The sequence below is a fragment of the Elephas maximus genome, chromosome 1 (assembly GCF_024166365.1).
Source record: "Elephas maximus indicus isolate mEleMax1 chromosome 1, mEleMax1 primary haplotype, whole genome shotgun sequence".
Taxonomy (NCBI): domain Eukaryota; kingdom Metazoa; phylum Chordata; class Mammalia; order Proboscidea; family Elephantidae; genus Elephas; species Elephas maximus.
Genome location: NC_064819.1, coordinates 27,900,171 through 28,181,527, shown reverse-complemented (window position 1 = coordinate 28,181,527; position 281,357 = coordinate 27,900,171). Strand labels below are relative to the sequence as shown.

Sequence of the window (281,357 nt, the reverse complement as noted above, 5' to 3'; positions counted from 1 at the left end):
ATATGAAGAAGAATGTGGCATCAGGATTGGAGGAAGACTCACTAACAACTTTTCATATACAGATGACACAAACTTGCTTACAGAAAGTGAAGAGTACTTGAAGCGCTTACTGATGAAGATTAAAGACTACAGCCTTCAGTATGGATGGCACCTTAACATAAAGCAAACAAAAATCCTCACAACTGGTCCAGTAAGCAGCAACATAATAAATGGAAAAAAGATTGAAGTTGTCAAGGATTTCATTTTACTTGGTTCCACAATCATCGCCATGGGAGCAACGATCAAGATATCAAATGACCTGTCGCATTGGGCAAATCTGCTCCAAAAGACCTCTTTAAAGTGTTGAAGAGCAAAGATGAACTTGGAGGACTAAGGTGCACCTGACCCAAGCCATGATATTTTCAATCGCCTCGTATGCATGTGAAAGCTGGACAATGAATAAGAAAGACTGATGAATTGATGTCTTTGATTTATGGTGTCAGCTAACAATATTGAATACACTGTGGACTGCCAGAAGAATAAACAAATAACTCTTGGAAGAAGTACAGCCCAAATACTCCTCAGAAGCAAAGATAGCGAAACTTCATCTCATGCACTTTGAATATGTTATCAGGAAGGGCTAGTCCCTAAAGAACATCATGGTTGGTAAAGTAGAGGGTCAGCGAAAAAGAGGAAGGCACTCAATGAGGTGGATTGACACAGTGGCTGCAACAATGGACTGAAGCATGACAATGACCGTGAATATGGCCCAGGACCGGGCAGTGTTTCATTCTGTTGTACATAGGGTCACTATGAATCACAACTAACTTGACTACACCTAACAACAACAACAACACAAGCCTTAGAAGAGTTTCCTCTAAGGCCTGTTGGTGAAGAGTGTTTAGGTGTTGATTACAGCTGATGGAAGCTGGTTCTCCGATTATGATGAAATTTATGTTTCACTTTTCAGTCTTTCTGATTAAATTTTCACATCAATTATAATTTCTTAAAATGAGCCAAAACCAAACCAAACCCACTGCCGTCAAGTCGATTCCAACTCATAGTGACCCTATAGGACAGAGTAGAACTGCCCCATAGGGTTTCCAAGGCTGTAAATTTTTTTTTAATTTCTTTTTTTTTATTATTATACTTTAAATGAAGGTTTATAGAACAAACTAGCTTCTCAAAAACAATTAGTATACATATTGTTTTGTGACATTGGTTCAAGGCTGTGAATCTTTATAGAAGCAGGCTGCTACATCTTTTTCCCCCAGAGTGGCTGGTGGTTTCGAACGCTGACCTTTTAGTTAGAAGCCGAACACTTTAACCACTGTGCAACCAGCGCTCCTCTTAAAAGGGGGAGGAAGTGCTCATGGCACAGTCAGTTGGCCAGATTAAGTAGAAGCATTGCACACTTCCCTTTGTCAACTTATTATTGAGCCTAGCTTCCTCCTCAAACCTGGGGTAAATATTTTTTCTTATCCCTGCTTTCCCTCAAAGTCAGCACTTTCCAAACGATTTCCTGTTTTTGAGAAAAATCCTCCTGATATCAAACATGAAATCAGGCCAGATTTCATTTCTAGACATATGCAAGAATTTTTGTAGCAACGTTGTTTCATATGAGAAAAACTTGGAAACAGCCCAAATGTCTGTCAAAAGAAGACCCTGTAGGACAGAGTAGAACTGCCTCATAGGGTTTTCAAAACTGTAATCTTTACTGGACTGCTACATCTTTCTCCTGCAGAGTGGCTGGTGTGTTTAAACCATCTTTCTGTTAGCAGCCAAGTGCTTAACCACTGTACCACCAGGTCTTCTTAGTCAATGCCCATGGAAGCAGCAGTCAAGAAATCAAACGACAACAAAAAATCAAAAAAAAAAAGAAGAAAGAAATCAAATGCCGTATTCATTGGGCAAATCTGCTGCAAAAGATCTCTTTAAAGCGTTAAAAAGCAAAAAAGTCACTTTGAGAACTGAGGTTCCCCTGACTCAAGCCATGGTATTTTCAATTGCCTCATATGCATGCAAAATCTGGACAATGAATAAGGAAGACCAAAGAAGAATTGATGCATTTGAATTATGGTGTTCGTGAAAAATATTGAATATACCATGAACTGCCAGAAGAATGAACTAATCTGTCTTGGAAGAGGTACAGCCAAAATGTTCCTTAGAAGTGAGGATGGCGAGACGTCATCTCATGTACTTTGGACATGTCAACAGGAAGGACCTGTCAAGGACATCATGCTTGGTAAAGTAAAGGGTTATTGAAAAAGAGGAAGGCCTTCAACGAGATGGATTGACACAGTGGCTTCAGCAATGGGCTCAAGGATAGCAACAATTATGAGGATGGCACAGGACTGGGCAGTATTTCATTCTGTTGTACATAGGGTCGCTATGAGTCGGAAGCAACTTGACAGCACCTGACAACAGCAACAGCATAGTCAAACAGTCCAACCAAAACCAAACCCATTGCCATGGAGTTGATTCTGACTCATAGCCACCCTGTAGGACAGAACAGAACTGCCTCATAGGACTTCCAAGGCTGTAATCTTCATGGAAGCAGACTGCAACATCTTTCTCCCGCTGATTGACTGGTGGGTTTGAACCTTCGACCTTTCTGTTAGCAGCTGAGTTGTTAACCACTGTACCACCAGGTCTCCTTAGTCAAACAATGTTGTCATTGTTAGGTGCCGTCGAGTCGGTTCCGACTCATAGCGACCCTATGCACAGCGGAACGAAACACTGCCTGGTCCTGTGCCATCCTCACAATTGTTGTTTTGCTGGAGCTCATTGTTGCAGCCACCGTGTCAATCCACCTCGTTGAGGGTCTTCCTCTTTTCCGCTGACCCTGTACTCTGCCAAGCATGATGTCCTTGTCCAGGGACTCATCCTTCCTGACAGCATGTCCAAAGTATGTAAGACGCAGTCTTGCCATCCTTGCCCTCTAAGGAGCATTCTGGCCGCACTTCTTCCAAGACAGATTTGTTCGTTCTTTTGACAGTCCATGGTATATTCAATATTCTTCATCAACACCACAATTCGAAGGCGTCAACTCTTCTTCAGTCTTCCTTATTCATTGTCCAGCTTTCACATGCATATGATGCGATTGAAAATACCATGGCTTGGGTCAGGCGCACCTTAGTGTTCAGGGTGACATCTTTGCTCTCCAACACTTTTAAGAGGTCCTTTGCAGCAGATTTGCCCAATGGAATGTGTCTTTTGATTTCTTGACTGCTGCTTCCGTGGCTGTTGATTGTGGATCCAAGTAAAATGAAATCCTTGACAACTTCAATCTTTTCTCCGTTTATCATGATGTTGCTCATTGGTCCAGTTGTGAGGATTTTTGTTTTCTTTATGTTGAGGTGTAATCCGTTCTGAAGGCTGTGGTCTTTGATCTTCATTAGTAAGTGATTCAAGTCCTCTTCACTTTCACCAAGCAAGGTTGTATCATCTGCATAATGCAGGTTGTTAATGAGTCTTCCTCCAATCCTGATGCCCTATTCTTCTTCATATAGTCCTGCTTCTCGTATTATTTGTTCAGCATACAGATTAAATAGGTATGGTGAAAGAATACAACCCTGACACACACCTTTCCTGACTTTAAACCAATCAGTATCCCCTGGTTCTGTCCGAACAACTGCCTCTTGATCCATGTAAAGGTTCCTCATGAGCACAATTAAGTGTTCTGGAATTCCCATTTTTCGCAGTGTTATCCATAGTTTGTTATGATCCACACAGTCGAATGCCTTTGCATAGTCAATAAAGCACAGGGAAACATCCTTCTGGTATTCTCTGCTTTCAACCAGGATCCATCTGACATCAGCAATGATATCCCTGGTTCCACGTCCTCTTCTGAAACCAGTGTGAATTTCTGGCAGTTCCCTGTCGATATACTGCTACAGCCCTTTTTGAATGATTTTCAGCAAAATTTTGCTTGCGTGTGATATTAACGATATTGTTCTATAATTTCCACATTCGGTTGGATCACCTTTCTTGGGAATAGGCATAAATATGGATCTCTTCCAGTCAGTTGGCCAGGAAGCTGTCTTCCATATTTCTTGGCATAGAAGAGTGAGCACCTCCAGCACTGCATCTGTTTCTTGAAACATCTCAATTGATATTCCATCAATTCCTGGAGCCTTGTTTTTCGCCAATGCCTTCAGAGCAGCTTGGGCTTCTTCCTTCAGTACCATCCGTTCCTGATCATATAGCTACCTCTTCGAAATCATTGAATATCGACTAATTCTTTTTGGTATAATGACTCTGTGTATTCCTTCCATCTTCTTTTGATGCTTCCTGCATCATTTAATATTTTCCCCATGGAATCCTTCACTATTGCAACTCGAGGCTTGAATTTTTTCTTCAGTTCTTTCAGCTTGAGAAACGCCGAGTGTGTTCTTCCCTTTTGGTTTTCCATTTCCAGCTCTTTGCACAAGTCATTATAATACTTTACTTTGTCTTCTCGAGAGGCCCTTTGAAATCTTCTGTTCAGTTCTTTTACTTCATCAATTCTTTCTTTTGCTTTAGCTACTCGACACTCAAGAACAAGTTTCAGAGTCTCCTCTGACATCCATCTTGGTCTTTCTTTCTTTCCTGTCTTTTCAGTGACCTCTTGCTTTCTTCATGGATGATGTCCTTGATGTCATTCCACAACTTGTCTGGTCTGTGGTCACTAGTGTTCAATGCGTCAACTCTATTCTGGAGATGGTCTCTAAATTCAGGTGGGATATACTCAAGGTCATATTTTGGCTCTCGTGGACTTGCTCTGATTTTCTTCAGTTTCAGCTTGAACTTGCATATGAGCAATTGATGGCCTGTTCCACAGTCGGCCCCTGGCCTTGTTCTGACTGATAAAATTGAGCTTTTCTATCGTCGCTTTCCACATATGTAGTCAATTTGATTTCTGTGCATTCCATCTGGCGAGGTCCATGTGTATAGTTGCTGTTTATGTTGGTGAAAGAAGGTATTTGCAATGAAGAAGCCGTTGGTTGTGCAAAATTCTATCATTCGATCCTCAGCATTGTTTCTATCACCAAGGCCATATTTTCCAACTACTGATCCTTCTTCTTTGTTTCCAACTTTTGCATTCCAATCGCCAGTAATTACCAATGCATCTTGATTGCATGTTCGATCAATTTCAGACTGTAGCAGCTGATAAAAATCTTCTATTTCTTCATCTTTGGCTCTAGGGATTGGTGCATAAATTTGAATAATAGTCATATTAACTGGTCTTCCTTGTATGTGTGTGGATATTATCCTATCCCTGACAGCGTTGTACTTCAGGATAGATTTTGAAACGTTCTTTTTGGTGATGAATGCAACACCATCCCTCTTCAAGTTGTCATTCCCAGCATAGTAGACTATATGATTGTCCAATTCAAAATGGCCAATACCAGTCCATTTCAGCTCACTAATGCCTAGGATATCAATGTCTGTGCGTTCCATTTCATTTTTCATGATTTCCAATTTCCCTAGATTCATACTTTGTTCATTCCAGGTTCCGATTATTAATGGATGTTTGCAGCTGTTTCTTCTCATTTTCAGTCATGCCACATCAGCGAATGAAGGTCCTGGAAGCTTTACTCCATCCACATTATTAAGGTTGACTCTACTTTGAGGAGGCAGCTCTTCCCCAGTCATCTTTTGAGTGCCTTCCAACCTGGGGGGATCATCTTCCAGCACTATATCAGACAATGTTCCGCTGCTATTCATAATGCTTTTTAGAAGTAGACTGCCAGGTCCTTCTTCCTAGTCTGTCTTAGTCTGGAAGGTCAGCTGAAACCTGTCCTCCATGGGTGACCCTGGAATAGAATAGTATAAAACAGGGATAGTGGATGGCCTAAAGCCACAAGCATCAGCCTGATAAATCTCACAATCACATTATGAAAAAGCAATATAGGAAGAAAGGCAGGAAGAAAAATAAAGATTCAGAAGAAAACATGCAGGACATTTGATTAAATATGGTGGAAGAAACATATATATTTACCTCTGCTCTTTCTCCAAACTCCATTAAAACAACCACGAAGACTTTTTTTTTTTAATTTTTAGGTTTTTCTTGTACTGTAGACAAAGGTTTACAGAACAAACTAGTTTCTCGTTAAACACCTAGTACACATATTGTTTTATGACATTGGTTAACAACACCACGACATGTCAACACTCTTTTCAACCTTGGGTTCCCTATTACCAGCTTTCCTGCCCCCTCCTGCCTTCTAGTCCTTGTCCCTGGGCTAGTGTGCCACTTTAGTCTCGTTTTGTTTTATGGGGCTGTCTAATCTTTTTTTTTTATTCTTTGAATGAAGGGTGAACCTCAGAAGTGACTTCATTACTGAGTTAAAAGGGTGCCCAGGAGCCATACTCTTAGGGTTTCTACAGTCCGTGAGGCCAGTAAGGCTGTTCTTTTTTTAAAATAATTTTTTATTGTGCTTTAAGTGAAAGTTTACAAATCAAGTCAGTCTCTCATACAAAAACCCGTATACACCTTGCTATACAGTCCCAATTACTCTCCCCCTAATAAGACAGTCTGCTCTCTCCCTCCACTCTCTCTTTTCGTGTCCTTTTCGCCAGCTTCTAACCCACTCCACCCCCTCGTCTCCCCTCCAGGCAGGAGATGCCAACATAGTCTCAAGTGTCCACCTGATCCAAGAAGCTCTCTCCTCACCAGCATCCCTCTCCAACCCATTGTCCCGTCCAATCCATGTCTGAAAAGTTGGCTTTGGGAATGGTTCCTGTCCTGGGGCAACAGAAGGTCTGTCTGGGGGCCATGACCATGGGAGTCCTTCCAGTCTCAGTCAGACCATTAAGTCTGGTCTTATGAGAATTTGGGTTCTGCATCCCACTGCTCTCCTGCTCCCTCAGGGGTTCTTGTTGTGTTCCCTGTCAGGGCAGTCATCGGTTGTAGCTGGGCACCATCTAGTTCTTCTGGCCTCAGGATGATGTAGTTGCTGTTTCATGTGGCCCTTTCTGTCTCTTGGGCTCGTAATCACCTTGTGTCCTTGGTGTTCTTCATTCTCCTTTGATCCAGGTGGGTTGAGACCAATTGATGCATCTTAGATGGCTGCTTGCTAGCATTTAGGACCCCAGACGCCACTTTTCAAAGTGGGATGCAGAATGTTTTGTTAATAGATTTTATTATGCCAATTGACTTAGATGTCCCCTGAAACCATGATCCCCAGACCCGTGCCCCTGCTACGCTGGCCTTTGAAGCATTCAGTTTATTCAGGAAACTTTTTTGCTTTTGGTTTAGTCCAGTTGTGCTGACCTCCCCTGTACTGTGTGCTGTCTTTCCCTTCACCTAAAGTAGTTCTTATCTACTATCTAATTAGTGAAGACCCCTCTTCCACCCTCCCTCCCTCCCCGCTCTTGTAACCACAAAAGAATGTTTTCTTCTCAGTTTAAACTACTTCTCAAGTTCTTATGATAGTGGTCTTATACAATCTTTGTCCTTTTGCAACTGACTAATTTCACTCAGCAGAATGCCTTCCAGGTTCCTCCATGTTATGAAATGTTTCACAGATTCCTCACTGTTCTTTATTGATGCGTAGTATTCCATTGAGTGAATATACTACAATTTATTTATCCATTCATCCATTGATGGGCACCTTGGTTGCTTATATGTTTTTGCTATTGTAAACAGTGCTGCAATAAACATGGGTGTGCATATATCTGTTCGTGTAAAGGCTCTTATTTCTCTAGGATATATTCCAAGGAGTGGGATTGCTAGATCGTATGGTATTTCTATTTCTAACTTTTTAAGGAAGCGCCAAATTGATTTCCAAAGTGGTTGTACCATTTGATATTCCCACCAGCAGTGTAGAAGTGTTCCAATCTCTCCACTGCCTCTCCAACATTTATTATTTTGTGTTTTTTATGGATTAATGTCAGCCTTGTTGGAGTGAGATGAAATCTCATTGTAGTTTTGGTCTGCATTTTTCTAATGGCTAATGATCGTGAACATTTCCTCATATATCTGTTAGCTACCTGCATGTCTTCTTTAGTGAAGTGTCTAGTCATATCTTTTGCCCATTTTTTAATTGGGTTTTTTGTCTTTTCGCAGTTGAGTTTTTGCAGTATCATGTAGGTTTTAGAGATTAGGCGCTGATCAAAAATGTCATAGCTAAAAACTTTTTCCCAGTCTGTAGGTAGTCTTTTACTCTTTTGGTGAAGTCTTTGGATGAGCATAAGTGTTTGATTTTTAGGAGCTCCCAGTTATCTAGTTTTTCTTCTATGTTCTTTATAATGTTTTGTATACTGTTTATGCCATGTATTAGGGCTCCTAACTTTGTCCCTATATTTTCTTCCATGATCTTTATCGTTTTAGATTTTATATTTAGGTCTTTGATCCATTTTGAGTTAGTTTTTGTGCATGGAGTGAGGTATGGGTCTTGTTCCATTTTTTTGCAGATGGATATCCAGTTATGCCAGCACCATTTGTTAAAAAGACTGTCTTTTCCCCATTTAACTGTTTTGGGGCCTTTGTCAAATATCAACTGATCATATGTGGATGGATGTATGTCTGGATTCTCAATTCTGTTCCATTGGTCCATGTATCTTTTGTTGTACCAGTACCAGGCTGTGGCGGTATGATAGGTTCTAAAATCAGGTAAAGTAAGGCCTCCCACTTTGTTCTTCTTTTTCAGTAATGCCTTATTTATCCAGGGCCTCTTTCCCTTCCATATGAAATTGGTGATTTGTTTCTCTATCTCATTAAAGAATGTCCTTGGGATTTGGGTCAGAATTGCATTAAATGTATAGATCGCTTTTGGTAGAATGGACATTTTTATAATGTTAAGTCTTCCTATCCACGAGAAAGGTATGTTCTTCCACTTATGTAAGTCTCTTTTGGTTTCTTGCAGAAGTGTACTGTAGTTTTCTTTGTATAAATCTTTTACATCTCTGGTAAGATTTATTCCTAAGTATTTTCTCTTCTTGGGGGCTACTGTAAATAGCATTGATTTGGTGATTTCCTCTTCGATGTTCTTTTTGTTGGTGTAGAGGAATCCAACTGATTTTTGTATGTTTATCTTGTATCGTGATACTCTGCTGAACTCTTCTATTAGTTTCAGTAGTTTTCTGGAGGATTCCTTAGGGTTTTCTGTGTATAAGATCATGCCATCTGCAAATGGAGATACTTTTACTTCTTCCTTGCCAATCTGGATGCCCTTTATTTCTTTATCTAGCCTAATTGCTCTGGCTAGGACTTCCAGCACAATGTTGAATAAGAGTGGTGACAAAGGGCATCCTTCTCTGGTTCCCGATCTCAGTGGGAATGTTAACAGGCTCTCTCCATTTAGGGTGATGTTGGCTGTTGGCTTTGCTTTGTATAAAAAAAAAATTGCTTTGTATAGATGCCCTTTATTATGTTGAGAAATTTTCCTTCTATTCTTCTGAGAGTTTTTATCATGAATGAGTGAACTTTGTCAAATGTCTTTTCTGCATCAATTGATAAAATCATGTGATTCTTGTCTTTTGTTTTATTCATGTGGTGGATTACATTAATTGTTTTTCTAATGTTGAACCATCCCTGCATACCTGGTATGAATCCCACTTGGTCATGGTGAATTATTTTTGGATATGTTTTTGAATTCTATTGGCTAGAATTTTGTAGAGGATTTTTGCATCTACATTCATGAGGGGTATAGGTCTATAATTTTCTGTTCTTGTGGTGTCTTCACCTGGTTTTGGTATCAGGGATATGGTGGCTTCATAGAATGAGTTTGGTAGTATTCCATCCTTTTCTATGCTCTGAAATACCTTTAGCAGTAGTGGTGTTAACTCTTCTCTGAAAGTTTGGTAGAACTCTGCAGTGAAGCCATCTGGACCTGGGCTTTTTTTTTGTTGGGAGTTTTTTGATTACCTTTTCAATCTCTTCTTTGGTTATGGGTCTATTTAGTTGTTGTGCCTCTGTTTGTGTTAGTTTAGGTAGGTAGTGTGTTTCTAGGAATTTATCCATTTCTTCTAGGTTTTCAAATTTGAGTATAGTTTTTCATAGTAATCTGATATGATTCTTTTAATTTCAGTTGGGTCTGTTGTAATATCACCCATCTCATTTCTTATTCGGGTTATTTGCTTCCTCTCCAGTTTTTCTTTTGTCAGTTTGGCCAATGGTTTATCAATTTTGTTGAGTTTTTCAAAAAAAACAGCTTTTGGTCTTGTTAACTCTTTCAGTTGTTTTTCTGTTTTCTATTTCATTTAGTTCTGTTCTAATTTTTATTATTTGATTTCTTCTGGTGCCTGTGGGTTTCTTTTTTGCTCTCTTTGTATTTGTTCAAGTTGTAGGGATAGTTCTTTGATTTTGGCCCTTTCTTCTTTGTGGATGTGTGCATTTATTGATATAAATTGGCCTCTGAGCACCGCTTTTGCTGTGTCCCAAAGGTTCTGATAGGAATTGTTTTCATTCTGATTGGATTCTCTGAATTTCTTTATTCCATCCTTTATGTCTTCTATAATCCAGTCCTTTTTTGAGCAGGGTATTGCTCAGTTTCCAAGTGTTTGATTTCTTTTCCCTGCTTTTCCTGTTATTGATTTCCACTTTTATGGCCTCATGGTCAGAGAAGATGCTTTGTAATATTTCAATGTTTTGGATTCTGCTAAGGCTTGCTTTATGACCTAATATTTGGTCTATTCTAGAGAATGTTCCATGCGCACTAGAAAAGAAACTATAGTTGGTTGCTGTTGGGTGGACTGTTCTGTATATGTCTACAAGGTCAAGTTGGTTGATTGTGGCATTTAGATCTTCCGTGTCTTTATTGAGCTTCTTTCTGGATGTCCTGTCCTTCACCGAAAGTGGTGTGTTGAAGTCTCCTACTATTATTGTGGAGCTCTCTCACTTTTCAATGCTGATAGAGTTTGTTTTATGTATCTTGCAGCCCTGTGATTGGGTGCATAAATATTTAATATGGTTATATCTTCTTGGTGTACTGTCCCTTTAATCATTATATAGTGTCCTTCCTTATCCTTTCTGATGGATTTAACTTTTAAGTCTATTTTGTCAGAGATTAATATTGCCACTTTTGCTCTTTTTTTGATTGTTGTTTGCTTGATACATTTTTTTTCCATCCTTTGAGTTTGAGTTTGTGTTTCTAAGTCTAAGGTGTGTCTCTTGTAGGCAGCATATAGACGGATCTTGTTTTTTAATTCCCTCTGCCACTCTCTGTCTCTTTATTGGTGTATTTAGTCCATTTACATTCAGGGTAATTATGGATAGGTATGAATTTAGTGCTATCATTTTGATGCCTTTTTTTTGTGTGTGTTGACAGCTGCTTTTTCCCACTTGATTTTATGTGCTGAGTAGATTTTCTTTATATATTGTCCTTTCTTCATATTTGTTGTTGTTGATTTTGTTTTTGCTGAGTCTGTATTTTTCCCTTGTATTTTATTTTGATGAGTAGGATAGTTTGTCTCCTTTGTGGTTACCTTATTATTTACCCCTATTTTTCTAAATTTAAAACTAACATATTTCTTTGTCTCGCGGTATCTTCCTCTCCATATGGAAGGTGTATGATTACATTTCTTAGTCCCTCTTTATTATTTTAATGTTGTCTTCTTTTATATAATAACCCTGTTTGGGGCTTTTTTGTTTTTTAATCTTGCTTTTTTTTTTTTTTTTTTTTATTTCCCTGTCTGGGTTGACTTCTGGTTGCTTTGCCAGTGTTCTAGTCTTGGGTCGATACCTTATATTATTGATTTTGTAAGCAAAGAACTCCCTTTATTATTTTTGTAGTTTTGGTTTGGCTTTTACAAATTCCCTCAACTTGTGTTTGTCTGGAAATGTCTTAATTTCACCTTCATATTTAAGAGACAGTTTTGATGGATATTTGATTCTTGGCAGGCAATTTTTTTCCTTCAATTTTTTAAATATGTCATCCCATTGCCTTCTTGACTGCATGGTTTCTGCCGAGTAGTCCGAGCTTATTCTTATTGGCTCTCCCTTGTAGGTAACTTTTCTTTTATCCCTCGCTGCTCTTAAAATTGTCTCTTTATCTTTGGTTTTGGCGAGCTTGATTATAATATGTCTTGGTGACTTTCTTTTAAGACCTACCTTATGTGGAGTTCAATGAGCATCTTGGATAGATATCTTCTCATCTTTCACAATATCAGGGAAGTTTTCTGTCAACAAATCCTCAACAATTTTCTCTGTATTTTCTGTTACCCCTCCCTGTTCTGGTACTCCAATCACTCGTACATTATTTCTCTTGATAGAGTCCCACATGATTCTTAAGGTTTCTTCAGTTTTTTTAATTCTTTTATCTGATTTTTCTTCAAAGATATTAGTGCCAAGTGATTTATCTTTGAGTTCAGAAATTCTAGCTCTTACTTGCTCAATTCTGCTCCTCTGAGTTTCTATCAAGTTTTCTAATTGTGAAATTTTATTGTTAATCTTCTGAATTTCTGATTGCTGTCTGTCTATGGATTTTTCCAGCTTATTAAACTTTTCATTATGTTCCTGAATAATCTTTCTGATTTCTTCAGTTGCTTTATCTGTGTGTTCCTTGGCTTGTTCTGTGTATTACCTCGTTTCCTTCCTGATGTCTTGAAGGGTTCTGTATATTAAACTTCTGTATTCTGTAACTGGTAATTCCAGGAATGTACTTTCATTTAAAAGATCCCTGGATTTTTTGTTTTGAGCGCCTGTTGAGGTGATCATGGCCTTTTTCTTTATGTGACTTGATATTGACTGTTGTCTCCGAACCATCTATAAGTTATTGTGTTAGTTTATGCTTGCTTACTGTGTCATAGCTGCTTGCTTTGTTTTCTTTTGATATACCCCTATGGGTTGCTTGAGTGAGCTAGCTTGATTATTTTAGCCTTTGGAGCTTTGGTGTCCTGTCCCCAGCTGGCTGGAGCTGTTATCAGGTATATCAGTCCAGAAGTCCATTCAGTTTTCCTGTATGAATTCAGCTCAGGTTTCCAGGTAGCTGATATCAAGTGTGTGGTACAGGCTCTGTCCTACAGTCTTAGAGGGGCAGGGGTGATTGGAGTATATACCCGTATCTGATTGCAGCAGGGGGTCACGCTCTGAACAAGGCAGGGGGCTGAGAACCAACCCCCAAGTGTCTCTGAGGAAAACGTGTCTCTGTTCTTTAGAGTGTGCTGGTGGGTGGGCTCTGCAGAGGGACCATGGGCACCCAAAGTTTTTGTTGTAAGGGCTGGGAGGTACCAGTTATCCCTGGACCCCTGTCGCAGGTGGCTGGGCGACCCAAGTGGAGCCACCAGTCCTTAGGTCCCTGTTGTGGGTAGATGAGGACCTTGTTCAATAGGCAAAGCAATGTCGAACGTCAAACACCCACCTGTCCACCGCACCACTGAAATGGTTGGAGTTTGCCGACAAGGGCCTATTATCCTGAAATAGGCCCACACAGGTCCATGCAGAAGGGAAAGGTGCTCAAGGTCCACGGACGGTTTATGCCTGGGCAGGAGTGGCTTCTGTCTTGAGCTCCCCCAGTTAATGGAGCTAGCAAATTATTTTTGCCCCCAGTTGCAAATTTTCTCCTTCCCTGAGGGCGGGAGAACGGCTCCAGCTGCTCACCAGGGTCTATCTCAGGCCTAGGGATTCAGCTGCTGAAGCTGGCTTGGGGGTGGGGGGGGGCATGGTAAAATATATGGAAGTACTTAGCTTTTGGCAAGAGTGCCCTTCTGCTCAGGATCCGGAGGTGTGAGTGGGCTGTGTGGCTGGCTGCTTCTCCCTGAGGAAACTGCAGCCGAACGCTAGGACCAGCCCACCGCCGCCACTGCTCTGGGAATGGTGCCTGAGGGCTCCCTACAATTCAGGTCCAGGAACTCCTCTCTGCTTCTGAACAGTCTCTTCCTTCCCCTGCACCTCAGTTCGTTGTCTAAACTTGCCTTTGATGCTCAGGGCTCCCAGCTTGTCACAAATATACTCATTTCACTTGTTTTTTCGGGTCTTTGTTGTAAAGAGGGCTTGATAGAAGCGTCTGTCTATTCTGCCATCTTGGCTCCGCCCCCTGGTCTTTTTTTGTGAGTTAGAATTTTTGTTCTACAGTTTTCTCCAGCTCTGTCTGGGGCCCTCTATTGTGATCCTTGTCAGAGCAGTCAGTAGAGGTAGCCAGGCACCATCCAGTTGTGCTGGACTCAGTCTGGTGGAGGCTGTGGTAGATGTGGTCCATTAGTGCTTTGAAGTGATCTTTCCATTTTGTCTTTAGTTTTCTTCATTTTCCCTTGCTCCCGAAGGGTTGAGACCAGTGGAGTATCTTGGATGGCTCCTCACAGGATTTTAAGACCCCAGACACTACTCACCAAAATAGAATGTAAAATATTTTCTTTATAAACTGTTATGCCAGTTGAGCTAGATGTTCCCCGAGACCATGGTCCCCACAGCCCTCAGCCCTACAAAGAATTTTTTTTTAAAGGCATAAATGTTTAAAGTGAGCAATGACCTCCCACTTCTCATCCTCTTCAAGATCATTTGCAATGTGGTATAGATAATGTGCCTCTTTACACTCCTACATGTTAGGGGTAGTTGTTGGATTTATCAGCCATAGGTTTCACAAATAAACATTAACACGCAAAGAGAGGTAATATAAATCCATAAGGAAGAAAGGGAACATTTTCCTATCTTTTCTAGGATGTTTGTAGAGTGCACAGCCTTTAGAAGATAGAAATAGTGTCTCTCTTGTGAGTGTATTTTATTACTGTCCAGTATAATAAAGATTACATCTCCCTCTGCGGCAAAGGACAGGTTTGTGGCTCAATGATGGGCCTGCAGGTTTGTTTGCATCCTATTATAAAAGATTCAGGTCATCTAAGCTCAAGTGTGAAGCAAACCCACTGTGTGTGTCATATCCATATGGGCCCCTCCGTGTCACCCCTGTGGGATTTGAGTTGCAAGAGGTAGTGATGTAAACATGATGCTGTGCTGAGAGTTATAAAGTCCTTTGTCTCTGATCTGGGAGTCTCATGTCTTCTGCTAACATCCTTGAAACTGCGGCAGGATAACTTGCTAGCTTGCAAGTAGGGTAAAATCTCAGACCTTTTACAGTTCTCAACACTCGCCACTTCTAGTGTTAGCAGTTTAGTCCAAAACCATCACCACTTTCCTCAGGCAATAGCTTCCTAACTGGTCTCCCTACTCCTACCCTCGCCCCCCATAGTTAATTTTCCATATAACAGCCAACATGATCCTCATAAATTATAGATCAGATCATGTCATTAGTCTGCTCGTAACCCTCCAATAGCTCTCTCACTTGCTCGAAGTAAAAATGAACGCCTTTCCCTCGGCCTAAGTGGCCATATGTGATCTAGTTCCCTGCTACTTCTCTGACCACATCTACCATTAATCTTTCCCTGTTTACCTCACCATAGTCACTGTGGCCTCCTTCTCTTCCTTGAATAGGCCAAAGTGGCTTCCACTTTCAAGCTTTTGTCCTTGCTGATCCCTCTGTCTGCTATGCTTTTGCTCCAAATATGTGCAAAACTAACTTACTCCCTCCCTCCCTCCCTTTTTTCCTTTCTTCCCTTCTCTGGTCAAATGTCAAGTTCTCAGGGAAGTATTCTCTTTCTATCACCCTTTATCTGCTTTATCCTGCACTTATCACCATGTGCCATATTGATCACTGTTTATAATCTATGTCCCTCACTAGAATATAAACTCTACGAAAGCAAAAGCTTTGTGTATCTCCAGGGTTTAGAACAATGCCTGGTATGTAGAAAGTATTCAATAACTATTTATTAAATGAAGGGCCAGAGAAATGTATAGAGAATAACATAACAATCATCTATGTACTCGATACTCAGCTTTGTCAAATCTTGATATGTTGTTACATTTGTTCCCGATTTTAATAAATAGCACATTACAGATTCAGTTGATGTACCCTGTATACTCATCTTTTTTCCCCAGAGGTAATCATTATTCTCAAATTGGAGATTACCCTTGCAATTCGTGTGTTTTGTTTGTTTCAATGTCAGTATGAGTCCATAATATATGTATTGTTTTACATGTTTTAAGGCTTTATAGAAATGGCATCATACCATACGTATCTTTGTGTATCTTGCTGTTTTTTCAACATAGTGTCTTTTGAAATGTTTCCATATTGATACATGCAACCATATGCTGTTCCGTTAGATGTGGATATGGCAGCATATTCTGCTGTTGAAAAACATTTGGGTTGCTTCCAAACGTCACTGTTTCAACAATATTGCAATAAACGTTCTAGTATATCACTCCTTATGTTCACACACGAGAGTTCTTGATGGTGAATACCTAAGTGTGGAATAGCTTGGTTGTAGGGTATAGGGTGCTTGCCTCTTAAGCTTTAGTAGATATTGTCAAATGGACTTCAGAAATAGTTGTACCAATTTATATTCTCACCTGAAGGGCTAAGAGTTCCTGTTGCTCCACCTGTTAGCCATCACTTGGAATGAGTAGATTTATAATTTTTGTTAAGCTTTTATACATGAAGTGACCTCAAGACTGTCTATTTTGCTTTTTCCTGATCACTAATGGGGTTGGACATCTTTTCATGTGTGGTGTGAATTGCCTGTTTACATCGGCTCCTTTTCTCTAATAGGGTTTATGGATTTTTCTTATTAATTTCATTTCTTTATATATTTAGATACTACTTCTTGGTTGATTAAGTGCTTTGCAATGATCTTCAATCTGTGGCTTGCCTTTTACTTTTTTTAGTGTCTTGTTTTACAGAAGTTTCTACTTTTTTTTTTGGTGTGATCAACAGGCATTTATTACTTAGAGAATAAACAGGACAGGGATGAGTCGAACAGCACATGTCATCATCAGCCTAGCTTCCCCGAAGTTAGGCTCCCATCCACGGGGATCCATCACATCCAAGCACGCTCCAGTTCACATCATGGCAGGAGAACACCTAAGTTTCTCTCTTTTGAGATTAAATATTAACATGGCAGCCATATCTACGTGCAAAATAGCATGTACAGAAAACAGGAAGGGGCAACAAGAGGGAGTAATAAAAAGTTAAAAAAAAAAAAAAAACTCTTTGCCATTGAGTAGATTCCAACTCACAGTGACCATATAGAACAGAGTAGAACCGCCCCATAGGGTTTCCAAGGAGCAGCTGGTGGATTCCAACTGCTGAGCTTTTGGTTAGCAGCTGATCTCTTAACTACTGCGCCAAGGGGGTAATAAAAGTGGAAAGCCCCCTGCATACAATGAATGTCATTTATTGCCCCTGTTCAGAGTGGGCTAAATTTATTGGCATCAGAGAACAGCCTTCCTCCTTTACCCCACTAAGATACCTTATCAGAGTTCTGGGTTTTCTTTCAAGGGTAGACACCTCCCCCTAAAGCAATACTTTGCTTTAAGTCGGTTGGTAGCTATTAAGTCCATTAGCAGCTAGAGAGATGGTAAGGGGGCAATTAGAATCTAACACCCCTGATCATCCAGCAGGTAGCCTCCTCTACATTCTTCTCAGCTCTCTTTGGTGATGGTGGTGGTGATCAGAAGTTTTTACATTTTAATCTGATCAAGTTATTAAACTTTTTCTTTATGGCTTATGACTTTTGTATGTTATTTATAAAATCTGTGCCTATCCTCACCTCATCTTTACAGTCTACTTTGTTTGTTACTATGATAGTTATTTCTGCAGTATTTGAATTAGTGCTTACCTGGTTTTTTTTTTTTTAATTCTTTCCTTTTCAACTTCTATGAGTTCTTCATGATTTAGATGTGTTTCTTATAAAAAGATTACGCCTGAATTTTTTTTTTTAAGTCCAATATGATCATCTCTGTTTTTTAACTGGCAAGTTTAGTTAATGTATATATTTTACAATTACTGATATATTTGGCCTTATTTCTAGCATCTTATTTTATACATTCAGTTTCACTGATTTTTTTTTTGTTTCTGTTCTTGTTTTCTTCTTTCCTTCTTTCAGTTGGATTGATCAAGTTTTTCTTCCCCTTAGTTTTTTGTTATTCCCTTCACTGACTTGAGGGTATATGTATATTTCTATTTTCTTAATTTTTAATCTTAAATTCTAACACATACAAGTGATTTAACAAAGGCTAAACTTTGTGAGTATCTCATGGTCCCCTGTGCCCTTGATGACGGATCCACGGGTGCATCCTTAGGTCAAGCATACCAAATCATACACTTTGAGCATGTGTAAACTGTGGTATGTCAATTACACCTCAATAAAGCGATTTAAGATTGTCAAGTTATAAAAGTGAAAATAACCGTATGTAATTATACGGTTCCCCCAGTCCTACCTTTTTGCCTCTTTGCACCTGAGGGGTAATCAATATCTTGAGCTCCGTGTTTACCATCCCTTTGCTTTTGTTTATTTTATATATAAATATACACACACACATATGTGTGTGTATATATATGTATGTGTGAGTATATATATTTGGTTTTACATATATATATATATACACCAAATTCATTGTCATTGAGTCAGTTCTGACTCATAGTGAACCAAAAGGACAGAATAGAACTTCCTCATAGGGTTTCCAAGGCTGTAATCTTTAAGGAAACAGACTGCCACGTCTTTCTCCTGTGGAGCGGTTGGTGGGTTTGAATTGCCAACCTTTCTGTTAGCAGCCCAGCACTTTACCACAGCACCACCAGGGCTCCCTATATATAGGAGGTTCCAATTCACTAGCTGTACCTTGGAAACCATATGGGGCAGTTCTACTCTGTCCTGCAGGGCCACTATGAGTTGGAATCTACTCAACAGCACCTAACAAAAACACAACATAAATACATACACACACATATACACTTCACAGGGTATTGTGATGTTTATGATCTTTTGAAACTTGCTTTTTTCATTTAACATAATATCACTAAGATTCATCTATACTGCTGCATGTTACTTGAGTGGAGTGAATTCAAACCCTTCATTCACAGGAGTCATTGGTTTGTGGTTACAAATTATCAGGGGAGATTCTTTTTCCCCTTACCAGTGCCCTGGCTAAGACAGATGGGGGTTCCTTTGGCGGGTACGTGCTTTCTAGTCTACTATAGAGCATAAAGGTTTAATATTCTTAACACCCACCTCATAAGAGCAGTAGAAGGCCTTGTCTCCTTGTCTCCTTTCATTGTGGTGCCTAAAAGCCAAGTCTTGGGTTACTGAGATTATTACTCAAGATTATTGCTCTAGTTATCTTTCTCTTTGTTTTTTGCCCCTGGAGAGTTCCTTTACTTTTCTGTTAGTTCAGCTATGCATTTAAAAGAATGTTTATTCTATCCAACTCTTCTAGAGGTTTTTTTAGTAGGAAGTACTGCAGATTATTTAGTCTGTCCCTTCTAAAAATGGAGGTCTCAGTGGTATCCCTGCGTTTCTAAGCCGCCAATGCACACAGCCCTGCAGTACAGGCATTTCTGGAGGCTTGTTCTCCATCGCTGCACCCAGGGATGGACTCTCTGCCAAGTCAAGGTGTTTCTGTCCTTGCTGGGTTGCTCTGTTTCTGGCCCCCTGCTCCTTTTTCAGCTATAGAAAGGGGATCTTCCCCATTCAAATCAGTTCCAAATTCTCCCATGGTAAGGGTAGTGGCTCTGGGACCCATTTTGTGTCCACTTCTCACTGGTGATAGCTCCCAGACCTGTCTGATTGGAGGACTTGGTCAACTGTTGTTCATAATGATTGAACCCAAACTTTATAATTAAGTCTGTGCTCCTGGGTCAATCAGGAGTCGCTATTGGGTGCAGAGGATCCCTGAGTGGTGAAAATGGTTAAGCGTTTGGCTACTAACCAAAAGCTTGGCATGTTCTAAGCCACCCATATGCAGCTGTGAGGAAAGGCACCTGTGATCTTCTGAAAGGTCACAGCCATGAAAAGTCTATGGAGCACGGTTCTACTCTGCAACACACATGGGACCCCCATGAGTTGAAACCAACTCGACGGCAACTGGTTTTTTTTTTTTTTTTTTAACTGTGTGCAGGCTAAGACACCATGAGTCTGAGGAAATGAGAGAGCAGAAAAGTGTCTACCTGGGAAGCTACAGGAAAGATAAAGATAGCAGAATTAACATGTGGGATTGTCGTTTATTCTATGAGGTGGGAAGAGCAAAACAAAAGAAAAACCCAAATCCCTTCCATCGATCGAGTTGATTGCAACTCAGAGCGACCCTATAGCACAGAGTAGAATTGCCCCCATAAAGGTTCCCAAGGATGTAATCTTTACGGAAGCAGACTGCCATACCTTTTTCCCGAAGAGTGGCTGGTGGGTTCAAACTGCTGACCTTTTGATTAGCAACCGAGCACTCAAAAATTGCGCCACCAGGGACTCTTTTTTTTCTGTGAGGTGGGCATTGTTATTTATCAAATCATTGTACAGATTTTTTAAAAAGGAGGCTCAAAAAATGACTTTCTTAAAATTATCCAGTTAGAAAATGGCTGAATTGCACCCTGAAAAAGGTCTCATAGACCCAGATCCTCTCTTTGCACAGTTCCTCAGTGACTCTGGTAAAGTGGAATCTTATACAAAACACCTCTGTGGCAGTTTTGAAAGATGGCCATAAATTCTGTGACACTTCTTCCATCAAGAGGTGGGGTCTATATCCCCGCCCACTGAATATGGGCAGGTTTGCGACTATTTTGACCCAAGTGGTGAGGTGGAAGTGACTCCATATGACTTCAAAAGCTAGGTCATAAAAGACCAAACAGCTTCTCCCTTGTGCTCCTGAACACTCATTTTGGTCTTCTAAGTCTCCATGTAGGAAGTCTGAGTGTCCTAGGGTGGCCATGCTAGAGAGGCCAGATGGGGACACTGCGGTAGACTGTCCCAGCGGAGCCCAGCCTCCTAGCCTTCCTTGTCAAGGGGACAGACAGATGAGTGAAAAAACCATCCTGGAAGTGGATTCTCTAGCCCACCCTCCCGCTGCATCCCTCCACCACTTGAGTCACCACCAGACATTTGAGCCCTCTCAACTAAGGCCCCAGTCATACTGGACAGAGCAGAGCTGTCTCAGCTGTGTCCTTTTTGGACTCCTGACCCCCAGAATCTGTGACCTTAATAAAATGTTTTATACCACTAAGTTTTGGGGTGGTTTGTTATATAGCATTTGGTAACTGGAACAACCATCAAGTTTGTTAGGGTATGTAACAACCTGCCAACAAATGGCAACCAAGTTTCCAGGGCAGAACTGCATACAAATCCCATGGAAACCGGATCCAATGGGGGAGGCAGTAAGTGAAAGTAAATAGACTCAGAGTGATCGAGGAAACTAAGCCCTGGCAGAAACTGCCTTTGGTTCCACGCGTGTGAGAACTGCCCCTTAGGAGATTTGTTGAAGTGATTGACATTTGAGAAGGGGGATGTATATGAAACCTTGAGAATCAGAATTCTAGGGAATCAAAGTTCTTGAGAATAAGAAGCATGTACTCTTTGCTAATTTTTCATTTTGTCCCAAATCCTTCTTCCTGAAGCCTTCATTTCTAAAAGCACTCTTTGTTTTTGTTTTATTTTGGTGAAAATAGTCTCTGTGTTTTTAACTTGAAGTATGGTAGCATCAGCATGAATAACCATTGCCATCCTGTCTTTTCTTCCCCTCAGGACTGTGCCAGTGCTTCTGATCTTCCCGTTACACTTTCATCTCTTCTGGTCAGGCAATGACATTGCTGAGTCCCTCTTTGGAACTGCCAATAATGCTATTACAGATGTATATGAATGTGAATTTCAGCCCAATCATGGGCAAGAAGGAGTGGAGAGGGACTGACAGTTCAAACGTGGACAGGGTAACCTGGGGACAGAGAACTGAAGAATGGAGCCCAAGGAACCTGAAACCTTGCAGATGTAACTGCAGACAGGATTCAGGGTAAGATTTCCTCTTTGTAAACAGGTTGAGGCCCCCCTCCCCTGGCCAACTCTGCCCTCTTCAACAAGTGCTTCCTCAGGGATACCTCCTATTGTGCTTGTTGTCATAATTGCCCATAGAGGTCCTTGGGATGTTTCTCTCACTATGGTCCTGAGCTGTTACTGAGGCAATAAATTGTTGCTGAACTTTTCACCAATTTATATCTCTTATTGCTAATTAGATCATAAGGAGGTTGTCCTCAAGCAATATGGTCATCCATCTGCTCATCCTAGTCTCTTCGTTCGCCACAGTGGTTAGTGCTGTAGGGACTTCAGAGATCTTCTTGCTCAACCTTCTCAACTGTGGTTGAGACTGAGGAAGGGGGAGTGACTTATAAAAGGATGACAGGAGTAGATCTTGGTACCTAGCAAAATGTCAATTCCTAAGACATTGACTAGACTTGGCGTTGTTAGTGAGCAGATTAAACATTCAGTGCTATTTTCTGCAATGTCAAGAATCTACAGTGCAGCCCAGTAGCCTCACTGCATGTACCTTAGTCATGTATGTGGAGTAGCAGATAAAAGGGGCTCTTTTCCAACATCCACCACACCTAGAGGGAAGCCCCCAGTTTTGGGGGGGCTCTTGATGAAATGTATCAGTGTCTGAGAAAGAGCCCAGGGAGAACTTTTCAGATCCTAACTCCATCACAAAAACTCAGAGAGGGAAGAAAACGGTGCCAATGAGGCACAAATCTTAGCAGTGGGTCCATTTTTTACCCTCAGAGAGGGAGGTGCTGTCTAGTCTGCATGAGTCAAAGCTGAAAGATGTGGGAATGGGGAGAACCTGAGAAATAAATTTCTTAAATTGAAAATTTGCCAGGATGGAGGCAAATAGGTCTAAGAAGCAATGATTAGAAGCTGTTCCTTTCTCAGGAAGACCTGGTCAGCCTGGGGTCAGTTCTACAGCCAACTGATCAAGCTAAAAGTATTATTAAACCAAAAACATAATAGCTTCAGTGTCTGTAGATACACAAGGTTGTCAATTGTAGCAATGTTTGCATAACAGCCCAAATGCCGGTAATGGAGAATTAGTCAACGAACTCTAATACCTCTAACACGATGGAATACTATGTAGACAGTGATCAGGATATTGTAATCCTATATTCATTGGCACGAACAATTTCTTTATATGTTTCTAAGTGAAAAATATTATATCATCTACATGAACTATACAGATAAAATACAGATAGCATATATATATAGCTTATACATATATAATTATCATTAAAAAAATTTGTCTGAGTGTGTATGAGTATTTAAGGAGAACTCTACAAAGATTTCCAGCAATATATTAGCAATGGTGGAAACCCTGGTGGCATAGTGGTTAAGTGCTACGGCTGCTAACCAAGAGGCCGGCAGTTCGAATCTGCCAGGTGCTCCTTGGAAACTCTATGGGGCAGTTCTACTCTGTCCTATAGGGTCCCTATGAGTCAGAATCGACTCAACAGCAGTGGGTATCAGCAGTGGTTACTTCTAGGGGTAAAGGTTTTGTTTCTTTAATTTTTTTCGTATTTTTCTATATTGCTTAAATTTTCTACTTAAGACTTTCTACTACAACCAGACCAATACAGGTGTTCTGAAGTCATTTTCTCTCTCTTTGTAAGAGCAAGTTGCTTGGAGAGAGGAAAGTCCAGAGTACTTGAGATGCATCGGAACTGTGGGTGTCTGAGAGGAGGCTCAGCTTATAAAGCAGAAGTAAGTATGATTATCCCCGTTTACAGATGTATAAAAGGAAGCTGAGGCTTTCCAATCCCGCTCTTTGCCTCTCTCCATTACATATCCTACCAGGCTTCTTGATGTTTCAAGTATACAATGTGTTTTAAAATTTTATACCTTTTTAAAAACGTGTCTATAAGGGCATCTTATCTTGCAGACGTCAATGAGTACTTCACTTTGAAACCTTCCTTGGCTTCTTCAGGTAGATACGGAATTGCAAATATTTGTTTCCATGCCTCCTAACTGATGTAAACCAAAAACCAAAACCAAACCTGTTGCCATTGAGTCGATTTCAACTCATAGTGACCTTATAGAACAGAGTAGAACTGCCCCATAGGGTTTCCAAGGAGCGCCTGGTGGATTCAAACTGCTGACCTTTTGGTTAGCAGCCATAGCTCTTAACCACTTTACTGCCAGGGTTTCTCTAAATGATCTGGGGTTAGGAGAATGTTTCAGTGACAACCATGGTGATGGTGATCATCCCTTGGGCTCTTAACTGAGACAGAGCCATAAAAAGCACGCTGTGGTACTAAGAATGTTAAATGCTGTGGGTGGTAGGAAGACTGAAGAATAAGAAATACCTGGACCAGATTAGAGGCTATGCTGCCCAGACCTGCATGCAGCATAGGAGAAGGAAATTGTTCAAAATTTTAATCTTCAAGTCAAATAACAAATTAAAACATGTGAGAAGTCACTTAACCTTGTCCATATTAAGGGCAAAACCCAAAACCAAACCCACTGCCGTCAAGTCGATTTCGACTCATAGCAACCCTATAGGACAGAGTAGAACCGCCCCGTAGAGTTTAAGGAGCGCCTGGCAAATTCGAACTGCGGGCAGTTTGGTTAACAGCCGTAGCAGTTAACCACTATGTCACCAGGGTTTCCGTAATAAGGGCAAGATACTATTTTTCACCCATCATATTAGCAACAATGAAAAAGTTTTATGCAACAATATATTAGTGAAGTTATGGAAAAACAGAAGCTTTTGCTGGTGGGAGGATAAATTGGTATAAACTTTTTGGAATGCAATTTGGCAATATCCGTCAAAATTTTAAATACTTTTATTTCTGGTCAAACAGTTTTACTTCTAGGAATTTATCCTACTTATATACATATACAGAGCCCTGATGGTACAGTGGATAAGCGTTTGGCAGCTAACCAAAAGGTCGGCAGTTCAAATCCACCAGCTGCTCCTTGGAAACCCTATATGGCAGTTCTACTTTGTCCTAGAGGGTCGCTCTGAGTCGGAAGATCAGCTCCATCGCAAAGGGTTTGGTTTAGGTACTAAAAATAGGCTTAAAAGGCATCCTTTCCAGTATCTCTAACCTAGGAAACCGTTTGTTTTGTGCAACCCCTGGTAACAGCCTGCTGAGACTTGTCCCACATAAAACAGTCTATCTTGGAACAGGTACTCTTTTGTCAGCCCGATGGAACAGTGGTAGAAATTCCTATCCTGGATTTCTTGTAATATCCAGGGTAACCCCTTTAAAGTCAGACCCTGACACTCCTTGGTTCAAAACCCTGCAAAGGCTCCCTGTTTTGCTCAGAAGGGGCCAACGACACCTAGTACGACCTGCCCCCTCAGTGTGCAACATGTCCTCTCTGCTCCCCTTCCCCTTGCTCATTCTCCTAGCCTCCCTGGCTTCCTGCTGCTCCTGGACAGACTGCAACAGGTAGGCTCCTGGCCAGGGCTGTGCTGTAGCTCCGGGACTGTAGTGGTGTGCTGTCAAGTGGATTCCGACTCATAGCTAACCTATAGGACAGAGTAGCCATAGGGTTTCCTAGGCTGTAATCTCTATGGGAGCAGGTAACCAAGTGTTTTCTCCCATAGGCCACTGGTGGGTTCCAAGCACCAACCTTTCTGTTAGCAGCTGAGCACTTAACCATTGTGCCACCAGGGCCCCTTAGCCATGGGTCTGTTCTCTCCCAAATGTCTCAGATCTTCATCTTCTTTAAGATTTTGCACAATCTCATTTCCTCAGTGACACCTAACTACCCTGGCCATTGTGTTTACATTTGCAATCTGCCTCTCCTCCCACCTTCCCACCTGTTTTCACTTCATTCACTAAATTCTGATCCCCTTTTATGTTCTACGTACTTAAAAAAAATTTTTTTTTTTTTCGTAGCACTCATCACCTTTTAATATACCGTATGCTTTTACTGCCTGTCTCCTCCACTAGAACGTTATCTCCATGAGGGCAGGAGTCTTTGCCGGTCTTATCCACAGAAGACTCCCAAGAAGCTAGGATCATGCAGCACATAGTACTATCTATCCAGCACCAAGTGCCACAGAATTGATTCTGACTCATGATGACTCCGTGTGTGTCAAAGCAGAGCTGTGCTCCATGGGGTTTTCAATGGCTGAGTTTTTGAGGCACCTCTGGGTGGACTCAAACTTCCAACCTTTGGATCAGTTAGCCATTTGCACCCCCCAGGGACTCTGCCCCATAGCAGACACTCAGCAAATATCTTTGGAATGAATGACTGAACAAATGAACAACTGTAACCACATGTCTTACTTATTGCCGTTCTCTCCTCTGAGTGAATTACAAGCCTCCATTCGTTAAGATGAACAACTAGAGTAACCACACCTCAAGTGCCCATCTCTGCTAGGCGCTTTACCTGTTATCTTATTAATCCTCATGACACTTTGTAATTTAGGTATTAAGAATATGCTCTTTTTTATTAATTAATTTATTTATTGTGCTTTAAGTGAAAGTTTACAAATCAAGTCAGTCTTTCATACAAAAAGTTATACACACCTTGCCACGTACTTCTAGCTGCTCTTCCCCTAATAAGACAGAACACTCCTCCTCGTCACCCTGTGTTTCCTGTGTCCATTCAGTCAGCTCCTGTCCCCCTCTGCCTTCTCATCTCCCCTCCAGACAGGAGCTGCCCACATAGTCTCATGTGTCTACTTGAGCCGAGAAACTCACTCCTCATCAGTATCATGATCTATATTATAGTTCAGTCCAATCCCTGTCTGGAGAGTTGGCTTCGGGAATGGTTCCAGTCTTGGGTTAACAAAGGGTCCAGGGACCATGACCTCTAGGGTCCCTCTAGTCTCAGCCAGACCATTAAGCCTGGTCTTTTTATGAGAATTTGAGATCATCTGCATCCCACTGCTCTCCTGCTCCTTCAGGGGTTCTCTGTTGTGTTCCCTGTTATGGCAGTCATCGGTGGTAGCCAGGCACCATCTAGTTCTTCAGGTCTCAGGCTGATGTAGTCTTTGGTTTTTGTGGCCCTTTCTGTCTCTTGGGCTCATCTTTATCATATGTCTTTGGTATCCTTCATTCTTCTTTGTTCCAGGTGGGTTGAGACCAATTGATAAGAATATGCTCATTTTACAAAGAAAGGCTTATCAATGTTAAGTAAATAGCTTAGCGTTATCAACAATTAAGCAAGAGCCCCAGAGTTTTGACACAAGACTTTTTGTAATAAATTGAGGTGTAGGCTAGAAGTGCCTCTTTCCTTCTACTCATCATCTCGCTCAATCTCTAACTACCTGCTTATTCACTTACTTAAAAACAAAATCTGCTTTCCCTTTTTTATGGGGATATATTGAGTGGAGAAAGTCTCTGGGTGTTGCAAATGGTTAAAGCACTCAGCTGCTAACCAAAAAGTTGGAGGTTTGGGTCCACCCAGTAGCACCTTGGAAGAAAAGCCTGGCAATCTACTTCCAAAAAATCAGCCACTGAAAGCCCCATAGAGCACAGTTCTACTGTGACACACATGGGATCACCATGAATCAGAATCTACTCTCTGGCACCTGGTGGTGTGGTGTACTGATTGGGGGAGGGATTTTAACCAAGGGCTGTGATTATCTCAGCTAAATTTTGTAGCAGAATCAGATTTGTGCAGAAGTTCCAGCCCACAGACATTTATGGAGCTCCTACTTGGCCCCTCACAATGTGCTCCACAAGAGCAGGATTTTTTGCCTGTCCGGTTCACATCTGGATTCTAAGGGTGATCCTCAGGGAGACTTGCAGGTAGCCATAAAAATGACTCCTCAAGCCCCACCTCTAATTTACTTCAAGTGAAAATGCTGAATTTCCTGGGCAAGGGCAGGCCTGGTCAGTGTGAGCTGAAAACCTGTGTGAACAAGGAGCTGGCCAAGGCTCATCCACCAGCCCCCATTTTCTCCGTGGTCAGCATTCTTGATTTTCGATGATTTGAAGCAGGGGTGGGAGTGAGACACAATCTAGGACAGCAGAAAAATCCCCAGAATATCTCTCACCAGGGAAGGTGTTAAGCATTTTCTTTAGAAGTAGATTCGCCTCCTTAATTATGGATGCTTGGGGCTATAATTACAGATAAACTGCATTTCCGGAAGTCTACAGTTCTTCCTGCTTCCTTCCCCAAATCCCTGCGGACAACCGTCCTGGGCTGGTGGATGGTGCAGAACTGGGCTAGGCATGCTGGAGGGAGCTGACCATTATCAGGAAGCCCCAAGGGGAGTACAGGACGGGTGGGTGTGGTAGCCATGGAGATGCATCGTCCAGGGATAACTTGCTGGCCAGCTTTGGGACTGTCGTCAGCAGACAGCCTCCAGTGGTCACTTCTTTCAGACTGCCTCAGCTGCAGTGGCCTCACCTGTGGTCATGCCTTCCCTGGGGCAACCAGCACTCACTGACTGAGCAACGTGGGGGTATGAAGCCCTGGACTTCTCTGCCCGATCTGAGACACTGACAGACAGCACCCCAGAGTTCAACTTGTTTGTTGGTCCCACCCTGCTTCCTCCCCCTTCTTTTCATAGGTGTTGATCCGTAATGAACATATTGTACTCCAAAACTCCCTTTTAGGGTCTGCTTCTGGAAAACCCAACCTGTGACAATGGGCCAAAGAATGGAGAGTAGGCCCAACTGTAGATACACACAGAAGGTGGTCTTGCCAGCCAAGTTTAGACCCCGCTCAGCTCTGCCGCCCTAATTTGAGGGAGGGGCATTCTAACTGGTGGACAAAGCACAGCAATGGTGGACAGAAGTTCCAACAGTGCCCTGGGCTCAAGAAAAAAAGAAAAAAAAGCAGTTACCTTAGAGTAGATTCCAACTCATGGTGACCCCATGTGTGTCAGAGTGTAGAACTGTGTTCCATAGGGTTCTCAGTGGCTGATTTTCCAGATACCCAGGTCTTTCTCTCAAGGTGTCTCTGGGTGGACTTGAACCTCCAACCTTTTGATTAGCAGCCAAGCATTTAACCATTTGCACCACCCAGGAACTCCCAGAAGGCAAAAATACACCTTTACTAAAGACTCTGCTCTCTGCACAATCGCCTCCCGGTGCAAGGCCCTTACCTTCTGTCCCTTGAACCATTCTGTTGTCTCCTAATCCCCCTTGCCTCCCACCAGAGTGGTCTTTCTGAAACCCGTATCTGATCATGTCCCTCCCCTACATAAAACCCTTCAAAGAGTCCTCATAAACCTCAGGATCAGGCCAGACGACTTATCTAGAACTATTAGTCCCTGGAGATTTAGCCTTGGGTTGCCTCTCCAGTCTCATCTCTTGCAGCTCTGAGCCCACCCAGCCCCTCTCATCATTTCCCACCATTGCTACCTAGCAGACTGAGGGGGACTTCTCCTGTTGCTCCAGGCACAGGGGCTGCAACTGAAAACAATAGGTACTAATACTCCTCTTCTGAAGAAGGCTGCCAACTGAGGTGCAGCCGCCTGTCCTGGGGCTTACTGAGAGGTGGCAGAACTGGCCCTGCTGCCCCCAGCAACCCTCCAGCCTGGGGGAGGAGGGAAGGTGGTAGAGAGAGAAGGTGCATTGTCAAAGGCCAACAGCAGAAAACCTGGTCCATGGTGGGAGGGTCCAGTGGATGTGTCTTGCTGGCCCCTCACCCTAGAGGACTATACATTGGCCACGTCATCAGCAGAGGGGCAGACTGCTGGGGGTTTGAGCAGTGGTGGGGTGCACGCCGCTGAGCCAGAGCAGAGTCTCCCATCTCAGACCCTAGGGAGCTCTTGCAGGAGCCTTGGCCGACTCAGTATTTGGACGCCTACCACGCAGAGGACAAGTGGATCAGTCAGTGCTAGCCAGAGAGGCAGCAGCAAACATGGAGAGGACCACAGACAATGTTGGCTTCAGGTGAGTGACATTTGCCTCCTCCCCACTCCTCACTGGAAGTGCTGGTCTCATCAGAATCCCTGCTCAAGCCCACATAGATGAGTTGGATGTTTTCAACTACCTAGTAATAAACTAGAAAGGGGGGTTGAAAGAGTGTAAAAATAGTAATTGAAAAAGAAAATAATTCTGTGTTTGTGCCTTGCTAAATCATGCTTATGCCACCTTCCTTAAACCCCATCTGTACCACCTGCTCCTCATATCTATTCCAGAAAAGGGCGGAGATTTCATGCAGGAGCCATCTGGGCTTGGTCTCTCCAACCTAGGAACTCTAATCGATTCTGGAGGCCATCGTTTTCTTCTTCCCTTCATCTCAGCAGTTACAGCAATTGGCTGAGGACTTTTCATTTGCCCGGCAGTGTTTTAAATTCTTGATGTGTATTGACTCATTCTGTGGTTCATAATCAACTCTTTAAGGTATGTACTATTGCTCTCCGTATTTTCAGATGAGGAAATCTAGGCACAGAAAACTTAACATAGCTTGCCCAAGTCACTTATGTAGCAAGACTTGAACCAGATAGTGTGGTTCTAAAGCCGTTGAGGGTTTATCTTCTACACCCCAGCGGCGCCTGGGCACTAGCAATCCTGTTCTCTTCTCGGGAAGTCTTGCTCTGTTGTTTATACCCTACTTTCCTGAATTTTCGATTTCTACTTCTCTTCTGGCCTCCCCCTACCCATCATGTAAATATGACTCTTTTCACTACTTTCCTGTCTCTAGCTTGTTACTTGAAGAGCAGACTATATCTGCTAACTCCATAACTTCTCCCCTTACTCTCAATGAAACTGCTCCCAGCTGGCCAGTAATGATCGGTTTATATCTTTACAGTATTTGCTGCTATTGACCCCTCTCTTCTTCTTGAAAATTCTGCCTCTCTTGGTTTCTGTGACAACACTCCCTGACGGGGTTTCTTTTCCCTCTGGATACTCTTTTTCAGACACAGTGATTGAGATCCTCTTGCTGTGCCTATAATCCTGGGATCCATCCTCTTGGTTATTCTCCCTGGGTAATTTTATCCTCTCCTGGGGCTTCAATTACTGCAGCTTTGCAAACTCTGTCTTCAGAAAGCTATACTCCTGTAGATGCTAGCTCCACCACAGCGTCCCTTAGGTAACTCAAACTCAACATTTCCAAGACTGAACACACTGTTCCTCCCTTCAAACCACTTCTTGAAATAGTCTCCACAGTTCTTCGAACTGGACCCAGACTGTTCTCTCTCTCCACCCACACCAACCAATTGCCAAATTCTATTGTTCTTCCCTTTCAAATGAGTGATTCTCAAACTTTTGGGTCTCTGGACCCTTTTACACTCTTAAAAATCATAGAAAATCCCAAAGAGCTTCTATGTGCATGAGTTGTCTTGACAGATATCTACTGCATTAGAAACTAGAACTGAGCAATTTTGAAATATTTATTTAAAATAACAATAAATCCATCACATATTAGCATAAATAAAATATTTCTATGAAAAATAAGTATTTTCCCCTAAAATAATGAGAAGAGTTACATAGTTTTACATTTTTGTAAATCTCTTTAATGTATGGCTTAATAGAAGACAGTTGGATTATCAAACCTGTTCCTTCATTCAATCTGCTGCAATGTGTTGTTTTGGTTGAAGTGTATAGAGAAAATCCAGCTTTTTTTAGGCTGGATTCTCTAGAGAAGCAAAATCAGTAAAGCATGTAAATATGTATACAGAGAGATTTATATTAATGAAATGGCTCACAGGGTTATAGAGGCTTGAACATGGTCACGCTGGAGGCTTCTCCTGATTCACGTAGCCATAGGGACTGGCAAACCCCAGATCAACAAGTCAGACAGCAGGATTCTGACTCACAGGCTGTGAAGACCAACGGATCCCCAGATCGGCAGGTAAGACGGTAGGTCAGCTGTTGGCTCAAGTCCCAAGAACCGGAGGTCAAATGAACAGGAGCCAGTCGCAGTTTCCAGAGCAAGCAAAAACCTGAGAGCCTTGCCAGGAAGTCTACCTATATTGGATGTAAGCCACACTCCCAAGGAAACTCCATTTCTACTGATTGGCTAATCACAGCAGATTCCAAATGGACAGACTGAAATGGGGAATTGGGGTGTGGAAGGGGAGAGTGTTGACACGTGGCAGCGATTGCAACCAATATCACAAAACAATTTGTGTATAAATTGTTGAATGAGAAAGTAAAGTTTCACCTAAAGCACACATATACCCACAATTGGATATAAAAAAAGTATTAATCTATTTTACACTTTGAATATCAAGTCTCATCATGGAGGTGATCACATCGTTATACAACTGCCAAAGTACATCGTAACTGCCGAACTACAGAGCATCATGGCCAGGCCAGGTTGACACACTACCTTAATGATCACACAGCCTCACACAGATAAGTAGTTGGGGAAAAGAGAAGTATTTTAGTAGACTATTTGGATAATTGTACAGACTTTTCTTTGATGCTACGCCAAAACTCAACAAGTCGTAGTTTCTTAAAGGTTAGCTGCAGTGTTGATTCTAAAGCCACATCAGTGAATTTTTGATACTCTGTTACATTAAAATTTACTGATTTAAGGGGAACACCTGCCCAAAAGCGATGACAAGAAGGCAGGAAAGGACAGGAAAAATGGACAGATGGAAACAAGGAGTTGGGTTGTGGAAGGGAAGAGTGTTGACACATTGCAGGGATTGCAACCAATGTCACAATATAATTAATTTGCTCTGTAAAGCTTCACCTATAACACACACACACACAATTGGATATAAAAACAATTTATTGATCCACTTTACACTTTGAATAGAATTTTTACTCATGCGTGATTTTGTAACATCGCATGTTGGGCTTTTGGAAAATATTGGCTCACTGAGATATGCAGATCTTTCAAATGTTAACATATTTCATTTACAATATCAAATAATCACATTTGTTGTTTGTTATTACCACCAACCTCATCAGAAACATCTTTAAGAAGTGAAAGCTGTCCAGTTCACGGTGTTGGATATAAGTTTTCCAAAATCCAAATTTCATCTTTGGCAACAAATGCTCTCTGTTGTTTTCCCTGAAAATAGTTCGTTCACGTCATTCTTTTTCAAGAAAATGTCTCCCAAACACTGAAGTCTGAGTAAACTTAGTTTATCCTCCATTTTTAGATAAAAATAGTCCATGTAAAAAAAAGGAGCTAGTTCAGCTCACAACCCAGTTGCACAAGTAATTTTCCTGAGATGACCATTGTACTTCACTATGCGATAGGTATGCGACAGAAGCGCTTTATGTGTACTTTCCATTGCGTCACACAGAATATTAAAAAAGGTTTATACTCCAAGGTCAAGATTAAATGAAATTAATCATTTTTACTGCTTCGTCAAGGACATTTTTAAGAAAAACCAACGTTTTTTTTTTCCTTTTCTGTGAGTGCATGGCAATGATGAATGCAAAGACTAGTAAAGTTCAGTTTGGTTTGTCCCAAGGAGCCAACAGTTTCATCTATCATTGCTTTTGCATTATTAGTGAAAACTGCAAAAGGAAAATACTGCCTTAGTGTTACTGTGAAAATAATTTTGACTTGGTGGATCCACGAATAGGGCTTCAAGTCTCCTTACTTGTTTTGAAGACCACACTTTGAGACTCATAGTCCCAAGCAACCCTCCACCAGCTGTGTCTCTGCTTTGGGGTGCATCAGGTTTTAGGAGGTCAGTTGCAATAGCTGTAACCAGTTCTCTGTCTCTAGAGACTTCCCTTCCAATCAGTCCTCCACACTATAGCCAGAGTCAGCCTAAACAAAAGCAAATATCATCGTGAGCTTCCTCTGCTTAAAATCCTTCAGTGGGTTCCATTGACTTTAAGATTAAAGTCCAAGCTCCTTAGCATAGCTTGACATATGATGTAATCTCTAATCCAGGAAACTCTTATTCCCAATGCTTCTCAAGCTACATCCTCCACATGCCATTCAAACCCAACCACACCAGTTCTTTTAACCCCATAGTATTTCCTGCCTGGGATGCCCTGCAACCCTTACCTCTTACCAGGCTAAACCCAAAGACCAAACCCATTGCCATTGAGTGGATTCCAACTCCTAGCGACCCTGTAGGACACAGTAGAACTGCCCCATAGGGTTTCCAAGGGGCAGCTGGTGGATTTGAACTGCCGACCTTTTGGTTAGCAGCCAAACTCTTAACCACTATGCCACCAGGTCTTTCTTATCATTTGAAAATCAGCTTATGTTATTTCCTCCAGGAAGCCTTCTTTGCTTACCTTTTTAGAATAGTGTGTTTTCCTCATCTGTGTTTCCATGCTATGGTATAGTTAGTTCTCCCATATCCAAAACAAACCCCACTGCCATCGAGTTTATTCCAACTCATAGTGACCCCATAGGGTTTCCAAGGCTGTGAATCTCTACGGAAGCAGGCTGCCACATCTGTCTCCCGGGAGGCTGCTGGTAGTTTCGAACCACCAATCTTTCAGTTAGCAGTTGTTCGCTTTAACCACTGCGCCACCTGGGCCCCCCAATTTGCTGTAGTAGTAAATAATAATAATTACCGTTATCAAAACAGCAAATATTTATTTGATACTATTTGCTGGACAGTGTCAAGCACTTTAAATGCATCATAATTTCTAACTCATTTATCTATGACGCACATTAAGACTTCGAGCTCCTCATCTTCAGGGTGCCAGAGGTGAGGCACCCCAAAGTTTGGGAGATATGAGTCTACTCCCAGCCCCAAGCTATGTGAATTTAAACAATTTCCTCATTTTTTTCCCTCAAAAAACTGTTTTTACCAAAGTGATATATGTTATACAGAAAAGTACAAAGAAGAAAGCAGTCAGGGACCCCCAAATCCCACCACTCAGAAATAAAATTGTTATCATTTGTGACTGTGATGATAGATGCATCCAAGTAGTTCCATAGGTTGGAATGATAAATGGATAAACAAACAAACAAACAAAATTATAACCATAAGGTTATATTCTATGTTCTGTGGTTTAAAAAAAAAAATCAAGAAAATAAAAATAAGTGAAATTAAAGGGATTGCTGAAATTCAGATAAGTGTTTTTTCATCACAAGGGATATGAGCAGTTGCCTGAAGCTTGTCTGAAGCAGGAGCCCCAGCAGACTGAACACAGAGGTGCTTTGGTTGGCTGTTTGCTGTGTATTTAAAGAAATAGAAGCTGAATGTATTGGTGGGGTCTGGGGCATGTGCACTTTAATTTGCCACATTTCTGCCCACCTCTTTATTGTCTCACTTTTTGCCCCAGCATTTCAACTTGAGTTTTTTCTTCTGATTCAACTCTCTATCAAGTAGAGCTTATGTTTCTATGAAGCGCTCATTCATGCTACGCTTCTTGAGTTTTTGCATATTTGAGGAAGTCTGCCTGTTACACGTATACTTGAACGACAATTTGATTTAATATTTTGGGAGTCAGTTTTTCTTTCCCTCCGCACTTTGCAGACGTGACTCCATTATCCTCTGGCTTTAAATATTTAGGCAAGAAATCTGAGGACAACATGATTATTTCATCATTATAGGTGATTGGAGTCCCTAGGTGGTACATATGCTAATATGCTGGCTGCTAAATGGAAGATTGGTGGTCTGAGTCCACCCAAAGGTGTCTCAGAAGAAAGGCCTGGTGATCTATGTCCAAAAAAACTGGCCGTTGAAAACCCTGTGGGGCACGGTTCTCCTATCACGCACTTGGAGTCTCCGTAAGTTGGAGTCAACAGGAACTGGTACTTGCTGGATGACTGGACTTTTCTTCCTGGGTGTCTAAAGATGGCCTTCAAATTTAACTAACAAGCACATGTCTAAATATCTTTATTTCTACCAATATCATTGGAAAATAGTACATCATTTTGATTGAAAGATTGATTTTTTTAAAAATAATTTTGGAGCCATTTTCCTCTAGTACACTTCTAACTGGTTTCTTTACTTCGTTTTCCTAAGCCTTTACTTCTGGGATGCCCATAATCCTCAGGTTAGATTGTCTTTGTCATCTATCCTGTAATCACTTTAAATTCCTGGTCTTTCACCTCAGTATTAATTATGGTTATCTCAAGCCTTTCCTCCACGAAAAGAATTTGATGTTCAGCTTTATCTATTCTGGTACCTGTTTTTTTGTTTTTTCTTCTAAGTTACTTGTTAGAGCTGAAGTAGGATTTTGTGACACAATTTGTAGCAAATTAGCACTTGAATTTCCCTTTTTATCTCATGCTGTTATTTTGTTCTTTTGTCTTTGTGTCCTTGTTTTGTCACGATTATATTCTTATCGGAATATGTATCTCTGAACAGCAAAGAATTCATAAAGAGTATTCTGTTTCTTGATTCAGGTTATATTTTCTTGGAGACTGAGTTATTTTTTCTCTGCTATCGAATGTTTTCATAGCTTCTGTTCTTTTTCTTTTTTTCATCTAGCCCATGATTAGCATGGATTATTTGGTTTGATATATAATACGGGTGACTTTTTGAAACCCTCCCTACCTTGTCTAAAACCCAGTTGTCTTCCCAACAGCTGAGGGCTAGGAGTTGCTTGCTATTTACTTTTCTCTAGTTTGAGGGCATGAGGGAGGCACGGGCTTGGCTAAGCCCTTGCTGGAGAACCTAGACATGATGCTCTTCTGATAGCCCTTTAAAATGTCCAGTATGCCACCCAGCTGGGGGTGCAGATCATTGCTGTGGGCTTGCCCCAACTCAGCACAGTGACTTTCAAGCTTGGAAAGTTTCAAGTCTTGGCTGCCCTTCTTCAGGTCCTGCAATGTAAGTGGGAGCTTCTGTCCCCAGGCATTTTCCCTTGATTTTTTTTTTTTTCCCCGAAGCTGCCTTTTTACCTTCTTAGTTGAATTCCTTTCCAATTGGAACAGGGGGATGAGGATATCCCTGAGAATTATCAGAATTTTGCTATTTCATCTGTTTTCCTTCATCCTGCTACCCGGGAAGGCGAGCGTGGGGTTATGAGCCACGTGCCCTCCCTTGACAACTCCTTTGCAACCTTTATGGCATGAGGGTGAACCTCTTTCCTTATTACTGATGGAGGATTTTAAAAAATATCTTTAGTTTGCCTTCAGTTTGGAAGGATATCTTCAGTGGATATAGAATTCTGGGTTGACAGTTTTTTTGTGTGTGCTTGTTTTTACTTTTTGTTTTGTTTTTTCTCCCAGCACTTAAAAGATGTTGTGCCACTATCTTTTGGTCTCCATGTTTTCTTTTCTTCTTATTCTTTTTTATTTTATTGCTCTTTAGGTCAAGGTTTACAGAGTAAATTAGTTTCTCATTAAACAATTAATACACATATTGTTTTGTGACATTGGTTGCCAATCCTGTGATGTGTCAATGCTCTCCTTTCTCGACCTCAGGTTCTCTCTTAGGTCCAGCTTTCCAGTCCCATCCTGCCTTCTCATCCTTGCCCCTGGGCTGGTGTGTCCGTTTGGTTTCATATTTATGGTTGAGCTACGTGTATTATTGTTGGTTTAATAGGTCTGTCTAATATTTGGCTGAAGAGTGAACCTCAGGAGCGACTTCAGTACTGCGTTAAAAGCGTGTCCAGGGCCATACTGTCAGGGTTTCTCCAGTCTCTGTCAGATCAGTAAGTCTGGTCTTTTTTGTGTGTGTGTGAGTTTGAACTTAGTTCAACAATTTTCTCCAGCTGTGTCTGGGAACTTCTGTTGTGATCCCTGTCACAGTAGTCAGTGGTTGTAACCAGGCATCATCTAGTTATGCTGGACTCAGTCTGGTGGAGGCTGTGGTAGTTGTGGTCCATGGTCTCCATAGTTTCTAATAAGAACTCAGAAATGCTTCAAATAACTCTTCCACTTGTGTAATATGTCATTTTTCTCCTGTTGCTTTCAAGATTTTCTCCTTAGTTTCCAGCAGTTTGACTATGATGTGTCTACATGTGTCTTTATTCACATTTATTCTTCTTCGAGTTCTCTAAACTTCTTGAATACATGTACATATAAATTTATGTCTTTCACCAAATTGGGGGAAATTTAACCTATTATTTCTTCAAATAACACTCCCAAAGTATGTGAGATGAAGCCTTACCATGCTCACTTCTAAGAAGTGATCTGGCTGTACTTCTTCCAAGGCACATATGTTCATTCTTCTGACAGTTCATGATATATTCAGCATTCTTTGCCAACATCATAATTCAAATGCATCAGTTCTTCTTTGGTCTTCCTTACTCATTGTCCAGTGCTTGCATGCATATTATGCAATTGAAAACACCATGGCTTGAGTCAGGTGCACCTTAGTTCTCAAAGTGGCATCTTTGCTTTTGAACATTTTAAAGAGGTCTTTTGAAGCAGATTTGCCCAGTGCAATACCTCGTTTGATTTCTTGGCTGCTGCTTCCATAGGCATTGATTGTAGATCTGAGTAAAATGAAATCCTTGACAACTTCAATATTTTCTCCGTTTATCATGATGTTGCTTATTGGTCCAGTTGGGAGGATTTTTGTGTTCTTTATGATGAGGCGTAATCCAAACTGAAGGCTGTGGTCTTCGATCTTTATCAGTAAGTGCTTCAAGTCTTCTTAGCTTTCAGCAAGGGTTTGTGTCATCTACACATCGCAGGTTGTTAATGAGTCTTCCTCCAATCCTGATGCCATGTTCTTCTTCATATAGTCCAGCTGCTCAGATTATTTGCTCAGCATACAGTTTTAATAAGTATGGTGAAAAGATACAACCCTAATGCATAGCATCAGTGGAAAAGTGGAAGACTCTCAACGAGAAGGATTGACATAGTAGGTGCAACAATGGGTTCAAACATAGCAATGATTGTGAGGGTGACACAGGATAGGGCAGTGTTTTGTTCTGTTGTACACAGGGTTGCTGAGTCAGAACTGACTTCATGACACCTAACAACATTTCTTCAAACATTTTTTCTCTTTCTTTCACTCTGGAATTCAAATTACATGTATGTTAGATATTTTTATATTGTCTTACAGGTACCTGAGACTAGGTTCATTTTTCAAAAGCTTTTTTCTTTCTGTTCTTCTGATTGGACAGTTTCTATTGATCTATCTTCAAGTTCACTGATCTTTCATTTTTTGGTCAGGTTCATCTAGTGAATTTCAATTTTTTTTGCTGTTGTTATTTTTCTTGCTGATTTTGTTAGATGGTGGTTGAAAGAGATCTTGTTGTCTAGAGCCACTTTGCCATCTTTTTGCAGAAATTCTCTTGTGCAAATGTCTTATTCTTCCTGAGTCTCAGTTTTATATGCCCTAGCCTCACTTATCCACATGGTTAGGTTCCAAAGACCACATGTAAAATTGGTGTTCTGCTAAAATGGAGGATGACCACATCAGATCACAAAACAAAAGATGATTACATCATTACCCAACTGCTAAATTACATCATTATATAACTGCCAAACCACTGAGAATCATGGCTCAGTCAAGTTGACACATAACCTTAACCATCGAAGCCAGCATTACTCTCACCTCGCACCTCGACATTCATTACTGTGAGATGTGCATCATCAATGTGCAAAATACTGGGATAGTATATTTTTTACTATTGTTGTAAATGTGAAATATCAGATAATGAGATAAGTCGATAAGTGAGGAGAAGGCGTAATGTATAAAATGGGGGGAATAATCTCTTCCTTGTGGAGTTGTAAGCATTAAATGAGATAGTGCAGGTAAGGCATTTTAGGCCACTGCTTGGCAGTTAATGAAATTATTACCATTAACTTCAGCATTAGTATTTCCTACCTAGCAAAGTTCATGGTGTGTAGTAAGAGATAAATAATGCTTGTTGAATAAATGAATCAGAAACCTGAAAATGGAGAAGGAAGAGAATGGACACAAGAAACGGTGGACCTACAGGAAACTGAGGAGGTACTTCAAACCTGGCATTTCCTCTTTGGCCCTGGGCATGTAGCAAATACACACACCTGTGGCCAGGTAGCTCTTCCTTCTGACCAGGCTTCTATTACACAAGGTGTTCTCTCTAATTCATGTAGTGATTCATTATGCAAGCTGCAGCATGAGGCTAGTTCCTCAGAGCTAGGGGAAGAGCCTCCGCTCCCAACTTTTTACACTTTCCTGTAGGGAATGTTTTGTAAGGAACTCCTTAGATTCTGAAGCATTGGAAGAAATGCCTGAAAAACCATACATTTATGTGGAGCAGTGACAGATAACGTAAAGGCTTAGGAATGGGAGAAGCACACTCATTCTCCAGCCATGACAAACCTATAACACCTAGGCTTCAGGTGGAATTACTCCTTACACTGGAGGGCCAGAGTGCCAACCCTCAGCAGGCAGTTACATGCTCCAAAACTATCATGGCATTTATGCAGGACAAAGGGGCAGGGGTGCTTAGACAGCAGGGATGGCCGGGGTTCCATTCATAGCACCTGGCAGGGCCACTCTGAAAGGACAGCAGTGTGAACAAGATCCTTGAGCCTCAAATCTTCTTCACTTGAAAAAAAATACAAGACCTTAAAAAACATTATTAAAATATTTCATGCTCATTGTAGATGATTTGAACAATTGAGACTATTTAAAGAAGAAATAAAATCATCCATATTCCTTCCTTCTAACATTCTGATGTATTTCCTTTCAGTCTTTTTGCATGCAAATGGAGATTTTACTTAATTGAGATCATAGCATCTATAATTTTTTTGAACTTAACAATATAATCTGAGCATATTTGTCATTAAGTATTGTTTGAAAATACTGTCTTAATGAATTAAAAGTAATTCATTTTATGTATTCATCAAAAAGTACTTAATCATCTCAGTGATTATTTAGGCTATTTCCAATATTTTGCTGAAAAATTAACACTTTAATAAATATCTCTGAACGTAAGTCTTTGTCTAAGAGACCTTCTGAAAGTGTTGCTAAATTCATGGTCTGTGGTATATTCGGGGAAACCCTGGTGGCATAGTGGTTAAGTGCTACGGCTGCTAACCAAAAGGTTGGCAGTCCGAATCCGCCAGGCACTTCTTGGAAACTCTACGGGGCAGTTCTACTTTGTCCTATAGGGTCGCTATGAGTCGGAATCGACTCGATGGCAGTGGGTTGGTATATATGGTTCAGCACCCACTTTTTATGCCTCTGGAGTTCCTTGGCAAGGTGGTATTCCTGTTTTGGTGCATTTACCCTCAAGGTGGCACAGTGGTTAAGAGCTCGGCTGCTAACTAAAATGTCGGCAGTTCGAATCCACCAGTCACTCGTTGGAAACCCTATGGGACAGTTCTACTCTGTGCTATAAAAATAGGGTCACTATAAGTCAGAATTGACTGTGAGCAATGGGTGTTTTGGGGTATGGAGCCTCAAGGTGGGCACCTTTTGAAATGTGTGAAACTCAAGACACTTCAGTTGGAGTCTCATTATTGTGTAAATTGCGCACTGTATTAGGTGATGCATCCTGGATGTGTGAATTTTCTAAACTTTTTACAATTTTGCCTTTATTTCTATGAGATAAGCCTCTTCACTATATTTACCCTGTTACTGTGTTCTTGTGAGAATGTACTTATCTTGAGAATAAGTTATTCTTAGTTTTTATTCATTCATAGCCACCATATTTCCCCAGATGCCATTCATTGCTTCCAGGTGTTACTGGATCCCTGCTCAGCCTGTGGTATATACAGTCGGTCACCCACTTTTTATGCCTTGACTCATATTCCAACATTTTCTGCCTCCAGGGTTAGCTGGTCCATATGCAATAGATACCACATGATATGTATCAAAATCCATCAAAAAAAATTTAGAGGAGAAAATAATTGGACCTTGAAAGGGTTTAAAACAAAAATCATATTAAGCCAATAAAAGAAGTTGATTGAGGTTTATTTAATATGCAGTTTGAAAATTGGGGTAACATTTTGACTAAACTAGAGAGTCAAAAATGTTCTGAAGATGAGAAGAACTTCCAAAATTCTTATACCAAATCTTATCAGCATCGCCATGGAAAAAGGGCCAGAACAGAACTGATAAACAATTTGTGGTCAGAAAGAATTCCATACAGCGTTGTCTTGAAGAACAATGAAAGTAATTACTGATTTATCCTAAAACATAGCTCAAAGTCTGACCTTTGAAGTCTCTTTTTCCAAGACTGACTGAATTCTTTAAAAGAGCACAGTGCACAAGGCAAGAAAGTCTAGTTGTTATGGATTCAATTATGTTAGTTGTTACGGATTGAATTATGGTCCCCAAATATATATGTTGTAAATCCTAACCTCTATGCCTGTGGTTATAATCCCATTTGGAAATAGGTTGTCTTTGTTGTGTTAATGAGGCAGGATTAGTTTACGGTGTATCTTGAGTCAATCTTTTTTGAGACATTAAAGAGATTAAACAAGTGAGTGAGGAGATGTGAGGTAAGACTGATGCCAAACCACATGAAGATCTCCAAGGAACCAGGAAGCAGAAGCTGAAGAGACAAGGACCAGAGCCAACAGAGAATTTGGACCTGAATTTGGACTTCTAGCCTCCTAAACTGTGAGAAAATAAATTTCTGTTTGTTAAAGCTATCCACTTGTTGTATTTTTATCTAGACCATCGTTTGACTGGAAGGTGACTTTTTAGCTTCAAGGCTCAAGGTTCAAAAGAACACCTAAAGGCAAATGGCCTGGCTGAATCACCCCAACTCCATGGGTCCAAAAATCTGGATTCTAGCAGAATTAAAATGGTTTCTCAGTGTAAAAAAAAATTTTTTTCCTTCTTCTTTTATTCTGCTCAGATCCTACACTTCCTTAAACACCCGATTCAAGTCTGATCTCCACTCAGAAACCTTTTCTGGTCACTTCAGCCTGCAAGAATCCCTTCCATCTCTGACTCTAATTGCATTCATTCATTCATTTATCAAATATCATCCAATAGTGTGGTGCAGTGAGTTACTTAATATGGCCCTTCTAGCCATAGTCTTTGTGACTCTCACACAATGATTGGGTGGGACCATGCAAATAAGGTGTATGAAACCCTAATGTGGGGTGGTAGTGTTGTGTGTCAGCTTGCCTAGGCCATGATTCCTAGTGTTGTGTGGCTGTCCTCCATTCTGTGATCTAATGTAATTATCCTCCATTTTATGTGCTGTAAATCCTAACCTCTATAAGAGCTATGGCTGCTAACCAAAAGGTCGGCAGTTTGAATCCACCAGGCACTCCTTGGAAACCCTACAGGGCAGTTCTATTCTGTCCTATAGGGTCGCTCTGAGTCGGAATTGACTCGATGGCAATGGGTTCATATGTTAATGAGATAGGATTAGTGTAGGGTATCTTGTATCTTGAGTCACAGCCTTGCAGGAAAGCATGACTCAAGTCCCATCCTTACTCAGGTCACACCCTTCCCTGGAGTGTGGCCTGCACCCAATGTATATATGTGGATATATACATCTCTCTGCATCTGGATCCTGTATATGGCTCATCATTGTCTGACCTTTAGTTCTTGGTACTTGAGCCAGCAGCCTGCTGTCTGACCTGCTGACTCTGGAATTCACCAGCTTCCACAGCCCCGTGAGCCAGCAGTTGTTATCTGGCTTGCTGATTTGAGTTTTTCAGCCCCTGTGGCCATGTGAGTCAGGAGAAGCTTACGCCTAACTCACGGATTTGGGACTTGCCACTTCCACAACCTCATGAGCCATGTCCTTGATACAGTCCATGAATTCTGTGAGACGTTGCAACATATTTTGGAACCCAAAGATGGGAAGAATAGTACTGAGAGGAGGAGGAGTAGTTGATGTTAGAGATGATGGAGTGGTACAGAAATTTGGGAAAATTGGACATTTGGGACATCTTTAACCTCTACCTCAGAGGAACCAGGTTTGTGCTGACCCTTATGAAAGAAATTGTTCATTTAATAGAGTACTAGTGAGGGTTCTGTAGACAAACAAAACCAATAAAGTGTCTATCTATCTATCTAGAGGTTTATTTTAAGGAATTAGCTCATAGGATTATGGGGCCTGGCAAGTCCAAAATCTATAGGACAGATGACAGGCTAGAAACCCCAGCAATCTTGAGTCTGGAATCAATAGGCCAGGCTGTGGGCTGGAAACCTTGGCAGGATGCCTGTGCTACAGTCTTGAGGCAGAAACTTCTTCTTCTGGAAACCTCAGGTTTTTGCTCTTAAGGTCTTCAATTGATTGGATGAGGCTCACCCACCTTGTGAAGGGCAATCTGTTTGCTTAAGGTCAACTGATTTAAATGTTAAATCGCATGTAAATACCTTCATAGCAACATCTAGACTAGTGTTTGACCAAGCAACTGGGCATCGTAGCTTTGCCAAATTGGCAAAAAATCAGAGATGGCATGTCAAATATGTAGCTGCACATGGTTAAAAACTTACTCTAATAATTATGGCTAATGTCTATTGAGTATTTGCTCTGTGCTCATTCTTTCTAAAGCATCTTACATGGATTATCTCATTCCATGTTTACAATACTATCTATGCCTTGTTCTTGTTGTCATGTGCTGTTGAGTCGATACCCATCACAGCAACCCTGTAGAACAGAGTAGAACTGCCTCATAGGGTTCCTAGGCTATAATCTTAATGGGAGGAGATCACCAGGTCTTTTCTCTTGTGGAGCCGATGGTGGGTTCAAACTGCTGACCTTTGGGTAGCAACTGAGTGCGTAACCATTGCACCACCAGGGCTCGTTACCCATGGGAAAATTTAGACACAGAGAAGTTAGATAACTTGCCCAACATTAGTCAGCTATTCCTTGAGTGAGCTATGATTCAATCCCAGCCACTGTGATTCCAGAGTCCATTAATTGTACACACTGCCTCAGCTGAACTGTTCTAGGAACTGGAGAAAGAATAGTGAACAAAGCACTGGGCTGCTAACTGAAAGGTTGGCAGTTTGAATTCACTCAGCCGCTCTGTGGAAGAAAGACCTGGAAGTCTGCTTCTACAAAGATTACAGCCATGAAAACCCTATAGGGCAGTTCCACTCTGTCACATGGGGTCGTCGTGAGTCAAAATCAACTTGACAGCACCCAACAACAATAACACATGGAGTTTACTTGGCACTTGGGCTGCCCAACTTAGCTCTGAATCATAGAGAGTCTTGAGCTGTTCCCTCATTGCTGTCTGTCGGTGACAATTGCTTCTCCATCCTGTGGGCTCCTCCAGGCCTGGGGTCCTGTCTCCTCCTGCCTTTCACTCCCAAGAAGCACACACGTGCACACAAGGGTTCTTAGCCATATCTTTAAACTGAAGAGTGTGTGAAAGCAGAAAGTGTTTGTTCCTGGCTCTGTGACTGTGAAATGCAGGGGAGGTTTTTCACTCTGGTGTCCATTTCCTCAGCAGGAAAGTGGGATGAACTTTGATATTCTATGAATACAGTAAGATTTCCCTATAGACCTTAGGCTTTTCTCACATAGAGATGAGCAACCACTAAGACAAGATCCTCCTGTGACCCCGAGCTCCCGGAGTGGCCCAGGGCCCATAATTTCAGGGTTAAAAATGAGAAAGCTATCTCCAGGCTACTTCTTTTTCAGTGAGGCAGATGTGAGCATGTCTCTTCTAGAGACTAAAAAGCCATGCTAATTTTTGCACCGACATGCACATATTTCATAGATTAGGTAACCACAATTACAATGTTTAATTTTTAATGGGCTTAAAAGAAGAAAGAAGAAAAGAAGCTTATTAAGGAGGAGGAGGTTTCTTATGCAAGGCCATAATCATTTGAATTTTTTTCTGAATTGGCCCTAGGGTTAAAAAAGTTGTTCACCTCCTTTTGACTGAGTTCACATCTAATAATTATATTAACTACTGTCTTTTGAGTACATATTTGATGACCTGATGCCAGGCACCGTGCATAACATCATTGCTGATCCTTACTGTAATCCTTCAAGAAATATAGTACCCCATTTGTCTTAGTCATCTAGTGCTGCTATAACAGGAATACCACAAGTGGATGGCTTTAACAAATAGAAGTTTATTCTCTCACAGTCCAGTAGGCTAGAAGTCCGAATTCAGGGTGTCAGCTCCAGGGGAAGGCTTTCTCCCTCTGTTGGCTCTGGAGGAAGGTCCTTGTCATCAGTCCTCCCTTGGTCTGGGAGCATCTCAGCACAGGGACCTCAGGCCAAAGGACGGGCTCTGCTCCCATGCTACTTTCTTGGTGGTATGAGGTCTCCATGTCTCTCTGCTTGCTTCTCTCTTTTATATTTCAAAAGAGATTGGCTTAAGACACTACCTAATCTTGCAGACCTCATCAATATAACTGCCGCTAATCCATTTTGTTACATCATACTGATAGGATTTACAACGTATAAGAAAATCATATAAAATGGTGGACAATCACATAAAGTGGTGGGCAATCACACAGTACTGAGAATCATGGCCCAGCTAAATTGACAGATATTTTCCATGACACCATTTCACAAGCTCAGAGAAGTTAAGAGCCTTTCTCGAAACCATCTGACCAGTAAAAAGTTAAAACCCAAACCAAACCCATTGCCATTGAATTGATTCTGACTCATAGCAACCCTACAGGACAGAGTAGAACTAACCCATAGAGTTTCCAAGGAGTACTTGATGGATTCAAACTACTGACCTTTTGATTACCAGCTGTTGCTCTTAACCACTATACCACCAGCATTTCCTAGTAAAAAGCTAGGAAGGGATCAAGCTGCATTCTACTTGACCCCAAAGCCTGCTGTAGGTGGTTCTGCTACTCAGGGTTAGTTTCTTAGTTTTCTAATGCTGCCGTAACACAAATACCACAAGTGGGTGGCTTTAAAGAAGAGGGATTTATTTTCTCACAGTTTTGTAAGCTAAAAGTCCAAATCAGGGCCTTAGTTGTGTTGATCCACCCTACAACACATAACCTCAACTGATTGGTTACATCACATTAGTTTGCATTACAGAAGATGATTGTATCACATCAGATTAGATTATACCTACAGGTCGCTATGGGTTTGAATCGATTCAAAGGCAATGAGTTTGATTTTTTTTTTTTTGGTCCTCATTTTATAAAGTAGTTAGCTGAGAGCCAGAAAGAGGAAGTGCTTTGACTGAGATGTCCAAGCTAGGACTTGAGAGTTGAGAATAAAACCAGGCCTACTGACTCCTAGACTGGTACACTGTGTGTTGTGTGGTCTCTCTCATAAAACACTGGCTCTCTTTGGAGAGTGCTGTGTAAAATACATGTGTGTAAAGCACAATAAACAAAGGCATACTCCTCCTGGTTGAATATCTAAGTCACCAGAATTTAGCACTGATCATCCATCAGTTTACAGTAATTAGTCAAATGCCTTGGTTAAGAATCCAGCTTTACCGTTTACTACTTGTGTGACCCTGGTTAAGTTACTTACCTCTTAGTTTCTTCATCTATAAAATATGAATAATAAAAATAATAGTATCTACCCTCTCAACTTACTGTCAAATTATTAAATGACTTTTTTATCTTCTTTTTCAAAAATCTGGAATGCTACATGGATTTGTGCGTCATCCTTGTGCAGGGACCATGCTAATCTTCTCTGTATGGTCCCAATTTTAGTATATGTGCTGCCGAAGCGAGCACTCACACATGTTTGAAATGTGCTTAGTATGGTGCTTGGGACGTGCTCAATAAGTGTCAGCTATTATATTTGAGCATTTGCTACGTGCCAGACTCTACACTAAGTACTTTATGGACCCTATCCCTACTGTTTGCAGCAATTCTGCAAAGTAGACATTCTTAATTAAATCTTACCAATGAAGAGCTGAGGCTTGGGTTGCTCAAGGTCACAGAGTTATGAGTGGCAGAGCCTGGATTCAGTCCCGAGAGCCCAGGTTCTTTCCGCATAGCCGCGTAGCTTCTACAAATTGGACAAGATCTGTCCTCATGGATTCTGCATGTTCTTTTCATGCTCATTTCCCTTGAGACAGCTTCTCTTCTCTTCTTTAGATGCCCAGGGTCCTCCTCCTGCCTTGATTGGCCACATTCTCAGCTCTGGGCCTAGCCCTCTCTCTGACTTCCCTCTGCAGAGCAGTACTCTCTGCCAGCTATCACAGTGGAAATGATCAGCAGGCCGGGGCTACGTCAGTCACAGGACCGGGGCTGCTGCACTACAGAGCGAGTGGGGGACTGTGTGGATACCAGCCCAACTTGCAAATGGAGGGAGGAAGGGGTCCCACCATCAGCTTGCACTTGCCAGACAGCAGTGGGGTTTTCTACATAGCTCTAGGCAGGTCTCAGGGGCATACTGATGAACTGGAGTGAACCAAGGGAATTCCAAAGAGATGAGGAACATCTGAAGCCATACAGAAGGAGAATTGAAGGAGGGATCTACAGCTGTTTGGCCTAAGAGAGAGGACTTTAAGGGCATAGGAGAGCTAAGCTCAGATGTGAGGTGCTATGATGGGGAAGAAGTGTAAGACTTTTCTGTGGCAACGGAGGGCAGAAATGGGATCCAGAAAGGGAGATTTCCGCTCTCTCAATACTCTTTAAAAGCAAATGAAAAAAAAAAAAAAGTTAGATCTAGCCAATTGCTTTGTGATGGAATGAAATCCCACAGTAAAAGTAAAGTCAAAGCTTGTTGTTATTAGTTGCTGTTGAGCCAACTCCAACTTGTGGCGACCCCATGTATGCAGAGCAGAACTGCCCCACAGGATTCTCAAGGCTGTGACCTTTCAGAAGCAGATAGTCAGGGCTGCCTTCTGAGGTGCCTCTGGGTAGATATGAACCACCAACCTTTCAGTTAGTAGTCAAGAGCTCAACTGCGCCACCCAGGGACCCGGAAGTCAAAGCTACATGATCAGTATTCCGGGGTGTTGCACTGAGGTTCCATGGATTTGGAGGTGGAGGGAAAGGGGGTAGATTAAATGATACCGAAGGTCTCATCCAACTCTGAGATTCTATGATGTCATAATTAATCTATTAATTCTTATTTCACACAGCCAACATGTGCAGAACTGGCTGGAAATGGAATAGAATTCACAAAGAGCGCGAAGAATGCCAACCTCTAGGACTGACATAAAGGAGAATATGCCGCCCCCTTCACCATGGCTGTTGCCAACTTTGGCAGCAGTAGGGATGATGAACGTTGAACTGGGAGCAGCGTTGGAGGGCTCCTGCAACCACCCAAGCAAGAGTGATGAAGTGCCGCACCAAGGCAGTGGCAGTGAGGCTGGCGGGATGGGATGGGTCCAGGGCTGTATCTGGGCTAGATGTGATGGGCCTTAGAGGCTAACTGGGCAGGAGAAAGGAAAATAGGACTGGATAGAGGGAAGAATCAGTAGAGACTCCAAGCGGGGCACTCTCAGTCTCAGTAGAGATGGGATATCAAGAGTCATCTTTGGGCAAGAAAGCACCTGGGGTATGAGTAAGATTGGCGAATTGATTACAAGTGACTGAAAGAAGAGAGACTCGTTGCAGTGAGTCACATGTGAGAGAACAGAAGTTGAGGGAAGTTTGATGGGAGTCAGAGAGACTAGACATTATGGAGGAAGCATCGACTGAGCTGGTATCTCCTGTTGCCATTGTTGTTTGAAATCAGGCACTTTGCAATCTCTGTCCACATAGGATAAGTAGAAATAAGTGACAGTAAGAATATCCTCCTGGAGGTAATGATTATGAGATTTTGTAAATCTGGCTAAGCTCCTTGAGGGTAGGGCCCATCCCATGTGTGTTGATATCCCTGACCTAGGCTCGACCCTCTCTTAACCCACACACACACAAAAAAAACCTGTTGCTGTCGAGTCAATTCTGACTCATAGCCACCCTATAGGACAGAGTAGAACTGCCCCATAGAGTTTCCAAACAAACCCCGTTGTCATCGAGGTGATTCTGATTCATGGTGACCCCATGTGTGTCAGAGTTGAACTGTGCCCTATTGGGTTTTCCGTGGCTGTACTCTTATGGAGGAAACCCTGGTGGTATAGTGGTTAAGAGCCATGACTGTTAGCCAAAAGGTCAGCAGTTCGAATCCACTAGGTGCTCCTTGGAAACCGTATGGGGCAGTTTTACCCTGTCCTTTAGGGTCGACTATGAGTTGGAATCCATTCAACAGCAATGGGTATGGTTTGTTTTTTTTTAGTCTTACGGAAGTAGATCACCAGGCCTTTCTTTCATGGTGCCTCTGGGTGTATTCAACTGCCAACCTTTCAATGTGTGGTTGAGTGCAAACTCTTGGCACCACCCAAGGGTACCGGGTTGAATAGTGTTTTCCCAAAATTCATGTCTACCCAAAGGCTGTGAATATGATCTTATTTGGAAACAGGGTCTTTGCAGATGTAATTAATGGGGTCATAATTTTTTTTAATGGGATTAGGGTGGGCCCTAATCCAATATGACTGGTGTCTCTATAAGAAGAGGGGAGTTTGGGCAGAAACACAGACACACAGGGAAGAAGGTGATCATGTGAAGGCAGAGACAGATGTTGGAGGTGATACCTCTACAAGCCAAGAAGCGCCAAGGATTGCCAGCAACCACCAGAAACCAGGAGGGAGGCAGGGAACAGATTCTCTGTCAGAGCCCTTGGAAGGAATCAGACCTGCTGGCATCTTGATTTTTTACTTCTAGCCTCCAGAACTATGAGAGAATACATTTCTGTCATTTTAAGCCACCCAGGTTGTGGTATTTTGTTTTGGCACAAATACTGATGGATAAATGTATTGATGAACACTTACAGGAAATGCTTGTGATAAATGGAGGAGAAAAGCAAGATTTCATTAGTATACACATTGTGATACCAACTATGTATAGAAAACAATGTACCGGGAATAATTAGAAGCAAATAAACCAAAAGAGTAACACTGTTTGCTTGCGGTTAATGACAGGCTGGTGATTTTTTTTCCCCCTTGCTTCTTTATACTTGTCTGGCTTTTCTAAATTTCCTAAAGTAAACATTACATCTAAAAGCAGCAAAAAACATAAATTATTAAAAGTGGATTTTTAAGAGCATGAGGCCTTATAGCCATGGGTTTGGAGCAAGTCACTAACAGACTTTAAATACTGATTTTTTTAAAAGTTTCAAAACATTTGTTAATCCCAAAGACATTTCATTAACCTGCACACCCACATATCCTCTTGCACAAAGCCTTCCCCGTTTGCTACTTCAGGTTATTTTAACGGTCTGTCTCTGGTCATAAATTCACAGGAGGCAGCTTCCACTTTGGTTCTGATAGACATCCCCTGAGAGAAGCCAATTTCCTGGGTCTTTTTTGAGGGAATTTATTACAAACATCCCTGCTTCCTCGGAGTCTCTGAGTGCTTGTATTTTCTGCCTTTGCTGAGGCAGCTGGTCTCCAGGGCACAGCTTATCAGTCCTGCCCCAGGGTAGCGGGGTGGCAGTTCTGGCAGCCACACCCTGTAATGTGTCACTGACAATTTGATGGCTTTGTCCAGCCTTTTACAGCTCTGGAGCCAGATGTAGTATGGAGGAAAGAGGCCATGGTTTCAGCCGTTGGGTTTCAGCTGGAGACTTCAGGTAACTTACTTTACCTGTGAGCCTCGTATATAAATGTGATGAGAGTCATACCTGCCTCACAGGTTACTACTGTGAGTCTGAAGAGGGCTCACGAGGAACAACGTACATGTAAACCCTTTGTTAATATAAAGATTCATAGTCATGTGAGTTCTCTCCCTCTCTCTCTTTTTGTAGCTTTACCGTTTCTTACAAGTTTTGGGGCCACAGAGAAAGGCTAATTTTTTTTTTTTTTCTATGAAAGAAAAGTTAAGGGAGACAAGCAGAATGAAGGAGCTAGGAGGGAGGAGGTACTTGGAGGAGCATCGCAGTGGGTGGGGAGTGAGCGATATTGAGGAGAACCAAACCAAACCCATTGCCGTTGAGTCAATTCTGACCCACAGTGACCCTATAGGAGAGTAGAGCTGCCCTATAGAGTTTCCAAGGAGCTGCTGGTGGGTTTGAACTGCTAACGTTTTGGTTAGCAGCCATAGCGCTTAACCACTGTGCCACCAAGGCTCCGTGTTGAGGAGGGAGGTGTAGAAATGAGGTGGGAAGCCAGCTGTTAGGGTTGCCTTAAAGAGGAGGGCTTTGGAGAAAGAGATGTTGTCAGCAGATATTTTGGAAGTCTCGAGTTATGATTTTTGACGTAACAATCATTTTGTCTCCTTAAGAAACCTTCAATAAAGATCTCTCTTACCATCTAATGTTTTGGAGTCAGATGTATAGTCATCCCCTCTGCCCCTCCCAGCTTCCTGCTAATAATGACCTGAAGGCTCCTACAGGAAGAGAAGCTCAAGGTGACTCAGGTACACTAGGGCTCTAAGGGTAATATCCTCTCCCAAGTGAGGATTAAATGAGAACATTGACATAAACTGCCTTTCGCACAGTAGATGTTCAGAACATTATTATTATTTTTTTTAAGTAAGAGATGTTTTGCTGAGACATGAGTGATTTGAGGATGGAGATTTGGCTTCTCTTCCCATCTCCCCACCAGCCTAGGATAGGGCTGGACACTGGTTGACTGGGTGAAGTGCAGTCCAACCACTCATGTGCCCACATGGTTATGTCCACGTCTCTGACCTATCGTGGTCACACCAGGCCCATGCTTTATTCTGAGGTCCTGGAGCCACCAGGCCATTGCTTGCTGTATTAGGGGCTGTGAGTTGAGCCATTTCCTCTGTCCTGTGGCTATGGTCTTTCTAAGAGGCCTGTCTGTAGTTTCTTACCTGCCCCTACTCCATGCTCCATTGCCCTTCAGTGCAGGTCGGCTTCACAGCAGTCAGCAGGAGCAGTCCCTGTGCACTGAAATGAGAGATGCTGTTTTTCTATTTCTCAATTTGGGTTCTATGGATTTGGTTGTGTGCATGCGTCTTCATCCTTAAGGGTGGCAGCACCGGCAGCACTGAGGGCCAAGGTAGGAGTGTAGACAGGCCGCTGAGAAGTTGTCTTAGGCCCCTGAGCCTATCCTTATATTAGGTAATATGTGCTGAAAGCATGCAGAGAACTGTGCATCTATTGAAGGGTCTTGAGCATCTATATGGAGTGGAGAAGAAGAGTTTGGGAGGAAATTTTCAACTGGCTGCAGGCTCTTTTTTTCCCATAAGACTTTGGAATAACGCCACCTCCAATTAAAGAGTGCTGTGAAAATATCAGAAACCCTGCTGGAATAGTGGTTAAGTGCTACGGCTGATAACCAAAAGGTCGGCAGTTCAAATCCACCAGGCGCTCCTTGGAAACTCTATGGGGGCAGTTCTACTCTGTCTTATAGGGTCGCTATGAGTCGGAATCAACTCGATGGCAATGGGTTTGGTTTTTTGGGTGAAAATATCATTCACGAGGGAATTGCTGTAAATAAACATTATAAAGTAGGACAGTATGAGGCAGTGTGGTAGTTGGTAGAATTCTCACCTTCCACGTGGGAGACTCAGTTCAATTCCTGGCCACTGCATCTAATGCCACCACCCATCTGTCAGTGAAGGCTTTCATGTTGCTATGATGCTGAATAGGTTTCAACTGAGCTTCCAGACTGCGATGGACTAGGAAGAAAAGCCTGGCAGTCTACTCCCAAAAATCAGCTAGTAAAGTAGGGCACTGTTTGTATTAGTAAACTGCCTAATGATGACTGAGAAAGTTGTTGTTAGGTGCCATCAAGTCGGTTCTGACTCATAGCAACCCTGTGTACAACAGAACAAGGAAGGCATTACCTAAAATATTTTGCGTGGACTGAGGATGGGGTGGGAGAATAGGGGGATTGAGACAGTAGTCAGAGAGAAAGTAAACATCTGTACTTCTAAGGAAAACTGCCTGTCAAGGCAGAGCTCCATAGACAATGGGCGAGGAGGCCTCATAAATAGGCTGGGGAGGACAGGATCGCCCCCATGTAATGGTCTAGCCTCCTGTCTCTCACTTATAGCTCAGAAGGCCACAACTGATGAGAGAACAACCTGGAGGGAGCCTCCCCCAAATGGAGTATCTCCTCATGGCTCCCACCTTGGAATTCTTCCAGGGGCACCCCTAATTGCCTGTTCTTCTATCTCTGAGCCCAGGAAACGATCACATCACCTGTGGTCATCTCAGTCCTGCAAGCCAAGAATCCTGAGTGAGATCATCCCCTTGCTGTCTCTACTGTTTGGTTGTAGTTCTGGTAAACAGAGCTGCAGGGAGGACTGGACAAGCTTTTAAAAAGAGCCCCTCCAGAGACAAGGAAGAACTAGATGGTGCCTGGCTACCACCAAAGACTGCTCTGACAGAGAACAAAACAGAGAATCCCTGATGGAGCAGGAGAAAAGTGGGATGCAGACCTCAGGCTCTAGTAAAAAGATCAGACTTAATGGTCTGACTGAGACTGAAGGGACCCCAGAGGTCATGGCCCCCAGACTCTCTGTTAGCCCAAAACTAAAACCATTCCCAAAGCCAACTCATCAGACTAAGATTAGACTGGACTAAAAAAAAACCATTCCCAAAGCCAACTCATCAGACTAAGATTAGACTGGACTACAAGATATAAAATGATACTGGGGAGGAGTGTGCTTCTTAGCTCAAGTAGACACAGGAGACTCTGTGGGCAGCTCCTGTCAGCAGGCGAGATGAAAAGGCAGAAGTGGACATGAGCTGGCTGAATGGACACAGGGAATACAGGATGGAAAGATGGAGTGTGCTGTCACATTGTAGGGAGAGCAACTAGGGTCACATAACAATGTGTGTATAACTTTTTGTATGAGACGCTGACTTGAATTGTAAACTTTCACTTCAAGCACAATAAATTAAAAAAGAAGAGCCCCTCCTCTGCTTTTTGTTCTTGGTCACTAAGTGGTATTGAGGCAAAAGCAATGCCTACGATGGAAGTGATTAAGACTCTCAGTGGACGTGGAGGAGGGTTCAAATCCTGGATCTTTCAGTCCATAGGTGTGTAGCCTGAGAACAAGTCATTTTACCTCTTTGATCTTAACTTTCATATCTGTAAAATGGGGCTAAGAGCACCACCTGTTTCTTACGAGGAGGAGAGACAATATAAGCAAAGTGCTTTTGCTCTAAAAATGGTAGCTGTCACTTGGATGTACTCTTTTATTCCCTCTGTCATTGCCTCAGTTCAGGTTCTCATTAATCTCCACCAGCGTCAGCTTCCAAGATGGCCTCCCTGCTTCCAGACTCTGCCCCACATCCATTTTTCAGTGTGCTGCCAGAGGAATCCGAATGAAACATAAAGATGCATGTCATGCCCTTGCACAAAATGTTTCAATAGCTTCCAGTTTTCTCAAAGTCAAGGCTGAAATCTTCAGTGTAGCATTTAAGACCTGGTCCAACCCATCTTTCCAGCCTCAATTTCCTGCTTTCCACCCTCCTTCAAACATATGCACCCAAATCCTATAATCAAGCCACAGTCTGTCCAGAACGTGATCTGCCTTAGAATCTTTGTGTCTCTCATCTGGCATTGCACTTCCACACTCTGCTGCTGTAACCCAGCAAACTCTAAGTCCCAACTCAAAACCCACCTCCTCAGTGAAGCCTTCACTGACACTCAAGTTGGAACCGTCTGTGTTTCCTTTAAAGTTTTGTGGTCCTGTTTTGAACCTCTGGTCATTTACATACATGCTCCTCTCTCCAATAAACTGTCAGCTTTCTTATCTATCAATGTTGCCTCAGCAACATCTGAGATCACACTTTGTACATATTAGTTACTCAATGAACATCAGGGCTCCAGGCTGGGCCTTATGTCACACCTAAACAAAAACAATAACAACAAAAACCCAGTGAACCAGCAAGTCCATTCCTACTCATAGCAACCCTATGGTTGTCAGAGTAGAACATTGTTCCACAGGCTTTTCAATGGCTTATTTTTCAGAAGTAGATCTCTAGGACTTTCTTCCAAAGTACCTCTGCATGGTCTTGAACCTCCAACCTTTTGGTTAGCAGCCAAGTGAATTAACTACGTACACCACCCAGGGACTCCCAGGGACTCCTCACACCTAAACAGAGCATGTTTATTTCCTTTGGCTCCTTGGAGTCTATCCTAAAGATTGCTAAGGGCTGGTGTTATCCTCCCTTTTTCAGGAGAGATGGTATTCTGTAAGTTAGACAGATCATGACATTTGGATTTGGCCTTGGCATGACCTGAATTCAAATTCTTGAAACCTTTGTGACCTTCAGAAAGTCTTCCCCCTCCCCCCCAACCACTGGGAACCTCAGTTCTTGAATAAAAAGAGCTCAAAAGAAGGTGATTAAGGACCTTAGACAATTTTCCTCTTTTATGAACCTCATTGGGTTGTACTGAGGATCAGAGGAAAGAGTGCTTAGTTATTATATTACCCTGTCTTCTCCCATCTTCCCAGAAACAGTTTGCAGAGTATTTCAGTCATTCACTCATACACTTGGCCATTTTGAGCATCTTCTATACACCGGACGCTAAGCTACGTGCTTCACACAGGTCATTCCACAAAATTCTGTAAACGACTCTATCGTTAATATCTCCATCTTACAGAAGAGGAGAAGGAGGCTCACAGAAAATGTGGAACTCCCCCAAAAGACCAAGAACACACAGCTAGTTGATCACTGTTGTTGTTAGATACTGTTGAGTCAGTTCCAACCCATAGCCACCCTGCATACAACAGAATGAGACACTGCCTGGCACTGTACCATCCTCACAATCTTTACTATGTTTGAGCCTATTGTTGCGGCCACTGTATCAATCCATCTCATTGAGGGCCTTCCTCTTTTTCACTGACCATCTACAAGCGTGATATCCTTCTCCAATGGCTGGTCCCTCCTGATAACATGTCCAAAGTACGTGAGACATAGTCTAGCCATCCTCGTTTCTAAGGAGGATTCTGGCTGTACTTCTTCCAAAACAGATGTGTTCGTTCTTCTGACAGTCCATAGTATATTCAATATTCTTCATCAGCACCATAATTGAAAGGCATCAATTCTTCTTCAGTATTTCTAATTCATTGTCCAGCTTTTGCATGCATATGACATGATTGAAAATACCATAGCTTGGGTTGGGCACACCTTAGTCCTCAAAGTGACTTCTTTGCTTTTTAACACTTTAAAGAGGTCTTTTGCACCATATTTACCCAATGCAATACATCATTTGATTTCCTGATTGTTTCCTCCATGAACGTTGATTGTGGATCCAAGTAGAATAAAATCCTTGACAACGTCAGTCTTTTCTCCTTTTATCATGATGTTGCTTATTGGTCCAGTTGTGAGGATTTTTGTTTTCTTTATGTTGAGATGTAATCCATACTGCAGGTTGTAGTCTTTGATCTTCATCAGTAAGTGCTCCAAGCCCTCTTCACTTTTAACAAGTAAGGCTGTGTCATCTGCATATCACAAGTTGTTAATGAGTCTACCTCCAATCCTTTTGCCCCATTCTCTCCATATAGTTCAGCTTCTTGGATTATTTGCTCAGCATACAGACTGAATAACTATGGTGAAAGGATACAACCCTGACACACACCTTTTCTGATTTTAAACCACTCAGTATTCCCTTGTTCTGTTCAAAGGACTGCCTCTTGGTCTATGTACAGGTTCCCCGTGAGCACCGTTAAGTGTTCTGTAATTTCCATTCTTTGCGATGTTATCCATAATTTCTTATGATCTACACAGTTGAATGCCTTTGCATAGTCAATTACACACAGGTAAACATCTTTCTGGTGTTCTCTGCTTTCAGCCAAGATTCATCTGACATCAGCAATGATAGCTCGCATTCCATGTCCTCTTCTGAATCCAGCTAGAATTTCTGGTAGTTCCCTGTCCATGCACTGCTACAACTATTTCTGAATTATCTTAAGCAAAATTTTACTTGCATGTGATATTAATGGTATTGTTCAATAATTTCTGCATTCTGTTGGATCACCTTTCTTTGGAATGGGCACAAATATGGACCTCCTCCAGTTGGTTGGCCAGGAAGTTGTCTTCCAAATTTCTTGGCATAGACGAGTGAGCACCTCCAGCGCTGCATCTTTTTGTTGAAACATCTCAGTTGGTATTCTGTCAATTTCCTAGCCTTGTTTTTTGCCAGTGCCTTCAGTAAAAAAAAAAAAAAAAAAAAAATTTTTTTTAGTTGGAAACCCTGGTGATGTAGTGGTTAAGTGCGATGGCTGCTAACCAAGAGGTCGGCAGTTCAAATCTGCCAGACGTTCCTTGGAAACTCTATGGGGCAGTTCTACTCTGTCCTATAGGGTTGCTATGAGGTGGAATCAACTGGACGGCAGTGGGTGGTCAGTGCAGTTTCGATTTCTTCCTTCAGTAACATTGGTTCTTAATTATATGCTACCTCCTGAAATGGTTAAATGTTGACCAATTCTTTTTGGTATAGTGACTCTGTATTCCTTTCATCTTTTTTTGATGCTTCCTGCGTCATTTAATATTTTGCCCATAGAATCCTTCAGTATTACAACTTGAGGCTTAATTTTTTTCTTCAGTTCTTTCAGCTCGAGAAATGCTGAGCCTGGTCTTCTCTTCTGGTTTTCTAACTCCAGGTCTTTGCACATTTCATTATACTTTGTCTTCTTGAGCCACCCTTTGAAATGTTTTGCTCAGTTCTTTTACTTCATAGTTTCTTCCATTCACTTTAGCTACTCTACCTTCAAGAGCAAGTTTAAGAGTCTCTTCTGATATCCATTTTGGTCTTTTCTTTCTTTCCTGTCTTTTCTAATGACCTTTTGTTTTCTCCACGTATGATGTCCTTGATGTCATCCCATAACTTGTCTGGTCTTTGGTCACTAGTGCTCAATGTGTCAGATGTATTCTTGAGATGGTCTCTAAATTCAGGTGGGATATACTCAAGGTTGTACTTTGGCTCTTGTGGACTTGTTCTAATTTTCTTTAACTTCAGCTTGCATATGAGCTATTGATGGTGTAATGCCTAGGATGGAGCCCTGGTGGTGCAGTGGTTAAGAGCTCGGCTGCTAACCAAAAGGTTGGCAGTTTGAATCCACCAGCCTCTCCTTGGAAACTCTATGGGGCAGTTCTACTCTGCCCTATAAGGTCGCTGTGAGTCGGAATTGACTCTATGGCAACGAGTTTGTGTTTTAATGCCTAGGGTATTGATCTTCAAGCATTCCGCTTCATTTTTTACAGCTTCCAATTTCCTTGATTCATACTTTGTGCATTCCACTTTCCAATTACTAATAGATGCTTGCAGGTGTTTCTTCTTTTTTTGAATCATGCCACATGACATCATATTGTGGTGGCTTTTGTGTTGCTGTGATGATGGAAGCCTCGTCACCAGTATCTCACATACCAGCAGGGTCACCCATGGTGGACATGTTTCAGCAGAGCTTCCAGACTAAGACTAGGAAGAAGTACTTGGCAATCTATTTCCAAAAAAAAAAAATTGGCCAGTAAAAATCTCAATAGATAGCAGCGCAACGTTGTCTGATATAGTGCTGGAAGATGAACCCCTCAGGTTGAAAGGCATTCAAAATACAACTGGGAAAATGCTGCCTCCTCAAGGTAGAGCTGACCTTCAAGTTAGTCATAGTGATTTGAGTTCACTCAGCCTGGCAACTTCCACAACTGAAACTCTTCCTGTTGAGCAATAATGCCTCTGTCCCAGGCAGGGGAGGGACCAGCTGTGACAGCATTAGGGGGCCATGATCAAGGAAGGAAGGGAGCAATGTTTGAAAGATGTTGGAGATGGGATGAGGATACAGATTCTCCTTTTCTGAGTTGATAGTGAAAAAAAAAAAAGTGGGGAGTGGCCTATTACTGACTTGGAGAGAAAACTCCAGGCTTAGGCTCCAGGCTTTGGAAGTGGGTACTGTACTGGGTGGCACAAGCTGTGATCTACTGCTAACCTAAAGGTTGGCAGTTTGAACTCATCCAGCAGTGCCAAAGAAATGTCTGGTGATCTGCTTCCATAACGATTCCCATTGCCAGGGAGTAGATTCATAGTGACCTTGTAAAGACAAAGTAGAACTGCCCTGTTGGGTTTCCAAGGCTGTAAATCCTTATGCAAGCAGACTCCCACATCCTTCTCCTGCAGAGTGGCTGGTAGGTTCCAACCACCAACCTTTCCATTTGCACCCGAGTGCTTTAACCGCTGCACCACTCATAAAGATTGCAGCCAAGGAGACCCTATGGAGCACACTTCTACTCTGTAATACATAGGATTCTACTCTGAAACACATAGGGTCGCCTCGAGCTGGGTTTGATTTTGGTTTTGATGTTTTTGAGGACCTGGACTATCCCTTCCCTCCACCACACACCCCCAGCCCAGAGCTTGGCACTTCGTGTGCATGCAGTAGTTGTCTGGGAGGTGATTATTAGTTCTGGTGGCTATAATCCCTCTCCGGGCTACGGACGAAGGTCGCTTTCAGCCCTCTAGTGAAGTGGTATTCTGTTTTGGGGAGGTGGCCCCCGTGATGGTCAGTATGCAGTTCCTCAGAGGCACAAGGAAGGTCATGAGTGCCCAGGGGTAATCTCCAAGTTTGTGCCCCTTCCCCCTGCCGGCATCGACGACGGGGGTGAGGGTGATTCATCACCTGGCCTCGTCTGGCACCCCCCCTTAGACTTGCAAATACCCCCCTCTAAACCCCTTGGCTACGCCTGAGCAGCTCCTGCTTGCTCAACAAGCTGTTTCCTCCCGCACCAGCCCCAGCTCCGCCCCCGTGACAGGCAGGAACCTCGCTGTTTTCACCAGCCTCTACCTGCGGCTTCGTCTGCAGACAGCTGGGCGGAGAGCAGTCTCCGCGTGCAGGCGTTCGCGACACCCCTTCCCTTCTGTATTCACCCTTTGAGACTACCAAGTACGTGCCACGCTCGATGTTAGGAGGCTCTTGCCAAACCCTGCGAAATACATTTTCTTCCGTATTCTGTATTAGAAGAATTCGAGGCTTCGGAGGTAAGTGACTTGTTCACGGTCACCCAGTCAGTCATTAGTTGAGTCAGGATTTCTAGTTCCCACTGGTTAAGATGAAAAGCCCGAGGGACAGTCGATTCAGTTCTCCCGGACCTGAGGGGTCGGATGGAGGCGGAATTTGGGGTTCTGGCCCCACGGCGTTGCCCCTCCCCCTCATTCCTCGGTCCGCCCTCCTTGCTGGGAGGCAGAGTCCGGGCATCACCCCGTGTTCCCAGCGGAATCTGGGCACTGCTTCCTCCGGGGTCCGCTCCCTAGCGACCTCCAGAGGGCGAGGCTGGTTTGGGGCTCAGTGTAGCAGGGGAGCCACCCTTCCCGGCCCTATTTGCATGGCAGAGACGGCTCGCTTCCTCCCCGCCCTTCCGCGGCTCTCTTCTTCCCTCCTTGCGGCTTCCCCACCCCGCATCCCCTGGTCCCCTCTCCTCCCCAGCGGACCCCTTCTCCGGACTCCCGCTTGGGGCTCCCAACTCCCGGGCTCTCCTGAGCCCCCCGAGCGCGGAGTCCGGCGGCACCTGGGGGAGGGGTGTCCTGGGCTGGCCCGGCAAGGGAAGACGCCTGGGGCACTGCCCGGCGCTAACAAAGGGAGCCCGCTGCCGGCCGGCGTGGGCGCGGAGCGGGGTGCAGCAGTGGAGCCGCGGGAGGAGCCGCAGCCTTGGCGGCCAAGACCGCTGCGCGTGAGTAAGGGGTGCGGTGGGCAGTGGCCCGACCCGGGCCCCTGGGAGGACGCATGCAAGGGGGGCAGGAACCCAGAGGAGCGGCGGGGCCCGCGGCGCGTCTAGGACGCCTCAGCCACTCTCGCCGCGGTGGCCGGGGCGCCTTTTGACTGCGGGTATCTGTGTAGTTGTCAGGACCGAGGGGCCGCTCCGGCTTATTCCGGGCTCCGCGAACCTGAGGACCCACAACAAACCCACGTGCGCGCGGCTCTTGGGGGCCCTCCTTTCACCGTAGCACCGGCAGGACTGGGGCGGGGGGCAGCCCTTGCAGAGCCTTTGCAGACCGGGAAACTGAGGCCCGCGGCGTGGAGGGGGGCAGACACCATAACAAATGCACGTGTTCCCTGCCCTGGAATCCGGGCGCACTGCAGGCCTTTAGGAGCCACCCTGCAGTGTCGTGCCATTGTCTAAGCCGCGGGACCGGGAGAGGCGCCACTTGCTGGAGGAGAGAAAAAAAAACCCGAGATCAAACCCAGTGCCGTCGGGTCGATTCCGACTCATAGCGACCCTGTAGGACAGAGTAGAACTGCCCCCCACAGAGTTTCCAAGGAGCGCCTGGCCATTTGAACTGCCGACCCTGCGGTTAGGAGCCGTAGCACTTAACCACTACGCCACCAGGGTGAGAGAGCTAGCCATTTAAAAGGTACCACTTGGGCGTCAGGCCAAACTGCCAGATTCAAAACGGAAAAAAAAAAAGCAGCTACAAAAAGGCTCCCCAGGCCGAGATTATCTCCCCTGCCATGGCGCAATCCTTGGGGCGAAGCTGGATGCACTCTCCTCCACCTCACGTCTTGCAAAAGAGAAAAGACCTATTCCTGCGCCCCATTGTCCCCGCAGCCCCGGCAACTGGCTCTGTTGGGGGATGACGAGCGCCGGCCCAGCGTGTAGGAAGAACAGTCCAGTTTAAAGATCGCCTGTTTCGCCTGTGCCTTGCCTTACACGTCTTCGTACCTGGTCCACTCTTTCTGCTTGTTAGGTGTTTTCACAAGCAAGACCAGCCGAGGCCTCTTGTTCTAGGCGGCACCGGCAACGGTACCGTTTTCAGCTTTACCTGAGTTTATCTGAATGACATTATGAGGTCCAGAAAGAGGGGCCTCTTGGTTTTGCTTTTTCCCTGTTTAAATATGCTCAGCTCAGCATTCCGGAGCTTAGTTCATCAGACCTGGTGAGGCAGCTTTGAGAAGGCTTGGGGGATGAACTGGCTTCCTAGGTGATGCTGTTGGTGCAGCATCAAGCCCCTTAGGTTGTGTGAGTGCCCGGTGTGCGCAGGAATGGAGGCACCTCAGGTGCGTGTGAGCCTGCTGAGCAGTGGGGCTGCTGCTTCACCTTGGCTGCAGTGGCTGGAGATGAACTTGTCCCAGAGAACTGGAGAGCCTCCATCCCTACCCAACTGCCACTGAAAGGGTCCAGAGAGCATGTAGCGCACCTTTGTATTTTACAAGTGGGAAACAGCAGAGTTCAGCCGCTTGCCCAGGTTTAAACCTGGTGAGATCAGCAGCATAGAGGGCTTGAGTGTGGGTCTCCCAGCTCCCACAGTGCCCTGTCCTGCCCTGTGACTAAAGGCAAATCCTGGATTCTGTGGTTGGCCTAAAAGGCAGTGGCCTTAGGCAGACCAGAATTAAACAAAGAAAGTAATTCAGATTGAAAGCTGCCCCCTCCTCTTCTCCCTTTTGAGAGTTCTTTATTCAGTTGAGAACAGATAGATTTAGTAATTCCTTACTTTCTGTCCTTTCATAAGCTTAGTTATTCTTCTCTGCAGACTGGCCCCTTCCCCTCGAATTGGAATAGGGCCAGCTATTTTTTTTTTATGGAGACTTAGCTATTCTGCCTCATCTGAGAGTCAGGAGGCCTTTGTTGGGGAATAAGCATGGCCTGTTGACCTCCGTCCAGCTGGGAAGAAAGTGTCTCTTAGCGGGCTACTTCTGACCACTCAAGGCAGAATAAAGCATTGTTTTCATTGAATTTATTTTTTTATGAGAGTCCTGCGGAAGTAGCTGCTTAGTTTTGCACTTGTCGGAAGAGAAGTTGGAAAAGCAAAAAACACTGCGAGACCAGGTTTCTGCAAAGCTAACTGCCCTCTTGCCCTGGTCCCTGTTACCTCCTAGCTACACTTCTTTCTTTCTGCAGGCTTTCCAGAGCATTTTATTCTCCTAGTAATTCCTCTTGGAAGTTGAGTATAGCTGTCTCATCTGGATGCTAACCCTGTAAGAAACTTCACAGATCTCCTGGTCAGATCCGGTTATTTTTCCGGATGGGAAAATGGGCCCAGAGAGGAGGAATGACTTGCCCAAGGACACACAGCAAGTTGTCTGCTTTAGTGCCTTGTTTTTGCTTAAAAGGAAAACTGTTACATCAAACAAGTTGTCGTTGGTACCCCAGAGTAAAGTTAAAGTTATGATGGTTGTTACAACAACACCTTTTAAGTCATAGAATGAATTCCTTGAGGATTTAAACAGGCTTTGATTATTAAAGGAGGCCTAAAAAAAAAAAAAAAAAAAAAATTTTTTTTTTTTTTAGTGGTGTAGAGGTTAAGAGCTCAGCTGCTTACCAAAATGTCCGCAGTTTGAATCCACTAGCTGCTCTTTGGAAACCCTATGGGGGCAGTTCTACTCTGTCCTCTGGGGTCACTGTGAGCCGGAATCCACTCGAAGACAATGGGTGTGTTTGTGTGTGTGATTATTAAACACCTTGGATCCTGATGGTAGAAATGTTGATGTGTTACCTACAGTATCACTCGTGATCTTTGGTGTTTACTAAATGGCTCACTTCACCCTTGCCCAGGGCTAGCCCCACCAGACCCAGTGCTGTCAGCCCAGAGGTGCCTAAATACTCTCTCTTGTGTTTCCCCTGTTAGGGAGCTGCTATGAGTGTTATAAACCTGCCAAACTAAAACCAAGCCCATTGCCATCCAGTCGATTCCGACTCACAGTGACCCTACTACCCTACGGACAAGAGAACGAAACACTGCCCAGTCCTGTGCCATCCTCATGATTGTTGTTATGCTTGAGCCCATTGTTGCAGCCACTGTGTAAATCCATCTTATTGAGGGTCTTCTTCTTTTTTGTGGACCCTCTACCTTACCAAGCATGATGTCCTTCTCCAGGGACTGATCCCTCTTGATAACATGCCTGTGATGGTTAAGGTTGTGTGTCAACTTGACTGGGCCATGATTCTCAGTGGTTTTGCAGTTGTATGATGTTGTGATCACTTCCATGTTGAGATCTGATATAATGTGATCACCTCCATGATGGGACCTGCTGTGAGTAGCCATTCAGTTGAAAGGGAGTTTCCTTGAGCGTGTGGCTTGCATCAAATACAAATGGACATTCTGGCAAGGTCTGTGGGCTTTTGCTCTCTCTGGATCCCGTAGCTGGCTCCCTGTTTGTCTGATCTCCAGTTCTCTGGACTTGAGCTAGCAGCCTACCTGTGGTCTTGCCTGCCAGTCTTGGGATTTATTGATCTTTGCTGCCTGTGAGCAAGAGCCCTTCTCTCTGACCTGCTGATCTTGGGTGTACCAGTCCCTGTGGCTACATGAATCAGGAGAAGCCCCTATTCTGATCCACAGACTTGGGACATTCCAGCCTCTACAACCGTGTGAGCCATTTCCTTGATATAAATATCTCTCTCTGTGTATTTATATGCTTTACTGGTTTTGCTTCTCTATGGAACCTAGCCTAAGACAATGTCCAAAGTATGTGAGATGAAGTCTCACCATCCTGGCTGTACTTCTTCTAAGACAGATTTGTTCATTCTTTCAGTAGTCCATTATGTATTCAGTATTCTTTACCAACACCATAATTCAAAGGCATCAATTCTTCAGTCTTAATCTCTGAATTTCTCCCTTTCCCTGCATGTAGTCCCAGTGAAGGATCACATGGTGGACATTTTAAAATCTTCCTCTCATTCTCCTTATTCATTGTCCAGCTTTCACATGCATATGAGGCAATTGAAAACACCATGACTTGGGTCAGGTGCACCTTAGTCCTTAGAGTGACAGCTTTGCTTTTTAACACTTTAAAAATGTCTTTTGCACCACATTTGCCCAATGGAAATGGACATCTTTTGATTTCTTGACTGCTGTTTCCATGGGTGTTGATTTTAGATCCAAGGAAAACGATATCCTTGATGACTTCGATTTTTTCAGTGTTTATCATGATAGTTACTCTTTAGTGTTTACTAAATGGATAACTTCACCCTTGCCCAGGGCTAGCCCAGAGGTCCCTAGATACCCTCTCTTGTGTTTCTCCAGTTAGAGAGCTGCTTTGAATGTTATAAACTTACAGGCAGTGAGAAGTCAGAAGAGAGAGTCTCCATTTAGTTGCTCAGGCTACTTCCCTCTTGGCCTCCAGCTTCCTTCTTTGTACAAAGAGAGTCCCACCTGCCTGGTGGTCTGTGCATAGGCTGTTCTGAGGCAGTCTGGTGGAGTGGGAGATACCCTGGCCTTAGAGTCAGAGGAGGGGCCTGGAATCTTCCCACCTCTCTGCTGCGTTACCTCGTCTCCCTCCACATTGTATAAAAAGCAAGGGAAAGAACATGGATGTATTTCCTGGAGTTGTTGTGGCATTAAGTCATAAGACACATGTTTATGTCTGCCTGGGCCTCTTGTCATGCTTGGGTGCTCTACCCTTTTAAGTGGTGGAGAATAATGGGGGGAGGTGGCTGTCTGCTGTGGAGAGAATAACCCAGTAGTGTAAGCCCTATATCCTTGGGTGGTGCAGACAGTTTGTGCTCAATTACTCAACTAAAGGTTGGCAGTTCGAACTCACCCAGTTGTACCATGGAAGAAAGGCCTGGTGATCTCCTTCTGTAAAGATGAGAGCCGGGAAAACACTGTGGAGCAGTTCTACTCTGTAACACACAGGGCCACCAGGAGTCAGAATCAACTGGATGGCAGTGGGTTTGGTTTTTCTTTTTTAATGCCCCTGTGCTCACATTAGGAGACCTTGCTTAGTCACAAAGAGGCATGAATGCCAGCCAAAAAACCAAACCCACTGCCATCAGGACAGAGTAGAACTGCCCCACAGACTTTCCAAGGGGCGTCTGGCAGATTCGAACTGCCGACCCTTTGGTTAGCAGCCGTAGCACTTAACCACTACACCACCAGGGTTACCATGAATGCCAGAGGAACTGTATATGAGACATTCGGGTGGTTGTGAAGCATGTGTGTTTCTAAGGCAACGAGACCTCATGAAAAACAAAGAACAAAACCAGAACTTTCACATTCAAGGGAGTGCTATCTAAAGTCATTCCATTGGTTCTTCTCTTATTTACTGACCCAGAGGTTGGGTGGGGCCGGAGTCCTGTACTGGGCCTGGGGTTTCAAAAACAAGAAGGGCCATCCTTTGCCCTGAGCAGTTTACGGTTTTGTTGCAGGCCCCAGTCCAGCTCCACTGCCCTTGCTGAGAATGCATTTGGGTCTCCTCTAGAAAGCGCCCTCAGAAGCCAGAGAAAATCGATCTAATTGATCTCAACACTGACCTCTTGGGTTCCCCTTTTCTTCACCAAGAAAGCCAAGAATAGGCAGTACGAGAAAATGAAAGAAGGGAGATTTCAAAGAGAATGTAGCTATCTACAGATGCAAGGATGTGCTCGCATTAAAAAATCCCAGAAATAACTTATTAATGAAATTCACAGTAGATGTCTGGAACATAAGAGTCCTGGGAATTTGGACAGGAATTAGTTGCTCAGACCTGGTATCAGTGACATGTTCAACAAGAACTGAATTGGGAAAAATGCATTATTTCTTACTTGTCTATGTTTATACTTATTCCTATAGATATACTTTTTGTAGGCGTGTTATAACAGTAAGGAGCCCTGGTGGCAACATGGTTAATCACTTGGCTGCTAACAGAAAGGTTGACAGTTTGAACCCACCAGCTGCTCCGCAGGAGAAAGATGTGGCAGTCTGCTTCCCTAAAGATTACAGCCTTGGAAACCCTGTGGGGCAGTTCAGCACACAATAACAACAAACAACATTGTGAAAATAGCATATCAAACAATGTGTTTTACCATATTAAAATACTGGGGTGGTTTTCTGACTCATTACCATAAGATTCAGGTTAAACTTGAGGATCAACTTCCATAAGATAGCATCCTAAAGTTGGAATTAACTGGGTCATACGTTAAAGGGTATGATCATTTTAAAGACCCTTCGTAGATTTAATCCCAATTCCACATAAAGTTTTAAAGTAGCTCAGTATTACCTGTTTGGGAACAGTAGAAATTAAGAGCACAGGCAGTTCAGGATTTGAACTCTTGCTTACCTGATAGCTGGCCATTGTGTGGCTTTCAGCACTGAGGGAAGCAGGAAATTAATTAAAATGGAACTCCGTAACAAGTGACAAGTGGAAAGAATGATCATTTGCATGATGCATTAAAAAAAAATTTTTGTAATGGAAAATTTCAAACATCCACAAGTGAAAGACAGATATAATGAACCTCCATATACTGTCACCCAGCTTGGACAATCATCAAAACTCACAGCCACTCCTCCACCTCAGATTACTCAGAAGCACGGCCCAGATGTCTTCCCATATCAATGTGCACTTATTCTTTTATCATGGTTGCATCACTTTCTATATGTGGATGTATTTATTTAGCCAGTCCTCTGCTGATGGATATTTATCTATTTCCATAAAAATATATTTCTAAGTGTATTTAGACTTTGGTTATATGGAAGGATAACAGTAAATGTGAGTGGGTTAAACAAAGCCAGTCCATAAAGCCCTGGAAGTGGTGGCAAAAAAGTGTGTTCAAGGACACTGAGGACCACGCCCTGGGAGGCTGGACTAAAGGGCTTTCAGAAAGCTAGTAAGAGGGTGGCTATTTGGATGGAAGGGCATTTTAGAGAGAGCTTCCCTGGTTTGGTACCCCAGACCATAAATGCAAGAAACTGACATTCTCTTCTTCTTTCCAAGGTCCTTGGGACTTCCAAGTTTGTTTCCATCCTTAGGTTAGGATTGTGAGCTGAGGTGGGGATGGGAGGGGAAGCTGGCACTAAAGTGGGAGACCAAAAACTTGTGGCCATCCAGGTGATTCCGACTCATAGTGACCCTATAGGACAGAGTAAAACTGCCCCATAGGGTTTCCAAGGAACTGCTGGTGGATTTGAATTGCTGACTTTTTGGTTAGCAGCCGAGCTCTTAACCACTGCACCACCAGGGCTCCTAGCAGAGGGAGGGAAAAGAAATGAAGAAGGAAACAAGAGATGTCTGATGGCAGGATCTGGAGGAAGTAATGCAACAGTTCTACCCTGTTTGGTTGTTTAGATTCATCTGGAGCCTAGTGTTTCCTGAGGTCCAATACTTTCAAAAAAGACCGTGATAAAATGAAACACATCAGGAAATGGGCTACCTGGATGATAGAGTTTTAGTACACCATATTGGAGGCCATGATAAGAGGTTTAGGACACCATACTGGAGGAGAAGAATAAGTATGAAAGCTGGGGATTTCTGGCCTGCAGGAGCTAAAATATAAGGGGCACCTGAAGTCTGGCATATGGAAGAAGGATTAGGGTCATTCTGAGTGGCTCTGCAGAAGGGAAGCAATATGGAATGGGGAAATAGTTGCAGAAGGCAGATGAGGAAGAATGTACTTCATGGAACTGCGCAACCATGGAATAAGTTATGTTATGAGGCAGCAAACTCCTTGTCATGGAGGTATTCAAACAAAAATTGGAATTAAACTTGTTTGCTATCAAAGGATTGGTGCACTGCGAAGGAATTGACATAAATACCGCCTCAGACTCCTGCCAACATGGAGCCTGTGACTATGGACCAAGAAGCCAAGGATGCAAAATGCAACAAGTTATAGACAATGTAACTAGAGCAATTCTCACCTGCTCTGAAATGTGGAATAAGCCTTCAAAGGAGGCTTAAACATTGTTTCCCCTGGATCTTGGCAACGCTCTCCCTGTTCTGTTTTTGGCTTCAGCTCTGCTTGACCTTATATTCATAAATTTTTTCCACAGGAGTAAATATATCACACATACTTTAGATGACCAGAAAACTGGCAACTGGAAAAGAACTCAGTGTCCTGGGAGGATGATTGTAACTTCTTTTTTTTTTTTTTTTAATTAACAGCCCTGCCCTTGTAAACCTGCATCCATCTCCTGGTTGGTGGAGTATTTCCTAGCACAGTGCTGAGACATCATTCAGCTTTATTTTGGGAACGCTCTACGCTTTGCAATCTTTCTCAGGTCCTCTGAGTTGGAATTGAGAGCACCGCCATGTTTAATGCTGTCATTTTCTTCCCTGAGGACTAGGAGGAACCTCTTGGACTTAAGTCCCAGCTGAGTCTTGGTGAGGGAAAAGTGGCAAACTTTACCATCTCCTGGGCTTTTGCTGCATGCCTGGCACTGATTAGGCACTCTATCTGTTCTCTCATTGTATCCTCACAGCAACACTTGGTGTCTAGGCATCATTAACTCCATTTCATAGATGAGAAAACCGAGCTTCAGAGAGGACGAGATAGCTCACTGAAAGTTTCACCACTGATAAGTGGTGAAGCTGGGATTGGGTGTAGATCTGTTGGCCTCTTTCCCCATGTGATGCTACAGCTTTTTCTACTGCTAATAATTCCCACTTCTTTGGGTCTGAGAAAGGCTTAGTCCTTGTGTTTCACTGGGGCTTAGCTGAATAATCTTTCCTTACAGAGGCAGGTGGAAGCTTTGTACTATTCTCCTAAGAGCATATGAAAAATCTCAGGGGACACTCATACGTGAATAGCATGGCTTTCGGGTCCAGTGTACTCATTCCCCTTTTTTTGGTAAGAGTTTGTATCAAGCCGGGATTGCTCTCTTTTCTCGCCCTTTAAAGCTGTGGCACCCACCTGTTCTCATTGTCTGGTTATGACTGGGAATAAGCATACCAGTGGTGAACATGGCCACAGATTGGGCACCACTTGCTTGGCTACCTTAAATACCTTTAAGCTTGTGGATGAAACTCAATATTGGCATTGTTAAGGGTTTATCTTGCAGTGTTTCTAGGCCCTTAAAGAATTTCCTCCCTTGCAGAGCTTATTCAACATTAATTTGTTCATCAAATATTTATCGAGTACCTGTTATGTGCCAGGCATTGTGCTAGGCGTTGGGAATACATAGATAAATAATACACAGTGCAGATCTGCACACACGCTTTCTCTGTAGCTGGCAGGAACTTAGGGGGTTTGTGGCAGACAGGCTTCTCATATCACCTCTTCCTCTTTTCTCAACACTGCTTTGTTCTTACATTTAGCAAACATTGAGCACTGGCTGCAAGCTGCACACAATGCTTATTTTTAGAGCATTGACGTATGTAAGTCCCACAGTTCCTTTCCTCAAAGAGCTTAGTTGGAGGTAGGTGCGCACCTATTAATTACAATTTCTTGTTGCTAGTTGCCGTCGAGTCGATTTCGAGTCATGGCGACCCAATGTATGCAGAGTAGAACCGGGCTCCATAGGGTTTTCAGAAGCAGATTGCCAAGCCTCTCTTCCGAAGCACCTCTGGATTAGAACCACCAAAGTTTAGGCTAGTAGTCAAGCACTTAACAATTTGTGCCACCCAAAAGCCAAAACCAAACTTACCGCCATCGAGTCGATTCCAACTCATAGCGATCTTACAGAACATAGTAGAGCTGCCCTATAGGGTTTCTGAGGAGCATCTGGTGGATTCAAACTGTCGACCTTTTGGTTCGTGGCCATAGCTCTTAACCATTACATCACCAGGGTTTCCTTGCACCATCCTGAGACTCCTAATTACAGTGTAGTGTTGTACATATTATGATTCAGGTGTGCACAGAGGATGGGAAGACGGTACAGTGAGTTCAGGAAAGCTTTCTGAAGCAGGTGATAACCAAACTGGGTCTTAAAGGGTAGGCAGCTGTTAGCCTCTGGGAAAGGGACATTTGAAGGAGAAGAGGCTGCAGGAGCAAAGGTAGTGGGTGTGGAATGCTTGTTGCATGTATGGGAACCACTAGGCATTTGGTCTTCCTGGAGAAGAATGTGTGAAGCAGGAAGTGGTAGGAGATGAGGCTTGGAACCATCGCATGCATTATCTGATAGAATTTTCATAACCTCTCTGTAAGGCATGTACTCTTATTATCTTCATTTCATAGGCGGGGAAACAATGGCTGAGCGAGGTTCAAAGTCAGACAGAAAGTGAGCTGAAGTGCTTGGGCTTGAATGTGGATCTGCTTGCCTCTGGAGCCCATGCTCTCAGCCTCCCCTCAGTGCCTGCAGGGGCAGGTTATGAAGGTCTGGAATGCTGGCTGTGGTACTTGCTCGCTCTCCAAATTGTCAAGGGCAGCACCCCTTGCTGATCCTTTTCTCTCCACTTGCCTCAGTGTTTTCCAGCTTGAGCTGAATTGGGACTGGTGGGTCCACTGAAGCTCTCTTCTGAATCTTGGTTCTGGCTTTTCCCCTTCTGTTTCATTCATCTAATCAATCAGTCCAGAAATCTCCCAGGAAAACAGGGAGAAAGGGAAGATTCATTGGTTTCTCACTCATTTATGCTTTCACTCATTCAACATAAACTTTATTGAGAACTAGTAAATCAAAGAGCTCAAACACAAAATGATGAAACTACAGAATGAGGTAAAAAGGGTAGAGTGAAAGAAAAACTGAAGACACAAACAACATCACTGCAGAAAATTAATAAAGGAACAGAACAGAATTAAATGAAAACTAAATTACTAGCAGAGAGGAAGGCTTGAGGAAAATCAGAGTATATGCCGAGAAAAAAAGATAAAGAAATTAAATCAGAGAGAAAATCAGAGATGTGCAGGTTGTACGAAGATCACCCCTCATCTTCACCAATTACCTGGTGAACTGCTGTTGCTCAGGTTCCATTGACCAACTCAGTTACATGGACACATGCGGCTGCAAAGGTGTCTGGGAAAAAGCCTCCATGAGTGGCTAGGTGCCCTCTTAACACTCGGGTTTGGGGAAGACCTCCTATTACCAAAAGGAAGGCGAGGAAAACGGATGCTGGAAACAAATTGCAGTCTCTGCCACAGGGGAAAAGCCGTGTTGACTTCAGACTTGATCTGCAGAAGAAAGACTTGAGAACACCGAGAAGAAACATTTACAGGGTTCTGAGGGAAGGACAGTGTGACTGAACACTTGATGACACTCAGTTGAATTACTCTGAAAGCATAAAGCAGACAGATATCCTCAGACAAACAGGAGCTCAGGGAATAGAGCACGTATGACCCCTTCTTGGGAAAACCTGATGATGATAAAGAGGTCAATCAAAAAACACAATTAGGGGGGCCAAGATGGCGGACTAGGTGGACGCTACTGCGGATCCCTCTTGCAACAAAGACTCGGAAAAACAAGTGATTCAATCACGTACATAACAATCTACAAACTCTGAACAACAAACACAGACTTAGAGACGGAAAACGAACAAATACGGGCAGACAGCGACCGTTTTCAGAACTAGGAGCCAGCGTACCAGGCAGGTGACCTTCGGAGCCCGATCTGGGGCAGATCCCAGGGGGGCAGATGGCACAGACAAGGGGCCCAGCCCTACCCCCCCGAACCCATCCCGGGAGGGAGTCTAGCTGGTGGGCGCGGGCTGCGTAGCAGCGCAGCCAGAGGGAGAAGCACCCGGGGAGGCAGTGACTGATCTTGGAGCGGGGAGAGCAGCGTCCCAGCCCGGGAGCCCTCCCGCTGGGATTTTGGCAAAAGCGGGCGGGGTGTGAGCGCGGGGATCAGTTATATTCCTCTGAATAGACCCCGGGGCGGGGCCCACACGTTTGTGCGGGGGACGCCCACCCATTTCGTGTGAGCGGTGCGGCGCACCGAAGGGAGAAGTCCCCGGGAGGAAGTGACTGGTCTCGGAGCGGGGAGAGTAGCGTCCCAGCCGGGGAGCTGTCCCGCCGGGATTTTGGCGGACGGGGGCGGAGCGTGAAAGCGGGGATCAGCTCTATATTCTGTGGTGCTACACTCCTAGCTCTCTGATCCCTCAACCACCCTCCCCAGGCGGCTCCATTAACATCCGAATAACCTGAGCCAGAGGGAGAATTCAGATAGGGATCTGACTGCATTTTTTTTAGCTGATTACCTGGAAAATCTAGTTTCCCAGTGATGGCTCGGAGACAGCAGTTCATATCAAACCACATAAAGAAACAGATCACGATAGCTTCTCCAACCCCCCAAACAAAAGAATCAAAATCTTTCCCAAATGAAGATACAATCCTGGAATTATCAGATACAGAATATAAAAAACTAATTTACAGAATGCTTAAATATATCACAAATGAGATTAGGATAACTGCAGAAAAAGCCAAGGAACACACTGATAAAACTGTTGAAGAACTCAAAAAGATTATTCAAGAACATACTGGAAAAATTAATAAGTTGCAAGAATCCATAGAGAGACAGCATGTAGAAATCGAAAAGATTAACAATAAAATTACAGAATTAGACAATGCAATAGAAAGTCAGAGGAGCAGACTCGAGCAATTAGAATGTAGACTGGGACTTCTGGAGGACCAGGGAATCAACACCAACATAGCTGAAAAAAAAATCAGATAAAAGAATTAAAAAAAATGAAGAAACCCTAAGAATCATGTGGGACTCTATCAAGAAGGATAACTTGCGAGTGATTGCAGTCCCAGAACAGGGAGGGGGGACAGAAAACACAGAGAAAATAGTTGAAGAACTCCTGACACAAAACTTCCCTGACATCATGAAAGACGAAAGGATATCTATCCAAGATGCTCATCGAACCCCATTTAAGATTGATCCAAAAAGAAAAACACCAAGACATATTATCATCAAACTTGCCAAAACAAAAGACAAACAGAAAATTTTAAAAGCAGCCAGGGAGAAAAGAAAGGTTTCCTTCAAGGGAGAATCAATAAGAATAAGTTCAGACTACTCAGCAGAAACCATGCAGGCAAGAAGGGAACGGGATGACGTATACAGAGCACTGAAGGAGAAAAACTGCCAACCAAGGATCATATAACCAGCAAAACTCTCTCTGAAATATGAATGAGAAATTAAGATATTTACAGATAAACAGAAGTTTAGAGAATTTGCAAAAACTAAACCAAGACTGCAAGAAATGCTAAAGGAAATTGTTTGGCTGGATGACCAATAATATCAGGTACCAGCACAATACAAGGTCACAAAACAGAACGTCCTGATATCAACGCAACTCAAAGAGGGAAAGCACAAAAACAAACAAATTAAGATTAATTCTAAAAAATAAATAAATAAACAAAATAATACACATAACAGGAAATCATGGAAATCAATAGATAAACGATCACAATCATCAAAAAGACGGACTAAATATAGGAGGCATTGAACTGCCAGATGGAGAGTGATACAAGGTGATATAGAATGATACAAGTTAGGTTTTTACTTAGAAAAATAGGGGTAAATAATAAGGTAACCACAAAAAGGAATATCAATTCCATAACTCAAGAAAAAAGCCAAGAAAAACGTAACGACTCAACAAACATAAAGTTAAACATTATGAAAATGAGGATCTCACAAGCTACTAAGAAAAACGTCTCAGCACAAAAAAGCATGTGGAAAAATGAAATGGCCAACAACACACATGAAAAGGCATCAAAATGACAACACTAAAAACTTATTTATCTATAATTACGCTGAATGTAAATGGACTAAATACACCAATAAAGAGACAGAGAGTCACGGACTGGATAAAGAAACACGATCCATCTATATGCTGCCTACAAGAGACACACCTTAGACTTAGAGACACAAACAAACTAAAACTCAAAGGATGGAAAAAAATATATCAAGCAAATAATAAGCAAAAAAGAAGAGGAGTAGCAATATTAATTTCTGACAAAATAGACTTTAGACTTAAATCCACCACAAAGGATAAAGAAGGACACTATATAATGATAAAAGGGACAATTGATCAGGAAGACATAACCATATTAAATATTTACGCACCCAATGACAGGGCTGCAAGATACATAAATCAAATTTTAACAGAATTGAAAAGCGAGATAGATACCTCCACAATTATAGTAGGAGACTTCAACACACCACTTTCGGAGAAGGACAGGACATCCAGTAAGAAGCTCAATAGAGACACGGAGGACCTACTTACAACAATCAACCAACTTGACCTCATTGACTTATACAGAACTCTCCACCCAACTGCTGCAAAATATACTTTTTTTTCTAGTGCACATGGAACATTCTCTAGAATAGATCACATATTAGGTCATAAAACAAATCTTTGCAGAATCCAAAACATCGAAATATTACAAAGCATCTTCTCAGATCACAAGGCAATGAAGCTAGAAATCAATAACAGAAAAACGAGGGAAAAGAAATCAAATACTTGGAAAATGAACAATACCCTCCTGAAAAAAGACTGGGTTATAGAAGACATCAAGGAGGGAATAAGGAAATTCTTGGAAAGCAACGAGAATGAAAATACTTCCTATCAAAACCTCTGGGACACAGCAAAAGCAGTGCTCAGAGGCCAATTTATATCGATAAATGCACACATACAAAAAGAAGAAAGAGCCAAAATCAGAGAACTGTCCCAACAACTTGAACAAATAGAAAGTGAGCAACAAAAGAACCCATCAGGGACCCGAAGAAAACAAATAATAAAAATTAGAGCTGAACTAAATGAATTAGAGAACAGAAAAACAATTGAAAGAATTAACAAAGCCAAAAGCTGGTTCTTTGAAAAAATTAACAAAATTGATAAACCATTGGCTAGACTGACTAAAGAAAAACAGGAAAGGAAACAAATAACCCGAATAAGAAACGAGAAGGACCACATCACAACGGAGCCAAATGAAATTAAAAGAATCATTTCAGATTACTACGTAAAATTGTACTCTAACAAATTTGAAAACCTAGAAGAAATGGATAAATTCTTGGAAAAATACTACGTACCTAAACTAACACATTCAGAAGTAGAACAACTAAATAGACCCATAACAAAAAAAGAGATTGAAACGGTAATCAAAAAACTTCCAACAAAAAAAGTCCTGGTCCAGACGGCTTCACTGCAGAGTTCTACCAAACCTTCAGAGAAGACTTAACACCATTACTACTGAAGGTATTTCAAAGCATAGAAAAAGACGGAATACTACCCAACTCATTCTATGAGGCTACTATCTCCCTGATACCAAAACCAGGTAAAGACATTACAAAAAAAGAAAATTTTAGACCTATATCCCTCATGAACATAGATGCAAAAATCCTCAACAAAATTCTAGCCAATAGAATCCAACAACACATCAAAAAAATAATTCACCCTGATCAACTGGGATTTATACCAGGTATGCAAGGCTGGTTTAATATCAGAAAAACCATTAATGTAATCCATCACATAAATAAAACAAAAGATAAAACCACATGATCTTATCAATTGATGCAGAAAAGGCATTTGACAAAGTTCAACACCCATTTATGATAAAAACTCTTACCAAAATAGGAATTGAAGGAAAATTCTTCAACATAATAAAGGGCATCTATGCAAAGCCAACAGCCAATATCACTCTAAATGGAGAAAACCTGAAAGCATTTCCCTTGAGAAGGGGAACCAGACAAGGATGCCCTTTATCACCACTCTTATTCAACATCGTACTTGAAGTCCTAGCCAGGGCAATTAGGCTAGACAAAGAAATAAAGGGTATCCAGATTGGCAAGGAGGAAGTAAAGCTATCACTATTTGCAGATGACATGATCGTATACATGGAAAACCCTAAGGAATCCTCCAGAAAACTACTGAAACTAATAGAAGAGTTTGGAAGAGTCTCAGGTTATAAAATAAACATACAAAAATCACTTGGATTCCTCTACATCAACAAAAAGAACACCGAAGAGGAAATAACCAAATCAATACCATTCACAGTAGCCCCCAAGAAGATAAAATACTTAGGAATAAATCTTACCAAGGATGTAAAAGACCTATACAAAGAAAACTATAAAACTCTGCTACAAGAAATTCAAAAGGACATACTTAAGTGCAAAAACATACCCTGCTCATGGATAGGAAGACTTAACATAGTAAAAATGTCTCTTCTACCAAAAGCCATCTATACATATAACGCACTTCCAATCCAAATACCAATGTCATATTTTAAGGGGATACAGAAACAAATCACTAATTTCATATGGAAGGGAAAGAACCCCCGGATAAGCAAAGCATTACTGAAAAAGAAGAAGAAAGTGGGAGGCCTTACTCTACCTGATTTCAGAACCTATTATACAGCTACAGTAGTCAAAACAGCCTGGTACTGGTACAACAACAGGCACATAGACCAATGGAACAGAATTGAGAACCCAGATATAAACCCATCCACGAATGAGCAGCTGATATTTGACAAAGGACCAGTGTCAGTCAATTGGGGAAATGATAGTCTTTTTAACAAATGGTGCTGGCATAACTGGATATCCATTTGCAAAAGAATGAAACAGGACCCATACCTCACACCATGCACAAAAACTAACTCCAAGTGGATCAAAGACCTAAACATAAAGACTAAAACGATAAAGATCATGGAAGAAAAAATAGGGACAACCCTAGGAGCCCTAATACAGGGCATAAACAGAATACAAAACATTACCAAAAATGATGAAAAGAAACCAGATAACTGGGAGCTCCTAAAAATCAAACACCTATGCTCATCTAAAGACTTCACCAAAAGAGTAAAAAGACCACCTACAGACTGGGAAAGAATATTCAGCTATGACATCTCAGACCAGCGCCTGATCTCTAAAATCTACATGATTCTGTCAAAACTCAACCACAAAAAGACAAACAACCCAATCAAGAAGTGGGCAAAGGATATGAACACACAATTCACTAAAGAAGATATTCAGGCAGCCAAAAGATACATGAGAAAATGCTCCTGATCATTAGCCATTAGAGAAATGCAAATTAAAACTACGATGAGATTCCATCTCACACCAACTAGACTGGCATTAATCCAAAAAACACAAAATAATAAATGTTGAAGAGGCTGCGGAGAGATTGGAACTCTCATACACTGCTGGTGGGATTGTAAAATGGTACAACCACTTGGGAAATCCATCTGGCGTTATCTTAAACAGTTAGAAATAGAACTACCATACAACCCAGAAATCCCGCTCCTCGGAATATACCCTAGAGATACAAGAGCCTTCACACAAACAGATATATGCACACCCATGTTTATTGCAGCTCTGTTTACAATAGCAAAAAGCTGGAAGCAACCAAGATGTCCGTCAATGGATGAATGGGTAAATAAATTGTGGTATATTCACACAATGGAATACTACGCATCGATAAAGAACAGTGACGAATCTATAAAACATTTCATAACATGGAGGAATCTGGAAGGCATTATGCTGAGCGAAATGAGTCAGAGGCAAAAGAACAAATATTGTATAAGACCACTATTATAAGATCTTGAGAAATAGAAAAAATGGAGAAGAACACATACTTTTGTGGTTACAAAGGGGGGAGGGAGGGAGGGAGGGAGGGAGAGGGCTTTTTATTGATCAATCAGTAGATAAGAACTGCTTTGGGTGAAGGGAAAGACAACACTCAATACAAGGAAGGTCAGCCTAATTGGACTGGACTAAAAGCAAAGAGGTTTCCGGGATAAAATGAAAGCTTCAAAGGTCAGCGGAGCAGGGGCTGGGGCCTGGGGAACTTGGTTTGAGGGGACTTCTAAGTCAACGGGCAAAATAATTCTATTATGAAAACATTCTGCATCCCACTTTGAATTGTGGCGCCTGGGGTCCTAAATGCCAACAAGCAGCCATCTAAGATACATCAATTGGTCTCAACCCACCTGGAGCAAAGGCAAAGGAAGAACACCAAGGCCACAGGACAACTAAGAACCCAAGAGACAGAAAGGGCCACATGAACCAGAGACCTACATTATCCTGAGACCAGAAGAACTAGTTGGTGCCTGGCCACAATCGATGTCTGCCCTGTCAGGGAGCACAACAGACAACTCCTGAGGGAGCAGGAGACCAATGGGATACAGACCCCAAATTCTCATGAAAAGACCATACCTAATGGTATGACTGCGACTTGAGGAATCCCAGAGACAATGCTCCCCAGAACTTCTGATGGCACAGGACAGGAACCATCCCCGAAGACAACTCATCAGGCATGAAAAGGACTGGTCAGTGGGGAGGAGAGAGATGCTGATAAAGAGTGAGCTAATTAAATCAGGTGGACACTGGAGAGTGTGTTGGCAACTCTTGACTGGAAGGGGGAGGGGAAGATAGAGAGAGAGGGAAGATGGCAAAATTGGCACGAAAGGAGAGACTGTAAGGGCTGACTCAATAGGGGGAGAGCAAGTGGGAGAAGGGTGTAAGATGTATGTAAACCTACATGTGACAGACTGATTGGAATGGTAAATGTTCACTTGAAGCTTAATAAAAATTAATTAAAAAAAAAAAGTCAGTTAGGAAAAAAAAAACACAATTAGGAAGGCATGGTTAAAGATTATTCAAGTTCTTAATACATTGAAGGAGTCCCTGGGTGGTATAGTTGGTTAACTCACTCAGTTGCTAACTGAAAGGTTGGAGGGTCCAGGCCTTCCAGAGGTACCTTGGAAAAAAGGTCTGGTGATCAACTTCCAAAAAATCTGCCATTGAAAACTCAATGCAGCACAGTTCTACTCTGACACACATGTGAGGTTACCATGAGCCAGAGTTGACTTGATGGCAAGTAGTTTAATCCATTCAAATAGAGACACAAAACTAAACAAGGGTGGAAGGAAGGCTAAGGAATAAAAAAAAAAAAAAAAGGAATAGAACGGGACAAAGTAAAAATAATGTCATGGAAATGGAGAGTTTGGGCAAGAGGTCGAAGTCAGTGCCAACTTTCCCTTTCATAATACCTAAATATGGCGGCTCTGTGGTTAAGAGCTCGGCTGCTAACCAAAATGTTGACAGTTTGAATCCAAATGGGAACAGAGAGTGGGGTGGGAGATACGAATAAATGAACCAGACATCTTTTCATCAGAGAGTTAGTGAGTCAGTTATGTAAACACCTAACCCTAGGCCGAACAAAGCTCATTGTAAGTTGAGATGAACCATCGGGTGTGGGGCCCCAGAGGAGGAAGTAATAGCTTCACCCTAAAGGGATGGGGAAGGCTTCATTGGGGTGGTAGAGTTTGCACTGGGTCTTGAGTCTTGACAGGTAGAGAATGGGAGAAAGGGCATTCCAGGCAGAGGGGGCAGCCTGAGCAGAGGAGGCGGTAGTGGTGGTGGTTTGCTGTTGAGTTGATTCCGACTCATAGTGACCCCTTGTGTTAAACACAGTAGTGTTTCCTAGGCTGTAATCTTCACAGGGGAGCCCTTGTGGTACAATGGTTAAGAGCTGGGCTGCTAACCAAAAGATCGACAGTTCGAATCCACCAGCCACTCCTTGGAAACCCTATGGGGCACCTCTACTCTGTCCTATAAGGTCACTATGAGTCCGAATCGACTTGATGGCAATGGCTTAATCATTATGGGAGCAGATTGCCAGGTCTTTTCTTCCAAGGTTCCCCTGGTGAGTTTCCAATGGCCAACCTTTCAATTAGCAGCACAGTGCCTGACCATTGCTCTACCAGGGCTCCTCTGAGTGAAAGTATGGGGGAGTGAAAGTGTATGTTTGGTGTGTCTGGATAATTTTGAGTCATTTGTTGTGGCTGGAGAACAAAGATGAATACAAGAATAACTACTGTTTATTAAGTGCCCACATCATTCCAGGTACTTCACACAGATACCTCTAGTCTGCCCATCAACCCTGTAGAGTGGCTACAATTATCCCTATTGTGCAGATGAGGAGACCTGAGTGAAGAGAGGGAGGGTATCTGCCCTGGTTGCCCAGTAGTGAAACTGCTTAGAACCCTGAGCTGCCTGCAGCGCAAAGCCCTTACATTTTCTGCCATGCTGTGATTTGCAGTGGGTTTGGTGATTTGTAGTGCACAGAAGGCCTGGATCAGCCACTCTTGTGAAACAAGGTGAGGGTGAAAATAAACACAAACATCTAAATTGGTGGTCCAGATTCTGCCCTCATTTTCTTACCAGTAAAACCATATCAAAAAACCTGTTGCCATAGAGTTGGTTTCGACTCACAGTGACCCTATAAGACACAGTAGAATTGCCCCATAGGGTTTCCAAGGAGTAGCTGGTGGATTTGAATTGCTGACCTTTTGGTTAGCAGCCAAACGCTTAACTACTGCATCACCGGGGCCCCGGCTCACCCATAAAAGGGGATAATAATTGTGCATCTGGAAACCCCCAGTTTTGATGTTCAGATGAGATAAACCTGTTGCTGTTGAGTTGCTTCTGACTCATAGTGACCCTATAGGACAGAGTGGAACTGCCCCATGGGGTTTCCAGGGAGCTGCTGGTGGATTCCAACTGTCAACCTTTCGGTTAGCAGCTGAGCTCTTACGCACTGCGCCACCAGGGCTCTGCCTCAGGTTAGGTAATAAATGTGAAAATGATCTGAAAGTCTAAAAGAGCCACACAGAAGGGTTTCTTGTTGTGGACACACCCCCTGCCCTTCTGAGAGCTCACAGACGTCTGGTACAGCACCCACGGGTGTCTGCAAAACTCCCACAGTCACAGGCACCATCCACGCAGGGCTTAAACAAACAACCTGGGCAGCACACCAGAAGCTGAGCTTTCCCTGACTCAGATAACCTGCTGGGGGCTGTGGTGGGCCATAGGCAGGAGCAGAGACGGATGGAGGTGGTTGGTCCTGCTCTCCTGCTACCTGGGTGAGAGAACATTGCTGCCTGCGTTCCTGGGGCTGAGGAATGTCTGGGCCAGGGAGTTGAGTGTGGGTGGATGTCGCGGCTTGATAAGTTACACAAGGGCAGGGCAGGTGCTCCAGATGTGTCTGGCTGCAGGAAGGAATGGCTGAGCTGCCAGACCAGCCTGCCCCTACCATGTCTGGTAGAACCTAGTGGTCTGGAAAAGGGACAGGAGGGTCAGGGCTCTCCAGGGACCCTGGCAGAAGTCTTTATTCCTTAGGAGTACAATGACAACAAGGCAGAGCCCTGGCCTCAGAGAAATTGGCCTTCTGACAAAACACATCAGGGTGGGCTTGCAGCCAGACCTGAGCACTGAGCTAGTGTGGCCTGAGGCATCTTACACTTGTTCCAGGAAGGGCCAGGGTAGTTTCAGGGTCTGGGATGGGGCTTGGTGTACAACTGGAAGTCCAAAAGCCGTATTAGGTGTGTGTTCGTGTAGGTGTGGTGGTTACAGATACCCGAGATGCTCCTTGCTGCTGACCCGTTGCCATCGAGTCAATTCCAATTCACAGGGACCCTATAGGACAGAGTAGAACTGCCCCATAGGGTTTCCAAGGAGCAGCTAGTGAATTTGAACTGCCGACCTTTTGGTTAGCAGCTGAATGCTTAACCACTGTGCTACCAGGGCCCCCTTGCTACTGAAGAGGGTGTTATTTTCTTCCTTACCCCACTGGTCTCTCTGCCATACCAAGACTCAGCTCCAGACGGCCTCAGCTCACACGAGTGCTCTCATATTCATGGCACACAGAGGAAGGAGAAGACCTTTTATCATTGCACTGAATTCACTCTGTTATATGAAGTTAGCGGGGTTATAGCAGGACTTCCTGCTCAGCAGGAGCCACGATGGTGTCCTTTCCACAGCCCCAGACCCAGCGCAGTGCCCAGCCCTTAGCTGGGCTCATGGTGTGAGCTCAGCCTGCACCGCGCTCGCAGTAGTTGCACTCAACCACCAGTGTACATAAGCGGGCAGCAGCTAAATGCAGTCAAGATGTGAGAACAGACAGTGGCAGCTGCAGGGGCCTGTGGTGGGGAACACCCCAGGGTTCTGGTGGACACTCCAGCCCCACTGGACAGTCTTTCCACATGCCAATCCCAGCCTTGGGAGTGAGAGCCAAGCAACAAAATGAAGCGAGAATATTCTCCGGGCTGGTCAATGGACTCGAGTCATGAGTGAGGAGCCAGGCTTGGAAACTTGCTCTTCTTTTTCTTATTCTGCTGGGAGCCAGGGTTATAGGAGTTTGTCCCAGGTGAGAAAGGGAGGAAGGCATCTCGGAGCTCTGGCAAAGACAGGCTGAGTCATTCATCTCAGAGAAGACTCAGGGATTGCCTTTGTCAATTGTACACGGCTGGGAGGATGCTGGCCTGGGGCCTGAGCTGGGGGTGGTTAATGGCAGTGCTAGGAATAAATCCTCAAAGATGCCTCCTGCCAGAGGCCTCCTGGCTGTTCCTTCTCTGCTTCACACAATGAACAACTTATTCCAGGCTATAAATTTAGAGGAGGGGAAAGAACATGTAGGGAGCTGATGGACCAAAGGCGGCTCCCAGGGAAATGCTTCTGCGCTTGAAGAGTCCTGCCTTTGTCTCCGGTCCAGGTATGTCACAGTGGGAGGGCTGGGAGGCTGCCACCTGCAAGGCCATCTTCCTCAGAAAGCCCTTATCATATTGAAAAGATCACAGGCTTTGCAACCAGACAAACTTGGGTTTGACTTTCCAGCTCTGTAAATTTGGGAACTTCAGTTTCCTAATCTGTAGTCTATAATAATAGTTCCTATGTTGTAACCTGAGCAAATAATTACCAGAAGCTGGATTATATGAAGAAGAAAGGGGCATCAGGATTGGAGGAAGGCTCATTAACAACCTGCGTTATGCAGATGACACAACCTTGCTTGCTGAAAGTGAAGAGGACTTGAAGCACTTACTAATGAAGATCAAAGACCACAGCCCTCAGTATGGAGTGCACGTCAACATAAAGAAAACAAAAATCCTCACAACTGGACCAATGAGCAACATCGTGATAAAAGGAGAAAAGATTGAAGTTATCAAGGATTTCATTTTACTTGGATCCACAACAGTCATGGAAGCAGCAGTCAAGAAATCAAAAGATGCATTGCATTGGGTAAATCTGCTGCAAAGGACCTCTTGAAAGTGTTGAAGAGCAAAGATGTCACCTTGAAGACTAAGGTGCGCCTGACCCAAACCATGGTATTTTCAATTGCATCATATGCATGTGAAAGCTGGACAATGAATAAGGAAGACCGAAGAAGAATTGACGCCTTTGAATTATGGTGTTGGCAAAGAATATTGAATATACCATGGACTGCCAAAGAATGAACAAATCTGTCTTAGAAGAAGTACAACCAGAATGCTCCTTAGAAGCAAGGATGGCGAGACTGCGTCTTACATACTTTGGACATGTTGTCAGGAGGGATCAGTCCTGGAGAAGGACATCATGCTTGGCAGAGTACAGGGTCAGTGGAAAAGAGGAAGACCCTCAATGAGGTGGATTGACACAGGGCTGCAACAATGAGCTCAAGCATAACAACGATTGTAAGGATGGCTCAGGACTGGGCAGTGTTTTGCTCGGTTGTGCATAGGGTCACTATGAGTCGGAACCGACTCAACGGGACCTAACAACAACAAAAACAACATGTGGTAACAGTGGTGTGAACATTATATGTAGTCCTTAACTGACTACTTCTCCTTAGTAAAGCCACATAGTCCAGGATGGCTTGATCCATTGACCTCTGGGTTATGGGCCCAGCTTGCTTCTGCTGTACCACTTTGGTTGTAGCTCCTTCTCACTTGATCCATCAAATTTACCTTGGTCCAAGGCAGGTCTATCTCTACTTCTAATTATTGCAGTATCTTCATAACTGGGCCTCCTGCTTACATTCTCAGCCACAAAACAGCAACCAGAGTGATCATTTTAAAAAATGTCACATCATGTAATTTTTCTGCTTGAAAGTCTTCCCATTTCACTCAAAGTCACAGTCCATAGAAGGGACCAGAAGACTCTGCACATCTGGCCCTCAACTCCTCCCAGACTTCATCTCCTACTTTTCCCATCTTCTCATTCAGCTTCATCTCACTGACTTCCTTGTTTCTCAAACACACCAAACTCACTTTTGCCTAAGAGTCTTTGCACTTGGTGGTGTCCCCTCCACCTGGAGTACCCTTCTTTCATGTGTTTCTATTGTTTGGTCCCTCTCATCCTTCAGGTTTCTATTTGAATGTCACCTTGTTAGAGAAGCTGTTCTGACCACCTTGTAGAAAATAATCTCATGCTTGCCTCCTTGTCTTAGGCTGGGTTCTCTAAAGAAGCAAAACCAGTGAAGTGTGTGTGTGTGTGTGTGTGTGTATATATATGTGTGTATATATATATATATATACACACGTATATACCCAGAAAAAACCCAGTGCCGTTGAGTCAATTCCGACTCATAGCGATGCTATAGGACAGAGTAGATCTACCCCATAGAGTTTCCAAGGAGCACCTGCGGATTCGAACTGCTGACCCTTTGGTTAGCAGCTGTGGCACTTAAGCACTACACCACCAGGGTTTCCATATATATGCAGAGAGAGATTTATCTTAAGGAAATGCTCACGCAGTTGTAGAGATTGTCAAGTCCCAAGTCCATGGGTCAGGCGTCAGGCTGGATACTTCTCCTGACTCATGTAGCTGTAGGAGCTGATGAACCCAAGATTGGGAGGTCAGATTGCAGGCCACTGGCTCATTGGCTGTGGAGGCTGATAGCTGACAAATCCCAAGATCAGCAGGTAAGATGGCAGGCCACTGGTTCACAGGCTGTGGGGGCCAATGAATCCCAAAATCAGCAAGTAAGCTGCTAGCTCAAGTCTCGAGAACTGGAGGTCAGATGATGACAAGCAGTATCCAGAGCAAGCGAAAGCCAGTGAGATTTGCTAGAAAGTCCATATATATTGATTATACGCAGACCGCAGCCCCAAGGAATCTCCCTTTCAACTGATTGGCTGCTCATACGAGATCTCATCATGGAAGTGATTACATCGTTGCACAACTGCCAAACTACTGAGAGTCATCACCCAGCCAAGCTGACATAACCTTAACCATTGCAGTCCTTCCCTCATCCTGCCTGGCTCTCCCTTTCCCCTCTATCCTGCTTTGTTGTTCTTCTGTAGCAAAGACGCCATCTGACTCATCTACTTACTCTGTGTCTTTCTCACTGAAAAGTTAATTCCATGAGGGCAGGGCCTTCATGTCTTTAGTTCACAACCATTTCCCTAGAATCCAATGCCTCAGGAATAACACATACATACGTGGTGACTGAATTTAGCTAAATCCTCATGATAACATTTATAAATTAGTTGGAGTCATCCACAATTTATAGATGAGGGAACTGAGGCCCAGAGAGGTTAAATAACTTGCTCAGAGTAACACAGCTTGCTAGTGTAGACCTGGGGCTCAAACCTTCCAAGGACTTTGCCATTATACTGTCTCCTGGTTGAGCCAGGCCTTCCGCCAGCACCCAGGCCTCAACCTGCCTCATTTTCTCTGCATCTTGTTTTATACAAGCAGCCCCACAGAGTGACAAAGTCCCCCTGAAAAATACCCTGGATGTGATGGGCCATGTAGGAAGAACATAGGAAATGCATAGACAATCCCTTACCTACAATTTCCAAATCCAAAAAATCTGTGAAAACTAGGTTTTATTCTTAACTCCTGGTGGCAAAACCTGACGTGAACTGATGGGAGGCTATTCATAAGTCTTTATTTAACCTGTTTATTATAAATGTTTGTTTTGCTGCAGAAATACTAATCCGTGTAATTATGGAGAGCTGCCAGACCGTGCTGCTGCAGGTGTTATGTAACATTTACTTCTAGGCAACATAGTACTTTCCTAGAATTTTACTTTATTACAGTAAAATATCACTTGCCTAAAATGTTCTGAATTCAGACACTTATCAGACCTCAGGGAGTTTCTGATAAGAGACAGCGAACTGCTCTGTTAATGCTTTCCTAAAATGTCTGCCCTTTACAATCATGCCTGTAAAATGTTTCTTTTTTTTTTTCCTACTGGTAACTGACATTTTTAAAAAGGTCTTCCCAAGAACACTCCATTTGAAGACCTGATTAGGATCAGGCACAGCAGGCCACACTGAGGTGCTAGTGTGTGAGATTCCATTCTGAAACAGGAAATGAGTCAAGTCTGCATACTGAACAGAGACCCTCCCTACCCCCCAACCCTCTTTCTCTGCTTGGTTCCCACAGTGCTGGCAAGCTAGGGCTCTCCCTTCCATAGTCAAGAGACCTGAGGAGTCTCTCAGCGGGCTGAGAAAAAAGGCCTATAGATATTGATATTTGGGGTTCTGCAAATAGAATGGATAGATTATTCTCTGGTAAGACCCAGTAGGCCACAGCCACTGCCTATGCACATACAGCTTCCAGTCAGCTTTTTAGAATCTTACTTTTAAATTTAAAAAGATAGCCAAGGATCACCAGATATTTGAGAAAAGCCTGAAGCATGAAAGACAGGAACTAAAAGAAACAACAACAAAAAGAACAAGAAATAGAGACAATACCAGAAGCAGAAGAAACTTCACAAAAACTGTGATTACTAGTCTCAGAGAGACAGGAGAAGATATTACATTAATAAAATAAGAACAGCATGCAACAAAAAGGAATACTCAGAGAATAAGAAAGAACTCTTGGGAATTAAAAGTATGATAACAGAAATAAAAAATCAACAGAGTTTTTGGAATGTAAAGTGGAAGAAATCTTGCAGAAAGTCAAACAAACAAACAAACAAAATAGGCAATGAAATGAAAAAAAAAAAAGGTAAGATTAGAGGATCAAACTAAGATATTTAACACATAAATCGTGGGACTTATGGAAAAAAAGAAACAAAAACAAACCAGAGACTATGGAGGAGAAAAATTATAAAAGACATAACACAAGAAAAGTTCCCAGAACTGAAGGACAAGGGCTTCTGGATTGAAAGGCCTACTTAGGTGACTAGGGCTATGAATGAAAAAAAAAAAAAAAGACACACACCAAAGACTATCGTAGTGAAATAACAACAACAACAACAAAAAACGTCCAGATAGGGGAAAGAAAAAAAAAAAAACTAGTTACATACGAGGACAGAAATCTCTACAGCAACACTAGAAGCTAGAAAACAATGGAGGCATACCTTTAAAATTCTGAGAAGAAATGATTTTCAACTGAAAATTTACATCCATACAAATTATTAATCAAATACGAGGGTGGGATAATGAGTAGTCTCAACTATTTTACTGCCCACACAGCCTTCCTCAGGAAACTGATATGGACATACTCCTCTAACACTAGGGAGCAAACCAAGAAATAAGAAGAAATGGGATTTCCCTTTAAGCCCAGAGAGCAACCTGTGCAGCTTGGAGTAGAAGAAAAGAAGTTTCCAGAAGGAGATCCCCAAGAAATTTTTTAAAAAGGGGAATTGATTGATTACAGGGTGGTATTTGACTATGTTGAGTTTTATAGTTTTCTTGGGAAGTTGAGAGCTGAGTTAGTGATACCCCATTGCTGTCAAGTTGATTCCAACTCATAGCAACCCTATAGGACAGAGCAGAGCTGCTCCATAGGGCTTCCAAGGCTGTAATCTTTATGGAAGCAGACTGCCACATCTTTCTCCCCAGGAGCCACTGGTGGTTTCAAACTGCTGACCTTTCAGTTAGCAGTCAATTACTTTAACCAACTTCGCCACCAGGGCTCCCTGAATTAGTGATAGGTGCATAGAAAATTAAGCAAATGAACAAAAGAGGCACTAATGGGCTCCAGAAATGAGGAAAAAGCAATGTTCGGTTGTAAGCAATGATTTATCTTGTCATAACAATGCAACTTCAAATGTTGACTTAATAAAAGGGCGGTATTTTTTTTTATATTAGGAGGATGTGGGAAAGAGAAGTGGTATGCAGGATGGTGGTAAAACAGAGCTAAATACTCACTAAAAAAATGTAGTAGGGAATCAATGAATAATATCTAACATTGAAAAAAAATGCCATAAAAGCATGCTATTTTGATACACTGAGATAACTCTCCAAGAAATAGACAGAGTTGAGAACCATTGCATTTGGGTAGCTGGACTTGCTATGGTTCACTATAAGCCTTGCAAGTATGATTGTACCTTAGAAATTATGTGCGTGCATTGTTTTGATTTTTAATAGTGTCTCTCCATGTGTCCAGACTGGCACCTAACATGGGCACAATCAAAAATGAGTAACTGTTTGCTGTACAGAACATGTCAACAACACAAATAAATGACTAGGAGCACCTTCTTTGGGCATTTTGCATATGGCAAAGGCAGTAGTAGAAGAGCTTCCAAAGAGCTTCCCTTTTCTGGTTCTCTGAAAATAAATCCTTACACCATTTCTCTTTCTGTCAGAACCCATGTATTCAGTGCTCAGTTCATGTTTAATTCTAGCTCTTTCCCGAGATCTTTTGGCCCAGCTTTAGCCTCACACTGAAGGGGAGAAAGGTATCCGGGAAGCAGGCGAGTGTCAAGACTTCTGGCTCAGCCCTTTACCAGCTTTGAGCCTGGGCTGCTTACTTAAGCGCCGTTTCCTTATCCGAAAATACTCCTTGCCTCATTTGTAGTTGTCTTGTGCCGTAGAGTCTATCCCAACTCATGGCTACCTCATTCACTGCAGAGTAAAACTGCTCGATGGGGTTTTCTTGGCTGCAATCTTTATGGAAGCAGATTGCCAGGCCTTTTCTTCCGTGGTGCCACAGGGTGGGTTTGAACCACCAACCTTTCGGTCACCAGCTGAGTGCAAACCGTTTGCCCTATGCAGGAACCTCCTTATCTCATAGTATTCTGTGAGGAATAAAGGAATAATTTAGTACATAAAGTGCCTGGCATATAATAGTTGCTAAAAGAAATTAAAGTCAGCAAAGTAAAGGAAGGATTATGGTTAAAACTTGGCCTAGGACAGGAGCCCCATAATGTTGGGTCTGGTCCCCACAGATGCACCATCAAGAAGGCTGAGAGTTCTGAGGGAAGGGTGGAAATTATCTAGGAAGCCTCCCAATTTTAGAAGTTCTTATTGCGTTTTGGTTTCAGTACGTTCTCATCTGACCACAGTGTTCAGCAAGTTTGTACAGACCTGGATCCTGGAATGTTTTATGTACAAGGATCAATAATAAGCTCTTAGCTAATTTAGCTTCCATATCCAAACACAATCGGAACAATTGTGCACATCTCAGATAATGTAGACTAATGTGTCTGAGGTTAAAGGGGTTATCTTTTACCTTAAGGCTCCTGTGTGCCTTGTGGCCATTGCTCACCGAAGCCAGGGACCTGTGGCCAGAACATGTGACAGGCTAAACCATTCTCTGACTCCAAACAGAGCCCTTTAGAAATAGTCTTGGCTTGAGGGGCAGAACTGAGAAAAAAATTTTAGTTTTTTTTTTTGAGGGGCAGAACTGAGAAATTCTTAGAGTGTATGTTCTTGGCACAGTGTATGAACTTCTTTGGGCTCTTTCGCTTTGTTGGGCTCCCTACATCCTAGCTCAGGGTCTGTGGTCAGTGTCTCACTCATTGTACACCTTTAGGGAACATTTGCTGGAGGCAAGAGCAAGTTAATGAGGCTGAGATGGCCTCCACTGAGCGACTTCCTTCCTTGGAATCTGTGCCTACTGGATGCTTCTCTGTCTGACTGAGGGAGAAGAAGGGGGGTTGGAGGAGGAGCTGCCAGGGGCTGTAGGGTGGGGGGATGTGCATGGAGGAGTGAGGGCAGGGAGACATAGAGAACAGTCTTTGACAAGAGGAAAGAGTAAAACCTTGGCTGGCTGGGCCTTGGGGGAAAAAGTTGAGAACACACAAATTCAGATGTCAAGGCCAGTGACCCTTGTGGGATAGGGAGGGAGGTTAGGGAGCAGGGACCACACAGATTACAGTGGCGCTGTGATACATGGGTGCTGTACTAAAACTGTAAGCAAGTGCCTGAAAATACAGGTGGCTCAGGGATGAGTTGCTAGTGGCACAAATGGCTAAGCACTTGACTACTAGCTGAGAGGCTGGTGGTTCAAACCCACCCGGAGCCTTGGCAACAGGCCTGGTGATCTACTTCCAAAAGGTCATGGCCTTGAAAATCCTATGGAGCAGTTTACTCTGTACACATGAGGAAGCCATGAGTCAGAATCGATTTGATGGCAACTAACAACAATGGGGATGAGAGGAGCTGAGGAGCTGAACATGTAATGCCATACAGGGTGATAGAAGGGGTTTGTGTAAGTCAATAAATAAAAACCGAAAAACAAAACCCGGTTGCCTTCGAGTCGATTCCGGCTCATAACAATCCTATAGGACAGAGTAGAACTGCCCCAAAGGGTTTCCAAGGAGTGGCTGGTAGATTTAAACTGCCAACCTTTTGGTTAGCAGCTGAGCTCTTAACTACGGCACCACCAGGGCTCCTGTAAGTCGGTAAATAGAAAAGTCTTTTATATTTCTTTACAGTTTATACCACCTTGTTATTCTTTATTACGTTTCTGCCAAGTACAGCCTACACATTAGCAATCTACACTGTCCCATCCAGTAGCCTCCTCTGTCAAAAACCCCACCACAAACTTCAGAAGGAAGTTTAAAAAAAAAAAAAAAGGCTTCTGAGTAGCCACATTGGATGCCCAAAGCCCCCACACCTGCCCCAATGCATACACGGCATCATAGACAGCCCCTGTGTGACCCACTGAGTCCTGTTAGACTGCAGGGAGCCAGAGCCACCTGGGACCCCAGAGCTGATTTAAACCAACCTCTTCAGAGACTGAGGCCTGTTTTTACTCTTCTTACCTCGCTCTAAGGAACCTGGTTATCTGCTGCTCCAGCCCATGGTGCCAGGCCTCTCGGCTCAGGCCCCTAATTTGCATATATTTGCATGTGTTGAACCAAGCTGGTTACTCCTACTATCCTGATTTCCCTACCCTTTCAAGGTTGCTGTAGCCTCAGGGTCCAGGAGAGCTTGTTGCAAGTGGGGCAGGTTTGTTTCCAAGGAACAGAGACCCACCCAAGCTAACTCAACCAAAGAAGAGGCTTATCGAAGAGATTTAGGCAACGTGCAGAGGAGTGAAAGACAGAGCACACAGATGTGCCTCATAGCTGCTAGAAAGTCACCAAACATCTGCCCTCACTGTTGCTGTGTGGGTTCCCGCCTGCCTCTCATGGGGCCTCTGCCTGTTCTCCTCTATGTAGACCAGCTTCCTCTCCTTCCCCAGGGCCCCCTGCAGCCCCATGATTTGATCTTGTGCTTGGTGTTCACTTATCATGGTGCTGACACCACCTGTCCTTTAAGCTCTGTCTTACAGCTAACTGTAGTCTTTTTTTTAATAGTTGCATTTTTGAAAGAGAATCTGATTCGTCCAGCCACTTATTTATAATGATTATCTTTTGTGTGTGTGTGTTTTAAGTGAAAGTTTACCAATCAAGCCAGTCTCTTATACAAAAATTTGTATACACCTTGCTATGTACTCCTAGTTGCTCTCCCCCTAATGAGACAGCACACTCCTCCCCACCCTGTATTCCTCATGTCCATTCAGCCAGCCTCTGTCCCCTTCTGCCTTCTCGTCTCACTTCCAGACAGGAACGGCTCATGTGTCTACTAGAGCCAAGAAGCTTACTCCTCACCACTATCATTTTCTATCTCACAGTCCAGTCCAATCCCTGTGTGAAGAGTTGGCTTTCAGAATGGTTCCAGCCTTGGGCTAACAGAAGGTCTGGGGACCATGACCTCCGGGATCAATCTAGTCTCAGTCAGACCATTAAGTCTGGTCTTTTTATGAGAATTTGAGTTCTGCATCCCACTGTTCACCTATTCCATCAGGGATTCTCTGTCGTGTTCCCTGTCAGGGCAGCCATTGGTTGTAGCTAGGCACCCTCTAGTTCTTCTGGTCTCAGGCTGATGTAGTCTCTGACTTATGTGGCACTGTCTCTTGGGCTCATAATTACCCAGTGTCTTTGGTGTTCTTCATTCTCCTTTGCTCCAGGTGGGTTGAGATCAACTGATGCATCTTAGATGGCTGCTTGCTAGATGCCACTCACCAAAGTGCAGTCCCTTATTTATGGATGAGTTGCCCGTAAGTCAAAGTCGCGTCCATCAGGGTCGGCCCAAGTGTATGAGTGGGTGGGGTAGGGTCAAGGTAGGCAAGTTGAATGACTTGCCTGTTTTGGTAATACTGGAGGTCTACAAGCCATTTCAAAAGGCCTTAAAAAGCACTAATAAAAACCCAGATCCCTGGGTGGCACAAAGGCAGCCTGCTTCTGCAAAGCTTACAACCAAGAAAGCCCTATGGGACAATCTACTCTGTCACATGGGGTCACTATGAGTTGAAAACTTGATGGCAGTATCAAAAACAATAACTAACCTAAAGGTTGGTGGTTCAAATCCACCCAACAGCACTGTGGAAGAAAGGCTTGGTGATCTGCTTCCATAAAGATTATAGCCAAGAAAACCCTATGGAGCAGTTCTACTCTGTAACACATAGGTCACCATGAGCGGAATCAACTTGATGGCAATGGGTTTGGTTTTTAGTTTAATGAAAACCCACATTCCCTTGTTAAGTCTGCACATTGCTCTGGTTGGAGTGCAGGCTGCATAGGGGCGAGTGGGCAAGGGGCTGGTCGGCTAGGTAATGGTGTGAGACTTGGGTCCCCAGGGTCTTGGACTGGGTTACAGAATCACAGAAATCCATTAAGCCTGTGAAGGCAGGTGATGATAAATGGTGAATTATCCATCTCTGACGGATAGTTTAGCCTGGAGTAAAATGAAGGGCATGGCAGGTGGCTAGAGAGAGATGGAGGGGGAGGTCTTTCTTCCTGTCAAGAAGTGCGGAGTACTTTGCTCCTGTTCTCTAAGAAAGGCTCCTGATTGGCAGGCTCCCAGCTGGTCGCCATGTGAGCTGGGTTTGCATATAGAGATCTTTCCCTGTGGCCCACTCTCCCCACAGTGATCCTGGCTCCTGGGGTTCCCTTGGCATTAGTTACAGACAGCAGCAAAGTGCCCAGGTGCTGCAAGCAATTTTTCCCCATCTCACCTCCTGCCTTTGTTGTTTGCCCTGTTCTGCCCTGAATCTTTGTGAGGCCTTGACATTTCCATCCTCTCAAATGGCTCACTTAAGGTTCAGTTTCATCTGGTGTTAGTTCCTATCAACATTCACCTTCTCTTGAAGGTCTCTTTGGTTTCTCTTTTTGTCTCAGCATCCCTTTATCGTGGATACTGTCCTTGTGTATCTTCTATTCCGTTTTATCCTTCGGTTTCTCACTTTTTTCTCCTTGCCGATTCTTACTCAGGCACTCCCTCCCCCAAGCCTTGATTGAAAAAACAAAACCAGTTGCCTTCGAGTTGATTCTAACTAATGGTGACCCCATGTGTGTCAGAGTAGAACTGTGCTTCATAGAGTTTCCAATGGCTGATTTTTCTGGAGCAGATCACCAGCTGTGTCTTCTGAGCAGGGCTGGATTACCTAATGAACAAAGTCCCAATTGTGCCTTCCCACCAATCTGCAGTGCACAGCTTCACCTGTCTCCCACCACAGCAAAGACGTGATGAAACCCGTGTGAAATTGCTCACCACGGATTATCAAGTAAATACAATTAAGCCCGTGGTGCCTAGGTTGCTCAGTGCAAGCTGGTACTTACTCTGCTTACTGGTTAATCCGCCCCTGCTTCCAGGGTGCGTCTGGGTGGACTCAAACCTCCATCCTTTTGGTTAACAGCCAAGCTCCTTAACTGTTTGTACCACCCAGGGACTCCAAGTCTTGATTAGGGAAGCTCATTTTAGCATCATGGATCTTAACTTAGACATGGGCTGAGCTGAGAGTGAGCATGAAAAATGTAAAATCATATTCCTTGAACTCCAAATGTATTTCCACTAGAAACCATACTCGTAGTGAGTTGCTGGGGGAAAGAGGGGCTTGAGAGGAAGGGGCACATTGCTGGGGGGAGTTTACATGGTACCATAGACCTAGAGGCAGAATGCCAAGACTGTTCTAAAGCCTGAGAATTCCGTATACTCTTTGACCTAGGAATTCCACATCTAAGACTGAGTCTTAAGGAAATAATTAAAGATTTAGTTACAAGCGCTATTTGTAATTAGCCAAAAACTTGGAAAAGACTTAAATGTCCAGAAGTTGGGGGCTGGGTACCATTTAGAGTTCCGCCATACAGGGGCATATTATGTAGGCATTAAAATGATGCTGCAAAATATCACTAAATGACAAGGGAAGATGCTCCTGATGCATCGTAAAGCTACGATTCTGATGTGTAGCAACCCTACAGGACAGAGTAGAACCGCCCCCATAGGGTTTCCTAGGCTGTAATCTTTACAGGAGCAGATTGCCAAGTCTTTCTCCTGTGGAACTGCTGGTGGGTTCGAATCACCAACGTTGCAGTTAGCAGCTGAGCACTTAACTATTTCGCCACCAGGGCTAGTCTAGATGGCACACAACGATCTTTACGGAGCCGACTGCCACATCTTTCTTGTGTGGAGCGGCTGATGGGTTCAAACTGCTGACCCTTTATTTAACAGCTGAGCGCTTAACCACTGTACCACCAGGGCTCCTTAAACCATAACTAACTTGATTATATCTTTGTAAAAAGTATGCATAACAAAAAACCCAGTAAGGGTGTGTTATCTGTAGTTATCTTTGGGTGGAGAAAGAACGAGTAACTTTTTCCACTTAATTACATTTTCTAAAATTTCTAGAATTAAATATAAATTCCTTTGGCACTAGAAAAAACAAAAATTAATTTAAAAACAAATGATATCTACCTAAACAGCTATCATAACACATGGTTTGAAAATTTAGGCTCAGTTAAAAATGTCCCCAAAATAAATTAAAAATTGAATTCACATCTTAACAGCATAAACAATATAAAACCCCATTGCTGTCGAGTCAAATTCCGACTCACAGCGACCCTATGGAACAGAGTAGAACTGCCCCGTAGGGTTTTCAAGGCTGTAAATCTTTATGGAAGCAGATTGCCACATCTTTCTCCCACAGAGCTGCTAGTGGGTTCAAACCAAACTGATCTTTCGGTTAGCAGCCGAACTACTGTGCCACCTTACCATTCTATGAACAATATACTATAGGCCAAAGGGGAAATGTGAACAAGTTTGATGTGTTTGTTAATTGACATCAGTCGGCTGCAAGCCAATCACTGATGTAAACAAAAGACTTGGGGCTGAAACTGGAGTTTTCTTACCCTTGCTTTTCTAACCAGTAGTGGGAAACCCTGGTGGCGAAGTGGTTAAGAGCTACGGCTGCTAACCAAAAGGTCAGCAGTTCAAATCCACCAGGCACTCCTTGGAAACTCTATGGAGCAGTTCTACTCTGTCTTATAGGGTTGCTGTGAATTGGAATCGACTCGACAGCAATGGGTTTTTTTGTGTGTTTTTTAATAGCAAGTAGTAAGGATTCAGTGACTGCGGTAGAGTTTGCTTTGCTTAGTCTGCAACTCACTCTGAAATTGCTTGCTGCCAGGACTGGGTCTGGGTGAACAGATGGCTGGTTTGGGCTTTGGGAGGGAGGCAGATTCCTTCAGGTAAAGGTTGCTGTTCTGGCAGGGTCTGTGCTCTAGTTGGAGTGGCTAGGGCTAGGAGTGGGAGGAGCAAGTGTACCTACCCTCTCCGGTGTATTAACAAATGTGCCTTGGGTGCTCAGTCTCTCCTTTGTACCCCTCCCCCGCCCCAGGTAGGAGTAGACCCAGTTGTGCAGAGTGCACTGAGCGCCCAGAGAGAAGCAGTGAATACCATGGAGCCCAGCTGAAATGAACTGGCCCCTGGAGCCTGTCCCAAGCCTTGGTGCCAGGTCTCCATCCCAGCGCTGAGGTAAGACCCCTTGAATCCCAGCTTGGGGACAGAGAGGGCAGAGTGCCCTCTTTGTGGGATGGTGGAAACGTCCTCCTATAGTTTTGAAATCTCTGTGCACTCAAGGGAACAGCGTTCAGGAAAAAAAAACGGGTGGTTGTTTCGGGTTCATTCAAACCATCTTCTTGGACCTCAGCCAACTGGGTGGCAAGGTCAGTTGGTGGCCAAATGAGGTTTTACAAAAAAAAAATTTTTGTGTGTGAAAATATACTGAGCAAACAATTTTTACATGTACTGTTCATTGACAATGGTTACTGTATTGGATTGAATTATGTCCCCCCAAAAGTGTGTATATCAACTTGGTTAGGCCATGATTCCCAGTATTCTGTGGTTGTCCTCCATTTTGTGATTGCAATTTTATGTTAGAGAGGATTAGGATGGGATTGTAACACACTCTTACCAGGTCACATTCCTGATCCAATGTAAAGGGAGTTCCCCTGGGGTGTGGCCTGCACCACCTTTTCTCTCTCAAAAGATAAAAGGAAAGGGAAGCAAGCAGAGAGGGGGGACCTCATACCACCAAGAAAGCAGTGCTGGGAGCGGAGTGCATCCTTTGGACCTGGGGTCCCTGCGCGGAGAAGTTCCTAGTCTGGGGGAAGATTGATGAGAAAGCCGACAGAGAGAGACAGCCTTGCCCTGGAGCTGACACCCTGAATTTGGACTTTTAGCCTACTTTACTGTGAAGAAATAAATTTCTCTTTGTTAAAGCCATCCACCTGTGGTATTTCTGTTATAACAACACTGGATAACGAAGACATTTACAAACTTCGCATTGTGTCACCATTCTCACTATCTCTACCCATATTGTTTTACCACCATTAACTTAGGCTCTCTGCCTCTTAGAGTTCTCATCTGTGCTTTAGAGTTACTGTTGTCCATTTGATCTCATATAGATAATTGTTTAAAGGAGCATAGTGCTCACAGCAATTATTCTTTATTAAATGAGGTTCATGGGATAGTTTTGGTTCAAGGCTTAAAAGTTGTTTCCAGGCAATAGATTCGAGGTTTCCTCCAGTCTCAATATATCCAGTAAGTCTGAATTCCAATAAAAATTTGACATTCTGTTCCATGTTTTTCTCTACTTTTGAACAAGCTCCATCTATTGGGTCCTTGATCAAAACATTCAGAAACGGTAATTGGGCACCATCCATTTCTTCTGGTCTCCTAGTCTTTATACTGTGGACTTCCAGAAGAACGAACAAGTCTGTCTTGGAAGAAATACAGCCAGAGTGCTCTGTGGAAGCAAGGATGGTGAGACTTTATCTCACGTACTTTGGACATGTTATGAGGAGGGACCAGTCCCTGGAGAAAGACATCATGCTTGGTAAAGCAGGGAGTCAGGGAAAAAGCGGAAGACCCTCAATAAGTTGGGTTGACACAGTGGCTTTAAGAATGGGCTCAAGCATAACAACGATTGTGAGGATGGCTCAGGACTGGGCAGTGTTCACTTCTGTTGTACATAGAGTCACTATGAATTGGAACTGACTTGATGGCACCTAACAACAATATGGCAAAGGAGGGAGAAGTGTTCATGGAGACAATTAGACTTGTAGTCCATTTCTTTCTCTGATTCCTGTGTTTCCATTTTCCCAAAGAAGGTTTTCATGCTTTAGAGCAGACCTTTTGGAATCTTGTCAGGGAATTGTATTTTCTCAGTTGCTGGTGAAATTTGAACTCCAGAGGGAATGAATTTAGCCTCCAGGTAAGACTGTGCCAGATGTAGGTGAATACTTAGGTTCATTTGCTCTATTCTGCAAGGGAATTTGAGCTCTTATGAAATACACACACACACACACACACACACACACACACACACACACTCTCTCTCTCTCTCCCCCCAAACACAAGGAAGACAGAAATTATGCAGGGAGGTCATTGCAAAACAACCCACCAAGTTCACTAAAAGATTTTAATTACCTAGATCTTTTCTGATTATAGAAGTCATATGTGCTCATAGGACATTTGGAAAAATACTCATGTGGGAGAAAATAAAACATGCCTGAAATCCTGCCCCTGTTAGCAATCTTTCAGGTAGTTTTCTATTAAGGTTACTTTTTAAGCTTTCACAGAATGTTGATTCCCCTGCATGGAGGTAGAGAAGTGAGGCCAAAAGAAAACTCAATTACGAGTCAGGAGAACTTGGCCCTAGTGAGGAGACTTTCGAGAGTTAATTTTTATACATTCAGGAATTTTGTGAACCGGTTGTTAAAAAACTGTTGGCAGCTTGAAATCAGCCATGGTGAGATAATTTACACCATAGTAATTGGCAGACACTGTAAAAGAGGGCTTTTTTGTTTTTGAGAGCTGGTTTACCAGCACACTGCTGGTACAGTGCTTGTCCTACCACCGACAGGCTGTGAGGTATTAGACAGGTCAGTTAGGTATCTCTCCATTTCCTCAGCTGTGAACAGTAGGTGCTTAGTAAACATTAGTTGAATCACTAAATCAGAGTGAAATTTCTGTCTTTACTATCTCCTGAGATAGTTGTGAGGGTTCCCTAAGACAGTGAAAATGAAAATGTTTTGCACTGCACACGGTAAGGCTTCTTGTCATGCAAGGAGGAGGCTTCATGGATCCAGGTAAACCTTTGATTTGTTGGAAGAGAGACACTGGTTGGCATCCCCCCCTTTGGCTCTTTCTTGCTCCTTGAGGAGTCTGTGAATAAATCACACCCTTTCATAAAGGCAGATGAAAACCTTCCATTTTTACTGCCTGACATCTGGGGCACATTTCCTTCCTGGAAAAGTCAAAAAGTTCCAAAAAGTGTGAAAAGAAAGCCCCAGTGCAGCTAGATGTGAGAGCCAGGACTGAAACCAGAGCTTTTGACTCATAATCTCTAATGAGACAGGGAGCGCTTCCTGCCAAATATGAAATTTAAACAAAAGCCTCTTTCTTCAAAGTCCTGCTGTTGCCCGGATTAAAGCTAATAAAATAGCATAATGGGATCCCTGCCTCTGCCCTCCACTTTCTGAATCTCTTGCTTCCCTCTCCCTACCCTCATCTTGTGTCCTGGAGGAGGGGGTAGGGAGAAGTCAGCAGGGCTTCCAGCAGGTCCCTTCAGGTTCAAATCCCTGATAAGAACATGCATTTCTAACAGGCAGTGCTAATCCTGCTGGTCAGGGACCAAACCACTAACCAAAACCAAACCAAACCCACTGCCGTGGAGGTGATTCCGGCTCACAGCGACCCTCTAGGACAGAGTAGAACTGCCCCATAGGGCTTCCAAGGAGCAGCTGGTGGATTTGAACTGCTGACCTTTTGGTTAGCAGCTGAGATCTTAACCGCTGCCCCACCAGGGCTCCACTAATAGAGCAGTGGTTCTCAAAATTTAGCATGTGTAAGAATCAGCTGGGGATCTTGTTAAAATGTAGATTCTGATTCAGTCTATTTGGAATGGAAATGCAGACTCAGCAGGTTTTCTAACCTGAAGGGTTCAAAGCCCTGGAGGTGGGGCATCAGTTAAGTACCCGTTTATCTCTAAAACAGATAAAACCAAAAAAACCAAACCCAGTGCCGTGGAGTCGATTCCGACTCATAGCGACCCTGTAGGACAGAGTAGAACTGCCCCATAGAGCTTCCAAGGAGCACCTGGTGAATTTGAACTGCCGAGCCTTTGGTTAGCAGCCATAGCACTTAACCACTACACCACCAGGGTTTCCTCTAAAACAGATAGGCTCATAAAATTACAAAGGTGGAAAGGACCATAGGAACTTTTTCTATTTTAAGAAGCCAGGTCACACAGCTGGTGATTATCAGTGCTTGAGGCGCAGGTATAAGACCTTGGGGACTGGGATGGGGCCTGGGTGGGGCTGGAATACTGCTCATGAGGCACCTTGATCTGTGAATCCTTGCATATAGCTGGAAACCCTGGTGGTGTAGTGGTTAAGAGCTACGGCTGCTAACCAAAAGGTCAGCATTTTGAATTTACAGGCACCCTTGGAAACTCTATGGGGCAGTTCTACCCTGTCCTATAGGGTCGCTATGAGTTGGGGTCCACTCGACAGCAATGGGTTGGCCGGGGACATAGATGATGGTCTCCAGGTGCCAGCCCTGTTCTGCCCTTCCCAGCCCCTCGCCTATTGCTGCTGCCGGATCCCAACGCACCTCTTGGAATTAAGTCCCCTTCCTCACCAGGGACTTGGTTTTCCAAGTCAGTGAACCACAAAGTGTACAGAAGATCTTATTCGGAGAACCTGGAGGTATTTCTATGAGGAAGGGAGGGGTGTTTGTTGATCTTGATTGTTCCAGGCACTGTATGTTGTGCTCTGTCTGCATTACCTCATTTAATTTGCAACAGCCAACAAAGTGGGTAGTTTTATCCCCGTGGTGCAGATGAGGAAATAGTCTCAAAGAGAGAAAGAAACTTGTTCAAGATTTCACAGCTCCCTGGCAGTGGAAATTTGAACTAAGCCTGTCTGGCCTCCCCAGCTTCTCAAAGGTGTTTTCAGCAGGTACTTGCCCATACGGGAGCTCCCAAATCCAGTTCTTACAAGCTGAGTTCTCTCCTTGGGGAACATCATTCTTCTCTGAAGCCACACAATAGCTGCAACCCAAAGTGCTGGGATCTTTACAGAATGCTGTACTGTTTCTTTCAAATTGAAAGGGCTCTTCCTTTTAGAGGAAATAGCCTCAGGGCTGGAAGAATGCATAGAACCTGTTAGTGTGGTCATCCCTCATTCAACAAAGGGGTCATTTGATTTCTCAGAAGGTGAGGTGCAATGCTGGTCAGTTTCAGGTTCCCCTGCTGAGTGTAAACAGGAACCTTCTCAGCCCCCAGACCGCTGGAGCGCTTTCCAGGAGAAAACAGTGAGATGGGTAGGTTTGCATAAGAGATGATTCCTCCGCTATCTTAGCTATCTTTATCTTTATCTAGTCCCATATAGAGCTACTAAAAACCTACTGCGTTGCCCAGCCTGCTTGGGCAAGAGCTTCTGGCCCAGCCTTGGGAATGCAAGTTTGACAAAAGACAGGTAGGGGCTTCTCTCTACAAGAGCGCAGTGTTCTCTTTTTCATGCATCCTGTAACTGCTTATTTCCAGCTTTTCCTTCAAGAATTGTAAAGGGAGAAATTATGTCTCAAATTGCTCTGTGTGTCCGGGGTTTCCAGATCCCTCAAAACAGAATTTTAGGGGCTCTTATCTGTTAACTAGGGAACAGAGTAGCTAGTGGGTGAGGCAAGGTCTTTGGAAGATCCTTATAGAGAGGTGGGGGCCACAGGGAGGTGATGGAGTGGCAGAGGGAGCAGTTTGGGTGGGTACAGCTAAGTGGGTGTCAGGTGTGTGTGTATGCCTGGGGTGCTGAGTGTACAATTTCATAGAGAATCAAGAATCCTTTTTGTCTGTCACACTTGATCTACTTCAGAAGAGAGAAAGGTCAGTTTAGCAGGTGTAAAGATGGCTTGATGGCAGCACTGACCTCCCTGTCTGACTTCATGAGGGGAAGGCAGGAGAATCCTTATCAGCAACAGCCCAAAGCGGCTTCTTACAAGGTAGAGGTCAGAGGAGCCTCCACCCTCCGCCATCTTTACCAGCTCTAACACCAACCAGCCATCCGTCCCTCCCACAGCATTCTCTGCTTCTCTGCTGGGTTCAGGAATTCATTGCAAAGGCTACACAGGACTCACAGACAATACTCATGATTATGGGATTTATTAGGGAAGTAACAGGTTACAATTCAGGATCAGGAATGACTCAGGTATCCTTCAGAGTAGAACAACTTCTGGACTGTTCCCACAGGGAAGTCTCTCCCTGACCTTCGACTCCTTGGGCCACTTGGGTCACCCCAGCTCCTGCCCTGCTCCGGCAAGTGTTACAAAGCTCTTTAACTTGACTGATAAGTGCTTGGAGGCACCCCACTCTGCCAGTAAGCCTCGGCCCGAAGGCGCTCAGCTCTCTTGCTCCGTGGTCGGCAAGCCTAGGTCTGCTGACAAGTGCCTGGAGCCACCCCAGGAAGCTTCCTGCCCAAAGGTGCTCAGCTTTCTCGCTCTGTGGGCCGGGATGCTTACTGCACCGTCTCCTGCTGGTCTGGTTCTTCTGCCTCTGCTGCCGCCATTTCTTGCTGCTGCTTCTCACTGTCTCTCACCATCTCCTGTGTGACAGCTCTGTCTGTCTCCTGGGTCTAGGAGGTTCTTAGCACAGGGATCCCAGGTTCAAAGGACACACTCCATTCCTGGCTCTTCTTTCTCGGTGATAGTGAGGCCGTTTCTTTCCGCCTCTGGGATGGCTCATTTTAAGCCTAGTGGGATGAAAAAACTGACCAATGCCCTTGTTAGAGCTCCATATAGCTTATTTGCATGGTCTAACCCCCATAAGAGTGCCATGTACCTTATTTGCATTATTAGCAAGCTGTCCAATTCGCTTGGTGGGCAACAGGCACCTTTATTGGCATAGTCCTATCCAATCATTTGGTGGGAGTTACAAGATCATGGCTAGAAAGGCCATATAGAAGTCACCCATTGCACTGCAGTAGAGCACTCAGAAAATGTGAATTAGGACTGGATGGGTTCCTTGGAGGACTTTGTTAATCCGAGGAAAGGAAGGGCCTTGTTTACAGCAGAAGTAGAACTGGAGTCTGTGCTTCTGACTGGTCCTCCCCACCAAACCACTCTGGCTTCAGAGGGAACAATGTTCTCAGGAGTAGGCACAGCCCATTTCCTGCCTTGGCCTGTCTGGTCTAGTACCTGTTATGAGCTGGGTTTGGCTGATGGAGGAATTTGTGGCAATGGCAGGTCAGGAGAGAGAAGGTGCCAATTTAGTGATGCCAGAGGGCCTCTGCAGTGCCAGCCCTTCAGTCTCTGTCTTACGGATCCTTCCTAAAGGTCTTGCTCAGGTCAGGGAGCTATCACCTGTGGCTTCAGGCTGGAAACTTGCCCTTGAGGGAAGGCATCACAATGGAGAGAAAAGTGCCCCAGCTTTAGAGACATTTGACCTGGGTTTGAGTCTTGGCCTGATCATAGCTGCATCTTTCTGGTCTTCCTCATCTGTAAAATATGCTGAATTATATCTACCTTGCATGAAGATTAATAATTATTTATGTAAAGTTTTCCCCACAAAGTTGATACCTACTTTTTTTTTTTAATTTTTATTGTGCTTTAAGTGAAAGTTTACAAATCAAGTTGGACTCTCATACAAAAATTTATAAACACCTTGCTATATACTCCTAATTGCTGTCCCCCTAATAAGACAGCACACTCCTTCCCTCCACTCTCTCTTTTTTGTGTCCTTTCAGCCAGCTTCTGACCCTCTCTACCCTCTCATCTCCCCTTCAGACAGGAGATGCCAACATACTCTCATGTGTCTACTTGATCCAAGAAGCTCATTCTTCACCAGTATCATTGTCTATCCCATAGTCCAGTCCAATTCCTGTCTGAAGAGTTAGCTTTAGGAATGGTTGCTGTCTTGGGCTAACAGAAGGTCTGGGGACCATGACCTCCGGGAACAATCTAGTCTTAGTCGGACCATTAAGTCTGGTCCTTTTATGAGAATTTGGGGTTTGTATCCCACTGCTCTCCTGCTCCCTCAGGGGTTCTTTGTTGTGTTCCCTGTCTGGGCAGTCATCGGTTGTAGCTGGGCACCATCTAGTCCTTCTGGTCTCAGGCTGATGTAGTCTCTGGTTTCTGTGGCCCTTTCTGTCTCTTGGGCTCATAATTACCCTGAGTCTTTGGTGTTCTTCATTCTCCTTTGCTCCATGTGGGTTGAGACCAACTGATGCATCTTAGATGGCCACTTGCTAGCATTTAAGACCCCAGATGCTGCTCTCCAAAGTGGGATGCAAAATGTTTTCTTAAAAGATTTTATTATGGCAGTTGACTTAGATGCCCCTGAAACCATGGTCCCCAAACCCCTGCCCCTGCTATGCTGGCCTTCAAAGCATTCAGTTTATTCAGGAAACTCCTTTGCTTTTGGTTTAGTTCAGTTGTGCTTTTGGTTTAGTTCAGTTGTGCTGACCTCTCCTGTATTATGTGTTGTCTTTCCCTTCAACTAAAATCGTTTTTATCTACTATCTAATTAGTGAAAGCCCCCTCCCTCCCTCCCTCCCTCACTTCCCCCTCTCATAACCATCAAAGAATATTCTCTTCTCTGTTTAAACTATTTCTCGAGTTCTTATAATAATGGTCTTATACAGTATTTGTCCTTTTGCAGATGACTAATTTCATTTTTTTTTTAATTTCACTCAGCATAATGCCTTCCAGATGCCTATCTTTTTTTTTTTTTTATTGAGAGATAAATGACATACAACAAACTGTACATATTTAAAGTATACAATCTGAGCTTTGACATGTTGTTGTTAGGTGCTGTCCAGTTGGTTCTAACTCATAGTGACCCTATGTACAACAGAATGAAACACCGCCTGGTCCGGTGCCATCCTCACAATGGTTGTTATGCTTGAGCCCATTGTTGTAGCCACTGTGTCAATCCATCTCTCCATCTCATTGAGGGTCTTCCTCTTTTTCATTGACACTCTACTTTACCAAGCATTATATACTTCTCCAGGAACTGGTCCCTCCTGATAACACATCCAAAGTATGTGAGACGAAGTCTCACCATCCTCACTTCTGAGGAGCATTCTGGCTGTACTTGTTTGAAGACAGATTTGTTTGTTCTTCTGGCAGTCCATGGCATATTCAATATTTTTTTTTGCCAACACCCATATTTCAAAGGTGTCAATTCTTCGACAGTCTTCCTTATTCATTGTCTAGTTGCATATGAGGCAGTTGAAAATACCATGGTTTGGCTCAGGTGCACCTTAGTCCTCAAGTGACATCTTTGCCTTTTAATACTTTAAAGAGGTCTTTTACAGCAGATATACTCAATGCAACACGTTTGATTTCTTGACTGCTATTTCCATGGGCATTGATTGTGGATCCAAGTAAAATGAAATCCTTGACAACTTCAGTTTTTCTCCATTTATCATGATGTTGTTATTGCTTCAATTGTGAGGATTTTTGTTTTCTTTATGTTGACATGTAATCCCTACTAAAGGCTGTAGTCTTTGATCTTCATTAGTAAGTACTTCAAGTCCTCTTCACGTTAAGAAAGGAAGGTTGTATCATCTACATATTGCAGGTTGTTAATGAGTCTTCCTCCAATCCTGACACCATGTTCTTCTTCATATAGTCCAGCTTCTCAGATTATTTTCTCAGCATACAGATTGAATAAGTATGGTGAAAAATATGACCCTGATGCACACCTTTCCTCATTTTCAACCATGCAATATCCCCTTGTTCTGTTTGAATGACTGACTATTGGTCTGTGTACAGGTTCCTCATGAGCACAGTTAAGAGTTCTAGAATTCTCATCCTTTGAAATATTATCCATAATTTGTTATGAGCCACACAGTCAAATACCTTTGCATAGTCAATAAAACACAGATAAACATCTTTCTGGTATTCTCTGCTTTAAGCCAAGATCCATCTGTCATCAGCAGTGCTATCCCTCATTCTACATTCTCTTCTGAATCCAGCTTGAACTTCTGGCAGTTACCTATTGATGTACTGCTGCAACCACTTTTGAATAATCTTCAGCAAAATCTTCCTTGTGTGTGATATAATTGATATTCTTCGATAATTTACACATTCTGTTGGCGCACCTTTCTTTGGAATGGGCGCAAATATGGACGTCTTCCAGTCAGTTGGCCAGGTAGCTGTCTTCCAGATTTCTTGACATGGACAAGTGAGTACCTCCAGTGCTGCATTTTTTTGTTGAAACATCACAGTTGGTATTTTGTCAGTTCCTGGGGCCTTGTTTTTCATCAATGCTTTCAGTGCAGGTTGGACTTCTTCCTTCAGTACTGTCGGTTCTTGATCATGTGCCACCTCCTGAAATGGGCAAATGTCATTGACCAATTCTTTTTGGTACAATGACTCTGTGTATTCATTCCATCTTCTTTTGATGTGTCCTGCATCGTTAAATATTTTCCCCGTAGAATCCTTTAATATTTCAACTCAAGGCCTGAATTTTTTCTTCAGTTCTTTCAGTTTGAGAAATGCCGAGCATGTTCTTCCCTTTTGGTTTTCTAGCTCCAGGTCTTGGCACATTTTATTATACTACTTTGTCCTCTCGAGCTGCCCTTGGAAATCTCCTTTGACACATACGTACATATACACACACTCATGAAACTGTTCCCACAATTAAGTTAATGGATACAATCATCACCCCCGAAAGTTCCTTCCTGTGCTTTTGTAATTCCTCCCTCCCGCCTCTTTCCATACTCTGTTCCCCATCTCCAGGCAATCATGAATCTGCTCTCTGTTGCTAGATTAGTTTGCATTTTTCAGAACTTTATGTAAATAGAATCATACAGCATGTACTCTTCATTCATTCAGCCTAATTACTTTGATACTTATTCTTGTGCTTATTAGTAGTTTATTCTTTTATTGCTAAGTAGCATTCCATTGTATGGGCATGCCACAATTTGTTTATTCATTCACCAGTTGAGAGCCATTTGGATTGTTTCTAGTTTTCGAGTATTAAAGCCACTATAAGCGTTCGTGAACCAGTCTTTGCAGGGACATATGCTTCCATTTTCCTTAGATAAATATCTAATTGTAGAATGGCTGGATCTTTTGGAAGGTGTATGTTTTAACTTTTGAAGAAGTTGCCTAACTGTTTTCTAGAGTTAGGCAACTTCTTCAAAAGTTAAAACATACACCTTCCAAAAGATCCAGCCATTTTGCACTGTCACCAACTAGATATGAGTTGTGGAAAACCTAAATAGTGTAGCGGAATTTTTTTTTTTTTTGTGAGTAGTTATGATTTGAAATGGGCGGTGTCAAAACCAAAGTATTCAGAAAAGTGCACTGAAAGTGGATTAGATAGGTTGTTAATTTCTAAAGGGCTGGCATCAAAGCACAAGCAGGGTTTCAGAGCTGGTTGGTTACAGGGTCACTAAGGACATACCAAACATCCTAAAATAGCCTCCAGCCAGGCTTCTCAAAGCTAGCTGCACTTAGATAATTTTCCAAAGAACCCAGTGCCTAAGGCAAAATGCTCTCTGCTAAGCTGCTAACTATGCTATTGTTTGACTTGAAGGTGACTTTAGGGAACCAGTTCCTTTAAGGCTCAACATTCAAAAGGATACCTAAGGGCAAATGGCCTGGGTGGTTTACTTGAATTCCAGGAACCCAGAAATCTAGATTCCAGGAGAATTAAAATGGCTCTGTCAGGTTCTAGGTGCTCCAACTCCTGGCTAGCGCTTGGCGCCGTCAGCATTTTTACTCTTCGCCGTTATAGTGGGTGTGACTTCATTTGCATTTCCCTGAAGTGTAATGATGTTGAGCATTTTTGTTTCTTCATGTGCTTGTTTTCCACCTGCCTATCCTTTTTGGTGAAATGTCTGTTCACATCTTTAACCCATTATTTTTTTTAATTGGGTGATTTTTCTTATGATTGAGCTTTTAAATCTGGATACAAGTCCTTTATTGGGTATGTGCTTTGCAAATATTATTTCCTTCTGTGGCTTGCTCATGGCAGGAGACAGAAACAAGCAAACTAATAATTACAGTTCAGTTGGTAAGTACTGTGCCCAGGAAATACAGAGGAAGAGGAGTAATCTGAGGATGGTAAACCGAGAAAGCTTCCTGGAGGAGAAGGCATGTGAATTGAGTTTTAAAGGAAATTAAAAGCTAGCTAGTTGAGGAAGGTCAGTCTATGTAACAGCTTGCATGTGCAAAGGCACGGAAATAGGAAATTATGTGGTAGGCAAAACTGCAAGTAATTTGACCTGGTTGAAGCACTCGATTTTGGAGGAGTACGTGAACTGAGGAAACCCTGGTGGCGTAGTGGTTAAGTGCTACAGCTGCTAACCCAAGGGTCGGCAGTTCAAATCTGCCAGGCACTCCTTAGAAACTCTACGGGGCAGTTCTACTCTGTCCTATAGGGTCGTTATGAGTTGGAATTGACTCGACGGCACTGGGTTTGGTTTGGTTGGGTTATGTGAACTGAAATCCCAGCTCTGCTTACTAGTTGTAGTATTCTCTCTCTTTCTTTTTTTAACTTTTTATTTTGAAATAATTATAGATTCCTAGAAAGTTGCAAAGGTAGTACAGAGACAGCCTATGTAACCTTGTATCCAGTTTCTTCCAATGGTTACATCTTATATAATTATAGTAGAATACTAAGACCAGGAACTTGACATTGGTACAATATGTGTGTATAGCTCGATGCATTTTTTATCACCTGTAGATTCCTGGGGCAACCACCACCACAATGAAGATACAGAACTATTCCATCCAACATGAAGATCTCCCTGTGCTACCCCTTTATAAGGCACACCCACTCCCTCTGTTTTTCATCTCCATAATTGTGTCATTTTGAGAATGTTATGTAAATAGAGTCATAGAATTTTTTTCCCCTCAGCATAAAGGTCTTGAGGTCCATCCAACGTATCCATCGTTTGCATGTATCAATAGCTTGCTCTTTTTTATTGCTGGCTAGTATTCCAAGGTATGAATGTTCCAAAGTAACTACTTACGTATAGATGGATGTGTTGGTTGCCAATTTGGGGCCATTACAAAGAAAGCTGCTATGAACAATCATATACAGGCTTTTGTGTGGACATAAAGCTTTGTTTCCCTGGGAAAAATGCCCAGGAGTGAAATTGCTGGGTCATATGGTAAGTTGTATTTTTAGTTTTTTAAGAACCTGCCAAACTATTTTCTGGAGTGGCTATACCACTTTACATTCCCGCCTGCAATGCATGAGAGACTGTTTCTTCACATTTTCACCAGCCTTTCGTATTGTCACTATCATTTATTTTAGCTGTTTTAATAGGTGTTTAGTGGTATCTCATCGTGGTCTTCACTGGCATTTCTCTAGTGGCTAGCTGGGCCACCCTTAGCCTTTCTGCTCCTCAGGTCTGCTGCCTTGAGTCTACACCTTGGCCTGTGTGGGAAGCAAGGGGACCTAGTGCTGATAACCCTCCTTCCTCCATTTCTGCAGCTGCCCTAGAAGGAGGACTTCCTTGTGCTTCAACTCAGTCAGCCAGTTATATGAGGTCCTTCTTCATTGTCCGCGTGGACCCAGGGAAGTGACATTCTACATAGCTGTGTGTTTTTCCAAGGAGGACTTTTTCTTCTCTCCACTAATGAGTGAACAACCTGTAAATGTTATTTTTTGTTTGTTTTACTACGCCGTGGGGTAAGTTCTCTCCACCCTGTCCCTTCTGGCGCCAATGTGCCATCATCTGTACTTACTGGCAGCCAAAATGAAGAAACCTCTGGAGTTGGCCCAGGATGACTGTTTTCTCAGTAGTTGGAGGCTTGACAGTGCCAGGGGCTGCTCTTTGTCCTCAGGTCCTCTTTACACTCCACATCTTCTCTTTCCACTTAGAGTTGGAGAGGCAGCGTCAATGCACTGGCAAGAGTAATAGCAGCTAGCAGTTATGTAGCAAACCCATTGCTGACCTGTGGCGACCCCATGTGTTACAGAGTAGAACTGCTCCATAGGGTTTTCTTGGCAGTAATCTTTGTGGAAGCAGATCTCCAGGCCTTATTTCTGTGGCGCCACAGGGTGGGCTTAAACCACCACCCTTTAGGTTAGGTAGTTGAGTGCAAACTTTTTGTGGCACCTAGGGGCCTAACAATTATGTGTTACTTATTATATACCAGGTGCTAAGTACTTCGTATGGAAACCCTGGTGGCATAGTGGTTAAGTGCTATGGCTGCTAACCAAAAGGCTGGCAGTTCGGATCCACCAGGTGCTTCTTGGAAACTCTATGGGGCAGTTCTACTGTGTCCTATAGGGTCACTATGAGTCAGAAATCGACTTGATGGCAACGGGTTTGGTTTTGGTTTTTTGGTAAGTGCTTTATACCTATTAACTCATATAATCCCCACAACAACCCAAAGAGGCAGGTACTGTTAATAGCCCCATTTTATAGATGGGGAAACTAGTTACAGAGAGATCTCATAGCTAGTAAGTGACTAAGTAAGATGGGATTTGAATGCAGACAGCCTGAGACCCAAGTTTGTCCTCTTAGTCCTGATGCTGTACTAGTTCTGCGCTAGGGTGGAAGAAACCTTGTGGTACACGCACGCCTTGGCGTGTGAGCTTGAGAGGCCTTGGGTTCTCCCCTCAGGAGCATGTGGGAAGAAGAGGGTCTGCCTTGAGTGCTCTCTGGGCCTTGAGCGCTTTGGAATAATGAGATGGGAAATGGAGTGGGTTGGGGAGTGAATGCTTTCCCCGGGAATGGGGAGCTCCTTGAAGGCCTACACTGGGCACGGCTGGCCAGGTGGGAGTGGTGTCCAGGCTCTGAACACTTGCCCTCCCTCTGGGCCGTCTTGTGAAGACACGGTTCTGTTCCGTGCACCCTGGGCCCACTGTGCACTCAGGGCTGGCTCATGTGCACTGTGGGAAGCTGCTGGAGGAAGACGACATGGGGGCCCTGGCCTTAGGGATCGCACACTGCCTCTCTGGGCCCCAGACTCTCAACCCCTTCACTGTGCAGTAATAACTTTGACCTTGCACTGTAGAGACCTCCATCCCACTCCCACTCCCTACCCATCAGGGTTGGCTGGGAAAGAATGTGGGCTATCTAGCCTGGTAGATACAGGTTCCAGTGGCAGAGCCTCAGTTCTCTCATCTGTAAGGTTCAGCGATGGAATTTTCACCTTCCATGGAGACCTGTGTCTGATTCCCAGCCAGTGCACCTCATGTGCAGCCACTACCCTTCTGTCCATGGAGGCTTGCATGTTGCTTTTATGTGGAACAGAGTTTCAGCAGAGCTTCCAGACTAAGAGGGACTAGGAAGCAAGGCCTGGCAATCTACTTCCGAAAATCAGCCCATGAAAACCCTATGGATCACAGCAGTCAGACCTGTAAGTGACCATGAGGATGGCACAGGATCAGGCAGCATTTCCTTTCATTGTGTGTAGGGTCACCATGAGTTGGGTTGACTCAGCAGCAGCTAACAATGACAACAAGCAGAGTGATAATACCTAGTTGTGAGGTCTAAGCAGAGTGGTTTAGTAAAGTTCCCAGGGAAGTGTTGGTTCCCTGTCCTCGCTCTTGGCTGCTCCTCCTCTCCAGGAGGCTCTTTACAGTCATGGGTACCAGCTACTGGGCAGTGCTGCACTGAAAGAAGACAGGATATGCGTGCCTTGCCTCAGTTCAGTCCATGAAGAGGGTCCATCCACTCATCTAGCATTCAGTCAGCAGTTTAAATGATCGTGTTTTGTTTGTTTTTATCATTTATTTTATCTTATATTTTGTGGTTGAGAATATACACGGCAAAACCTAAACCAACTCAACAATTTCTACATGTACAGTTCGGTGACACTGAATACATCCTTCAAGTTGTACAATTATTCTCACCCTCCTTTTCCAAATGGTTCCTCCCCCATCAACGTAAACTCATTTAGCACTCCCTATTCTGGAACAAAAAATGAAAACTAAAAAAACCTTTGCTTCATTAAACTCAGGAAGAATTAGTCTTGTGTGTTGGATTAGGAACAATAAATGACCATTTTTTAAATTGAGCACCTACTACATGCTAGCTTCTGTGCTAGGCACTGTGAGGAGAGCCCTGGGCCTTGTCCTTGTGCAGCATAGGCTCTAAGGTGAGAGAAAAATATCAAACAATTAACAGAATCAAGTGTAAAGTCATGCCTTGTGGGAGCTGTTATGAAGGAGGCCTCCGTGGTGCTGCAAGTGAACTGCTGTCGGGGAAGCCAGAGGCTACTTCTCCTGATGCTGGTGATCTGACCCGACTCTGATTTCTAGTCTCCAACCACTGAGGATGCCAGTGTGGACTGTTCACTAGAATCCCTTCACTCTGTGCTGTATCTTGCCTACAGGCTGACCTGATCCCTGGCCACCCCAGTTCTCCCCCAACCCAGACCATTCACAGCTGCTGCTGACCCCAAGGGGCCTGAGACAGAGCTTAGCACCCACATCTTACAGGGTTGGGTCATCTTTTTTGTTGTTTGTTTGTGAGTGTGCTCTTGACTCAGTTAACTTATTACTCAGCTGAATGTGGTGAGATACTGTGATGGTTTTGGTCACTCTCTCAGTTATCTAGTGCTCCTGTAATAGAAATACCACGCATGGATGGCTTTAACAAACACAAATTTATTCTCTCACAGTCTAGGAGGCTAGAAATCTGAATTCATTGGCTCTGGGGGAAGGTCTTTGTCATCAATCTTAGCCTGGTTTAGGAGCTTCTCAGTGCAGGGACCCTGGGTCCAAAGGAGGTGATTCTTTCCTGGCCCTTCTTGCTTGGTAATGAGTTCCCCCTCCTCTCTGCTTGCTTCTCTCTTTTATATCTCAAAGGAGATTGACTCAAGATACAACCAAATCCTGTAGATTGAGTCCAACTTCATTAACATAACTGCTTCTAACCCTACCTCATTAACATCATATAGGTTAGGATTTATAACACATAGGATAATCACGAAATGGTGGACAACCAACCACACAATACTGGGACTCATGGCCTAGCCAAGTTGACACACATTTTTTGGGGGGACACAATTCAATCCGTAACAGTCACCATACAGTTTTTTCCAATAAACAACTTTATCAAGGTACAATTGATAATCCATGAAATTAACCTATTCTAAGTGATTTTTTAGTAAATTTACTGAGTTGTCCAACACCCACCACAATCCAGTCTGAGAATATTTCCATCACCTCTGAGTCATCTTTACATGTGAAAGGCAAGAGAGTTATTTTTGTTTTTATGGAATTAGCTTTGTGTTCCTAGCAGGAGAATCTCATTAATTAATTAATTCAATTAGTATTTGCTGAGAGCCTGCTGGAGCCTACAGCTGGGCTAGGTGCAAAGGAAATAAAGAGATAAACAAGACAGATGGCTGGCTTCCCTGTGAGCTGACCCACTTCCTGCTGGCGATGCACAGGTTAGTGTAATCTACCTGCACATATGTGAGTTTCCTGCCAGCTGCAGGGTAGATGTTTGTTTTTTGTCCTCTGGCTCTTAATTGAGGACGAGGGCTTTGCTTTCACAATACCTGGTATTGCACTGAATTATTGACGAGCCAGATAGAGGGGAGTGTACTGTCCAACATCTGCAAACAGCTGTAGGCTTTAGCAGGTCTGGATGCAGGGTCTTGGAAGGGAGGAAAGTAGACATGCTGTTTACAGTGCAAAGAATTGACAGGTGGAGGTGGGGTGAGAGGGGAGGGAAGAAACAAACATGAGCATTTGGGGCAGTGGGCTGGGGCAAATTCAGGAGCTGAAGGAGTCCCTGGGTGGTGCAGATGGTTTAGCATTCGACACCTCAGAAGAAAGGCCTGGTGATCTGCTTCTGAAAGGTCACAGCCATGAAAACCCAAGGGAGCACAGTTCTACTCTGCACACACGGGGTCACCATGAGTCAGGATCAACTCAGTGGCAACTGGTTTGGTTTTAGTCTGTCGCAAATTAAGTGGCCTACAGGTATTTCACGTATGTTGGCGGTGTTGCTTGGAGGCTGGGGGATGAGGTGGGAGTAGCTTGCATGCTAGACTGAGGAATTTGGACTTAATGGAATAAACATGGAAGAAGCTATCAAGTTTCTGAGCAGAGATTGATCTATTCAGGGCTGCCCTTCAGGAGATTAATCTCATGTGGGAGAGTGATGGGAAGCAGTGTACAGGTTAGGAGGTTATTATGAGGACTGTAATAATAGGTCGTCCCTGGGTGGCCCAAACAGTTAATGTGCTCAGCTGCTAACTGAAAGGTTGGAGGTTCAAGTTTACCCAGATGCATCCTGGAAGAAAGACCTAGAGATCCACTTCTGAAAAATCAGCCACTGAAAACCCTACGGAGCACAGTTCTACTCTGACGCACATGGGGTCACCCTGAGCCGGAGTCCACTCAATGACAACTGGTAATAGTCACAGGTGATGCGGAGCGGACTTGGTCAGGGGCTGTGGGGCAAGGAAAGAAGAAGGGGATGGGAGAGAAAATTCTGCCAGGTAAGGGGGAAAAAAAATCTCCCTGTCCCCAGCCTCTCCTCCCAGGTTCTAGACCTGTCCCGTCCATCTGCCTGTTGCACCTCAACCAATGCCTGAAACTCAGCTTGTCCAAAGCCAAGCTCATTCGCTTCCCTGCATCATTTTGCCCCCTGGCCTGGCAGAATGTTTTCTCCCATTCACTCTTTCCTTGTCCGACTCCTCCTGTTTGGGAGGAAGGAGAGGAGCCAGGGAGAACAGTGCTCCTCCTGTGAAAGGCAGCACCATAGAAGGCAATGGTCAGAGATTTGCAGAGAGGGTGGCTGGCAGTGCCAAATGCCGCAGAGATGAATAAGGACAGACACTGAAGAAGGGCTGGGGACTCAGGGCTGTGACTAGGATAGAACAAGCAAGGCGCCTAGGATGCAAAATTTAAGAAGGCACGCACCCTCTGCTGTCAACCCTGTAGTTGCACAACCCTGAGAATGAGCGCCTCCTTAAATTTTTTTCTCCTTTGCCTTACCCTCTTCCTGGCCCTGGGTGCCTTGGAGAACGCAGCAGATTGCAAGAGGGTAAAAATTGAGTGTGGAATTGTTTCTTCAGAGAAAGCCTCCCCGTGGAAGCTGCCGGAAGCTGGGTGGAGGTCCACTTGTCTCCCTTCTCCCCACCCCAAGACAGCCCTTCAGGGTCTCCATGGACCCTTAGAGTTCCCCGGAGCACATTTGAAGACCACGATCAAATCGAACCCCTGTCTTACCATGGAGAATTCTGAGACCCGGAGAAGTACATGACTGTCTAAGGTCACGCAGGGAAGTGTGACCTTCTAGGTCTTCCTTTGCTTTTCTTTAACTCCTTGTCTTCAGTGGTCTTCACATTCTCTCCATTCCCCTACCCAAGCTCCCCTCCCCCTGCTATAAGAATTGGAAACAGAGTTGTCTATGGAAGCCTGATTTGCATTTGAAGATCAAGGTCTAACTCTTCGAGATCCGTTTATCGAATGCCTGCTACTTAGCAAGCTCTGTTTTAGGGGTCTTTACATACATTATTTTATTTCATTCTTGTTAGAAACTTTCAAAGTTTGTGTGGTCCCATTTTCCTGACCAGGAAACTGAGGCTCAGAGAGACCAAATGGCTTGCTGCTGGGATCTAAAGCTGATGCTTTTCCTCTGCCCCATGCATTTTTTCAAACTTCCTGAGTGCTCCATAGGGGTTTCAACGTGCCGGGCACTGGTTTTAGGTGTGGGGATGCAGTATGAACAGAAGAGAAAAAATCCTGTGTTTTTCCCCTACTGAGGGGAGGTTGGCCTGTTGGGTCTTCTGTCCAAGGCGGCTCTGGGCTGCCCAGATGTGGTGGCCAATCTGTGTTTTGGCTATTGCTGAGATGAAATCCAGTCTAATTCTCTCCTTCACCAACATGTCACATGGACTCCTTTCTCTCTGGCATGTTCTGCCGAAACTGCCCATAGGCAGGCAGACAGTTTATTCTGCAAGGAGCTTGGCTGTCCCTCCGTCCCCCACAGGTCCTCTCAGGTTTCTTAGCTTTTGTCCCCAGTGGTTTCCTTCAGCCACCGTCCCTCAGCTGAACTCTGATTCAGCTCCAGATTCAGCCCTGATAAGGGCAAGCTATTTTGGCCCCCACTGCCTGAAGCCCCGCTGAGAATTCGGACCCGATGTTTTAGTTGTCATTTTAGACTGTTTGCCAGAGTTTGCAGAAAAAGGCTTGTATTATTAATGCCCTGGCTGGGAACAGCTGTGCCCTGCCAGATTGTCACGTGAGACCTCTGAAAAGCCCTGGGCTCCAAGGTCCACAGCTCTCCCAGGCCCACTGAGTGAGGCCGGAAATGTGATTCCACAGATACTGCAAACAGCCAAGGAGGGCAGAAAACAACTCGGAAGGGACGGATGAGGGTCTCACCCAGGAATTCTCAGCTGCCCCGTGTGAGTCTTGGGAGGCCTGATTCCACCCCATACCTCGTGGGGCCTGCAATTTTTGAAGGTCTTTTGATAGGACAGCCCCCTTCCCCACGAGATAAAATTGAAGATATTAATAATTAGTTTAATAATATTTAGAGACCCATCTTTCCTTACAGTGGTCACTGCTCACCACTTGAAATAAAAATTTAATTATGATAAAAAAATAGATAACAAAACATTTGCCTGTTGAACTGTTTTCACATGTACAGTTCAGTGACACTGATTATAGCCTTTATGTTGTGCAACTGTCCCCACCACCCTTTTCCAGTTATTCCACTGCCATTAACAGGAACACAGCGTCCACTAAGCAATGACTCTCTCTTTCCCTGGCAGCCACTAATAGTAAACTGTTGTTAATGAGGATTGAGGTGGGCTTTTTATCTCTATTTTATGGATGAGGTAAAGATCTCAGAGAAGTTAAATGAAGTTTTCCAAGGTCGAGTAGGCAGTGAAGGGCGGAGGCGGAATGCCAGAGAAAGCACTGTGCTCCCTAAAGACAAATCGAGCCTCCAGACACAGTGTTATTTTTCTCCAGTTCACCGTCGGGTGCTCACTTATCACTACAGATGGCGTCAGCTCCTTTGTCTCTCTTTGCTGTCTCTCCACATGCTTTGTCATCATTGTCTGGAGCCTAGTATGCCCTGAAGACTTGGCCAGAGTTCAGTGTCAGTCCCTGGGGTGGTGCAGACGATTGAGCAGTTTAAACCCAGAGGCCCCTTGGAAGACAGGCCTGGTGATCTGCTCCCATAAGATCACAGCCTTGAAAACCCTATGGAGCAGTTCTACTCTGCACGCGTGAGTTGGGATTGATTTGAAGGGCAACTAACAAGGGGCCGGTGGGGTAGATTGTGGGGCTGCAGGCCTAGCCAGGGAGGAGGAAAGATTTTCCTCGGTCCCTTCTTCTCTATCAACTAAATGTTCCCTTTCTACCTCTTCATGCCTGATCCAAGCTCCTTTTTAGTCCCAGGGGCTCAACACTGGGTTTAGAAAAAGCCATCTAATAATGTCGCTTCTTTGCTGAGAAAGCCTCCACCAGTCCTTGTTTCTTGCAGGACAGACTGGGACTAATACACTTTGTGTCTGGAGTAGACAATCCTGTTGAGCCTCATTTCCCATCACTGCTGCCTTCATACCCTCACTCCACCTCACAGCTGCTCACCACACCCTCAGTGCAGCCGCATTGCTTTCCTGACTGAGCCTTTGCCTTGTTTTCCCTCTGTTGGACATGCCTTTCTCTGCCTGGTAAACTCCTAGTCATCCTTCAAAACCCAGGACAAACATCACCTTTTCTGACTTCTGGTAGGGTTGGCACCTCCCTGGCCCTTAGTTCTTCATGCCCTACATAGTTTTGCACCCATCAGTTTATGGGTTTTCCTCTCCTCTAGATCTCAGGAGCAGGGACTAGATCCTATTTATTGCTGTGTCACTTACATTTGGAGCAGAGCCCTGGTGGCACAGTGGGCTGCTAACCAAAAGGTTGGCAGTTTTAGACACTTATGCTCTGTCTTATAGGGTCACTGTGAGTCAGAATCGACTTGATGGCAATGGGTTTGGTTTGTATTTGGGGCATATATGTGTCAACAAAGGAGCACTGGTGGCACAGTGGTTAAAGCACTTGGCTGCTAACCAAAAGGTCGCAGTTTGAACCCATCAGCTGCTCCACAGGAGAAAGATGTGGCAGTCTGCTTCTGTAAAGATTTGCAGCCTTGGAAACCCTATGGGGCAGTTCTACTCTTGTCCTACAGGGTTGCTATGAGTTGGAATCGACTCCATGGCAGTGGGTTTTGTTTTGGCTGTGCCAGCAAATGGATAAAACTAACTGTAGTACAGTGTGAATCACAAATGGCCCTACCGTAATTGAAAGAGTAGGTTAGGGGGATTCAGACAGAGCAGAGGTGATAGGCTAAGGCCTGAGCTATTGGTTGATTGCTTAGGTGAACCTGGCACTGTGCAGAGAGCATTAGTGCAAATGAGTCTCACAGCAGAAGGGCCGGGGTGGGTGAAGTAACAGGTGTGAGCCTCGGGTTGAAGAGTGACTGCTTGGCTCCCCAGGCCGGCCTCCCAAGTGGGGAGCTACTCAGGGCAGGGCTGAGTGCCTACCTGGGAAAGACTAGAGGCTCTGTGTGGTTATGTGTGGAAGGGAACAGGGCTGGGTGGAGGCAGGAGAAGAGCAGAGGCAGGAGGGAATCCAAAACAAACTTGCCTTCTCACCATGGCGCTGGCCTGAGAGAGTGTCTCGTGGCAGAGCCTGAGGGTGTAACAGGAGCTGGATCCAAGGATGAACTGGGAGCCAGCACCTGCATATACAGGTCATTCTGTGCCACTGGGCCCTCTGCCGCTAGGGCTTATGTGCAGTAGCTGGGTATAGACACTGCAGCTTTGGGGTTGGTCAAGTCCAAGTTTAAATCCTGCCTCTGGCGCTTTAATTGTTAACTGTGTAGCACTGAGCAAAAAAATAATAGAGGTGTTGTTTCTATTAATCACTTACTAGTTGTGCGAGGTGGTTTTATGATCATTATCTCATTTATTTCTCTTAAATGATACTGTTTTCTCATTTCTCTTAGTAGATACTGTTATCGTCCTAAAATCCCAGATAAGCAACGGAGGTTCAGAAAGGTTTAGTAAGTTACCCAACGTCATGTAGCCAGTAAATGGAGGAATCAAATAGTAGATCCAAGTATACCTCACCTCAACCTTTGTGTTACTGGCCCCAAATTTGCCTGATCTAAGAATCACCTGCAGCTCTTATTAAAAAGGAATTCCCAGGCCCTTCCTCAGATTTTGATTCAGCCTGGCTGGGGAACAATGGATATAACAGGCATCCCAGGTGATATTAGGATTTTGCCGGTTTAGGAAATGCTATATTGTACTTTCCTGCTAAGAAGATGTGACTCATGGTTGGTCTTCAGTAAATGTCAGCTGTGAGTATCATGACATGAATTGATTGAAAGTGTATCTTATAGTGAAAGGATTTAAAAACTCATTAGTCCTAGATTGACGAAGCGGCTGCAACGATGGGCTCAAGCATAAAGATTGTGAGAATGGCGCAGGACCGGGCAGTGTTTTCTTCTGTTGTGCATAGGGTCGTTATAAGTCAGAACCGACTTGATGGCACCTAACAACAGTCCTGGAACTAGATCTTAAAGGTAAAAGTCAAGAGGGGCTCCATTCTGGATCAATGATCTACACTCTAAAACTCTAAACTCAGAATAGTCTGCAAATGGGATGAGCTGCTTTGAAAGGCCACCGTCACTTGTGGTCAAGCAAGTGGTAGTGCCATGTGTTGGGTGCGATGGTCGGCCTGTCCTTCCTCGAGGACCTAGGCTCAGTGTGTGCTCTCTACATGCATGCTGTGCTGAGCACTGAGAAGGTGGAGTGGACCAGTTATGCATAGGAAGGGAGAGTCTGGACTCTGGGAAGGAAATGAGGAAGGAGGGATGGCACCACCTCTGGAATACCTGCTCCAGCAGTCTTCCTCTGAAGCATCCAAACCTCTCAGTCATGCACCAGTGCCCTAAAGCACTTCGTTTTCCTCAGGGACTGATGGTTGGCAGGTGTCTTCCTGTCTCTGGCTGGCACCCCAGGTCTTTTTGTCTTTGTTTTGAAGTTCTCAACACCCTTCTTGTGGACGTATAAATTACCCAATGCAGGTATGTAGGTGGTAATCTGTGTCCTCCCATCTCTGTTGACCCCCTTTGGAAATACATCTTTGAAGAAGTTTGAAGAGGTTATCAGTTAGGTTAACATGAGGTCATACTAAAGTAACTGATAATATCTGTTTGGGTGGGTCCAAATTCTATATGACTAATATTCTTATAAAAGAGAAGAGACACAGAGACAGAGGAAGGACACCCCGTGAAGCTGTAGCTGCAAGCCAAGGAATTCCTAGCGCTACCAGAAACTAGGAGAGAGGCATGGAACAGATTCTCCCTCAAAGCCTCAGAAACAATCAACATGGCCAACACCCTAACCTTGACCTCAGCCTCCGTAACTGTGAGACAATGAATTTCTGTTGTCTAAAGCCATCCACTTTGTGGTATTTTGTTTCACAGCTCATTGACTAAATAATTTATTTACTATATTTATTGTTTACTGAGTCTTAGCCTCTGCTGGAGTTTAAAGCTCTAAGGGCATTGATCTGCATCTAGTTTATTCATGGTTGTCCTAAGCACTAAAAATTATGCTTAACACACAGCAAGTGATAACTATATATGTACTTTCAATGAGTAAACGTAGAATAAAAAATTTCTGTAGAGGTACCCAATTCAAAAGTTTTTAAAAAGGTTTAGCTTGGAGCTTGGGGAAGATGTGGGCGGGAGCTGGCCACATGGATGTAGGTGTGTCTCTGTGTGATGGTAGCTGAATGTGTGAGGACCTAAGTCTGGACCCCTGGGGAAGTGAACCTTTCACCTCTGACTGGAACTGGTGGCCAGAGGAAGCTGAGATGGGAGGGAGGAGGGAAGCAAGGAGGAGGCCTTGTAGTGTCATGGAGAGCCCTGAAGGGAAGGAATTTGAAGGAGACAGAGAGCAGCCTGGTTGAGGTGAGTACTGGAGGGGGATCCTTAGATTCTGTAATTAGAAAGCCAATTTCTGTGGAAGAGTAGGGGGGCTGACTTCAATTATATGAAGAACAAGTAAAAGTGGGAAAGCATAAGTAGGTCAGGCTACCTGGTGGTGGAGAGATTAAGTAGATTTTGAGGAAGTGACTAGATCTAGAGATGTGGTTCTTTTTTTTTTTTTATATTAAGAAACATTTATCTTTTGGATGTGAGTGGTTGAGTGGGGTTGGGGACATGACACAACAAGCTAATAACATCCAGACTGGTTTATGAAACATGCTGCAAACTATGTCTGGTTTATGCCAAATAGTTTCTACTTGGCCCCAGCACCTATGTGATGTCTGGCCTATAGTACCTGACTCAAAGCACCGTGGCTTCGGTCGGGTGAACCTTAGTCCTTAAAGCCACATCTTTGCTTTTTAGAAAAGACTGTAAAGTCTTTTCTAGCAGATTCACCCAACGCAATGCGTTCTTTGATTTCTTGACTGGTACTTTCGCGGGCTTTAATTGCGGTGGATCCAAGTAAAATGAAATCCTTGACAACTTCAATATTTTCTCTGTTTATCATGGCATTGCTAAATGGTCCAGTTGTGAGGAATTTTGTTTTCTTCCACAGTAAATATTTGTTGAATGACTATTAAATACCGTAGAATTTTACTGATAGGTAGCTGTATCAACAACAAGTGGCAAAGAACATCTGATGTGGGGAGGGCTGGTGGCTTCTCTCTCCCTCATCGGCACATCCATAGCACTTCTAGCAGCCATATGTGGTCATATTTTGGTTTCTTCTTCACTGCACAGTGATTATGCCTTTAAGGTGTAAATTTTCAGACAACTAACTTGGATGAGGAATTAGACATATTTCCCAAGAGTTTTGTATGCGTGTAAAGGACTATGACAGACAGATTGGCAAAGCTGGCAAAACAAGCGGTACAAGGTACTTGGCCAAGGGCAGCAGGAAGACCACTGGACTCACAGCCAGAGTCTGGGTGTTGAGCCAGCTTCACCTCACCTCACAAGTCTAGCCACCTCCATGGGAATTGAATTTAAATGATGTAAGTTCTTTTCTCTGGACTTCATAAAAAGGATGATGTCAAGAAAGGAAGGAAAAAAAGGAACTGTGACTTGCAAAACATATCAAGAACCAAAGCTTTTCCTTTTTTTAAAGTGACATGCAAAGACTGCAGGCTTAGTTCCCTGATGTTTGCAAATGGCATAATGTTCACAGATGTTCTGGGAGAAAGCAGAACTATTTAATTCTTAGTTTACTCCTGTTGTGTTTATTAGGTGCCATCAAGTCAGTTCTGACTCATAGCGGCCCTATTTCCAACAGAACAAAACACTGCCTGGTCCTGCACCATCCTCACAGTAGTCATTATGCTTGAGCCCCTTGTTGCAGCCACTGTGTCGTCCATATCATTGAGGATCTTCCTCTTTTTTGCTGACCTTTGAATCTGGTTAATCTAGGTCGTAGAAATGCCCAGTGATGTCTTCCTCTCAGGAGAACCTTGAGAAATATTTATTTGTCGAAGGGATGCTTGGTTGGTTGGTTGAATGAATACTAGGGTCCTAAGAAAACTTGCAAATGTTTTTGCTGAACTTATCATTTAATTAGATGGCCTGAGCCCTGGTTACGAGCTGTGGCTGCTAACCAAAAGGTTGGCAGTTGAAATCCACCGGCCGCTCCTTGGAAACCCTATAGGGCAGTTCTATTCTGTCCTATAGGGTCGCTATGAGTTGGAATCGACTGGATGGTAACGGGTTTGGCTTTTTTTTTGGTGGTGGGGGGGAACAGTAGAAACTATACTTTGTGGAGAGCCACTGTATTGATTTCCCTTTCACGGGAATAGCAGCCCCAGTGAGGGCTGAGCATCTCCCCTGCCAACTGTCACACACAGACTGGGGATCCTTAAGGTCTTTTGGAGAATGGGGGAAACTTAGGGGGAGACAAATACAATTGCAATTTCAAAAAGGATAAGAAAGTGATGACTGATCTAAAGTATAACAGCATCAGGCAAGGGTTGAAAGCAAGTTGCAAATGTGGTTTTGAGTACCTTGAAGAGGAAGTGGTATTTATAAGGCTAACCTGTGCTCGCTGGAATGGTATTGCAGGACAGCACTTTGTGAGCACTGCAGCTCTACAGAGAAGCATAAAAACTAAGCGCTGGAGGCAGGAAGACCTGTGTTTGAATCCTGGGAGAATTCCTTGACTTCTCTGTACTTCAATTTCCTGATTCGTAAAGTGGAAATAATAGTATCGGTATCATGGAGTACTACAGAGAATAACTGAGATGGCCTTTGTAAAATGCATAATGCATGGTAGTACTCAATAAGTAATAACTATGTTACCTAAGGGGATTGTTGTCTTTGTATTGTTAGGTTTCGTTGAGTCGGTTCCAACTCATAGTGACCCTATGTACAACAGAACGAAACCCTGCCCTGTCCTGTGGCATCCAAGGACTGGTCCCTCCTGATAACATGCCAATCCTCACTTCTAAGGAGCAGTCTGGCTGTGCCTTCTTCTGGCAGTGCATGGTGTATTCAATATTCTTCGCCAACACCACAATCGAAATGCATTGCTTCTTCTTCAGTCTTCCTTATTCATTGTCCAGCTTTCACACGCATATGAGGTGATGGAAAATACCTTGGCTTGGGTCAGGCGCACCTTAGTCCTCAAGGTGACATCTTTGCTTTTAACACTTTAAAGAGGTGTTTCGCAACAGATTTGTCCAATGCAACACATTGTTTGACTTCTTCACTGCTGCTTCCTTGGGCGTTGATTGTGAATCCAAGTAAAGTGTAATCCTTGACAACTTCAATATTTTCCCCATTTGTTGTGATGTTGCTTATTGATCCAGTTTTGAGGACTTTTGTTTGCTTTATGTTGAGGTATAATCTATACTGAAGGCTGTGGTCTTTAATCTTCATCAATAAGTGCTTCAAATCCTCTTCGAATTCAGCAAGCAAGGTTGTGGCATCTGCATGCCTTGGGATTATTAATTATCATTTAATAAATGAATCCCTGCTGCTTCTCCTCACCCTGAGACATGAGTTAACATGCAAGATTAAAAGTCAGTACCTGCCAATACATTTTGTGCCCTTGAGATTTTTGATTTTGGCTTGGACAGCACAGTAGCTTTTCTCTGTCCATAATGTCTTATTACATCTTTCCCAACTGGCAGTCACATCAAGCCTCTTGTACCTTAATTTTAGGTGTTCTCTGTGGTGTCTGCACAATGAAATTTGTACAGGCACCATAGCCTATTAAGTTAGACTATCCCAAGCATGCCCTCAATGTCAAAACATTTTTGTGTGACACAGAAAGATATAGAACATTTACTTAATTTATGTTGATTGTCATGATAATTATACTTTGAACTCTTGTATCAGGCAATGAACATCTTATATTCTCAATGACTGAGGATTTATATTCTTGTAGACAAGATGGAACATGTGGCCTAGATGATGGTTTAATTAGTTTAAATATAATGCTTCTATAACTGTAACTCCCAGTTGCCATCAAGTTGACCACAACTCACGGGGACCCCTCTGTGTCAGAGTAGAACTGTGATCCATTGGCTTTTCAATGGCTGATTTTTCAGAAGTTGATTACCATGCCTTCCTTTTGAGGTACCCCTGGGTGGACTTGAACCTCCAGTCTTTCACTTAGCAGCCAAGCACATTAACTGTTTGTACCATCTAGGGACTCCATAATATAGCTAAAGGATGTGAATTTGTGTCAGTCAGGAGGATAGTGGCTTTCCTCAACTGTAACCCTTGTTTTAGAAGGATACACAGAGGGCTTGCTGATTATGTTTATGTATTATGTAAAGCCAGCAAGAGTAGCAAATATTGTGTATGTCAGGGTCAGGATTCACTGTAAACTTAACAGATTAGAAGAGGGACTGAGTGTAGAAAGATAAAATGCACCAGGATAAATGTAAAGACCTACCTGTGGGCTCTGAAATCTAATGGCACAAGTAAGGCAGGGGGAGGTGTTGCTAAAGATTAGGGCTTGCGAGAAAGGCTATTGAGTTTGAGTTCAGTGGGTGCTCAACTAAAATGAAAGTCATTAGCATAAAGCTACTAAAAACTAACCAGAAACTCTTAATATTTGCATCATGAGAATGTAGTTATTCTCCTGTTTCTCTCTAGTTGGGCCACACCTGGAGAGCATACTTAGTTCTTTTAAGAATGATGTGGACAAATGGGAATAGGGCAAGAGGAGAGTGAACAGAAAGGTCAGGGGTTCCAGAAACCATGTTACCTAAGGAATGGTTCAAAGACTGGGAATGTTTAGCTTGAAGAAGAGAAGATTTAAGGAGGTATAATAATCTTCTGATACCTAAATGATTGTTTTATGGGAAAAAGCACAGAATTGTTTTATTGCCAGTGAAACAGGAAGACAGAAGAATCAATGTATTTTAATGGTGTTATTGAAGAATATTGACTATACCATGGACTGCCAGAAGAATGAAAAAATCTATCTTGAAGGAAGTACAGCCAGAATGCTCCTTAGAAGCGAGGGTGGTGAGACTTCATCTCTATGGACACGTCATCAAGACAGACCTGGAGAAGGACATCATGCTTGGTAAAGTGGAAGGTAGCAAAAAAGAGGAAGATTCTCATCTCACTTACTTTGGACACGTTATCAAGACAGAGCAGTCCCAGGAGAACACCATGCTTGGCAAATTAGAGGGTCAGCAAAAAAGAGAGAGACCCTCAACAAGATGGATTGAAGCGGTGGCTGCAACAATGGACTGGAGCATACCAATGATTATGAGGATGGTGCAGGACCAGGCAAAGCTTCATGCTCTTGTACATAGGGTCAACATGAATCAGAGCCAACTCAATGACGTGTAACAACAACAACAGAGTAGAATTAGAACCAGCAGGGGGAGGAGTTCAGTTCAATGTAATTAAAATCTTTTTCATAATTCCTGTTTGTCTATGTGTGGGATGGGCTGCTTTGCAAGAAGAGATTATCATCATTACAGGTGTGGGAGTAGTTTGCTGGCCATTTTTACTTATTTATTTTTTTGCTGGCCATTTTTTGTTCTTCTTGAGCAGAGAATTCAATTATCAGGTAGAGAAGTGGCCCGAGTGTTCACTAAGCTTCTTTCTAACTGCACTGCTGTGACTCTAGACCTTAGAGGGGCCTTAGGCCCCACTCATCATGTGCAAGAGCACCTGGAGAACACTGTTTGTGTCCGATGGGAGGGAGCAGTGTAAAAGGCTTGAGTCTGTGCTTAGCCTAAGGTTTTAATCTTCCTTGGCTTGACTTAAGCAGAGAAAGCATACCAATTCTGAGGGCAGAAAAAACTTAGAATCCTAAACTGCCCACCAAGCAGTATTTACTATTTGAAAAATGGCAGCATAACAACAGGGCGTCCAGTTTGAGTGTATTCTGCCAAGGAATCTCAAGGACCCTCAGGACCCTAGATGTCCTTCCAGCACTATTTCAGCCATCCAAATCCTACATATCTTTAAGGTCTAGTCATGACCCTATTTCTTCCCAGGAAGCCCTCCCTAACCACCCTTATCTGTAGGGCTGGTCTTTTTCCTCTGTGCATAATAAGGAAAGAGCATGGGCTTTGGTGCTAGATGAGTTGAGTTTGAATCCTGGCTCCATGCTAGCTGCATGGCCTTGGGCAAATGGCTCATCGTCTTTTGGGATACCAATGGGTCTAGCCCTTTGAGGAGCCTTATGGGTACCATTCTACCATCTTCCTCATCTCCAGCTGACCTCCCATGTGGCCAAATTGATTCTGAGGATGGGAATCCAGTTCCTCAAACTGATTCCTTCACACCCTGCCGTGGTACCTGAGTATTCAACCATATATATCTTTTAAAATGGTGCATATAATACAAGACCATGGTCTGAAAAATCAGCAACAAACATTTGAGGCCTACTTGTTTTGGGAAGATAAAGGCAAATTAGACGTGGTCCTTGCTCTTAAGGTGCTCATAGTCCACTGTGTATCTGGGTCCCACGGTTTCCATTACTGGCAGGCACCTATGAGGTGACCCTTTACTAACTCCCTCCCATCCTACTCATCCCCTGGAATCCTTCCTGGGATGACAGAGGATGGCCATTTTCCTACCATATCTCACCCCCACCCTCCATGACACCTGGAGCTACCTGTGAGATGGCCCTCTGGCTTCAGGGTCTGGCTCCCCTATAGCACCCAGCCTGGGGAGGGAGTTCCTTTTGCAGAAACTTGATAAGTACCTGCAGTCAAGCTCAAAAAGGAATGCATTCCAAGGTCAGATTCCCTTGCCAGATCCTTGTAGGGACCCAATGGACACTGCTTAGCTGGCCCTGGGTCAGAGCATGTCCTTTGTTGGTTTACTCTCATTAACAGTCAATCTGACTCATTTATTACGTTGCCAAATCAACTCAATGGACTTGAGATTTAAAGAAAACATTTGTCTTACGAGGACTCTAATTATTTTATTAATTTTTTTTTGAAATTTTGTCATAGGGTCACCTTCTTTCATTTCGAACAAAATAGTCGTTTCCTGTCCTTCTCTCTTGAGCATGTCAGGAGAGAGGAAGAGAAGATATAATGGTGACTAGAGAAGCTGGACGTGAAGCCAAACAGTGCTGCAGAGTTTCAGAGTGGTGTTTTGTTTTATTTCCTTCTGCTTTTCAGTTTGAGAATGCTACAGGGGATTTTGTGTGTGTATGTGTGTTTTAAAATATTTTAGAAAATAAAGGGGTCTAGTTTAGTAACTAGGAGTCTAAATTATTAAATTATTTTAGAAAATAAAGGGGTCTAGTTTTTTTTTTTTTTTGGTTTAGTAACTAGGAGTCTTGGTGGTGCAGTGGTTAAGCACCAAGCTGCTAACAGAAAGGTCAGCAATTCTCCACCAGGAGAAAGATGTGGCAGTCTGCTTCTGTAAAGGTTACAGCCTTGGAAACCCTATAGGGCAGTTCTACTCTGTTTTATAGGGCCACTATGAATCGGAATAGGCTCGACAGCGATGAGTTTAATAACTACCATAAAGGCCTCACTTACACCTAGAAAAGAAAAGAAAAGAAAAGAAAAGGCTAGGCTTGGGGAATTAGATGTGTATCTTGGTTCTGTCACTTTCTAGTTATTTGGCCTTTGGAAAATCACTTAGCAAGTAGGAGCTTTAGTTTCCTCTCCTGTAAAACATCAACCCACAGAGTTACTCAGAAGATTCAAGATAAACTTAAAAGCACTTAGCACAGAGTTGGGACTAAGGATGTGATACCTATAATGAAGATGACGATAGTGATAAAAGTTGAATACTAGGCTTTCTACTGTCTGCATTGTCGCATACAGGTAGACGTGGTTGTGTGTCCTTACCATAGAATGTCTTTGTGGCCTGAACCACTTTCCATGTTCCTTATGTTCTGCATATTTCTGTGTGCTCACACCTGATTACCTTCTCCCTCAAATGTCAGGTCTAACACTAGAAGCCCAGAAGCAACACATGAACACATAGCACCTACTTACCTACTGGGCACATTTTTTTAAAACGGGGAGCTTGAAAGAGAAAGAGAGAATTTCAGTAGTGCCTACAGCCCTAGTGGCCAAGTGGTTAACAGCTTGGCTGCTAACTGAGAGATTGGCAGTTTGAATCCACCAGCCGCTCCTTGGAAACCCTGTGGGGCAGTTCTACTCAGTCCTACAGGGTTGCTATGGGTTGGAATCGACTTGATGGCAATGGGTTTTTTGGTTTTATGAGTGTATGTAGGGGTCCCTGGGTGGCGCAAACAATTAAGTGTTTGACTACTAGCTGAAAGGTTGGCAGTTCAAACCCACCCAGAGGCATCTTGGAAGACAGCTCTGGAAATCTGCTTCTGAAAGATCACAGTCTTGAAAATCCTATGGAGCACAGTTCTCCTCTGACACATATGGGGTTCCCATGAGTCAATCGGCTGGATAGCAACTAACAATAACAACAACATGAGTATGTGTGTGTGTGTGGGGGGGGCCTGGTGGTGAAAAGGTTAAGTGCTTGACTGCTAACCGGAAAGTTAGCAGTTCGAACTCACCCAGTGGGTCCACGGGAGAAAGACCTGGTGATCTGCTCCTGTAAAGATTACAGCCTAGAAAACCCTATAAGGCAATTCTGCTCTGTCACTTGGTGTTGCTGTGAGTCCGAGTTGACTCAGCTACACCCAGTAGCAACAACAACACATACATATGCATATACATACACATACGATTCGTAAATAGTTTTTTAAAATTTAAATCAGGATCCAAATAAGGTCTTTACATTGCTTTAGGTCGATACGATTTTTAAGACTTTCAAAATGTTTTATTAATCAATAGTGTCCTCAGGGCAGGGTATTTTCAACTTGGGCATGGGTTTTAGAACTAACCCTCGGGTGAGGTGTGGCTCCAGGGTGTCTATGTGCAGAGGCGCACACAGGCTGAGGTGCCCCCTCTGGGCACGGGCTCATTTACTCCTATTGCTTACACTGCCCCGTCAGACACATCCACTTCCTGATCTTTTGTCTTTTCATTCTTAAAAGAAAATATAATATTTTCAGTTTCTTCACCTCTTTAAATATTTGCACACCAATCTGAAGGAGACACGTTCAGCTGTAGAAACTTGAGGTCTTCACTCAAGAAGCTTTGTGTATTCGCTTTTCCCAAGCAGAGCAGACAGAGCATTGTGTTTTTGATAAAGTAAGAATTTGCAATTTAGCTTCGTTAGAAATAACCTGGAAACCCTAGTAGTGTAGCGGTTAAGAGCTATGGCTGCTAACCAAAAGGTCGGCCGTTCAAATCTACCAGGCATAAATTGGATCTGATTTCAAAATTAAGAAGAGACATGCTATGACATGTAAAACCACATCCTGCCCACCCACGTGATGGTGTAGCTTTTGCGCGTTTCTTGCTTCCGGGCCTTGTGAGGAGGTAGGTAGAATGTCGGTGGTTAGGAGGTATTTCTAGTCTAAAAATAGGAACAGGGTGTTTTGAGACAAGGGGCTTCTGCTCCTCTGTGCACGTAGCTGAGGTTTATGTACTTGCCGCAGGTGGTAGTGAAGCTCCTAGGAGCTTACCGCATACACCCCTGAGTGGAGTAAGCTGGAGAACCTGAAGTAGCAAAGGCAGGAAGGCATGGGTGCTGCACGTTCAGGTGGGGGTCTAAACATGGGCCTCTCACAATGGTTCATATTGTAGTTGCTTCATCGTATGTCATGTGCGATGCTTGCTTTGCATTAAATCCTATAACATTGCATGCTCGTTCATACCCTCTCGCCCTCCTCTCTTGCAAATGCATGTAAGAAGCCTCCTGGCCATCTTATCCATCTCCCCAACCCTCTCCTCCTTTTATTTCTCCCAACTAAGTCATGCCCTCCTTTTGGTCTCTGCTGCTTGTATCCACTTCCTCCACTACAAGTACTTTCCACTGTCAGCTGTTTGCAAGACCATCTCCACTGCTGCACTGTGAGCTCCATAAGCTTAATGCCTGGGCTGCAGAGGACACTTGGCATTGTGGTTGTTTGAGGGGATCAGTCCGCAGCACTGGCTTTGGCTGTGTTGCGGGAGCGTGTGAGGAGGAGGAGGCGTGTTCATGGGGAAGCGTTACTAGTGATGTGAGACACATGGAAAATGGTTAAATACCAGTACAAAATGGAAGGCGCGGGATGTCAGAGGAGGTAGGCAGGACCATCCAGCCTCCTCACTGACAATGATACTTCCTAGTCCTGACCTGTTCAGGTTTATCAAGCACTTTTACATGTATTCCTTTATGCGATAAACAGGGAGTCATAACCCTGTCTTTTGTAAATGACAAAACTATGGCTCAGAGAAGTGAGATGTCATGCTAATGGTCACCCAGTTAGTAATGGTAGGACCAGAACTAGAGCCCAATCTTCTGATTCTAAACCTATCTCCCCTCTGCTCTTCCTCATCTGTTTCAGGTTGACACCATGGGCTTGGAAAGGAGAAGGGACTCCCCCAAAACCACAGGTGTGATTAAGGCCTTTGGACAATGCTGACACCTCACAGAGGAAGTGACCGTGTGGCCAGGGAGAGAGGAAGAAAGAACTGGCATTGAGCAGTTATTATGTTCTAAGCCAGTGCTATCCAAGGGAAATAGAAAGCCATAAATACAGGCCACATATGCAATTTTAGATTTTCTAATTAGCCACGTTTAAATAGCAAAAAGAAACAAGTAAAATTAATTTTAACTAATTAAAAATATTTAGCCCAATAGACCCAAAATATTATTTTAACATATGATCAATGTAAGAATAATATATTATGAGATCTTTTACATTCTTTTTTTCATTCAAAGTATTTGATCTCCCCATACGTGTACTTCACATTTACATTCTGACTAGCCAACGTTTCAAGGGCTTTCAGTAGCCACGTGGCTAGTGGCTACTGTATTAAACAGCTCACCTCTAAGTGTTTTACAAATAGTACTTCATCTATTTCAACAACCATGTAAAGTATATCTTACAGTATTACCTAGTAGCTGAGAAAATGAAAACCACAGAGATGTGACAAAGCCCCTGGTCACGAAGCTAGAAATTGACAGAGCTGGATTCTGACCCAGATCTGTCCTCTCAACTTCCTGCTGTGGTAGGCTGCCAACCTCAAGGAGGAAGTACATGCTTGATTTGGGTTTGAAAGCATGGGAAGAATTGAATAGGTGGAAATGAGCAGCAGCCTAGATGATATGATATTACCCCTGAGGGCTTGAGCTGCTGCTGCTGATGTTGGTACTGTTGGGTGTGGTGGGGAATGGGGCCTAGGGGGCAAAGGAGAGGTAGCCCATTTCCAAACTTTGGTAAGTTTGCTTCCTAGGTAGCTGACAGATTGGAGGGGAATAAAGGGAGGCATTGTCTTCAAATGCATATGCCAAAGTTAAGGAAGTTCTCTCTTTAGGCAGGGAGCCTCTTTCAAGGGACAGGGGACCAATAATAATACTTGCCTCTTAGAATTTAGGTGAATATTCAAGGTTATAACACTTATAGAGAGATCAGCCTTGACCGGGCAGAGGTGAGGGGCTGGCTAAAGGTGTTTTCCCTCCCCTGCGGTAAGGCAGGAAATGCTATAGAATAAAACCTGATTTATGCCTTTTAAGGGAAGACTTTTTTTTGAAATTAATTGTTCTGGTGAAAATATACATGACAAAACATACACCACTTCAACAATTTCTACAGGCCCTGTTCAGTGACATTGGTTACACCCCTCAGTTTGTGCCACCTTCCTAGACAACCTTTTCAAACTCTTTCACCATCACGAACACAAACTCATTGCCCTTCTTAAGCTTCTCATCTATGCTTTCAAGTTGCTATTGTCAGTTTGGTCTCATATAAGTAATTTAAAAGAGTATATTTTTCTTAATTTCTTAATTAGAAACATTCTTTTCCTATGTGGTTCGAAGAGGACTTCAGGGGATCATTACAACAGCAATAAAATAGAAACTTTTAAAAACTGGCATCCTGACTGTTCACATTGCAATCGTTGATAATTTTACTACCGAGGGGAAAAAAATTGTTTTGTTTCTCCCCTTACTATAAACCATTTTTCCATTTTTCAGTGTATAGTGCATGTATATTATAACGGCCTCATTACATTAATTCTGGATCATAACTTGCTTGTTCCTATGCCTAGATATTTAGGCTGTTTCAAAATTTCTTAACATTGTATTTGATGCTACAGCATGCAACCTCATGCTTATGTTTCTTTTCTATTTTTGAACTATTTCTTTATAATAAATACTTCAGCAGCTGAATTTCTGGACTAGAAAGCTGTAAACATTTTAAAATGTGTCAGTTGTTCTCCTGAGGTATTGCTTCCATTTTCTTGAGATACTGCTTCTGGTTTCCCAGCCATGAGTGGTATGTGAGTGTACCAGGTTTGCCACAAAACCACCAGCATCAGGTGTGAAAATTTATTCAGAGTTTTGCTAGGTTTAGCAGGGGCAAAGATGTGCTGAGTGTTTGTGTACTTTGCAGTGTGCCTCTTAGGACACCACAGATGTAACTGACTAGTGACAGAGGAGTCTCAGTCCAAGAAGGGTGCTCTACTTGAACGAAGGGTGATGAAAACATTTTTCTTTGCCAACTGATAGTGGAGGCCAAACCCACATAACCACCACCTCCATGTCTTGTCCCTAAGCAGCTTCTCTTTTTCCATGTCTCACCAATGCCCTTGTGTGCCATCTACCCTTGCCCAGGATTTGGAGTGAGGGAAGTTCTGTGGTATGCCAGTGTCCACTTTGTAGTCTTCCTGTTCTCTGGGTAAAATCTGGACTCCAAGCATATCAGCAGAAAAGATGACTGTATCTTCCTTCATGCCTCATGCCCTGTGGGTTAGATAAGAGCTAGGAACACATTCAGTTTTTCTTGGATGTCAGTAACTGGTGGAGTGGTGTGGTAAGCAGGTATGGGAATAATCTTGGCAAGAACTGGACTTTGCTCTTCAAATATTGGCTTTGGGGCCATCTGTCTTGTCACTATCTGGGAAGCCCAATCTAATTTAATAATAGTACTCTTACTGAGCACCTGTTCTATGGTGGGCAATGTACTAGAAGCTTCACATATATTGCCTCATGTATTCATACTTTCAGGATCAATGTGAGTACCCCCTATGTCTTCTTTATTTTTTTTAATTTTTATTGTTCTTTAAGTGAAAGTTTACAAATCAAATCAGTCTCTCACACAAAAACTTATATACACCTTGCTACATACTCCCAATTGCTCTCCCCCTAATGAGACAGCTCACTCTCTCCCTCCACTCTCTTTTTTCATGTCCATTTCGCCAGCTTCTAACCCCCTCCACCCTCTCATCTCCCCTCCAGGCAGGAGATGCCAACATAGTCTCAAGTGTCCACCTGATCCAAGAAGCTCTCTCCTCACCAGCATCCCTCTCCAACCCATTGTCCAGTCCAATCCCTGTCTGAAGAGTTGGCTTTGGGAATGGTTCCTGTCCTGGGCCAACAGAGGGTCTGGGGGCCATGACCACCGGGGTCCTTCTAGTCTCAGTCAGACCATTAAGTCTGGTCTTTTTACAAGAATTTGGGTTCTGCATCCCACTGTTCTCCTGCTCCTTCAGGGGTTCTCTGTTGTGTTCCCTGTCAGGGCAGTCATTGGTTGTAGCCAGGCACCATCTAGCTCTTCTGGTCTCAGGCTGATGTAGTCTCTGATTTACGTGACCCTTTCTGTCTCTTTGGCTCATAATTACCTTGTGTCCTTGGTGTTCTTCATTCTCCTTTTATCCAGGTGGGTTGAGACCCTCATGTCTTCTAAGAAGGCTGGACAGGTACTGAAATCAGCAGCATTATACAGTGATGGCAGGAGAATTGTGAGGGAGCCAAGAAATCTGGGTTCCACTTTGGCGCTGGGCTTTCTCTGTGCCATTAGACCTCTACTTTCTCATCTGTGAATTGGGATGGGGAGAGTCAGATCAGATGTTCTCTAAGCTCCCTTCTGTTTCACACTCTCAATGTGTCTAATCTAACCTGCTTTCTCCCTTGCCTGAGTTACTTTGGATTGCAGTTCAGAATCATATAGTTCATTAGAGCTGTGTGTTCTGAGTGAATCCCATTTCCTAGTGACCTAGTGGTACTCTGATCTCCTCGTGACACAGACCTTAACTTCTTCTCTTAAATTCTTCCTAACTCTGGGCCTACCATGTGGGTGAGATAGGAGGCTGTTGCCCTTGTGTGTGAGGTGTTGAAACATCTTGAGGTGCATGTATTTATTCATGGGTAGTTGTTTCCAATCACCTTGAGGAAATTGATGCATTTAAATTGTGGCGCCAGTGAAGAATATTGAATATCCCATGGGCTGCTAGAAGAACAAACAAATCTGTCTTGGAAGAAGTACAGCCAGAGTGCTCTTCAGAAACGAGGATGGTGAGACTACATGTTATTAGGAGGGACCAGTCCCTGGAGAAGGACATCATGCTTGATAAAGTAGAGGCTCAGTGAAAAAGCGGAAGAGCCTCATTGCGATGGATTCACACAGTGGCTGCAACAATGGGTTCAAGCATAGCAACTATTGTGAGGATGGCGCAGTACTAGGCAACATTTTGTTCTGTTGTACATAGGCTCACTAAGAGTTGGAAATGACTTGAGGGCACCTAACATGAACAACAATAATAGTTGTTTCTAGGCTTTGATTTTCTGTCTTTATCATACTAAAAACTGAAATTAGTCCTCAGAGCCACTTTTAAATAATTTGCACATTAAATGTAATGAAATCCAACTTAACCATTTAAAAATTTTATTGTTAGTGCATTTTGTGTCCTAAGAAATCTTTGTCTAACCCAAGTTTATGAAGATATTCTCTATTTCCTTCTAGAAACTTTATAGTTTGAACTTTTACGTAAAGTTGTAGGAACAACCTCAAATTAATTTTGTAGGTAAAGCAAGGTAGGAGTCAAATTTCATTTTTTTCCCCACATAGATATCCAGATACTCAAGAGCCATTTATTCAGAAGACTTCCTTTTCCACGTGAATTATAAAAAATTAAGTGTCCATATATGTGTGGGCCTAATTCTAGATTCTATTCTCTTTTGTTGATCTGATTGTCTATTCTTACAACACCAATAACACATTGTCTTAATTGTTATTGTTGTTAGGTGCTATTGAGTCAGTTTCAACTCATAGCAACCCTATGTATAACAGAACGAAACACTGCCCGATCCTGTGTCATCCTCAAAATGGTTGCTATGTTTGAGTCCACTATCGCAGCCACTGTGTCAATCCATCTCGTTGAAGGCCTTCATCTTTTTCAGTGACCCTCTACCTTACCAAACATGATGTCTTTCTCCAGGGATTAGTCCTGCCTGATAACATGCCCAAAGCATGTGTGACAAAGTCTTATCATCCTTGCTCCTTAATAGCACTCTGGCTGTACTTCCTCCAAGATAGACTTGTTCTTTCTTCTGGCATGCCCATTCTTTGCCAACACCGCAATATTCAATATTCTTCGCCAACACCACAATTCAAATGAATCAATGCTTCTTTGGTCTTCCTTATCCATTGTCTACCTTTCTGTCAGTTTGTCGTACTGTGGTAGCTTGTGTGATGCTGTGATGCTGGAAGCTATGCCACTAGTAATTCAAATATCAGCAGGGTTACTCATCATGGGCAGGTTTCAGCAGAACTGCCAGACTAAGACAGACTAGGGAGAAGGACCTGGTGGTCTACTTCTGAAAAAATTGGCCAGTGGAAACCTTATGAATAGCAGCGGAACATTGTCTTAATTACTGTTGTTTTATAATAAGTCTGGTAATGTAAATCCTTTAACTTTTGTCTTCTCCTTTAAGATTGTCTTTGCTATTCTAGGTTTTTTTGTATTTCCTTATAAATTTTAGATTAATTTCTATGAGATAGTCTGCTGGAATTTTGATTGACAATGCATTGAGGCTATAGATCAACTAGGAAAAAATGGTTATCTTAAGAAAATTGAACCTTACAATCTATGAACATGGTATATATATCCCTATATACTTAGGTCATCTTTAATTTCTCTCAGTAATGTTTTGTAGTTTTCAGTAAAATGTTTTGCACACCTTAAATTAAATTTCCTACTTGGCATTTGATGTTTTACTATTGTAAATGGCATATAAAAATATGTTTTTCAATTATTTGTCAACTCGTACTTTCAAACAATTATAATATGGAATTTTTAGAAGAAGTATAATTTCCAATCCTTTAGACAGCAGTCAAGTTTAGGAAGTACCATTCTGGATGGACATAACCATAAAGCCATTGCTAAAATTTTCTTCATGTCTATGTAATATCTTATCATTGTCAAAGCATTTTCCCCCTTTGGTCCTTGCAAGGACTCTCTGAAAAAAATAGGGGAACAATTATTTTCCCAACTTTCATGTAAGGAAATTCTGTCTCAGGGATGTTATTTGAAAGTTCTATGACTAACACGTGGCAGAGCCAGCCTCAGAACCTAGAACTTTGTCCTAAAAGAGAGGCCCTGTTCCTGATACCGAGACATTGTGTGGCTATTACTGAGAAAACGCCTCAAAGTGGCCCAACTTTATGGAGGGAACACACCTGAAATGGCCCACCTTTATGGAGAACACACCTCAGATGAGCCCAGCTTTATGGAAAATCTCCTGCCTGTGGCCTCAGTGGGCAGTGTGAAGAGGAAAAGATGAAAGCTGAGGGAGAAAAGTGGACTAGTTATACAGACACAAGATATGAGACCTCAGAGTGGGGAAGGGAAAACAGGACCACTGTTAGCCCATATAGCACTTTAGTGTGTACCGTCGTCCCCCCTTATCCTTGGAGAATCCGTTCCAGGACCTCCTCACGGATGCCTGAAGCTGTGGATAGTACCGAACCCTATATATACTATGTTCTATGATAAAGTTTAGTTTCTAAATTAGGCACAGTAAGAGATTAACAACAATAACTAGTAATAAATAAAATAGAACAATTATAACAATATACTGTAATAAAAGTTATGTGATTGTGGTCTCAGGGCAGGATGGAGTTTGAAGGCATGAAAGTTCATCAGCTACTCATTTAACATTTTCAGACTGCGGTTGACCTTGGGTAACTGAAACCTTGGAAAGCAAAACTGCAGAGAAGGGCATACTGCTATGTGAGGAAAATGTACCCTTTCCACCGGTGCCAAATGCCTTTATGCAGTTAGCAACTGGCACAATATGTGGTGTCCCAGAGGGAAAACCACAGTTACAGAGAACTCAATTACTATGGAATTAATTAAGAATGAGGGACCTCAATTAGCGAGTATTTTGTTTCTTTGTTTTTGAGAAATTCACCAAAAGTACTTTCAAGATGATTCAGAGCTTAAAAGGAAGAGCCCATCTTTCTTCCCCCCCCTTTTATATCCTTTCTACTTTCCTTTCTTTCCCTCTTCTCCTCCCCCCCACCCCTTTTGCTCAGCACTCAGAATATAGAGGTAAATTAGGTGCCTTATCTCCCTGGGAGGTTGTAAGTCTTTCAGACTTTTTGACTGCCACCAATGATAAGTAATACATTTTACAGTGTTGTGGTTACATTTCTTTTAAGTACTTATAAAAAAAATCAATGTATTGTAGTATCTATAAATGAAATTATATGATGTTCAGGATTTGTTTCAAAATAATTGGGGAAGGAGGGGTTACAGGAGTGAGCAGGAGTATAGACAAAACAAGATTGAGCGTGAGCTGACAATTGTTTAATCTGGGTTAGGGGTGCATGAGGGTTCATTATCTGTCATCCATCCATCCATCTTTTTCCATCTTTCTAATTATCTCTTTGAAACAAAAGTTTCATGAAACTCTATTATGTGTAATAAATCCTGATATTTAAAAATCCAGTTTACTCTGTATCTTCTAATTTATTTTTTTAAAAGCTGGTCATGATGTTTAAATTAATTATGAGACCTGCTAATGAGAAAAAAAAATTTTTTTTGAAAGCATTGATGTAAGGAAGTAAGGGAAGGATTCATAAATAAGTTATTACAGTCCCGCAGAAAACTTCACTAGGGTGTGTACAGACAGCTGTGGGAGCATAAGGAAGGCACTGACCAGCAGATCCTGGAGAGACTGGGCAAGCCTCACAGAAGACTTGAGTAGTTTGCACAGAAGAGGAATAGGGAGAGATCTTTGAGCTCAATGAATAGAGTGATGCAGGAAGTGGGAATTAGCCAGGTCCAATGAGTGAAGATTTTTTTTTTTTTAATGAGCGAAGATTAGTGAGGAGTGGCAGGAGGTAAGGTTATAGATGTCAGCAGCAACAAGTCATGAAAGGTTTTATGGGACAGCTGAAGGAATTTGGGTTTTATCTTCTGTGTACCAGGAAACAACTGAAGGTTAAACAGAAATGACCTGATTCCATTTTCCTTTTAGAAAAGTCTCTTTGTCAGCTAGGTACAGGTAGACCAGTCTACCCTATGCAGTAATGATTTAGAAGCAGAAAACTCCAACCCAAAATGAACCAGTCCTGGAACCCAGATCTCCTACCCACTTATGCATTTATCCTCCCACTCTGCCACATGGCTTCTCAGAAGATCCACTCAGACGCACAAGTTGGGCTCTTTCAAGTATTAACCAAAACAAAATTTACAGTCACTTTCAGGAAGAGTGGGAACAGAGTCAGAAAGTGTGAGGGATGCCTTGTCTGCTCTTTTCCATCTTCCTCCCCTAGAGTTCCCTCATCTGTAGAGTAAAGTTAAAGTTATGGAAATATGTGAGAGGTTCATAATAATACTTTACACTTATAACATGGCGTTTCTCTAGGTGCTTTACAACAATTAACTCATTTAATCTTCACAACAGTCCTGTGTGGTAGTTATTATTATCTCCATTTCATAGAGGAGGAAACTGAGGTACAAAGAAGTAAGTGACTTACTCAAGGTCACATATCCAGCGATTAGTAAAGCTGATGTGTAGGCACTCTGCCGGAAACCCTGGTAGTGTAGTGGTTAAGTGTTATGGGTGCTAACAAAAATGTCAGCAGTTTGAATCCACCAGGCACTTCTTGGAAACCCTGTGGGGCAGTTCTACTCTGTCCTGTAAGGCCACTGTGAGTCAAAATCCACTTGGTGGCAATGGGTTTGGTTTTTTTGTTTTTAGGCACTCTGGCTCCAAAGTCTCTCTTAACCACCATTTTGCTTCTTGCTTATATTTGTATACGATTCGTGTTCTTAACCTGAGATGTTGGAACAGAGATAGCCCTGAAAAGATTTGGCTTTAAGCTTGATTCTCCATTTTCTCAAATCTGAACCTTCCCTAATTCTGAGGGAAAAAATATTTCTACTTGGGAAAAAAGGGATGGCTTCTTGGAAGAAGGTGAAATTTTAATAGAGATTTGAGAGATGGATGAACTTTGAGAATTAAAAAAAATTACTAAGACTGGAGGGTGGCAGTACCAGTCAAGATGGAGTAATTCAACTGCAACCTTTCTCTACCACTATTTATAACTAAAAATTCTGGACAGAATGCAAAAAAGCAACTACCTGAGGACTTTGAAAAGTAAGTAGTAGGCAGATTGGGTACTGGAGTAAAAACTTGAATGGCCCATATTGACTCTGGTCATGCAGAACTGCATGATAGTTTCAGAGGCTATAAAACTCTGGGATAACCACATATATCCAGCCAGACGAACAGGGAAAATGGAGCCAGAGAGTATGGGAAATCCCTGAGAGAAAAGCTGGAGAAGGGGCTTAGTTAATTCTGTGCATGAACTGACATAACTCCCGGGCACACTACAGTGTAGGCATGCATCCAACAGACCCAAAGAAGCACGTAAAGGATTTGAAAACTTAACAATGATATAAACCATTACCTGTGTCCCAGACTAACCCCCTTGGTGGTGCATGTGACAGGTGGTCCTAAACTGCAAAATAAAGGCTTTAGAAACGGAACTGTCATTGGAACTGTCACACATAAAAGGTAAGACAGAACTTGCAGTGTGAACTCATGTGGGTTGATTAACTGCAGAACAAACAAGCCAAAACATCAACATGTTTCAGAGAATTTCAGCAGGATCCAGAGTCTCATGACATAATATTTAAAGTTCTAGGATACGATTTAAAATTACTCAACATAAAAAAAACCAGGAAAATCTATGCTCAGGAGAGAAAACAATCAACAGATGTTAACCCTGAGATGACTCAGATGGTGGAATTATTAGCAAACACTTTTAAAGCAGCTGTTCTAACTAGTCTTTACTATTGAAAGGAAAGGGAGAAGTTTTCAGCAGAGAAATAGAAGCTGTACAAAATAACCAGTTGGAAAATGTAAAACTGAAAAGATAATATCTAAAATAAAAAATTCACTGGATAAGCACAGCGACAATGGAGATGACAGAAATGAGTCAATGAACTTGAAGATAGATCAATAGAAATTATATAATATGAAGTGTGATGGTTAAGATTATTTGTCAATTTGGCTAACCCATGATTCTCATTGGTTTGGCAGATACTATGTAATCCTCCATTTTGTGATCTGACGGGAGCAGCCAATCAGTTGAAAGGGAAGTTTCCTTGGGGGTGTGGCCTGCATCCAATATGTATATATAGATGTTCTGGATAAGCTTGCTCTGTCCGGATCCTGCATCTGACTCATCATCCTCTGACCTTTTTTCTTGGGATATGAGGCAGTAGCCTGCCGTCTGACCTGCCAACTTGGAATTCGCCAGCTACTGCAACCACATGAGTCAGGAGAAGCCTCCAGCCTGACGTCTGATCCGCAGATTTGGGACTTTTCAGTCTCTACAACTATGTGAACCATTTTCCTTGAAGTAAATCTCTCTCTCTTCCTTCCTCTCTCACTTCACTGGTTTTGCTCCTGTAGAGAACCCATCCTAAGACACGAAGAATAGAGGGGAAAAAAAATAGCGCCTCAGGGTACTGTGAGAAAATACGAGAAGTTTTAACATTCATGTTATTGAAGTCCCAGCGGTGAAATGAAAGATACTGGTGCAGAAAAAATATTTGAAAAAATAGTGGCTGAAAACATCCCAAATTTGGAGAAAGACGTAAATTTACAAATTCAGGAATCTCATTGAACCCCAAACAGGATAGGTCCAAAAACCACTACCCAGACACATCATAATCAAACTACTGAAAACCAACGTTAAGGAAAAGAAATATTAAAAGCAGCCAAAGATAAATGACACATTATACATAAAGGAAACTTACTCCAATTATTGCAGATTTGTTATAAGCCAAAGTTAGTAGAGTGCTAAAAGGAAAGAACTGTCAACTTAGAATTTTATATCCAGCAAAAATATCCTTTAGAAATGAAGACAAGGTAAAGATATTTTCACATGAAGGAAAACCAAGAGACTTTATCTTCAGAAGACTCGCTGTAAAAAAAAAAAAAAAAATACTGAAGGAAATTCTTAATGCTGAAGAGAAACAAGCTAGAGGGAAACTTGGAACTTGAGGAATAAAAGAAGAGGAAGAGGAATAAATATCTAACAGAATAGATACCCATTAGTAAAAACACACACAAAAGTAAGAACACAAATACAAATATCTTCTCTAATCCCTTGACTTGGGTGCCTACCGACAGCTGGCAATATTTTCGACGTTATTTCCTTCCAGTCATTTTTCTCTGAATAATCCTTCTTCCTTCCTTTCTTCTCCTCTCCCTCCCCCCTTCCTTTTTATCTTTGACGGAGGCATATACACTATATACCCACCGCTGTCAAGCCAATTCTGACTCATAGCGACCAAATAGGGTTTCTCGAGGTTGTAAATCTCTAGGGAAGCAGTCTGTCACATCTTTCTCCTGTGTTGCTGCTGGTGGTTTTGAACTGCTGACCTTTCGGTTAGCAGTCGAGTGCATTAACCGCTTCACCACCAGGGCTCATTAAACAGTATATAGTTTTATAATGTTCCTATAAATTAACATTATATTATGAACATTTTCCTATTTTGTTTAAAAATCTTAATTAAAAAACTTTTCAGGCTTAATAATGGTACTGTGGTTATATATTTAAAGAGTTCCTTATCTCTTAAATCCAAATTGAAGTATTTATCAAATGATTAAATGATACGATGTCTCAGATTTGCTTCAAAATAAATGGGAATGGGGGGAGGGGAGATAGGTATTGAAGACTGGTACTGAATTGACAATTGTTGATGCACATTTTTATGTTGTTTTTGAATGTTTTATCATATCTCACCCTGTGGACATCCTATAACATATTTAACAATTTCCCAATTGTTAGGAATTGAGATTGTTAAAGGTTATAAGTGGGTTGAGTTGGAACTATAGTCTTTGACAGCTATTCTGATTATTTCCTTTTTGGAAATAGAATTACTGGGTTGAAGGAGAATGAACATTTTTAACACCTTTGATACATTTTGACAAATTGCCTTTCAGAAAGGAGGTTCCAAGTTTCTTTCCCACTAGAGGTAGATGACAGTGCCCTCATCAATTCTGCTATGAAATTTTTAGCCTTTATCAATTTGATGAGGGGAGGGTGGTAGCTTGTTATTCTTTTAGTGTGTGTTTCCTTGGTTTCCAATGATCTTTGGACTGTCACAAAATTGGTTCCTACCCTTTTAGGGAGGAGCAGAGGGGAGGAGTAGAATACAAGGAATTTATTATCCCCTTCTCATCCCCACTTTGAAGATGAGAAGCAGGCACTGAGTTTTAGAGGCGGGCAGCCTTGGGTTTAAATCCTGGCTCTGCCACTTTCTAGCTACTGACTTGTGCAAACTTAACACCTCTGAGCCTCAGACTTTCCATTGAAGAAATAAGACAGTCACATTGCCTTCAAGAGGTGTGAGGTAAGAGATATTTATAGGGAAAAAGCCTGGTGCACAGGGGTTACCCCCAAATGATAACATGTTAATAAACTCATTGCCATGTGTCAATTCCGACTCATAGAATAGACCTGCTGCATAGTTTCCAAGGAGCACCTGGTGGATTCAAACTGCTGACCTTTTGGTTAGCAGTCGTAGCACTTAACCACTACACCACCAGGATTTCCAATAAATAATAATAAGTAACAAATAAAGTGATGAATCATATCAATAAAATTATACATTAGAAAATATATTTTATAAGGATATAATTTATAACATACATATTATAAAATAATATTAAGAAAATCATAAGTAAATAATAATAATAAAAGTTAGTGTCCTTGAGAAGCAAGTCTCAGATTGTAAAATGCTCTCCTGTTCCCCCCACACAGAGGAGGCCCTGCGGGAACAGCTGCTGGGATTTGGATCACTGGCTCCTTCACCTTTCCTTCTTCACAACCGTCTTGCTCTGCAGTGTTTCAAATCACTGCTGGGTGGCAGAGGTGACTACCATGAGCCAGGAAATCCATCTTGGGGAATTGGGTGATCTTGGAGGAATGAATTCTCATCACCAAAGGGACTTATTTGATTCTGTGGAAAGGCACCTTGCAGTATTTGGCTCAGAGGATGGTGTTGAATTTCAGGAGGGCTTGTTTGATGGTAAGGAGCCGTGGCGGTACAGTGGTTAAGCGCTTCGCTGCTAACCAAATGGTCAGCAGTTCAAATTCAACAGCTGCTCCTTGGAAACCCTATGGGGCAGTTCTACTCTGTCCTATAGGGTCGCCGTGAGTCGGAATCGACTTGACGGCAACAGGTTTGGTTTGATTTGGTTTAAGGCTTTTCTCATTGCTATGAGTAGGAATTAACACCATGGCAATGGTTTTATTTTGGGGGGGGGCATAAGACTTTTCTAAGGAGCTCTGGTGGTGCAGTGGTTAATGCACTTGGCTACTAACTAAAACGTCAGAGGTTTGAACCCACCAGCCTCTCTGTGGGAGAAAGATGTGCCAATCTGCTTCTGTAAAGATTACAGCCTTGGAAGCCCAATGGAGCAGCTCTACTCTGTCATATAGTGCTGCTTTGAGTTGGAATCAACCCCACGGCAATGAATTTTTTACTTGATGGTATCTTGGAGCAGAAGCCAGACCTGCAACCTGATCTTTCCAGGGCAGCCTGCCAAGTTGGGGCCTCTGCCTCAATACATTGATTGCCCTGTCCTTATCCTCCTTCTGTTCTCAGTTGGTGCCCAGTCCCAGAGCCCCTAGGTTGTACATGTTCTTGCCACACACATCACACCTTCCAGAAGGCAAAGAGCTGAAACAGAAAAAGGGGCTGCAGCTCTAAATAACCTGTCTGCTCACAGAACAAAATAGAATCAAAAGTGCCTTTTCTCTCTTTACTGCATTTTTGGTGGTGGGGGTGGAAGGGATGAGGGGGGCGCGGGGGAGGAAACACGAGTAGCTTTTAGGTTATCTGAACACCAAGTGCAGTGGTCCATCTGGGCCCTCCCAGGCTCACTGGTGAGGCCAGCACGGCGGACAACGGTCCCTCAGCCCAGAGGGTGGGTGCGGCTGAAGTGATATTTCTCCTGAAGACAAGACTGGGTGCCCAAGCTGTAGTTCTGTCAGCCTGCCCTGGTTTCTCTCTGGGCCCGTCTCACTGATTTCCTGGGCGCATTCTTCCTGGGCACGTTCCACCTGCAAGAGGTGTAATGATGGGGGGTGGAAGTTTGGGTAAGTTTGGCCTATTTCTAAACTGAGGGAAAGTGGAGAGAAGAGTAAGCGCATTTACTCTTTCTAATGAAGGTTGAGGTCTACTGGCTTCTCCTGTCTTGAGCAGCAAGTGCTCTGCCCTGGGTAAAAGAGCGGAGCTTCTTGATCTGCAGAGAGCTTGTCAAGGCATCCCTACAGGCGCTCTGAGAATTTAACAACTTTGTGTTTTCATCTTGCTGATGATACAGAAATGATTCTCCTGCCTGTCATAATTCACCTCCGTTCATAATTGAAAGATACTTTAACAGGAGAAAACATTAGTGTCTTAAGTGCTTCTCTAGCAGGGAACCGCCGGATTTTTCTTTTTTTCCTCTGAAATGGGAGCATGCTTTATCTACAAGCTTTGTTTCCCCTGGCTTTACAGAAGTGAAGTAACACCACTCTCTTGGAAAGACTTAAAATAGCAAACACTTCATCTCCACAGTTTAAAAGCTCCTTCTCATCTGTTATTTCCCTTGCAAGGTACAGCTTGTTAAACCCCTGGAGCCCTGGTGGCGCAGTGGTTAAGAGCTCAACTGCTAACCAAAAAGGTCAGCAGTTCAAATCCACCAGCTGCTCCTTGGAAGTCCTATGGGGCAGTTCTACTCTGCCCTATAAGGCCACTATGAGTTGAAATCGACTCGACTGGCATCAAGTTTTTTGGTCTTGGTGTCATGCGGAAATAGGCTCAGAGAGGGTAAATGACTTTTCCAAGGATGCACAGCAATTTGGTTGGAGAGATAGCAGGACTCACATCTCCTGTGCCCTGGTTTCCAGCTTTTTCTATTCAGTTTTTTTTTTACAGTGGCACCCTCTGTTCTTGACTCCCCTGAAGCTCCCTGATTCCTTTTCACTTTGCTGTGGAGGAGGGCTTGAAACAGTCAACATTGAAATTGACAAATATTGGTTTTGTCGAAATGAGCATCCAGGTCCTGTGTTTAGCCAAAGACAAATATTGACTCATGGCACTCCCGGAAAATTCTTCTCATACTCTCAGAAATGAAGACCTCCTCTACCCAACAGCAGCTAAACCAATCCCAGCCTTCAGTTCCTCCTCACCTGGGTTTTCTCGCACCATGGCCTTTGTTAAAGCCTGCTGAGATACCAGCCCTGCCTCTTAATAAAAAACCTGTTGTTGTCAACTCAATTCTGACTCATAGTGACCCTACAGGACAGAGTAGAACTGCCCTATAGGGTTTCCAAGGAGCGGCTGGTGGATTTAACTGCCAACCTTTTGGTTACCACCTGAGCCCTTAACCACTGCACCACCAGAGCTCCCTGCCCCTTAAGAGTGGGGTGATTTTGGCCAAATTGCATAGCCTCCCTGACCCTCAGTTTCCCCACTTGTAAAATAGGTCCTGCCCAATGGAGTTGTTTCTGAAGGTCAGCACAGTACCTGGCACATAGCAGGTGCTTAAAAATCAGAGGCTGTTATTTGTAGGTCGTTTATTTTCAGGGAGTAAAGAAGGGGGTGCCATAAGGCCACAGGCTGCTTCATGCCTCTCCTACTACTGCTGAAGTTAACCCAGCACCTCTTCCCACCTATTCCATTGCCCCGGCTGCTCTGAAGCTTCCTATCTGCTCTGTCTACATACCTGATAAGCGGCAGACTCTTCTATGTTATTTTGTTTGGGTTCTTCTATGTTATACTCACAGTGCCACAGGCTGTGCCTCCCTCTCAGCTTCATCACCTGCAGCTCAGCTTTGCACACCTCCTTTGACTGAGTTCAATCTCTTGCAGTTCCCTGTGCTGGGCCTGTGCCCTCCTCCTGTCCATTTTCCTTTCCCCACACCCCAAGTCTTTCTCGGTTGAAATCTCACCCATCCGTGAAGGCTTTTTGATCCCCAGGCTGGATGTGGGTGGGCCCTTCTTTCTGGCTAAGATTCTTGAGCACCTTTTTTTGTAAGTCACTCATTTGGCAAATGAAGCTGAGCAGCAGGCATTGACCTAGGCCCTGGGAACACCAGTAATGGAACGGCTCAGGCTCACCATCAAGTAGGGAACTGTGAGGTTAGGCACTTGGGTCCTTGTCCGATGGTGTATAAGATTGTTAGCATCTTGAGGGCAGGGAGAGTGCAGTTTCCTCTGGGGCCACCGTTCTGGGCTCACAGGTACCAGCCTCTTGGTTGAACTGATTGATCTGAACGGACATGGAAAAACCAGTAAGCCCATGGCTCTGCCGTTGCCCAGGCCAGCAGGAATGGTGGTGGGGTGGGCAGCCTGGGGACAGCTCTCACTCTGCTGTGGCCTGCTTCCTTCCCTCTCCATCTTCCTTAGCCACATTCTGTGATTGTGTCTGTGTTCAGCACTTGGCGCTTTCTTTCACGACTTAACTATTGGTTCTAGAGAAGTCATGCAACCTCCCCGAACCTCAGTTTTCTCATCCGTAAAATGTTTTTTTTTTTTTAAAAAAAGAAAAATGCAAACCAGTGACACGTTGACATCCATGAGTAATTTCTCTTAAGGTCTTTGAACACTCTCAAATCAACATTCTTATCATGGTTTCCATGATCTCATTTATTGTATAGAAGGGCCCTAAGGTGAGGTGTTTTTGTTCTTATTTTACAGATGAGGAAATTATGCAGATGGTACCAGAGCACGTAATTTCCCCCCACGTATACAGCCAGTTGTAACTGAAAAATTTAAATGATTTCTATCCCTTGTTGGTTCCATAAATATAGGGTTATTGTTGTTGTTAGCTGCCGTTGAGTTGACTTCGACTCATGGCAACATTATTTACAACAGAACAAAATGTTGTCCAGTCCTGTGTCATCCTCACAATTGTCAGCACGTTTGAGTCCATCGTTATGGCAATTGTGCCAGTTCATCTCACCGACTCACGCCCTCGCTGACCCTCTGCTTCACCAAACATAAGGCCTTCTCTAGCAGTTGATCCCTCCTGACGATGTGTCTAAAGCAAGCAAGTCAGATAATGTTCTGTTGTGATCTGTAAGGTTTTTTTTTGGCTGATTTTCAGAGGTAAATCTCCAGGCCTTTCTTCCTAGTCTGTTTTAGTCTGGAAGCTCTGCTGAAATCTGTCCACCATGGATTACCAGGGTTATTTGAAATACCAGTGGCATAGCTTCCAGCATCATAGCAACACGCAAACCACCACAGTACGACAAACTCTATACCAGGTGGTGGTACAGAGCTATAGGCATTTATAAATCTACTAAAAGAAATTGATCACTGAGTGTGAACTTCCTTTAACACGGACTTGTCATTGTTTTCGTTAGATGCCGTCGAGCGTAGCAAGTGGGGGCAGCTGGTTCCTCATCAGGCCTAAGCTCCTCAAGATATCTATTGTCGTTAGGTGCTGTCAGGGTCAGCTCCAACTCACAGCACCCCTGTGTACAACAGAACGAAACAGTGCCCGGTCCTGTGCCATCCTCACAACTGTCGTTATGCTTGAGCCCATGGTGCAGCAATCCATCTCGCTGAGAATCTCCCTATTTTTCGCTGACCCTCTATTTTATCAAGCATGGTCCTTCTCTAGGGACCGATCCCTCCTGACAACATCTCCCAAACATGGACTAATGGTTTGTTTTCTTTGGGAGCCATAATTCACAAGCAAATACTAGTTATTTCTATTACTCCCAGATACATGGAGAGCACAGAAGCTCCTGTGCTCTGGTTCCTGGCTAGGGGTGAGCTCTCTCACGTACTAAGGGGACTGCCTCCTGCCAGCCCTTAGTGCACATACTTCACATCCACCTCTCAGCAAAATTGAGTCGTTTCATGTCTAGACCTTTGGAGTTGTTTTCAAAGAGTCAAAATCACAAATGTTGCCTCTGTAAATGCTATGGGCCAACTGGCAGGGCTGCTGAAAGGATTAAATGAGATAATACATCAACTTTCCAACATCCTAAGCATGCTCTGCCTTGGGACTCAGTACAGGTTGGTTTCTGTGTTTGACTGAAACCCTTTGCTTCTGAAGCTAAGGAGTGTGTCCCCTTGGGTTAGAAGACTTGGCTGTGGCTGAGAGAGGTGCAGGTCAAACAAGATGGCAGTTTGAGTACAGGCATAAGAGCATGGTCTTTGGATTCAGACGGTCCTGGGTTCAAGTCTTGGCTTTACCACTTATACCAGAAATCCACTTATACCAGAATCTTTTAAGACTCTGCTTCCTTATTTGTGAAATGGAAATGATAGCAGCACAAACTTCTGAAGGTTAAGATGAGGAATGATTGTACAGCACAATACACAGCCTGGCACATTGTCAGCCTTCAGAAAGCGGTCATGATTACTTTCCTCTCTCTGCAGTTACATGCCTAGTAGGTGTTTTATGTGTATTAATTGTATTCGTTCAAGCCTAAAACTATTTTCTCATTTGTAAATTAACTACTACACACACACACACACACACCCCACAACCCCTAGCAGTGGCACCAATCAGATAGCCCATTTATTGAGCACCACCTGTTTATCCTGTGCTGTGCCAGTGCTGAAGAGACAGAGCCGGGGCATTGACATTCTCTATCCTTGTAGCACCCAGTCAGATTGGGAAAATAAGATTCCCACACACAGCACCTGGAGGAGCATGCACGAGAATGTTTGCTCAGGTCAGGCAGGTGTGTGAATGGAGGTCCACACAGGTAGAAGTCTCCATACTGGAGGGGTCTGCGAAGGTTCTTCTGGGCAGATGGGGCTGGTGCTTCATCTTCCCTTGGATCCCTGAAGTGTAAGGAGGGAGTAAAGAGTGGGAAAGGTCTGGGGATGAGTTTAACCATTGAGTGTTGAGACCTGTGGATCCAATCCCTAAAAAAAAGTGTCCAAACCTCCCATCATCGGTCAATGTACTCTATTAAGCACCAAATAGGTGCCAATATCAAGTGTTCTCTGTGTGTGTGGTAGGCAGGGAAATGAATGTGAAGAACCAGCCCCTACCTTCCAGGAGGAAATGACATGGACCAAGAGTGGAAAGTGATCTCGAGCCACCTTCTGAGATTGCTCAGAGTATAGCTACCCTTTGAGCCCAAGAGACTAAGCTTCAGGCATGTTGCTGTTTCTGTCACCTGGTGACCAAAGATAAGATCTCAGCCTGGGCAGGAGACAGTGGTGAAAGATCCACCTCCATGCAAGGGTTGTTACCTCTCTCTCTGGTTGTATTGACTGTCCCTGGCCTAGTGATCTCTGAAGTAACAGATCTAAATTATTCAGAGGGAGTACCCTTTGGGCTGGGGAGTTAAAAGTTGATGTCAGTTTAGCCTGGAATTCCTGGAGAGCTATATTGAAGCTGTAGCCCTGCTACTTCCTCAGTAACTCTGGGCCATTACTGGGCAGTGAAGTCCCTGGGTTGTGGAGAAGCCCATGGTAAATAGGGACTTAACATTCCTGAGCCCCTGCTCAAGCATCATCCATGCCTACCCTAGGCTGAACTGCCATGGCTCCTTCCCTCCCAGGAAATGCCTGACCTCCCACCCATTCTACCTAAGGCCACCTTCTTGTGAATTTACACATTCTTCAAGGCCTCTGTTGATGCATATTGGTCCAGATCAATTAAAGCAGAATCTACTGAGGAGAATATTGGGTCGCTATGAGTTGGAATCGACTAGGTGACAATGGGTTTGTTTGTTTGTTTGTTTGTTACATTTTTTTTAAAAATAATTTTTATTGTGCTTTAAGTGAAAGTTTACAAATCAAGTCAGTCTCTCACACAAAAAACCATATACACCTTGCTACACACTCCCAATTACTCTCCCCCTAATGAGACAGCCTGCTCTCTCCCTCCACTCTCTCTTTTCGCCAGCTTCTAACCCCCTCCACCCTCTCATCTCCCCTCCAGGCAGGAGATGCCAACATAGTCTCAAGTGTCCACCTGATCCAAGAAGCTCACTCCCCACCAGCATCTCTCTCCAACCCATTGTCCAGTCCAATCCATCTCTGAAGAGTTGGCTTCGGGAACAGTTCCTGTCCTGGGCCAACAGAAGGTCTGGGGGTCATGGCCACGGGGATCCTTCCAGTCTCAGTCAGACCATTAAGTCTGGTCTTATGAGAATTTGGGGTCTGCATCCCACTGCTCTCCTGCTCCCTCAGGGGTTCTCTGTTGTGTTCCTTGTCAGGTCAGTCATCGGTTGTAGCTGAACACCATCTAGTTCTTCTGGTCTCAGGATGATGTAGTCGCTGGTCCATGTGGCCCTTTCTGTCTCTAGGGCTCCTAATCACCTTATGTCCTTGGTGTTCTTCATTCTCCTTTGATCCAGGTGGGTTGAGACCAACTGATGCATCTTAGACGGCTGCTTGCTAGCGTTTAAGACCCCAGACGCCACTCTTCAAAGTGGGATGCAGGATGTTTTGTTAATAGATTTTATTATGCCAATTGACTTAGATTTCCCCTGAAACCATGGTCCCCTGCCCCTGCTACACTGACCTTCGAAGCATTCAGTTTACTCAGGAAACTTCTTTGCTTTTGGTCCAGTCCAATTGTGCTGACCTCCCCTGTATTGTGTGCTGTCTTTCCCTTCACCTAAAGTAGTTCTTATCTACTAATTAGTGAATACTCCTCTCCCACGTTTCCTCCCTCCCCCCTCTCATAACCACAAAAGAATGTTTTCCTCTCAGTTTAAACTATTTCTCAAGTTCTTATAATAGTGGTCTTACACAATATTTGTCCTTTTACAACTGACTAATTTCACTCAGCATAATGCCTTCCAGGTTCCTCCATGTTATGAAATGTTTCACAGATTCCTCACTGTTCTTTATGGATGTATAGTATTCCATTGTGTGAATATACCATAATTTATTAATCCATTCATCCGTCGATGGGCACCTTCATTGCTCCCATGTTTTTGCTATTGTAAACAGTGCTGCAGTAAACATGGGTGTGCATATACCTGTTCGTGTAAAGGCTCTTATTTCTCTAGGATATATTCCAAGGAGTGGGATTGCTGGATCGTATGGTAGTTCTACTTCTAGCTTTTTAAGGAAGTGCCAAATTGATTTCCAAAGCAGTTGTACCATTTGACATTCCCACCAGCAGTGTAGAAGTGTTCCAATCTCTCCACAGCCTCTCCAACATTTATTATTGTGTGTTTTTTGGATTAATGCCAGCCTTGTTGGAGTGAGATGGAATCTCATTGTAGTTTTGATTTGCATTTCTCTAATGGCTAATGATCGTGAACATTTCCTCATGTATCTGTTAGCTACCTGAATGCCTTCTTTAGTGAAGTGTCTGTTCATATCTTTTGCCCATTTTTTAATTGGTTTATTTGTCTTTTTGCAGTTGAGTTTTTGCAGTATCATGTAGGTTTTAGAGATCAGGTGCTGATCAGAAATGTCATAGCTAAAAACTTTTTCCCAGTCTGTAGGTAGTCTTTTTACTCTTTTGGTGAAGTGTTTGGATGAGCATAGGTGTTTGATTTTTAGGAGCTCCCAGTTATCTAGTTTTTCTTCTACATTCTGTATAATGTTTTGTATACTGTTTATGCCATGTATTAGGGCTCCTAATGTTGTCCCTATTTTTTCTTCCATGATCTTTATCATTTTAGATTTTATATTTAGGTCTTTGATCCATTTTGAGTTAGTTTTTGTGCATGGAGTGAGGTATGGGTCTTGTTTCATTTTTTTGCAGATGGATATCCAGTTATGCCAGCACCATTTGTTAAAAAGACTGTCTTTTCCCCATTTAACTGTTTTGGGGCCTTTGTCAAATATCAACTGCTCATATGTGGATGGATTTATGTCTGGATTCTCAATTCTGTTCCATTGGTCCATGTACGTGTTGTTGTACCAGTACCAGGCTGTTCTGACTACTGTGGTGGTAGAATAGGTTCTAAAATCAGGTAAAGTAAGGCCTCCCACTTTGTTCTTCTTTTTCAGTAATACCTTATTTATCCAGGGCCTCTTTCCCTTCCATATGAAATTGGTGATTTGTTTCTCCATCTCATTAAAGAATGTCCTTGAGATTTGGATTGGAATTGCATTAAATGTATAGATCGCTTTTGGTAGAATAGACATTTTTATAATGTTAAGTCTTCCTATCCACGACCAAGGTATGTTCTTCCACTTATGTAAGTCTCTTTTGGTTTCTTGCAGAAGTGTGCTGTAGTTTTCTTTGTATAAGACTTTTACATCTCTGGTAAGATTTATTCCTAAGTATTTTATCTTCTTGGGGGCTACTGTAAATGGCGTTGATTTGGTGATTTCCTCTTCGATGTTCTTTTTGTTGGTGTAGAGGAATCCAACTGATTTTTGTATGTTTATCTTGTATCCCGATACTGTGCTGAACTGTTTTATTAGTTTCAGTAGTTTTCTGGAGGATTCCTTAGGGTTTTCTGTGTATAAGATCATGTCATCTGCAAATAGATACTTTTACTTCTTCCTTGCCAATCTGGATGCCTTTATTTCTTTATCTAGCCTAATTGCTCTGGCTAGGACTTCCAGCACAATGTTGAATAAGAGTGGTGACAAAGGGCATCCTTGTCTGGTTCCCGATCTCAATGGGAATGTTTTCAGGCTCTCTCCATTTAGGGTGATGTTGGCTGTTGGCTTTGCTTCCTATAAATGCCCTTTATTATGTTGAGGAATTTTCTTTCTGTTCTTATTTTGCTGACAGTTTTTATCATGAATGCATGTTGAACTTTGTCAAATGCCTTTTCTGCACCAATTGATAAAATCATGTGATTCTTGTCTTTTGTTTTATTCATGTGGTGGATTACATTAATTGTTTTTCTAATGTTGAACCATCCCTGCATACCTGGTATGAATCCCTCCTGGTCATGGTGAATTAGTTTTTGGATATGTTGTTGAATTCTATTGGCTAGAATTTTGTTGAGGATTTTTGCATCTACATTCATGAGGGATATGGGTCTATAATTTTCTTTTCTTGTGGTGTCTTCACCTGGTTTTGGTACCAGCGATATGGTGGCTTCATAGAATGAGTTTGGTAGTATTCCGTCCTTTTCTATGCTCTGAAATACCTTTAGTAGTAGTGGTGTTAACTCTTCTCTGAAAGTTTGGTAGAACTCTGCAGTGAAGCCGTCCAGACTAGGACTTTTTTTTTTTGCTGGGAGTTTTTTGATTACCTTTTCAATCTCTTCTTTTGTTATGGGTCTATTTAGTTGTTCTACCTCTGTTTGTGTTAGTTTAGGTAGGTAGTGTGTTTCTAGGAATTCATCCATTTCTTCTAGGTTTTCAAATTTGTTTGAGTATAGTTTTTCGTAGTAATCTGATATGATTCTTTTAATTTCAGTTGGGTCTGTTGTAATATCGCCCATCTCATCTCTTTTTCGGGTTATTTGCTTCCTCTCTTGTTTTTCTTTTGTCAATTTGGAAAATGGTTTATCAATTTTGTTGAGTTTTCCAAAAAACTAGCTTTTGGTCTTGTTAATTCTTTCAGTTGTTTTTCTGTTTTCTATTTCATTTAGTTCAGCTCTAATTTTTATTATTTGATTTCTTCTGGTGCCTGTGGGTTTCTTTTTTGCTCTCTTTGTATTTGTTCAAGTTGTAGGGATAGTTCTTTGATTTTGGCCCTTTCTTCTTTTTGGATGTGAGCATTTATTGATATAAATTGGCCTCTGAGCACCGCTTTTGCAGTGTACCAAAGGTTCTGATAGGAAGTGTTTTTGTTCGTATTGGATTCTTTGAATTTCTTTAGTCCCTCCTTAATGTCTTGTATAATCCAGTCCTTTTTTTTTTTTGAGCAGGGTATTGTTCAGTTTCCAAGTATTTGATTTCTTTTCCCTGCTTTTCCTGTTATTGATTTCCACTTTTATGGCCTTATGGTCAGAGAAGATGCTTTGTAATATTTCAATGTTTTGGATTCTGCTAAGGCTTGCTTTATGACCTAATATGTAGTCTATTCTAGAGAATGTTCCATGTGCACTAGAAAAGAAAGCATAGTTGGTTGCTGTTGGGTGGAGTGTTCTGTATATGTCTACAAGGTCCAGTTGGTTGATTGTGGCATTTAGATCTTCCGTGTCTTTATTGAGCTTCTTTCTGAATGTCCTGTCCTTCACCAAAAGTGGTGTGTTGAAGTCTCCTACTATTATTGTGGAGCTGTCTATCTCAGTTTTCAATGCTGATAGAGTTTGTTTTATTTTTTAATTTTATTTTAGAGTTTGTTTTATGTATCTTGCAGCCCTGTCATTGGGTGCATAAATATTTAATATGGTTATATCTTCTTGGTGTATTGTCCCTTTAATCATTATATAGTGTCCTTCCTTATCCTTTGTGATGGATTTAACTTTAAAGTCTATTTTGTCAGAGATTAATATTGCCACTTTTGCTCTTTTTTGATTGTTGTTTGCTTGACATATTTTTTTTCCCATCCTTTGAGTTTTAGTTTGTTTGTGTCTCTAAGTCTAAGGTGTGTCTGTTGTAGGCAGCATATAGATGGATCTTGTTTTTTAATCCATTCTGCCACTCTCTGTCTCTTTATTGGTGTATTTAGTCCATTTACATTCAGGGTAATTATGCATAGGTATGAATTTAGCGCTACCATTTTGATGCCTTTTTGTGTGTGTGTGTTGACAGCTGCTTTTTCCCCACTTGATTTTATGTGCTGAATAGATTTTCTTTATATATTGTCCTTTCCTCATATTTGTTGTTGTTGATTTTGTTTCTAGTGAGTTTGTATTTTTCCCTTGTATTTTATTTTGATGAGTAGGATAGTTTGTCTCCTTTGTGGTTACCTTATTATTTACCCCTATTTTTCTAAATTTCAAACCAACTTTTCTTTGTCTCGCGGTATCTTCCTCTCCATATGAAAGGTGTATGATTACATTTGCACTACCAGCTCCCTAATATTACATATGAGAACTAAAGAAGAAAAAGTTGCAAACAACCTAAATTCTAAACACTTGTTAGTTACTGTAGAATCGATTCTGACTCTTGGTGACCCTCTGTGTGTGGAGCAAAACCGGTCCATAGGGTTTTCAAGACTGACGTTTCAGAAGCAGATCACCAGGCTTGTTTTCTGAGGCGCCCTGGGTGGATTCAAATCCCCAGTCTTCAGGCTAGTAGTTAGGTGTTTAACCATTTTCCCACCCCGAACCATTCTGAAAACTAGGCTTAAGGGAATACAGGACTATCCACCTGAAATACTATGCAGCAATTTCTTAGTCCCTCTTTATTATTTTAATGTTGTCTTCTTTTACATAATAACATTGCCGTTACCCCGTGTTGGGCTTGTTTTTTTTTTTTTTTTAATCTTGCTTTCTTTCTTTCTTTTTTTTTTTTTTTGATTTCCCTGTCTGGATTGACTTCTCTGGTTCTAGTCTTGGGTCAATACCTGATATTATTGATTTTCTAACCAAAGAACTCCCTTTATTATTTCTTGTAGTTTGGGTTTGGTTTTTACGAATTCCCTCAACTTGTGTTTATCTGGAAATGTCTTAATTTCACCTTCATATTTAAGAGACAGTTTTGATGGATATATGATTCTTGCCAGGCAATTTTTTTCCTTCAATTTTTTAAATACGTCATCCCATTGCCTTCTTGCCTGCATGGTTTCTGCCGAGTAGTCCAAGCTTATTCTTATGCGCTCTCCCTTGTAGGTGACTTTTCTTTTATCCCTCGCTGCTCTTATAATTGTCTCTTTATCTTTGGTTTTGGCAAGCTTGATTATAATACGTCTTGGTGACTTCCTTTTAAGATCTATCTTATGTGGAGTTCGATGAGCATCTTGGATAGATATTTTCCCATCTTTCACAACATCAGGGAAGTTTTTGCCAACAAATCCTCAACAATTTTCTCTGTATTTTCTGTCATCCCTCCCTGTTCTGGTACTCCAATCACTCGTAGGTTATTTTTCTTGATAGAGTCTCACATGATTCTTAAGGTTTCCTCATTTTTTAAAATTCTTTTATCTGATTTTCCTTCAAATATATTAGTGCCAAGTGATTTATCTTTGAGTTCAGAAATTCTAGCTTGTACTTGCTCAATTCTGCTCCTCTGACTTTCTATTATCTAATTCTGTAATTTTATTGTGAATCTTCTGAACTTCTGATTGCTGTCTGTCTATGGATTTTTCCAGCTTATTAAACTTTTCATTATGTTCCTGAATAATCTTTCTGAGTTCTTCAGTTGCTTTATCTGTGTGTTCTTTGGCTTGTTCTGGGTATTGCCTCATTTCCTTCCTGATGTTTTGAAGGGTTCTGTATATTAATCTTTTGTATTCTGCATCTGGTAATTCCAGGAATGCACTTTCATCTAAAAGATCCCTGGATTTTTTGTTTTGAGAGCCTGTTGAGGTGATCATGGCCTGTTTCTTTATGTGACTTGATATTGACTGTTGTCTCTGGGCCATCTATAAGTTATTGTATTAGTTTATGCTTGCTTACTGTGTCATAGCTGCTTGCTTTGTTTTCTTTTGGTATACCCCTATGGGTTGCTTGAGTGAGCTAGCTTGATTATTTTACCTTGGATCTCTGGTGTCCTGTCCCCAGCTGGCTGGAGCTGTTATCAGGTATATCAGTTCAGAAGTCCATTTAGTTTTCCTGTATGAATTCAGCTCAGGTTTCCAGGTAGCTGATAACAAGTGTGTGGTACAGGCTCTGTCCTACAGTCTTAGAGGGGCAGGGGTGATTGGCACATATACCTGTATCTGATTGCAGCAGGGGGTCACACTCTGAAGAAGGCAGGGGGCTGAGAACCGGCCCCTAAGTGTCTCTGAGGAAAATGCGTCTCTGTTCCCTAGAGCTAGCTGGTGGGTGGGCTCTGCAGAGGGACCATGAACACACAAAGTTTTTGATGTAAGGACTGGGAGGCACCAGTTATCCCTGGACCCCTGTCACGGGTGGCTGTGTGACACACATGGAGCCACCAGTCCTTAGGTCACTGTTGTGCGTAGGTAAGGACCTTGTTTAATAGGCAAAGCAATGTCAAACATCAAACACCCACCTGTCCACCGCACCACTGAAATGGTTGGAGTTTGCCAACAAGGGCCTATTATCCTGAAATAGGCCCACACAGGTCCATGCAGAAGGGAAAAGTTCTCAAGGTCCATGGACAGTTTATGCCTGGACAGGAGCTGCTTCTATCCTGAGCTCCCCCAGTTAATGGAGCTAGCAAATTATCTTTTACCCCCAGTTTCAAATTTTTTCCTTCCCCAAGGCTGAGAGGACAGCTCCAGGTGCTCACCAGGGTCTGTCTCAGGCCTAGGGATTCAGGCGCTGAAGCTGGCTGTTGGGGGGGGGGCGTGGTAAAATATACGCAAGTACTTAGCTTTTCCGGAGAGCACCCTTCTACTCAGGTTCCAGAGGTGAGTGGGCTGTGTGGCTGGCTGTTCCTCCCTGAGGAAGCTGGGGCGGAAGGGTAGGACCAGCCCACTGCTGCTGCTGCTGCTCCGGGAATGGTGCCTGAGGGCTTCCCGCAATTCAGGTCTGGCAACTCCTCTCCACTTCTGAAGGTTCTCTTCCTTCCCCTGCCCCTCAGTTCATTGTCTAAGGTTACCTTTGATACTCAGGGCTCCCAGCTTATCACAAGTATATTCATTTCACTTGTTTTTTCAGGTCTTTGTTGTGAAGAGAGCTAGATGGAAGCGGCTGTCTATTCTGCCATCTTGGCTCCTCCTCTCGGTTTTACATAGTTTAAGGGAGACCTTGGGTGGTCCAAATGGTTAATGCATTCAGCTGCTAACCGAATGGTTGGAGGTTCAAGACCCAGAGGTGTCTTGGAAGAAAGGTCTGGCAAGCTACTTCCAAAAAATCAGCCATTGAAAATCCCGTGGAGCATGGTTTTACTCTGATACACATGGGGTCACCATGAGTTGGGATCAATTCAATGGCAGCTGATTAGCTGGTTATATACTTAAATGCTTCCCAGGTGATTTTAATGCCCAGGCGAGGTAGAGATGCGCTGTTGCTTCATCCGCGCTGACCTTTTGCCTGTGGGACTAGGGCTGGGAGAGCAGGAGGGCTACACACAGTGCTTTGCGCCCCTGATAGATAAGAAGTCTGTCTCCTCTGCATTGTCTTCCCCTATCTCTGTGGTGACCCGTTTGACCTTGCGCGGGTCCTAAGAAAGGATTAGTTTACTGAGAGAGGTAAGCAGTCGTCATCTTGATGGTTTTAAGGAGAGGCAGTTACCCTGAAATGATTTGAGTGTTTAGGAAATGTCAAAGAACTCTGGCCTCGTCAGGCAAAACCGGATGGAAGGGAGGACCAGCCCTTAGCACAATCGTGAGACCAGAAGTTCCTGGGGGAAATTAACATTTAAGACAAAATTTTCCTCATGACATCATAGCAACCCTATAGGACAGAGTAGAACTGCCCCCTAAGGTAACCAAGGAGTGGCTGGTGGATTCGAACTGCGGACCTTTTGATTAGCAGCCGTAGTTCTTAGCTACTGTGCCAACACTAGCAGACATCATTGTTCTCCACTAAAGACATAGATTTGTGGCATCAGATCCTCGCTATCAGAATTTAAGAAAATTCTTCATCTTTCTTGGTCTCCTGGCAGAAATCTTTCCCTTCTGTTTTGTTGCCATTTAGTCCTCTCCTTTGCTGTTGAGCACACAAGAACTCTGGGCAGCCTAATGACCCTGCCCAGCTATAATAGATCTGCTGTTCAGTCCCAAGGGGAAGCAGCTTTCTGATGGAACTGCTGCTCTTTATTCAACTGCCAAGGGCTGAGATGGGGAGGGAGGCTTGTATCTGTTCGGACAGTCAGTAAAATCCTGGTTTTACATTACCGGTCTCCTGACTTTTAAGTGCTTGCAAGCCAGATTCTTCAGAATAGGCTTAGAATGCCTTGATTCCGCTAGTTGGGAGCAGTTGGGGGTCAATTCTAAGCAAACTTTGGTATCTAGCCAACCAGTAGAGCATGTTTTTAGGAGGCATTTTGGGTAAGAATTGTGCTGATGGCTGAGGTCAGAAAGTTATGATTGTATTGCGGTAAAGTTCAGGTTATACAAACCAGAATACCCATGAGACATCTTCAGTATTTCAAAAAGTCATATGGGAGAAGCATATTTACCACAACAAGGGGCAAAAGCCAAAGAAATAACCAAGTTTCTTTATGTTGTGCTCAATTTTTGTCAACTGGTTGTAGTAGCAATGACAATCTGATGCTAGTCAGAAGCTCTTACTGGCAGCAAGGTCTCCGTTCATCTGATAACTCAAATTCTGATTTAAACTTGGCGGACAACATCTTTCAAAACCTGGTCATCACTGCAGGGGAAAATAAATGGTACTTGATGATGTATGGCGAATTTAGGAACTGTTGGCTTTGGTTAAATTATGGGGAGCTTCATTTATTTCACTGTGCCGTTGAAATGCTGGATAATGAAAAATTCAGAGCTGAGAGTTCTGATGATGTTTTTATTTTAGACCAGTAGAAATAAATGTTCAGGAAGTCTCTTGAGTGGCTCTATTAGCTAGAGCAATGCTAGCTGCTATAATAAATAAACTCACTTTTTAAGCACCTTAGCCCAGAGATGATGCACATTATTTCTGCTTACATTCCATTGGTATTAACTAGTCAAATGAAATGGTTCTACCTAGACAACAGGGTATGCATGTGTGTATATAGTTGCTGGAAAATGTCCCTGGCTTGGTGACCACTTACAGCAACAATTCTACGTGGCAGAAAGAGGAAATTTTTGATGGGGCAGCTAACCTACCCTGAAGTGAGGAAACAGGAAGAAGAGTCATCCGAGGATTAAATGGCAGCTCAGATGGCTCAGGTTAAGAGTTTATGAGTTTAGAGAAAGAAAAGCACACCATGGCCAAGGGTTTTTGGAGACCGAGACATATGGACTACTTCATGGAGGCATTATGGTTAGCTGAGGTACCTTTGGTGGGGTGCACCAGGGTGTCAAAGTCTCTAGTCTAAGAATGGAAAGGTTGGGCCCTAAGGTCCAGATGGGGATGAGGTTGTGCTGTCAGAGCTTAGGGAGCCTGGAATCAGGGCAGAGTAGAGATGTCACCAGAAGGTCCAAGATGGTGACCAGCAACTATAGTTGACCTGGTAAAGCAAAGAGGCTCTCGAGATTCCTCTGAAGGGCCCTGAATGAGGGACAGATGTTGGACACATGACCAGCTTGGGAGTTAGCATAACCTGGTTCAAATCCCAGCATGATCATTTACAGTGGCATCTCAAGCAAATGACTTAAACTCTGAGTCTGAATTTCCTTGTTTATAAAAACAGATTGTTAATACCCTACCCCACATGGTGGTAGTAAGGATTGAATTAGGTAAAATATATAAAATACTAACAACCCCCAAAACAAACCCATTGCCATCGAGTCAATTCCGACTCACAGTGAGCCTATAGGACAGAGTAGAACTGCCCCATAGAGTTTCCCAGGAGCACCTGGTAGATTCGAACTGCCGACCTTTTGGTTAGCAGCTGTAGCTCTTAACGACTACACCATGTAAATGCTCAGTAAATGGGATTGTGGGTCTTTCTCACCTGGACTGTGGCAATAGCCTCTTAAAAGGTCTTCCTTTTTATTCTCCTCAACCGGCTACCCACCACAGTTGTTTCACAATGTAGCAGCCAGAAGGATCCCATTCAAACATAAGCTAGCCAAGTGTTATTCAGAGTGAAAGCCAAAATTTTCAGAGCAGTCTAAGGTGCTACTTGATCTGGCTTCTAACACCTCTTGGGCCTTATCTCACACTGTGCTTCTCCCCACCCACACTGTTCCACAGCCTCCGTACTGTTCGTTAAGCATTTCAGGGTATGCCCCTGCCAAGGGATTTCGTACCTGCTGTTCCCTCAGCTGGGAACCCACTTCCCTCAGAAATCTGCGTGGCTCGCTCACCTCCCTCAAATCTTTGCTCAAATGTCATTTTCTCAGTGAGGCTTCCTCTGACCATCCAATTTGGAATCTATCTCTTCCCACCTTCCCTCTACCCATACACACATCTCAGGAGGCTCTGTCCTTCCCTGCTTTCGTTTTCTTCTTAGCAGTTATCACTGTCCAAAAGCACCACACACATGTTTATTTTGTTTTGCCCCCTCACCAGAATGCAAGTTCTCGGGGGTGGGGATTTGTGGCTGGTTTTGGCACTGCAGTGTCTCCAGTCTGGCCACAGTCCAAAACCAAAAAACCAAACCTGTTGCTTTTGAGTTGATTCCTATTCATAGCAACCCTATAGAACAGAGCAGAACTACCCCATAGGGTTTCCAAGGAGTGGCTGATAGATTTGAATTGCTGACCTTTTGGTTAGCAGCCAAATGCTTAACTAGTGCACCACCAGGGCTCCACAGTGGCCACCGCAGACACTCAATGAGCATTTGCAGAGTGAATGAATGTACTAGGAGTACCTGTGTGTGTTGCTCTCATAGGCTCGAGGACAACTGCAAAGTGGAGGAGATCAGGCCTCCCTGTTCACCCTCCCACTCCCAACTCCCTTAGACAATCAGGACTTAGAAATAAAGATCCTCTGAGATATTTAAAAAAAAAAAAAAAATTGGAAGACCCACTGAACTGGAAACCACTGAATCTCTACAAGCTGTTGAGATCTAACTCTCAGATTACAGGTAACACTGGGCAAAGAGGAGCACGTTAAACAGCACCATGAGAGGAAGCTCTCAGCCAGATGGAATTGTTATGGATTAAAGAGACATACCATCCAAATGAGATGTGTGGACTTTGTTTGGATCCTCATTCAAGCAAATTAGTGTCAAAGACATTTTTGAGAGAATTGGCAAAAATTTGAAAATGCACTGGGTATTAGGTGATAATGGAAACCCTCGTGGTGTAGTGGTTAAATGCTACAGCTGCTAACCAAAGGGATGGCAGTTCGAATCCGCCAGGCACTCCTTGGAAACTCTATGGGGCAGTTCTGCTCTGTCCTATAGGGTTGCTATGAGTTGGAATCGACTTGACGGCACTGGGTTTTTTGGTTTATTAGGTGGTAATATCTAACAAAAAGCCCTGGTGGCACAGTGGTTGAGAGTTTGGCTGCTAACCAAAAGGTTGGCAGTTTGAATCTAACAGCCACTCCTTTGGAAATCCTGTGGGACACCTGTAGGGTCACCACGAGTTGGAATTGACTTGATGACAACGGTTTGGTTTTTTGGTTCATCAGGTGTTAAGGACATTGTGGTTATGTTTTAAAAAGTCCTTATCTGAGATTTATATATCTGCATGTCTATCTATCTGTCTCTCTATCAGCCTATCATCTATATCTGGAAGAACCTGGAATATATATATATACATATATATAACATTCTAGAGAATCAAACCCTACAGAAAACATTTTGAGGCACTATTTTCTCAGTTCTCCTGCGGAAGATACAAAGCTGATACCATTCTAGATAATACAAAGGATATAAGTTAATTCATTATATACAATGCACACCTCAGGACATTAGGTCTTAATTTTTTATGGAACCGAGCTGAGAAGACTTGGTAGGGAAGAAATGATACCAAGTCTAGCATTTGCTTTAAATTACTTCGGAAAAAAAAAAAAGAGAGGGTAGGGGATAGATAAAAAAAATGACTGGCAAAATGTTGATGATCTTTGTAGCTGGGTGATGAAAACATGAGGGTTCAAAATGTTATTTCCTGTGCTTTTTTGTATGTGTAAAAATGTTCGTAGTACTAACTTAACTCATTTTTTAAGATTAGGAGGTGGTGAAACCATTTTCCTTCCTGAGGAGGAGGAAGACCTACTTCCTTTTTTTTTTTGTGAGTGTGTGAGGAAAAAAGGGTGGGACTCTTGCTTGGGAGGGGTGTAGTGTTTATTCAACCTTTTTTAGAGGCCCTTTTTCTCCTTCCTTCTTGACTCACCCCTGACTTGTGACAGGTGGTAAGACTGGGGGGGAGATGCCTGCTGGGGCTGGGGCTTCTGCTGCTTATATTGGGGAGCCAGCTTTCTCCGGAAGGGGAGTTAATGGAGTGTGAAGGGCTTCTTTTGTGCTGGGCACCTGTCAAATAGGAAGGCAAATATGAGTCTGTAGGCAGCAAGGTTGGAGAGAGTGGTAGCAAATGGCCCAGGATTTTCCTTTGCAATGGCTCTGTTAATCCTGAGTTCAGAGTGGCTGGCTCTTGTCAGGGACTGTGGAGAAGTATCCGTGATGGAGACTCAACGCACCTGACAAAGTTCTGTTCTCCTGGCTCTTAGAAAACTCAGGCATTTCTGAGGACTTGACAATATTTTACATCAGTGCCTGCCTTGCTGGGAAAAGATTAATCTCAGGTAAGGGAGTTTTTTTGCAGCCTGGGTCTGGAACAGTTTGGTCAGGAGGAATGCAAGCCCACTTTATCTTCAGGGCCTTGATCTGGGTGAGTCTCCCTCTCCCTGCCCTTAGCCCTGCAATTGGGTTTGTCATCAGGGAAACACTTGCAAACTCAGCTTCTCGTGTTGTAAATCTTGCATGGCTTCCTTTTACTCTCTTTTCAGGTTAACTCAGACCCATTGCCATCGAGTTGATTCCAACTCATAGCAACCCTTCAGGACAGGGTAGAACTGCCCCCATAGGGTTTCCAAGGCTGTAAATCTTTATGGGAGCAGAGTGGTGGTGGGTTCAAACCGCCGACATTTCAGCTAACAGTCAAGTGCTTAACCGCTGTACCACCAGGGCTCCTCTTTCTCAGATTAACCAGCTATAAATTTGTTTCTTGTTGCTTACTATCTTTCTGACTTTTGTTGTTCTTTTTAGCAAACTAGTGATTTGTCAGAAATGTTTTGACGAAACTGTCAACATTTTAACCCATTTTGACCTGGATCCCATTCTAAGTCAACAGAGCTCAGTGGCTAGGAGCTGGGACTTTGTGGACTCAGACAGTCTCGACAGCCCACCTGAGTAGGCTGTCTTGCCCCTCTGTGAACTGGGATGATAACAGTACTGCCCTTAGTACTGCCCAAGTACTTAGCACATGGACAAATTCAATAATTTTTAGCCAGAGCAAAGTGATAAAATCTATCATTAAATTGTCATCCAACTTTGCAAGGCAAAAAAAAAAAAAACTTTTTTTTTTTTTTTGCAAGGCCAACTTTTCAGTATTATTATTCATACTTTACAGATGGAGACACTAGGCTCGCAGAAACTCTGTGGCTTAAGTCATATAACTGACTGGTAGTAAAGCTAGGATTTGAAACTAGGTTTTTGAGATGATAGAACTTGAACTATAAGGGTACTTCAGTGCATAGAGGTGGGAGAGATGAGGAGGGACCAGGAAAGGAGATTGTTGACAAGGAGTGACCCAGTAAGGCAGGAGAAAAACTGGAAAAGTACCTGGTTTGGTAAGCCAGGTGGAAAATATCTATTCAGGAGGAACAAATAGTTAGCTGCATAAAACGCTGCAGATAGTCTGACTGAGATGAAGACTGAGCGTTGACCATTTGGTTAGCAACATGCAGGTCCCAGAGCTCTTTAGTGACCTTGAGAAGGCCAATTTCATGAAGATGGGGGAGGGCCTGATCAGAGTGAGTTCAAATCAGAATGGGAAGAGGGGAAGTGAGAACTGTAGCTATAAAAAATTCTTTCAAGAAGTTTTTATTGTAAAGGAAAGAAAAATAGGCCACTCGCTGGAAGGTGAAATGAGGTTAAGAAGTTCTGGGGAAGAGGGCAGAGAAATGAAGTTTATCTAGAACTCATCCAATGGCTTAAGGTATGATTTCTTCACTAAAACAGAAACAGTTGTCTACCATAACCCTTTTTCATCAAGCTCTTTCAAACATTCACTTACTCTCATTGTTAAGGAAGCAATGAGTCTGCAAATTACTCTATGTTCCTTACATACCTTAATTTAAATAAGCCTGAAAAATGTACGCACTGGGGGATGGCAACGAACCAGCATTCACGGCATGAGGTGGCATCCAAGGGCCAGGTGATTGCCCATAGCATTCACAGTGAAGGTGCCAAGAGTGAGCCTCTTCCACCAACTATTTTTCCCAATGACACCCAAAGTGTAGACCTCTTGAGAGCTGACAGCCTTGCCCCTATTCATGCATTCAACAAATATTGAGTGCCTGCTATGTGCCAGACATCCATCCTGACACTGGAGGTAATAGCAAACAAGGCTGACGAGGTTCTCACATTTTTAGTGGAAAGAGGCAAACGTTAATCCAATAATAATATGACTACACACATACTTACATGACATGAAAAGAAGGACGGCTGTCAGTGACATTTTTTGACTCTTATCAGCAGGCTGCCTAGGAGCCAGCTCTTCTCTGAATTGATATGGAGAGCTTCCAATTTTTTTGACAATGATGCCTCTCACTTTTGCCCTGTCAGTCATGGCCAGGGCCTTCCTGGCTGCCTGTCTTCTGGTCATGAGAAGCCGAGGTTCTCCAAACCTGAACTCCAGGCCTTCTGTGGAGGAGTTTTTCCTGGTTTATGAGGCACAGTCAGCTTATGGACACTATGGCTTCCTCTTAGTTCTGCAAGTACTGGATCTCCTAAAGAGGCACCAAGGCAAGCGTAATACTGTGTACCAAATTGATGTCCAAGATTGAAGTGTATTTTCAATATTGTCCCCAACAGTTATACCTTAATTACTCAACTAACGTAATGAGAATAATAAAGGAAGTCAAGTTGGAAGACAAGAATTCACCGGTCGTCTTACTAGTTTTTTCTTTCCAGGTTTTAAGTCTTTCCAGATTCTGACCATATCTATATATATATATGGATATATATATATCTTTATTAGGTACTTGAACATGCATAAATTTTAGTCACAATAATGTATGCACAGGTAATATTTTTTTATTGTAATATTATAAACATTTTTCTTCCTATTGCTATGTAAATCTATGCACAACTATATATACCCTATCAAATGGGTGTACTGTAGTGTAACTATTTCCCAGCTGCTAGAAGAAGCTTTTTTTTTAGAAGCTTAGTTGTTAACAGATTTTTACCATTATAAATAATTTTGATACTAAGTTTTTCTCTTTTTGCATGTACATATTACTTTATAAAATTCATACTCTTTATCCCACCAGTCCTCACCACAACTACATAAGGTAGAGAACCGTTTTACATGTGAGGAGACTGAAGTATGTCATCTTTTTCCTTTTTTGAATTATCTACTCAGTATTATTTCCTAGAAGTAGGATAACTTGGTCAATAGTCACAAGCCCTTAAGTCTATGGCCCAATTACTTTCTAAAGTGGATAAATTAATTTATACCGCTCTCTTGAATATATACTGATTTCATTACAGTCTATCTAGTGATGAGTATAATCATTTTGAAAACTGCTAGCTAAGGTAAATTTTCTAAGCTAGTATCTTAATATTCTTATAGTCCCCTTTGGGTTTCTCTCAAGGTTAATCATAATTTCATATGCTTGTTAATGTGCTTTGTATTTTGCGATTTGCCTGCTCATGTAGATTGACTGTTTATTTTGGCAGGCTTTTATGGTATTAGCCCTTTGCTTACTTTGACTATCGTTTTCCTTTTTATTATAGTTATGGTATTTTTCATGGTACGGATGTTGGGATTTGTTATTGTATGGAAGTTGAATCTATTAAACTTTTCCTTTGTTATTTTCTTTACATGGCATCAAAAAGAAGAGAGAGCTGACAAATATAGAATTCTATTTTTGGATTTATATAATTTATGGTATTTTTTAAAAAATCTGTAATGTGCCATGGTGCATTACAGAAATTTTAGAATGTACAAAATCATTTTTAAAAAGAAAATATCCATTATTCTACCTCCCAGGGGGTATTTTTTCCTAGTCCTTTCTCTCCCTCACCTGTACATTTTTTAAAAATGTATTTTCTTTTAAGTTTAGATGGTATGTTACACATGGTTTTATACCTTTTTTCAGTTAACATTCTATTGACTAAACCTTCACGTATTAAATGTTTTTTGAAAATAAGTAATTCTTTTTGAAAATCTGACGAGTTTATTTTGGGAGGAACTTAATTTCTCCCCCTTAAGTTACTCTCTCTTTATTTCTCCGAAGACCATTGTTAAATGATCCTTTCTTCCCAGATTGGTCCCTGGTGCCTGCTTTATCTTTCTCTTGTATTCTTACCTGTCATTGGTCTGCGTCTAGACTCTCTGTGCTGTTCATGGGTCCAGCATGGCACTGCACCTGTAGTTGGCTCTTGTCTCTTTTCTCTGAGCCCTCAGGCCATCCTGGGGTTGAGCCACAGCCCAGGCGAGAGGCAATGCTGGAGCTCAGCCGGAGTGTGTCCCTATCCATCTTATTAATGTTTAACCCTGCCCCTACTGAAAAACAGCTCTCACCTCTTCTTTTACTTTCTTTTTTTCCATTGCAGATGGTTTTTGATTTCCCTGAGAAGAATGAGCCTTGGCCTCCAGACCCAATAAAGTGAACATCCTCCTCATGGAGAAGAACGCCAGTTCCTGAAGACCTAGAGGGTCTGCCGTCACAGGGAGAATAGCCAGCAGCCAGCAGCAGGTAAAGGTCAGAGGCGTGGGCTTGGAGGCAGCAAAGGGGTACATTTCTGCATAAAAAATGGGATGGTAGAGTGTGCCAGCAAAAAGTCACAGGGTTTCAGTGTCTGGCTACAGATTTGCTATTTTCTTCAAGTATTTTTTTTAGTCCTCTTTACCCTCTGAGGAGCCCTAGTGATACAGTGGTTAAGAGCTCGGCTGATAAGCAGAAGACGGAAGTCCAAATCCACCATCCACTCCTTAGAAACCCTGTGTGGCAGTTCTGTCCTATAAGGTCGTTATAAGTCAGCATCAGCTCAATGGCAAGGGGTTTGATTTTTTAGGGAGTTACCCTCTGAATCAGTAAGGTGGACAGGGTGGGATAGGTGGTTTGCTCATTTCTGTAAACTATTAATATCAGATTTGAATTATTCAGTAATTCACCCAACCAGTTTTGAGCACCTACTGTGTGCCAAACAGTGTGTTTGGTCCTGAGCATGGAATGTTTGGTAGATTAGGGAAGGAGCCTTACTTTGGCTGAGTTTTTCTTTCTGTTGCTTCAGTGTTGGCTTAGTCTCTGCCGGTAGAGATAATGTGAGCTGTTGTTGTATTCTTGTTCTAGAAGCCTCATAGTGGTTGTTGGGATTCATTGACATAGTTATACTCGTTCAATCATGGTTTATTGAGTGCCCACTCTGTTTCAGGCCCTCTGCTGGGTACTGGGGTTTCAGAAAGAATGCCAGGAAGAGTTCATAGCTAACAGTGGAGTTGGGTACAAGAAGCAAGCACCTCAAAGCACTTGAATTTCTGAGGAGCAAGGAGAGTGCTGAAGGGCAGGTGAGCCCTGCTAGTGGTCAGAGCAGAAAGGTAATGCTGTCTGAGTGGATGGACAGGTGGAAAAGGGGAGAGAATGCCACAGTGCAAGCGCCAGGAGGCTTAAGAAATCAGTCCCGTGTGATTGGAAAATTCACAGGTTGGTCTGTTTCCCCAAAGAATTTGTGGAGAGAAGTTTGCTTCTCTTTTCTCTCAGTTGGGCTGTTTAAATGAAACTTCTTCAGCAAATGTCATTAAAACACTTTGAGAGAGGAGAAAGTGTCTTGAAGCTCTAAGTGCCTATGATCAGAAACTCCAGCCAGCTGGCAGTCTCAACAGAGGGACCACATGAGCCCTGATATAAGGCTAGAAGCGAGTGCTCTGAGGCCATAATGGGGTACAGGTCCTAAAAGCTGAAGCTGTCTGAGGGGTACAAGATTGTTGTTCAGCTGGGCTGTTCAGGGAAATTCTTCTTTCCTAGGAAACCCAACCCTGGAGAATAAATAGGTACTTGTGACAGGCCTGCCAAATGCCAGCCACCTCTGAGCCCCAGCTCCAGAGAAAATGAGTTCTGGCCCTCTCACCCAGTCTCTTTTCACCCATAAACCTAAAAGTCAAGTCCCAACTTGGCCATTTCCAAGTCACACAACTTTGAAAATTGCTTACGTTGACAAAGTATCCCTTTCTTCAGCTTAAATAAAATAGTGCCAATAAAATCTTCTCTGCTTCTCTCACAGGGCTGTACAGGGTCTCATAGAATGTAATTAATGCGAAAGGGCCTCATAAGTGGTCAAACGAGGCATACACATCATGGTTAGTGCAGCACCGATGATGAGTGTGACTTTTCTGCAAATATCCTGGCAGATTGGATTATTTCTCTAGGGACCCTGATTCCTGAGCCCTGCTTGGTCAACACTGACAGTTCACTGTCTGTTTTCCCACATAGTCTTTAGTACAAAGTCTATGAACTTTATCGTCAGACCGAATCTGGGCTGGAATTCTGGTTCCAGCATTGATTGTCTGTTGTCCTGAAGTTTTGTGAATTTGCTGAGTCTCAGCTTCTTCGTTTTCTAAAATGGAGTCTTCAGTCTCTATCCCATAGTATTGTGGTGAAAATTACATGAGACGTGGCACATAAAGCGCCTAGCATGTAGTAGGTCCTTCTTCAATGCTGCTTTCCCTTCTTCTCTAGCTCTTCTCCAGTTGTGATAAGGTCATACGATCAGCTACACTGAATGCAGCAAGCACCCTCACCACTTTGTGGTCTCACATTTTGAATTCTTCTCCCTCTGGGTACATTTCATCCCTTCCAAAACTTCAGCAGCCAGATGTAAGAACCCCAGAACCATTAGAGGGCTCTGAGGTGGTGGTAAGCACTGCTTTGGTTGGTATTGCCAGTGGATTCCAAGGCAGTTTGGACCTTAGATTTCAAATGAAGAGTCCAAAGCTCAGGTCGATTGGTTGTGACCACTCTACCCTCTTTCTTGTCCCACGTTGCCTCCACCTGGCCCTCATGCAGCCCCCCATCTCTGTTCAGTGTACCTCCTGTGCCTGTACGTTGACCTAGTTCAAAGCCCATTAACATCATCCTCTTGTTTGATCTTTCCCAAAACTCCATGAATGATATAGGGCAGAGATGATTATCTTGCAGACACATAGGCACAAAGAAATTAAAATGATTTATCCAAGGTCACCAAGAATGGGAACAAGGACTTAGGTTACATGAATACCGAGTTCAGTACTCTACCACCTTGTCCGTGATATTTTTAAGAGCGGGCTCCATGGGAAGGTACTGCAGACTCCTTGTGATTTAGAAAAACTGTGGGGGCAATTGTTTTGACTCATTCTGGTAAAATAAACCCAGTGATTTAGGAAAGAATTTAATGTTTTCCAAAGGATGCAGACATTGTTTGAGTTCAAAGTGCTTCCATCTTTCATTCGGTTACACAATAAATTCTGAGAAAACAAACTAGGTCTTTACCTGGATATAAAAACAGCTATTTAGGCTCCATTTGCTTAGTGAAATCCATTTTCCAGAAATTGCAGCAGTTCTGCATGTGGTGTAGGCCATGGGTTATGGAATCAAGTGCACTTGGATTTGAACCTCAGTGCAACCCTGTACTCAGCTCTGTTGTCCTGGGCACTTCCCTTGACCTCTCAGAGCCTTGAGTTGCTAATCTATAAAAATGGAGATTAATATGCTTTCGTGGCTGGTTATAGTCAGGGCCCCTCTGCACAACTCAGGAGATGCCCTTCATATTAGGCTCTGATGTGAATGGTGCTTTCTGGAGTTGGGTGTCATGATGGCCCTGGTTATAGTGAAAATAGGTGAAATAAGATACGGTTTGTTCAATGAATTTTTATTTTTGTTTCTTTAATTGGTCGCATGTTGGCCGTCTTATCAAGGTGTGCCACCATCAACCATGAGATGAGTCAGCTTATTGTCTCTTGACAGTGCCCTTGCAGAGTGCTACATAATGCTGAAATTTACGAAGCTAGCCTTTGGTTGTCTTCTCACGCAGGTTTCTAATACCGAAGTCCTTAGAGAGATGACTCATAAATCTATAACATCATCAATAGTGAGAGGTCTCTTTCTGGCTTAGGTTTCAGGGAGGCTGAGTTCTGGTGAGGTAGACAAGTCAGCCTGGTCTTCCTTTTTATTCTGTTTTTTCAAGCTTGCATGCATTTATTTAGCAGTGCAAGGTCTTACTTAAGAGCTGAACTGATGTATAAGACTCGGTTCCTGCCCTCAAAAGCTCAGAGTACAGTCAGGGAGCTGGACCAAGACAACGCAAAACTAAGATTCAGAGTATAAAAAGGAACCGTGGAAGAACATTTAACATGTTTATGGCTCAGAGAGGAAGAAGGGGATTGTCAGAAGGACTGCTCTCTACATGCATAGCCCAAACTGAGGCTGAATTTTTTTTTTTTTGAGAGTTGTTTAACGTAGCTGGTAGGAGATAGTCTAGGACTAGAATTCTTTTCCTCTCACTGTAAATCCATTGGTTGGCCCATTGTCCAGCTTTATGCCAATCACCACTTCTGGATTTTCTTTATATCATTTATTTTTTCTTCTCTCACTTTTTTTAGGCCTGTTTTCCTGCTTAGAACGGAGTGGCTTCCCTGAACACATCTTTCATTATGATTCACATCATCCTGAGGAAAAAGCTCAGCTACTTTGTCCTGGCCTTTTTCCTGTTTGCCATCATCTGTGTGTGGAAGGAAAGGAAGAAAGAGAGTTACTATGATTCTCTTAAATTGGAAACTGAGGGATCCCGGGTGGTGACGAGTCTGGAGAAACTGGCTATGGGGTCTGGTTCACAGTCATCTGTCAGTACTGGCAAGGGCAGCCAGGCCCCCAGCAACACCAGGGCCTCAGCCAAAGCCAAGCTGGAGCCCTCCTTCCAGGTGTGGAACAAGGACAGCTCTTCCAAAAACCTCCCCTCCAGGCTGCGGACTATCAGGAGAAATTACCTGAAAATGAACAAGTACAACGTAACGTATAAGGGGCCAGGGCCAGGCATCAAGTTCAGTGCAGAGGCCCTGCGCTGCCACCTCCGGGACCATGTGAATGTATCCATGGTAGAGTCCACAGATTTTCCCTTCAACACCTCTGAGTGGGAGGGTTACCTGCCCAAGGAGAACATCAGGACCAAGGCTGGGTCGTGGGGCAGGTGTGCTGTTGTCTCTTCAGCAGGATCTCTGAAGTCCTCCCAACTGGGCCGAGAAATAGGTGGGTTCCAGGTGTCAATGTTGTAATCTTAACAGCTCATTTGGAGCCGTAAGGGCATACTGATGGTGACTAGACACAAGGGGCCCAAGTGTGGCTCCAGGGGCCAGTGGAGTGAGCACAGGTCAGTGGCTTTCCGTTGTCTTTTATGGAGTCAAAGATGCCACAGGGGCAGCTGAAAGGATGGGGATCTATGTCCTCAATACCTTTATTAATCAAAACACCTTTATTTTATCTATTTTAAATATTGGCATTCTATGAAGAAGATTTCCTTTGAAGAGAGAGTTCTACTGCTGCCAATAAGCAAAAAAATAATTGACCTTTGAAAATAATTGAAGCATAGATCTCTATCTTCAGGTCCTGAACTTCTGTAATTTTACCTGGTTAATTCAGGATCAACTGTCTCTTTAGGAATCCCTGGGTGGTGCAAATGGTTAATGTGCTCAGCTGCTAACTGAAAGGTTGGAGGTTCGAATCCACCCAGATGTGCCTCTAAAAAAAGTCCCGGTGATCTACTTCCCCAAAAATTGCCATTCAAAAGCCCATGGCGCACAGCTCTACTCTGACACACATGGGGTCGCCCTAAGCCGGAATAGACTCAACGACAACTGGCTCTTTGTCTTTCTTGGCCTCAACTACCTGGCTAATCTTCAGCTCTTGTCTTCGGTAATAATAAGAGGAGGAATTCTTAATTTTGGGGATGTGGACCAACTTGAGGGAGTTCACAATCCATAAAACCGTATGCACAACTATTTGTGTATTGAGTGAGGTGTATGTACGTGTGTGAATTTGTGCATTTGTCCAGGGGGAGAATCCATAGTTCTCAGTTGATTCTCAGAAGCATCTGTGACCCAAGAAAGGCTCAGAATCACTAGTCAGAACATATAAATTTGCCTTCTCGAAACCCTTTGTGGTTCGTAAAGATAGACGGCCTACCTGTTTTTATAAACATGTGTACAATGGAGAGATCTGGATTTGCTTAAGGTTTCCTGTTTGCCTTATTTTGAGGGAATGTGGTTTTCATTACTGCGAAATGAATCAGGCTACAGAAGCAAAGCCCAGGCTGCCATGCTCTCCGTCAGGCTCTGGAAGGTCCTGGTGAAGGTGATGTCATGTGCATCCTTTTTTATTACCTTCATGTGGCTGCCAGGAAAGAAGGTCTGAAACCAAGCACAGGCTCTCAAAAGAGGAGAAGCAGACTCGGGTTGGATTCTCTAGAGGAGAAAGAAGTGGTGATATCACATTTTCTACCTTTCCAAATAGGCAGCATTTACTAATAAAAAAGGCCGAGATGACCAGCTTCTCCCCAGATTTGCTTTTGCCTTCTCGTCTTCCTTTGGTCTTAGTTTTCTAGAAACTACATGTGATTGGTTCTTTTACATCCATAAACCTGTTGCTGTCTAGTTGATTCCGATTCATAGCAACCCTATAGGACAGAGTAGAACTGCCCCATGGGGTTTCCAGGGAGTGACTGGTGGATTTGAACTGCCAGCCTTTTGGTTAGCAGCTGTAGCTCTTAACTACTCTGCCACCAGGGTGCCTTTTCATCTATAATGGAACTAAATTTCCTTCTCTTTTCCCTGTATTTACTCCATAATGTTCACGTTTAGAATATCCTAGTTGTTAGCTGGTTCTTCTTCTTCATGTCAGGTTATTATGTCTACCTGTGTGGAACTGGGTTGAAGTTTGAGGCAGAGTGGGAGGCCTCTGAGGATTGGAACAGCAGCTTTGTTCTCTGCATTTCTTTTTAAGTGTTGGTTTTGTTTGTTTGTTTTTTATTGTGGTGAAAATAGACGTAACAAAACGTATGCCAGTTTAACAGTTTCTACGTTCAGTAATTCAGTGGAATTGATTACATTCTTCATGTTGTGTAACCATTCTGTTTGTCCTTTTCCAAATTATTCCACCACCATTAACATAAACGCAACGCCCCCTAAGCAAGCCTTCTCATTTTCCCCATATCCCACCCCTGGTAACCACTAATAATCTCTGGTCTTTATATATATGCTTATTTTATATAAAAGAAATCATTCAGTATTTGTCCTTTTGAGACTGACATATTTCACTCAGGCTATAGCTTTGTTTTTATGTACTCTATAAAAGCTCTGAGTGACTTAAGTAAACATTAATTAAAACAATCTTTCTCCATAAACTTCCATTATAATTTCAAATATGTATTTCCACAGAAGGACTTTGATTCCTGAAATATAATAAAAAATTGCATATTAGACTTCAAACATTTTACCTTTTATAAGGCCTCTGGAAATTCAGGCTAACAAATATTTTAAGGGATTCAGTATTTATTCTTTTACTCATTCATGTATTCATTAACAACACAAAAAAGGAACTTAGCCTAAAAAACCAAACTCACTACGGTTGAGTCCATTCCGGCTCATACTCATAGCAACACTGTAGGACACAGTAGAACTGCTGCATAGGGTTTCCAAGGCTGTAATCTTTATGGAAGCACACTGCCACATCTCTCTCCCATGGAGCGGCTGGTGGATTCCAACCGCCAACCTGTTGGTTAACAGCTGAGCACTTAACCACTGCTCCACCAGGGCTCCTTGAGCTTAGAGTACAAAGGGAAAAGGAAAGGAGGATGACCCCTTGTTGAAAGCCCTCTAAGTTGCAGGCAGCATGCCAGGCCCATAGCCTTTCCTCCACATCCAGAATTTGTTAAGGCTATTCCTGTCTATTGACTATATCAATGGCTTCAAAGTGTTTGCTCTTCCAAGGAGTACTGCTAACAAGATTTTTGTGCAGATAACTTAAATGACTACTACTACCTTCCAACAGAGAAATATCCTCAGCAGTGGGACTAGGAGACGAAGTAAGATAAGGCCTATGGCTCTTTTTTGTCCATTGTGAACAGACTGTTTACCAGAGACATTGTAATAAACTACTGAGTGAGTCTCCAGCATGGCGTCACTAGGGGCGTGCAGACCACACCGGTGACACAATCAGAAGGGATGACACCAAAATGACTGTAAAATTTTTGTGCAGTGTTTCAGCATCCACCAGCCTCTTTGTGCCAGTGTGGCGGGCCAGGTGGCAACCACAGCGCCCCTAATGGGTTGGGCCTAGCCAAGGCGGCTTGGGGAACAACCCAGGGGGAGGCTCGCTTGGACAGGTGACACCGCAGTGTCCTGCAGGCCACCAGCAGGGGCACCCATACCTGGAGCGCAGCCCTTGCATGTGCTTGCTGGAGGTGCAGAGCCTCCCAACAAGGTGATCATTGTAGCCTGGGGAAGAGGATCATTTACAAAACCTAGGGGAAGATTTTACCACCAGTCTGTCAGGTTGTCGTACTATGGTGGCTCATGTGTTGCTGTGATGCTGGAAGCTATGCCCCCAGTATTTTAAATACCAGCAGGGTCACCAATGCTGGACAGGTTTCAGTGAAACTTCCAGGCTAAGCCAGACTAGGAAGAAAGGCCTGGTGATGTACTTCTGAAAATTAGCCAGTGAAAACCTTATGGATGGCAGCTATCTACAAGAAGGTTTATATTTAAAGGACAGGGAAAGAATTGAGACAAGCAAAAAAATTCTGAAGGGCCAGTAAGAAAAGCATGTGCCATGCTGTGGAAAGTAAAGGAGGGTGGAGTTTGGGAGATAGTGGCCAGTGGGATTAGAGTCTGCGGAGTGGGGCAGGTTCTTGAGCAGAGTGAAAACTGAGAAGATATCCTTGGATTGAGTAGCTTGGAGAGTGTGGTTGTTTATATCAGGAGTCAACAAACTTTTCTCTCTAAAGGGCCAGATAGTAAATGTTTTCGGCCTTGAGGGCCACACGGTGTCTTCCACAACTATTTAACTCTGCTGTTGTAGTGCAAATGTAGCCTTGTTGTCATTGCTAGGTGCCATCAAGTCAGTTTTGACTCATAGCGACTCCATGCACCACCCAGTCCCGCACCATCCTCACAATTGCTGCTGTGTTTGAGCCCATCCTGGCAGCCACTGTGTTAATCCGTCTTGTTGAAGGTCTTCCTCTTTTTCAGTGACCCTCTATTTTACAAAGCATGTTGTCCTTCTCCTTCCCGATACATGTCCAAAGTATGTGAAACAAACTCTTGCCATCCTTGTTTCTAAGGAGCATTCTGACTGTACTTCTTCCGAGACAGATTTGTTTGTTCTTCTGACAGTCTGTGGCATATTCAGTGTTCTTTGCCAACATCATAATTCAAAGTCATCAATTCTTCTTCAGTCTTCCTTATTCATTGTCCAGCTTTCACATGCCTATGAGGCAATTGGAAATATCATGGCTTGGGTCAGGCATACCTTAGTCTTCAAAGTGACATCTTTGCTTCCCAACACTTGAAAGAAGTATTTTGCATCAGATTTGCCTAATGAAATACTTAATTTGATATCCCGACTGCTGCTTCCTTGGTTGTTGATTGTGGATCCGAGGAAAATGAAATCCTTTACAGCCTCAATGCTTTCTCTATCATGATGTTGCTTATCGGTCCTGTTGTGAAAATTTTTGTTTTCTTTATGTTGAGGTGTAATCCATAGTGAAGGCTGTGGTCTTCGGTCTTCATCAGTAAGTGCTTCAAGTCCCCTTCACTTTCAGCAGATGACGTTGTGTCATCTGCATATCATAGGTTGTTAATGAGTCTTCCTCCAATCCTGATGCCCTGCTTTTCTTTATGTAGTTCAGCTATTTGGATTATTTGCTCAGTGTACAGATTGAATAAATATGGTGAAAAGATACAACCCTGGCACACATCTTTCCTGATTTTAAACCATGTAGTATCCCCTTGTTCTGTTCAAATGACTACCTCCTGGTCTATGTACAGGGTCTGCATGAGCACAATTAAGTGTTCTGGAATTCCCATTCTTCACAATGTTATCCATAATTTGTTATGATCTACACAGTTGAATGACTTTGCATAGTCAATAAAGCATAGGTAAACATCTTTCTAGTATTCTCTACTTTCAGCCAAGATCCATTAGACATCAGCAATGATGTCCCTCGTTCCATATCCTCTTCTGAATATGGCTTGAATTTCTGGCAGTTCCCTGTCGATGTACTGCTGCAACCATTTTTGAATTATCTTCAGCAAAATTTTACTTGCATGTGATGTTAATGATATTGTTTGATAATTTCCACATTTTGTTGGATCACCTTTCTTTGGGATGGGCATAAATATGGCTCTCTTCCTAATTTGTTGGCATAGACAAATGACCACCTCCAGGGCTGCATCCATTTGTTAAAACATCTCTATTGGTATTCCACCAATTCTTGGAGCCTTGTTTTTTGCCAATGCCTTCAGTGCAACTTGGACTTCTTTCTTCAGTACCATCGGTTCTTGATAATATGTTACCTCCTGAAATGGTACGGTGACTCTGTGTATTTCTTTCATTTTCTTTTGATGCTTCCTGGATGGTTCATTATTTTGCCCAAAGAACACTTCAAAGTTGCAACTCAGGGACTGAATTTTTTCTTCAGTTCTTTCAACTTGAGAAATGCTGAGCATATTCTTCTCTTTTGGTTTTCCAACTCCAGGTCTTTGCACATTTCATTATAATACTTTACTGGGTTGTTTTCTTGAGCTGCCTTTTCAAATCTTCTATTCAGTTCTTTTACTTCATCATTTCTTCAGTTTGGTTTAGCTACGCTATGTTCAAGAGCAAGTTTCAGAGTCTCTTTTGACATCCATTTTGTTTTTTTTCTTTCCTGTCTTTTTAATGACCTTTGCTTTCTTTATGTATGATATCCTTGATGTCATCCCAACAACTCATCTAGCGTTCACTCATTAGTACTCAGTGTGTCTAATGTCTTCTTGTGATGGTCTCCAAATTCAGGTGGAATATACTCAGCATCGTATTTTGATTCTCATGGACTTGTTTTAATTTTCTTCAGCTTCAGCTTAAACTTGCATATAGGCATTTGGTGGTCTGTTCCACAGTTGGCCCCTGGTCTTGTTCTAACTGATGATATTGAGCTTTTCCACCATTTCTTCCACAGATGTAGTCGATTTGATTCCTGTATTTTCCATCTGGTGAGGTCCACATATATGGTTGCCATTTATGCTGTTGAAAAAATGTATCTGCCATGAAGAAGTCATTGGTCTTGCAAAATTCTATCATACAATCTCCAGCATTGCTTCTATCACTAAGGCCGTATTATCCAACTACAGATCCTTCTTTGTTTCCAACTTTCACTTTCTAATCACCAGTAATTACCAATTCATCTTGATTGAATGTTTGATCAATTTCAGACTGCAGAAGTTGGTAAAAGTTCAATTTCCTCATCTTTGGCATTAGTTCTTGGTGTGTAGATTTGAATAATAGTCATAATAACTGGTATTCCTTGAAGGCGTATGGATATTATCCTATCACTAAGAGCATTGTACTTTAGGGAGAGGGGGGCCTGCAAACCCCAAAACTTATAGCTGGCATCCTGGAGATGAGTAGAGCAATCCTCTCAATTTGTGGCTAGCATTATAGAAGTGAAGGTGTGTGGGGACCCCCTAGCTTGAGACTGGTGTCTGAAATTTTGGGAGGACTTGGCAGCCTGGAGGAATACATACGCCCTTCAACTGTTAGCTCAGCATATGGATCTGACCCAGTTGTGGTGGTCAGGGTCAGAAGAAGTAGTACTGCCCTTGTGCTTGGTATCAGAGAAGAAATTTAGGGTTTATTGGTGTGTGCCAGAGAAGACAGGCACACACAGAGGGGCACCCAATATTCCTTTGTAAATAGTCCCTTTATTGAACTCTCCTCAGTTACTTCATTTGAGCTTATCATCTGTTTTCCACTAGGGCCCTGACCAATAATTTGTTCTTCTGCAGAATGGGAAAGTTGACTAAGTAAGTGAAGTCTCCGGCAGATCTGCATATCTAGTGTGACTGGTCACTTTTGAAACCAGTGTAAAGACAAAACTTGTTACAGTTCTGAACTGTGTAAAGATGTACCTCCTGTCCTATTTGTAGTTCAGTGTGCCTGTGTAACTTTTTAGCCATTTCAGTGAAATTTTGTCCTGGGGATAGGGCTATGTTGTTTTTGTGACTAAGATGTCCAGATCCCTGAACCTTAGTCCGTATGTTGGAATTGTAATAAAGAAGGAGACTTTCATCCCTTAATTCTGTGGGCACTCTCTTTCCAGAATGTCTTATACTAAGCCAAATGCTCGCCCCACCCCACCCCACCCCTCCTTTGTGGATAAAGAACAACCCAAAACATGTCCACTTGGAGGGAAATAGAACAACTGAGGATTGGGTTGACCTCCAAATCTTGTGCACATTCCAGTGATAAACTCCAAACTTGCTTGATCAAATAAGTTTGGTACGAGTTTTCAAGGATCACGAACACTAGGGTTGGGAATAGACCTTAAAAGTCATCGGTTCCCATCCCAATCACATTGGCCTATACTGGATATAGAAACTTGTCCAAGTCTTCCAAACTCTGCTTCAACAGCTCCATGGACAGGGAGCTAGAGCCCAGGAAGTGAGTAGATTTTTTAAGGTGGTTTATTTGATCTTGGCTCAATTTAGGACATTGTTTTTGTTTTTTACCAGAAAAAGTACTTATGTTAAAAAAAAAAGAGAGAGAGGGAGAGACAAAATAAAATACACCAAGGTTTGTGACCCTTCCATGGGTCTCATGTTCCTAAACCAAACTCTTAGGGGATTGTCTTGAATGTCATGGTGAATCTCTTCCATTTGCAGGGCACAGCCCAAATTTCAGAGTGCCATGGGGGATGGGGGGTACTTTGCACTTGTGGGGTAGACTGAGTATATGGCAGTGTCTTCATTTTTCTGACAGGGATAGAAATATGATCTACTGGTAATACCAAGAGAATGTGTGGTTTGCTCCTTTGACAATTGGAATAGTGATTCCACTGCAAGCAGCACATTGTCCCTGTCCACTTTTCTGCCGTGCCTAGGCATACTAGTGTCTTAACTGGGCTTCACCCTTGCAGTGGCCCGGCATGGCAGATGGTCTTTTCTGTCTATGAGATTTACCTGATTGCACCAAACAAACTTAATAATTTTCCCCTGCTTATCAAGATGGGATAAAAATTAGAAAGCATTATTCTCTTGCCCCGTCCACCTCCTCGTATGCTCTCTCCTCCAGTCCTTCTCTCTTCCTGCATATTGCTAGTGCTTCTCACCTCTTTTCTGTTTCCTTGTGGTTTATAGATGATCATGATGCTGTCCTGAGGTTTAATGCGGCGCCCACAGCCAACTTCGAACAAGATGTGGGTACAAAAACTACCGTTCGCCTGATAAATTCCCAGGTAAAACTTCTTTGCAGAAATGGAGTAAGAGAGGGACCACGGTGGGCTTTAAAGTAGAATGTATCTATTAGGAGCATATCACAGCTGCCAGCTTAACAAAGTCTCTTGGCTTTCCTGAGTCCCCAATTCCTCATTGGAGACTGAGAAGACAGTAATCCCATGACCCATCCTGGTGATGTGTTTGTGTCTGCATTAATGGACGTGTCTTGTGCCCAGAGAAAGCAGGGAGCATCTAGAGGAGAGAGAGGAGTGTTGTGAAAATGAAATTAAACAATACATTTGAGAGCACTTCATATGCCGTCAACTATTACACAACTCTTATGAGACGTCTCACCATTTGGTTATGTTTAATCTGGTATTAGAATTTGTGGCCATTTCCTGAATTCCCCTAGATAATTAGTTTCTTGGATATTTCCAGGTAGCACATGCTGCATTCTCAATACTAACGGAAACTTAAGAAACAGAGGTTAAATTCTCTTGCCACAAAATTCTCTTAATAGATTTAATCAGCAGAACGAAACTGGATTATATATGTACCTGACATTACGTACTAGGGCTGCAAACCCATTCACCTCACTTATAACCACTGAGTAAACAGGTGAACCCTGGGTGTTTTTATGCCAGTGTTTAGACTGGGTGTGCTTGCCTTATCAGTTGTCTACAATTCACAAGGTGTTGTAAAATGGCTCCCATAGTTTTGGAATCTTCAGCTTTCCGCTGAAGCACAATTGTTTTTCTACATTCCCTAATCCCAGAGCTGAGACGAGGGTGGCCCACTTCCCAGGGTACACTGTCCACTCTCAAGAAAGCCTTCCGTCTTCCCCAGGCATTCTGACCCTCCCCCTCTTCCTCCATAAACCAAAAACAAAACCAAACCCGTTCGAGTCAAAGCCAGCTCATAGTAATCCTATAGGACAGAGTAGAACTGCCCCATAGGGTTTCCAAGGAGCGCCTGCTGGATTCAAACTGCCGATCTTTTGGCCAACAGCTGTAGCCCTTAACCACTACACCACCAGGGTTTCCTCTTCCTCTATAAAAAAAAAAAATTTTTTTTTTTTTTTTCCCTCTATAAGCAGCCCTAAATGTCTGGGGTGTCCGCTTAGCATTCTATCACAGGCACTGCGTTGTGACTGACAACTTTGTGCCATCACCCTTGGTCATCTTACTGCCCTAGGGAGTGATAGTTTGTCTCTCTTTTGCCCTGGTGTGTTATCCTCGCTATTTTGTGCTATTTCTGTGAATGAGGAAGCTGAATTCCCATCACCACCCACAGGGAGCACCTGGCACCCAGAAGTCGCTGAGGGAGTAGCTGCTGTTTTGGTAGAACATTGCCTTTTAGCCCTTCCTTCTCTTTCCAGCCAGAGAGGTCCTCCTGACAGCAGCTCCCTTCTGAGGGCAGCCTGGTCCACATTTGTTGGGCTCACCTCCCTCATGTGGCATAGGCCAGCCTTTTGTGACAACGCCATGGAAAACATAAAGGGCTTTTCTTGTTTCCTCTCTTTCCCTCTGCCCCTGACCTTATTAACATGAAGCAAGAGTGTGAAGCTTTTTATAGAGAGCACTGTCATACTGTGAAGTTTCAGCTCCACACCCTTGTTTAGACCTTAAGTGGCCGGGCCAGGTGGTGATATGAGATTCAACAGGAAAGTGGAGTGGTCTTTCCTGTCAGTTAGCTGTCTGTCTTTAAATAAACTCAGTTCTGATCATGAGACTAGGAGGGCTTCTGTGAGTCCCAGCTGAACATCTGCTGGGCTCAGTGGGGCTGAGAGAGGAGACAGTGGGACAAGAAGACACAGTGGCTTCCTTAGAAGCTCTTGTATCCACAGCAGAGAAAAAATCTACCTCCTGTGTGGAGTGACATGCATGCTGACTGGACCTCAACTGGGACATCCCCAGATTACTTAATGGTGCTTGTCCTGAAATAATAGCTGGTGGCATTTGTTAAATACTTCCAGTGTCCAAGGGCTTTACATGCATTATCTCATTTGATCTTCGTGACAACCCTGTGAGGTGTGATCACCACCATTTTACACAAGGAAGCTTAGACTCAAAGAGTCTCAGGTAGCCCAGACAGTAAGTGATAATAAAGGTGGGATTTGGATCCAGCTTTCTTTGCCACCCCAGTATAAATCTCCAAAGCTTTCTTTAAGGTCCAGTCTTTCTTCTCAAGCTTCTGACAGAAAGGTGTCTGGACGGTTAGAGGAATTTTCTGTCAACAGCAGAACTACATACAGCCAGGGTGAGCTGGATGGTTTTGATGGAACTCCTTTGAATGTAGCATTTTGACATCATGATTTGGGAGCTGAAATGTAGACATGGTGAAAGTTCTGGGGTCCTTGATTCTGGCCAGAAGACATGTTCTGAGTCACTGTTATTTTTCAGAATTAGGAAAGGAGCTGTGACTTGGTATTGGTCTCAGCTTGCCTTCTCATATTCCAATGCTACAGGTTATACATGGTTTTGAACATGCCAGAGCTGCTCTCAGTTTTCTTCTTTTCCTTGTGTGGTCCACCCATCTGGTCTGCAGCCAGCTGCCTCAAATTCCATTCAGTCAAGCAAATATACTCCCACAAAGCCCCTGACAGGTATGAGGGAAAAACGGGAAAGTGTAAGGTCTTCCTTCCCCGAAGGGCTTTAGTTTATCTGAGGAGAAATGACTCCCCTCTCCTCACAAGGACAGTCATGCCACAATGCAAAGGCAGGGCATGATCCATTTGGGGACAGGTACTCCCTGACCTGAAAGTTTGGGCAGGGGAAACGTAGTCTTTGGCCTGGAATTTTGTGAGGGTACTGTTGAAACCTCACAGAGTAAAACCAAAGCTTATATTCAGTTTGTGGAAACTCACCATCTTTGAAGTAACTTCTTATCTGACCTCACATTCCATTTTAGCTAAGCCATCACCCATGTCAGAATCTCACCCAACCTCCAGTTGGAGGTAATCTGTTAGGAATTTTTGCATCTATGTTTTGAGAGATAGCAGTTGGTGGTTTTCTTTTCTTATAATGTGTTTGTCTGGTTTTTGGAATCAGAGTAATGCTGGGCTCATAAGGTGAATTGGAAAGCATTTCCTCCTCTTCAGTTTTCTGGAAGCAGTTGTGTAGAATTGATATTATTTCTTAAATATTTGATAGAATTCACCAGTAAAACCATCTGGACCTACAGTTTTCTTTGTAGGAAGGTTTTAACTATAAAATCAGTTTCTTTACTACATATAGGGCTACTCATGTTGCCTGTTTCTTTTTGCCTGAGCTTTGGTAGTTTGTCTTTTCAGGAATTTGTTTATTTCATCTAAGTTATTGAATTTACTGATGTAAAGTTGTTCATGATATGTCCTCATTATCCTTTCAATATCTGTAGAATCTAGAGTGATGCCACCTCCTTTGAGATGATTTGAAATCACAGAGCTGAAAAGGACTTTGGAGACCAAACATCCATTCATTCACTCCAGAAGTTCTTATCGATCATCTGCTCTGTGCAAGACTCTGTGAGAAAAGCTGAAATTTAGCAGCGAGCAGCAATAGCAAAACAGAAGCAGACACGTTTCCTGTCCCTGTGGAGCCCAGGGTCTTGTCTGATGATCTTATTTTACAAACGAGATAAGAAGGGAAGATGACCTGTGCAACTGCACAGAGATTATGGCAGCCCTCTTAACAGCTGGCGCATGACTCTCCTTGGCTTGGTGGTGACACCAGCAATTTTTCTCATTCCTGTCTATTTTGTTCATCTCACTTACTACCTAGCTTTCCCACTATCAAGTAAGGTTCATGAGGGCAGGTATTTTTGTCTGTTTTGTTCACTGATATACCCAAGCGTCTACAATAGTGTCCATTACATAGTAGATGTATAATAAGAATTTGCTGAATGAAATGTAATCTGGACAACCTTTTCTTCACTCAATGGATTATCCCCAAACCTCCTCCAATTTATTTTTTTTGAACTTTTTATTTTGAAATTCTTTAATGCTTCTAGAAAAGTTGCAAGAGTAAGTATCCAGACTCACTTATTATTAACATTTTACTCCATCTGCTGTATCATCTGCTCCATTTTCATGACATTCTTTCATTGGATAGTAAGTTGTATACATTGTAGCCTTTTATCCCTAAATACTTTAACATGTATTTCCTAGGGATAAGGATATTCTCTTATGTAATCAAAGTACAGTTATCAGCTTCATACATTTTACATTGATACTGTACTCTCTTCTAATCTGTTTGTATCCCAGTTTTGTCAGTTGACCTATAATGTCCTTCATGCCAATTCTTTCCCCCAAGTACAAGATCCAAACCAGAATCAGGTATTATATTCAATTTTCATGTATCTTTAGTCTCCTTTAATCTGCAATATCTCCATAGCCCTTTTTTGTTTTTTTTTAAGACATTGACATTTTTTAAGAATACAGTTCTTTTTTAAAAACTAAAATGTTCCTTTTTGTCTTAGTTTCCTGGGCTGTTATAACAAAATACCACAAAGTGGGTGGCTTTAAGGAAACAAAAATTTATTGTCTCACAGTTCCGGGGTAAGTCTGAATCCAAGGCGTCCATAGGGCTGTTCTCTGTCTCTCTGTCAGCTCTAGGGGAAGATCCTTCCTTTTCTCTTTCAACTTATAGTAGCCCTGGGCATTCCTTGACTTGTAGACCTCACATGGTGTCTTACCTGAATGCTCACATGATATTTTACCCCATGTAACCTTGTCTCCTTGTCTGTTTTCCGTTTTTAAAGACACTGCTCAGAAAAGATTAGGGCCCACCCTACTCTAGCATGACCTCCTTAACTGGTAAGAAAAAGCCTATTCCCAAACAAGGACACATTCACCAGTACAGGAATTAGGACTTCAACATATCTTTTGGCAGGTGGGAGGTAGGGGAGCACAATTCAATCCATAACACTGATTTTGGGTTTGTCTGACATTTTCTCAATGTTAGGTTCATCTATTTATGGCTGGAAAACTACATAAATAATGTGTCTTCCTCAGGGCATCCCATCAGGAGGTATGCAATGTCTGTCTGCGCCTCATAGCTGATTTTAACGTGGATCCCCTTGCTAAGATGTCTGATTTCTCCGCTGTATAATTACTGTTTGTCCCTGACAATCTGTAGGTGAACGATGTCAATATTCTGCTCACCCAAACTCCCCTCCGTGTTTAGCATTCATTGATCACTTTTGCTTGAGCCAGTTTTTACTCTGATGTCTTTTAACTCCAGTGCTCCTTCCTCCACATTATCTAGTTGGCATTCAGGATTCTCCCCTAAGCAAGAGCCCCACCCCCTTTCTTCATTTCATTCTTTATCTCATGTAATTGGTAGGGACTCATGGATCCCTGTTTTTTTTTCAATAATTTATGATTCATTACTGCTCACAGTTACTGTGGCCAGTGAGAGTTCCTCTGAGCTTGCTCTTGTTTTCCTACGGCATGCATATGGCCATCTTTTTTTTTCTTTTCCATTTTTAACACTGCTATACTTTCTGGCATAAGAAGATGTTCCAGCTCATTTTGTATCCATCTGTTGAGTTTTTAACATTCATCTTTATTAATTTTATCCTGTATGTGCACACTGGGGTTGTGGATGAGAGACTGACTTTTTACTAAATACCTTACAGTAAATAATATGTGTGTTGGCCCCTCTTTGCCTTACCCATAGGGCGATGCAATAAGAGCCAGATCAATTGTCCTACATGAGTAGCCATATACCCCATAGGCAAGGGATGAGAAAAAGTGATTTTCCCCACTTAAAAAGGGCAGGAGGCAGATGCCCTCCTCTCCCTCTTACATACTTAATAATATGCAAATTTGTACATTAATATACATATACACATACATATACATGTATGCGCATACACACACACATACCTGTTTCTACACATGCGTATATAGGTAAATGTTTCAGCGGTCAGCCTTCCCTGAGGCCTGTAGCTAAGTATGCCTATTTTACAAATAGTGGATTTAGAGTCATACCTCCGAATTCAGCCTATCTATTCTTTTCTTCCTCAGTCTATATTTGTATTCCCCTTCTTTCTCAGCAAGAACCCTGCTTCCCAACAATGTCAACAAATTTAGTCGTTTGCCTAAGCCTACAATACACCTAAAATAGTTTCAAACTTGCTTTGTGGACCTCTATATGAGACAAATCTACTAACGAGAGTTCAGGATTTTTTGCAGTTGTCCCACACACTCTACCCAAGACCGAGGTTATATAGCTAAATAGTGTGTACCTAAGTTACCTGGGAAGCCTTGGTGGCATAGTGGTAATATTAAGAGGTTGGCTGCAGACCTAAAGGTCTGCAGTTCAAATTCACCAGCTGCTCCTTGGAAACCCTATTGGGCAGTTCTGCTCAGTCCTATAGGGTCACTGTGAGTCTAATCGACTCGATGGCAATGGTTTGGTTTGAATTACCTGGACTAGTTCTTTCTGTTTCTCTTTACTGTAATTATACACTTCTTTTGAACTTAAGTTGGATTCATTTGCTTTAGTTTATTTTCAGTTTTAGGTTCTTCCTTTCAGTTTCAGAATTCGAAATTATCCAAAAAGTTACAGTCAGAGGAGTTTCACTTCCCCCTATATTCTTTCTGTCCTATTCCCATCACCCTCCGTAGGTAACCAACTTCACTGTTTCCTGATTTATCCTTCCTAGGTTTCTGTTGGAGCCCTGGTGGTGCAGATACTCCTTGGAAAACCTATGGGTCAGCTCCACTCTGGCCTAGAGAGTTGCTATGAGTTGGAATCGACTCGATGGGAACAGTTTGGTTTTTTTTGTTTGGTATGTTTCCTTCGGTAAAGACAAGCAGATACATGTATCTTTTCTTATTTCTGACACAAAATATAGCATGTTATTTATGCTTTTTGCACTCTACTTTTCTCACATAACAGTATCTTCTGCAAATCGCTCCAGAGATCTTCCTCATGTTTTTGTTTCAGCTGTACAGTACTCTTTTATGGGTAAGTTTCATAGCTTCTTTTATCAGCCTCCTTTGCCTGGATGTTCAGGCTCTTTCCGGCATTTACCTCCTGTCATTTTTCATGTCTCTTTTGATGGCTTCCTGTGCTGTCTGGTAGAATGACAGCCCGTCTGATTAGGGGTTTATTGGTGGGTTTCAATTTGTGGCTCTCTCCCTCTGATGGAGCATCGTCTGTCCAGGTCCAGCTTATAGCAGTCAGGCCTTTCCTAAGGCCCAGAATCTCCATATCATACTCCATATATGCTTGAGACCTTGAGCACATCTTCCTTTGTCTTTCTACAGCGCTGACCAGCTTTGCAAGTTATCCAGCAGCCAGAACACATGCTGTCTTTTACCGTCACTTAATGTTGTTGGAGGAAGTTTGCCTTGTATTGTAGAAAAAGCACAGTATTTGGAACTAGGCAGTCGTTGGTTTGTATCTCAGCCCCATCACTTCCTGGTTGTGTGAACCTGGGCCAGTTATGTAACTTCTCAGAGCTTCCTTTTCACCTCCTGCATGGGACTCGGAAATATTATAAGGAATAGAGAAGTCATGTTTGATAAACTTGGTAAAAAATACATACCCACAAAGGTATTCTTCTTATCATTGTTTTAGCTGCCATTGAGTTGGTTCCAACTCATAGCAACCCTATGTACAACAGAATGAAACATTGCCTGGTCCTATGCCATCCTCACAATCGTTGCTGTGTTTGAGCCCATTGTTGCAGCCACTGTGTCAGTCCATCCTGTTGAGGGACTTCCTTTTTTCACTGGCCCTCTACTTTACCAAACATGATGTCCTTCTCCAGGGATTGGTCCCTCCTGATAACATGTCCAAAGTATGTAAGATGAAGTCTCTCCATCCTTGCTTCTAAGGATCATTCTGGCTATATTTCTTCCAAGACAGATTTGTTGTTCTTCTGACAGTCCATAGTATATTCAATATTCTTTGCCAACACAAAAATTCAAAGGCATCAATTCTTTGGTCTTCCTTATTTATTGTCCAGCTTTCTCATGCATATGAGGCAATTGAAAATACCATGGCTTGGGTCAAGTGCACTTTAGTTCTCAAAGTGACATCTTTGCTTTTTAACATTTTAAAGAGGTCTTTTGGAGTAGATTTGCCTAACGCAATGGTATTATTATTACCACTGATTAAATACTCAGGAGATCAAAGGTTTATTAAAACACACACACACAGGCAGGCTTGTACATAAACATTTAATTTTTTTCTTAATGTGCAGAGGGAAGACTGCTGGACCAGGATTCAGGAGGCCGGTTCCTGCTCCCCCAGTTACTAGTTATGTGATTCTGGGCATCCCTTTTCCTTTTTCCAGTCTTCTCATCTCCCCAAAGGAAATAATAACATGTAGCCTATTTCATGGCGTGGGCCCAGAGATTAAGTGAGTGAATGCATATAAAAAAAGTACCTTCTAATTTACAGAGTGTTCAGTGGCTCAGTGCTTGGCTGTTAACTGAAAGGTCAGCAGTTCAAACCCACCAGCTGTTTCGTGGGAGAAAGATGTGGCAGTCTGCTTCCAGAAAGATTATAGCCTTCCTATTTTTATAGGGCAGTTCTACCGTGTCCTATAGGGCCGCTATTAGTCGGAATCGACTCAGCCGCATTGGATTTTGTTTGTTTGTTTGGTTTTTTAATACATATATGAAGGCCCCTGGGTGGCACAAATGGTTTGTGGTTGACCACCAACCTAATGATTGACAATTTGAACCCACCCAGCAGCACCATAAAAGAAAGGGCTAGAGATCTGTTTCTGTAAAGATTACAGTCAAGAAAACCCTATGAAGCAGTTCTACTCTGTAACACATGGGGTCGCTAGGAGTTGGAATCGATGCGACAGCATGGGTGCCGTTATATGTGTATAAAAAACTCTGTGGCCACAGTTCAACTACGTTTTTGTTTAACTTTGAAAACTGCAAACGTTTTGACCCCTTCTTTGAGTATTTGCTGTTGACCTGGATTGTTGTATGAATGTAATGAAATCACTAAGTCTAGACATTGACGCACACACACACACTTATACACATACATATGGAAGGAAATAAGATTTGGAAAGAAAAAAAAGACTGAAATAGTCACACTGAGATATCTGGAGAATACAATTATGGATGGCTGTCTTGGAAACCCTGGTGGCATAGTGGTTAAGAGCTCGGCTGCTAACCAAAAGGTCAGTAATTCGAATCCACCAGATGCCCCTTGGAAACCCTACGGGGCAGTTCTGCGAAATCGACTCCACGGCAATGGGTTTGGTTTTTTTTTTAATTTATTTTCTTGGAGTTCCTGGGTGGTGCAAATGGTTAAGAGCTCAACTATGGCTGAAAGGTTGGTGGTTTGAACCCAGCCACAGGTGCCTTGGAAGACAGGCTGGGTGATCTGCTTCTGAAAGGTCACAACCTTGAAAACCCTGTAGAGCAGACCTTCCCTGCATCATGGAGTCACCATGAGTTGGAACTGACTTTATGGCAACTGTCAACAACAACATTTTCTTTATACTTTTTGTGCATTTTCTAAGTTTCTGCATTGAGACTCTGTTACTTTATAACCGGAAAGGTTACTGTAAGCAGAGCTGTTCATACAGCAACCCTGGCACCTCCCTGGCGTAGCCTTTTCCTGGCAGATGTTCCCTGGGGCTTTGTTGCTCTGGCAATGACTTATCCTTCTTATCACATGACCCCTGGGATACTTGAGCCTAGGTCAGATTCCCCATGCAAGCAACTGCAGGACCTTCTGAGAACTTTAGTATTTCCTAAGTCCCTGCTGCTGCAGCTGGAAAAATGACAGACAGAGATGTCACCCAGGCATAGCTGGTCCCCCAGGCAGGACCTTATGAGATGTACTATCCTGTCAATAAGGCACCCAGGGCTGGGAGAGATACAGTGACCACCTGAGACCCACAGAGAGGGTTAGACACAAAGCAGGGCTGTGACCCTGTCTCCCATCTCTCTGAGCAGTTTTGAAGCCATCTTTGAACCTCACGTAAAGGGCTAGCAGAATGAAAGGGGGTAAGTTCAGAACTGTGCCCATTGAAGGCTGGGAGTGCTTGGTTGCTTGCTTCTCTGCCTTTCCTTCCACTAGATTCCAGCCTCAGCCACTTCCTGTTTCTTCTCTCTGGATAAGAGTAGCACTTATCTTCATCCCTTCCCAGTTTCTTGGATGATTTTTTCATATGCAGCTCAAATGCATGACCATTTCCCTGTTGTGTACAGTGAGAACTGAAGATGCCCCAGATCTGGTGGTGTGCTGGCTTATTTAAATGTCTGGTGGTTTCATGAATATAGCCTTGTTGGGGCAGAAAGAGCACTCTGCTGGGAGTCGACCTCTGGGCTTGGTCTTGGCTCTGCCTGTAGTTTGCCTTGTAGCTTCAGACAAGTCTCTGCTCTCTCTGGACCTCAGTTTACCCATCTTGAAAATGATGGGCTTGGAAGTCTCTAGAGGATCTTCAAGGTACAATATACTTAGGCACTTCCATATATCCCTCATCAAATGCTTCCTTTGACATATCCTCCAAGAGCCTTGTGTGAGGCAGTGTAGCATATAGGTTAGAAGTATAGGCTGTGTAGCTGGACATGGGCTCAAATTCAGACTCTCTTTCTTAATAGCTATGTGACCTTGGACAACTTAGCTAGCCTCTCTGAGTCTGTTATCTATAATATGGGCATATTAATACTTATCTCCTAAGGCCGTGGAGCCCTGCTGGTGCAGTAGTTAAGGCCGCAACTGCTAACCAAGAGGTCTGCAGTTTGAATCCACCAGGTGCTCCTTGGAAACCCTGTGAGGCAGTTCTACTGTGTCCTATAGGGTTGATATGAGCCAATGAATCTATTGGATGGCAGCATATTTGGTACTGGTCCTAAGGCCGTATTGAAGATGAAATGAGGTGATTTGTGAAAGCATCTAGCATATAGTAAGGCTCACTAAGGGCATCTTTTGTTATTGTTGTTGTTATTATTTATAATCAAGGAGAAAACTCTGTGCATTTTTCTTGGACTTTCTGAGGACAGTGAAGCCACAGGTCCTGGGAAAGTCTCAGGGAGCCAGAAATGGCTCCATTGGCTTTCTGATTCCCATACTAAGAAACTCTTACTGGAGAGGAGACATCTTACTAGGAGGAGACATTGTTAAAATCCCAGTTATCTCTAGTCTTCATGAGTATGTCTAGGTTTTCTGACTTCAGTACTCTGCGTAGAAAGCAGCTGTCTTTGTTATCTAGTGCTGCTACAACAGAAATACCACAAGTGGTGGCTTTAATGAACAGAACTGTATTTTCTTAGAGTTTAGGAGGCTAGAAGTCCGAATTCAGGGTGCCAGCTCTAGGGGAAGGCTGTCTCTCTCTGTCAGCTCTAGAAGGTCCTTGTCTCTTTTCAGCTTCTGTTCCTCAGTTCCCTGGTGATCTCCATGTGGCATCAATCTTTCCCCACTTGTGCTTGCTTCTCTGTGCCTAATCTGCTCTTTTTATATCTCCAAGGCTTAAGACACACTGATACAGCCTCATTAACACAACAAAGAAAGCCTAACTCTGAGACAGGATTACATCCACATGTAAAAAACCCATTGCCATCAAGCCAATTCCAACTCATAGCAACCCTACGGGACAGAGTAGAACTGCCCCATAGGGGTTTCCAAGGAACAGTTGGTGGATTCGAACTGCTGACCTTTTGGTTAGCAGCCAAGCTCTTACCCGCTATGCCACCAGGGCTCCAATCATAGGGGCTGGGATTTGCAGCACATATGTTTGGAGGGGAAACCCTAGTGGCATAGTGGTTGAGAGCTATGACTGCTAACCAAAAGGTCTGAAGTTCGAATCCACCAGGCGCTCCTTGGAAACCCTATGGAGCAGTTCTACTCTGTCCTATAGGGTTGCTATGAGTCAGAATCGACTCGACGGCAATGGGTTTGGGTTTGGTTTTGGATTTTTGGAGGACACAATTCAATCCATAACAGAAGCATAGCTCAAGGAAGGTCTTGTTGCTTTCAATATGCCAGCTGCTCTATGGGGAGGGGGCGGCGTGGAGGTAGAGGGTGTAGTTGCAGTTTTAGCTTGGACAGCAGTATGAACAGTGGGAAGGAAGGCCCTATGCCTCTCTCGGCCTCCCTGCCACACAGATCAATCACATCTGTCTTCCCTCTAATGGGAAGCCTGCTCTGCCTTTGACCTGTAGCATTGAATGCCTCGTGCTGTAAGTTACCATGTTTCCACTGGGAAGGGGACAGCGCTTAAAATGGGAAGATGTAGGTTCCATTCCTAGTTCCTGTCACCTGTCAGCTGTGGGACTCTAGGCCAGTGGTCTCATCCTTGAACTTCAAATCCTCACCCTACTGCGTCCCACACACATCCTCACAGGCAAATCCAGTTGTTGCTCTTTCTCATTGTCCATGTTCTCATTGCGGGAGTCACCTTTACCTCTTTATCCTTCACTTTCAACATCCAGTTAGTCTGCAAGTTCTGTCAGTTGTAACTCCTCTTCTCCATCCCCCCATTTTTTCTTACTTAGACTACAACAGCAGCTTCTGTTTGGTCTCCTTTCCTTCAAAAACACTAGTTCAAAACGCTAGTCTGGTTAGCTCTTTCTCACTTAAATGCCTTCACTGGTCCCTATAACCTGAAAAAACAAACCTTAGCTCCCAGGCATTGGCCCAGCCACCTCTCCAGCCTTTTCTCTGATTCCTTCCAGCTCTCTATCTGTATCCTAGCCATGTGAACAATACACAATTCTCAAAAAAGCTACTCACTGTACTAACTAGGGGAGCCCTGGTGCTGTAGTGATTAAGAGCTCGGCTGCTAACCGAAAGGTCACCAGTTCAAATCTACCAGCCGCTCCTTGGAAACCTTCTGGGACAGTTCTACTCTGTCCTGTAGGGTGGCTATGAGTTGGAATCGCTGCAACAGCAACTGCTTTGGTTTTTGGTATAAATTAGAATTAGGTTTGGCTGCAAGTGACAGGAACACTCCCTTCCCCACAAACACTAGCTTAACAAGATAAATATGTCTTGGGCAGGCATTGGGCATTTGTACTGGGTGCTAAGAACCAAAGGTAAGACACAGTCACTGGTCTCCAGGCAGTCATTACCTAGTAGGTAAGATGGACAGGTAAAGGATGATTAAACACACTGTTGTGGCAGTAGAGGCAGGCACTGGCTGCCAGGAAGAGGGTGAGCGTGAGGAGAGTAAGTGTTAAGGGACAATTAAAACATGCCAAGCCAAGAGAGCATGAGGGAGAACAGGACAAAAAATATGAAAAAAAAAAATTTTTTTTTTCTTATGTAAGAGAAGTCCAGAGGTAGACATTCCAGAGCTGGTATGGTATTGCACAGCGTCAGGAACCCAGGCTCCTTCTACTTTGTGGGTTTGCTATTCTCAGCATGTGACTTCCACTTCATGGTCCAAGATGATGGTTTAAGCTTCCACACATCAACCAGGAGGAAAAGGAGGAGGCTGCCTCTTGCCTTTAAGGACATTTCCTACAGGTCACTCCTACTTACACACCATTGGTCAGAACTCAGTCACATGACTTTGCTCAGCTGCTAGGGAGGCTGGGAAATGTAGTCTTTATTTCAGACAGCCATGTGCTGAGGTAAAAATCAGGGAGTTTGTGGCCAAGGAAGAGAGAATGGATGTTGGGTGACACCTCGCAGTCTCTGCCACATACTTTCGTATCAGGATTTGCACATGCTGTTCCCTCTGTCTGGACAGCCTCCCTCTCCCCCTCACATTATCCTGGCGTCCTGTAAAACCTAACCAACAAAAAAAAAACCCATGCCGTCGAGTCGATTCTGACTCATAGTGACCCTATAGGACGGAGTAGAACTGCCCCATAGAGTTTCCAAGGAGCGCCTGGTGGATTCGAACTGCCGACCCTTTGGTTAGCAGCAGTAGCACTTAACCACTATGCCACCAGGGTTTCCCCTGTAAAACCTATTATCCTTTAACTGGTCACCTTACCCACTAGCTGATGACTGCCTGGAGGGCAGTGACAGTGTCTTATCTTTGGCTCCTTAGTTCCCAGTACAACTGCACAATCCCTGCCAAAGGTGGGCCCTCCACCAATATTTCTTATCTCAGAGATCATACATGGAGGAAATGAGATTATTTTCTCAGGTTTCCAGTGACTTCCTACTTCTCTAAGAAGGTACAGAGGACAGAAGAGTAGCTGCATGATCTTAGAGACTCATGGCAAGCTGCCCTTCCTGTAGGTGCTCTTCTGATGGTATAGTAACTTTGATTAGGGCTCAGTCTTGGTGATGGTGATTGAGGCCCGAAGAGATTATTACTGTGGTTCTGATTTCCATAGTCAGTCAGTCCTTGATTTGATTCTTGTGATGTGTTACTCTCAGTTTTCATCTGGGCTACATTGTCTCCCACCTTCTTTTTAAAGGGAACGTCGGGAAGTTAATCTCGTATCTCAGTTTTGGGTTTCTTAGTTTAAAAGAAGCATTGAGCCTTTAATTTCTAAACCTTTGGGGCCACTTTTCTTTCTTTCTTATTTACTCATGTACCTCCATGTGATCCTCAAAGCAGTTCCTGTTTGAGAGAGCAGAGCAAGTGTTGTTATGCCCATTTCACAGATAAGAAAATGAAGATCTTGCTAAAGGTCACAAGATAAGTTAGTAGCAAAGCCAAGAGTCGAGCCTGGGTCTTTCTGGCTCCAAACTCAGGATCTTTCACCTTCTTCTTACTTTGACAAATGATTAAATTAACATTGCCAGGCATAATTTCTCCTCCTGAATTTGGATTCATTTTTAGGATAGATCCCAAAATTGGAATTACTGAGTCAAAGGGTAAAAAATAATATATACTAAAGGATCTTTTTAATACTTTTTGCAAACCTGTTCCAGTGGGGTTGCTATGGAGCTTCATCCTGCTCCCATTCATCCCAGGCCAGCCCAGAAGTGAGTATATCCCCAGGGGAGGAATGGAGCTGTGACTGGTTCCCCTATTGGGTTGCAGTTCCTGACAGCACGTGAGCATCTCACCAACCTGGTGAAAGTCTCGCATTTAAAAGGTACATATTTTTACATACCCTTTAGGCCCTTCACACAAGCCAACCATTTCATCTGGTGTTAGACCATGGATGGTGACCTGTTCTAATGCTGCAGAAACTGTTGGCTGTTTGGACTTAATATGTTATTCTCCGTCATAATGTGTAAATACTCTATATTGTACTTTATAGAGAGGAGCCCTGCAGGTGCAGTGGTCAAGTGCTTGGCTGCTAACCGAAAGAGTGGCGATTTGAATCCGCCAGCTGCTCTTCAGGAGAAAGAAGTGGCAGTCTGCTTCCGTAAAGGTTACAGCCTTGGAAACCCTATAGGGCAGTTCTACTCTGTCCTATAGGGTCACTATAGTCGAAAATGACTCGACAGTGGTGCGTTTGGTTTGGTGGTACTTTATAGGTGATTGAAGGGATCTTTAGAAATAATTTTGACTAAAGAGATTCTGACTTTAAGACCTAATTCTTCTTACCCCCCCAAAAGGTGAGATTCCATGGCAATAGTATGCTATGCCATTATCACTGTTTCTGTGCCCCAATAATCTCAAAATCTGAGTGGAAGCCTTTCTGCTGTATGACTGACTGTAATAAAATGCCCTCACAAGTCAACACTGGCATCTTTACTGTCTTCTGAATGACATAAGGAGCTGCAAGAAGAAGCTGCTCCAGAACTTAGAAGGCTCACAGAGGCTCTGGGGCCTCAGGGCGGGGCTTGGGATGCATCAGTCATTATTGCAGCCAACGACCAAAGTGTCGGAATCAACTCAATGGCAATGGGTTTGGTTTTTGGTTTTTATTTATGTGTAAATGGCCAAGTGATATCTTGTCTGTTTCTTCCTGCAGTTGGTCACCACAGAAAAGCGCTTCCTCGAAGATAGTTTTTACAATGAAGGAATCCTAATTGTGTGGGACCCGTCTATATACCATTCAGACATCCCAAAGGTAAGCGGATGTGCATAGGTAGTAGGGGTTGGGTCATCTATTTGCTTACATATTTTCCTGAGTTCCTGGTGTTTTAAAGTCATAACTTACCTGTGGATGGGCCATTTTAGGGTACCCCACCTCATCTGGACTATCCAGCACAGATATATTCCTGAAAAAAAAAAATTTTTTTTTTATGCTAGCTGCTGTCTGTGCCTTGCCCTGCATTGCCAAGTATTTGTCTCCCAGTTATGGTGTATGGGAGTAACAGAGGCTGAATCTCTAAGCATCTGGGGTAGATTGTGTTCATTTAATGTTTATTCCTGATGAGCATCAGCACTAACAGTAATAGCCACTATTATTATTACCATGTGGCAATGAACTCTTCTCATTTCATTCCCACAACAACTTAAGGAAGTAGACAGAAGTGTGGTCATCCCCATTTTACAGATGGGGAAACTGGGATGTGAGGGGCGACTTCACCTGCCCTAGGATCTGACTTACTAAGCAGAGAGCCCAGATATACAATCCCAGCTCTTTCAGGGAAGAAGACAAGAGCCTCAGTCAGTCTGCTGGAATCTCACCCACTTGGGGACAGACCTGTCACTATTGGCTGTGGGTGTCAGGGGGCTTCTCCCTGATGTCGGCTGCAGGGGCCACAGGGGAATGGCTTGAAGGAGGTGAGGCAGAGAGCACTATTCTTTCGACATTTAATTCTACATTGGACCCACCAATAGCTGACAGGCTCTGATGGCCCTGGCACCCTTACTACCCATTGCCGTTGAGTTGATTCTAACTCATAGTGACCCTATAGGACAGAGTAGAACTGCCCCATAGTATTTCCAAGGAGCGACTGGTAGATTCAAACTGCTGACATTTTGATTAGCAGCAGAGCTCTTCAACACTGTGCCACCATGGCTCTAGCTACCTTAATTTCCACATTTTGCCCTGATCTTAGTTAGAACTCACATTTGCTTAGGTCAAAACAAGGGCTGTGAACATACAAATGTGGTCACGTGTGCCCTAGTTCCCTCACCTATGAAAATGAGAGGTGGGGTTAGGTGGTACCTAAGGCCCTTTTCAGCTCTGGTGGCATTCCCATATTCTATCATAGTAAATGTGCCAGGGTCAGCACACTCAAAATTTCCCATTGGCAGAGGCTCTGTGCTGGGCCCCACTGTACTGTCAAATGAGAGCTGTAGTGTAGAGGAAAAGTCTGCTGTCTGCTCCAGGAAAGAGTTGTGCCCTAGAATTGTACCTTGTCCTTCCCCTCCCCAAGCCTTCAGACGAGGATGACTGAGGCGAGCACTGTCAGTGGCACCTTTCTCTTCTTGAGAAGACAATTTTCTTCTCTTTTAGTGGTATGAGCATCCCGACTACAGTTTCTTTAACAACTACAAGAGCTATTGTAACATGCATCCCGATCAGCCCTTCTACATCCTCAGGCCCCAGATGCCTTGGGAGCTATGGGACATCCTTCAGGAAATCTCCCCAGAGGAGATTCAGCCAAACCCACCGTCCTCTGGGATGCTTGGTGAGTCCACGTCTGTGGAAAGACTGCTCCCACTTGTGTCTGGGGGGCATGCATCCACCAGAGCCTGGCCCAGGTGCTGGGGATACAGAAGTGCATAAGTCTCATAAGGTTCCGCACCCCAAGAAACAGTCTGCTGGGCTTGGTTTACAAGGGGAACACAGATTGGGAATCAGAGTAGTAAATAGAAACCTCCGAAGGACAATCCCTCCAAAGCTGGGCTCATGAGCTGCTGGACCCACCGGCAGAGCTATGGGGTGCTAGGGTGGTTTGTTGGGCAGAACTCACCTCTGCTCCCTCTCCAGGCATCATAATCATGATGACACTATGTGACCAGGTGGATATTTATGAGTTCCTCCCATCCAAGCGCAAGACTGACGTATGCTACTACTACCAGAAGTTCTTCGACACCGCCTGCACGATGGGCGCCTACCACCCGCTCCTCTTTGAGAAGAACATGGTGAAGCACCTGAACCAGGGCACAGATGAGGACATTTACTTTCATGGAAAAGCCACACTGTCTGGCTTCCGGAGCATTCGCTGCTGAGTAGGGGCTCCCTAACCAGGGCCCTCACCTTTCTCCATGGGGCATTTTCCAGCTGGTCTCTTAGCTACTCTAGGCCTAGAAAGACCGTGTTCCTGAGCAACCCCAGCCTGCTCCTTACACTCTATAGCCTTCCATCAGCAGACCTCTGGGCATTCAAGGGTCTGAGAGCAAGGAACCAGGTCCAGCCCTCCTTGTAACTGCAGAGGTGTGTGAACCCAACCTCCTTACCACAAACACGCATACACACACCTAGCAGTCTTCCCAGGCAGAGTCCTCCCTTCCTTCCTCACAGGTAGATGCATACCTGTAGACATGTCCAGGTAGATCCACCTTTCCCACCAGGGCTGCCAAAGCTGGGCTTTTTTTGCCCTCCCTGGATGATGTTGTTCTCTCAAGCCAACACTCTACATTGCTTGAAATCTGCACCTAGATATTGATTTCATGTTCCATAGAGAAAGTCCCCCAAATCATGATTGTGCCCAGGGCAGGGTGAATCTGGGGCACAAGTGGTATGAGATATAGGAAGCATGTTTGATTCCTTCGGAACACAGTTGGGCCCAAGGTCCATGGCTTTGGAATCATCTGGGAGACGCAGTGCTTGACTTTCTGTCAGGCTTGGCTGGTACTTAGCCTGGTGCTAATGAGCACAGGGGCTTGATAAGCGCATTTTCCCTCTCCAAAAGGAGATGAAAGAGACCAAAAAATGTGGTCTCCATCCTTAAGTTGTTCACGGTCCAGTGGGAGAGAGTGACAGTGGGAGAGAGTGGGCAGTTATGACTCGGTGTGCTCAATGCACTGGGCGCTAGGTGAGAGGCCGACTGGCTGGCGGGCACCCAGGAGGGCCACAGACCCACTGTGTGTATGGGTCACAGAAGGCTTCATGGACATGGGGGCATTTGAGTGGGACTTAGAGAAAGAGGAGAATCATGTAAAGCAGTGTTTGCCTGAGTCATTTGAGTTGTGTCTTCTCTCTGCCTTTGTCACTGTTGTTTATGCTCTATGCCCCGTGCACAGTTACAGGCGATAGTTTTTGAGGGAGCCCCCTTACCCATGCCTGAGGTCACAGAGTGCAGCCCCATGGCTGACCCCAGCCAAGCTCAATGCCAAAGACTGAATTTCTCTAGGCTTGGCCTGACCCAATCCTACCAGCTGGTTTGGCACATTAGACCCCAACTCTTCCTTTTAATGCCTACCCCAAACCTTCTCCCCACTGCCGTCTTTTCATTCCCTTTAAAAGAGTCTCCCGCCCCCTCGCCCCCACCTAATTACTTTAAAGCATTTTCTGCTTTAAAAGTATCCTGACCATATTGCTTTGACCTTCTGTGGAAGGTCTCTCAGGGAGGGGAGAGGCAGTTCCCTAAGGGCTTAAAGCCATTCTCAGAGGTCAGAACCTTGGAGACCACAACTGACTCTCTGAATGATTTGCAGGTGTGTGGTGTCAGATGGCCATGCCCTCCACCACCCCCCACCCCCAGGGGAGCAATGTCAGTGTGGTTTGCACACATATGGTCCAGGTAGTTGCACTAAGTCCCCTCCCCCCATTGAGAACCACACTGGACTGGTCCGGCCCCTGGCAAGAAGTTAAAGGACTTGCTCAGGGCCACAAAGCAAAGCTGTGGAGCCATGGCTCCCTGCCCAGCTTCTAAACTCCTAAGCTGGCCCCACGTGCTCAAAGGGCTCAAAGGCATGAGCTCCAGACAACTGGCTTGGAGCTGGGGTCCTCGTTTATTGCCAAGCCCTTGGCTTATGTAGGCAGAGAAAGAGCACTGGACTGAGAAGTCCTGGGTTTTCAAAGTGATGTTCTCCTACTTACTAGCTGTGCCACTTTGGAAACTTCTCTTCCCTGAGCCTCTGTTTCCATGTCTGTAAAATGGAGGTGATGAGCCTACCTCACAGGGCTGTTGGGAGGATTGAATGAAAGCACCTGTCCTAGCTCTGTACCTGCCAGTTAATAGGTGCTCAGTACATGCTGGTTTCCATCCTTCCTGTACTAAGGACCTGCTCTGTGCTCATGCCTGGGCTGAGTTAGACCCTGCTGCCGGGGCAGCCAGAGAGGGGGCCCTGTGCCCAGGGAATTAACTGTCCTATGGGGAGACAAGAGCCACCCTGCTTGCAATACCTAGGATACCATCCAAGGCGGTGGGGGATGTGAGCCACGTCCTTCACTGTCTGCAGCTCAGGTCTGACTCTGCTCGGGAAGGAGCGGAGAGCTCCGGCCACTGCACTGCTGCCTGGAATTAGTCTTTTGCACTTCTCTGGGCCCATGAGCTCCTGGCTTGCTTTCTCTTCTGACTTGACAAACTCATTGTGATCTTTGCAGTCTTGAATACCAAGCCCAGAAGAAGGTGGCATTCCATCAGCAGGGGATACGTTCATTGTGGAGACTGAGACTGCACTGGGTAGATGCTAGTTTTTAATTTTTATGGTTAATATAAGGGATCAAATTAATTTAAGTGTGATTATGAAGCCTACAGAACTTTAAATTCTGGCTCTCTATATGTGGAAACTTCTGTAAAAATGAAAATAAGATGTGTTATTGTTTGTGTGATGAGCCATTTAATATTGGTGACAGATAATTTAAAACGTTGACTGAATACTGCAGGGACACCACTGTCTACTTGGGGTTCTGTCTTCTTCAGTAACCATCTCTTCATCCTGTATCACGAGGTCCTCTAATTCTCCCACCAATCAAATAAGCTATTGATAATGGTTTGGCATTGAGGCATTAGTCTCAGAGACTTCCAAAACATGCCTAGGCTGATTCTGAATTACCCAACCCACCCAGAAAAATAATGTAAAATTTTTAAATAAAAAAAATTTTTTTTAAAAGAAAAAGCTGGTGCCTCTCTTCTTACTTGCTAAGGGGATGACTGCTGATTATGAACTCCTGTCTCCAAGGAGAACACGGCTAGGACCCTGAATCCCCAAACCCTCTCCCACTAGCTTCTCTGGTCTTACCTTCCTTTTTCAATACTCCAGGAAGAAGAATGCCTATTTACACCATCTTTGAAAAATTGACTTATTTGTGGATATTTCCTCCTTTTGCTTTTGCTTGGAGTCAAATAACTAAGCTGTCTCATACACAATGCCTCAGGGGAGGGATGTAACAGGGCAGAAATGGAATGACCTCACCTTGGCTTTCAAAGCCCCTAAGTGAATGATAGAACCCTAGTGGCATAGTGGCTAAGAACTCGGCTGCTAACCAAAAAGTCAGCAGTTTGAATCCACCAGCCGAAGCTTGGAAACCCTAAGAGGCAGTTCTCTGTCCTATAGGGTTGCTATGAGTTGGAATCGACTCGACAGCAACGAGTTTGGTTCTTTTTTTTTTTTTCTTTTTATTGTTTATGAGGGTTAGCACTATTCCATATTGGAGGGGGTTACATAAGGAGTTGAGCGCCTTAGATACGGTGAAGATCACTGGGGCCATTTTGGAGGATGGTTACCACAGTCTGCCCCATTAACTCAGTGATACATGTCCCTCCCACACAAAAAATACACTTGCCCCTCCCAGCCTCTACTCCCCAAAGTCTCATCCTTCTACTCAGCAGCAGTCCTTTCACACTGTGACATTCCCATTCTTCATGCTATTAATTTGATCCATTTATCACTGTTGTAGCACATCTTCAAATAATTTTTCAAAAATACACAAGACGTTGCATATCTGAGGATGTTTTTCTGTTTCACATATGAAAGATGAATTGCCTGGGTATAAAATCCTAGGGAGAACCATCCTTTACCCTCAAAACACTACATTAGACAAAACACATGGCTGTCAAGTGGATTCCAACTCATAGCGACCCTATAAAAAAAAGAGTAAAACTGCCCCATAGATTTTCCAAGGAGTGACTGGAGGATTTGAACTGCCAGCCTTTTGGTTAGCAGCTGAGCTTTTAGCCACTGTGCCACCCAGTGCTCCAAAAAAGTTAGCATTGAAGGCATAAATCAGGCATAGTTAAAATTAATCCTGAAAAATCCCTCAAAATGTTCATGTTTCCTTTTTTGTCTCATATCTTTGTAAACCTCTGTAGATTCTTACGTCACAGATGATAAAATCTTTTACCTCATCAGCTTTATCTTGTAAAATTCTTCTTTTAAAAAAATGGGCTTTCAGTGGAAAAAAGAAATAGATGCAGAAAATGTGCCATATTTTCTTACTTTAATTACATAAATATACAAAAATATAGATAAAAGAAAAACACACTTTGTATTTCTCTCCATATGGAAATGTGCCTCTTTCTTAAGGGTGAATTCAGTCAGCTTCTTGATATTAAATGTATTTTCTACCACTTTACACGGAAGGTGGCACCACAAAGCCCAAAAGACTCCTAGAATTTCATTTTCAGTAAGCTTAGTCTAGAAAATTAGTGTTGAGGATATTTCAATTCTTTCTGCATTCAAAAAATATTAACAGCTTTACTGGTGAAATGGACATGAAAAGAGAGTGGAGGGAGGGAACGGGCTGTCTCATCAGGGGGAAAGTAATTCAGAGTATGTAGCAAGGTGTATATGGGTTTTTGTGTGAGAGACTGACTTGATTTGTAAACTTTCACTTAAAGCACAATAAAAATTATTAAAAAAAATTTTAAACAGTTTTATTGAAGTATAAAAATACCCGCTATCACTGAGTCAATTCTGACTCACAGCAACCCTATAGGACAGAGTAGAGCTGCCTCATAGGGTTTCCAAGGGGCGGCTGGTAGATTTGGACTGCCAACCTTTTGGTTAGTAGCCAAGCTCTCTAACCACAGCACCACCAGGGCTCCTTATTGAGGTATCAACAAAACCAAACTAAACCCCTTGCCACTGAGTTGATTCCGACTCATAGCGACCTTGTAGGACAGAGTAGAACTGCCCCATAGGGTTTCTAAAGAATGCCTGCTAGATTTGAACTGCCCACCTTTTGGCTAGCAGCCATAGCTCTTAACCACCTTGTCACCAAAGTTTCCTGTTAAGGTATAAAAACCAAAAACCAAACCCATTTTGTCGAGTCCATTCCGACTCATAGTGACCCTATAGGACAAAGTAGAACTGCCCCATAGAGTTTCCAAGGAGCACCTGGTGCATTTGAACTGCCGACCCTTTGGTTAGCAGCCATAACACTTAACCACTACACCACCAGGGTTTCCACTATTGAGGTATAAAAAATAGTTGACATATATTTAAAGTGTACCATCTGATACATTTTCACTTATGTATATACCTGTGAAACTTCACCACGACCAAGATAATGAACATATCTATCACCACCCCCCCCCCCAAAAAAGTTTCTTCATTCACAGTTAAAAACCTTCCTTTCCTTTCCTCCCTGCTCCTCTTCATTCAGGGCATTCTGCTTTTACATTATAAATTACTTTGCATTTTCAAGAATTTTGTAGGGAGCCATATAGTATTTGCCATATATCTGTATCAGTCAGGGCACAACCAAAGAAGCAGAACCAGTGTGGGGGTCAGAGAGGAACGTATCTATTTATACACACACCACACACACAGATAAAAAAAAAAAAAGATACACATGTACATATACATAATATATATATTATATGTACATATAATATATGGAGCCCTGGTGGCACAGTGGCTAGGAGCTTGGCTGCTAACCACAAGGCCAGCAGTTCTAATCCATCAGCTGCTCCTTGGAAACACTATGCAGCAGTTCACTCTGTCCTGTAGGGTTCTATGAGTCAGAATTGACTCAACAGCAACGGGTTTGGTTTTTTTCTTTTTTTTGGTTGATATATATGGAAACCCTGGTGGCGTAGTGGCTAAGTGCTACGGCTGCTAACCAAGAGGTCAGCAGTTCGAATCCGCCAGGTGCTCCTTGGAAACTCTATGGGGCAGTTCTACCCTGTCCTATGGTGTTGCTATGAGTCGAAATCTACTCAACGGCACTGGGTTTGGTTTTGGGTTTTTTTATAATGCATATATTATATTTATATATATAATATATAAATTATATGTTTAATATTTATATATGATATATATATATTATATTTATATATAATTTTAAAGGGATTTGTGGAGCTAGTTAAGCAGTCTCTTTAATACTGTGACTCCCTGTTTAGCGCTGGAGTTTGAAGTCCATGGGCAGGAAGTATGAAAGGGAAGATCCTAAGTAGGCTAGAGCCCAAAAGCATGAACTGGAACCCCAGGAGTATGAGATGGAACCCGACAAGGACAGACAGAAACTTCCATCCATTCTTGTTGCCTCTGACCGTGGGGATGAGGGCATCTGACAGAAGCTGGGGCCCTTTGTCACAGGGCCAAGCACATACCTGGCCTAAGAGTCAGAACAAGTGAAGGAAAACCAGGGAAGGTGGAACAATTGTAGGCCCAGATGCTGCTTCACTCAATGAGGTGAACCAGCAGATGCCAGCAGTGCGTGTTAGCTACAAAATGGCTGCTGTTGCAATCTGTCCACCCTCCAAATTTTCAAAAGAAATCTCCCTCGTGTGTGTATCACCCTAACAGGAAACATACAGGAAGAAGAATTCTTAGAAATGCAGTTCAGCCTAGCCAAATTGATGCATTATAAAACCATCACATGCTCTTTTTTGTCTGGTTTCTTTTACTCAGCATACCTGTAATTATTTTGAGATTCATCCATGCCGTTGTTTGCATGAATTGATTCCTTTTTACTGCTGAGTAGTCCTCCATTTTATGAATATTTTACAAAATTTGGAATGTTTCTAGTTCAGATTGTTATAAATAAGGCTATTGTGACCATTGGTATACAAGTCCTTCATTTCTCTTGGGTAAATACCTAAAAGTGGAATGGCAGGGTCATAAGAAAGGCCATACATTTAACTTTTTACAGAAGGGGTATATCGTTTCCCGAAGTAGTTGTACCATTTCACTTCCTCATAAAGAGTCAGAAAGTTGTAGTTTCTCCACATCCTTGTCAACACTTGGTATAGTCGGTCATTTTAATTTTAAAAATTATAATAGGTATATAGTGTTATCTCATATTGGTTTTAACTGCTGGAAGAATGAACAAGTCTGTCCTGGAAGAAGAACAGCCAGAGTGCTCCTTGGAAGCAAGGAAGGTGAAACTTTGTCTCAAGTACTTTGGACATGTTATCAGGAAGGACCAGTCCTTGGAGAAAGATATCATGCTTGGTAAGGTAGAGGGTCAACAAAAAGAGGAAAACGCTTGAAGAGAGGGGTTGACACAGTGGCTACAACAATGGGCTGAAACATAGCAATGATTGTGAGGATGATGCAGTACTGGACAGTGTTTGTTGTATTGTACATAGGTTCGCTGTGAGTCGGAACTGACTTGATTGCATCTAACAACAACGAATGACTAGTGGTGTTCAGCATCTTTTCATGTGCTCTTATTTGCCATCCATCTGTGTATCTTCTTTGGTGAAGAATTTGTTCAAATCATCTGTCCATTTTTTAATTGGATTGTTTGTTGCCTTTTTAAGTGGTAAGAGTTCTTTAGGTAACCTGACTACAAGTCTTTGATCAGGCCTTGTGACGTGTAATAATTTCTGCCAATCTGTGGCCTGTTTTTTCGTTTTCTTAGCTGTATCTTCTGAAGAACAGGCTTTTGAAAATTTTGATGAAATTTTATTCTTTTGTGGATCATGTTTTTGGTGTCATAGCTAAGGCATTTATTTATAACCCAAGGTTATAAATATTTTCTATGTTTTTTTTTTTTTTTCTTTTTCTTTTAGGCTTTATAGTTGTAGCTTTTACATTAAGGCCTTTGATCTATTTTGTGTAAATTTTTGTATCGGTGCAATTTATGAATCAAAATTCATTTTTTTGTGTATGGCTATCCAGTTGTTCCAGCACAGTTTGTTGAAAACATGCTTTCTCCATGTTTTTTTTTTTTTTGTCAAAAATCCATTGTCCATATACGTATGGATCTATTTCTGGACTCTATTCTGATGCTAATTCCATGCTGTCACGATCACTGTAGCTTCACCTTTGTTATTCTATTTCAAAATTTTTGGAATATTTTAGGTCTATGCATTTTCATGTACATTTCAGAATTAGCTTGTCCTTATCTACCAAAGAGGTCTTCTGAGATTTCAGTTTGGTTTGCATTGATTTATTGATCAATGTGGGGGAGAGGTGACACCTTAACAATGCTAAGCCTTCCACTCCATGAACTCAGTTCATGTCTCCATTTTATTTAAGTCTCTTTTAGTTTATCCCAGCAATGCTTTGCAGTTTCCAGCCTAGAAGTCTTGCACATCTCTTGGCAAATTTATTCCTAAGTATTTCACATTTTCTATGCTATTGTAAATTTTTTGTTAATTCCAACCATCTGAATCTTTAGTGCCAGTATGTATAAATACAACCGATTTTTTATGTTGGCTTTGTATTGTGTCATTTTGCTAAACTTACTTCTAGGAGCTTTTTTGTAGATTCTTTGGGATTTTTTACATAGACAATCATGTCATCTGCCCCAAAAGAGTTTCTTCTTGCAGTGTGTGTAGTGAGAAATCTGCTGTCATTTTTTTTCTTTGTTCCTCTATATAATGTGTCTTTTTTCTCTTACGGCTTTTAAGATTTCCTTTTTATCACTGGTTTTAAGCAATTTGATTATGATATGCCTTAGTGTAGTTTTATGTTGCTCCTCTTCAGGGTTAGTCGAACTTCTTGGATCAACATGCTTATAGTTGTCACAAAATTTTTGTAAACTATCTCCTAAGATTTATCTTTCTTCCTCTCATCTCCCCTCCTTTGGGGATTCTAATAATATGTGTGTTAGGTTGCTAAAGCTTTCCCACAGTTCACTGATGCTCTTTCCATTTTTCACAATTCTTTTTTTGTTTTGTTTTGTTTCATTTTGGAGGATTTCTAGTGTTATATCTTTGAGTTCATTAATCTTTTTTTCCTGCAATGTCAAATCTGTCATTAATCCCATCCAAAGTATTTTTCATATCAGATATTATTTTTATCTTTCCCCTAGTGTCTTGAATATATAAAACACAGTTTTAATGTCCTTGTCTGCTAATTCAATTTTGTTGTTCCTGAGTCAGTTTTGATTGATTTTTCTCCTCATTGTACATATCATTTTCTTGCCTCTTTGCATGTCAGAAAATTTTTGATTGAATGCCAGACATTGTGAATAATTTTGTTTTGGATGCTAGATATTTTTGTGTTCCTATAAATACTCTGGAGCTTTGTTTTGGGGTGCAATTAAGCTTTCTGATAACAGTTTGTTCCTTTTAGGTATTGCTTCTGAGCTTATTTGTTTCCACCTCAGGGATCATTGTCCTTTGTTGCCTGATTTCCAATGTCCCGGAAACTATTGTTTCTCTGATTTTTTCCCCCAGTTCTTTAGTTGTTTCACACAGAAAGTTAAATCCAGTCTCTTTTACTCCATCCAGAATTTGAAGCCTCTCATCATTAAAAATTGGAGTGAGTTCATACATTATAGGAGTTTTATTTAAGTGGAATCTGGGCTCATTCAGGCATTTGGCCCTGTCTCAGAAACAGGAGATAGACTTTATGGGCCTCTATTTGCCTCACTGCTAAGAAATCTCCTGAGAAGGGGTCACAATAATGGTGGATAGGGACACTGATTGTTCTCTAACCCTCTTCTACGGACTAGAAAGAGCTGTAGTGAAAGAGTGAGAAGAACTTATCTATTCAGATTCTGTGAAATATCCTTGGGATATTGAAAACTCGGTGTCCCATGAGCAGTCTGAACCTCCAGGAGCAATGAATATGGTGTAACGAGAGGCAGCAAGAAGGGCTGGTACCTGACATCAGTGTTTATACAAGAAAAAACAGAAGTGGAGGAAAGGGATAACTGTCATGAAGACAGGTCCACTGCAGACCACTGCCTCCCAGTCCTGTTTGGGTAGAAGTTTGAGGGGCTAGAGCTCCAAATGAAGGGTCAAAGTCAAAGCATGAAGCAAAGCCTTGGGAAGCAAAATGGCCTCTGACAGAGAAGTCTTTTATTGGGTTGTGTGTGTGCCTGCATATACATGGTCAGATAAGAGGAGGGATTGGGGGCAAGATGATGGCAGGAGCCATGAAGTAGTGCTGTTGTTTTGAATAACTGAATTGTTAGTTGATTCCGACTTATAGCAACCCTATAGGACAGAGTAGAACTGCCCCATAAGTTTTCCAGGGAGCAGCTGATGGATTCAAACTGCTGACTTTTTTGGTTAGCAGCTGAGCTCTTAACCACTTTGTCACCAGGGTTCCAGTTAAAAAAGTGACCCACTCTTTGCAGACATGACAGCTGGTCTGCCTTTCTGAGGTCATGAGGTCAGGTGTTTGTCTGTAATGGCAACCACTCCATTCTGTGGGAGCCCACAGCTGGATCTGTACAGTTGAATAAACAGGAGCCGGGACTGAAGGCTTGGGTCCTGGCATCACCTACAGGTCTCACTGGTGCTTCCTCAGATCTTTGTTTTTACCTCTTGCCAGAGAAATATTTAAGGACCCTTAAAACAGGTGGGAAAAAGTTATATAAAATTCTTCATGAGGAAGCTCTGAAAACCCATTTGCAAGGTTTGGAGGTTTAGGGTCATGGTTTCATGGGACATCCCAGTTAATTGGCTTAACTTATTAGTGCTTATTTAGTGCTTCTGTTCTACCTCCTAGTTCATTGCTTGGGGTCTTAAAGCTTGCAATTGGAGGAAAGAGAGGCAGGAATAGGAGGAGGATATGGAATTTGTGGTGAATTGCCTTCATAAACAACTGCTACCTTTGCCATCAGACCAAAAGAACCAAATGGTGCTTGGCTACAAGTGCTGAACATTTTGATCAAAGATTCTATGGAAGAATCCTGATCAAAAGAGAGAAAATGCAAAGCAGAACTTCAAATTTTAATGGACTCCAGTCTTTCTAGAGCCAAAGGGGCTGGATGAAGCCCTGAAATTATTGCCCTGAGATAACCTTTAAAACTTAAACCAAAAATATCCCCTGAAGTCTTCTTAATAATAATGTAGCTTACCCACTGACCCAGTGCCGTCGAGTGGATTCTGTAATGTAGCTTACCTAGTAAAAGATGCCTGCCTTGAGCATTATGTTCTTTTAAGAACTATCTCTATGGAATCAAAGTGATAATAGCAACTCAGAAGATTACATAGCAACATTATGGGGACAGTGAGTTTATATTAATGGGAAGAACAACTCAGAAAAGGAGGGTGAGAATGGTTGCACTACTTCAAGAATGTAATCAATGTCACTGAATTGTACACATAGAAACTGCTGAATTGGTGTATGTTTTGATGTGTATATTCTTAATAATGGCAAAGAAATAAAATAAAAAATGGGGAGGAGGGAGGGAGGGCTATCCAGAGTCACAATTACATGAATAGAAAAGGGTCAGTCTTTAAGCATAGACTTGTTGTTGTTGGGTGGGACCCCATGTGACAGAATAGAACTGCCTCTAGGCTGTAATCTTTACAGAGCAGATTGAACTCCCAACCTTTTGGTTAGCAGTTGAGTGCTTAATCTTTGCACCACCAGGGCATACTATCTGAGAATGGCTGGAAGCTGCTAAACTCTGCAGCTCAGGCTGAGACAAAGCAGTTAGTCTTAAGCATCTCTGTGGAAAGAGATCAAAAGAGAAATGTCTGCTAGGTCTTTACGTGAACGCCTCTTTTCAAACGGGAAACACTTCATTCTTAGAGCATAATCACTGGGAGAGTGTGTAGCCTGAGTAATGAAACAGCGTTCACCTGAGAGTTCTGAGGAAGAGTAAAAATACAGAGAAGCCTGAGTAACCACTCTCACAAGAAAATAATCCAACAGTGGTAGATTATAATGCTCCATGTGCTGCTCACCAAGAAAAGGAAGTTAGTGGTTTGGTCTGTACTAACCATGGTGACCTCACTGTCTGCTATATCTGGCCAGCAATTAATAATCTCAGCTTATTTTCCTTCAGTTTTGCTCATGTAAGTTGTTTCCTCCCAGACCATGGTAAATTCCATTAGACACCACATAGCAAGACTTCGTCCTTACCAGCAGGAAGGACACTAACCCTGTCAGGCCACTACTCAAGAGCTGTAACACTTTCCAAATTTGTTCTTAGCACTGAAGTTTCTACTATTGCCTAACTCAGCAACCTTTAGCTGTTGTTGCTGGTTGCCACTGAGTCGATTCCAACTCTTCTAGTCCAGGATTAAAGTACATTTTAAATTCTTTGAATATAGCCCCTGATATCTCTCTGTGCCCTCTTCTTTCAGAAATTATTATTTCTTAAGCAAATTGGATCCTCTGTCCATCCATGCTTCCATCCATGCATCCATTCATCCATGCACCCACCCACCCACCCACTTGCTCATTCAACCAATAAAAATCAGGATACCTACACTGCCCAACCCTGGTGCCACGTGATAGAGTCGCAAAGATAATAATGACGTTTCATGGTTACATTTTGTTTTAAACCCACACCCCTTCCCCTAGATTTAATAATTGCATTTTTTGTTTGCTTAGTGTTCTTTGTAATATCATTAATTTCTCTCCAAACTTTGACAGAGCGGTAAAACATTTCTCTGTATATTTATTTATAAGTATTATTCTATCGCCTTCATTTTTTTTTTTTTTTTTTTTTTTTTTTGAGGAGGGGCTGTGGGAGATGTACCTGCCTGAACTAGTGGCTTTCTAGTCTTACACTCAATGATTATTTTCTTTTGAACTTCATTTGATCATCACCCCAGGAATTACCTTTGCCTATCTCCTCTGTAAACCCTGGTGGCATAGTGGTTAAGTGCTACGGCTGCTAACCAAAGGGTTGGCAGTTTGACTCCACCAGGCGCTCCTTGGAAACTCTATGGGGCAGTTCTACTCTGTCCATAGGGTCGCTATGAGTCAGAATCGACTCCGTGGCAGTGGGTTTTTTGTTTTTGGTTTAGAATCTAGGAAAGAATAAGGAGGGTCGCTATGAGTCGGAATGACTCGAGGGCACTGGGTTTGGGTTTTTTTTTTATCTTCTCTGTGGATTCCTTTTTTCTTCTTGGATGTCACAACTGCCTTTTTCTTGGTTTACTTCCTTGTTTTAGTGGAACATACCAAAACGGGTTTCCAGAGAGAGCGGGCACGTGGTAAAAGAGTGAGAGGAGTCAGGAAAGAGGCGGAGATGGTGCGGAGATGGTTCGGAGATGGCATTCCATGTGAAGAATGGTGAGGTTGTTCCCTTGGGGTAATGCAAGAATACTATGTGCTTTTACAGGCTCTTCCTGGGGAGGTGATACTTTTCAACCATACTGAAGAACTAACAAATTTACCCAATCATTAAAGAAACTGTACTTTGCTACATTGACAGAAGAGGGCATCATTAAACTAAGAAACTTGTAAATCATCCCAAATCCACTAAAAGAATAGAAGAAATTTGAATAAATCTATACAGAGCTGCTATAAGAAAGAAAAAAACAAAATGAGAATCAATATACCACAACTGATGAAAATCCTCCACACTTCCAAGTGTTGGGGCGGGGGGAGAACCCACAATGAAGTGGAAGAAAACTGCAATACAACACCCCAGACAAAATTAAACGAGTATTTGGAAACATGAAAAACTGCTTTCAATCGATAGGTAAAAAATAAGTGGAGTTTTTGAAAAGAGATTAAAAGAAAGCTTACTGAACTCAGGAGATAAATGGAAGGAAAATCATCTCAGAATTGAAACGAAAGCATCCAAGGTATCAAGGTATCCAAGGGAGGGTGGACTCAAATGAAAACTTAGTAAAGGGCACTTAAAAAAATTATGAAGATAACCAATAATACTAAAATGACATAGAGAAAGAAATAAAGAGGGTCGGGAAGAAAGTGACTTGACGTGGAAGACAGGCAAAAGAACAAGATATAATTGGAGCCTCCAAAGAAGAAAAATAATACAATGGAACTAATATTTTAAAACAATAATTGAAGAAAAGTTTCCATAAATAAGACATTAATCTCCATAGTGACAGGATGTACAGGATACCTGGGAAGATTAATCTAGAATAATCGACCCCAAGACATAACCTAATAAAATGATTTCAAAGATCAAGGGAAAAAAATAGAAACACCTCAAAGCCCCCAGTACCCTGCCCCCGCCCCAATCAAATAATTTACAAGGTCAAAAGAATCAGACTGGGATCAGATTTTCGAAAATAACACACAAAGCAAGGAAACAATGGAGGAGAATTAAAAACAGCAAACAAACAAACAAAACCTCAAGGAAAGAAAGTGTGAACCAAGGATTTTATACCTAGCCAGGCGACATTGTTTTGAAGAAACATTGTTTATAGAAACATTGTTTTGAAGATAAAAAAACACAGGAAATCTTGTGCCTGTGAACCCTTCTTGAAAAACCTACTAGAGACTAAGTCTCATTTAACTGGCAGATTATTAGACAGCAAACTTTGCTCCTTTGTGGTCAACAGTCACCTCCACTGATCTATGCTTTGTCCCTATAGTTTTGCCTTTTCCAGAATGTAGTATAAATGGATGTATACCCTTGACAAACTTTGAGTCTGGTTTCCTTCACTTAGCATAATACATTTAACATACATTCACATCATTTGTTTCTTTATATTGCTGAATATATTTCCATTGTGTGGACGCACTAGAATTGATGTATCTGAACCTCCAAAGACCAGAGCAGGTGAGGTTTGGGGACCCTTTGATATCTATGTCACACTTTTTGTGACCCTAGCTCATTATGTATATACATTCCAGTTTCCATCATCATACAGTTTTAAATATATATTTTAAGAGTCCCTTTGTCTAGAGCCCACAGAGGGCGTCTGCATCTTTTTATCCTAGATACCTGGCCTCTGTTAGGTGTGTGCTGGAGCTTGAGAGTTACCTTCATTTATGGGTCTTATCAAAAGGAACAAAAGTCCTAACTGGCCACAGATTCCATTAGAAGAGAGATGGCCTATACTCATAACATAACCTGTTTTAGGTCTATGCGGAAAATTATTAAATTTTTTTCCATCATCAATGCTAGAGTGAAGTCAAAGGCCTTGGCCCAACCTGAAGACAGGTGATCCCAGACCTCCACTCAGAAACAGACTCTTCCGAGGTAGACATTGCCAGCTAGTCATCCTGCCCAGTGCAGCTCGGAGTCAGGCCACTGAAACAGCATTTCATAAAAAAAATTTACCCTTTTTATTGCCTCACAGTTGACAAAGATTTAATCTCACCTGAGCCTCATAACCGAATAAGGAAGCTCATTACAGAAAAATTAAATAAAACCAAGAGAACATTTAAAACATCTATTATCTCATTTATCTAGAAAAAACAATGTTAAGAGCTTGATGATATAAACCTTCCAGATTATATGTACATGCAGAAAACAATTTTTCTGTAAAACAGAGACACCGTAGATACTATTTTTTAATAGGCTTTATTTTAGAAAAATTTCAGGTTTACAGGAAAAGTGTAAAGGGTTCCCATATGCCCCTGCCCCCTAGTAACACCTGGCATTCTTGTAATATATTTGTTACAATTGATGGACCAATACCGATACATTGTTATTAACTGAAGTCCATAATTTACCTTAGTTCATAGTTTACAACACTTTTTGTTTTGTACAGTTCTATGGATTTTGACAAAATGCTTAATGTATCCATCATTACAGATACAATTTTATAACCATAATTCATGTGAGTAATACATGACTTTTTCTTTTTCAAATTTTGTAAATTGTTGCAGTAACATGTTATATTTGGAGATCTTAATCTGTTCCAATGCTTCACTGTTATAAATAGCACCAAAAAGGAATAATTGGCTGAAAATAAGTAGAAATCTGAAACGCAATTAATGAGCCCCGCAAAACTTAAATTATGAATATCAGCTTAAAACAGGTAATGTGTTGTAATACCTCATGTACATTCAAATTACTACTATTTCAAAGCCAGCTGCTACAGATATATTATCCATAATTTACCTAATTGTCAAAACTGACCAACTTGCTATCTGTTGAACAACTTTCAAACTGCATACCGCCATACCACTGGAGGATCTTGGACGCCCCATTTATAAGAAAAGTCTCAGATCTTTTCTTTTTCTTTCCTTTCCTTTTTTTTTTTTTTTGCAGCACTTCTACTGTAAACGTGTTGAAGATTTGCAAACAGTATGGATCTGAGTAGTGACATAGGGATTTTTTTTTTTTTCCAACCCTAAGGAGGTGAGGTTAGGGGAAGTGTGCAAAAATAATGGGGTCTCACTGCCTTGAGTTCATACCTAGCCTACCCACCCTGCTAACCTAGTCTACCCACCCTGCTAACCTAGTCTTCCCAGATGGGATACAAGCTGTTCTCTTGGCTTTTCTTTCATGGTCACCTCATTGCTGTGAGACATCTGCTCTATTTCCAGTGCCTCCCCTACACCGCAGGCAGGTAGAAGGGGAAGAAAGCAGGGAAACAGTGCACATGTCCTGAGCCTACTCCCTTGTAAGGGGCTTTACCAAAAACCCCTCTCAACTACCTTTCGTTCCACCTCATTGACATGAACTGTGTCCCGCGGCCATCTTGTCTATAGTGAAGGATGGACAATGAAGCTTTTTAGCAGAGCACACTGCCACCCCCCATGCAAATCAAAGTTCTGCTAATAAAGAAGTACGAGGAGAGGAGTAGCTAAGTAGCACTGTCTCTCCTATACACCATTTTGAGGAAGACGGCTTAGGAGGCCTTCTGGGCATTCCAGCTACCAAAATAACCTAAAGAAAATGGAGGAGATCTAAAAAAGAGAAAGAGGGAGGGTCTCAATAGAAAGACCTATTGGTCTGACTATTGAAAGAAAACCAAACTCACTGCTGTTGAGTCGATTCTGAGCCATAAAGCTATGGTAAGGGAATACCAAGAGAAATGAAAGAGAGTGCTGACTGAACTGTCTGCCCCTTAACTCCAATACTCAAGCTTCAGACAGTTCTGGAACGACAGCCCCTTGTGGGGTTACCACTGTCCTCATATAAGACACTTCCCCACTAGGAACACTTAGGAACAGGAGGCCTTATGTACAAGTAACAGGCTAGTCAGGAAGCAGGGTGAAAGACAAAGCTTTTAGGGATTATAAAACATTGGAGACCAAGCCACAATTACCCCTGTAGGAGCCCACAGGCTCTCAGAGTTCTGGCAGAGAGGCCTGAACACTGGATGGGTAATGAAGATGGGGAAGGTATACCCCACACTTTAGCAGCAAAAAACCTTTAGCTGCCTATCACAGTCCAGCCAGGTTGGCCAAACACTGACTTTAGCAAGCTGCAGAAAGCATCTGGTTGACACTCTTCTATTTGTTGTGCATGACTTCACCATTCTTTCCATAAAAATTTCTACAGTGACCATTTGGCTCCAATCACTAAAGAAATAAGCCTTCAAGGATGTGGGGGAAGAACTGAAGGGCTGGGCTGCCACCATATTTGACTGGTGTGAAGTCTCCTCCCTTGAGAACCCTGGCTTTACTAGCTAGGGTTCTTGAGGTCATCCTCATTTAAAGCCTTCTCAAAGAATACTGTTTATTATACTTCTCCAGGTATTAATTCCCAGTGAAGAGGGTGAGTGGAATGCTCACCTCTGGGGACTCTTTGTGCTAAGAGCTCTGACCAGGCATTGCCAACAACATATAACTGTTATCTGGACCTCACTCTGCATGGCAACTACTGGAACGAAGCTCAAGAAGATATCTGCTGTCCACATGCAAGAAGTGAAGATAAGTCCAGAAGGGCTGGCTATAATATCAATTGAAATAAAGTTATAACCAATAAGTTAGTGGCTCTCATTCTAGCCCAACAGCAATGATTACAGGGGAGGGCAGGTCTACTTTGAAGGAATGATCACTCTCATTGCCCTAGGTACTCTCAGGGGACTCAGAGCACCTGTAGGAGTTGACTTTTCTCAAGAAAATACTAAACTGGGCCTCTTCAGCTATATGCCAAAGTAATCCATCTAATCAATCTAGAAGCTGCAGATACAGAATACGGATTCCAAGTGCAGGAGTTATATACTTCATTCCAGAGCAACTGAAGAATGGGAAATTATGGTGCCCAGTAAAATATCAGAACAGTTGCACAGGAAGAGCCTGCACAAAGGCTAAATTTAAGAGAAAAGCGATAATACATGGAAGGCCTACTGGGGCTATAAAAGAAAGCACACGTAGGAATGCCGACAATTAGACTTATCAATACTCTACCAGCCGGGAACATGGCTAAATATAACTGAGCATTTAATTAGAACTGTCAGAGAGAAGATCCATTCCTCAATTCCCTAGATATTTCCTGGCCCCTCCTCTCCTAAGCATAGTCCCCAGGGCTATCTATATAAGCTTCTCTAAGTCCTAGCTGAAAGGAATAGGCACCAGTACTTGCAACATCGAGGACGCACATAAAAGCCCCATACCATAACATCCATATTAAGTACCACAAATTGGACCTTAGGGTTTAGTAAAAAGTGAAGATCCACTCCTAATTCTTCTGCCTATGGGGTGTGAGATTACACACCTACCAGTGGCTGTCTGAGGAATACAGTTAGAGTTGCTATTTGAGGCTGACCAGGCTAGTGTTAAGCCACTAAATGGCTCCCAAAAATTCATATTAGGCTCAGGAACAGAATTTACAATTTCCAAAGTTCAGACTGACAGGTTTTTTGCTGGGTATAATGGAGTTACTATGTACAATGAGTTATGCAGCAGTGATGATGAAGAAATGGTAGCATTAAGAAATATGGTGGTCCAAAACCACACGTCTTTGGATTATATTCTAGTTAGGAAGAGAGGTGCGTGTGCTATATTGATCATTAGAATTTCCATCAATCCTTGCACCTATATCCCAGACAACTGCCCAGACACATGGAATTAGGCAAGACATGTCCATAAGGAAGTATCTAAACTGAGCAGGCTTCATGTGGTCCTGGTCCTCCACAACTTTTAATAAAATGGAAATTAATAATGAAGAGTTTTATTATTTGTGGAGCAATATTTCTCTTTCTTTTTTTTATATGACAAGTTATATTAAAATAAGTGGTGGCATCATGTTGGCCTGGACAAAAGTTACCAACTAAGGGGTGGACTGTGGTGGGCCGTGATTTGCCTTGTCACATAAAAAATGCTAGAAGGCTAGGAAGGCCCTTTGTCGCTTGGGAAGTCCCCACTCTCTCGTTATTTGTGAATTGTGAACTGGAAAGTTCCCACATGCTGTGGTATAGTTTGAAAGTCTATATTCAAAACATGAATATTAGGTTCAGTAACAAGGTAGAATATAGCTTTACTGGTTTAGATATCAACAACATCACCATCTAAGTTGATAAATGAAAAAAATTTTTTGAGGAGACTCAGTGCCCCTCTGATCCACTGGGACTGCTATCCTGCACGATCCCGTAAACCTACAGATTCAGGGAGGGAAAAGAAAGGCACTGGGGGAAGGCATTGATATTATAACTAGTTGGGTTGTAGCCCTTATCTGAGAGAAGGTGATGCTTGCTACCATAGCGATTAAAGTCTGACATTTCTGCTGACCCACACACAAGCTTACAGGGGTCATGGACTCCACCACAAGCAACCCTTACCACCTTCAGGGGATACTGACATGCATCAAGAGACTGCTGAGCACCCTTAAAGAATTGTAGAAACAGCTGGCAAAGCTGGTTCCCTCCTACCCCAACCCTTGCCTGCAGGGATCGTAATGAATCCTAATTGTCAAGCACCAATTAGAGTATTCAAGATGAGGTATTTTTACCAGACTGTAAACATCTGGCCTCTGGAAAGTGTTGTTAGTTTGCCTTCCAAATGGACCCTTGTAGCATTACTGGATTTCCATCTCCTTTATCCCCTCAAAGGAGCCCTGGTAGCGTAGCTGTTAAGAGCTATGGCTGCTGACAAAAAGGTCAGCAGTTGGAATCCACCAGCTATCCCTGCCAGACCCTCTGGGGCAGTTCTACTCTGTCCTATAGGGTTGCTATGAGTCAGAGTCAACTCAGTGGCACCAGGTTTACCCCCTCAAAGGGTATCTAAATATAACAGACCCAGCCTTGCCCAGAAAGATTCTATTCTGATTTGTCAGGACGAGATTGGGATGATGCATCATCTCTGAGAATCTTGCCTAATTCGAGGGATCAACCCAACACAGGAGACAAACAGGAAAAACAAACCCCAAAACATGGTGCAATATCAACTTGGGAGGTGGGAGGTGGTTAAAATATTATCCATCAAATGCTTAGAAACTTGGCAGTAAGTCAACTTTCGGACATCCGTAAGCTATTTCAGACAGAAACTTTCTTTGGGATAAGAATGTAAGCCACCTGTGCTTCCGAAGTTTGACTTCTCCAGCCCGGTTAAAGCGATGGAAAAATTGAACCTCATAGAAAGTGCCGCAACCGCAAAAGGGTCCGGTACTAGGCACACCTCTGCATTTTGTGAGGCTTTCTGAAGTTGTGGGAAAGATTCCTTGGAACCCATTGAGTAAATACCAGAAGGGCTGCACTTTGGAGTGGGTATAGGCCACACATACAACCCTGTTTATCTTTTTACCAGTAGGGTTTTTATACCCAAACCATCTTGTGCTTCTCATATCTGGTTAAAGTTGTGGGCTAAAAAGGGCTCTTTTTTTTTTTTTTTTTTCAAGGATATAAACATCCATTTTTTTTTAATGTTTTGAAAAAACTGCAGCATTTTTTAAAAAAATACTGTGCATTAATAATTTATTTTCCACATTTACCATTCCTGGCAATGGTTATTTGGATCAGTCCTCCAGCTGAAAACAACTAAAAAACTGGATAAAATATTTTTAAAATATTCTTTTAAGCATCAAAGAGATAACAAAATAGTAAGGAATTATCAGAGAAAGGTAAAGTCAAGAATCTACAGAAGTGAACAGGACTGAAGCCACTAACCAATCCCAGACAATTAGAATCATCATTTTCACAATAACCAATACCGAGAGATGACTGCACATATACGTATGTGCTAAGACCTGGCCAGGCCTACTTTGCTCAGCTCCAACTATAGCTCTTGACATTGCAGAGAGCTCAGTGCACTTGCCCTTGACAGCCACCTCCTTCTTAACACCGTTGCAGTATGATTGTGTTCGTACGATGCCTAATCATTATCATAAACTGCAGGCAGTATAGCAAGATGGGGCTGATGGCTTAGCAAGGATTGTTTCCAGATTCTGAACGCTGCATGACAGATGACCTGGCTTGTGAAAGGCAGTTTTTTTTTTTTTTTTAAACCATAGTGAGTTAACATACTGGGATTTCAGCATAATGTAGTAGGGAAAATCAGGGGCTTGGTAAGCCCCCCACCCTGAGCAGGAAGAACATGACTAAATATCTGCTGGGAGGAGCTGAGGAGACTCGAGAAGCCACACTCATAAAACACCTCCAACCCAATGTCCTCTGGCCCCTTACTCACAGTGTATCCTTCACCCAGCTTCAAATCCAGTCCTTTGTGGGATCACTTTAACTTAAAGAGTTAATAATCATTATATATATATATATATATATATATATATATATATATATATATATAAAGAACAAGCACCACTGAGTTGCTGTTAGTAGAGCAGCGCCCTCCTTTCTCCTCATTGCTGACAATACCTTAAACATTCAAGTAACCCTTCAAAAGTACACCTGCACTCAATTCTTTTGGGTAGAAAATTCCCATTTATCATGACACAACTGAACTTGCTAAATTGGTTGTTTCACTTGTCTTGAGGATGAGAATGCTACCAAACCCAGTGTCCTCAATTCCGATTCATAGTGACCCTATAGGACAGAGCAGAACTGTCCCATGGGGTTTCCAAGGCTGTAAATCTTTACAGAAGTGGACTGCCACATCTTTCACGGAGTAGCTGGTAGGTTCGAACCGCCAACCTTTCAGTTAGCAGCCAAGTGCTTTAACCACAGTGCCACCAGGGCTCCAAGAGTGCTATGGTAATGCACAGAATACTATCATTTTACCAAGGGCTAGACGTCGTAATAGATTACCAACCTTCTTTGCATTTTGAACCATGGTCAAAGTCAACTTCGAGGAATCTTCTACAGAACTTCTATATCACTGTATCTTTTAACACAACCCTCTTTGTCTATGTGAGGATATCAGGTTCCCACTTGAATGTCATTTAATCAGAGCTGTATAAAGCCACCTAGTTCAGCCAGTAGGTATAGGAAGGATCTTGGTGGCTGCCCTCAGGTCAGGCTAAAAGGTATCACAGCACCCATAGTCATAAACTATACTTCGTTGTGACAATCACATGGCCTGAAAAACCAATCACAGAGCCGTCAAAGCATCCTACTCTTTCAAGAAAGTCCAAGTCCCTGCCAGTAGACTCCATGAAAGTTGCTGTGGCTACATCTGTTGACAGTCCTATCTTCCTTATGTGGCCTCCAGATTCCACAAACAGGTAAGGAGGTCTGTGGGATGTCATAGTTATTCTTGGATCTCACTGGGCTGGCTAACACAGTCATAACATCCATGCTGTCACTTACAAACTGAATTTTTTTATACATACCATTCCTTGGTCTTATCTGTAATCACTTTAGCATGAATGGAATTGATAAATCTTTTAAATCTCATTTTTTTTTTCTGTATGGCAAGTGACTTCTCTGTAATCTTCAATTTTGAGACTGAAAGTACTCAACTATTTTACATGCAGATGTAGAGATCTTCCTGCAAGTGTTTTTCTAGCATTTTCACCATTACCGGGTCATTTGTGTCACGTGAAGTTTCCATCAAATGACCACAGCTGTCTGTACAATTTACACTTCCTTTTAACTTGTAGCCAGTCCAAGGAATCGCTGTACTATTTTCTGGATCCTTTTCCTTAGCATGTCCGCTTTTGCCTTCCGTACATCCTTCATTGGTACATGACCTGAAATAGAAATGTTATTTAAAGGTTTTTTTCATATATACACAACTCCCACTCTCTATATACCCTCTTGCAGGTTGAAATCCTTACATCTCTGTGTCTTTGGCTATTGTCATAGCAGGTAAAAGAATTCTGAAAACAGACCACCTGAGCTCAAGTCCCAATGCCACCACTTACCACCGGTGTGGCCTTAACCACTTTCCTTATCTCTTTGTTCTTCATTTTCCTCTTCTGTAATAAATTTACGTGGATGATAATACTTAGTTTCCACACCTATGTTCACTGCAGCACTATTCACAAGAGCAAAAAGATGGAAACAACCTGAGTGGCCATCAACGGATGAATGGATAAGTAAAATCTACAAAAATACAACAGAACACTACTCAGTGATGAAGAAAAATGAGTTCCTGTAGCATCTTGGAATATGGGTGAACCTGGAGGACATTAGGAACCCTGGTGGTGCAGTGGTTAAGAGCTTGGCTGCTTTCCAAAAGGTCACCAGTTCGAATCCACCAGCTGCTCCTTGGAAACTCTATGGGGTAGTTCTACTTTGTCCTATAGGGTTGCTATAAGTTGGAATCGACTTGATGGTAATGAGTTTGGTTTTGGTTTGGAGGATGTTACGTTGAGCAAAATAAGTTAATCACAAAAAAACAGATACTGTATATTCTCACTTTTATGAAATGACATGAACAAGTAACAGGGATGAGGGAGACAGGGGATTCACTCTGTAAATAGTAGACACTTGTTATTTTTTCTTGATGGGAAAGGTAATTCAGAACGCAGGTGAAGTGTATACAGCTTGACAAGGGTGAATGATGACACTAAAAAGTACATACACAAGAAACAAGGACATTATTGTAATTTCTACAGCATATATAATTTTGAAACAATGGCAGAAACAACCAAAAAATATATGTGCAGGTATGTATGTATGTAGGTAAGTATATATGTGTATATGTATGTATATATCGGTGTACGTATATGTATATGCATCTATGTGAATGTAGGCACATATATTCATATATATATACCATAAAGCACATGGGGGCACAATTATGGATACTTCTTAGACATAATCAAACATTTCTCGAGGTTGGATTTCTGGGTTTGAAGGATTAGGACCATCGTCTCATGGGACATCTCAATTTCCGTAATATAGTTTATAAAAGTATGTTCTAAATCCTAGTTTGGTGAGTAGTGTCTGGGGTCTTAAAAGCTTGCAAGCAGCCATTTACTCATCTGGAGCAAAAGAGAAAGGAGGAGACCAAAGACTCAAAGAAGAAATTAATCTTCAGGACAAACAGTCTACAGGAACCAAGGCCTCATCTACCCTGAGACCAGAAGAACTAGATGATGTCCTGCTACTACTACCAGCCATTCTAATCTGAGCCGCAGAAGATGGACTCTGAGAAAATTGGAGAAAAATAAGGAACAGAATCTAAAAACAAAAAAAAAAAACAAAACCAGACTTATTGGACTGGTTGAGACTGGAGGACTCCCTGAGACTATTGCCCTGAGATACTCATCAAACCTTGAACTGAAACCAATCTGACCTGAGCTCGTCTTGTAGCGAAATAACAAATTGGCTCAAAAAATAATGAATATCACCCTGAAGTACTGTGCTTCTTTTAAAAGATCACCTACATGAGACCAAATGGTCAACAATTACTTTAAGACAAAGGAGAGAATGTAAGGGGGAAGGGAAACTAGATTTGTGGAAGTGAAACAACCAGAACAGACATAATGAGAATGTTCACATGTTTTGAAGAATGTAACCAACGTCACTAAACGACTTGCACAGAAACTGTTGAATGGGAACCTAAACTGCTGTGTAAACCTTCACCAAAAACACAATAAAATATTATTAAAAAAATAATACTCGGTTTGATAGGGTTTATGTAAAGTTTATATGTGTGAGGGTTCCATGTGTTCTTGTATGTAAAACTCTTGGAACAATGCCTTGGTACATAATAAACGCTACACAAGTCTTAGCTCTTACTATATTTACAGCCACAAAAAACCCCATAGCTGTTGAGATTATAAATGTTCTAGGTCTTATGATTTATGCAAAAAAGTGCCATTTTTTACTATACTGAAGTCACTGTCTTGACCATTCAGTAGGAAGAGATCACATGCACAGCCTGGAAGTTCACTCAAAGGTCATAAGTAGTTCTCCTGGATACTCAAAGAAGCAACTGAGAAAATGATAGAGCCTTCATCATCACATGTCAATAATGCCTTGAGGCTGCCTACCTCATAGCCATTAGTGCTGTAGGGGTCCCAAACACTCCTAGCTCCCATAAGGTCTGAAATAAAAAACAAAAATGAAATGTACCACTGATAACAATGTAAATCAAATATGACTCCAGACAGTTGATAACAAGATTACACATATGTGAGCACACACAAATGGTCCATATTCTTGTTGAAAGCTGATTGAAAAGATCATAAAGCTCTTTTTTTTTTTTTTAGTTTCTTTTAAAAACTATAGGAGGTGCTCACCTAGTAGAAATAAAATTTGTTGTGGAAAGAATAGGTGCAGATCCATCTCTTCAAATATGATTCACTCAAGCAATCAGATGAATCTGCTGCTGACAGACAAAAGAATGACAAAGGCTAACCTCAATTTGCTGATTCTTTATTTTAGGGAAAATTTCACAGGGATCCCCCTGCCTTAGGAAGACACAGATGCTTCTCACATGGCTTCTCACTACCTCAAGGAACACTTTTGTTCAGATTCAACATGCATAAACATTTCAATAGTTTGGCTTCTGCCTAATCCAAAGAAATCTAGAGTGTCACTCTGACCCCAACGATCATAAAAATTGCAAAATCATAACTTTTTTTGAATCCAACAGAGAACTGAGGTCAGGGTGACTACTGGAAGTTTTTGGTTTTCCCATTGAAAATCCCATGTTCTAGGACTCTCCTCAGTCCCAGGCACACTGGGATGGTTGGTCACCCTAGCTAAAGTCTAAGAGCAATCAAAGAGCCTAAAATCCAAGACTTGCCCCACCAAAGAGAGACAAGATGTGAGAAGTGGCTCACCTGTGGCAAAGCACAAGAAGAAGAGACACCAAGTACTATACAGGCAGGTAAGAATCCAGCTAAAACTGTTAGTGAATTGATAAAGGCCAACTATGGTCTAGCATGAGAGTACAGAACCCCTGGGAGCCTTAGACAGAAAGAAAGTTTGGACCTATTTTTAGTCTCTTCTCCATGGATCTGTACTGGGTACTGACAAGAAAGATTTGGGACAAGGCAGGAGACCAGAGAGAGCCCTCCTTGGTGGTGAAGGTCTGTAGGAGGGGAGTAAGCTCCCACTGTGGGAAAGGCAAAAGTCCTGCGCAGACCCTTCCTTACCTAAGAATAGCCCAAAGTCACTGGAGAAGGGGCAGAAAATCTTCACTGTTGAGTAAGGGCGTGTGTGTGGTGATGGCAGTGGGGGGAGAACAACAACCTCTACGCCTGAGTGAGGAGGACACGAAGCCGTCCTGAGCCCAGGATTCCATGCCAATACAATTAGAGGACTCCTATATTTTAGAAGTACAGCCAGAGTGCTCCTTAGAAGCAAGGACGGTGAGACTTTGTCTCAGGTAGTTTGGTTATGTTACCAGGAGGGACCAGCCATTGGAGAAGGACATCATGCTTGGTAAAGTAGATGGTCAGCAAAAAAGAGGAAGGTTCTCAACGAAATGGACTGACACAGTGGCTACAACAATGGGTTCAAGCATAACAACGATTGTGAGGTTGGTTCAAGACTAGGCAGTGTTTCCTTCTGTTGTACATAGAGTTGCTATGAGTAGGAACCGACTCGATGGCACCTAACAACCTAACAACATATTGTGGGAGGGAAGAGCTCTGGTCGTGCAGTGGTTAAGCACTCAGCTGCTAATCAAAAGGTTGGTGGTTTAAATCCACCAGCCCTCGCTCCACGGGAGAAGGATGTGGCAGTCTGCTTCCGTAAAGACAAAAGCTCTCTTGGGCAGTTCTGCTCTGCCCTGCAGGGTCAATATGAGTTGGAATCTACTCAACAGTAGTGGGTTTTAATGCAAAATAAAAATGTTGAGTGCCTTGTTCAAAAGTTAAGAATTTCAAGACTGCAACGGCAGAGCACTGAAACCATCCCAGGGCTCTTCCCAGTGTGGAGCCCCCTGAGACTACACAGGCCATGCCCCAATGAAGCCGGTCCCAGTTGGGGCTTATGTCTCTGGAGAAATTCCAGATGCGTGAAAGTCAAGAAAGTGGTGAGATTCCCTAGGCTATCCTTGAGGAACTCGAACTTCAAAGGGGAACCTCGAAATCCCATCTACTGGGATTCACTGAGAAAGAGTGAGTTTTTGAGCCTGTGAAAACCCCTTGGAAAGAGGTATTGTGGGGACGAAGTGGGTAGATAGGACATCCCTTTGCCAATTAGACCACTGATTATCAGTGAAACCCACACCTGGGTATTTGGGGCCAAACTCCTGTGGACCCTAGGTGGGCAACTACAGACTCCCACCTGAAAATGTGACTTGCAGGCCTTAACTCCAATTCCTTCAAGGATATTTCATGGTCAACATATTCCCTCTCCAAGCCAGAAGCAGGAAGTGGTTTGTGACCTCCAGAGGCTACTGGGGGAGCTTGCTAGAGCTGTGGACTTGTGTCCAGCTTGTGACCCTCAAGTCCAGTTGGTCCTCCTCTTCTGGGCGGACCAGGCCAAGTCTAACCTTGAGGAGGGCGTTTTCTTACCCACGTGGAGGAGCGGCTCTCTCTGCAGATTCTCCCTTTCCCATGCGCTCCACTAGGGGATACAGGCCTCGATCTGTAAGAAATGAGGACCGGGCAGCGAACCGCGGATCCGGCGGCCCAGTCCAGAGACACCCCCAGGTCAGGGCACCACCGACCCCAACCAGCTCCATCGCCCTTGGTGCCCCTGGCTGCCTAACTGCAACCACGTAGTCGCAGGGGCCTCGGTGCCCGGCGCCTCTGGGGGGACTCTTCACCGGTTGACCGGCCCGGGCCTTAACGTAATGTAACGAACTGCTGGTCCACCGGCAGCCGTTCAACTGAAACCGGCACCTGGACGCTGCGGATGCCTGCCCAGCGGTTTCCCGGGCAACAGGCCAGCCCCCGGCCGCGCGCCCGGCCCCGCCCCCTCTGGGTCTTTGCTGCTTGGCGGGCCAACGGCCTGGGCCTTGGGGAAAAGTCCGCTTTGGTATTCCCCATTGCTCCTCCTCGGTCTTACCTAATGGCTCCTAGCCACGGCTCTTGGCACAGTGTGGCCAGAGGCAGGTTACTCAGTAAGCAAGCTAAGCACGGGTTTACTTGTGCTTACTCCCTAATCTGTAATGAACAATTTCACATGGGTTTCAGTGGTGACTTGCTCACTGGGTAATCCATCCCTGCCAGGGGCTGTAAATTTGAAGAAGCTTTGAATCTGTAGGAAGGTGCAATGGGGTTGGTTGGGAGAGAGACAGATGCCAGCCATACCTAGAAGCAGAATCTAAAGTGTGGTGAAAAGACATGAAATTGTTCACTACAGGTGATCTGGTAAGCAAGGTGCTTACTTTGCCTGTTGGAAAATCCACCTCTGAGTACGGTTTAATAGTCACCTGTTTGATAAAAGATTCTCACATCATGGTTGTCGAGGGGAGAGGCTAACAGCTTGGGCTCCATTCGGCCAGCGAGCCGAACAGCCAACGCCTCAAGGGGGCGCTCTCTCGCCCATCGCGCAACCGCCAGTCGCTCAGACACCAGGACAACCATTCTCAGCTCTGTCCCTTCCTCGCGCACATTTTTTTTCCCCTTGCTGCTTGGAGTTAAAGATGTCATTTTCACAACAGGTTTCTCATGCAAATAAAATTTAAACACTTCATTTAAAAATGACATTTATTTACAAAATTAATCTAAGGGGATGCTGCTGATGAAAATATCCATGTTAATAATTTTAGTTCTAAGTTTCGTTGAAAGTATGTCGACTTTCCGCTTAACTATTCACCCTTTGTAGTAACTGCAATAGTCCATTGAAATCTGTTCCAAACAAATACGTAGTGTGTCTTCTTTCCAAAGAAGTGGATACGAAAGTTTGAATTAGATCCAGCACTTCTTCTAATTAGGTGGATTAAATCATTCACTGGCAGAACAGATGTCTTGCCTACATTATCCTGCAAATATTGGGTGACAATTTTCCACGTAGATCTTTAATCATTGTATCTTTAAACTACCTTTAATAAGATCAGTATATTTCCAAATCTGTCCTTAAGACTACTCTTATCTAATTGATGCAAAGATGGAAATTTTGAAAAGTCTTGGTGAATGAGGTTATCTGAACACAGTATAAATTTGCTGACAAATCTTACTATAATTCCCTTCATTTTAAGGAGATCTACCTTATCGCAGTTGAAGAAGGATTTTAATTTTTCAAATAACAAAAGATATGTCAGTTTCACAACAGCTCCATTTTTGGTTTTGCTTCCATATTGATCAAAACAAAGCGTTACACAATCATTTCAAAGAGTGAACAAAATATGTTTAAAGCATTTTTCTGTAGTGACCCATCTAATTTCATATGCAGGATGAGACATTCAAACTTTTCTTTGTTGCCAATGTAAGATTTTAAAATACCCCTCAAGAGAATCCTCTTAATTTTATTAATGAATTTTTTTTAAGAGTCTTAGTGACTTAGTGTTGTTGATAAACATAATAATGATAAGTAATGCAACCAATTGCAGAAGCCTAGTCCTACACATTGACAAACTACAGCTGATGTTCAAACAATGGCATTGGAACATGATTTTTTAAAATAGTTTTCATGAAATAATGTGTAAGTATATCAAATGTTGACAACCTTGTTGTATCAATTTTCAGTAATTTCGAAGCCAAAGGAAAAAAAAAATCCTCCTTTAGCTTTTAAAAAAATTGAACTTATTTTGAGATAATTGCAGATTCACATGCAGTTGTGAGAAATAATACTGAGAGAACCTCAGTAGCTTTTACCAAGCTTTCTCTAATAGTAACATCTTGCAAAACTACAGCACAATATCATAGTCAGGATATTGATACAGTCAAGATACAGATCATTTACCTCACCATAAGGATCCCACCTGTTGCCTTTTTTGTGTATAATCTTATCATTTCAAGGTTGTTATATAAATAAAGAGGAACAGATAGTAAGTATGTAACCTTTTGGGATTGGCATTTTTTACTCAGTATAATTCTCTGCAGATCATCCAGTTGTTGCCTGTATCAATTGTTTGTTCCTTTTTATTGCTAGATACACCACAGTTTATTGAACCATTCACCTGTTAGAGTACTTCTAGGCTGATTTCAGTTTCCGGCTATTACCAATACAGTTGCTATAAACATATGTGTGCAGGTTTTTGTGTCAACACGAGTCTTTATTTCTCTGGGGTCAATGCCCAGAAGTGCAACGACTGTGCTGTATGGTAGGTAGTTGCATGTTTATAAGAAACTGCCATACTTTTCCAGAGTGGCTGTCCCATTTTACATTCTCGTCAGCAATGTACAAGTGATCTTATTTCTCCACTCTTCATCAACATTGAGTGCTGCCAGTATTTTTTATTTTAGCTAATCTGATACGTGTGTAGTGAAATCTCATTGTGGTTTTAATTTGCACTTCTGTAATGACTAATGATATTGAATATCTTTTCATGGGCTTTACTTGTAATCTGTTTATCCTCTTCAGTGAAATGTCTCTTAAGTTTTTTTTTTTTTCTTTTAAATAATATCCATTCTACTGGGTGTGAGGAGCCCTGGTGGCATAGTGGTTAAGACCTTGGCTGCTAACCAAAAGGTCAGCAGTTCAAACCCACCAACCACTCCTTGGAAACCCTGTTGAGCAGTTCTATTCTGTCCTATAGCGTCACTATGAGTCAGAATCAACTCGACGGCAATGGATTTTAGTATACAATTGCCCACCATTTTACTTTCAAAGTTTTCAATCAGAGGGTCTCCTGTAGAGAGTACTAAATTGGTTTTGCTTTAAGATCCAATACAAAAGTCTTCTCATTTTACAGGAGAGCTTAGCTGATTTAGATTTATTGCTATCAGCAGTGGTGTGCCGGAGCCAGCTCATACCAGCTCGCAAGAGCAAAATGTGGTCCACTCTTCTCAACTCCACATTCGGTGATGTCAGATTGGTAGCTTGAAATTGGCTTGCTTTTGGACAGGAGTTGTCCATTTGGTCTCATATATTTGATTGAACCAAGAAGCACGTTCCTCATGAGTGTTATTTTTTGTTTTATAGGCCTGCCTAATCTTTGTCTGAAAAGTGAGCTTTGGGAGTGATTCAATTCTGAATTAGCAGGGTGTCCAGGAGCCATAGACTTGGGGATTCCTCCAGTATCTGTCAGACCAGTAAATTTTGTCTTTTTTCATTAATTTGAATTTTGTTCTAAATTTTTCTCCCGCTCTGTCCAGGGCTGTCTGTTGTGATCCCTGTCAGAGTGTCATTGTTGATAGCTGGGCACCATCTAGCTCTTCTGGGCTCAGGATGGTGGAGGCTGTCGTTCATGTGGTCCTTCATTCCTTTGGGCTAATATTTTCCTTGTGTCCTTGGTTTTCTTCATTCTCCTTTGCTCTGGTTGGGATGGAACCAAAAGATGCATCTTAGATGGCTGCTCGTGAGCTTTTAAGACCCCAGATACTACTCACCAAGGTGGATGTAGAACATTTTCTTTATGAACTATGTTATACCAGTTGAGCTAGATATCCCCGGAGATACACTTTTCATTTTGCTGGTTGCTTCGGGCTGGTTTCCAAAAAAGAAAAAAAAAAAAAGGAAGCAATGGAAACCTTATGCCTCATCCTAAAAGCAGACGTCCCCAAACTAAACTTTTACCTTGTTTTTTATTCAACTGCATTTTCTAACTTCCTAAGATCAGGACCTGCTAGAGTTTTTTTTTTTTTTAATGTGTATAAGAGTCTATAGTCTGTGGGGGTAATGTGGCCAGTGAGGAATTTCCAATGATGTATAATTGTCTTACTGCATTTTTCCTTTAAAATATCCAGTATGGTGATTCTTCTCTGACCTTTGTCATAATAATAAGCCCTTCTAACCAGATAAATGTTCTCAGTTCTCAGCCGAAATAGAGAGAGGATATGTTTCCCAGATCCCCTGATCCCTGTGTGACATATGCAATATTAGCCTTTGTTATCTCCGTAGTTCCTATCTCTTTGTGAGCCATCGGAAAATTCCCTGCCTCCAGAAATGAACTTGATGTATCTCAGGTCTTCTTCCAATAACGGACTTCAAAGCTTCAAGCCTCCTGGAAATACCTGAAGCAAAACCACGCAAAGACTTCAGACGGTGACACTGGAATCAAAGCCCTGAAGTCAACCCATCATGACAAGATCTCTCCTCCGTGGAATCCTTCCTACTTTTTAGGGCACCAGATATCCCCACATCATCCAATTAAAAGTTCCCTTCCCCTTTCTCCGTGCCAGGTCCTGTTCCCCACATTACCCAGATCTTCCTCTTTCTTGCTTTACTTTCATGTTTTGGTATATCATCTTCTTCTGTAGTAGCTTAAATATGTTATACAAATTAAACGTAGTAGTAGACTCGATGGCACTAGGTGTTGGTTTTAGTAGAAAAATATCTTGGGACATTATACATGTGAAAAAGTCTTAATTTTTATCCTCATTTTAAGTAAAATTTTGGCTAGGTATGGAATTCTAGGTTGGAAATACAGTCATCTCAGAATGTTGAAGAACCTCCTCCACATACTAGGTTCTAGGGTTGCCATAGAGAAATCCAATGCCCGGCGGATTCTTGCTCTTGTGTACATGACTTCTTTTCCTTCTTGCTGGGAGATTTTAGGATCTTTTCTTATTACTGGTGTTTTGAGATTTTGTAATAATATCTTGATGTGGTTCCCATTATAGTCAATGTGCCACAGCTCTGGCGGGCCTCTTAGCTCAAAAAACTCAGGTTTTCAGCCCTGGGAAATTATTTCTTTTATAACTTTATCCCCTTCGTTTCCTCTCTTTCTCTTTCTAAAGCTTTTATTATTCAAACATGGAAACTCTTGGATCGATCCTGTAGTTCCATATCTCTTCAATTTTCTATCTGTCTGCCTTTCGTCTCGTTGTTGTCCTGTTCTCTGAGAAATCCCCTTCCCCCCACTTTACATTCCATTTCTTTTCTGGCAAGCTTAATTTCTCCTGATACTTTTTTTAATATAATTTTTATTGTGCTTTAAGTGAAAGCTTACAAATCAAGTCAGTCTCTCACACAAAAACCCATATAAACCTTGCTACACACTCCCAATTACTCTCCCCCAATGAGACAAAAAAATTTTTTTTTTTTTTAATGAGACAGCCTGATCTCTCTCTTCACTCTCTCTTTTCGTGTCCATTTTACCAGCTTCTAACCCCCTCCACACTCTCATCTCCCCTCCAGGCAGGAGATGCCAACATAGTCTCAAGTGTCCACCTGATCCAAGAGGTTCACTCCTCACCAGCATCTCTCTCCAACCCATTGTCCAGTCCAATCCATGTCTGAAGAGTTGGCTTCGGGAATGGTTCCTGTCCTGGGGCAACAGAAGGTCTAGGGGGCCGTGACCACTGCGGGCCTTCTAGTCTCAGTCAGACCATTAAGTCTGGTCTTATGAGAATTTGGGGTGTGCATCCCACTGCTCTCCTGCTCCCTCAGGGGTTCTCTGTTGTGTTCCCTGTCGGGGCAGTCATCGGTTGTAGCTGGCCACCATCTAGTTCTTCTGGTCTCAGGATGATGTAGCCTCTGGTGCATCTGTCTCTTGGGCTCGTAATCACCTTGTGTCCTTGGTGTTCTTCATTCTCCTTTGATCCAGGTGGGTTGAGGCCAATTGATGCATCTTAGATGGCTGCTTGCTAGCATTTAAGACCCCAGATGCCACTCTTCAAACTGGGATGCAGAATGTTTTCTTAATAGATTTTATTATGCCAGTTGACTTAGATGTCCCCTGAAACCGTGGGCCCCAGACCCCTGCCCCTGCTACGCTGGCCTCCGAAGCATTCAGTTTATTCAGGAAACTTCTCTGCTTTTGGTTTAGTCCAATTGTGCTGACCTCCCCTGTATTGTGTGCTGTCTTTCGCTTCACCTAAAGTAGTTCTTATCTACTATCTAATTAGTGAATACTCCTCTCCCACCCTCCCTCCCTTCCCGCTCTCGTAACCACAAAAGAATGTTTTCTTCTCAGTTTAAACTATTTCTCAAGTTCTTATAATAGTGGTCTTATACAATATTTGTCCTTTTGCAACTGACTCATTTCACTCAGCATAATGCCTTCCAGGTTCCTCCACGATAGGAAATGTTTCACAGATTCCTCACTGTTCTTTATCGATGCATAGCATTCCATTGTGTGAATATACCATAATTTATTTACCCATTCTTCCATTGATGGGCACCTTGGTTGCTTCCATCTTTTTGCTATTGTAAAAGGTGCTGCAATAAACATGAGTGTGCCTATATCTGTTCATGTAAAGGCTCTTATTTCTCTAGGATATATGCCAAGGAGTGGGATTGCTGGATCATATGGTAGTTCTATTTCTAGCTTTTTAAGGAAGCGCCAAATGGATTTCCAAAGTGACTGTACCATTTGACATTCCCACCAGCAGTGTAGAAGTGTTCCAATCTCTCCACAGCCTCTCCAACATTTATTATTGTGTGTTTTTTGGATTAATGCCAGCCTTTTTTTTTGTTGGAGTGAGATGAAATCTCATTGTAGTTTCGATCTGCATTTCTCTAATGGCTAACAATCGTGAACATTTCCTCATATATCTGTTAGCTACCTGAATGTCTTCTTTAGTGAAGTGTCTGTTCATATCTTTTGCCCATTTTTTAATTGGGTTATTTGTCTGTTTGCAGTTGAGTTTTTGCAGTATCATGTAGATTTTAGAGATAAGGCGCTGATCAAAAATGTCATAGCTAAAAACTTTTTCCCAGTCTGTAGGTAATCTTTTTACTCTTTTGGTGAAGTCTTTGGATGAGCACAGGTGTTTGATTTTTAGAAGCTCCCGGTTATCTAGTTTTTCTTCTATATTCTTTATAATGTTTTGTATACTGTTTATGCCATGTGTTAGTGCTCCTAACGTTGTCCCTATTTTTTCTTCCATGATCTTTATTGTTTTAGATTTTATATTTAGGTCTTTGATCCATTTTGAGTTAGTTTTTGTGCATGGAGTGAGGTATGGGTCTTGTTCCATTTTTTCGCAGATGGGTATCCAGTTATGCCAGCACCATTTGTTAAAAAGACTGTCTTTTGCGCATTTAACTGTTTTGGGGCCTTTGTTAAATATCAACTGCTCATATGTGGATGGATTTATGTCTGGATTATCAATTCTGTTCCATTGGTCCATGTATCTGTTGTTGTACCAGTACCAGGCTGTTTTGACTACCGTGGTGGTAGAATAGGTTCTAAAATCAGGTAAGGTAAGGCCTCCCACTTTGTTCTTCTTTTTCAGTAATGCCTTATTTATCCGGGGCTTCTTTCCCTTCCGTATGAAATTGGTGATTTGTTGCTCCATCTCATTAAAGAATGTCCTTGAGATTTGGATTGGAATTGCATTAAATGTATAGATCGCTTTTGGTAGAATAGACATTTTTATAATGTTAAGTCTTCCTATCCACGAGCAAGGTATGTTCTTCTACTTATGTAAGTCTCTTTTGGTTTCTTGCAGAAGTATACTGTAGTTTTCTTTCTATAAGTCTTTTACATCTCTGGTAAGATTTATTCCTAAGTATTTTGTCTTCTTGGGGGCTACTGTAAATAGCATTGATTTGGTGATTTCCTCTTCGATGTTCTTTTTGTTGGTGTAGAGGAATCCAACTGATTTTTGTATGTTTATCTTGTATCCCGATACTCTGCTGAACTGTTTTATTAGTTTTCTGGAGGATTCCTTAGTGTTTTCTGCGTATAAGATCATGTCATCTGCAAATAGAGATACTTTGACTTCTTCCTTGCCAATCTGGATGTCTTTATTTCTTTACCTAGCCTAATTGCTCTGGCTAGGACTTCCAGCACAATGTTGAATAAGAGTGGTGACAAAGGGCATCCTTGTCTGGTTTCCGATCTCAGTGGGAATGTTTTCAGGCTCTCTCCATTTAGGGTGATGTTGGCTGTTGGCTTTGCTTCCTATAAATGCCCTTTATTATGTTGAGGAATTTTCTTTCTGTTCTTATTTTGCTGACAGTTTTTATCATGAATGCATGTTGAACTTTGTCAAATGCCTTTTCTGCACCAATTGATAAAATCATGTGATTCTTGTCTTTTGTCTTATCTATGTGGTGGATTACATGAATTGTTGTTCTAATGTTCAACCATCCCTGCATACCTGGTATGAATCCCACTTGGTCATGGTGAATTATTTTTTGGATATGTTGTTGAATTCTATTGGCTAGAATTTTGTTGAGGATTTTTGCATCTACATTCATGAGGGATATGGGTCTATACTTTTCTTTTCTTGTGGTGTCTTTACCTGATTCTGGTATCAGGGCTATGGTGGCTTCATAGAATGAGTCTGGTAGTATTCTGTCCTTTTCTATGCTCTGAAATACCTTTAGCAGTAGTGGTGTTAACTCTTCTCTGAAAGTTTGGTAGAACTCTGCAGTGAAGCTGTCCAGACTAGGACTTTTTTTTTTTGCTGGGAGTTTTTTGATTACCTTTTCAATCTCTTCTTTTGTTATGGGTCTGTTTAGTTGTTCTATCTCTGTTTGTGTTAGTTTAGGTAGGTAGTGTTTTTCTAGGAATTCAGCCATTTCTTCTAGGTTTTCAAATTTGTCTGAATATAGTTTTTCATAGTAATCTGATATGATTCTTTTAATTTCAGTTGGGTCTGTTGTAATATCGCCCATCTCATTTCTTATTCGGGTTACTTGCTTCCTCTCCTGTTTTTCTTTTGTCAGTTTGGCCAGTGGTTTATCAATTTTGTTGAGTTTTTTAAAAAAACAGCTTTTGGTCTTGTTAATTCTTTCAATTGTTTTTCCGTTTTCTATTTCATTTTTTTTTTTATTTCATTTAGTTCAGTTCTAATTTTTATTATTTGTTTTCTTCTGGTGCCTGAGGGTTTCTTTTGTTGCTCTCTTTCTATTTGTTCAAGCTGTAGGGATAATTCTTTGATTTTGGCCCTTTCTTCTTTGTGGATGTGTGCATTTATTGATATAAATTGGCCTTTGAGCACCGCTTTTGCTGGGTCCCAAAGGTTCTGATAAGAAGTGTTTTCATTCTGATTGATTCTCTGAATTTCTTTTTTCCGTCCTTAATGCCTTCTATAATCCAGTCTTTTCTGAGCAGGGTATTGTTCAGTTTCCAAGCATTTGATTTCTTTTCCCTGCTTTTCCTGTTATTGATTTCCACTTTTATGGCCTTATGGTCAGAGAAGATGCTTTGTAATATTTCAATGTTTTGGATTCTGCTAAGGCTTGCTTTTAGACCTAATATTTGGTCTATTCTAGAGAATGTTCCATGTGCACTAGAAAAGAAAGTACAGTTGGTTGCTGTTGGGTGGACTGTTCTGTATATGTCTACGAGGTCAAGTTGGTTCATTGTGGCATTAAATCCTCTATGTCTTTATTGAGCTTCTTTCTGGATGTCCCGTCCTTTGCCGAAATTGGTGTGTTGAAGTCTCCCACTATTATCGTGGCGCTGTCTATCTCACTTTTCAATGCTGATAGAGTTTATTTTATGTATCTTGCAGCCCTGTCACTGGGTGCATAAATATTTAATATGGTTATATCTTCTTGGTGTATTGTATCTTTAATCATTATATAGTATCCTTCCTTATCCTCTCTGTTGGATTTAACTTTAAAGTCTATTTTGTCAGAAATTAATATTGCCACTCCTGCTCTTTTTTGATTGTTGTTTGCTCGATATATTTTTTTCCCATCCTTTGAGTTTTTGTTTGTTTGTGTTTCTAAGTCTAAGGTGTGTCTCTTATAGGCAGCATATAGACAGATCTTGTTTTTTAATCCATTCTGCCACTGTCTGTCTCTTTATTGGTATATTTAGTCCATTTACATTCAGGGTAATTATGGATAGGTATGAATTTAGCACTATCATTTTGATGTCTTTTTTTGTGTGTTTACAGTTTCTTTTTCCCACTTGATCTTATGTGCTGAGTAGATTTTCTTTGTATGTTGTCCTTTCCTCATATTTCTTATTGTTGATTTTGTTTCTGGTGAATCTGTATTTTTCCCTTTTATTTTATTTTGATGAGTAGGATAGTTTGTCTCCTTTGTGGTTACCTTATTATTTATCCGTATTTTTCTAAATTTAAAACTAACTTTTATTTCTTTGTATCGCTGTACCTTCCTCTCCATATGGAAGGTGTATGATTACGTTGCTTAGTCCCTCTTTATTATTTTAATGTTGTCTTCTGTTATATAATAACATCGCTGTTACCCTGTTTTGCGCTTTTTTTTTTTTCCCCCATAATCTTGCTTTGTTTTTTTGGATTTCCCTATCTGGGTTGACTTCTGGTTGCTCTGCCCAGTGTTCTAGTCTTGGGTTGATACCTGATATTATTGGTTTTCTAATCAAAGAACTCCCTTTAGTATTTCTTGTAGTTTTGGTTTGGTTTTTATGAATTCCCTCAACTTATGTTTATCTGGAAATGTCTTAATTTCACTTTCATATTTAAGAGACAGTTTTGATGGATATATGATTCTTGAGGGGCGATTTTTTTCCTTCAATTTTTGAAATATGTCTTCCTATTGCCTTCTTGCCTGCATGGTTTCGGCCAAGTAGTCTGAGCTTATTCTTATTGGCTCTCCTTTGTAGGTGACTTTTAGTTTATCCCTTGCTGCTCTTACAATTCTCTCTTTATCTTTGGTTTTGGCAAGCTTGATTATAATATGTCTTAGTGACTTTCTTTTGACATTTACCTTATGTGGAGTTCAAAGAGCATCTTGGATAGATATCTTCTCATCTTTCACAATATCAGGGAAGTTTTCTGCCAATAAATCTTCAAGAATTTTCTCTGTATTTTCTGTTATCCCTCCCTGTTCTGGTGCTCCTATCACTCATAGGTTATTTCTCTTGATAGAGTCCCACATGATTCTTAAGGTTTCTTCATTTTTTTTAAATTCTTTCACCTGATTTTTCTTCAAAGATATTAGTGCCAAGTGATTTATCTTTGAGTTCAGAAATTCTAGCTTCTACTTGCTCAGATCTGCTCCTCTGACTTTCAATTGAGTTACCTAATTCTGTAATTTTATTGTTAATCTTCTGAATTTCTGATTGCTGTCTGTCTATGGATTTTTCCGACTTACTAAACTTTTTGTTATGTTCCTTAATAATCTTTCTGATTTCTTCAGTTGCTTTGTCTGTGTGTTCTTGGCTTGTTCTGGGTATTGCCTCTTTTCCTTCCTGATGTCTTGAAGGGTTCTCTATATTAAACTTTTGTATTCTGCATCTGGTAGTTCCAGGAATGCGCTTTCATCTAGAAGATCCCTGGATTCTTTGTTTTGAGAGCCTGTTGAGGTGATCATAGTCTGTTTCTTTATGTGACTTGATATCGACTGTTGTCTCCGACCCATCTCTAAGTTATTGTATTTAGTTTATGCTTGCTTACTGTGTTGTAGCTGTGTGCTTTGTTTTCTTTTGGTATACCCCTATGGGTTGCTTGAGTGAGCTAGCTTGATTATTTTCGCCTTTGGAGCTCTGGTGTCCTGTCCCCAGCTGGCTAGAGCTGTTACCAGGTATATCAGTCTAGGAATCCATTCAGTTTTCTTGTATGAATTCAGCTCAAGTTTCCAGGCAGCTGACATCAAGTATGTAGTACAGGCCCTGTCCTACAGTCTTAGAGAGGCAGGAGTGATTGGCACATATACCTGTATCTGATTGCAGCAGGGGGTCACGCTCTGAACAAGGCAGGGGCTGAGATCTGACCCCCAGGTGTCTCTGAGGAAAACGCGTCTCTGTTCCCTAGAGCATGCTGGCAGGTTCTGTACAGGGACCATGGGCACCCAAAGTTTTTGGTTGTAGGGACTGGGAGGTGCCAGTTATCTTTGGACCCCTGTTGCAGGTGGCTGTGTGACCTGAGTGGAGCTACCAGTCCTTAGGTCCCTGATGTGGGTAGGTGAGGACCTTGTTTAATATGCAAAGCAATGTCAAACATCAAACACCCACCTCTCCACCGCACAGCTGAAATGGTTGGAGGTTGCCTACAAGGGCCTATTCTGCTGAAATAGGCCCACACAGGTCCATGCAGAAGGGAAAGGTGCTCAAGGTCCATGGACGGTTTATGCCTGGACAGGAGCCGCTTCTGTCCTGAGCTCCCCCAGTTAATGGAGCTGGCAAATTATCTTTTCCCCCTAGTGGCAAATTTTTTCCTTCCCTAAGGCCAGGAGGATGGCTCTAGGTGCTCACCAGGGTCTATCTCAGGCCCAGGGATTCAGCCACCGAAGTCGATTGGGGGTGGGGGGGGCGTGGTAAAATATATGCAAATACTTAGCTTTTGCCGAGTCCACCGTTCTCAGATTCCGGAGGTGTGAGTGGGCTGTGTGGCTGGCTGCTTCTCCCTGAGGAAACTGCGGCTGGCCGAGCGCTAGGACCATCCAGCCGCCACCGCCCTTCCGGGAATGGTGCCTGAGGGCTCCCTGTGATTCAGGTCAGGTAACTCCTCTCCACTTCTGAATGGTCTCTTCCTCCCCCTGCCCCTCAGTTCGTTGTCTAAGCTTGCCTTTGATGCTCAGGGCTCCCAGCTTGTCAGAAATATACTCCTTTCAGTTGTTTTTTAGGGTCTTTGTTGTAAAGAGGGCTCGATAGAAGCGTCTGTCTATTCCGCCATCTTGGCCCTGCCCCCCTCTCCTGATACTTTAAAAAATTTTCTAGGGGCTCTTTATCCTCTGAATTCTCTGCTTTACAGCCTCTTGTTCTTGTTTCATGTATGCAGTATCTGCTCTTATCTTACAGAGGGTATTAATAGTAACTTTGAGACATTTTCTTCTGTTTTCTGCACTGTCTCTCTTTCCCTTTTGTTGGTCTGCTTTTGTGACTGTCTTTTTCATTATATGCTTTCTGAAAATGTCTTGTGATCTTTGCCTACCTCTTTGTATTTAAGACAGACACTAACATTGATTAGAAGTGCATTGGCAGGACTTGTATACTGGTTAGCCTCACTGCAGGGTGACCAGGCAGCGAAAGACCCAGAGGAGCAATACCCCATTATGTCAGTATCTGTAGGGTACTCAGTCTTCCTAGAGAGAAATCCTCCAGTCTCATTCTTGGGGAGAGAGGCAATTATAAGCTTGATTTCTAATTTTGGAAACGAAGTGTGAGAAAAAGTCACTTTAATAAGCAGATTTTACTTCATTTTAATAAGCAGGTTTTACTGTAATCTGTTTTTAGCATGCTGCCTCATTCTTAGTCTCTTCCATTTCTGCTTCAAGTCCACTTGATTCATCACCTTCGGAAAGAGTGGCAATCAGGCTGCTAAGACTGAAAGAAGGAATCTGGGGCTCTAACTCCTCTTCAAACAGACTTTTTGCCAGTTTTTTAGAGGTTTAGCCTTACTCTGAAACCATGTCGCCAGAAACACTAAGTGCTTCCAATTCCAGAGACTGCATTTTGAAGTGTGTATTGTCTTACTGCTTATTGCAGTTCGTTTCAAACTTTGTAGTTAGTTGCCATCAGGTTGGCTGTGACTCATGGCAACCCCATGTACAACAGAATGAAATGTTGCCTGGTCCTGCACCATCTCCACAATTTTTGGTATTCTTGAGTTGATCATTGAGGCCACTGTGTATTTTGGTTGCTTTTTACCCTAAGGGGCTCATGTTTCAGCACTTTGTCAGACAACATTCTGTTGTGATGCTTAGGGTTTTCATCAGCTAATTTTCAGAAGTAGATCTCCAGTCTTTCTTCCCAGTCTGTCTTCGTTTGGAAGCTCTGCTGAAACCTTCTACCGTGGGTGACCCTGCTGGTATTCGAAATACCAGTGGCATAGTTTCCAGCATCATAGCAACATGCAAGTCGTCACAGTATGACAAATTGGCAGATGGTTGGCAGTTTTAAACTTAGCAACTATAAAGATCACCTGAAGAGTTTGTTGAAACACGGGTTATCTGGGCCTCATCCCCAGAGATTTATATTCCATAGCTCTGTTGTGGGGCCAGAGAATTTGCATTTCTAACAAGCTCCCAGATGATGCCGGTACCTCAGGTGAGGGATGCATGGTGCTGTTCCCTACAGGCACTTCACCTCAGTTTTCTGACTTCTGGCCGTTCACTTTCTTCTCACACTCTTCTAGCCAATTTTATTTTCCAAGACTTTGTTAACTTCTCCTGACTTTTACAGTCTCACTTCCCATTCTGGCTGTCCTTATGAATTTATACCTTAATTAAAAAAAAAAAAAAAATCTTTCATCTTATCTTTATGGGGCTTGGGAAGGGAGTGGAAATAAAAGCAAATACTGAAATGGCTGCCATTTCTAACCAGAAGAATAACTTGACTATAGGTAAGGTTGAGAATTATGCTACCCTTTCAAACAGTTTCTCCTCCATTCTCCATAAAGGTTGTTCCATCACTTCTCCCCAGGCCTTCACCCCTCTTCTATATGCCCACCCTCCATCCAGTAGACTCTTTCCTTCAACTTCACTGTGTCAACCCCTTCTACTTCCTGCCCCTCAACTGTAATCATTTTCACTTCCTTTTTTTTTTTCTTTTCTAGGTCCAGAGGAATAGGAACTGGTTCTCTTGTTCAGGAAAGTCCCTTTATCTTGCGATTATATAATTAATTTCCTCAGAACCACATGTGCGTGTCTCATCCATATTAAAAATAAATAAATAAAACACCCCCCCTTCACACACACACTCAAATAAATGATCCCTTGAACTTAGGTCTACGTCTCACTTTAGCCATTTCTCTCTTGAGCCTGGACTCTGGGGAATCTTGTGCATGGAGTATCTTTGTGTAATGGAAAATAACTGACCATTGACATCATGGTGGCATAGAGGTTAAGAGCTACAGCTGCTAACCAAAAGTTCGGCAGTTCAAATCCATCAGGCAAGAGCTTCTTGGAAACTGTATGGGGCAGCTCTACTTTGCTCTATAGGGTCACTATGAGTTGGAATTGACTCAATGGCAACAGGTTTGGTGTTTTTGGTTTTGACACAGATAAGGTCAGGAGCTGATGGAGAACCCAGTAAAGGGAACCATGAAGATGAATTGGGGTCTGTGACTTCAGAAAAGGACCACATAAGGTAGCTAGCTATATATTAATCTTTGGCATAATTATCTTAGTTATTTCCAAGCCTGTGATTCCCAAGAGTATCAGTTAAGCATGCTTTCAATCCGTTAAGCTACCAGTCTAGCAGTGGCTTCAGCAAATTGGAATTTATTTTCCTCATATAATAAGAATTCTGGAGGGAAGCAATAATAGATCAGTGATGTCAGGGTGAGCAACTGTTTGATTCTTTTGGTGTTTTTCTCATGGTTGCAAGTTGACTGCTAGCTCCTGACCAGCACAGAGAGTGAAGCTCAAGGAATAAAAACAATCTACTATTATGTTCAAATGGGCATCCCCAAGTATAGATTCTTTAATCCCGTGACAGTTTTGAGGACCAAAATATCACTTTTATAATGAAACCACCTGTTAAATTCCCCACGTCCCCAACAATCATCTCTGGGAGTTATCAGGAAGCTGTGTTTTTTTGTTTTTTTTTTTTTCTTCTGCCCTGGCACACCTCTGCTGTCCATTGCTAGCAACTGCCAACCACAGGCTCTGCTGACATTCCTTCCAATTCTATTGATTTCATTGAACATACTAAACATGTTGGGCATTGCCGTTATTTCTGCTGTACATCATCCTCTTTGCTGGACAACTTTGCCAATTGCTTTCTCCTGGACACAACTATCTTTTATCAGGAACCACCATCTTCCATTTGGTGTCACCTTGTCCCACTGGATATTGCTGCTGCTCTGCTGGGCACCACAGCTCCCACTGGGATTGGTGACCATGATGCAGTAGTGCTATCATGCACCAAAGGTCTGTGACATCTCAGGGAGAAAACATCCCTTTCCCTTGTGTTTACAGTTGGTTATTGGGCACTAAGATGAATGTGCTTGTGCCTTCGCGTTCTACATTGTATTTAGCAAAATAGCTCTTAATTTTTACTTTCATTCTACCTTCCACCCTATCCCACTCCCCAGGATACATGAGAAATAGTGTGTTATACTCAGAATGATCCTTCCCCATCTGTTGTCAGTGGGCCATCAAGTTGTTCTGCCCAAACTTCTCCCCCATTTTCTATGCTTACTGTTTTTAATGCTTAGTTTAGCCAATTCACCCTTTACCTAGACATCCACTAATTTGAGTTATAGATTCTGATATTGAGTGCCATTTTAAGCTCATCAAGGCAATGGATACCCAAGAAGTCCCTTGGGAGGAGATAATATCCCAATGTGCAGGCAGGAGATTAATGGAGCTTTTTGTTGATTTATTCATTAATCAATGCTGTTTTTATTGTACCTTGAGGCAAACTTCTCTATCCAGGGGGATGATTGCTGAACAATCACTAACTTCAGAGATTTCATAATCTGCTGGAGGTAGCCATTGGCCATCTCCAGTGCCAGCAGTATGATTGTATGGCTGCGATAAGCAGAGCTTATTACCTGGGAATAAGGTGCTGAAATCAGATGGAGCTTGAAGAAGTCAGGCTGAGGTCAGGATGGGTTTTATTACATTTCAAAATGTGACATGTAATTATGAGTGCCTCAGCCCTCAATCAGCCCTGAGACCCTCCTCAGAGTTGCCTCCTGTCACTCATCCCACCTCTGTGACTTAATCAGAAGGGCTTGTGTGACAGCTCCACACCATGTGAGAGTCACAGAATTACAGGTCCCACTGCTGAGTCAGGTCCTCACCTGAGCTGCCTGGATTTCACCAAGGAGAAGTGCATTCCTTATTCACTCCTCCTTTTCTGCCAGCTCTCCTTCACCTCCTCTGCCTTTCTCTTTGTTTTTCTTCTACCTTGTTCCTCTTCCTCTATTTAAAAAAATTGTATTTCTTTCTGTCTCTCCTTTCCTTTTTGGTTTCCATTTCTTTTTTCCTGTGCCTATTTTCCTTGCTTTTAAGAGTTCTCTAGCTACTCTTCTCTAACTCTCTTTGTTCAATTCATTTGAACCAACATTTATCATAAGTATGCTCTGTGTTAGGGTGTGTGTTAGGTAGTAAGTATATAAAGGTGAGTAAAACATGATTTTTTTTTCCTGCAAACTTAATTCATTGTTGGCATCAGATTTATAATTCATAATATAAAAAGATTCATTAAGTGACGATGATATTTCAGGTGCTTTGCATATATACGGCCCTGGTGGTGCAATAGTTGAGAGCTTGGCTGTTAACCAAAAGGATGGCAGTTCGAATCCGCCAGCTGATCCTTGGAAAGCCTATGGGGCAATCCTACTCTGTCCTATAGGGTTGCTATGAGTTGGGATCGACTCAATGGCAATGGGTTTGTTTTGTTTTGTTTTAGTGGCCAAACCAACTGAAACCAACCAACCTATTGCCGCTGAGTCAATTCCAACTCATAGTGACCCTACAGGACAGAGTAGAATTGCCCCATATAGTTTCCAAGGAGCACCTGGCGGATTCAAATGAAAGCCCCGGTAATCTCTATCTGACCCAACCCTTTCTCTTTGGCTCTTCTCCTTTTTATGTTTGTGTTATCCCCATTCTGCTTCCTTCTCCTTAGCACCACTTCCTATTATCTGTGTTTTTCTCCCCTCAAATTCTTTCTCTTTGCCCTGATGTTTCTCTAGCTTATCATTTCTCTCTGGCCTTTTCTCTCCCCGTTCTGATTTCTGTCCTCCTATTTCGCTCTGTCTCTACACTCTCATCTCCCTTCTTTTCTCTCCCTTTAGTTCTTTCTGGCATTCTGATGCTGTCTTTTATCTTTCGCACCTCTCAATTCCACTCTACAATACTTACCTCAATGATTCTACCTTGGCTTCCTCTCATTTCTTTTCCGTTGCTCTTCTGTCCTTGATCTTCTTGCCCAGTCTTTCTCTTTCCTTCTTCTTGTTCCCTCTTCTGTTTCTTCTTATTCCTTTTGCCTCTGACCCTATTCTTTCCTCCTTTTTTTAATTGTGCTTTCAGTGAAAGTTTACAGCTCAAGTTAATTTCCCACATAAAAATGTATACACACATTATTATGTGACATTAGTTGCAATTCCTATAATATGACAGCATGCTCCCCCTTTCATGTGTCCTTCCATCCAGCTTTGGCCCTTACTGCCTTCTCATCCCGCCTCCAGACAGGAGCTGCCCATTTAGTCTTGTGTATCTGCTTGAACTGAGAACACTCTTCACAAGTATTATTTTATGTTTTATAGTCAAGTCTAATCTTTGTCTGAAGTGTGAGCTTCAGGAATGGTTTCACTTCTGGGTTAACAGAGCATCCCGGGGCCATGACTTTGGGGGTTCCTTTTCTTTTTATCACTGTCAGTCTCAATATTTCTCTCCCTGAGTTTCTGCTTCATTCTTTCTAAAGACTTCCTCTTTTATCTTTCTCCCCTTACTTAACTCTGCCTCCTGCCTTCCCCCTTCTGCCATTGTGCCCGTCACCCTCCACTGTTGTTTTTTTCTCCTCTCCATCCACTCTCCTCTCTCTAGTTTATTGTCTTACTTTCTGCCCTATTATAGCCCTGCTTCTTCTTCCCTAGCTTGTCATCCTAGCCAAGGAGGACAGTGAAACCTTGACTCTAGTCATTCTCCCTCTTCGGCTTGTGGATTTGTGGAGCTGGGGCTTTTTCCATCCCTGGGACTCTCTCTCCTGTTGCTCCTTCCTAGATTGTGTTAAGAAGTCCTAGCTTGCAAGGGCATGACCTTGGCTACCATATTCACAATGCTGAGAGAGGCCAAAAACATCAGGACCCCACCCTCAGGGAAGGGGGGCGTCTTGAGGAGTGTCCAGAGTGGGGCCTGCATGCTGCGTGAAGCCGCAGAGTCCGTATGGAACAGGTAAACAGGTGCAGCTTATGACTCGAAGGTAGGAGTCTATAGGTGTTTGCTGCTTCCTGGTGATGTTATGCCTTGTCCACCAGCCCTCTTAGCCTTCAGTTGCTTCCCACCCATGAACACACAGTCCTGGACCCGGGGTGTGAGTGATGGAGGCTGGTTTGGAGTTGACACCCATTGAGTGTTCTTTGCCACTTGACTTGCATCACTTCCCTGCATCTTCTCTTTGACTGTGATACCATGGAGATGCCACAGGAGGGGGTGGAGCTTAATTTGGAACCGTAGGATGCCACTGGCAACACTTTCCAAGGCATGTTTCCAATTGTACTTGCATTCTGAAAGGCCCAGATTGGAAAATATGGAGGGGAGGATTATCTGTTGTCAGAACCTGTCACTGCTGTCTTGTTCATGGTCATCCATCAAGAGTGAACCTTTGAAAAAACACAAAACAGAATGTATCACTCCCAAAAGAGTCTCCCAGGGGATCAGCCTCACAACTTGCTAGAGCTGGGAGGGCGTTAACGTGTGCTCTAATCAAATCACGTTTCCCCTTTCATGTGAGAAAACTGAGGACGACATCCCACAGTGCATTCAAGTCAGGGTGAGGTTTCCTGACACTTAACTCTTTGTCCCTCTCATCGACTCTCTAGTTTTTGTTGGATTCACATGAGAGGAAATATTCTGTGGTTATTAAAAGCGTGGGCTTCAGAGCCAGACCAGCCTGTATAATGTTTTGGTGCTGTGTGGTTTTGGTCAAGTTCTCTTTGAGCCTTCCTTTCTTCACCCTTTAAGTGGGTATGGATGGTATCTACCATACAGATGCTATGTACAGATTAAATAAGATAATGCACAGAAAGTGTTTAGCACAGTGCCTGCACACAGTATTATTATAGTAATTATTACAGAAATTGTTACATATTTTGCATTGTGTACCTTGTTTTTTAAGAATTATTTTGCAAGTTTACCTTGGTCTGTAACCATGTTTACAATGATTACTTCCCAGCTTACTGCAGCTTCCTTCCTGTCCTAGCTTCCTCTTGCTACATCTCTCCAGCTGCCCAGACCCTGCACTCACCCTAACCCTTTTGCTCCACTTTGGTGGTTTTCTCAGGCTCTGGCGCTTATTTTCTCTCCGGTTCTCTTTTCACAAAGTTGGTCAAAACTTTTCTCAATCTTAACCCTGTCGGCATCATTCCCTGCAAAAATGTCTTCAAGTTTCTGGTCCATGGGTAACACTATTCCTTGTTTTCCAGGACTGTTAGAGGTGATTACTTATGTTTTATTATTATTTATGTTTTTTTTGTGTGTGTATTTTGACAGAAATTTGAGTGGATGGGTAATTAAGAATGTGGGCTCAGAAAGCACATATTGAAAATAACACCTTGGCAGATTCCCAGACCCTGGTTGTGTAGCCCTTAGGGGATGGCAGTTGGGTTTGAAGCTTCTTAAAATTCTGATTCCAACAGAAGCCTCTTTTCCTGCTCAGGGAAGTCCGTTTTCCTCTCATTCCCTCTTCACGAAGGTCCGCATGATCCTAGAGAGTACATCTCCCTTTGGTCACAGTTATGCTGTTACTCCTTGTCCACTTGGGCCTTTTATTAGAAAAAGACCTCTCAAAACAAATCAGAGTTGGAGTTCAGGCCCCAAGAGTTGTGCCTTCAGATGAATTCCCTATGGCGGGAAGGCACAATTTGGGGGAGGAGCAGAGTTAGACAGGAATTGGCAATGGCATTTTTTAAAGACCCAAACCCCAAGTTACAATTGGGGTTTTTCCAAACCATAGATACCTTTGTTGCTGAGAACATGGGCAGTGATAAGGTGCTGAGGAGGGTAACTGAAGCCCCTGCTTAATGGATCAATACAGCCACTCATGACGTAATTTTAAGTAAATATTTTTCTCTGATAATGGGAAGGAGTGTGCTCTAGCCTGTCCCACCTGCTTTCCCCAGCATGGAGACCATTGGTGTCTCTGGGGCATCAGAAGTGTGTCCAGCATGTCCAGTGAGGCCCAGTAACTAGGAGTGTGTGTAAGTGAAAGAGGAGGGGAGTTATAGGCTAAACTGGAAAATATTCAGGCAAAGAGAGAGAGGAAGGAAAAGAGAAAGCAAACGATCACTGGTAGGGTTTACATAAAAGTCTTCAAACAAGAGGGCCAGTTGTGAAGTCTTGGGCCCATCCTTCATCAACGCCTGTTGAAGATCATCATTCCTGCCTTGGCTCTGCCTTTGCCTTTCCCAGAGCCGTTTGTCTATTACAGACCAACAGATGAAGAGCTCTTTGCAGACATTGGATGTATCAGACACCTTCCTTCTTATTTTGGCATCCTCATACAGCTGCAGCCTACTATAAGACTGAGCCTCTGTGAGACCCCAGGGTTGACTGCCATCTTGTCTAATCTGGCCAAATACCCTTCTCATTGTCCTTTCTGTTTTTCTACTTTTTTTTTTCCCCTCTTAGTAACTCTGTCTTTTTGTTCTTCACGCTTTCTTTCTCTTTACCCTTCTTTGCCTGTTTCTTTCTTAACTATCTATCTGCTTCTCCCCTCACCTTTATCTTTTCTCTCTTTTTCTTCCTTTTCCTCTCTTCTTACTTTAAACATTTCTTTCTGTACTTTCCTGGTTCTCACTCACTCCTCTTTTTTTTCCTTCTCTCCCCCTTTCTCTCTACTAACATCTCTCACAGGATCTCTCTTCTTATCTATTGCCAAGCCTCTCTTTGCTACTTTATCTTTTAGTCTCTACTTCTCTCTACTCATCCTCTCTGTGTTTCTTCTCTTTCTTTCACCTGAATTTCTTTCTTTCTCTTTCCTTTTATTAAAAGACACTGTAATATGTCGACTTGATGGCACTGGGTTAATATGAAATGTAAGTATATATACAAAAAACAAACAAAAAAAAAACCAAACCCATTGCCGTTAAGTAGGTTCCAACTCAGTGACCCTGTAGGACGAAGTAGAACTGTCCCTTAGGATTCCCAAGGAGCAGCTGGTGGATTCGACTTGCCGACCGTCTGGTTAGCAGACAAACACTTAAACCATTGTGCCACCAGGGCTCCATACATGCAAAGAAGGGCACAAACCATTAACAAACAGTTCATCAAATAATTATAAATTGAAGACTTATTTTACCTCTGCAAAGGTGAAGAAATAGAAGAACCCTGGTGGCACAGTGGTTTAGAGCTACGACTGGTAACCAAAAGGCCAGCAGTTGGAATCCACCAGCTGCTCCTTGGAAACTCTATGGGGAAGTTCTACTCTGTCCTATAGGGTCACAGTGAGTCAGAATTGACTTGATAGCTATGGGTTTGTTTGTTTGTTTTTTCCATTAGGGCTCTGTAAGCCTTCTGCTTTGTACCATTCTGACCACAACCTCCTCCATCCTCACAAGCCTTACTTTTGTGACTATTATTTCTTTGATTTTTTAAAATATATGGTTTTATCACCTACCCGTGCATCCTAAACAATATAGTTTAATTTGGCCTATTTTTGAACATCACGTACATATGATGTGACACCGTATGTATTCTTTTATGTCTTGCTTCTTTCACTGCATATTATGGTTGTAAGATTCATCCATGTTGCTGTTTGGAATTATAGTTCATTCACTTTCATTGCTGTCTAATATTCACTGTGTGGAATACTGAAATTTATGCAGTCTACTGAACATCTCTTATTGTAGTTATCAAAACACCTGGGTCATCTCTGAAAATTAGAGTTGAATTTGCTGCCCCCTTGTGTCTTACAACGCTATAACAACGACATCATAAATACCCTTTCTTACTCCTTACCCATAAAAACTAGTTGCATGGAGCGATTCCAACTCATAGCGACTCCATAGGACAGAGTAGAACTGCCCTGATAGGGCTTCCGAAGTGCAGCTGGTGGATTCGAACTACCGGTCTTTTGGTTAGCAGCCGTAACACTGCGCAAACAAAAAACCCGTTGCTGTTGAGTCAATTCCGACTCGTAGCAATCCTATGAGACAGAGCAGAACTGCCCCATAGGGTTTCCAAGCAGCAGCTGATGGGTTCAAATTGCCACCCTTCTGGTTAGCAGCTGAGCTCTTAACCACTGATCCCAAAACCAGCTCGGCTTTCACCAAGCCTGCCTACTCAAATTACACCTACAGCTGCAAAGAGCTCTCTTGTGGGGGAGGCTTTTATTACCAACACCAGGCCCAGCTATATCTGACTTCTGAGGTTTGAGTCTCCAGAACGGAAAGGAATTTGGCATGAATAGATTTGCCGAGATATAGTTGGGAGATGCTCAGGCACTTGCTAAAATATTTTCAGTAAAGATACCAGTAAAGATATAAAAATATTTTCAGTAAAGATACCCTCCACAATATCATTATCTCAAATACCAAGTCTGAAAGCAGGCTGGGAAATTTATTCCAATGGTCTTCTTGAATGCCAGATATTGTTCTAGGCACTAGAATACAAGACTGAACAAGGAAGACAATAAACAATTGGATAAATCACTATTGCAATATACTACCAGTTGGTGATAAGTCTAAGATGAAGAGAAATTAATGGTGAAGAAATAGAAGGCAACAGGGTGGTCCATGGAAAGCCGCTCAGAGAAGATGTCGCACCAAAAGTGAATGAAGTGATGGAGTAAGCCGTGCAGAGTGGGGGAACTGTCGAAAGAACTGCAAGGGTAAAAGTGTTAAGCAGGAAAAGAGTTGGATGTGTTTGAAGGACAGCAAGAAGGTCAGTATGTCAAGAGCAGAGTGAGGGGGCCAGAGAAGGAGAGATAGGTAAGGCCTTACAATTAGGGAAGGAAGGCTGGATTTTACTCCTAGAACAATGGGGATCCATTGGAGAGTTTGACCAGACGAGTAATAGGATCTGATTTACATTTCGCAAAGATCACTCTAGCTGCTGTGGAAAATCGATTCTAGGGGTAGAAAGTGGAAGCAGAGAGATAAAATAGGAATGTGTTGCAAAAGTCCTGGCAAGAAATGGGACCGCTTTGAAGAGGGCGAAATGGTGGAGATTTGGAGAGGTGGTCATATTCAGGGCGTATTTTGAAGATGGATGTGGTGACATATTAGATGTGGGTGAGGAGGGAAACGGGATTCCAGGATGGCAGCTAGGTTTGGCCTCATCTGGTAGCAGAGGGGTTGAGGACAGAGGAGGTGGGGGTAGGTTGGGTTGGGGTGGGGGCTGAGGGTGGGGTGGTTGGGGATGGGGTGGGAGTAGGGGTGGGGGGTCAGATCTCAAGTTCTATTTGGGTGCATACCATGTAAGAGAGAAACACATTTCAGTTGCAGCTGCAGTTTATTCTGTCATGTCCACAGTGAGTTTGGGTGCTATCTTTAGCTAGAAAGTGAACCTTTGGGCCTGTTTCTCTGAGGACCCTGAATACAGAGAGTCAACCTCCATCCCCCAGGGAGGATATAAATATATTTATCTGGTCACAAGATCACTGCCATCCTGTCGCTTTCTAGAACTTTATGAATAAGACTTGCATGTCACTACCCCCAAACAGAGTTCATTATTGCCTAGGCCTTTGTGGTCATTAGGGTTAGTGTGTTCCATGAAGTTGATGAGCAAGGGCTCCCTTTCACCGCTTTTGCTTCCCCAGTAAAATCTGTATGGGATTCAGCTGGCCTATTTTAGTAATAATTGAACTCCTGACTAAAAATTGAGTCTGACTTTGGTAGTTGATGAGATGGCACCTGGTACCACCCCTCAGGGAAGATGACCTGGGTAAGATTAGGAGTGGACTGACTAACGCAAAGGCTGGGAAAGTGGGTGGAGGGGACAGCTGGGAAGGGGAACAGTGCCTTCATATATTTTTCAATAAATATTTTAGAACAAGTAATTAGTCTTGTCCTCACAGACTACAAAATAGGAAGGAGGGAACAGGGTGAGATGTCACTTGGAATGACTAGGAGCAACAGGATCACCGTGTTCAAATAGCTGAGGGAGTGCTTTTCTTAGAAGAGGGATTAAAATTGTTTTATGAGCCAATAAATATGGAGAGGAATTAAAAAGACAGGGATATTATTTATAACTCAAAGCATGAGAGAAGTTTCTGCCAGAGCTGTCCAATGGTGAAGTAGGTTGCCTTGTGGTTAATGAGCTGCCCATTACTGGAAGCATTCAAGAAGAGGCAAGAGGCATATTGTTTAAATGAATACCTTTAGAAGTATATGCCCATGTAAATATACATGTATGTGGATGAAGTATATTGTACATGTATTTCAGACTGTAGGAGGTCATAAAAATCTTCGATTTCTTCATCTTCGATGGTTGTGACTGGTGCATAAATTTGAATCGTAGTCATAGTCACTGATCTTTCTTGTAGATGTATAGATATTAACCCATCTCTGATTTCAGGATAGATCTCCAGATGTTCTTTTTCGCGATGACTGTAACACCATTCCTCTTCAATCTGTTGTTCCCTGCAGAGTAGACCATATGATTGTTGGATTCAAAACAGCTGATACCCGTCCATTTCAGCTCACGTTGTCAAGAAAGACCAATTGCTACAAAAAGACTTCGTGCTTGGTAAAGGGGAGTCAGCAAAGAATGAGGGAAACCCTCAATGAGATGGACTGACACAATAGCCACAACAATGGGTTCAAACATCCAGTGATCATGAAGCTGGCACAGGACTGGGGAACATTGCGTTCTGATATGCATGGGGGGAGGAACCTGAGAACCTCTGGCTGAAAGGGTGTCAGAAAGGGACTGACTGCACTCTTGGAAAACAAACAAGGTATATAAGGCTCACCCAGCCCTCTCTCCTTTCTACCCTCCAAAGCTCCCTGTCTACTGTAGAGAATAGGAAGGCTTGTGAGTCAAATCTACAGGGTCAGACACATCAAAGCCTTAACCCCTCAATTATATCAGCCTGCTGATGCCTTGTAGAATGCCAACGGCAGGTGTACTCAAAATCTGATATGGAAAAAAGTGGACAAGGTGGATGACATCATTGGGTCCAACTTAGGGAGGTCTTGGGTTTTGAGAAAATGTTACTCTTCTTTCCAACCCCTTCCTACTTCCTTAGGCAGCAGCCCTGAGCTTGGTTCACTGGGAATCCTGCTGAGGCTTCATCATAACGGGGGACTTGGCAAAATATTGGGTGCCCCTCAACTCTCTCTTTAACCTCTTCTTCCTTTTACAGGATTTCTAGCTCTTTTCATTTCTCTTGAACTGTCTCTTTCCAGAACTGTCTTGGCTTGTGCAAACAGCATTTTGCTTTGAGTAAGGGGTCTAGGCTCTGAATCTGAGCTCTGCCTTGCACTAGCTCTGTGGCCGTGACTAGTTCCCTTACCTGTCAGGAGGTTGGTTTCTCTGTTTAAGGAAAAATAGAAGGGGAGATCATGATCAAAGCCATGGCAGTGGGCTTGGAGGTCACGGTTAGCAAGTGAAGTGTTTGGGCCAGGCTAGCCTCTCCAGCACTTCTTGGAAACATCATTCATTTAATCATCCTGAAGTAAATCTATTCATACAGCCACCCAGAAATTACTGTTGTACTTTTGGGTGAAGCCACTGTTTTCTCTGTGCAGGATCTTGGTACAGAAGGCATGCTTCTCTAGGTCATTATTCATTATGCCTCTGATTTAGCCATCATCAAGGACGACTATTTCTTTCCTTTGTCACCTAGGGCCCTTCATGCCTTGTATATATATCTCCCAGTCTGTAGTTTAGGTTTGTATTTTGTAGTGACAGATAGAATTTTAAATTTATTTTCAAAGACAAAGTATGGCTGAACAAATTACTTCTGATAAAGAGCATGTTCAACGTATTTCTGGGGCTCAGCAGAACTTGAGTTGGAAACCATCATAAAATCGATAGCATGGAGACTTTGGGTTCTTGAGGAAGCTCCTAAATATGTATTAATTCATTTGCAGAGTACTACAATGGGCCAACTGCAGGCCCTGCAAATAATTCCTAATAGGAAAGAACACACAGCAACCCTCTGTCCAGGGCATTTCACAGAAAACAGAGGGAACATGGCATGGAAAATCCCTTCTATGTTCTCTCTGGAGCTCGAGGAATTTCTGGGGTCACAGTCTTACAGAACTGAAAGACCTACATGGTGAAGGGCAGGCCAGAGAGGTCAGTTGCAGTCCCAGGAAGCCTTTCTGAGTTGTTGTGTGTTGTTGAGGATGCTTCTCACGATACCTCATCGTCGCTCTCTAATGAAGAGGATCCAGTAGGAGAGGCTTGCTCAGGACTCAGCACCAGGAATGGAGCTCTACAAGAAAAGCTTTTGTTTTTACCGTATAGACACTGATGATCTTTTCCCTATTCCCATTACATTGCATGGGAGGCTAAAAACACAGGGCCTATTTTGCGACCACTCTGGTAACAACCGTATAGTGGTATATGGAACTTATGTGTGCATCAACTCAGTCCTGTATCCATCTTACAATTCTACTCTCTTTTTTACCCTCTATTTTGTTTTTGCTAATTTAATTTTTTCTTAATTTTTTTGTATTGTACTTTAGATGAAGCTTTACAGAGCAAACTAGTTTCTCAATAAACGATTAATAAAACCGAACCCGTTGCCGTCGAGTTGATTCCAACTCATAGCGACCCTATAGGACAGAGTAGAACTGCCCCATACAGTTTCCAAGGAGCACCTGGTGGATTCGAACTGCCAACCTTTTGGTTAACAACTGTAGCTATTTTTTTTTTAATAATTTTTATTTTGCTTTAAGTGAAAGTTTACAAATCAAGTCAATTTCTCACACAAAAAACCCATATACCTTGCTACGCACTCCCAATTACTCTCCCCCTAATGATACAGCCTACTCTCTCCCTCCACTCTCTCTTTTCGTGTCCATTTTGCCAGCTTTTAGCCCCCTCCACCCTCTCATCTCCCCTCCAGTCAGGAGATGCCAACATAGTCTCAAGTGTCTACCTGATCCAAAAAGCTCACTCCTCACCAGCATCCCTCTCCATCCCATTGTCCAGTCCAATCCATGTCTGAAGAGTTGGCTTCGGGAACGGTTCCTATCCTGGGGCAACAGAAGGTCTGGGGGTCATGACCACTGGGGTCCTTCCAGTCTCAGTCAGACCATTAAGTCTGGTCTTATGAGAATTTGGGGTGTGCATCCCGCTATTCTCCTGCTCCCTCAGGGGTTCTCTGTTGTGTTCCCTGTCAGGGCAGTCATTGGTTGTAGCCAGTCACCCTCTAGTTCTTCTGGTCTCAGGATGATGTAGTCTCTGGTTTATTTGGCCCTTTCTGTCTCTTGGGCTCGTAATCACCTTGTGTCCTTGGTGTTCTTCATTCTCCTTTGATCCAGGTGGGTTGAGACCAACTGATGCATCTTAGACGGCTGCTTGCTAGCGTTTAAGACCCCAGATGCCACTCTTCAAAGTGGGATGCAGAATGTTTTCTTAATAGATTTTATTATGCCAATTGATTTAGAAGTCCCCTGAAACCATGGTCCCCAGACCCCTGCCCCTGCTACACTGGCCTTCGAAGCATTCAGTTTATTCAGGAAACTTCTCTGCTTTTGGTTTAGTCCAATTGTGCTGACCTCCCCTGTATTGTGTGCTGTCTTTCCCTTCACCTAAAGTAGTTCTTATCTACTATCTAATTAGTGAATACCCCTCTCCCATCCTCCCTCCCTCCCCCCTCTCGTAACCACAAAAGAATGTTTTCTTCTCAGTTTAAACTATTTCTCAAGTTCTTATAATAGTGGTCTTATACAATATTTGTCCTTTTGCAACTGACTCATTTCACTCAGCATAATGCCTTCCAGGTTCCTCCACATTAGGAAATGTTTCACAGATTCCTCACTGTTCTTTATCGATGTGTAGTATTCCATCGTATGAATATACCATAATTTATTTACCCATTCATCCATTGATGGGCACCTTGGTTGCTTCCGTCTAAGTGTGCACATATCTGTTCGTGTAAAGGCTCTTATTTCTCTAGGATATATTCCAAGGTGTGGGATTGCTGGATCGTATGGTAGTTCTATTTCCAGCTTTTTAAGGAAGCGCCAAATCGATTTCCAAAGTGGTTGTACCATTTGACATTCCCACCAGCAGTGTAGAAGTGTTCACTGCCTCTCCAACATTTATTATTTTGTGTTTTTTGGATTAATGCCAGCCTTGTTGGAGTGAGATGAAATCTCATAGTAGTTTCGATCTGCATTTCTCTAATGGCTAACGATCGTGAACATCTCCTCATATATCTGTTAGCTACCTGAATGTCTTCTTTAGTGAAGTGTCTATTCATATCTTTTGCCCATTTTTTTTTTTTTAATTTTTGCCCATTTTTTAATTGGGTTATTTGTCTTTTTGCAGTTGAGTTTTTGCAGTATCATGTAGACTTTAGAGATGAGGCGCTGATCAGAAATGTCAGCTAAAAACTTTTTCCCAGTCTGTAGGTAATCTTTTTACTCTTGGTGAAGTCTTTGGATGAGCATAGGTGTTTGATTTTTAGGAGCTCCCAGTTATCTAGTTTTTCTTCTATATTCTTTAAAATGTTTTGTATACTGTTTATGCCATGTATTAGGGCTCCCAACGTTGTCCCTATTTTTTCTTCCATGATCTTTATTGTTTTAGATTTTATATTTAGGTCTTTGATCCATTTTGAGTTAGTTTTTGTGCATGGAGTGAGGTATGGGTCTTGTTCCATTTTTTTGCAGATGGATATCCAGTTATGCCAGCACCATGTGTTAAAAAGACTGTCTTTTGCGCATTTAACTGTTTTGGGGCCTTTGTCAAATATCAACTGCTCATATGTGGATGGATTTATGTCTGGATTCTCAATTCTGTTCCATTGGTCCATGTATCTGTTGTTGTACCAGTACCAGGCTGTTTTGACTACTGTGGTGGTAGAATAGGTTCTAAAATCAGGTAAAGTAAGGCCTCCCACTTTGTTCTTCTTTTCCAGTAATGCCTTATTTATCCAGGGCCTCTTTCCCTTCCATATGAAATTGGTGATTTGTTTCTCCATCTCATTAAAGAATGTCATTGGGATTTGGATCGGAATTAAATGTATAGATCGCTTTTGGTAGAATAGACATTTTTGTAATGTTAAGTTTTCCTATCCATGAGCAAGGTATGTTCTTCCACTTATGTAAGTCTCTTTTGGTTTCTTGCAGAAGTATACTGTATTTTTCTTTCTATAAGTCTTTTACATCTCTGGTAAGATTTATTCCTAAGTATTTTATCTTCTTGGGGGCTACTGTAAATGGCATTGATTTGGCGATTTCCTCTTCGATTTTCTTTTTGTTGGTGTAGAGGAATCCAACCGATTTTTGTATGTTTATCTTGTATCCCGATACTCTGCTGAACTGTTTTATTAGTTTCAGTAGTTTTCTGGAGGATTCCTTAGGGTTTTCTCTGTATAAGATCATGTCACCTAGCAGCCATAGCTTTTAACCACTATGCTATCAGGGTTTCCAAACAATTGATACACATATCGTTTTGTGACATGGATTGCCAACCCTACAACATGTCAACCCTCTCCCCTTCTTGACTTTGGGTTCCCCATTACCAGCTTCCCTGTCCCCTCTTTCCTTCTTATCTTTGCCCCTGGGATGGTGTGCACCCATTTAGTCCCATTTTTCAGTGTGTGTGCCTGTCTAATCTTTGGCTAAAGCGTGAATCTCAGGAATGACTTCAGTACTGAATTAAAAGTTTGTATGGAGTAATTTAATTTTTTTAATATAAAAATTTCAAACATACACAAAAATAAAGAGAATAGTACAATAAGACTCCATGTACCATTCCTCTAGACTAAACAATTTTCAAGATTCTACACTTTTGCAAAGTTGGTTTCTTTTATTTTTAATTTTATTCATAGTTGGAGAATTTTAAAGGAAATCCCAAACGTCATGTCATTTCACCCTTACAGACTTCAGTGTGCATCTCTAAAAATCATGGACCTGTTCTTAAGAAAAACCACAATGACATTATCACAACTAACAAAATTATTAATACAGTAAAACCTGTGAAAGCTGGAACCGGTGTAAGGCGGAAACCTGTCAGAGACGGAAAGCTAAAATATTTTCCACTAATAAAAAAATGGTAAGCATGTACCCCATCAAAGGCAGAAAACTTGTGAGACTCAGAAAAGCAAGGTAGTCTCATTGAGTTCTGACTCTCACAAGTTTCACTGTGATTTCTAGAATCATCTAACCTTCAATCCATAGTAATTTCTTGTTAAGTGCAGTCGAATTTGTTCCCACTCATAATGACCCTATGTACAACAGAACGAAAACACTGCCTGCTCCTGCACTATCCTCATGAAACTTGTTATACGTGAGCCATTGTTGTAGCCACTGTGTCAATACATCTTGTTGAGGGTCTTCCTCTTTTTTGCTGACCCTCTATTTTGCCAAGCATGACAGCCTTCTCCAGGGACTCGTCCCTCCAGATAAACGTCCAACGTCCGTGACACGAAATCTCACCATACTCACTTCTAAGGAGCATTCTGGTTGTACTTCTTCCAAGACAGACTTCTTCTTTCTTCTGGCAGTCCATGGCATATTCAATATTCTTCACCAACACCATAATTCAAGCGCATCAATTCTTCTTTGGTCTTAATCTCCCTATTTCTCACTTTCCCTCCATGTAGTCCCAGCTAAGAATGGCATGGTGGATATTGTAAAATCTTCCCCTCATTCTCCATTCTGTATCAATGAAGAGAGTTTTTGGGGTCTGAAGCAGAGGCCTTCTCAGTCTCCAAGCCTCCTGGGGGAAATTTCTATTCCTGCGGCTCCCTCCCTTGCAACATTTGAGTTCCTATCTTACATCAGCAGTCCCTTGGCTCCATTCTCACTTGTTGGGGCTTGTTAAGAAAATCAAGATGCACAAAATTTGTGGCAGTGCAATGTCCCATGTAGGATGTAAGGGTGTCTTAGATTGGGTTTCCTGGATACAGACTTTGAGATGGAGAATTGCATGCAGAGTTTACAGGGAGGTGCTCTCAAGAGATACTCCTATAGATCCTTGAATCAGCCAGTCATTGGCCTTGGGGAGCTTGCTGTGAAGGGCAATTCCCAGTGAACCACCAGCAGCCCATATTCTTTGCTGGAAAATGGGGCATCTGCAGAGAGGAGGGGATCTGGATGGAGATATGGAGTGATATCTAGAGGATGTACGTAATATAGGTGTTTTATTTTCACCCATTCAATATACTTCTTTCTGCAGCCACAGCGACAAGTCCTATGAACGAGACAGAAGTTAATCAGACATATCTGGCTTTCATTCAAGGCACAAAGAGATAATGATGAAATTAATAAAGGAGCAATAAAAAGACCAAGAAAGGGAGATAGCATTCTCTAGGGAAGATCTGAGAAGTCTCCCTGGAGAAGGTATCTTTGAGCTGGGTTTGAGGGAAAGGCTAGATTTTTGACAGGTAGAGATAAGAGCAGCAAGAAGGTTCACGGAGTCTTTTTGAAATTTTTAAAAAGCTTGTAAAGATCTTCAAGCCTCAGATCTTTGTGAATAAAGACTCCTCGATTCCTCAAAGTCAATGTCCCCTGAAGACATGAGATAGAGCAGAGTGGGTAGCATGGAGTGGAAGAGAAGCCCAAGGGGCCTTGCCCTAGAGAAGTTTCCATGTTTTAATACCTTGAGGGCTGCAGGAAGCTGAGGTGTTCCCTGGAGACCCTTTCTCATTTCCCCCATGGTTTTAGCATACTGTATTTATTGGAAGTTTAGTCACACAGACATTTTCTGAGGATGTTCTATGTGCTTTGAACTGTCTGGAAAATACGTAATGGCTAAGCTTTTGCCATTTCTCTTATGGTTCTCACCCTCAATCTTTTCCAGCAATTTTTGGTCATTTTAGAAAGTTTGTGTTTTGCTACTTTTTTGGAGACACGCATACCTTGACCCCCTTCAGCCTTGACCATTGTTCAAAGAGTTGTTCACCCCTCCTGAATGCTGCTTTTGACGCTGAGTATCTAGGATCATGAGCACTGGGTTGTGGTATAGCTGACATATAAATGGATAAGGCTTACTTGCTTTAATCTTATGGGTTTAAAATAAATCTTGTAAACTCCCTCTTGCCTCTTTTCTCTTGTTCTTGTCTCCCATTGGCCAATCACAACCAGAAGTAAGAGGACAAGGGAGCTCACTGGTGTCCCAGGGCATGGAGCAAGGTGGAGAAGGGTAGAGAATGCATTTGGGGGGCCGATACAATGGTGTGCTGAAGCTGACTCCTATCAGCTCAGGAAAGCCAACATGCAAATCTCTTCCCAATTCTGAGTTCAGTGATAACACTTCGGTAGTTTGAAGTTAGCTAAGGTAGGAATATTTGTACCATGGGAATCAGGAAACACTACAAATTGGGGCTTTTTTTCTCCCCTCCAGATGAGCTGATTGTTAAACAACTATCAGGACATCACTGGACAAATGAAAAAAATTGGCATAGACCAAGCAGGGGTCTCTTTGGCTCAGATGTGTCTGCTCTGCTGGACTGGTGGTGTCTAGACTGCAGAAGAGAAGATCCTTGGAGGGGTGGCCAGGGATGGCTACCCTGAAGAAGAAGGAAAAGGCTTGTTCTGTGTGGTCCCAGAGAGCAGAACGAAGACCCAAGGATGGAAATCCCAGCTAGACTGGTCTGTTTCAATATATGGGAGCATGTCCAGATTGTTAGAGTTGCTGCACATGGGCTTCTCAGGTGGGTAGGACTCTGTGTCATCGAGACTGTCAAGAAGAGTTAAAGACCTGCTGTTAGATCAGAGGCATGCCCAACTCTGATGTCAGTAAAGCAGCCTCCCAGACAATCTTCATGCCTTCTTTCTTATTCTCCATTAATTTGTGATGACTTGAGGAACTGTGCCAGTTTGCCTGGGGGGGGAGGCAGGAAAGTGAGAGGGGAGAAAGCTCCCAAAATCATAACAGCAGTGTCTTTAAATATTTCAACAGTCATGAAGTTGGGTGGGGGGTGACACACTTAATCATTGTGGGTCCAGAAGGCAAACCTAAGATCAGTACATGAATGAAACAGAAAAATAGACGACTCACTTCATAGAATGAAAGTATTTAAAGAAAGCTGGTCAAAAATCAAGCTAAGTATGAAGTATTGAGTTGACTGTAGGTGACGGTATTCAAGCAGAAGCTGGAAATGCAGGGAAATGCAGACAAGGTTATAGAAAAGATTCTTTTATTGGGGTGGGCTATTGACCTAGATGACCTTTAAAGCCCATTGTAGCTTAAAGATGGTATAGTAACGGTTAGCATTTATTTAACACTGTAGAGTCACTATAAGTCGGAATCCACTTGATGGCAATGGGTTTGGTTTTTGGTCTTTTAAGCCAAATAAAGAAGCCCTGGTTGCACAATGGTTAAAGCAATTGGCCGCTAACTGAAATGTCAGCATTCAAACCCACTAGCTGCGGCACGGAAGAGAGAGGTGCCAGGCTGCTTTCATAAAGATCACAGCACTGGAAACCTTATGGGGCACTTCTCCTCTGTCCTGTAGGGTCTCTATGTGTTGGAATTGACTTGATAGCAGTAGGACTGTTTTTTGGTTTATAAGCCAAATATGGAGGCCTGGTGGTGCAATGGTTAATTGCTGGGCTGCTAACTGGAAGGTCATTGGTTCAAATCCACCAGCTGCTCCATGGGAGAAACATGTGGCAGTCTGCTTCCATAAAGATTTACAGACTTGGAAGCCCTGTGGGGCAGTTCTACTCTATCCTATAAGGTTGCTATGACTGGAAATTGACTTGATGGCAAGTTTTTGGTTTATGAGCCAAACACTGTTCTAAGCAGTCTGAACATGTTGTCTCATTTAATCCTTACAAATTTATGAAGTGGGCACTATTATTTTTCTCATTTTATAGATAGGAAATTAAGATCTAGGGAGGTCAAGTCACTTGGCCAATTGTCACATGGCCGGTAAGATGTAAAGCCAGGACTTGAATAGCACAGGCTGATTCCAGAATCCACACTCTTTATCTTCAGTGAGATTGAGGTGTCTGAACCTTTGGCATCATTGCTCAACAGGTATTGTGCTAAGACAATCAGCAGGAAGAGCCTTGGGGCAATAGTGATGGACTTTGATGGGTTGACAAGTTCCCCTTCACTCAGTGAGTTACTTAGCTCGGTAATCTCTGAAATGTCTACAAGTACTATTACCCAAGGGACACCTCACTGCCTATTACCTCAAGCCAGAATGAGATAATCTTACTCTTGACAGTTTCTAAGTGATGGGTTAGTCAGCACTTAGAACGTGTAGAGTGGCCTTAAAAAAAAAAAAAATTTTTTTTTTTTTTTTTTTTTGGCCTTACAGGTGTGTTTTTTTTGCTTCTTTTGTGAGGTTAGAGGGAATATGCTTGTGTGACCGAGTTTTCCAACCTGACCAGAGAGTCTGTGAGAGCAGGAAGTGCAGCCATGTTTCATGGAATCCAGCAGATCCCTCCTCACCTACAACAAGTCACCCTGGGTTCATAGATAAGAGCACCGAGCTTACATGATTCTGGCAGACACAGCCTTGCCCTCAAGGAGCTTATGAACTATTAGAATTGTCATAGTCGCCATTTACCCTAATACAAAAAAGAACATGGCAAACGCAATACAGGTGCCAAAAAGGGTTTTTAGAACTTACCTGGAAGGATGAGAACATATTTTCTACCGAAAACATTTGGGGAATCTCCTCAGTTTTGGTAGGATTTTAGCCCATTCATTCAACATCAATTTTTGATACTTGTTCTCAATGCCTGGATTGCATCAGCGAATAAGCAGGATGTGGAACCTGTTCTCAGAGAGCTTACCATTTCTTGGGAAGACAGATAATTAATCCTGCCATTACACAGACAGTGGTTAAGAGAGTGGACACTGGCATCAGACTGCCAAGGTTCAAATCCCTGTTCTACCACTTACTGGCCAAGTGACCCAGGGCAAGTTACCAAACCATTTCAAGGCTTATTTGACTCATTCATAAAACGTAAAAGTAAAATAACCTTCTACATAGAGTTATTGGGAGGAAAAATGTAAACACTTAGCAAGGTCGCTGTCCGGCATTGTAAATGCTCAGCGAATGCTAGAAATCTTTATAAATGTTGGGGCATGGGAGCACACAGGAACTTTTCCCTATGTCCAGTGTGAGGGAATAAGCATACAAGGCTGGGTAAAGCGCTTCATGATGAAGATGGGAAGAAGAATTTCAGGTGGAAGAAACAGCAAGAACAAAGCAGAGAGGTGGGATTCTAGGCCCTGTGGGAAGGAGAAGAGTCAGACAGGTGGACTGAGAAAGGGTGAGGTGGTAGGAGCTATGATTGGTAAATTAGATTGAGACCAGATCATGGGGAACTAGAGTGATAGGCTGAGCAATTAACCCAGGAGGGCAGTCCTAGAGCAGGAGTTGACACTTTTTGCATTCTTTTTGTAGGCTCTGCTAAGTTTACTTGGAATCAGAAAAGTTTGGAGGACATTTTGACTCATGTAAAGATATAACCTAGAGCTGTCTGCATGGGGTGGTAATTTTACAATTTGGTCATTTAAAGATTTGAAGAGATTTCTAAATAACTATCAGCCCTTATTTATTTAGAAAATATTTAGTAAGGAAAAATTATGAGTCTTGCAATATTTCCTCATTGGAAAAACAGACAGTAGCTCTTTATATATGATATTTTTGTGTACCTAGGGGGTTTTGGAGAGGGGAATCTTGTCTTGACCAAAGCTATAGGTGTTTCGTGTAATTGCGGACCCACAGATTGTTATAGGAGGGAGAAAACTTACAGGGCATGTGGTACAGTTCTACTCAGTTTAGGGATGCTGAAATGTAGGACTAGAGAGGCCAAGTTCCCCGGGTCATACAGCAAGTCAATGACAGAATGTAGGCCCTCCTTTCTCTCTTTCTTGTCCTCTTCACACAGTTCTTGCTAATAGTGCATCTGATCAGAGATGGTCTAGATAATCTCCAAGACCCCTTCCACTCCTTGACTCTGTTTTATACATTGTTGTGTTTACCAAGTTATGTGGTGGAGGTTCAGCCAATACAATCGAAAGATTTAATGTGATCCAGGATTATTTTGTGGTTTCTGTGAAATCACATCCAGAGCAGTTCCTCCTTACTTCCAGAGGAGAGAAACTATGTTTTCTTTTTTATTGCTTTTTTGGGAAAAGTCATCCTTGGAAGGAGGATGGTGTGTGGCAGATGAAATTTCCCTTCTCTTCCACCTCCTACTTGCCTTTCTCCCTTTCTTCTGGTGAGTAGAGGGTCTTTGACATAATAGAATGGACAGAATCTTTGTTAGTATAATAATCAATCAAGCTTATGTAGTGGGAAGTGGTCAGTATTAGCGGAAGAAAGGTTTTACTTGCTTGTAGATGTTTCACTCTGAAAGTTGAATTAGGCTCCTGAAGGGAAAGCAGAGGGACAAAGGAGGCTGAAGAGAACACAGAAAAGGGACCAGAGAAAGAAAGGAAAGTTCTGAGTACTCTTCCTTGGTGGGCCCTCTGTAAACTGATGAATAATTTGATGGACAAGTACAGGGAGGTTGTGCTCCACCCTCTGAACCCCATGAGTATGACAGTCAAACAACGTTAAGCTTTTCTGATAATGTATTGTGCCTTCATTCCCTCCTATACATTCCATGAAGAACCAAGTTGTTAGAGTTGAACAAATGCATGGCTTTTTAAAACCACCTCAGGAAGTCAATCTCGGGGGGGTATGACCCAATCTTGAAGAAGATACATGGTAGTGGCTGCTAGGCAGCAGGAACATGCATAAGGCTCAGTTTTCACGTCCTAGGCCAAAAAAAGGCTCTGGGTTAGTCTAGGTCACCTGGCTGATCAGTGTTCACTGGGCACAGAATGGGTGGGAATAATTCATCTTTGTGTCTCTTGTGCTTAGCATAGAGCCTAATAATAGTTGAGAATTCAGAATTTTTGAATAAATTAATGAGCAAAAAATTTGCTACTTCCACACAAGTAATGGTTCTGGGAAATACATTGTCTTTTTTTATTCTGGATCAAATATCTTGAAAATGGAGATGATAACTTTTGAAGGCTGGGCCATTTCTCTTGACTATGCCCTCCTTTTAGTTACTAGACCATGTTTGGTTATAGTTATAGTATATTTTCTGATTAATAACTTTCTCAAAGACTAGGTCAGGAACTCAAAAATAAGCACAAAAGAGACAGAGAATGTCACGGGAATAAGAGTTCAAGAGCGCAAAGACTGGGAAAATTTAGACTTAGGACTGTGACTGAGATGAACGGGGAATGTGGCATGGATGCAGCTTTGACATTGCCCTGGAAAACAGTGAATTTCCAGGACTCACAAAATTGAGCTGTATCTTGGAAGAGAAGCTCAATGGCTGTGGTTAGGGGAGAAGGTAGGGAGTGTTTCCTATACACCATGGTTTGGCATGTAGTGGAGCGGGGGTAGTGATGGGTTGAGTACCTGTAATGCTTTTCTTTTCTGTGTTCAAGGGTGAGCATTCCCACTGCAGGACTGGTCTATTCCTTTTTGGCCATGTTTTGGGGTTGATAAAAGCATTGTGGAAGCATTGTAGAAGTGTTGGGTTTGCTAGATTGGTTTACTCTTTTGTTACTTTGTCTCTCTGATCTTCAGTTTACTTTTCTGCAAAATATTGTCAACTCCCACTTACCTCATAGAAGTTGATACATCTTTCTCAAGGAACTAAGCTTTTTGGAGGCCAAGGAAAAATGATCAGGCAGTGTGATACAGAGTCTCTAAAGATAAAAAAAAAAAAAAGATAGCTGCCTTCAATTCCTTCCCTCCCAGTATGCACATGTCACTTAACCATGAAGAGACGAGGTTTATTTCCCAGCCTTTTAAGTCTGGCTGGCCTTGTATTTACTTTGACCACTAGAATTAGATGGGAGCGATGCTGGGGATTTCTAAGCCCAGGCCTTAAAAGGACTAGCAAATACTGTTTTCTTCCTCTTGGAATGGTGCTTCTTGGAAATCAAGTCACCATGCAATGAGGAAGGCCAAGCAGCTAAGTGGAGAGGCCCATGTGGAGGAATGCCATAAACAATGCCATAGCAGTGAATAAGGCATTCTCTAAGTCCATAAAAGGTATTCTGGTGGAAGCATTGTGGAGGAGGAAGGCAAATCCACATCCAGTGTCTATTCCAGTGAGAAAAAAGTACTGCACTTTTCCTGATGGATATGGTCCAATGTAATCAATCTGCCAAGGGGTAGCTGGCTGCTTCCCCTATGGAATTGTGCCATAATTAAGGGTTTAGTGTTGATGTCCACTCTTGGCAGATTGAGCACTCAGTAGCGAACTTACAGAATTCCTCATTATCATTAAGATATTCCATAGAGAAGTGCTTCTGATTAGGAACTCATTTTGCATCAAATGAAATACGGCAATAGGCTCATGCTTACAGAATTTACTGTCTTATATTCTCCATCATCCAGAAGCAGTTGGCTTGACTGAACAGTGGGATGGCCTTTGGAAGACTCAGTTATGGAACCAGCTTCCTTGCATAGCTGGAAAGTGTCCTCCAGGATGTGGTATATGCTCTGGATTAGCAATCAATATATCCCAGTTCCAGTAATTAAAGAGTGGAAAATGGAATGGCTCTCTCAAAATTACTCCTAATAGTACACTAGTGATCTGTTTTTCTTCCTGTCCCCACAACTTTAGGCTCTTCTGGTTTAGAGGTCTTGGTTCTCAAGAGAAGAATGTTCCTACAGAGTGATGGTTCAATTAAGCTGAAAGTTGAGACTACTACCTGGCCACTTTGGACTCTTTATATCAGTAAATCAACAGGCAATGGAGCAGCTGACTATTTTGGTTCTGTGAAGGTAGGGCATTCTGGGAGGGGAAATTCTTTGATGTGGGACAGTTGGGCACATTTAAATCCCTAGTCACTGGGCACTAAATGCCAGTATCAAATTCTAGTCATTGGTCCAGGCCCAAAACATACTACTCCTCCCTTTCCAAACCCTTAGAGATATGGAACTGCCTGTGGTTGAGAATCACTTTTTATTAGTGCATCATTTCAAGAGTGACAATGTTTATTTTTTATAACATTTTGGTAAGCAATAATAGAACAATAAGCTTTATAAAATATTTCTTATTGAGCTAAATAAAAACTAGAAGCATGGTTTCCTTTCTTTTCTTTTTCTTTTTACCACTGTATTTTCTAGTTGGAGATTTAGTTTTTAAACCATTTTATGGATTTAAAATATGACTGCACACTATGAAATTGACCTGGTTGAGTTCTATAACTTTAAAGATGCCCAGAATGGTAATCTATAAATTTTGGATTCATGGCATCAGAGATGATTTGATAGAGCCAAACCTGTTGCCGTAGAGTTGATTCTGACCATATAGGGCAGAGTAGAACTGCCCCATAGGGTTTCCAACAAGCAGCTGGTGGGTTTTAACTGTTGACCTTTTGATTAGCAGCTGTAGCACTTAACCACTGTACCAGCAGGGCTCCTATATTTGATACAGAGTAAGTTGCAATTCCGCAGGGTTACCAGTCCTGGTAGAAATATTACTTTCTTAGAGAAAAACTCTCCTATACTGAAGGATGAATTACACTGGCCTCTGGATAGCAAGTGCAGTTTCTAAATTAACCTTAATGTGTGCCAATGGGGATTGCATCAGCTGATTAAAAGCACTCATGCATACACACACACACACACACACACACACTCCACTCTGGTGATTCTTACCTTTTGCTTTTTGTTTTTCATCACAGTGTTTATTGTAGCAACAAGAGCAAAATACTTCCAGAGGATTCTTTCCTGATGTTGGGTAATACCCTTAGGCTCCAGTGTAAATTATAAGGTCCACTCAGCTTCATGTACTTTCTGGGAATGTCCTCTGCCTCCTTTCTCACCTTGGCCTGTGGCTGCCACCTGAACTAGCTCCCACCCCAACTCTGAAGCTGGTTAAGCCAGTTTACTTCTCTAGGTATTGCTTGCCTTAATTCAGAGGCAAAGAAAAAAGGACTTGAAGGATTTAAAGTTTAACAAAGGGTCCCAAAGAACTTAAACAGCCCTTCCAGTGTTAGTGTACAATGGATTTAGAATTAATTTCTGTCCTTTTCATTGTCTGTAGTTTAAAGCCAAAGTGACATCTCCCCAGAGCTCTTCAATTCTGTAGCAGCTCATGAGGAGACAGACCCTGACTCTGGGCACAACCTGGCATGCCTCATTAGAAACTTTCTTCCTTGATCCAGCTGCTTCCAACCTACTTCTCAACCTCCAAGGATTCAGGTTTCTAAGTATAAAGCTCTCTGAAACCATATATGGCTACAGTCAGAGGGGCCCTTAGAGTTGTCATCTACCCTAATTCTTCATTGAAGAGTTGGGCAAACTGTGGCCAAGAGAAGGGAGGTGACTTGCCCAGGGTCACAAAGCCACCCAATAGCAGAGCTAAGATATGTATTTATACCTCCTGACTCCCTGTTGAGTCCTTTTTCTAATAAGCCAGGGTGTCCGGCACCAATGATTATAGCTTTACCCATATGGTGTGCCTAGAGATGTTTTGTGGTGCAGCAGTTAAAAGCTATGGTGCACTACGGCTGCTAACCAAAAGGTCTGAAGTTCGAATCCACAAGCTTCTCCTCAGAAACCCTATGGAACAGTTCTACTCTGTCCTGTAGAGTCACTACAAGTCGGAATCGACTTGACGGCAACTGGTTTGGTTTGGTTTGGCTTTTGGTATTCTTTTAGGTAAGATTTCAAGCTGAATTTCCCTTTTAGCTCTAAAATTTTTACACTGGGGTTCAACAGTCTGTGGCAACAGTAACAGGGACATGGAGGGCAAGACAAAACTCCTTTCTTTTGGGGGGGGTGTGACCTCAGCATAGCTTAGTGAACCATTTGCTGAAAGAATGTAAATTTTACTTCCAATTCTTGGAGCCTGGAATGGCTCTATCCAGTGATGTGAAGGTGGAAACATGCATTTATTCAGCAAAGGCTACACTCTAGATCCCTTGTTGGGCGTGTTCACAGATATTTGATATTCTCCTTTGTTATACAACCATCCTGCAAGGCTGGCACTGTCTTCACTTGAAAGACAAAGGAACTTCTGGCCACACAGTCAGTAAGCAACCATGTAAATTAAAAATATATTTACATAAAACATCAACACATGTTTGCCAGAATGAAAAGATGCACATTAAATATATTAGAATGATTACCAAAGAGGATATAAGGGAATTAAAAAACAAACAAAAACAAACAGGCAAGCTGGTTTCAGAGCCCCTGCTTTTAATTACTACAGATACTACTTTCTTATTACCCTGTTGCCAAGATGAGTAAACTGAGGGTTAAAATAATGCAAATCAAAGCATTCAAACATCCATGCAAAAGCAGGAGGAGCACTTGGAAGGTATCAGGGAAGAAGGCTCTGGTATCAGACGGGAGATTGGACTTTCAGGTTCTCCTTTTTCATCCCTGTCCTTCAGGATCTGCAGGCTGTCCATAATTCACACTGTTTGGAGAGCTCACTCAGATTCTTGCAGCCATGTCAAGCCTTTGTGAGAACAGAGTCAAGAGATACTGTTTTCTGACTGCAGGAAGGGTTGTCTGTGATGCTTGGAGTGCAGATTTGTGAGCATCATCAATTATTTTTATATAAGTAGATGACCAGAGTGTAATTGTGATATGTTAAAAAAAAAAAAAAAAGGAACACTTATTGTCCCCAAATAGAAGATTGGCTCAATAAATTCTGCCCATCCATATATCAGGATATAGGCAGTCTACAAGAGGTTACTGCAGAATAACATTAACCACCTAGAAATATAATCATGATATATTGTTATCTAAAAAATAGGTCATGATATGGTATGGTTTCTGGTATGTAGAATATGATTCAAGATTTGTAAAAACTTGCATATATATAAATAGACATACATGTACAGAAAAATAGCAGGAAAGGTGTATATATCATGGTATTAACAGTGGTTATCTTGGGTAGAGGTATTATGGAGGAGTCTTTTGTTTCATTTCGCCTATATTTTCTAATTTTTATATACTAAACCTGCATTACTTTTATAAAGAGAAAATAATTTATTTAAAAAGCAGCAGAAGCAGGACCTATGGCAAAAGCTTCCTTGCCCGTGGATTTGTGCTTCTATTCCATATCAGCTTGAAAATTGTCTTGACTGCATCTGCCAGGCTGATGCAATGGATCCTACCTTTGTGCACAGGTGGCTGCTCTTGGACACAGTTGTTGCAGCATAGGTCTCATTGCATTGTGGTTATTAGGTGAGTATCACTTAGCATAGCTTGGTATAGAAACTGGCACATGGGTATGTTTGAAATGAATGAATTAGTGAATGGGTATGGGGTCAATAGCCTTGGGTTTGGATACCAGCTCTGCCATTTATAGGCTGAGTCCCAGGCTCTGATCTGTACAGTGGCAATAATAACAACGAAAGGGTCAAGAGACCTCCAAACGTGTTTTGCAAATGTCTAAGGGATGGTCACCAGACGGGTGGGGGTGAAGAAGAAGAGGTTACTATTATTGCTCCATCTATTACAGGTCTACCTCTTCCCATTACTTACTTCTCCTTGGCTCCCTAAGGCATCATGGTTACCATAGCAGCCAGATAATGATGATGTCTCTAGAGGGCAGCAAGGCAAAGCTGAGATAGCTCAGATCTTCGCCTCCCCATGCCCTTTGCAGGCTGGGGCGAGCTGGGCTGAAGCTCAGCCTCCTTTTGGGTCCCCACCTTGTCGCAGGTAACTTTGATCCACCAACTCTGCCTCTGCAGCCTCAATTTAGGGCCTTGGAACATCTCTTTGGAGACACTCTCCTCCCCAAGCCCTGTCTCTTGGCACCCTGCCTGGTTGCTGTGGAAACAGGTTCCACTGCGGACAAAGGAGGGAGCTGGGTCCTGCTTCCTCCTGGTCCTGTCAATGAGGATTTTTAGACCGTGGAGACTGCGCTGCCCCGTGCTGCACCTGCCCTCGCTCCCCGTGTTCTCACTCAGGTGGAGCTTGCCCTCCCTCGTCCCTGACAAGACCATGTGTAAAAGTGTGACCACAGGTGAGTGGAAGAAAGTCTTCTACGAAAAGATGGAGGAGGCGAAGCCGGCAGACAGCTGGGACCTCATCATAGACCCCAACCTCAAACACAATGTCCTGGCCCCTGGCTGGAAGCAGTACCTGGAGCTGCACGCCTCAGGCAGGTGAGTAGCCCAGTAAGTAGGGGACTTGCAGGCAGCCCCTGACTCCCCAGCCAGCCCTGGGAGCACTTTCAGAGAGGAGAGAGAACCATGTAGAAGCCAGGTGTTTAGGGTCGATCTCACTGTTGGGCCAGGCATAAACAGGGAGGCAGAGAATGAGCCCTTAACTGGTAGTTAAGACAACCAAGTTCTGATGCCAGATCTGCCATTGAGCATCTGTGTCATGTTCCCTCTCTGAGCCACGCTGTCCCCATCTGGGAAATAAAGAGGTAGGATATTTTAAACAGTCTTAAATTCTGACATTTCACATATTTTCAGATTTTAGTAATCGGCTAAAAAGTGATTGAAACCCAAGGGAAGGAGGCTTGAGGTTCCATGGGGGGTCAAGAGGCCTGTGCTCTGGACTTGGGACCACACACACACACACATCCCAGTTGCTGTCGAGTTGATTCTGACTCATAACAACCCTATAGGACAGAGTGGAACTGTCCCATACTGTTTCCAAGGAACAGCTGGCAGGATCAAACTGCTGACCTTTTGGTTAGTAGCTGAGTTCTTAACTACTGTGCCACCAGGGCCCTGGACTTGGGACAGTTCAGTTTAAAACACTTTAATTTAGCTTGATTTACTTTAAAATTATTGAACATATGAAGTGTACTAGAAACAGGCTCTATTAGCTCTGACCCTTGAGCAATTTAGTTTCCTTCTGTGGCCCTCACATTCTCTCTCCATTTGCAGAATGAGGGGTTAGCTTAGATCCTTGTCACTTAAGGTGTGGTCCATGGGTCAGCCACATCAGCATCAACTGGAGTTAGAGATGCAGAATCTTGGGCCCCATCCTAGACCTACTTAATCAGAGTCTGCCTTTTAACAAGATCTCTAAGTGATTCATAGGTACAAGAATGTCTGAGATGACCTGCTTCATTCCCTTCTGCAGTCTTGTCCATGATCTATAATGCAAAGACTCATCATTGGGATGAAAGATGGGGGACGCCAAGTGGTGCAGCCTGGGGGTCAGAAGCAAGACCTTCCTTCCCACCCTGAATTCAGTCCATTCAATTAAATTCAAGAAACATCTAGCCAGCACTTCTTATGTGCTGAGTTTTGTGGTCTGATCTGAGAGAGAGAAACAGTCCCCAAAGGAGGTAACAGAAAAGACATGAGAATGAAATCGTGAAGCCCCTAAGCTAGCTGATGGGAGGGGTGCAAGGGGCTGGAAGCTTGCTGGCAGGGATCCCAGTGCTTGGAAGGCTAGTGGGGCTGAGCCAGGAGGGCTGTGGCTCTCCCAGATCTGCCTGGTGACCTGTCATCCCCAGCTGGCCCTAGTTTGGGGAACTAGGCCCACAGGGCTCAGTCTTAGCACAGACAGCTTCCACTTGGAGGCCTTGGGGTGCGTTAACGCTGGCACCCGCCGGAGGCTGATGGGTGATAATTGTGCCTTTTTCTCCGCATTCGGGTCTAGCCTGTTCACAGTCAGTGTTGACAGACAAGAATGTGCAGGTGGAGTATGCGGTTTCCCATCTGTGCCAGCCGTTCTCCCTGTCAGACTCACAGGAGGTCTGGGCAGGAAGAACTCGTTTAGTTTGCTCTGCTAATTTTAGAGATGAAGAGTGAGGCCCAGAGAACGGCCCAGGAGGCATGTGGTGGAGGGAGCTGAGGCCTCCAGAGAGCGCTGAGGAGGCAGGCCCTGAGGGCAGAGCTCTGCTGGATGCCAGGTGGCCTCTGAGGAGGGCGCTGGTTCTGTCCCAGAGTGCTCACAAGGGGGCAGGCCGCTTGGGGAAGGGGGCGAGGCGCTAATGAGCCCAGGGAGCTGTGAACACAAGGCCTCAGCTTCCAGCCTCTGCCCACCTCCCCTCACGCCTTCCTGGGCTGTTTCCATAGCTGCCACCCCCGCCTCTCCATCCTTCCTTTCCCCTTCCCCACAGGTTCCATTGCTCCTGGTGCTGGCACACCTGGCAGTCGCCCCACGTGGTCATCCTCTTCCACATGCACCTGGACCGCGCCCAGCGGATGGGCTCGGTGCGCATGCGCGTCTTCAAGCAGCTGTGCTACGAGTGCGGCACCTCGCACCTGGACGAGTCGAGCATGCTGGAGGAGAACATCGAGAGTCTGGTGGACAACCTCATCACCAGCCTGCGCGAGCAGTGCTACGGCGAGCCGGGCGGCCAGTACCGCATCCACGTGGCCAGCCGCCAAGACACCCGGAGGCACCGAGGGGAGTTCTGCGAGGCCTGCCAGGAGGGCATCGTGCACTGGAAGCCCAGCGAGAAGCTGCTGGAGGAGGAGGCCACCACTTACACCTTCACCCGGGCGCCCAGCCCCGCCAAGCCGCAAGCCGAGGGCGGCTCGGGCTGCAACTTCTGCTCTATCCCCTGGTGCTTGTTCTGGGCCACGGTCCTGCTGCTTCTCATCTACCTGCAGTTCTCCTTCCGCAGCTCCTTCTAAGATCCCCTTGGTGTGCCCTGGGGCACTAGGGGCCCAAAGCTCATGGAAGCCAGCCGGCTGGTGACGGGGATCAGGGGAGACCTAGATTGGGAGCAGGGTCAAGTTTCTAGCTGTTCCTGCCACTGCCTTGGTGAGGACTCTGGAGAATCACCCAGTTTTCCATCTGTAAAATGAAGGGTTCAGGCTACATCAGTGGTTTTCCAAGTGAAACCCTGGGCCCCCAAATTCTGTAAGGGACCCTAGGGACTTTTGAATTCAGAAGGTAGATTGAGTGAGTGGGTTTCTGACACCTTGTCCAGTTACCCATCCCCAACTCCTATTTCCTCCTCTTGCTTTTATCAGAACAGTTCCATCTTAGATGGAGTTCCATTTAAGATTTTTTTTAAAGGAAAAAAGGTTCAACTGCTTTTTAAAAAGTTTGAAAATAGCAGAAGTAGGTGATCTCAAAAGGCCTCTCTACAGGAACGCTCTCATCCTTACTCTTGTAAAGCCCCATCCACACCCCATCATCTCCCACTAGCTGTAACTGCAGCCTTAAATAAACCTTTTTGCCCACTGTAGAAGCCTCATTCATGGCTCTGTCCCATGCACGCAGCAAAGGTTTCTCTTGAAGGGAGGGAGGCAGGAGTAAGCACCAGACTGTCAAAGGTCCCCGTACTTCTGTTCCCCAGGACTCCAGCTTCCAGCTTCCCTCTGCTCAGGATTTTTGGGTCTGCCTAGCTCAAAGATGGTGGTTGGGATGGAGTCCCACAGAGCAAGGCTTCCCACCCATTGCAGAGAATAACAGCCAGCAGAGAATTTAGGGGAGAGGTTTAGAAGTGGTGCACAAAATCCCAGGAAATCAAATATAATGAGTGTATCTCTAGGGCCTTCAGAGTTCAGGGACCAAATCTAATTCTCAGCAATTCTAATGGCCAGAAAAATGCAGAAGAGGACTGACCTCATGGGTTCTTCACTGAAACCATAGTTGAGCAGCTTTAGCATCCTGCCCGTGTGTGGACCCTCTCACCAAAGACCAACATTCTGCTTAGAACCACAGGATTGGGGGATTCTTGGCAAGAGAGGGGGCATTAAAGATGTGAAGTGCTTTGCCCGTAGAGAAGTGCATAGATACACAGCAGAATCTTACATTTGTATAAAATGGGGATGTAGTACCCTTTTTTTTTTTTGGAGTGGGAAGAGAGAAGACTTTCTGATAGTGGTGGCAGGGAATGGGTTAGGGGACAGGGAGGCAGAAGGCAGGAGATGGGATGCCATTCTGGACTTTTGAGGGTACTTGTTCACCCCACCTCTGTTAATGACTTGACTCCCATTCCATCTTCCCCACCACTGCCTCTTTAAAGGAAGGTCATCTGTGGTGGTGGAGGGAGGAGGGCCATTTATATAAAGATGGAATACTTTAATAAAGATGGGATATCTTTCATCAGGCTTAGTGGACATTAATGTGTATTTGAGATTCCTCACACTGTGCCTTATCTATAATGGGCTGTCGGTCTCCCCACCTTCCCATCCCCCTCTTCCATTTCTGGGGACCCCACTTAAGGCTCTGTCTAGCTCCAGCCTTGAGTTCTGGGCCAATCCTGTCTGTAGACAGGAGGGATGAAACTTTCTCTCCATGCTTAAGTTTCTTCCTTGACCCTACACTTGCCTCTAGAACCTGCCTTTTCTCCTTGTTTTCACAACCACATGTTTCAAAAGATTGTACTCCGGTCTCCACATTTTTGCCTCCCATTAATTCTACAAGCTGGCTTCCACTCCCACGGTTCTGTAGATACTACTGTCTTCACCAAGGTCACCAATGGCCATCTTACGGTTGAATAAATCCAAAGTACGCTTTTAAACTTTGTTTTTCTTGACCTCTCAAAAGAGTTCAGCATGACTGACCGACTCCAAACATTCTCTTCACTTGGTTTCTGGGGCACTGCCATCTCCTGATTTACCTTCATCTTTTCTGATGGCCTCTTCCCATTTTCTTTATCGGGTTTGCTGCTTCTGCCTACCTCCTGAATGTTGGCATTCTTTAGGGTTCTGTCCTATGTCTTCTTCTCTCTTATCTGTCCACATTTAATATCTATATGCTGATGGCTCAAATCTGTATTTCTAGGCCCGAACTCTCTTTTGGGATTCTTTTATGTCTCCTTCTTATTTGACATCTCTATTTGACTGTTTCACAGGCACTTCAGAGCCTACACGTCCAAACCAGTTCTAAAGTATTCTTCCCCCTCTGGATTTCTGTATATCAGAGGATGGTATCACCATCCCACCGGTCAAGTCAGAAACCTGGGTCCCATCCTCTTCTTCATTCCATATTTCCCCTTCCAACTCTAAGGTGGGCTCTGTGATTTTTAAAGTCTATTCAGGGAAGGAAGTATTTTCAGAGTCATGGGACGTTGGAGTTGGAAGAACCATTAGAGACTCAACTATTTTGCAGATGACAAAATATGGCCAGAAGATGGAAGTGACTTAGTCCAGGTCCCATGGTCAGTTAGTAGCAGAGCAAGGAGCCCAACCTTCACCTAGTCCTAGTCCACAACTATTTTCCAGGACTTTCTCTGCTCTGCGAGGAAGAGATGTGCAATTTAAGGAAGCCCTATCTGTTTCCCTCCCACTATTGTCCCATATTGCTACAGTTGCAGATTTCTTGGCTTGCTCACTGGCTTAGTCCTTGTGTTGGCAAAGACTTTTCTGGGACAGTTCTTTTTTGCACACAATGCGTCATGCCACATGATGAACTTGTTAGATGTACTCTACATGTTGTAAATAAATGCCTTGAGGACATTCCAGGATCCCGGGCCTCTCCCACTAGAACTTCTGTGCACTGGTCTAGATGTTCAAGCTTCGAGGAGACCTACAGGCACTGAATTGTGGTTCCAGAGGCTGCAATCCTTAGTGTGAGTTCAGCAAGAAGTGTTGCCTCCATCTCTTTCCTCAAGTCCACCTGAACAGGAGACCAGCCCAATGGGAGAACTCCTCCTGGTGGTCAGGAACCCTACGAACCAAAAAGCTTACCAACTAAGAAAAATGCCTAACATAGCAAGTCCATAGACTATCAGAGCTGTAAAACAAACTATAGATTCTCCCAGTCTAGATCTCTTATTTTACTGATGAGGGACTGAGGCCTAAATATAGTCAGGAACTTGACCAGCATTGTACAGCATGGGGTAAAGAAAAGAGATGAAATGTAGGGCCATGGAAACACTTGAGTCTTGGCTCTCCTACTTACTAGCTTTGTGAACCTAGGCAGGTTATATGAGCTCTTTAAGCCTCTTTTTCCTCCTTGTCAAAATGAGAATAATAATATCTGCCTTGGAGGGCTATTATAAAAAAGTGAGTAAGATTATGTTTATGACCATGCCTGATACAGAGCACATTTTCACTGAGTGTTCATCCTCTTCTTTCCTCTTTCCCTCTGAAATTTTAGCCTCCCCTTTCAGTCCTGAAGGGCTGTTTCTTTTGTGATTTCAGATTAAACAGTTGGCAAATGCTTTAGGAAAAAAGTGGAAGGCAAGGGTTAAGGAACTGGTTTATTTCACTATATGTACAGTCATTACTTTTCCTCCATTCCCATTTATTTCAAAGCAATGACTTCATTTTTACACTTTTATGGGAGCCACTCTTCATTCTTCAAAAATAGCTATTTGAAAAATCTCTCCCAAAAGAAAACACCAATGATTTCTGGGCTCCATTCCCATTGGCTGAAATACTAAAGGAGGAATTTAGTTCTTTTCCAAGTCCCGTCCTGGTTCTCTATAAGACTCCCAGCTAAGGAATTCCCTTTGAATCAATTTTTGTCATTGCTTGGGTACTGCCACATGCACCAGGAAAATGGAATCCACCTGCTGTGTGACTGTTTTGTGACAGAGCCTTGTGAGGGTGGGTGGTGAGGCAGAAAGCTTATTGGTGTGGGACTCAGGCAACCTGACTTTCAGCCCTGGTCTAACAATTATCTAGGTTGGTGACCTTGGGTAGCTTAATCTTTTCCCTCCCCTGGATCTCAGTTTCCCCATTTGTAAAGAAAGAAGTAAGGTGATCTGAAGGGTCCCTGCCAGCTCTGATTTTGCTCACAAACTGCTGTTTAGCCTTATTTGTCCTTGCGTATTTGCAGTGGTCTCTTGACCCTCATCCCTTTAACAGACCATCTAGTTGGTACCCCCAGATCTTAGCCTGCCTAGTCGGTTTGGCGTTTAACCCAATAGGGGATATCCTATTAAGGGGATATCCTTGATATTTTTATAAAGCTTTCATAAAAATCTTCCTTTCTCTTCCTGTCTGGAAGCAAACTTGGATACATTTTACTCTTCGACTCCTTTCTTATACAAGGACTTGAGTGGCGATGGTGGAATTTCAGCCTGTGTCTTATTCTCTTCTTTATAAATCAAACCGAGTATTTCCTTACCCCTTTTCCATAGGGTCATAGTGATATTTTGGGGACTTAATAGAATATCTCCTATTTTAGACATTTATTCATTCACAAATATTTATTGAGTTCATATTATATGCTGGGCACTGTTCTAAGCACTGGGGATATAGCAATGAGTGAAACAAATCACTGTCCTTGTGGCACTTATATGATAGTAGAGGAGTAGACAGTAAACAAGATTAGTAAGACTGTGGCATACTACATCGTGTTGAGTACTGTCTTAGTTATCTAGTGCTGCTACAACAGAAACACCACAAGTGGTTGGCTTTAACAGAGAGAAGCCTACTCTCTCACAGTCTAGCAGGTTAGAAGTCCCAGCCCAGGACATCAGCTCCAGGGGAAGGCTTTCTCTTTCAGCTCTGGAGGAAGGTTCCTGCCATCAATCCTCCCCCCAGCCTAGGAGCTTCCCTGCCTGGGAACCTCAGGTCCAAAGGACACACTGTGCTTCTGGCGCTGTTCTCTTGGTGGTATGAGGTCCCCCCTGCGTCTCTGCTCCCTTCTGTCTTTTATATCACAAAAGAGATTAACTCAAGATAAAATCCAATCTTGTAGATTGAGTCCTACCTCATTAACATAACTGCCACCTATCCCATCTCATTAACATCATAGAGGTAGGATTTACAACACACAGGAAAATCACATCAGATGACAAAATGGTGGACAATCACACCATATTGGGAATCATGACCTAATCAAGTTGATACATATAATTTTGGGGGACACAATTCAATCCATACGAAATATTAAGGAGGACAATAAGGTAGGGAAGAGGAATAGGAAGAGTAGGGGATGCAGTTATAATTTTAGATTGGGTAGCAAGAGGAGGCCTCACTACGAAAGTGACATTTGAAGGACAATGAACAAAAGGAATAAGAGTGTTCCAGGCAGAAGGAATGGAGTGTGCAAAGTCCCTGAGGTGGGAGCCAATGAGGAATGAGGAGGCCAATGTGGTGGAAATGCAGTGGAGGCACAGTAGTAACGGAGATCAGAGCACATACACCATAGGTCGTTGTCAGGATATTGGTTTTTAATCTGAATGAATCACTAAGCTACTGGAAGGTTTGAGCAGTGGAGTGAAGTAATCCAATTTACTGCCACCATGCTGAGCGGAAACCATAGTGGGGCTAGGATAAAAGAGGAAAGATCAGCCAGGAGGCTCTTGTAGTAATCCAGCCAAGAAGTGATAGTGGTTTGTACCAGAGTGGTGGCCTGTAACCGGGTGTTAGCAGCTATGGTTGAGTCTGGATATACTTCAAAGGTAGAACTGATAAGGTCTGTTGGTGACTCAGATGTGGGGGTGAGAGACAGAGTCAAAGGGAGCCCAGGATCTTTGGCATGAGCAACTAGAAAAATGGAGTTATCACTTTCTGACACAAGGAAAGCAGTGTGAGGAACAGATTTGGGGGGACAATGTCAGGAGCTTGGTTGGTCATATAAAGTTTGAGATGCTTTTTAGACATTCAGTTAGACATTAGACATTGCAAATGCCAAGGTGGCAGGTGAATATTTAAGTCTATGGTTCAGAGGAGAAGCCCAAACTGAAGATAAAATGGGAGAATCACCAGCATAGAGATGATATTTAATGTCATGAGACTTGATGAGATTATGCAGGGGGTAAGAGTACACAAAAAAGAAAAGAGGCCCAAGGGCTGAGCCCTGGTACTCTCCATGTATAAAAACCCAAACCCACTGCCATCAAGTCGATTCTGACTCACAGAAACCCTGTAGGACAGAGTAGAACTGCCCCAATAGGGTTTCCAAGGAGCAGATGGTGGATTCAAACTGCCAACCTTCTGGTTAGCAGCCTCACACTGAACCACTGTGCCACCAGTGCTCCATGTATAGAAGTTGGAAAAATCAGGAGAAACCAACAGGAGGATGAGGAAACAGACACAGAGAAGGTGACTCACCTGAACTTTCAGGGCCATTAGGCAGCAGAGCTAGGACTGCAACCCTGGTCCTTGGGGCTAGGTTCAGAGCTCTTTCCACTGGCTCAAAGCACCAACCCTCTCTCATGGCACCAACTCAGCCCTTGGATTGGAATCCTTCTGTCAACCTTTGCCTGGGATGTGTTGCTTCATCAAGTCCTAGCAGGATATGGGTTTTTTGTCTCTGTTGTTTTTTTAGTGTGTTTGAAATACTTCATAATTTAAAAATGCACTAAAATAAAAAGACTTAGTGGGAGGCCCAGGCTGCCAACATGGATTTGGACGTTCGACACCAACTCAGACCAAAGGGAGATGTTGTCGGAGATGTTTAAAGGAGGGATTTTGTTGTCTTGGATCCTGTTGGCAAGACTGGGCTGTGTGTGAGTGTTTAATAGGCATGGACTAAATAAGCCAGATGGTCCCGTGAGATGGGCAAGATGGAATAAGGACAAGCAAATTCAAGGGGTGACCAGAGTCTTCACTTTTAATATAGGTCAGTAACTTCTAAGACCTCAGGCCTGGACTGCACCCACACTGCACCCTCGGCTCCCCAGGGCTTGCTCTGGCTGGTGCTGGTCCCTGGGTGTGGATGGAGATATCATAACCTGTTGCTTTGTAGAGGCCTGCACTGAGCCTGGCAGACCTGGGCGGGGGAGATACATTCCCACCCACGCTGATCTAACCATCATTCAGCTCTGGATGCCTTCCCGTTGTAACATTGCCTTGTCCTCATACCCCACTCTGTTGAGAGGACTCTCTCAGAGCGTTTGGGGTCTGCCTATGTGTTCTAACTGTCCTGGCTCTTTCCGCCTGTGATCAGAAGCTCATTGCTGGGAACCGAGCCTGCGTTTTTGCACCCAAATGACATTTTTCTTATCTTCTGGCAAAAAGGCAGACATATACCAGATGCAGGAAATCATTGAAAAGGCCGTGTTTGGCTCCTTCCCACAAGTTTGCAGAACTCCTTAGCTTCCTTTCCGGAGCCACCTACTGATGCCAGCACGTCACAGGAGGAGCAGGGACCTGGAAAACCATTATTGCCTTTGAGTACTGGTCCCTGCCCTCTTACCTCTCTAGTAAGGTGTTAATAGAGGTCGGGAATCTGTGAAAAGTGGCTCCTGAAGGCCCAGGAAGCAGATTCCTCTCCTCCTTCTCCACTGTCCTGCCCTCATTCAGGACTACAGGTTCATTTACCTGATGTTTTGTAGCCACATTGAATCTCCCTGACTTTAACCTGTTCTTCAGTTTACTTTCTGCACTGATGCCTCATTTGAAAAGTAAAGCTGATAACATCTTTCCTTAATTCCAAAACTTCAGATGTCTCTCCATTCCCCAAATCAGGCTTGGCATCCACCCCTTTCCATGACCCTGCAGATCTTCTTGAATGGTGTTTTCTTTCACCTTGTCTTGCTCTCCAGGGACACCAGGCCACTCAGCTTCCCCCAGACATCTAGTGCTCTTTCATGGCTACGCCCTCGCATACGCTATTCCCATATTCCTGTAACTATTTTCCCTTCTGCAGTTGACCACTGAGAAGTCAAATAGCACCGTTTTTTTTTCAAGGAAGACACTAATAATGCAGATATGTCTTAGCAATGATGTTGCTGTTGAGAGCCGTAGAAAGTTCTGGATCATGGGCCAGAACACGAGGATGCCTATGCTGTCTCTGCCTCTTAGCAGCTGAGGCAAGGCTCCCAACATTCTGCAGGGCTCACATATCAGCAGGATAGCCTAGAACTTTGGTTCTCAAACTGTATGTGTATGGTAATCACCTGGGGAAC

At 42.9% G+C, this 281,357-nt stretch overlaps 2 protein-coding genes, 1 long non-coding RNA gene and 1 other non-coding gene across 17 annotated transcripts; 2 read left to right on the top strand and 2 right to left on the bottom strand.

Moving 5' to 3' along the window:
• Window positions 1-46,937: 46,937 nt before the first annotated feature.
• Window positions 46,938-47,044, bottom strand: LOC126058159 (U6 spliceosomal RNA). Its single transcript, XR_007513122.1, has one exon. It is a non-coding gene; the product is annotated as a U6 spliceosomal RNA (small nuclear RNA).
• Window positions 47,045-60,041: 12,997 nt separating this feature from the next.
• On the top strand, window positions 60,042-219,235 carry ST6GAL1 (ST6 beta-galactoside alpha-2,6-sialyltransferase 1). 13 transcript variants are annotated; one of them, XM_049880589.1, is made up of 10 exons: window positions 60,042-60,258; window positions 92,725-92,814; window positions 96,430-96,566; window positions 168,160-168,302; window positions 172,181-172,823; window positions 180,965-181,062; window positions 195,850-195,903; window positions 196,845-196,943; window positions 198,282-198,456; window positions 198,759-201,816. In XM_049880589.1, the coding sequence occupies exons 5-10, from the start codon at window positions 172,232-172,234 to the stop codon at window positions 198,998-199,000; spliced, it is 1,260 nt and encodes a 419-aa protein (XP_049736546.1). In that variant the 5' UTR covers window positions 60,042-60,258; window positions 92,725-92,814; window positions 96,430-96,566; window positions 168,160-168,302; window positions 172,181-172,231; the 3' UTR covers window positions 199,001-201,816. The 13 variants fall into 13 exon arrangements, with proteins under 13 accessions (XP_049736546.1, XP_049736556.1, XP_049736518.1 ...); XM_049880664.1 differs by lacking the exons at window positions 60,042-60,258; window positions 92,725-92,814; window positions 198,759-201,816 and adding exons at window positions 60,281-60,947; window positions 211,981-212,101; window positions 216,440-219,235; XM_049880580.1 differs by lacking the exon at window positions 60,042-60,258 and adding an exon at window positions 60,284-60,947.
• A 1,168-nt stretch (window positions 219,236-220,403) lies between these two features.
• Window positions 220,404-226,816, bottom strand: LOC126073716 (uncharacterized). The gene is made up of 3 exons (XR_007516837.1): window positions 226,500-226,816; window positions 224,022-224,074; window positions 220,404-221,768 (listed from the first exon to the last, which is right to left on the bottom strand). It is a non-coding gene; the product is annotated as an uncharacterized LOC126073716 (long non-coding RNA).
• RTP1 (receptor transporter protein 1) lies at window positions 224,121-273,876 on the top strand. 2 transcript variants are annotated; one of them, XM_049880678.1, is made up of 8 exons: window positions 224,121-224,863; window positions 252,129-252,439; window positions 257,549-257,721; window positions 260,014-260,323; window positions 266,277-266,437; window positions 269,803-269,860; window positions 270,338-270,786; window positions 272,709-273,876. In XM_049880678.1, the coding sequence occupies exons 7-8, from the start codon at window positions 270,515-270,517 to the stop codon at window positions 273,226-273,228; spliced, it is 792 nt and encodes a 263-aa protein (XP_049736635.1). In that variant the 5' UTR covers window positions 224,121-224,863; window positions 252,129-252,439; window positions 257,549-257,721; window positions 260,014-260,323; window positions 266,277-266,437; window positions 269,803-269,860; window positions 270,338-270,514; the 3' UTR covers window positions 273,229-273,876. The 2 variants fall into 2 exon arrangements, 1 of the variants encoding a protein (XP_049736635.1); XR_007516834.1 differs by lacking the exons at window positions 224,121-224,863; window positions 270,338-270,786; window positions 272,709-273,876 and having other exon boundaries at window positions 252,131-252,439; window positions 269,803-270,220.
• The last annotated feature ends 7,481 nt before the right edge of the window (window positions 273,877-281,357 follow it).

Bases quoted from the DNA above. Each gene is read 5' to 3' on its own strand.
- ST6GAL1 (XM_049880631.1), top strand. From the start codon at position 172,232: ATGATTCACATCATCCTGAGGAAAAAGCTCAGCTACTTTGTCCTGGCC. The intron at 172,824-180,964 runs GTGGGTTCCAGG...TGTGGTTTATAG, and splicing joins CCAACTGGGCCGAGAAATAG to ATGATCATGATGCTGTCCTG. The intron at 195,904-196,844 runs GTGAGTATATCC...TTCTTCCTGCAG, and splicing joins CATCCCAGGCCAGCCCAGAA to TTGGTCACCACAGAAAAGCG.
- RTP1 (XM_049880678.1), top strand. From the start codon at position 270,515: ATGAGGATTTTTAGACCGTGGAGACTGCGCTGCCCCGTGCTGCACCTG. The intron at 270,787-272,708 runs GTGAGTAGCCCA...CCTTCCCCACAG, and splicing joins GAGCTGCACGCCTCAGGCAG to GTTCCATTGCTCCTGGTGCT.